The sequence below is a fragment of the Amphiprion ocellaris genome, chromosome 18 (assembly GCF_022539595.1).
Source record: "Amphiprion ocellaris isolate individual 3 ecotype Okinawa chromosome 18, ASM2253959v1, whole genome shotgun sequence".
NCBI classification, from domain to species: Eukaryota; Metazoa; Chordata; class Actinopteri; family Pomacentridae; genus Amphiprion; species Amphiprion ocellaris.
In genome coordinates this window covers 17,847,733-18,136,090 of record NC_072783.1, presented here as the reverse complement: position 1 = coordinate 18,136,090, position 288,358 = coordinate 17,847,733, and the positions used below count along the sequence as shown (strand labels likewise).

Sequence of the window (288,358 nt, the reverse complement as noted above, 5' to 3'; positions counted from 1 at the left end):
AATCCTCTTGAAAACACTGCCTACAGGTAAAGGTGACATGCTTGAACACAACCCTGAGGAAATGTTGCTTTTTCAATCGCTTTTTAAGAAAAATAGCAATAACAGATGTTACATTTTTCTGTAGAAAAAGTAACTACACTCTTGGCACTGGAAGCTAGTATTGCCCTCTTTAGCAGAGATATAACAAATAACTTCTACTAGGCATTTTGCATTATTGTAGACCAGTCTCTGACATTGGCTTTCATTTCATTTTTGACCACTCTTTCATGCAAAAGGCCTTCAGTTGCAAGATCTTTGAAGGTTTTCTTGCATCTACTGCTCATTGCAACATTTTTACGAGACTGAAATCTGGGCTTTGACAAAGTTATTCCATAACCTGTTCTTTGTTTCTAATTTTTTTTTTGGAGACATTCAATGTTGGACTAAATGTGTGTCTACTATCATTGTCCTGATGAAAGACTCATTTCTTTTCAGCTTCAACTTTCAGACAAGTTCCTCAACATTATATTCAAGCACTGTTTGATAAGGTGCAGGATTCATGTTTGAGTCACTGAGTGCAAGCTGCTTAGTTCCTGAGACTGTGAAGCAACTCCAAACCAGAACATTTCCATCACCATGCTTCACAGTTGATATGAGGCTCTTTAATCTGTGAAAACATACGTCTACTGTTGCTGTGCACAAACAGCTCTATGTTGGATTCATCAGTTCAGATCACATTATTTCAGAAGACCTGGTTTTTGCCTGTATGTTCATTGGCAAACTGTAGTTTTGCTCTAATGTTCTTTTTGGACAGCAACGGCCTTTTCCTGGCACATTTTCCAGGGTAAATGTGTGCAATCTCTTTCTGATTAAAGATGCAGATCTTTGACATCAACAGCTGCAGAGTTACCTGCAGATCCTGTGACGAAATTATGCGATACTTGGAGATCATTTTTTGCAATAAACTGTCTGCTCTTGGGATAGATTTACTGGAGTAGCCAGGGATAGTGAAATTGGCAGTCGATTAAAATCTAAATCTCTTGCAGATGAGTTTTCTCACTGTGGAATGATTAATTTCAAATCACTTTGAGATCTTTTAAAATCCCTTACCAGACTCATCGGCAACCACAATGTCATCTCCGAAGGCCTTAGAAAGCTCCTTAGATCTTGGCTTGATGACACCACACAGTTATATAACAAAACAACAGCAATCATAGATTTTAGAGATTGAAATAAGACAGATTCCACCTATCACTACCTAAGGATGTTCAAATTATTGACACCAAGTCTGGAAACTCTTATTTTACACTGATGGATGTCCAAGTGTGATAAATGTACTTGATGATATATGACAGGAATTTTATGTGTCATTTGTTTGAGTTTATCATGTTTTTCTGGAGGCAGAGCTTCAAAGAGGATCAAATATTTGTTAAAATAAGTCAAAAAAGGCATCAATTTTCATAGAAGGTACATGTGTTTTCACACATATGTGCATATGTCAAATGCTTACATAAGTATTACTTAAATTCCTGTCCTCTCATTTCATTTGCCTTGGCTCTAAAATTACAAGTTTTTCTGCTGTAACTTAAATGCAAGTACGTTAGGTAAGAAATCTCAAATACTTCCATACTATAAAAGGCATTTCCAAAGCCTAAAGGTTTCTTATCTGACATTCCCCCTTCCATTTCTAATATCTGCAATATCTCCAAGCCTTAATATGAACTTTATGGTTAAAAAAAAGGATTTAGATTTTGAACTCAATCAGTCTATACACAAGAAGTGTTGAAATACAGCATACCACCAACTCCTCAGCAAGATAAACTATTTTTACTGTGTCCGGCAGTTGTGTGGAAATTTAACTGCACTGTGTGAAGTCAACCTGTGGTTGCTCATGGCATGGTGGAAAAAGGTTGATTATTATCTGACTTCTTTATTGAAACACATTTGCTGTTACCGCCAGCAACTGCAGATGTCACCATATCAATCCGGCTGGAAAATCTTCAACATCACATCTATTCTCCTGAAAGGTGATTAGGCCACTTTCACTCATCCCCAAGAATCCACACTGTTTATCAGTTTGTGGTTACTGACAAATAACTCCGGTAACTGACAAATATAGTACATGCAGTAAAAAAAAAAAAAAAAAAATGTTTGGCAACGAACAGTAAACTCTTTCTGTTCTTGTGAGGCGAGTTGATTCTCGTAAGTGAACAAAAACATATCAGAACACAAACCCTTATTACAACTAAATACACATCCAGAAGGCCAAACACACGTGGAACCACACGCATGCACATGGTGTTGAGCACAGGTAAACAACATCTATCAAAACTCACCTAAATCATTTCCTCTGGCTTCCTCTATTTTTTTTTTTTTTTTTACAGTCAGACGCTTTCAAAGAAGTCGGGACCAGACAGAGACCAAGGGAATAACAGGCAGCGGAAGGCTCTTCGTTTGCTTTCCCACAATTCGTCTGCCCCGGTGAAAGCACTGAATAATCAGAGACAGATGACAAATACGGCTGATGTTATTCAAAAACACATGAGCATTATTCTCAGAGACACACGTGGCGGAAGCAGGAAAGTGACGACTACAAACTCTTGCAGTCATTCAGAGGATGAAACACATTCACATGTTGAACACTTCAAGGCTGTTGTGAATATGATTTTTGTGTCAACATGTCCAACCATCTAACTTATGTTTATTTGAGACTGAATGTTGTGTTTACTTTACTTTACTTGGCTTAGTCTTGGAGAACTTTCAATATTGTATTGCATGAAATGAATGAATAATTATGTGGTCATGTCCATTATATTGTACTGTCAGCTTTGAACTCTTAAGTTTTGATTATACTCACTTTTGGATGGCACCCACAAGCACGTAATTATTAAAATGCTACTTTTCTATTCCACAGGAGAACTTTGACATGCACACTCTTAACTTTGTACCATAATCTAGCGACTGCAAGTGACTTATTGTGTACTCACAGATGATGAGAGCAGAACATTAACCTTATTTTCTGGATGTTGGTATGCTATCTTAAGTTCTTAAACTCTCCCTCTGGTCAGAATTAATTGTTTGGCCTTGTTAAAATGTCCATATGTTGGACTGCCAATCAGAGAGTTGTTGGTGCTGGATTCACAGTATCATAAAACACCAATCAGCCACAACATTATGACCACTGACAGGTGAAGTGAATAACATTGATCATATTGGTACTATGTGGTGTTCTGCTGGAAAACCTTGGATTTTGGAATCCATGTTGATGAGACTTAGACACCCGAATAAAACTTGTCCCAGAACAAGCACCCTTCCTGCAAATGGCAATCTCAAATGTCACTGGCCTAACCCCTCAGGAAAATGCACCCCACCACATTGTAAAAACATCAAAAAGTCAGGAACATCTTGGGGAACATGAAAATCACCCAAGATGTTCATATGACCTCCAAACTTCCAAGACCCCATTCTGATGAAGGAAATTAAATTGAATTAAAGATGAATTAAATTGAATCAAGCATCAACAGGATGCAGTGGAACAAGTTTTATTCACAGAGGCCCCAGTGCACAACTCAGAGTATCCAAAGGATTCACTGCCAACCTCCTGGTGCCAGACCCCATAGGACACCCTGAAAGGTCCTCTTGTCCATTTTCAGTAGTTCCGAGCATTTTTGACCACATAAGGGGGGACCAATGCAATATTAGGCAGGTGGTCATAATGTTATGCCTGATATGTGTGTACATTACCATTCAAAAGTTTGGAGTCATCCAGGCAATTTCATGTTTTCCATTAAAACTCACATTTTTATTCATGTGCTAACATAATGGCACAAGGGTTTTCAATCATCAATGAGCCTTTCAACACCATTAGCTAACGCAATGTAGCATTAGAACACAGGAGTGACGGTTGCTGGAAATGGGCCTCTGTACCCCTATGTAGATGTTCCATTAAAAATCAGCTGTTTCCAGCTAGAATAGTCATTCACCACATTAACAATGTCTAGACTGTAATTCTAATTAATCAAATGTTATCTTATTGAAAAATACTGCTTTTCTTTCAATAAAGGCATTTCTAAGTGACCCCAAATTTTTGAACTCACTTAATTCAAAGTGCTACTTTTGACAGCAACAATGTCAGAATCCTATTTTTTTTGCTAAAGTGGTTGCAGCATAAACAAATAAACAGTGAAAAGGTGTTGAACAACCCCTGAATGATCTTGTGTCCACTGCTCCCTGTAAGCTCCTCCCTTCAAATTTCTGTCTGAAGTTACTCTAAGTCACTTCAGATGTTTAGTCTGACATATTTGCTGTAAGAGACATAGAACATTAAATTCATATTAAACTTTTTTTCCCCAAAAAGTTACAGACTTTCATCAGACTTAATTGAGCTTGAACTCATTTGAATTTCTTCAGACTAATTCACAATATGGGTGAAGCTGAGAGGGAAATGTGTGAGGGATGAATTGCAAAAGAGGAATTGATTAAAATACATAACAAACATCTGATGACGTGACTGAAACATTACCAGGAACCATTAAATCCAACGTGATCCTTTTGCTTCATTTGCTCAGTACATGTGTGCCTATGTGTGCACACTCCTCACCTTTACTGAGTTTACCTGCTTGTCTTTTTCCACTACGAATATCAGTCGTACTGCGGTTAGCAGGTTCATAAAACTCAAGAGACCCACAAATAACAAAGCCACTGTACTGGCAGCAGACAGGAGAAAGAGTATTTATGTATCTTCCACTACGCATCTCGGGCCTGAACAAAAGATTACTGTGGAAACTGACATTTTAATTTAAAAATGTGTCAGTGTGTGTCTGAAAAAGACCAGCAACATGCCCAGAATATTCCTCCTCTTTTTTACCCTCACTGACACTCTAGGCTCTTGAGTAGAAAATGGATGGGTGGATGATGTGTTGGGTGCTTGTTATTCCTACAAAATCTGCTCAGAAACAGCAAATTATAGCACAGACTTACTTCTTGTGTTGGTCACTGGGGAGCTGCTTCCTCCTTTAGGTCCTCAGCTCTAAAGAGTCTCAGAAAGCAGCACATGATGCCACGCTCTAAAGTAATTCAAGAACAGATGCAAAACAAAGTCATTGACATTTATCAGTCTGAAAAGAGTTACAAAGCCATCGCTAAGGCTTTGGGACTCCAGAGAACCACACTTTATCCACAAATGGAGAGACACGCAACCAATGTTCCCTGTAATTTTTCCTGAGTCTGAGCAAACACACAAACTCCCTGAGCGTCCCTTGGACCACTGTGAGCAACATCAGACGTGTGCACTGTGGTCACACCAGCATCACATCCATTCAAGTTACATGGTTCATTAAAAGAATCAAATTACAGCATTTACATTTCTGTTAAAACACTTTGTCAACAGGGGCCAGTTGAAGGCTGCAGTGATTTTAGTGACACTACACTGTATAAGAGTGAAGTTATTGAATATTTGTCTCTCTTTACTGTTGCAGCGGTTTTGCAAATTGCAGACGGACCCTGTTCACTCCATAGACACCAATGTTATTCCTGTAGCTTGAAAGACAGCTACTTTTGATAAAACTGGGCTTGTAGCACATTGTCTGCCTTGCAACAATGGGAAAGAGGCACCGTTTATGTTTTGACAACCTATATCTAATGAGTTATTGATGCTGGAAGTCCGAATCTGTGAATATCTTTCCAACTTTACTGAACTTGGGGCCACTACCACCTAAGGAGTGATATATTTAATTTTGAAAAAAGCATTTAGCCATACTTAAAGCTTTAAGTGCTTTATTAACACGGAACTAAAAATTTTGTATTGTTTTATTATCACAGGTTCTGTCTGAAAAGAGGTGGCATCATTTTAAACAGTGAAATCAAACTAATAAAATGTAATGACCAACCAGTGAGTAATACTGGATTCTGCAAAAACATAAACAACTTTTTTTAAAATCTAAATCTTATCTTAACACAGTTAATGTATTAACTTATTTTTGTGTGTGTGCATGTATTTATTGATTTATTTAGTAGTGTTAACATATCAGAGTTCTGAGTGAATTTTTCTTAAGATAGGCAAAGGCCATTTATTGATTACATATAGGCTGTTAAATGTTTATTAAAAACTAAAAAGCATTTAAAAAAACAACTTAGGCATTTATTGAGTCACTAAAATACTGTAGAGTACAGACCACATCAGCATGATTATAAGCATCCTCTGGTAAATTAACAACCAGATACTGATGTCTCTCACCATATGGACTTCAGGAGATGACTGGGGGATGATAAACTGTGACCTACTGGTTGGGTTCTCTCTGTTCTCATGTTTCTTACATGTTTGTCCCCTGACAGCCAGGTCCTAATGTTTTTTGAGCAACACACCATACTATGACGTTTTTACAATGATGGTTCTACTATGGAACCAGTTTGACATGTTCAGGTGTTCTTTGTGTGAAAACACAGAGATTTCAGGTATCAGAAGGTGGTTTTCAACTTTCTTTGTTAACTTTCTGCTTCAACTTTAAATTAAATTTCCTTCACTAACCCAGCCCTCTGGACTTCCAGTAAGCTGTGTTCCTATTGGCTGTCCAGGTGGCTGTGTTCCTATTGGCTGTCCAGGTGGCTGCTTGGTGTTATCAGGAACACCTGAGCAGCTCAGTGTCTTCCTGCTTTATTTAGCTGCAGACAAACATTTCCTCTGTTTCTCTTCACCACTGAACTGGGTTTGGCTCCGTGCTTTAGTTTGTTCTTTAGGCGTTGGCTTGCAGCTTCCAGCAGTAAAATCATCTTTAATGTGTTTCTTGGTGTGTTTTAGGGCTTTGTACTGGATAGTTGTCTTGGTAAATGTGGTTCTTTAGCCACAGTTAGCACATAGTCCTAATATGTGCAGTGATTAGTGAATTTGCTGCAGCTGAGTTGTGTCTTTATCTTGGCTGTAGTGAGTCTTTAGAGGTTTTTGGTCAGACACATTCTGTATTCTTGTTTGTGAACCAGCGTTGGTTGTCCAGAAGGTAAGAGTTCCTGTCCTGATTCTCTGTTCTCAGAGGTTCTCTGGTAGGCTGCAGGAGACTTTAGTGTTTGGGTTGTGCTCGTTTGGTTTTTGTATGGTTTCATTTGGACGACTATCTTGAGGCCCCTCCATGTGGTTTAGTGAGGTTTTCTGGAACAGTTCTACAAAGCAACCTGCAGCAGAAGAGACTTGGAGAGTTTTTAGGAAGTTCTGGAGACCAGACTTTAGAGCAGCAGAAACATTTGTCAGCAGTTTGAGCAGGAGAAGGTGATCTTCAGAGTAAAAATGAGACAGAAACCTTCTTGACCCGTGTGGTGAGGTCCTGTACCAAGAGTTTGAGCAGGTTGTGAAGAGTCTGTAGTTCTTTGGTCTGAAAGCACAAGAAGAGTCGACTCATTAAAGGAGAAAACGGGAGATATTGTTGGTTCTTCTGTCACTCTGCAGTTTCCTTAGACTGAATATCAAGTTTATATTTTAAATGATTTCCCATGTGAGCCCAAGAAGACTTCAATAAACTCCCTCCATCCCCTGGACACAACATATTTTATTACCATGTTAAATCTTTTTTTTTTTTAATGTTTTTGAGTTTTAATCATAGTTTTAGCAGTTTTTTCTCTTTGCTTGTTTAGTTTTGTCATCTGTGTGAAAGGTGCTGAACAAATAAAGTTGAATTGATAAACTGAATAACTGACTAACTCATAATTGTGACAACAGAAGTATTTTTATTGTGATATAAGGGTTTGTTTCATTTTTAAGGCTGAGGTTAAAATCTTAACGGAAAAAATGAGATTAAAGAAATAAACTACATAACAAAAAGCAATTAAATCAAAGGAAAAAAATTAATACAATAAAACTTTTAAAAAGTTTTATTATTCAAAAGATTTACGAAATTTAATATGTAATTTTCTAATTAAACATTTAATTTTGTAATTAAATTTTTTGTCTTTTTAAACATTTAATTTTGTCATTAAATTTTTTATCTTTTTTAAGGTTTAATAATCTAATTAAATGTTTTGCATTTTTTGAACTGTTTAACATTCTTCTTGTTGAATTGTATTTTTTAAATGTTTAATTGTGGAAAATATTTTAGCTGTAATTTTGAATATTTGTATTTTAAAAATTCTGTTTAATTTCATAACGACATGTATTGTATCGTGTTGAATGATCTCATTCAATATTTTTGTCTGTTTAATAGAGTTAAACATTAAATTACATTAAATTATATTAAACAGACAAAATATTGAATGAGATCATTCAACACGATACAATACATGTCGTTATGAAATTAAACAGAATTTTTAAAATACAAATATTCAAAATTACAGCTAAAATATTTTCCACAATTAAACATTTAAAAAATACAATTCAACAAGAAGAATGTTAAACAGTTCAAAAAATGCAAAACATTTAATTAGATTATTAAACCTTTAAAAAGACAAAATGTGGGTACCCGTGTAGCTCAACGGGTTAAGCGGGTGACCCATGTACAGGGGCTGGTCCCCAATGCAGTGGCCTGGGTTCGATTCCCGCTCGTGGCCCTTTGCTGCATGTCTTCCCCTCACTCTTCTCCCCTGTTTCCTGTCTGTCTCTCACTACGCCTATCCAATAAAAAGCTAAAAAAGAGACAAAACATTTAATTAAAAAATTAAATGTTTAATTAGAAAATTACATCGTAAAGACAATAAAACTTCAAATAGGAATTAAACAGAAAATACAATGAAGCATTTAAAAAGAAAACTAAACATTAAAAGGTGGTTGTGTTTTCTGCTTGTTCTGCTCCTTCCAAGAGGTCAAAAATAGCAATAAAGAATCAATGCCAGAATAAGCAGCCTTCCGTCATTATGTAGCATCTGTAGACTGAAACAAACATCGTCCCTCTAGGCTTTAGTACAAAATAAAATGTTAGATCATGAGGTGGTTTTCACCCTGAGTGCAGCTTTGCCTCAGAAAAAAGGGTATAACTATGTTTCCACTCTGCACAGAGGGCATCTGTGTGGAGTAAAAATGAAGTCAGTCCTTCCTTTCATTCACTCGTGGAGCCATATTTAGCATCATAAATCTATTTTCCAGCTACTTATCCATCCATCCACCCACTTACCCAGCTACCAATAATCCATTCATGCATCCACCAGTCCATTCATTCTGTTCATACATCCGTCCCTCTGTCTGCGGCCGGTTATGAAAATCAGAGCAGAGCTAAGCCATATTTCTAGCCTCTTTTCCCAGTGTCATTATGAGTTTCATCCTGCTGAGCTGCTCCCTGCTTGGCAGTCCATTGTCCAGTGTTAGATCACCAGCACAATAGACATCAATGGCAAGGAATCAGTTAATACAGCACAGGAAACTGATAAGATCTGCAAATTTGTCAAAGGAAACAATGGCGATTCCCCTTTTGTTTATGTCTCAGGCTGTGTTCCTCCTGCTGTCGTCAGATCGACGATAAGGTGTTATCCTAAAACTCATCATCATGCCGGTGGAGTACAGTACACTCCATCTATTGATTTGTTTTGACCACGTGTTGCATTGACTGCAACTTACGCCATGAGCTAATTAATGCAGAGAACACATTGATCTTCACATACTGACACTTACAGTAATACTTGACAACAAGATGTACTGATAGCGTTTATGTCTCCAGAAGCTTCTTGTAATCCAGGAGGAAGGGCATCATCAGGTTAAACCTATCAGGCTGCTGATGTGTAGTAACGGATGTTGTTGTTTGGGGACAGGAGGTAGATGCACGTGCTGCCCACTCATCGGCCTTCCTGTTGGCAAGTACACAAACAGAGAAAACTTCATTAGATTTAAGATGCTACCTGCTGCTGCAGTCATACGGTGACAGCTATATTTATTTTATAAAGATCTAATCAGTTTGAAACCTTCGCATGAAGCAACACAAGGACTGGAGCAGGGCAACCACATTAACAGGACAATAATGACAACGAAGAAGTCATTTACATTTAAAGGACATTAATGGACCATTAAAGTAATGCTAACAACAACACCATTAAAAAAAAAAAAAGAAAACCAGGGCATAATTATAGAGGTACAAAACGGTCCAGATTTCCACATGTGAATGTCAAGCCTACGCAGCCACTGCTCACGTAAGCAATAAAAGGTCAAAAAAATTAATTGCATGACTTAAACCACTGCGCACCACCTGTCCAGCACCAAACAGCAGATTGATAAACAAACGAGCAAGTGGAACATTTAGCAAGTAAAAAGGCAGATATTACCCTGAGGAAAAGGTTGTTATTTTTGGACTCATTAGGCGACCCAGAAACTCCAAATGAATGCTACTGTAGATGTGAAATTAAACACGTTTGCTATCAAATTGGCTACATCAACTTAAAAGGTCATGATATGTGAATGTCATGCTGTGTTATAGCTTGATTCTGCTGCCTCACGGTCATCCAAAAATGATGTTAATGTGTGTTTTACAAGTAATTATGAGAGTGCTGTATACATTTCTATTTATGCACTGACGTGTTGGTGCTTTCGTTATTGACGATCGGCCAAGGTGTGAACTTCTCACTCAAACTCTTCTTTCCATCATCACACAGCCGCCTCTGTCACTCTTTGTGTCTCAATGAACTAAATGAAGTGTGAAGACCTTCAAGGCATTTATCACCATTTGTAGGGTTCTGCATGCCTCGACCATTATCTATGACATAAGGCTTTCTGTCTCAAGTTCTCCCTGAGACGTGGAAGTACGACACATGCAACTCAGCAATGGAAATCAAATTAAACACCTGAACAAAGATCAGTCAGCACTTTACTGAGTAAAAAAATGTACATTGAGGTGACATATTTTAAATCAATTGCATTCCCATGGATTTTTATACAATACATTTTCTAATATATGATAATAAAGATGTTTAATGCAATAAATTGTCTTCTCTTGTCATGCAATACATGAAACAAGACTTTAACAATTATGTTATTTTTAAAAAAGCCATAGATAAGAAATGTGTTTTCCTGATAGATCAGTACATCACTGAAAAATGTAAGCCATTTAACGGTTAAGATAGATAGATAGATGGATGGATGGATGGATGGATGGATGGATGGATGGATGGATGGATGGATGGATGGATGGATGGATGGATGGATGGATGGATGGATGGATGGATGGATGGATGGATGGATAGATAGATAGATAGATAGATAGATAGATAGATAGATAGATAGATAGATAGATAGATAGATAGATAGATAGATAGATAGGACAGAGCTAGCTTTCTTAACCAATTTGTTGTGTCTCTTCCTGGCTCCACAGGATGGCTGATGCCACCACACAGTCACCTCCCTGCACCCCGAAGGACCTCAGTTTCCTGAGCAAGGGGAGTCTGTTCTGACCCTTCTTGTAGAGTGCGTTGGTGTTTGAAGTCCAGTCCAATTTATTGTTCAAGTGAACACCTAGATACTTGTATCAGTCCACAATCTCAATGTCTGTTCCCTGGATGTTCACTGGTGAAGGAGAAGTGTGTCTGTTCCTGCTAAAATCCACCACCAGTTCGCTGATCTGGAGGCAGTTCAGCAGGCACCAGTCCACAAAGTCCAGGTTGAAAATAAGAATTTAAAATGTATTTTATGGCTCTTTGAATGTGTTATATACCACATTCACAACCTTAGGAACAGTGTTGCCAAGTCCACTTATCAAAATCAACTTTGGGCTTGTCGCGGGTTTTTGGGCTTGTTTTCTAAAGTGTAGTTGCCTATTTGGGCTTGCTTTGCTGCCTATACGAACCCCTCCTGGTTGTCTTCCAGTTCTCCACAATAAAGACATTAGTTTGGCCTTTTCCAGGACCCGTCCACTCCACCGTTTCTTGGTTACCGCTTCCAGTCACACTCACAACCTGCACAACAATGCCGGAGAGTCTGTCAGAAAGAGAGATAGTGGCAATGAGTGGGAGAAAGAGAGTGCATTGAAAGACTGGATCTGCTCTCAGGTGGGAGATACCTCGAAGGCGAGTGCAAATGTGAGATACGTGCTCACGAAGCAGATTTAATACAGCATGCTGGCACCGAAAAGCACGCATTAAAAAAGCTCTGCATCTTTTTGTCCATGAGGCTCACGGACATTGGTTTCACCACTACAAAACAAAATGAGACAAGACAAACAAATGAGCTAAAGATAGTACTTCCACAGCCTGTTACACATCCATCAGTGCTGTGTATCATCTTGGCAAATTAATTGGATCTACCTTGACTGACAAAGAAGTCAAAATACACCGGACCAAATGCACTGCATTAGTTGATCATGAAATTTCCCCATGCATGTTCAAAGTTTTTATCGTGACTGCATTTACTGTCAATTTACTGCAAACAAAAATTAATGTATATATTTATACTGTTATCAAGAGGCCTCTTATTTACATGATGTGGTGGTTCAGCTGTTGGGCTTTTTTGGGCTTGTTTGCATAGAGCTGGTTGCCTGTTTCTGTCACAAGATCTGGCAACACTGCTTAGGAAGTCACTAGAGCAAAAGCATCTGAGACCACTGGATAAGACAGCTTAGCCTATTGACCACACCTCCCCACTCTAGTACCATTTAATTTACAACCAGAAACTGACAAAAAAAAAAAAAATCCAGATACAGCTACTAGCCCATGCCTCGACGCAGTTCTGTGACGATTGGCGTTGGTCTATCTGACTTTTAATAACTTCATTATTAACTTTTAATTTATAAAAAAAATATAAATTATTTTTTTTATAAATAAAAATGTATACTCCTAAAAAAAGAACCATCAAAATACACCACTTATCAAACCCAGAAACTATGAAAACAGAATGAATCTATGGATTTTAAACTTTTTGAAGGTCCTTGAACTATTTATGCTTATGTACCATACAGTGAGGGGGAAAAAAAGCTAAATCCAGGCTTTAAATCATCAAAATCGCTTTTTTCTATATGTCCCATTTTAAAAGTTTATAAATTTTAAATTCTAAACATGTATGTCTATTCATTGATTCATCTGTCAAGCAAAATTCATTTGAATTCAAAATCTTTGCTTATTGTGTCAAATATTGCTATTTGACAAAATGTAATTATTGCGATTAAGTAATTACAAAATCTGTAATTAATTAGATTGTTTTTTAAATCGCGTCCCACCACCAATTTCAATGTGCATTGATAATAAAGGCATCTTATCTTAAAGGTTCTATATATGAGTTTATAGTGTTCTGTGTTCTCACTGTATTGACACTTAATGATTGCTTTGCCCGAATACTATCAACACAAAAATGTGGCATAGAGGACCCCATCAGCTGTGCCTCCTGTAATACAGATCCATTAATAATCATTGCACTACAACAAAGCATGCATTATTATGAAACAGGTCATTCCGTATCATACATTTGGTGGATTGTGTAGTTTCATGAGAATACTTTAGTCTTTTTTCTGCTTTTACTTAATGAATATATATTCTTCCCAAATTTGAAGCACATACAGACACACCACTCTTAGCTCTCTTCTTAAAAATCCTCAGATAATTCTCTACATAATTTCATCTCTCTCCCACTCTGCTTCCTTCCTGCTTTCTTCCACTCCATAAACTCTCTCCTTCCCTTCCTTCCTCCCTTGCTATGTTGTCGTAACAGCGTAAATGAGGCGAGCCACCATTGAACTACGTGTGTAAACAAACAGTTGCATCGTCACTGTGGATCAATACAGTCGTGTGATTGTCACAGCAGATTGATGGGAAGCAACAAGCCTCATGTGGGAACATTTACTGTTGCACAGAGGGAAAAAAGATGCCTGCATACGTCACATACTGAAAGGTCCATCAAATATGAGCAGAAAATCAATGACTTCTAAATGTTTAATAAAAAATGAGTTGGCCCTAAGTGGACTATAAATAGATTCAGGAGAGGAGTTATTACTGCAGGCCTTGTTAAAAAGTGACAACAGCTTGAAGAAGTCTTGACATTTAACATAGAGACGGTCCCCATTAAATACACTAAGGGACACTCACACACCACTGAATATCTTCTCCTTCCTTGAACGCTGAATATGACAGAAGAACAAGCTTTTTCTTCCTCCTCTTCTCCTAGATTGTCACCAGGAAACATGCGTCACGTCTCTGTGGGAGACCGTCTTTGGTCCGCCCAGGGACGGGGATTAACACGCTTCTCTAATTTGATCATAGTAATTTTATGAGTCTGTCAACGAGAGGCCTCTGTAGCTGTGACGGAGGCTGCTCGCAAAGTGGCCTTTAATTTTGGCTGCCAGTCTGAGAAAGCAAATGAGTCATAAGAGACATGGAGTGGCAGTGTTCGATCAGTCGGCCGGATGAATTTTGGTGGCTCATGAGTTTATTTTGTCTCTTTCTCCCTCTCTTCGTCTTGCATACATAAACTCATAAGCATGCTTTTACCTTTTTTTTTTTATTGCCAAATCATGTCTTCATTCCCCCTGCTTAAACACTGACTTTTCCACTCGCTAGGAGACTTGTGTGCTCACTCATCCACTCATTAATCCAGCTGCTTATGCATTCTCTAATGAATCTGCTTACCTCTTGACCCACTCAGTTTTTTACTCAAAGTCCTTCAAGTCCCCCCCTTGCACAGGGAGAACATGCAAACTCTATGCGGAAAGATCCCAGGCAGGGATGTGAACTGGGGATCTCCTAGCTGCAAGGTGGCAGCGCTAACCACCGAGACACTGTGCAGCCCAACACACAATCAGAATGGATGAAACATAGCGCTGTGAAGAACAAGCAGGTGAGAGCAGCAAAACAGCAGAAGAGACCCTCTCAATGAACTAAAACGCAAACTCACTAAACTATTACGCTCACCCACTGTTGCTTTTTCTCTCACTCACTCACTCACTCACTGATTTAGCACTCATGTATTCAGCAACTTGTTCAGTCCCTCTCTATTATTCTCATTCTTTTATTCTCTTCACTCACTAAGCGGCTTTTGCAAACTTTTCACTTGCTTCTTTACTCACTGACTTGTGCAGTACTGAGTCCATAACCTTTATAATCACACACTCATTTTAATTGTTTTCACTGATTTGTTTGTTTGACTTAGTGACTGACTTGCAAATTCACCCAATAACGTTTTTACTCATTCACTCACTCATTAATGCATCCTTAATCCACCTGTTATCTCCTCCCCCTAGTTTTTCTGACACTCATTACAGAATACCCTCAGTGGCCCCCAGGGACTTGAGAATGAACTGCTCAAAAACACACACACCTTCCTGTCTGACCTGCAATCTGTCTAGCAGAGAGACACTGTGAAACCCACGGACAAACATTTTGTCCTGATTATGCAAAGACATTAGGAAATCTGTTTAAAATGCAACAACAGCACCGGCCCTCCATGCTAAATGAGCTCAGAAACATATAACTGCTGAAAGCACAAATTGTATGGTACGGCCCTGCGTCAAGAGCGGATTAGTGAGTACCGGTGTGTATATGTGTGTTTTGTGTTGGCGTGGCAATTGAGTGCAGACTGCTGACTGAGAGGCCACATTTCTGCAGTGCAAAGGAGCCCTATGAAACTGCCATTGTGTCAGTGAGGCTTATCATCAAGAGCCGCATGCAGAATGTAGCACAAAACAGTACAATCAAGCAGGAACACCAAGAGCTGTACATATCCATTACCAAACACAGTGTGCATGTGGACATTATGCAAAGAACATACAGGATATGAACATGTAAATTTATGGAACAGCTTTAAAAAACACACGCACTTTAAGCACTTTGTGACTGTCACTGCTGCTTGAGACTTCAAAATAATACAATACATGCAAGCAATATCTGATTTGTCTTGGCCACACACAAAGTTATGCACATGTACACTACTGTTCAAAAGTTTGGGGTCACCCGGGCAATTTCATGTTTTCCATGAAAACTCACACTTTTATTCATGTGCTAACATAACTACACAAGGATTTTCTAATAATCAATTAGCCTTTGAACACCATTAGCTAACACAATGTACCATTAAAACACAGGAGTGAAGTGAGTGGAAATGGGTCTCTGCACCATACGCCATTAAAAATCAGCCGTTTCCAGCTAGAATAGTCATTTACCACATTAACAATGTCTAGACTGTATTTCTGATTAATTAAATGTTATCTTCATTGGAAAAGCTGCTTTTCTTTCAAAATAAGGACATTTCTAACTAGCCCCAAACTTTTGAATGGTAGTGTATGTGGTGTGCAACTCTACAACGATGCTAAGAATGTGCTCGAAACAAATTGATGGGCAGTGCAGAGATGGATTATGCTGCAGGAGGGGACATTTTAGTGGTTTATTTGGGTACTGTTTTAGTTTTTCTCTGTGAAACTGGGTCAGTGTCACGATCAGTTACAACTGATGTGATGAGGTCTGGAGCTGTGATACATGTCAAAGTACTATTCACATGAGTGAAAGGACCCAAGGTTTCCTAGCAGAGCACTGGATTGTTCAATAGTATTTGTGTCATTTGTCAGTGGCTGATTAGTGCAGGTCTATATTGGTGAATGTACATCCATCCATTTTCTATACACATTTGGCTGGAGCTACCTTTGTATTCATTTTTGCACAATTTACAATTCTAATCATTTTTTTCTTTTTGATAAGAATTATAAATTTGGACATGACTATGCAGTATATATGAAAAAAACTCTGGAAAAGAAAGATCTAAAGTAGCAAAAACCTGTATTACATGCATGCATTGCACTTACAATGAATCCAGCGCTGTAGTGGCAGATTCTGACTCGAATACTATTACTGACTGGCTCTTACACAAAACCTCAGATCATTAATATGATTAACCCTTTGATGCACAACATGGGTGAAAAGTGACCAAAATTCAATGGAAAATGGGTATCTGCTGACATACACTGTGCATCAAAGGGTTAAAAACTAGATTTTAGCATTTAGTACAAAGCAACAGGTACTGTGATTTAAAAAACACTACTTATACATGGATTTTAGCCATATTTATTGTTTTCCTACACTCACAAGCAAGTCTGATTCAAGCAACCACAAATCATCAGTCATGCTACACAGTGGACAGCTGTATTCATGAAGTCTAGTATTCACAAAGAAACTAATTCTGCCTTCTGTTGAAACTCATGGGAACTTGCCTAGCAATTTAGGATAAAATACAGGACACTTGTTTTACTTCTCAGCATGAAAGAATGAGCAGTCATTGGTGGAAACATTTAGGCTCACTCAAGATTTCTTAAAGGTTCCAATGAGTAAATGTGAGGGAAATATATCACAGATTGACAAACAACAGCCTAGTCTTACAATCAAATTTGAAATAACTATGTTCGTTCCTAGTACAAAAAGTGTTCATAAAAAAAGGCTGTAAAACTGTGAGATCTTTATGTTTATAGGAGCTAGTCAACCTAGCAACTTAGGTTCTGTTTTAACCTAAACCACGATCTAAACCTAAACAAGTACTTTTGGTGGCTAATCAAATCATTTTGTAGTGCAAAGCACAGCAACCTGTGACTGACAATGACAGAAAACAGCAACTGAAAATGTGATTAAGTGCAAAAATATTACAATTTCAATACAGCCTTTGTTGCTCTTTTTATGTCCGAAATAAAGGAAGCTTTTGAGTCCAGTGATGTGAATGCAAGCCAATGGAAAAAAGGTTTTTTGTCCATCATCCCAAGAAACATTGTACATCATTTCAGAAAAGAGAAATGCAGTGACCATCTGTACCTCCTGTCACTACCATCAAACACCCTTGATCTTCAACATGTGTAATTTTTATGGACAGCCTTTCCTCCAACCGTTATCAGACATATGACTTAAGTGGTACTCAGGCCCACAACATGATCAAGTCTGAGTAGGTAAAAAGTACAACAGTTTGAGTCATATATCAAGGTGATGGTTGAGAGAGATGAGGGAAGAGAAAATATGAGCAGACGAGAAGAGGTAAAATGCTTTTATGTAACCTTTCATGAGACATCATCCATCATGTTTTGATTACTTTAAAGACCTTGAAGAAACACAAGAAGATCCAGTACTCAGGGTATCACTGGATGAGACCCTGTTGCATAACACCAAGTGAATCATAGTGCTGATTAGAACACCCACAGTAGCCAGGTAAATGCTCTGATGTCTAATGATGTAGCTGTATGAAACATTAGTTGAAAAGCTCTGAAAGTACACTCAACAGTACTCTGAGTGTAGTCCAGTGCTTGTTTTTTTAACCTGGTCTGCTTCAGTATAAACCAACAAATAGTAGATTCTAAGTCAAATTAAATTTAACATTCCATTGCTCAAGAAGTCGGTATATTTGGATCCCTGGTGTTTGGTGGGGGGTTAGGGCTATTTAAAAAAGGCTGTCAAAGGCAAAGGTCTAAGTGGGAACCCAGTTTCATGCGCCTCGACTTCACTGAGAGGTCTGCTCTGATGTCACTCCATATGACCACGGAATGGATTTATGGCAGATGCTAGATTTGAATTTCATTCACTTCAATTCAGTTTTATTTATGTAGGGTCAATTTACAGCTCAAGTCATCTCAGTGCACAGCAAATCCAACTGTTCCCTTTCTGCAAGTACTTTGCAACATTTTTTCAGGATGCTCAGCTGTGATTGGTGGTTGTGGTTGGAGAAGGTTAGGGGACTGGTTGTTAAGGTTGTGTCAGATGCAGAGCTGATTCAATGTCTTACCAACAGTTACAATATGAGTTCTCAAACTTTTTCAAGACGCTTTAGCTGAGAAATTTTTCTGAGGACTCGTTGCTACACTAAACACATCATACAAATAACATAAAAATTGTTGCAGAACATATCGTGGTTGTTAAAGTCACTGCTTCAAAATATCTACATAACATTTGTACTGCTGTTCTGATATTTTATAGTGTGTTGGATATTTTCTTTATTTACCCACTTTATTGCTCACATCTTATCTTTATAATTGCTTGACTTTTATGGTACTTTTTAAAACGTTTATATCTATATTGCTATGCACTAAAGCATCAGGGCAAATTCCTTGTATGTGAAAACCTACTTGTCAGTACATCTATGTCTGAATATTGTTATTATTTCAGAAATAAATGGTAAACACTAATATTTTCTTACAGAAGAGGCAAAGTCTGAGGATGGATTTCCATTTTTCACTTCCTCTAACTAGGAAATGGCACAATTCAATCTTGAAAAGATTCAATCAAAAATCTATATTTACGTGCCCAGCAAGAAACAAGTCATTTCCTGCTTCATACAAACACTGGGAAATCAAAGAAATTTGTTTTTGTGTTTTGAGAACAAGATGAAATCTCTGCTATAATTTATACACTTGTACTCACGCATGCAATATTAGGAATGCCACGTCAGCTTTTGAATTTATTTAGCTTATCCATTTTCATTATTTTCATTGCTAGGGCAAACATTTGCAGTAACCAGACCCAGTGAACTCATTTCTCATTTCCTTTGTAACCGTGAACTAAGTTTCCCACAGCGGCCTGCAGGTTTAGAATTTCCTACAGCTCAAATACGACAGCAAGACAAGTAGCGGGTTCTACGAATCAATAACTGACCTATGTGTTTATCACACATGATGTTGGTGTTTGTGTGTTTATGCGTGTCTCCCTGTCAAAAAGCCTTACTTTGGATGCAAGCCAGCGATTACTGTCTCTTACCATAATCTAATGAGACACCAGTTCAGCATCCACCCTGCTGTGCGGTCCGTGGATGGACTGAGACAACAAATGAATCAATCTGTTTTCCATCTGCATGAAAAAACACACATGAAAATAAACAATAAACACTGGCGATAACCCTTGATGGGCCAGTTGTTTTTCTGGCATAGATGACTCTCTTCTTCATTTATTTAGCCTTCAAAAATACTAGCTCTTGGCTTGAGTTTCAAAAATGGTGCAAAAGGCATTTTTCCAAATCACACTGATGCTAAAATGTAATGGTTGTAAAATGTGTCTAAATGGTTACAGTCTGGAGCCCTGTAGATAGCTCCTGGATTAAATGCATACAGTATACAAGAGAAGTGAGTACATACAGTATAACTCATTATTCAGATGATTCCATGGAGGGTATTTGAGCTGATATGACAGATTAGTATTACTATGCTAAAAAGTATATATACACTATACTATACACTATACTATACTGAGATTTAAACCTTTTTTCAAAACTATATACACTACCGTTCAAAAGTTTGGGGTCATTCAGGCAATTGCATGTTTTCCATGAAAATTCACACTTCATGTGCTGATATAATTGCACAAGGGTTTTCTAATCATCAATTAGCCTTTCAACACAATTAGCTAACACAATGTACCATTAGAATACAGGAATGATGGTTGCTGGAAATGGGCCTCTGCATCCTTATGTAGATATTCCATTAAAAATCTGCTATTTTGGGCATCTAGATATCTCAACAGGTTGAGCAGGTGACCGATGAACAGAGACTATAGTCCCTGCAGCTTGGTTCGTTTCTAGCTCATGGCCATTTGCTGCAGGTCTTCCCTATCTTCACTATTTTTCAGCAGCTCTTGAATTTTTTCTTTAGAAAATTAGGTAACACACCTGGCCAGGGCATGGTTATCACATTGTTCTTGTTTAGATGCTCTTGTGTGTTTTTGTCAGCATGTTTTGGATTGTTATCATTCTAAAATATTTGCCTTCTGTCAAGCTTTTGGAGATTATGAGTCATCTTGTCAGCCAGTATATCCACAGGCATTCATGATGCTATCTATAAATGTCACCTCCCCGACACCTTCTGCACTCATACAGCCCCATGTCATTACAGTCCCACCTCCGTACTTCACTGTCAGGGTTATGCATTCACTGTGGTAGTCCTGATATGGTTCACACCAAACTGGCTGTCACAGAAACCCTGACTTCCGTTGGTGAGTTCTGTTCCAAGTCTTTACCATTTCTTCATCAAAGATACATTGCACAAGTAGCACACTATTTGAGGCGGATATTTGAGGTGGATATTTTGTTTTAAGAGGACAACCACTTCAACTCTGACTAGTGGTACTACAGTTTGTTGTTTAACTCCTGAATAACTGCTGTAACTGTGTTTCCATTGATTGTGGTTTGTCACTGATCTTCCTGTTTCCTTTAAGATATTTGCGAAGCCACATTGTCAGATTTTTCATTAATTCTTGCTTGCTTCTTTTACACGTGGAGCCATGATGCAGACATGCAGATAGCCCATAGGTCCAAAACTAAGAAAGCTCTGATATTCACAACTTTAAGCAGGTATGCTCAACTTCTGGATATGTTCATTTTTGTGGCATTGAGTTTCTACTTTTGGTCAGCATAGTCTTATTAAAGGATTTATTTTTGATTGAATACTCAAACCTTGAAATAATGCAATTAATGAGAGCTTGTACAATTTTGAATCATTTGACAATTTCAGTGATATTTGAAAACGGTGTACTCCTATAGTAGCAAGGTGGGAGAACACATTAACAGAGGACAGTATGTGTTCAGTCTTACAATAAAACCCACAGAGTTTAGTTTCAGCTCCAGCAGACCATGTTGAAAGTCATATGCCTCCATCGGCTAATGAGCATTAGCTACTTTCATGTTGGCTCATTCATCAACTCCTTGGCTACCAGCCGGCAGCTAACTGCAAATCATCATCTCACTGTAGCCAAGTGGAATACTGGCAACTAGCAATTTTGGCCACGAGGAAGCGCTGTGTCCTGTGCGGGTTGTAGAATCAACCGCGGGAAGCAGGACATGAAGCGATACAGAGGAAGCAGGAAGAAAAAGAGACCGACACATGGTGGACTTTTCCGACGCATGGTGGACTTTTCCCGGAGTACCGATGTGGTGATGCTTGACTGACAAAGACTGGGGGAAACGGTGTTTTATGTCCTGCCGCGATGTGTATATGTGAACTAGCTCAGCTAGCTCAAAGATTTCTGTGAGTATATGCAAACTGTATACTAACTCATTTTATTACCTGTTTCTGTTACTGATAACCAGTGGTTTGTTAACTGTGTGGTTGTGTGTATTTTGTTTTTGTTTTATTTCATTAGGGACAACCACTGCAGTTGTTTATGCACTTAGACTGATACCTTTATGCACTGAAATGTTATGCAGTGAAAGAGTTATGCACTAGGTGGTTTACGTACTAAAGGGCTATGCCCTAGAAGATTTATGCATTGAGTTCTGCACTAGATGGTTTATGTACTAAAAGGTTGTGCCTTAGAGAATTTGTGCACTTAAAATTGAGAGGTTTATGCACTGAAGTTATCGGATAAACAAATTTACTGAATTTATGAGAATTGACCAGAAATCACTCCAAATATATGTTAACGCTGCTCTCTTCTTCTGGAGCAGTCGAGGAATAAAAAAACCCCAAATTTAGTATGTGTCTGGTGTTATTTCCCATTTCACTAGCCCACATCACTTTTCAGTGGTCAGCCCCATACTGTCCATCGTCCAACAGCTACACATCTATTTTAAATGATTGACTTGTCCACACAGGCCATACGAGTATATTTTTAAGCTTTTTAAGTTTTCTCTAATTTCATGTGGCCAACAGCCAGGGTTTGAAAACTCCAAAGCCATGAATTTTTCCTTCTAAATAGGTCAATGAAGGTTTAAATACAAAGAGACTCCACTGTGAATGACCCAAGGATGACTTGTAATACTGACATACTTCACATATTTCACACTCGCTGTATATTGTGCTCAGGACACAAAGACTGTGTGCCCCTTGACATCACACAGGAAGTGAACCGAGACTCAAATTTAACTGGAGTAATGATCTGTGTTCAAATGAGAATCTGAGCTGGCCTCACGCGAAGCAATACAGTCTCTCCATGTCCTTGCTCTAGAGCAAAGTGTTGCAGCCCTACTGTCAACAAATATGTAAAAAGTAATGTGTACAGTTTGATCAGCTTGACCCAGAAACATTTAAAAAGCAATGCGTCATGGCCATTATTCTAAATATCAGAGATGCATCTTATAAGTATTTAATCTTGAGATAGCACTAAATGTTTGACAGCCTTTCATGATTGATTTCTGGAGAGTCTCGGTTTGTTCCCTTCCATATAAATACAAACCCGTTCCTGATTGGAAGTCCTGATGCACTTTAAACTGCAGAGTTGAACAAGGGGGTGTCAAGGAAGTGTCTAACAATATATATGTCTTCACAACAACCTTTGGCTCAGCCAGGACCTGTAGTGTCTGCATCTTACCCTGTTGTGTTAGGTAAAGTATGAGTTAGCGGGTGCACCTAAGTCTCTATCTTTCCCAAAGACAATGGAGTCTGCATTTGCTGTAAATATTGTCAATTTCCTAAAAGGTCATAATCACTTGGCTATTCACTATCCTATTTAATTTTATCCTATTTAGCACCCTACAGCCAGCAATGTTTGTCTTAAAGTATGTTCCTTTGTCTCTTTTTTCTCCACTGAGCGTTCACTTGTTTTCTTTCACCACCAGATGTGCTGCCTTTCTGATATGTTTGCTGCCATCATGTCAGTGAAACAGGATCACAGCTGAAGAAGAGGCTACAAGAGGTTTCCCGACTCATTTCACGCACACACATCAACCACAGCATTAAAACCACCTGCTTAACTTTGTGTAGATCCACCTGGTGCCATCAAAACAGCTCTGGAGTGTCGGTGCGTGAACATGGGACCTCTGTGGGCATCCTGTGGTGTCTGATGATGAGATAACAGGCTTGTTCTGGTGCATTCTGTGGATGCTCAATCAGATCTAAGTCGAAGGAGTTTGAAGGGAAGGCTCATGTCTTTGTCATGTTCTTCAATCTATTCATCTTTAGGAAGATGGTACAAGCAAGAGTACAGCTGCATGCCTGTCCAGCACATTCATCCTCCCCACCTCAATGTTCTTGCCTTGAGTACAATCTCCAGAGCTGAATTTGGATTGGACCAGGCCAAACTACCGCCTCCAATCACGGTGTCAGGTGGAGTTCAAAAGGCTTACTCATGCAGCGGTTGGCGGCAGTTTTTATTCGGAGAGATTGAGCGGCCTGGTGTATTTTGTGAACATTTGTGTTTGTGGTTGGGGTGCGTGTGGGGGTAATAGCAAGCCAGGGATCTCTGACTTGAGAAGAAACACTACTAGAGAATTCTTTGTTAGTTTTCAGATAGGGATGTTGCAGCTGTGTTTTTGGTTTAGAGTTTTCTTTGTTTTGGTTGTCTTTTGTTTCTTTCAGTGTTTGTAATATCAGCTTCTGAGCAAAGTTTGCTTTCTGTTTTGTTTATCTTGTTTTGCTTCCATAGCACTCATTTGCTTTGAACCCCCTCACTTTCTGTTGTTATGCCCATACCCCCTTTCACAACAACAAAAAAAAAACACTTAGAGAGCGCAGTACTCCGCCAAGGCAGCTCAGCTGTCTCATTTCCTACAGCTGAAATCTGGAATAAAAAATCATGGTAAAAATCATGGCACCATAGAATGTGATCATTTAATATAGATGTACCCACAAACAAAATGACGTTGTGTTGAGCACAGGCTTGTGTTATGCATGTGTACATTATGTACGGATACCGAATTGCGTGACCTAAATATGCAGAGGGCGGTGGGAATTGATGGGACTTGGAAACACCCCCACAATTTAATCAGTTGTTCCTTGTATGATTTCCAACAGATAAGTCCCGATAAGTCTGCAACGGTGGATTTGTAGTAGGATCACAATCATGTGATCGTCAGCAGGCAGCTAATGTGATGTTCTCTTGTTGTCATAGTTACAGTGATGCTGTGCCGCTATCTCGCAATGATACAGAAATCTTTAACAAATCTGTGGATCCAGACTACAAGCCACGTCACTGCCAAAATTGAATCAGTTGGTCCTTGTGTCATTTCTGACCTTCCCTGAAAATTTTATCCAAATCCATTAATTTTTGAGTAATGCAAACAGACAGACACCTATCATACACTCTGGAACTCAGTGTTTGTGTTACTTTCTTTTTGTTACTCTGTGGTTACTCTAAACAGCTGGGATATAAACCTCACATGTTTTTAGCTTTAATGCTGTGGCTGACTGATGTATATTCGTCTGTCATAATCTGGTCTTTTGTCTAAAACTGTGAAATATGCATTTTCTTCATTATAGAAGTCACACTGTTTGACTCACTAAGATTGTTGTATTTGCACCTTAAAATGTCAAACTTCAAGATCCAAAGTGTACCTTTGACAAAACATACATTTTGATATTGCTTCTCACCACAAAGTGCCAGATTATACCAAGTTATCATCCCTCAACAACAAAACATACTTCCACAGCAGTCTACCAGAGTGTTTAGGTATGCCACTTTTAGGATGTCTAACTGCACGTTTGGACAGGAGTGTCCTCTTGAAGGGGTCTAGACATTAGTGATGATGGTGGTGAAGTTAATGACTTAGTCAGACATTTATGTTGACAAAATAAAACATAATCACACTGCTTTACCATGTGATATACTGGGATTAATTATTTATCAAACCACAAGATGCTACTGGTCTGAACAATCCAGAGCCTCAATCCAAATTTTAATTTCAGCTTTAACATCACAGCTGTCATGCTGAGTGTGTGACTTCATGAGGGCTGGAAAAGTTACAAAAAGGAGGAATGAGACACACAATTATAAATCAATGCATCACTGATAAAAAGTGAAGCTGGACATGTTTCACACAGTTCGGCTGGTAGCTCAAACGATCACTATCTGTTTGTGGCATTAAGCTGTTCTTGAAATTACCAAAGTCAGGAAATTCATGAAGATCTAAATTTTGTGGGGATGTTTGACTGAAAATACACTGCTCTTTTTGTGTACTGCAAATAATATTGAGAAAGAGCATGTGGAGAGAACCTGATCGGAGAAGCTATCTTGTTCTATTGTTGCACTAATGTGCATTGTTTTTTGGGTAATAGTGCATGTTGTCTGAAAGTATATATCCTGATCATGTGTCTTTTGAGTTTTCAGAGCTTTTGTCCTGTTTTTTCGTGGTTGTTGACAGAAATGTGGTCAGCTTCCTAAAGCAGTATGTTGCAATGAAGAGTGGCTTATTTATCTTAATTTACCCTTAATTTTTCTTTGCTTTGTTTGGCCTTACTGTTCCACGTCCTCTTGTTATTTTTCCCTCTGGGTGTCCTGCTTTTGCTCTGTCAAAGTACTTTGTAAACCATTGCTTTTAAAAGTAAAACACAAAATAAAGTTATTATCTATTATTATTTCATCACTTGACCATTCAGAGTCTCCTTGGAAACCTGAAAATGGCTTCTGAAATCCCACTACCATTCCATTTGGGCTGCTGGACATTTGCACTTAACAGTTTGTATTAGAAGAGGAAAATGTCGGATGATACATAAGTCATTATGATTCATCTAGTAGGGAACATGAATATACAATGGGGAATATTTCTTTTAAACCAAAAAGTATGAACTAAATGGTGGTACTACATGTAAAGTCTTTTGGGTACATCCTTTGAGCACCAGGAACTTTATCCAATGGTTGCTGATAGCGATGAAGTAAACGTAATAATACAACAATTTAAGACACTGTATGGCAAGTAGAGTATGAAATATTCTACTTGTGTTAAGTGTGTATGTACTGGAAGTAAAATATTCCTGTTGTATTGGAAGTAAAATGTAAAGTATTAAAGTAAAAGTAGTGGTTTGGTCCATCTGACTAATGAATTAACATGGCATCATTAGTTTCAGTTTTATTAAGCAGGGACAGCGCATACATTGGAGGGTTTTTCAGATTAATGCAAAAGTAAAGACGAGAAAACAGAGTTCTGATACAGAAATTTGTTTTCAGTTTTTGAACTTTTTGCTTGATTTTTGCTGAGATATGGGATCATTTCAACATTTATTAAAATCAAACAACTCAGAAGCAACAGAAATGTGACCCCGACTATACACTGCTTCGGACTTCAGAAGTCAATAAAGGTTAGAAACCACTGGATTAATCTTTAACAATGTGTTGTATTCGGAAAGCTTGCTGTTTTATTCATTGTGCAAAATCTTTATCCTAAAACAAATGGAAGCTGTTGTTGAAAGTGCAATATTTCCTTCCAAAATGCAGTGGAGTGGACATACACTACCGTTAAAAAGTTTGGGGTGACCCAGGCAATTTCATGTTTTCTATGAAAACTAACACTTTTGTTCATGTGCTGACATAATTCTCAAGGGTTTTCCAATCATCAATTAGCTTTTTAGTGTGATTAGCTAACACAATGTAGCATTAGAACACAGGAGTGATGGTTGCTGGAAATGTTCCTCTGTACCCCTATGGAGATATTCCATTAAAAATCAGCCTTTTCCAGCTAAAATAGTCATTTACCACATTAACAATGTGTAGACCGTATTTCTGAATAATTTCATGTTATCTAATTGAAAAAAAAAAACACCTTTCTTTCAAAAATAAGGACATTTCTAAGTGACCCAAAGTTTTTACATTTTAGTGTATAAAGTCAAGTACAAGTACCTGAAAAATGTACTTAAGTTAATTGTCACTTTCCAAAATGACTGCTGAGATGTTACTGAATTCTGAATCAAAATAGTAACCACACAGACATTACCATCCATGATGGTGGTTAAAATGGTTAGAAGCACTGTTCCCTCTAAGCTAAGCGCGTGCGCAACTGCGCACTGCTGACACGGTCTCCGTGCACAGAAAATCTGTGCTGCGCACCAAAAAAGATCCAACCTAAATTGTAAATAAAATAAACACATAATTCATTCTGTGCTATTTTTCAGTGTGAGTCAGTGAGTGACCGGTGACTGGCTGCTGCAGCCAATGATGCGATTCACATACGTATTTACCATAGACTGTATATAATGGTATTTACGCAGCTAATCAACGTCATTGAGCGGCGTCCATATGTGCAGCCACTGCTCTCAAATAATTGAAATGTTACTAAACAAGGTTATACTTATCAAATTAAATAGCTCTGGTCTCCAGCATATTGGCGAATTTGGTTCTTTGTACTTAATTTATTAGCATGATTTCTTTTTAATATATTGTGTACAGACTTAATTACTTGTCTGTCTACTTTTCTTACTCCATGTAGGTTTCCCAGAGACTATGGGTTGAGGAGGAATTGGAAGTTTGTCGGCTTAGACCTGGTGTCATTCCATCAGTGTTAAACTTCCCAGCTCATCTTGGAAGAGTACGTGCCAGAAAGACCACGACCAAGCAGCCTTGAGATCTTAGGCAGCGTCTCCCTGAGGTGGGTGTCGACGGTGTTCACGGTCAGGTCTGTGGTAATCCTGTCAAAAAACAAAACAGAAAACAATCTAGATTATAAATGAACATGTAACCAAAGCACTCTGTGTATAACACCATAGTATAGGATGTAGTTCAGAAAATGTCAAAGTATAGTATGCTTTACTCAAGATTAACATAGTATGGCCTGTAGTTCATAGTACAGCATGTTGGCAAGAAAAAAAAACAAAACATAGATTATTATGTGGTTCAAAAAGTGCAAAATGACAGGATGTTGCCTAAAATTGTCATGTATGATATGTGGTTCAAAAAATGTCATAGTGCAATATATTGTCAAAATAGTATGTAATTCAAGAAAACATCAGAGTATAATATGTCATCTAAAAAATGCCATAGAATAATAATTTCATTGCACAAGTAAAAGTATAGTAACTTTTAAAACTGTTCTAATTGTTATATGTTGCTAAAAAAAAAAAAAAAAAACAAAAACAAAAAAAAGTCACAGTAATATGTCAATTAAAAAAGTCTATAGTATAGCGTGTCGCCCAACAAACATCATAGTATAGCATGTCGCTCTAAAAACGTCACAGTATAGCCTTTAGTCCACAGCTGTCAGTAGGTGAGGAGCAACACAAAAACAGTCCAAACGCTGGTTTCCAGAGGGTTAGATGAGTATTTATTTGAAAGAGTAAGTTTACAACAACACAACATGTGAGGGGGTTAAAAGCAAATGGGTGTTAGTAAAATAAAAATAAATAAACAGAACTAAAAGTGAACTTCATGTTGACATTGATGGGCATTCCAACCAGGAACAAAGTAAAAGATAATCAATACGAAAAAAAACTCTTCCTGTTCACCTCTTAAAACCCAAAAACACACCGCAGTAGCACCCTAAACTAAAACTACCAATGGGTTCCCTGTTTTCCTTTCTGAACAATTCAAAGGTCCCTCTCTATCTCCCCACACATCCACCAACCACTGGAACACATCTCCAAAGTTCTGCTGGGCCAGCTCAGCTTCCCCTCAGAAGAAGTGCTGCCACCTGCCAGATGAAGGAGCCTTTTGAGAGGCAGCTGGCATCGTGATTGGACTGTACTTTGGTCTGTTCCAATCCAGCTTCAGCTCCAGAGACGGCAGGCGGGACGAGTCAACGGAGGCCGGGTGGACGAAGGCATGCAGCTGAGTACAATCCAGAAAACAACAGAGGAGGAGTGCAGCAGCCAGGGCCAGAACAAACAGAGTAGCATCGTATGTCTCTTAGAAAACATCATAGTATAGCCTTTGGTATGAAAAAACGCCATCATATACATCGTATATTGTACAAATAACAAGTCAAAGGAAAGAGACATACATTGTAGAATTGTAGTAATTGTGGGCTGACTGATTTACTGATTATCAGTATTTTATTTTTTACTGATTTACGGTAATAAATACATTTAAAAATGGTGCTACTTTGGCTCTGAACCTTTATCTACCTGTGGTCGCTCTGTCTTCTGGAGTGATTTGATTGGTTATACGTCACGAATAAAACTCCTTTAACTTAACATCTGTAAACAAAACAAAAACGTATCAACAAAGTTTTCTGTTAGAGTTTGTGTTCTTCTAAGTTTAACTCCAAGATTTTAAATACTTTCATTTACTGCAAATGAATATCTACTCCAAATGTCTCACTAATAATCATTATCAGCCTTAAAAACCCACAAAACACCCCTCTATACTCGACCACACTTAGTACAGTCCGGTTCCCCCTTCTATAAATCTGCTTGGAATCTTCCACTTCCTGTTTGTCAAAGTGGCCTTCTACCTGGACAGGTTTTGTTGGAGCTCATGCAGCAAACATTTTGGGTAACTGCACTTTAATATGGATGGATGACACTGAATTAGAGTCTGTTTTAATGAGACTGAGTTAAGATGTGTAGCTCTGTCATTAAATAGGAAATTATTTCTCAGAATTCACAGAGAAAAGTCTGAAATGTTTGCTAGGTTAGCGTCCCACATGTTCTTTGGCTCAGCTAAAGCTAACTCTCTCCAACTTCTGGATCTCTTGAGTTGCTTGTTGTTAAAATATCTTGCTAGAGGTGCTGAAGCTCAGAAAGTCTGAGATGTTTGTTCAGAATAAGCTCATTCTCAAGTCTTATCTGAACTGTCCTCTTTTGTTTGAACTTTCCCTAAACTTAGGAGTTAATGACAGAGCAGCACATCCAGACTCAGTCTCATTTATGTAGAGATTAAACTTCAGTGTCATTCATTGATGTTAAAGTGCAGTTTTTCAAATGTTTGTTGCACATGCTCCCGACCAAACCAGTCCAGGTGGAAGACGATGTGAAGAGAAAGCTCCAGAGGATGAATATCACACATTTACGTTGGAAATAAATGTCCTTTAATTAGACATTGTCATGCAAAAGTTGGATTTCCCTTTAATGATGTTCAAATCTTTGTTGAGTGTTTTGTTGATGTTGGTTTCTAAATGTTTTTTGACACTCGGCCCCAAAGATTAAAACCTTCTACGGCTCACAAGCTGCAACAATTCACACATTATCAACTATCTTTCTGACTAAACTAAGATAAAAAGTGAAAAACTGCCTGATTCCTGCATCATGAATGTAAATCTTTTTGGTTTTTATGACAGTAAACTGAATATATTTGGGCTTGACATTTTATAAACCAAAGCAAGAAATGAATTACTGGAGAAAACAATCAACAGATTAATGGACAAAGAAAATGTGTTTTCCAACATATATGGCTGAATTACTCCAACATTACAAGATACATACAATTTTAATTCAATTTTATTTATATAACGCCAATTACAGGTCAAATTGTCTCAAGATGCTTTATTTTTATATTTTTTTGTCATATTTAAAATATGACAAAGTAAGAAATTTAAACCTCTTGACTAATCCAATTTATTATTTAGTTTTTAAGAGACTAATTGACAATTAAAACTTTCTCCACTAAAACTAATAAACATGAGGTCAAATAGAAGGAACAGTTTTAAATACTGCAGTCCCACGATGACAAGAATAAAGTTTGTCAACAAAAACTAAATCTGCTGGTGGATTCCATTAAAGTCCTAATAAATGATAATAAAGTGTGATACTAAAGGTTTGTGGTGCTAAAAATGTCCAAGTAAAGATATCAAGTTGAACATCTGGATGGAGGTTGATAAAAGTTGACCTTCCTTCATTTCTCTGGAGCGACTCCATGGATTTTATGGATGGTGGTTAAAGACCTGCTCTTCTAGTCGTCTTCCTTCTAGTCGCTGTAAAAAGTCAGTCCATCCTGGCCGACTTCAACACCTCTTCATGACAACTTGTTCTGCCTCCGACCTGGTGGAAACTCCAGAAACTCGGGAAAACCTGTCGAGACTCGAAGAACTCGTGGAGACTCGAAGAACTCGTCGGGCGGGGGAAGGTGTGGTGGGCGGTGGGGGAGGTGGGGGAGTAGAGGGGGGAGGCCGCCACCCACCTCCCCGCCTACTCTCCGCCCTGACTCCACCCAGACTCCGCCTTGGCTCCACCCATGTGGTCACTTCAGGAACTACGATGTCAAAGGGACGACGAATTTATTTCTTTTTATCTGATCTGTAGCTCAGTGAGTTAAGGATTTGCCTATGGAGCTGCAGGTCGCTGGTTCAAGACCAGACACTTCTTAAGTTTTCTCAAAATCCTGACAAAGACAAAGAAAGAAAAGTGCCAGTGGTGGGTCTTGAACCTGCGACCCTCCGCTCTGTAGTCTCTCTTCTTATCCCCCTGAGCTACTCGCTCAGATACTAATTCTTCTTTTTTTTGCGCATTTATCATCTATTTTTTGTCGTTTTCGAGTTTTTTTTTAACTCGAGTCTCGACTCGACCGTTTTTCTCAGGAGGTTGGACTTCAGCCTTTGTGCTGGAGGGTGGAACCCTCAGTTCCAAGACTTTCCAAAGCCTCCACACCTCCCGAGTCCTCAGGACCTGAGCTTTCACACAGTCTGAGGGCTGAAATTTTCTAAGTCCCACAGTAGTTCTCTGTTAGATTGAACCTTCAGACAGTCCAAGGACTGATATCTTCTAAGTTCCTGAGTAGTTCTCTGTTAGTTTGAACCTTCAGACAGTCTGAGGACTGAAATTTTCTAAGTCCCACAGTAGTTCTCTGTTAGTTTGAACCTTCAGACAGTCCAAGGACTGAAATCTTCTAAGTTCCTGAGTAGTTCTCTGTTAGTTTGAACCTTCAGACAGTCTGAGGACTGAAATCTTAAAAGTTTCTCAGTACTTCTCTGTTAGTTTGAACCTTCAGACAGTCTGAGGACTGAAGTTTTAAAAGTTTCTCAGTACTTCTCTGTTAGTTTGAACTTTCTGGTTAACAGAAGCCTTAAAACTTGTGACCATGAGTCTTGATTTCACATTTAGACCATCTATCTGAGTTCTTCTCAGACCTTCACCTGTGTGTTTTTTAGAAATCCTGAACAAACTTTGATTCTCTTCACTGAACAGTAAAGTTTGTGCAGATCAGAAGGTAACATTAGTTTGATCGATGCCTTCAACTACTAGTAGACTTTATCTGGAAATCAGTTTTCTGAAATGAGTTCTTAGTAAATCTGTCCACAATCAAACCAAGAACATTGAAAGAGGAAATGTTTGAAGAAACAACTTGTTTTCATTTCAGACTAGAAAACACTTTAAGGCTTTTATCTGTTTTTGCTCTTTTTGATTGTTTTATTGTCTCTTCTGTTTAATTTGATCTTCTAAAGTCTAACTGGTGCCCTTTCAAAGGTTTTAGCTTTAGTTTGATTCTTCTTAAATGTTTAGTTTTGCTCTTTTCTCACCTTTTATTCTGTTCTAATGTCTGATCTGATTTCGAAATGTTTTGTCTTTTTAATGTTTGTTGTTTTTTCAAATGTTTTATCAGCTTGTTTGAAAAATTTCCTTTTCTTTCCCAATGTTTAATTTTTTGATTAAATCTTTAAGGTTTTTCTTTTTAAATGTTTTACCACCTTTTAATGTTTAATTTTCTTTTTTAATGCTTCATTGTATTTTCTGTTTAATTCCTATTTAAAGTTTTATTGTCTTTAAGATTTAATTTTCTAATTAAACATTTAATTTTTTAATTAAATGTTTTGACTTTTAAAGGTTTAATAATCTAATTAAATGTTTTGTATTTTTCTAAATGTGTAATATTCTTGTTTAATTGTATTTTTTAAATGTTTAATTATCTAAAATATTTCATCTTTAATGTTTAATATTTTGTTTAAAAATTTTTGTTTAATTTCATAATTACATGCTTTGTATCTTCTGTTTAATTATCTAATTAAATATTTTGTCTAATATAATTTAATTGTATTTAATGTTTAATTTTCTTTTTAAAAGTTTTATTATATTAAATGTTTTTTTCCTTTGATTTAATTGCTTTTTTACTGTAGTTTATTTCTTTAATCTTTTTTTCTGTCAAGATTTTAACCCCAACCTTAAAAATGAAACAAACCCTTAAATCACAATGAAAATACTTCTGTTGTCACAATCATGAGTTAGTCAATTATTCAGTTTATCAATTCAACTTTATTTGTTTAGCACCTTTCACACAGATTACAAAACTAAACAAGCAAAGAGAAAAAACTATGCTAAAACTATGATTAAAACTCAAAAACAAACAAAAAAAAAAAAAGATTTAACATGGTAATAAAATATGTTGTGTCCAGGGGATGGAGGGAGTTTATTGAAGTCTTCTTGGGCTCACATGGGAAATCATTTAAAATATAAACTTGATATTCAGTCTAAGGAAACTGGAAACTGCAGAGCGACAGAAGAACCAACAATATCTCCTGTTTTCTCCTTTAATGAGTCGACTCTTCTTGTGCTTTCAGACCAAAGAACTACAGACTCTTCACAACCTGCTCAAACTCTTGGTACAGGACCTCACCACACGGGTCAAGAAGGTTTCCTTCTCATTTCTACTCTGAAGCTCACCTTCTCCTGCTCAAACTGCTGACAAATGTTTCTGCTGCTCTAAAGTCTGGTCTCCAGAACTTCCTAAAAACTCTCAAAGTCTCTTCTGCTGCAGGTTGCTTTGTAGAACTGTTCCAGAAAACCTCACTAAACCACATGGAGGGGCCTCAAGATAGTCGTCCAAATGAAACCATACAAAAACCAAACTAGCACAACCCAAACACTAAAGTCTCCTGCAGCCTACCAGAGAACCTCTGAGAACAGAGAATCAGGACAGGAACTCTTACCTTCTGGACAACCAACGTTGGTTCTCAAACAAGAATACAGAATGTGTCTGACCAAAAACCTCTAAAGACTCACTACAGCCAAGATAAAGACACAACTCAGCTGCACCAAATCCACTAATCACTGCACACATTAGCACCATGTGCTAACTGTGGCTAAAGAACCACATTTACCAAGACAACTATCCAGTACAAAGCCCTAAAACACACCAAGAAACACATTAAAGACGATTTTACTGCTGGAAGCTGCAAGCCAACGCCTAAAGAACAACTAAAGCAACGGAGCCAAACCCGGTTCAGTGGTGAAGAGAAGCAGAGGAAATGTTTGTCTGCAGCTAAATAAAGCAGGAAGACACTGAGCTGCTCAGGTGTTCCTGATAACACCAAGCTGCTCAGGTGTTCCTGATAACACCAAGCAGCCACCTGGACAGCCAATAGGAACACAGCTTACTGGAAGTCCAGAGGGCTGGGTTAGTGAAGGAAATTTAGTTTAAAGTTGAAGCAGAAAGTTAACAAAGAAAGTTGAAAACCACCTTCTGATACCTGAAATCTCTGAGTTTTCACACAAAGAACACCTGAACATGTCAAACTGGTTCCATAGTAGAACCATCATTGTAAAAACGTCATAGTATGGTGTGTTGCTCAAAAAACATTAGGACCCGGCTGTCAGGGGACAAACATGTAAGAAACATGAGAACAGAGAGAACCCAACCAGTAGGTCACAGTTTATCATCCCCCAGTCATCTCCTGAAGTCCATATGGTGAGAGACATCAGTATCTGGTTGTTAATTTACCAGAGGATGCTTATAATCATGCTGATGTGGTCTGTACTCTACAGTATTTTAGTGACTCAATAAATGCCTAAGTTGTTTTTTTTAAATGCTTTTTAGTTTTTAATAAACATTTAACAGCCTATATGTAATCAATAAATGGCCTTTGCCTATCTTAAGAAAAATTCACTCAGAACTCTGATATGTTAACAGTACTAAATAAATCAATAAATACATGCATACACACAAAAATAAGTTAATACATTAACTGTGTTAAGATAAGATTTAGATTTTTAAAAAAGTTGTTTATGTTTTTGCAGAATCCAGTATTGCTCACTGGTTGGTCATTACATTTTATTAGTTTGATTTCACTGTTTAAAATGATGCCACCTCTTTTCAGACAGAACCTGTGATAATAAAACAATACAAAATTTTTAGTTCCGTGTTAATAAAGCACTTAAAGCTTTAAGTATGGCTAAATGCTTTTTTCAAAATTAAATATATCACTCCTTAGGTGGTAGTGGCCCCAAGTTCAGTAAAGTTGGAAAGATATTCACAGATTCGGACTTCCAGCATCAATAACTCATTAGATATAGGTTGTCAAAACATAAACGGTGCCTCTTTCCCATTGTTGCAAGGCAGACAATGTGCTACAAGCCCAGTTTTATCAAAAGTAGCTGTCTTTCAAGCTACAGGAATAACATTGGTGTCTATGGAGTGAACAGGGTCCGTCTGCAATTTGCAAAACCGCTGCAACAGTAAAGAGAGACAAATATTCAATAACTTCACTCTTATACATTGTAGTGTCACTAAAATCACTGCAGCCTTCAACTGGCTCCTGTTGACAAAGTGTTTTAACAGAAATGTAAATGCTGTAATTTGATTCTTTTAATGAACCATGTAACTTGAATGGATGTGATGCTGGTGTGACCACAGTGCACACGTCTGATGTTGCTCACAGTGGTCCAAGGGACGCTCAGGGAGTTTGTGTGTTTGCTCAGACTCATGAAAAATTACAGGGAACATTGGTTAGAAGCATCACAAATATGGTTGTGCCTTTACCATTTAGCTTTGGAAAAGTTCAACAAAATTCTCCAAACTGCAAGAAGCCCAATACAACGGACAGTGGAAGGAAAACAAATGTTCCTCTGCTGCCAAGCAAAAAGCCCTGGATTACGTCACCAGATGTTTGTTATCAAATAAAGCCTTGTCATAATTACTGTATGTGTCTGTTTCTTGTTGGTGCTCATTATTGTGGGAACCACAAGTTCAATTACAGCTCAGATACAGGACTTTTTACTTTGCCTTTATTAACTATACGGATCAGGAGAGAAGAATGAACTGATTTACTGCCTGAGTATAGTTTTGTTTGTTTGGATATGTATCTTGTATGTTTGTGTGTGTGTGTGTGTGTGTGTGTGTGTGTGTGTGTGTGGGCGAGATGCAGTCATATTTTCTGTTTGGAACTGTGGCACGTGTATTTCTATCTCTCAGCAACAGCATGTCTGCAATGGCTTTGTTTCTCAGCACATGCTCTCAGTTTGACGTCGCCACTTTGACATTTGGAGATCAATATGGTTTTTTTTCTGCCCTCCACAACATCCTCAACTTAATGTGGCCTTTAATAACAGCAAGTCTCCTTGAAGAATAGCAAAATATTGCTTTTTTGCTGACCCTCTTAAGCGCTCTTGTGTTGTGATGTGCTTGCTGTTTTTGTTGTATGCTGTCCTCTTGTTTTCTTTGAAATGGAAATTCAAATTTATTGGCAACAAAACTGCTCTCTTCAGTACACTTATATGTTTTACTGCTGCAGCCATACTTGGTTTGGTTTGACCAGCAGTTTATGACAACTAATGTTTATTTAAATATCACCTAAGTGCCAAACAATCCAAAAATACATCACTTTTCAGTAACCAAATTATTTCTAATTTCACAAGTGGAGTATTTCCCTCTTATGAACAATCAAAACAATTACTTTAGAAATACTATACTGAATATGCACTTCCCAAAATAGAATTCCAACCACAAAGCAAACAACAAAAATTAATACATTGAAACAAATTGAGTACACCTGTGATTTCCTGTTGGTCGAATGAACAGACATAATTACAAAATTACCTGAGAACACCAGAACTTTCTCAGTTTTGGGCCTACTGTCTTTGTCTATCCGCATGTCTGCATCATGACACCTAAACCGAAAAACCGTGTAATAAGGCTTCACAGAGATGGAAAATGACACAGGAAGATCAGTGATGAACAAAACTAAGGAGGTGATTAGTGCCACTAATCAGAGCTGCAGTGGTCGTCCTCCTAAAACGATGTCATAGACAATACACCACTTGTACAATCAAGCTCTGAAACAGAATATAATAGACTCTGACAGAAGGTTTGATTCTGTCAAAAAAAAAGAAAGGCAAAGGAAGTAATGCCATTTCTTTGTGATATCAGTGTGAATCATTTGACATTTAAGTGATACTGCACAGGGGAGCACTCATTTCCGTTGTATATTTTATGTGTGTGGTCGACTGTGTGACTTTTTTGCTACTTGTGATTCTCTTCAAGTACATTTTGGCTCATTCACATCACATGTGCCCTTTAAAAAAGCCACTGACTGTGGGGAATAATGAGAAATGGGAGGAAATTCAGTCTGCTGCTCTCCTGTAACTACCACGTGTGACCTCTTTTCAGAAACAGACAACTTTTGGTTAAGTTTAGCAAACTACAAGTGCTTGGTTAAGGTGACGGAATGATCTTTGTGAAAAGAAAAAGAAGCTGGCAGACTGAATGTAAAACATTGGCCTCTGGCAGAGATTTAGGCTCAACTATTCATCTCACTCTCTTTGATAATTCAACATTTCACAGATTTTTAAACTGTCTTTCTTTGCTGTCTGTCTTTTTTCTGCCTCAGGACTATTACACTTTGCTTGCTTTTTGACAGAACTTAGTTGATTGCTCCAATTTAATTAATTTCCACTTACAAATATGTCTTTCCCCCAATTCATGCCTCCCAGAGCAACTTTACATCCACTATACTCACTTAGTTTCTGCTGCATTTCCTGCCATGCATAAATACAAGACATGGGCTCTGCCTTGTTATTGAGAGTGGGAGGTGATTGGGGTACCCTTGATTCTAAAAATTTAGTTAATTAGCCTGCTGCATCAATGGAGGACCGAACAAAGGTTGTTCTACTTTAGCCAAATCCAGTGGCTGCTTGTTTTGGATGCAGCTGACATCGATCTGATGGTCTGCTGCAGAACCTGGTTGTGGATTCTGAATTCTTTCAGCAGTCTGATGGTTAAAGGAGTCGTAAATCACATGCTTCCTTCTTCAGCTGGATAGACTTTGGTACTCCAGCCTTCTGCTTTTACAATTTCACTTAGCAGATGCTATTATCCAAAGCAATGTACATCTGAGAGTAGATATGACACGAGGCAGGTAGGCACAGCACTAAGAACCTTGCCTAAGTGTCCTCAATGGACAACTGTGCCCTGACCGGGATTTAAACCGTCGATCTCCAGTGCCAAAGTCAGGGATGTTGCTTTGCTTCTGCTGCCAGCTCAGTCTAGTGAGATTTCTCACACTCATATTCCTCCTCCTCCCAAACACTGTACATCACTTGCAGGAAAAGGTGAGAAGCTTGTGTCTGAAAAATAAACATTACTTGTCTCAGTCAGTCTCAGCCTCTATCAGTTGTGATCCAAATCCAGCTAAAGAACTTGTGAAAGTTGTTACAGCATAAGCGAATACAGCATGACAGAGAGGAGAAAAGTTACTATACACACAGAGATAAGCAAATAGACTTCAAGCAAGCAAGGAAATAATATGACGCTTTTGGCTTGTGTGTGGACGCGATGTTATCTGTCTTACAGTCTCAGAGAAAGACAGAACATTAAGTCCACCCGCAAGCCAAAATGTTGCAGTCCAAGAGAAAAATATGAACATAAATGTAGGACCAAGAATTCAAGCTCATAAGCAGAACCTGCTTCTGTTTTCTTTACCACATGTCTGTGATCCTGAAAGTATCACGCTGGGCTGGTCAAATCTGTCCAAGCATCTTCACATGTTGGAAACTTCCTTTGCATTAACACCTGATCAGTCAAGGTCATCCTCATCTTCATGAAAGAGCATTGTTATGAATTCACACCTAGCAGTTTGCTTGAAGGCTAGTGTCCATGAGTGAGAAAGACATCACAAGCTAGAACTGACAGAAGCAAGAAAGAGTGAGAGTGAGAGTGTTATTTTGGAAGCGTCCACCACCTGTATCCTCCCCGTCATTTCTTAGCATACCTCTGACAGCTTTTAGCGAGTAACAGCAGAACAGTTGAGGTAAAAAGAGAAAGAAGGTCAGTACTAATGCGCACATTTAGTCATCGTATGAATCCTAACTAACTCGTGCTCACATTCAGTCTTCATCATTAATGAGGTCGGATCATGCTGCTTTAGCGACATATACCCCGTTGCTGTGGAAGCGGTGGTCATAGCGATGACTGTGTTGAGGACAGAGATGCTTGGGTTTAAGAAATTAGGTTTTTGTTCATTCATAAAGAAATCTCACCTGCAAACCAGCGACTAAAGTGACAGAATGCACAGATTAAAACATATCATACACATTTATTGAATGATATCTGAGCAGTCATAGCTTTGTGTGCGCTGTGACAAATGTGTAGTTTCACTGCAAGATGCAAAACACAGCACGGATTCACAATTTTTATCTAATAAATGTAGAAGCACTTCTGACATTGGAGTACTTGTTGATTTCAAGCACTGTGGCTTCGTCCTGACCACCAAAGTGTATTCAGGATACACATAGACCAAACTGTTTCAGCTGATAGGCAAACAGAGGAAGGCCAAAGCTATGCAAGATTCAATAATCTTTAGTAAGATTATGTAACCTTAGTTTTGAAGGGTATTGTGTTGAGCTGTGGCAAAAACATGTATGCACCTCAAAATTCAAAAGTGAGACATGATTTGAATTTTACTTCAGTGGAATCAATTAAAACTTTTTGTATGGTACTTTTCATGCAGATAAACTTCACACTTTTACTGCCTTGAAAAAATAACTCTTGGGGAAAATGCTTTGTGCTTTTTCACATAACAGTGTATATATAATGATACATACCAGAAGTTTGGTCATTTAATTAACAAAACTGATATAGTTATTTTAGTGGAGTCATTTCACTTTGCTCAGTTCTTTATCAAAAGACAAATTGGGGTTCTGGTAGCAGAATGATTTATGCGCAGACCCTACAACCACAATGTCCAATGCAGGTCACTGAGGTCTAAAGGGTTTCAAAGACTCCCATCAGGGTCACACTGACTATATACAAAAGCGAAGCATGTGCAGACTGACGACAGCCAGAAATGGTCAGAGGAAAAGGATCTGATTCTTTTACTGAGTGTTCTGTACTCACTGATCTTTGGAAACCACATGTTGCCATGATGCAATGCCTGACAGCTGGAAACTCCACAGCGAACGTGTGCTTTATATTCAGTGGAGTGATGGATACATAATTCACCAGAGTGTTGTTTTCTGGGTTAACAGGTTTATTGTGTTCTCACAGGGTAATCTCTCACTGACTCAGGTTACTGGGGACCACAGATGTATCCAAACTCTCGTTGTGTCAGTCAGTGTGTGTGAGGCAAACTCAACTGTCAGGGCTCCACTTTAAGATTTGTCCACTTGTCTAAGAAAGGGGGATTTTTTTGTAGGGCAAAGAAATTTACTTTTTGCACTGGGCAAGTTATAAGTCTTAAAAACACACACATACACAAATAATGTGACTTCATGTTATGTGCCACTTACTACTTGGCTATTTTGTAAAAAGAAGTGGCTGTCGCATTGAGAATATTGATTTGAAATGAATGTATTTTCCCCCCACCTCCATCTCAGATTGTCTTGATTGACCAACCAGGGATTGATCTAAAGAAAAGGAACAGTTAGCAGTTACAACATTTTACCTGTTGGTCGGTCTAGCTCGCTAATTTGTCACTATCATAGACTATCTATGAAGAAAGACAAACTTGTAGCAGTGCCTGACTCTGCTTAACTTTTGGTAGTCCAACAATGAGGAAAGAGGTGAGTGTGGTAGAGCTGGTGGATTGGGTCATGCAAACATCTCTGGGTCACTGACGGTCCTGTGATGGTATCGCACTCTTAATAATGCATAACTTTAAACCTTTGTACAATTTATACGGGTGAGTTATATCGGTTTTTACTCCTCATACAGTTGTCATCAATGGGGAAATTTGCCCTATAGACCACAACAATTCTAGAACCAGGCTGTAAAACATGTATTTCTGCTTTAAATATGGGAAATTTATCATAGAAGTCAATGGAGATTGAATCACCTTTGGAGCCGGCCTAAAGTGGTCTTTCAAGGAACTGCAGTTTTTGTCCCTCTCCAATTGGGCTTCATTTTTCAGCCTTGAAAGCTAGTGCTTGGTCACTATGTAGTTCACTATACTACAATGATGCCATTAATTAATCAGTGACCTAGAGAATTGTGACCTGCTCTAACTATCTAGTCAGATTCGACATTGAACCATTAAACTAAAAATGTGTGCAGTGGGAGCAGACCTTGAGCCATATGTGTAAAAATCTGCCTAACTTCATGAAACACAAAGGCAGAACTATGGAAGAACTGAGGTAGATACATTTTATTCATTGAGTTGCACGTGCACCTGATTTTGTTTCTATAAATCTCAATCATGGTGGAAACGGACACACATGTACAAACTGCATTACCCATCCCCACAAATTATCTATAAATAAACATAAAATGCTCTTACATGTGACCGTTCCACATGATTGAGGCTATTACTCATCTTACCACTTAATCATCAGTGTAATTGCAAACCATCCTCACAGCAACAGGCTACCTCAATCCTAATTATAAAATGTCAGGAGGTTGATCAGCAATCAATTTATGGAGCTCATGTAGAAACTGATGTTACAAAGTGCTTCACAGTTTCAATGTAAAGAGCTTTGATAGGGGAGTAATGTATCCAATGGAAACAAAAACATGTTTACCACTCACAATAATTCAAAATTAAGGTATCAATGCACCTCTGAAAGACCTTTTACAGAATGCAGTGCAGGCTGCAAAACAACAACACAATCAGTGAAATTTATAATGCTTCACTACAAAATTACATCTTTTTTACTACACAGAAAAGTGATTTTTGTAACAGGGCAAGGGAAAAGTAGCATGTGGAGTCCTGACTTTTTCACAAAAGACACCATGTTTTCTGCATTTTATTGTCTAGAACTCCATGTTGTTTTTGTTTGAGCATTTCTGGAGCACATTCATCATGTTTGAATGAAACAATAATGGAAAATAAAGAAATTAAAATGTCTAACCATTGCATACCAGCACAGAAAACTAGGATGAGAAACATGGTAAATCTGCCCGATGTTTCAATGACATTGTAATCCTTTAGCTAGCTTAAAGCACCACAGACAAACCTGCCACATATGAAGAGCCAGATGTCTGCCTTTCATTGCCAAATCAGCCATATCTGCATATTCATACATTCTCAGCGTGATCACCAACAACAGTCAAACAACACATGTCTACTGTGTGGAGAGCAAGCCAGCAAATAGACTACAGAATAGAGCTTTATAATTGTGCTGAACTTAATTCAAATACCATTTGGAGATTGAAGGAGATAAAAAAAAAGATGGCAAAAAGAGGGAAAAAGAAGCTTATAATTCTCAGGAAAATCACATCATACACTAGACAGACACATAAAAGCACACCTTCAGTCTTTATAATCCTATATCTCTGCTGGTGGGACTGATAGATTGAAAGAAGTGGACGTTGCCAGCCACCTGTACAGGTGTTGCTATGACAACTGTCTATATTTACACCTGCGGCACGAGTAAGGCAGGAGGTTTGGAGAAGACAGCTAACACTGTATCAGTATCAGACAGCTGCAGCTATAATATCTGTCAGAGGTGATTCATAGCATCTGCCAGACACCTTGGCTAACTGCATACAATCCAACTGCTTGCGTGTTCAGACGTGCACCCCGAGGTGTATTTATTGTATGGATGTTAGATAACACAGTTTATATGGTTCAACAACGTTCTGCTTCACACTTAGACAGGTTGTACCTTTCTTCCAAAGAAAGAATGAGACTGTTTGAAAGCAAATTTGCAACACTTTTTTTTGTTTGTTTACTGAGAAATGTGAGTTATTGAACGTGGTACAATTTAAGTAGATTTATTTGTATACTTTGCAGAGATCAAGATTTCATCAGCTACAGAGATGTCTTTGAGTTAGTTGACACGGTTGACACCTTGTAAGAGTTGAATTCAGCACACATTCAGCAGAGGTTTATTAAGTTTAATCAAATTTTAGCCATTTGATTTTTATCATTTCGTCAGTGACTATTTTTTTTCTTTTAGGCACTTTGAAGCTTTTAAATCCAGCTGACTTTTAGCTTTTTGAATGGAACTGCTGAATCTCCCTTGATCACCAAGCACTAGCATTATCATTACTGTAGCTACAGCCTCATCAAAATACAAATCCATCTTTCTGAAGATGACTCACTTACTTATTAACTGACTGGGTTCACTCAGTGAACATCTAGAGGAAGTTGTAGGTAAAACTCAGTTATTATTCCTGGAACTGACTCATTCCTTTAGACAGCAACATGAAAGATATACAGCTGAAAGTCACATTAACTTTATCACATCAACTGTGTTACACTGGCAGTGTTATATTAAATTTAACTTCTACACATTTTGGCTGCATAGTCATAGTTCATCTCATCTGCTTTGTTGCTCTTTCTTTTCAGTTTCATTAGTTTATGGTATTAACAGTTTTTTTTTCTAGGAACCAGTAACATTAGACAACATTAGTGAAAGAAACAATGTTTCAGATTATAAGGAGCTTCTACATAATCACAGTACAACAGGTCAAACAGATATGTATATTTTTACATTCATTCAAACAGAAGCCTTCATCAAATAAGGTTTTGAAGCTTAATTTCTGACAAATATTTTGTTACCATTAGCTGTAACCCAACATTTAAAGTAGTTAACTAAGGATATGCTGCTTGGAATTAAGCTAGCTAGACTGCTATGCACACAATGTTTGTAGCTTACATTAAAGCAGATTCCATCCATCCATCCATCCATCCATCCATCCATCATCTATACACCGCTTAATCCTCACTAGGGTCGCGGGGGGGGCTGGAGCCTATCCCAGCTGACTCAGGCGAAGGCAGGGGACACCCTAGACAGGTCGCCAGTCTGTCGCAGGGCCACATACAAAGACAAACAAGCACTCTCACATTCACACCTACGGGCAATTTAGAATAATCAATTAACCTCAGCATATTTTTGGACTGTGGGAGGAAGCCGGAGTACCCGGAGAAAACCCACGCATGCACAGGGAGAACATGCAAACTCCATGCAGAAAGATCCCGGGAAAGCCGGGACGCGAACCAGGGATCTTCTAGCTGCAAGGCGAAAGTGCTAACCACTACACCACTGTGCAGCCCCTTAAAGCAGATTGTATTTCATTTTTTTTTAGGTGAGTTATATCGGTTTTTACTCCTCATACAGTTGTCATCAATGGGGAAATTTGCCCTATAGACCACAACCGTTCTAGAACCAGGCTGTAAAACATGTATTTCTGCTTTAAATATGGGAAATTTATCATAGAAGTCAATGGAGATTGAATCACCTTTGGAGCCGGCCTAAAGTGGTCATTCAAGGAACTGCAGTTTTTGTCCCTCTCCAATTGGGCTTCATTTTTCAGCCTTGAAAGCTAGTGCTTGGTCACTATGTAGTTCACTATACTACAATGATACCATTAATTAATCAGTGACCTAGAGAATTGTGACCTGCTCTAACTATCTAGTCAGATTCGACATTGAACCATTAAACTAAAAATGTGTGCAGTGGGAGCAGACCTTGAGCCATATGTGTAAAAATCTGCCTAACTTCATGAAACACAAAGGCAGAACTATGGAAGAACTGAGGTATATACATTTTATTCATTGAGTTGCACGTGCACCTGATTTTGTTTCTATAAATCTCAATCATGGTGGAAACGGACACACATGTACAAACTGCATTACCCATCCCCACAAATTATCTATAAATAAACATAAAATGCTCTTACATGTGACCATTCCACATGATTGAGGCTATTACTCATCTTACCACTTAATCATCAGTGTAATTGCAAACCATCCTCACAGCAACAGGCTACCTCAATCCTAATTATAAAATGTCAGGAGGTTGATCAGCAATCAATTTATGGAGCTCATGTAGAAACTGATGTTACAAAGTGCTTCACAGTTTCAATGTAAAGAGCTTTGATAGGGGAGTAATGTATCCAATGGAAACAAAAACATGTTTACCACACACAATAATTCAAAATTAAGGTATGAATGCACCTCTGAATGACCTTTTACAGAATGCAGTGCAGGCTGCAAAACAACAACACAATCAGTGATATTTATAATGCTTCACTACAAAATTGCATCTTTTTTACTACACAGAAAAGTGATTTTTGTAACAGGGCAAGGGAAAAGTAGCATGTGGAGTCCTGACTTTTTCACAAAAGACACCATGTTTTCTGCATTTTATTATCTAGAACTCCATGTTGTTTTTGTTTGAGCATTTCTGGAGCACATTCATCATGTTTGAATGAAACAATAATGGAAAATAAAGAAATTAAAATGTCTAACCATTGCATACCAGCACAGAAAACTAGGATGAGAAACATGGTAAATCTGCCCGATGTTTCAATGACATTGTAATCCTTTAGCTAGCTTAAAGCACCACAGACAAACCTGCCACATATGAAGAGCCAGATGTCTGCCTTTCATTGCCAAATCAGCCATATCTGCATATTCATACATTCTCAGCGTGATCACCAACAACAGTCAAACAACACATGTCTACTGTGTGGAGAGCAAGCCAGCAAATAGACTACAGAATAGAGCTTTATAATTGTGCTGAACTTAATTCAAATACCATTTGGAGATTGAAGGAGATTAAAAAAAAAAAAAAAAAGATGACAAAAAGAGGGAAAAAGAAGCTTATAATTCTCAGGAAAATCACATCATACACTAGACAGACACATAAAAGCACACCTTCAGTCTTTATAATCATATATCTCTGCTGGTGGGACTGATAGATTGAAAGAAGTGGACGTTGCCAGCCACCTGTACAGGTGTTGCTATGACAACTGTCTATATTTACACCTGCGGCGCGAGTAAGGCAGGAGGTTTGGAGAAGACAGCTAACACTGTATCAGTATCAGACAGCTGCAGCTATAATATCTGTCAGAGGTGATTCATAGCATCTGCCAGACACCTTGGCTAACTGCATACAATCCAACTGCTTGCGTGTTCAGACGTGCACCCCGAGGTGTATTTATTGTATGGATGTTAGATAACACAGTTTATATGGTTCAACAACATTCTGCTTCACACTTAGACAGGTTGTACCTTTCTTCCAAAGAAAGAATGAGACTGTTTGAAAGCAAATTTGCAACAATTTTTTTGTTTGTTTACTGAGAAATGTGAGTTATTGAACGTGGTACAATTTAAGTAGATTTATTTGTACATTTTGCAGAGATCAAGATTTCATCAGCTACAGAGATGTCTTTGAGTTAGTTGACCTGGTTGACACCTTATAAGAGTTGAATTCAGCACACATTCAGCAGAGGTGTATTAAGTTTAATCAAATTTTAGCCATTTGATTTTTATCATTTCGTCAGTGACTAGTTTTTTTCTTTTAGGCACTTTGAAGCTTTTAAATCCAGCTGACTTTTAGCTTTTTGAATGGAACTGCTGAATCTCCCTTGGTACTGCTCACCAAGCACTAGCATTATCATTACTGTAGCTACAGCTGCATCAAAATACAAAAGCATCTTTCAGAAGATGACTCACTTACTTATTAACTGACTGGGTTCTCTCAGTGAACATCTAGAGGAAGTTGTAGGTAAAACTCAGTTATTATTCCTGGAACTGACTCATTCCTTTAGACAGCAACATGAAAGATATACAGCTGAAAGTCACATTAACTTTATCACATCAGCTGTGTTACACTGGCAGTGTTAGATTAAATTTAACTTCTACACATTTTGGCTGCATAGTCATAGTTCATCTCATCTGCTTTGTTGCTCTTTCTTTTCAGTTTCATTAGTTTATGGTATTAACTGTTTTTTTTTTTCTAGGAACCAGTAACATTAGACAACATTAGTGAAAGAAACAATGTTTCAGATTATAAGGAGCTTCTACATAATCACAGTACAACAGGTCAAACAGATATGTATATTTTTACATTCATTCAAACAGAAGCCTTCATCAAAAAAGGTTTTGAAGCTTAATTTCTGACAAATATTTTGTTACCATTAGCTGTAACCCAACATTTAATGTAGTTAACTAAGGATATGCTGCTTGGAATTAAGCTAGCTAGACTGCTTTAATGTAAGCTACAAACATTGTGATGTTAGTAGCTTACATTAAAGCAGATTGTATTTCATTTTTTTAATCAATTCCTCAAAATTTTCATCTTCTATCAATGGTGTAGATATGGTTAAGATAAGAAGATTGCCTTCCAAACTCTTCATGTAAGGAGTCATTCCTATTATAGCTAAGCTGCTACCATACAAGGCCAAGAATGCGATTAGATAAAATTACACGTTTACCAAGAAATTCCAGTTTCACATCAGCTCTCTGTTTTTCAACTGAGAGGTTAAACACAGCAGTGACCAGTGTTATGTCATTTTCCTTTAATCAGTGTGACCAATCTAAAGCTAACACAAACCTTGTAGCTTCCATTAACATTCCAAACTTTATTGAAAATAATAGTGCCAACAAACACCAAACAAAGCCTTCTGTGCTTATTTGCATAGGTGGTGCTAGGAAGGAAATATTTGGTTTTATTAAATTAGCATGAAAACAACATAATAAGTAACTAGTTGGAGAAAAAAATAGGTGAACTTTGCACCTCTTTGATATATTAACATTTCTTCTTTGATAATTTGCTCAAGAGTTCATCAGAATATTTCTTTGAAAGTGTGGATATTCTTCTCAGGAAGACTTCGCACATCCTTACAGCGAAACTGTTTCAATACATTTGAACTTGTATGTTTACATTTATGTGGAACAACTTCCCATGCTCATCTGGGAATTCATCCAGAGTTTATTTCTGAAGTAAACAGCCCCAGGGGGGACTTTTATGTAACCCAGGCTGTTAGGAGTCTAGTTTGCATGCTGTCTGGAAACTGCTGCTCAGTCCAGTCTATGACTCACTGGAGATTTTGACACCGTCCCGAAATTATGTCTAAATCTAACTTTAGCAGCATCGTGAGTAGCTTACCTGTGCATGACTGTACGACTTACAGGATCCTATGACTGTTTGTTCGCGTCTAAGTTTAGCCGCTGAGTCGTGAGATGCGTAAGAATTAGGGTTTGGTTTTATAACAGTGACTTCGTAAATGCAGGTAAAGAAAGCACTGCAGTCCTGCTTCCTGCTGCTGGGAAACAATAAATCTACCTTCTTAAGCTTCATTCTCCAGCTCACAAGTGATATGTTTCATGAAATTGTTTAAAAGGGAGATGATTCAAAGCTGGGGTTTGGGGTGTATCAAAGATCAATGACTTTCTAAGTTGGAGTTGATCTATTTTAAGCTGCAGATATTTCAGACAATATCCCAAAGTAGCATGATTGTATTTAAATGCTCAAATAATAGTATGTCATCATTTGCAGGGTGGTAGGTAAGTCTTGCATTATTGAATAAAACTGAAATATGGGGGTAAAAAATAAACATCTAGGCATAGAGTATGTCTTTTTTTGACTGCAAAGTTAAGAGATTAACTGTGCTCTTCTTCATGTTTGCACTTCACTGGACTAAGTGTCTGCAGCTCTGCAAGTCTGCACACAGCAGTGCTTTGAGCTGAAGAAGAAGGTCAGCATGCCAACAATGATAATTAACATGCTGATGTTTAGGAGTGAAACCAGAACGTCTGGCTGCTGCTCCCAAAGTAATAAACCCTCATTCTAAATACCACTGACATTTTGTAACTGTGCCAAAGACTAAAAATCCAGGCCTGGATCAAAGGTTTTATGAACAGCACCAATCTAAAGGTTAGGGGAGTAGTTTTTCAAAAGACAGTCTAATATTGTTCTTTATTTAGATATGTATTTAGCAATTAAAATACAGTTACAGACAGAAGAAATTAGAGCTTCAGTACCACATTTGGACATTTTCTTAGAAAGTGAAGAAACTTTTGACACAGAGATCAGGCCACACATGACATTTTTGACTTTTGCTCTTAGTGTTTAATGTTCCAGTTGTTAACTTTCTTTGTTATTTGTGTTATCATGGTAATAATTGCTAATGAGCCCTAAATACAAAACACTGTACGGAATTTTATTTACATATTTTGATCTTACAGTATAAGTTGTAAAGGGATCCCTTAGCTTAAAAGTAATCCTCTTTGAGACATAAACGTCTGCTAATTCCTCTGGTAGTTATCATTCACTGTAATTTAAAACCACAGAGGTGAATCTCATTGGTTCACTATAGAATAAAAACTGAGACCGCCACAATTGTGAAGATTCCTCCTCTGGACACCAGGATGTCAGTACAGTTTATTTTCTGGGGAACATGCAGATGTTGATCCATGAGGAAATGTAATTTTTTTTTTACAATTTTTTTGCATAAGCCAGTGGTTCCCATGTACAGTTCTCTTGTGTGCAGCAATCTGTATAGTAAAGAAGAAAATTAGTTTTCTGAATATACCAACTGAAAAAATTCCAGCAGCAGCTCTGAGTCACAACATCACTGTCTTTAAAGGTAGGAAATAGTAACTGAAATGATGTAAGATACAAATGGCATGAACAAAAATATGACGACATCACCTGCCAGCGGTATCCTAACGTGCCGTAATTACATGTAATCTTTGTGCAGGTCAAAATTTAATTATTGCTTTAGCACTGAAGGAACCAGCAGGGAACTTTATTCTTATCACAGCACTTCAAAAAAACTGAAACATTAATGGATCTACAGCAGTCACTGTTGTCCTTTCTCTGAGTCATTTTTAGCCTGATAGACATATCGAACTCTGTGCAGGAATGATTCCTCCACGTGTTCCCTCCTCAGCTACATATGCACAAAGATGCATTGTGACTCCACTGTGATCAAAGGAGCAAACGTATTTATATATGCATGTAGTGTACTGTATATAGTCCTTATTAAATACCGTACATGAAATCTTGCCTCATTGGCATTCACCTTCCTCGTTGGATTTACTACATGATTGAGACCCTACAGAATCACAATCACTCTATGAGCTGCTCTCATGGCAATGCTACTGCCATATTCAGCAGGGTGTAGGAGGAGCAACAGAGACCTGGATCACTGAGAATCTTCACAGAGGCTTCCCAGAGCTTCTCAATATGAAGGCTTGCATTCACAGTAGGCTACATACCAGAAAATGGAAAAACAAAACAACACAGGAAGTTAGAAAACTTGCTGATTGATTTGGGATGGCTTTTTGGGGGGCAGAGGTGGAGTTGAGGAAAGAGGTCTCAGAGGAAACCACCTTTTAAACTGCTGGATACGAGTGTGGCTTAGGTAATTCTATATGGCCAAATCAAGTTAAAACACACACACACAAAACCAAAAACACACAAAAAAGTATTGTCTGGATACAGCCATCCAGCTGAATTAATGACAGGCTGTACGTTTAGGTTGGCTTTTGTTCTGTACATGATGATCTTTGTTGTTGAACACATATAGCACATTTTTATCGTATTTCATCAAGAGAGAGATCCTGGCAGTAGTCAGATTTATTGCAGCCACATACATTTTAGTACATTTTGAGGCTCAGTGCCCATATAGATGATAATGATAAGTACTTCAGACACGGCACAGTGTAAAAAAAAAAAAAAAGAAAAAAAAAAGGAAAATGGTAAGTCTAGTTCCAAGAAGGCGTATTTAGCTTCAGTTGCAGTTTGAGCCAAATAGATTTTCTTAAGCCACACTTGCGTCCAGCAGTTTAAAAGATGATTTCCTCTGAGACCTCTTTCCTCAAGCCCACCTCTGCCCCAAAGAAAGCCATCCCAGATCAATCAGCAAGTTTTCAAACTTCTTGGGTTTTGAGATCCCTGACGCATCAGCTTAGCCTCCATTCACACGTTGACAACTAATGTGATGGCTGGGTGGCCTTATGGCTTGTGTGTTACCTTTGCGACTCTTAAAGTGTTAACACACCTGGAACTTTCCTCTAGTCGCTTAGAACTGCAGAGGTCTTTTAAATGAGGGTTCAAATTTCTTCGACAAAGTCAAGCAAACCCCGTTGTCCCAAGACAGTTTTACACATTAAAAAACCTTCAAAAATGTAACACGTAAAAAAAAAATCTAATTGAAAGAATTAAATTTGACCAGTTGCCATTCAACAGGCATCTCTTTTTAAAAAGGTTTATGGGGGAAATCTTTTTTTTTTTTTGGTTGCAAGACATTTTACTGGCCACTGGGACAAATTTACAGCACCATAAACAGCTTTCAAAAAACAAACAAAAAAAAAATCACTAAATTTACATGTCAAACTTTTGTGTTGAAATTTGCATTGCTGACCATTTGCAAATGGTCATGGTAACACTGACTTTGAAGGCACACAGAGCCAGAGTATCTCAGACAGCAGACACTTTTTAGCAATGTTACATAATTAAAGAAGATTTTTTTTAATGCCAAACCAAATATCCATTATTTTGAAAATTTTGTGTTTCTCCTACATGATCACTGCTGCAGATTTTCTGTTTTTATTTTATGTTACGTGAAGAGAGAAAATCACTATATTTTACCTCTCTAAAATGTAGCATAATAATAATTTGCACCAGACACTTCATATCCAGCTCAATTCACACTTTTGTGAGTAAAGCATACAAAAGAGAAACTTTGCACTTATGTGATAATGCCACCACAATGATTACATCAACAAACGCTGTGTGGATGTCAGCAATGGAGCAAGCAATGCTGGTAAAGGATTCAGGATTATTATTTTCTGAAGGGAAAACAGCCCTGCAACTTGAAGTGTGCAGTGCATAGTAGCCTAACATTAAAGTAAACACTGTCAATTTCAAGGATACAGAAGGAAACTACACATCTGAACAGATAAGAGACAGGTGACATGACTATACTGTTTTTGGAGGTGACAACAGGCTTATTGGAGGTGTCAGTGGGCTTTGACCAACATCTAAAAGGCAGAAGAAGAAAAACAATTCTTATTAATAAAGTGTAAACTACTATTAACATATTTTTATCCCTATAGAATATTGACATGAAAAAACAATTAGATCCTTCGCCAGAGAAAAGTTTGATCACCACCACTTTTGTCTTACTTAATATTCACGGCAACTAGCTACATCTGAGTCTGCCTATCATGCTCTTCTATTATCTTATCTGTATGTGATGAATGGATTCAAAGCAAATCAAATTTGCACCGGATGCTCGCTTTATTATTATTCTGTATAACTTAATGGTAAAGAGTGTTCTCTCTATTACAATAATGTTCACAAGCCTTGTAAATTTCTTAATAAAATTAATCCACACCCACGTTTTTTTTTTCTGCTTTTCAGAGTCAGTGGTCCCTTTTCATTGGAAACTAAAATAACATATGCGCACATTATAAACTCATGATATTCCTCCTAATACGCTGCAGACCAAGTGAACATTGCAGAGGCTGAAATCAAGTAAACGTATGACAACATCATCAGCTTCTGTTTACATACACTTAGGGTGTGTTAAACAGTGTTACTGTAAAGTTTCAGGAAAGGAGCACAGTTTAGATTTGAGGCCCTGTACATTGTACCCAGCACTGTCAACATATTTCTTTTGTCAATCAGCTTCTGGCACCACCTATTTTCAGAGGATGCATCAGGATCTCCCAAATATAAGTTTACATACGTTAGATAATTTCAAATGGCCACAGACAAGTTTTTGGCTTTGACTTCTAAACAATACCAGCCTTTAGACTGGTTCTCCTTAAGTTTAGCTTACTATGCAATTCTGTATTCCACCAAAAACTTCCTGTTGAAGTTAGGATGTGATTAATGGTTAAAAGCAGTTCTGTTTTTCTGCAGTTAAGGAGACAGCAATTACAGGATTCAGTGCACTTCTTTTTTGCAACAGCACCATCCACCAAATTGGACGGTCGCTAATGTGTGGGACTAATGGTTTTAATAGTTTACTCCACCCAAATGTTACGGGGGGAGCTGGGGAACCCAGGCGCAGACACAAAGAGACTGGCAGAAATGTGAATTAAGGCAAGGCTTTTATTACACCAGAGAACTAAAACAACAGATAAATGGAGAACTGAATGGGGAGGAAACAAAACTAAACCAAACCACTACTAACAAACACTACGAATTCAAAAACGGAAGATCACTAAACTAGACCTACACGAAGGAGGGGTACTTTCAAGATGGGGGAACTGACAAGCGAGGGGAAAACAGGCTGGGGTAAATCCATTAACTAGGTCAGAACAAATGGAGTCCAAGAAGGGGAAATCCAGGAGGCGGGAAGAGCAGCAGACTTCATGGGGCTGAAGTAGTCTGGAGGTGGCAGGCTTGGTGGGGAGAAACAGAATCAAAGAAGGGATGTGAATCTACGATCCAGCAGGGAGTGAATGAAAGGACAGAGCTTAAATAGGTGGAGGTGAGGTGGAGAACAGGTGAATGGTGTGAACTAATTACTGCAGGTGACACTCATTGCAGTAATCAGCAAAACAGAGTGCAGGCAGGTGAAGCAGGGAGAGTGAGACAGGAGGGAGAGAAGACAGACAGAGGGAGCCAGAGAGAGAGACAGGTCATAACAAACAGATGAGGAACAATGGGAGAAAGAAGGAAAAAGAGAAAAGGAGGAAGAAGGGCAGAGGCTGGAGCAGGATCATAACACCAAAATACCAAGCACTTGTAATTTTATAGTTTTTTTCTCCCCAAATAGTACTTTCTGTTTGATAATTAAGTTAAATGACTTCCGTTTAATGACTAATGGTTTTAAAGGTTTATTGCACCCATAAAACTACATTCTGTCCGGATTTGCTTTGTTTTTAAGGTTTATTCCATCCTAATACTACTTTTCAGTTCACTGACTAATGGCTTTATGGGTTTATTCAATTCAAGTAGTATTTTCAGCTAAATAACTTATGATTTTAAAGGTTTATTCCACTGAAAATTCTACTTTCTGTCAAAGTACTTGTAGTTTTAAAGGTTTATGCAGAAAACTATCATTAGCTAAAAGATGGTTGTTTATAGTGACTAAAGGCTATCATAGGTTGTTGTTCACATTTGCATGCTAAAAAAACTTGCTGTCTAACTGAAGACATCAGAACTGTTTTTAATATTAGATAAATCAAATCTGATTCTCATTCAGTGCTCTACTTTTATCCATCTTGTACAGATGTGCAGCCTTTAGTTCATTACATGGCGCTCCCATAATTAGCAAGTTTGGTAAGTAACACTGTTGTGAAAGTCCTACAGCAGTCTTGGTTCTCCAACCTCTTCTGTTGGAGATACATGCTATCTTTTAACAGAACCAGTAGAGCAACTGTAACATAGGGGTTGCTAAAATGTAACATAAATGTCCATCCTTCACATGTCCCAAGCAGCCACAAAACACATTTTCTCAGAAAGTGGAAGCGGATGTGACAAGCAACGGATTTAGTTGAAAAGCAACCCAGTGGTAAAGCACAAATTAATTTCAGCGCGAGCCCAAGGCCAAAATAACAAACAACACCCCCACTATTCTTTGGAGAAAGACTTACCTAACCAAGTAAAATTGGTAAAATTACCTTCCTGTGTAACTTACACAGGACAAACACGGTTAAACCAACAGTGGCAGCTCACTCCCACCATACATTACCATAACATCAGATTTTACTATACAGAGTACACGCTGTGCTTGAGGTGTGTGTGCTGACTGGGATTCAGGTGAAGGATGGTCTTGTAACCCATTGACCTCATGGCAACGCCATCCCTCCGTTTTATGTACTAGTTTTTGCTGGTAATTTGACCAATCCCACGCTGACCCAACACCCTGGCATCCAAACCTGTATGTGGTACGGCATAGCCTTATTTGAATATTACATACACTATCATTCAAAAGTTGGGATCACTTAGAAATGTAGTTATTTTTGAAAGAAAGGCATTTTTTTCCAGTGAAGGTAACATTAAATTAATCAGAAATATCATGTAGAAATTGTTAATGTGGTAAATGACTATTCTAGCTGGAAATTGCAGATTTTTAATGGAATATCTCCATAGGGGTACAGAGGAACATTTCCAGCAACCATCACTCCTGTGTTCTAATGGCACATTGTGTTAGCAAATGGTGTTGAAAGGCTAATTGATGATTAGAAAACTCTCGTAAAATTATGTTAGCATATGAATGAATGTGTGAGTTTTCAAGGAGAACATGACCTCAAACTTTTGAATGGTAGTGTAGATGCGATACAAGGAAAGGAAGCACACACAGAGCACAGAAAAAAATTGTACACACCAGAAACGACAAAGAAAAGAAAGAGGAAGAGTGTTAAAAACCCTGGTAACACAAGAGGGAACCTTGGACGGATATCCACTTGATGGAGAGACCTCCGGTATTTGAAATGGTTCAAACGAACACCCAGTTGGCATTCTTCCTACTCGATCAATAAGCAACAAAAATGCAACAATGCCTATTATATAACTTCCAGCATTTAAAGTTTTTCTTCTAATTCCAACTCAATGTACCATTTGCATATTTGTACCCTTGGCCTTTTCTATTTTTAATGGGTTGTGTGCAATCAGTGTAACAGTTGTAAGGCTCTTCTTCTTACATCATCTGTGTGTTTTGTGTTATCAGTGATTCAATGTCACATGGACAGACACAGACCTTGGGAGGAGGGAATTTTTGTTTGCCATCACATGTTTTCCTCTTGTCTGCACGGTTATCACTCACCTTGCTCTCAGTGCAAGACTGGCCCTCTATCTGTCCTTCTGAATTCATTAGCAGCTAAGAAGTCAGAGTGGATTCTGTCACTGACAATACCCAATATACTCAATACAGTAGATGCACGTGGCCCATCCTGACTACTCCGCAGAAAAGTAAACAAACCGGCCAGAGTGTGTGTCGCAGCAGGAGGTTTTCCTCGCTGTTTGTTGATGTTCTCCGGCTGAGTGGAGGAGGCTTATCTTAATGGAACTACATAGGTTGAAGGCTAGCTGGCTGGCTGTCTCCATAACAGAATCACACGTGGATGCACACAAACTGTCATGTCTCATTGCACATGTGTGAATGACACATTGCTGCTAAGCTTGATCACACACAGGTTAAAGATTAAGGATGTGTTAATTTCCAGCACTGATAAATTGAATATACATCGGTTTAAATGAGGCTGTTCATTAATGCACTGTGAAAACACAAGATTCAGAAGAGTTCTGCTCTGTAAAATGAGAGAAGAAGTGGGTGTCTCAGTCCCCTTCATCCCTGTGACATTTTCATCATGAGATAAAACAGAATAATTTTCATCAAGTCAAAACCAGTCTTATCTGTTGAAAATTAATCTACCTCCAGTCAAGCTCACAGACTATTTATAAAAGAGAGGTGACCTTCGGGAAGAAGTGCCTTAAACCTGCATTCTTTCTAACAGCCAGCAGGGGGCGACTCCTCTGATTGTCTGATTATATAGAAGTCTACGAGTAAATGACCCTACTTCTCACTTGATTTATTATGTTAGTTAGCATTTTCATAATGAGTTTTTTGTCCCAGTCTCTCTTTTCAACATGTTTTGAATGTAGCATGCTCATTTTCTAAATTATGGTCCCATTTCGAAGAAAATACATCATAAATTAGGATATGTTTTAGTACAGGGCAACCTTGTGATTGACTGGACCCTTCTGTATCGCTATGTACAGTGTCCTCGAGTTCCACCCCTCGCTCATTATGTCTGGTTTCAAAAGACCAAGGTGGCAATAGTCAAATGCCAGACCTAAGGTTTCCAAGCAGTAGTTTTCAAACTGATGCACGACATCATCATCGCTGAATCCTTTTTTGATTCTATCGTCATTGGTCCAGCTGAATCCAGTCTCACCCAATCCAGCTGAGTTTATTGCTTCCCTTCAATTGTGTGCAGTTTATCCCAGTTAACTCTTACGTAATTCAAATTGATTTAGCACAGTTCAGACAAATCCAGTCACAATCTAGTTCATTTCAATTGGTTCCAGTCTATTCCAGTCCCATCTAGTTCAGCTCAGTGCATTCTATTTGAGTCCAATCTTGCGTCCTTATTTTTTGTTTAATTCAGTTTCATTCTGTTTTAGTAAAATCAATCCATTCTATTTAGTTCCAGTTCAATCTAGTCTTCTCCTATAAAACCCAAATGATTCCAATCCACTTAATTTAATTCCAGTCAAGGCCAAGATAGTGCATCTTACAATGTGTTCAGTTCAATCCAGTGAAACAAACTCTTTGAGTCCAGTTAGCCCAGTTCAGTCCATTCTATGTCAGCCCAGTCTAATGCAGACCAATGCAGGTCAGTTCCTTCCAGTCTACCCTTGTGCTGTATGATCCAGTATATGTAATACAGACCAGCATAGTCAGATCCAATTGAATCGAGTCTGGTCAACTCTAATCCAATCCTGTCCAGCCAAATTCAGGAACATCCAACCCAGGCTTATCAAGTACAGTCTAGTGTAATCTAAATAATTTAAGTCTACCTAGTTCTGTTCACCAGTTCTACACAATCCCAACACAATACAATACAGTCCACGTTAGTTTAATCTATTACGTGATGTGACAGTAATTACAAGTCTGTGATCATGGAAGCAGAAGAAGAAGCAACACTTTCAAAATACATAACCTATTTCAGATAATAAAAAACTCTCTATGCACTACATACATCCTCTTGCATATTGTGATACAGCATAAAATCCCTCCTATAGAAAGTGTTAGGAAAAGATTAAACAATGGGAAAGGTGGACACAATGAAAACAACTTTTCTGTGAGCTTCTGTGTTGTTTGTCCTTAGGGGATGTATTATCTATTACTGTAAAATCTATAGGATGGTAATTTTGCTGCTGACCTCACTGAGTGTCATCACAAGAAGGTCCGGTGACTCAATTGGAGACAGACGGATCGAAACAATAAAACCCAGACAACAGGAATAATAACACCACCCTCCTCCTCGTGTTGTCTCATCCTTAAAGTAACCCAGAGCTTTATGTGGTGATATTACATGAAGTGTTACTGCTCCGGGCTATCGGGCTCTCTGTGAACAAGGTACTTTAAATAGCACAGGTAGGCAGCTATGTGTACATAATTAGTGATGAGTGTGAGCCGTTACTAGGATTTTCCAGAAACACAACTGCCTCCTTGAAACACTGAAGCCAAAGAAACCAACATTTCTACACACACACTAACACACACACCACATGGCTTTGTTTGGGGATCCTGGGCACTTTAGGGCAGTAGAGTGGACTGCTTGGCAACTGGTGGAGGATGAGCGCACACAATTAGACATAAACGCAAAGTGACCACTACAGGAGAGTCATCAGGGTTATGGTGCCCTCAGGTAGGGTTAATGACATAGAGAGCAACCGGTGCAACAGATGGCCCTTGCAAAGTCATATGAGGGCTTCTGTCAGCAAGCGGCATGAATACGACTGTCTGTTGTTTACTTATTCAAACCAGTGCACATATTTACACACACTCGGGAAGCATGACCACTCCAGGATGCATCCTTTGTCTTCTGCTTGGCTATCGTTTTTCCATGCATGGAAATAAAAATAATGGAGAAATTTAGATAACAAGTAAAGGAAAATATCGGAAAGTGTTGTCAGGTAGACTGGTTGTCAGTGTGTTGTGACTCATGGTGGCTTGCTTATTTGCTTAAACCTGTGAAGTCAACCACGATTCTATGCTGGAATAAAACTACTTGTAAATTGAAATAAAGTATAAGCAAAAATAATTTAGGCAATAGTTCAACATAGCATTAATATAAATACACAGTTATTGCAGAGAGTCTGTTCGGGAAATACAGGGCTTCAGCTAGTAGCCGTTAGCTTAGCTTAGCATAGAGACTGGGAACAGCTAGCATGGCTTGGCGTGAAAATTCAACTAACTCTATCTCTAATGTTCATGAATGATAAGTTTATTGTTTTATAGCATGCAAAAGTTAAATTGTACAAGTAGCTGTTTTCATAATGTAGTTTTGTACATTATTTTTAATTTTTAAGTGAGAAAAAAATCCATGATTAACCATAAAAGTAGACACAAAAACTCTCTCAGTTTCATAGAGGTTTTACACAGTGGTTATTAGCTTTTCCAAAACAAAATAGTTAATATGCTTCATGGGAGATGAAAAGATCAGAATAATTTCTGACTTTGTCAACAGTTCGCTCTCATGACTGATCAACTGCTTCTATTTCTTTTACTGTGTTTGTTTCCAGACAGCATCAAACATGGCCGACACCAGCTGACATGAAAGAATAATTACAACTCTCCCAATTAAAACCATTTCCTGAAGACTTCTCTCTATTGTTCTGTCATGGATGGCCAAAGTATTGTTTCGTCTTCTTCTCTTACCTTTTTTGGTGTTTGTAGCTTTAAGTAAATGCTCTGTAGTAATACATGTACTTTAAACACATCTAGGAGGTCACTTTTTAACCTTTGGAAAGAACCAGGCTAGCTGTTTCTGGATGTTTCCAGCATTCGTGCTAAGCTAAGCTAACCGGCTGCTGCCTGTGGCTGTATATTGTTTGGGCAGAAATCTGAGCAATATTGATGTTCTCATGTAACTCTTGGCAAAAAGAGAGTGGGTGTACTTCCCTAAATGTTGAATTATTTGTTGAGTCTTTAAGGCTAGATTTAAGATTCAAAAGCTTTAACTGGCCAAATGCTCATACAGTGTGGGCAGTGAAGAGCAAAGTGACTGTTCCATAAGGCCATGGGATCACAACAAGACATTAAAATCCCTATTAACAGAAGAAGAAAAAAAAGTCAATAATAATGACCACATTTTGACCGTAAGCTCAGACCTCAGAGCAAGGTGACAAGGTCAGCTTATTATGTTGGACTAGTCTTAGTTGATATTGTACTTAAATGCAGGTCAGCGATAACTTTGCATTTATCAGATGATGCCTGTGGGTCCCCAGTGCACTGCTTATCCCAGTCTTGGAAAAATAAACACACACTACAAAGGAGACTGCGAGGTATACAGTGTCTCTTTTTGCAAAGTGGCCCTAACAGTAACACTGTATAAATACAAAATGAAGCACTTGTAGAAAGATTCACCATCATAGGTTTCTCAGGTGTAATAATTATGTAATTAAAACAAATAAAACAAGAAGTTTCATCTATTCAGTTCATCTATTAAGTTTACTGTTCTCTTTTTTTTAATGAAACAACACAGCATTATGAAAAAGTTCTGCTTGTACTTCTATGATGCGAGTGTGACCCCTGCTGAGCATAGAAGGCATTACAGCTCACCCCAGCTGGGAAAAAAACAACAAAAAAACATCATAATCATGATGGTTGTGGAAAAAACACAACCATGTTTTATTTCTCTTTCTGTTTTTCTTTCTGCAAGAGTCATGTGTATTTAAATGTGAACTGAAGAACTCGCAGTTATTTTATACATCCATGTTTTGTGGTAAAATGTTATTTGTTTCTCCTGTTTCATGCCTTTGAAAGGAAATCATTTTTAATTTACACATGAATGACATTCCATTCTTAATCCGTAGGGTTTAATATGGAGTTGGCCCACTCATTGCAGCTATTACAACCTCAACTCTTCTGAGAAGGCTTTCCATAATGTTTAGGAGTGCGTTTATGGGAATTTTTGACCCTTTCTTCCAGAAGCGAATTTGTGAGGTCAGGCACTGATGTTGGATAGAAGGCCTGGCTCTCCGTCTCCTCTCTAATTCATCCAAAAGGTGTTCTATCAGGTTGAGGTCAGGATTCTGTGCAGGTCACTCAAGTTCCTCCACGCCAAACTCACTCAAACTAGGACTGCCAGACAGAGAAGTGTGATTTGTCACTCCAGAGAACTCCACTGATCGAGAGTCCAGTGGCTTCGTGCTTTACATTACTGTATCCAACGCTTTGCATTGCACTTGGTGATGTAAGGCTTGGATGCAGCTGCTCGGCCATTGAAACCCATTCCATGAAGCTCTGTACACACTGTTCTTGAGCTAATCTGAAGGCCACACAAAGTTTGGAGGTCTGTAGCTATTGACTCTGCTGCCCTGCTCTGTGATTTTAAGTGGCCTACCACTTCGTGGCTGAGTTGCTGTTGTTCCCAACTGGTTCCACTTATATAATACCACTAGCAGTTGACCGTGGAACATTTAGTATCGAAGAAATTTCACAAATGGATTTATTGCACAGGTGGCGACCTATCGTGGTACCATGCTTCAACTCACCAAGCTCCTGAGAGTGACCCATTCCTTCACAAATGTTTCTACAAGCAGTCCACATGCCTAGGTGCATGATTTTATACACCTGTGGCCATGGAAGTGAATGGAACACCTGAATCCAACTATTTAGCGGAGTGTCCCAATACTTTTGTCAGTATAGTGTATATCCTGTACATAAATACAAAGTATACAACCAGAACAAAGTTTTCTGTGAGATTTGACAAATGTATGATGATAGTTAGGTCATTTTACTTTGACATACATATAAGACTAATTGTTTTTGTCATATCGGGCCAACATGTCTTTAATGATGCATCTCTAAATAAATGTTCCTGAATCTAGTAAACAAGAGAGAGGTAGGAAATTAGTTTTGGGTGTCATTGTCAGTGTTCCAGACTGGGACATTTTAAGGAAATTGGAATAACTATTAGTCAGAGTCTGAGTCACAGCCTGTCTGAACACACAGTGTTGATTACATATGCATGGAAACGTATTTTCCACTTGCAACGAAGAACACAGTTGCAGAGGGAGGACATTCGATTGAGCAAAAAAGGACAGAACACAATATAGATTCATCCTGTCTCCATACTCACCAGGAGCAGAAGCAGCAAGAAGCAAAACAGGGAAAGTCAAAGTAAAAAGAGATTTCTACTAAAGTAATGTGAAATAATTAAAAATATAAAATGTAAAATAATATTCTCCCACTTCAAAGTGACCAGTGCTACAAGTGACACAGTGGAATGGAGATCATCGGAGTGCAGCTGTCTTTATATTACTGCAGTATAAAGACACTATACTGCATCAAGAAGGGGAAAATTAAAAGGCAGGGTGAATACTTTCTAGAGGCAATGTATAGTTGAATGGTGGAAGTATGGTTTCTTGACGTCTCTCAAAGCATCTTCAGTGCAAAGTAACTGATATTTCAAACTTGGATGCACTCTCAACTGGCACACACCTCCAAAATCATTAGTAAATGAGAATAAAATCACAACTGTGAGATCCTCTGCATGGTGTGCAGTATCAAAGCTCAAATAAAAAAAGTACACAGCAATACGTGCAACATATATTTGAAACTCCAACACATAAACATAAAATATTTTGACAACATCTTAAAGATCCCCTCTCAACATAGTTAAAAACAAAGAAGTGGTAAAACCATATCAGACAAGTATTTTTTAATAGTTTTTGAAAAATAACATGTCTGATGTGGCTTCAAAAAAATGATGCAATTGCAAAATGCAATTTTTAAAGTGACATCTTCTTCCTCACTGAAAAATCCGTTGCAATCCATTGTGAAATGGATACACTATACAATACTCTAGAAAATCTAACAATGGAACACAAAAGTAGTATCAATAAATGAAATTTAATAATGAAATGTGTTGCATTTTTCATTAGTGTTGGGGGAACGCATTACAGAGTTACACATTATGATAATCACATTACACTTGTTTGTAGTATAGTACGTAATGCATGACTGCTCATTAATTTTGTATTAGCACTGCAGCTACCAATCAGTTACACTTCATTTTATTTAGATGTAAAGATCTTGTCATGTAACAAGAAGGGGAAGTTGTAGAAGTAATGTGCAAAATAATTACATTTTTTTCTGAATAAAGACCCCAAGACTGTTACAAAGATTTAAATCATGTGACAGTACAGTCTACAACAGAATCTGTCATTGTGTAGTACAAGGATACTTCTCAGCCTCACCTCAAACAAAAGCTCCCATTTTGGAGCATAACTGTAAACTCTAAAGTGATATATATCACGTGTCCACAAAAACTCAGCAGGCAAATGTAGCTTACTCAGAAGACCTACACCGTTTGACTTCTACCTGCTTCCCAAACTGAAACCCGACTTGTGTGGTCGCCATTTTCAGAGTGATGATGAGGTCATTCATGTTGTTGAGGAGGATCTGGAGGCTCAAGGTGTGACTTTTTTCCATGAAGGGACAGTAAAGCTTCAATATCGTGTGAAGTGCATTGAAGTTAAAGTAGACTCTTAAAAAATATTGCAAGAACAGTCTTTCTCCTGTGACACTTTCTGGTGAGGCCAAGAACTTTCTAAAGTACCCTCGGAGGGGGATTTCCGACGCACCCCAAGACTGACACTGAAACAAGGAAAAAATGGTTTCTGGCATGCAGCACTATTAGACTTATGCTAAATATAGCGTCCATGCTTGCAGCTATGTGAGGCTGTACCCCAACACTGTAATGCTTTGGGCTAAATTCTAATATTTGCATGTTAACATGATCCCAGACAATGGTAACATGCTAATCAGTGTCATATTTACCACCATCTTAGTTCAGCATGTTAGCTTGCTAACGCTTGCACCAATTAGTACAGCTGAGGTTGATGGAAATGTCATTAGATTGTCACCCAGCCTGGACTCAGTCTATGCTAGTCAGCTAAGGGAAAGGCCAGCAGCATCGCCAGAGAACCCACCCATTCAAGACACAGACCGATTGTCCCCCTTCCATCAAGGAAAAGATTCAAGACTTTAAGAGCACGAACCAGCAGGCTGCAGAACAGCTTATTCCCCAGAGCCGTTGCCTCCATCACACTTTATAACCAAATTCAAACTGCTGCTGATTGCTAGAAGTTCCACACAAATTTTGTTGGATTTACACAATGACAAATAAAAGCCTGTATCTATTTCCATCTGTTAGATCTGCAAGCATTTGGTCAGAAATCCAAGTATTGTACAAATTAACTTTGTTGCATGATGATGGTGGTGCATGAATAGTCACCAAAGTGATCACAGTTTACCTTGAACAGGACATTATGCTGTATATGTGCTAAATTTTATCGCAGTCTATCTGATAGTTGTTGGCAAGAAAACAAATATACTGGGATTTTAGGGCCTTTCAGCTCCTTAGTGTCTTATTTATTTCCAGTTTGTTGGCAGGAGGTTAATGTGGCAAATGTGAAAATAAATGCAAGACTTTTTATCTGCGAAAGCACAAAGAAACTTGTTTCAAGCCCAAACTTCAGTTTCAGTTCTTAAAGAGCAAAATGTCCTTAGGTACCTTCACTTCCTCCAGGTGGTTACAGTGTTCTATCGCTTGTGTGCCAGTATGACATTTATTTGGTGTTCCACGTTCTGTGACGTTGATCTGCTCTCTCTTTCTGGTCACTTTGCCTCTCTCTCTTCTTCCTACTCATTTTTCCATTCCCATTCAATTTATTCTACCCTGTTACAGAATGGTGTCACATATTTTCAGACCAATCAAATTAGAGGCATCCAGGTTAAAATGTCCCTTCCCCTGCACTGAGTTTTGTTATAAATGATTCCTCCAGGTCAGTCTGGTCTGCTAATCTCATTATACAGCCTAAACTCTTCCTGCCTACTTGCAGATTGAAGTATCGGGTATCACAAACATTTTCTGGAGGCAGGGCTGCACCACAGGGAGGGATTATCTGATTTACTGCTTGACAAATGCATTTACTCTTGCACAGCTTAGACTAAATACCATCTTCAGAGCATGTCACTTAGAACATCTGACACACTTTGTGTGCTTTTTGTCGGTCAGGGTTGTGTGTTATTTGAGTTTGTACTGACTTGCAACATTTTTTTTTTGCAATATAAAATATATTCAAACTAATTTAAAAAACGGTTCACAGCAATCTCCTGAATTAACAGCACAAACCCAAACAATGTGACTAAGAAAAAGCTATGAATGACACTATTTAGCCACTCTTACAAGCTATATTGTGTCAATGTGGTTGATCTGATCTAGCCTTTGTTCTTACTTGAAAATATTCATAACAAACATAAAACAATAAGTGCTTTTGGGCAGAAAAACTGTAAGGTAAGGTATACTCCAAAACACCATATTAGACAGGCTGTGAAAATATAATTAGTTTAAACAAACAAAGCAAAATTGCTGGAGCAGACTTTTAGGATGATATGAGAGCTTCAGATGCATGTGTGCATTAAACGCACTGTCTAGGTTTAGCAGAGGGGAGATTTTTTTCCATTATTGATGATTGCATTGTATTTTATGCACATATTTCTCCTAACTGAGGGGCCTTGAAGCAAACCACAGATTCTTAGAGTATCAGAAAAAAAGAACTAGAAGAATCACCTGTTACAGCTAAGCTCAAAAGAGGAATCTGGATGTCTTGACAGCTTTGTTTGTGAAATGTTTAATAACAAATATGTTGTGGAAAAGTCACTCTTAACCTGCTGACACTGTATGTTGTATGGAGCATTAAAACTTTAATCTTTGTGACTGTGCTTATTGATATAACTCCCCCAACTCTGGCATAAATCTAAAACCAAGTCTTAGAGGTTAAATCTGGCATTTTCCCTTATTTGTTTAAGTGTAAATGATCAATAGGGTAAAATATGAGTGGAATCCATCAAATACCAAAAATGTATGCTATACCAAACAACTACAAAATAGTTGCAATGCAATCCAATGGGACATTTGCCCCTGTCACAGTAAATGAGTTTGTTTTGGGCACTGATTGGAAAAAAATGTTATTACACATGCCTAGGAACATTATGGACAGAATTTGTACTGAGATAGACATGTAAAAACAAACAAACAAACAAGCAAAAACAGATATGGCTATTTGGATATTTGGATATTTCTCATTTCAAATAATGTTCCTATAGCTTATCTACTGTTAGATAAGGCATAATGATTTAACTGCAACATATAACTGCAAGAGGGTGTTTGGAGGATGTTGCTAGGGTTGTCAATTTATGTCATAGAATAACAAAAGAAGATCATTTTCAAACCAGCATTCAGATGACAATGTTTCTATAAAACATTCCTGCAATGCCATTTATTAACAAAACCAGAACATTTTGCCTATAATATTTTGAGGATGCTCTGACAATGCTGAGGTAACACATTATAAAGCATTCCTCCACTGAACACAGTGTTGCATGGCAACAAAGGAACATTCAGAAAATGTTTAAAGAAAAAATGTCTTCACAGACCTTTATCCTGCCTGTGTGCTGAATACAGAACTTTGTTGAACTTGTTTAGAACATTTTCGAACAATAAACATCTAGCTTTGAGAAGTCTCAAGGAGAAGTCTCACTCAGAGGTTTTGTGGGAGATGAGTTTTTACAGGTAGACAACGGTGTAAGCCTAAGCCAAAGAGACTTGTTTGGTAAGTAGAATAATGCAGTAGAGTTACAATTAGACAACAACCCTGCCTGGTATACAGAGGGTAATTTTGATTTGGATGATTGCTGCCACAAAAGCAGTCTTAACTGAAGAAAAATGCAATTTCAATAGCAAAATTATCTGCTTCAGACAGAGTGGAGGTTATTTTCTTAGTGTGTGGGAGTTAACAAAGAAGTGCCAAAAACTGCAGTTCTCCAAATGGCCACTTGAGGCTGGCTCCAAAAGTGATTCAACCCCCATAGTCACCCATGTTAAAATACTCAATTTTACAGCCGAAATAACATGTTTGCAGCCCAACACAAAAATTTCCTCATTCATGGCAACTGTGCTGTGCTCATTTTTGGATCAGCTGAGAAATAGGACAACACCGTGACTCCTAAGATGTTGGTGAGGGTAGCCACTACACTGGGCTTTAAAGCCACTCCTCCAGAAACCTATAGGGGACATCAAAGAGGGTTCATCTATCATTATATAGACTCTATGTTCTTAGCTAAAGTTGTTTTGTTGACCTGGCATCAGTATACACAAAGGCATGGCTAGAAAATGGCAAGAAAAACGCTCTAAGATGGTTAAGGCTTGAGAATGTGACAATTAAAAAGCATGGATAGAAAGGGAAAGGCACATGGCAGGGCTTTGTTGTCAATGTCTAAAGTAAAACCTGACATTCTACTGTATTGTGAAAGAGAACAGTTAGGAGCAGCAAATGTTGTAATTACAAGTGACTGCCACGAGATGGTGGTACATATCTACATGAAAAATAGAATAATTCAGATAGATTCTTTATTGTGAACACAGGAGATTGGTACAATACAAACTATCTCATTAAAGATACAGTATACAGATTACAAGTTAACAATAAATTAATGATTTATTCTGAAAATGGATGATCCATTGTAAAGTTTTGTATTTCCTGAAAAAGTTAATGGTGCTTTCAACATTAGCAGAAATCTTTGATAAAACATCTGGAAAAATGAAACAGTTTTCCAACCAATGAAAACACCTACACCTTACAGATTCAAACAAACTGCTGAAAATCCTCCTTCTTTCAAGCATCTCACGATAGCAGCACTGTATCTCTCAACCCACTACCAACTGGTAGTTCTGCTAATGGCCGTAACCCAAAGATAGTTTAGCAAAGATCAACAAACACCAACTACATCTCTACATCTCTAGTGACTGGCAGGACTTACAAAACTTCAGCAGAGAAAATTACAAAAAAGAAAGTTAAAGCAATCCCTCCTCAAAGCTTAGAAATGTTTCAGTATTTCTATGCAGTTCACGTTTCAAAATTGTATGACTGCAATGAAAACAACGGTACATTTAATATCTACTGTATTCATGTATTGTGGGTTTAATTTACATTGTTTGAACATTTTGATGCAAAGTGGTGACAAAGATTCAGATGTTTGGCGTAGTTTTAAACACTGAGTTAAACATTCATTGTGGTGTGTAGAAAGAGTAGAAAGTAATAAATAACTTTTATTTCAACACAAGCAATATTTACCTTAATTTAAAAAATAATACAAAATTTCAACCTAAGCCTTACTTATTCAGAGGATGTGAAATACTGCCAATTTGTCAAAGCCGCTGGCATCTAGCAGATTCGCCTTTTGTTAGTGGTGCTACTGACATCAATATCTGACACCACTAGACACATAAGAGTTTTTCCAGTTTAACAGAGCAGTATAATGAGTTTGGGCTGGATGTTCTTTGTGTAAGAAAAGGACTTTCCCCCAGAAGACAGAGATTTGTGTTCTGTGTCAGGCCATTATTTTTACACTCTTACTTTGATTTTGTAACTTTGTTTAGTTTTCACTTGCTGTTTGGGTAAATTTAGAAAAATACTGATTCTACTGAACTTTTACCCCCGATATTCAATTTGTTTTTTATTTCCAAATTTAAATAAAATTTCCTATGAATGTCTTGTCTTGTGTTCCCTTGGATATATTTTTCTTTCACTTTCTGAAAAAGGATTAACATGTCAGTTATTCGGAATAACGGCGCCCCCTTCCGAATATGTACATTTCTGCTATCTTCAGAGGTCAATGGAGGCCTACAGCCTGATGCTGATGATGCTGTTTTATACATTTAAAATTGTCTACTAATTACTGAGGGAGATTTATTCATTACATCACACAGCTTTTAACTCAAAATTAAAATAAGCTGTGTATAAAAGGACAACAGCTCAAGTCACTTACATTTCAGTATTATTAAAACAGTTATATGATATCCTGTACATTAACAGCACACAGTGCCATTAGACAGCTTACATTAGGTGCAGTAGTGTTTTTGTACAAACGTGTTTCTATTAGTTTAACAAGATTGATTTGATATTCAACATATTTGTGTCCATATCGTTTTGTTTCAACAAGACAGGCATTTACAAACTACAAAGCTTTCAGAGCACACAATCAAAATTACATTTAAAATATGTACATCACTTATGGAAAAACTGCACAGAATGAATTCAGCAGGCTGTGAAGTGAAGTTCTAGCTGTAAATGTGTGAGTGTCTGTGTGTGGACGTGCATGTGTATGTGCAAGCATGTAGACAGGAGTTATAATACATTCACAGTTGCAGAGGAAAGGTGGGTTGGGAGAGAGAGCATATTGGCCAAATAACCACAGAGAAATATTACAAACACTGAGGATTTCAGGGTTAGTTCCAGGCACACACACTCCAGCTTATTACAATGTCTAACACAATGTACCTGTTCTCTCACTTCGTCTCGCTCTCTTTCTCTCTCTCTCTCGCACAAACACAAACACACACGCAGACACACACGTAGTTGTTGTTGTCTATGAACGGCAGCAGCCGACGGTCCTCATCTCTTTGTCGACGTACTCCTGCAGCTGGAACTTTGGCTCGTCTGGTTCCTTCATGGTCCTGTGCTTCAGTTCTCTGAGAGAGACGCAAAAAAAGTAGCACTACTAACAGAAAACTAAGCAGTTGTTAAATAAACTTAAAATAATTTCAGCAATAGCTGGTAGTGTCTTCATTTTGCTGTATTTAGCATTTTCATCATTCACAGTTTAAGGTCACTTAGAAATGTCCTTATTTTTGAAAGAAAATCAGTTTTTATCAATGAAGATAACATTAAATGAATCAAAAATACAATCTAGACATTGTTAAGGTGGTAAATGACTATTCTAGCGAGAAATTTTCTATGGAATATTTACTCCTGTGTTCTAATGCTACATTGTGTTAGCTAATGGTGTTGAAAGGCTAATTGATGATTAGAAAACCCTTGTGGAGTTATGTTAGCTCATGAATAAAAGTGTGAGTTTTCACGGAAAACATGAAATTGCCTGGGTGACCCCAAACTTTTGAACGGTAGTGTATATTTATTCCCTGCTGCAAACGGTGTCATTCCATTTCAAAAGAGTTACAAATACTGAATATTTCTCTGTTGTGAATCACTTCTGTTCCCACAGGCCTCTACATCCTACTTTGGGGATCCTTTTGAAGATACAAAATAATTCAGGAAATTCTGGGGAAATGCACAACTTGTAGTTGTAACTGTCGGGCAAATGTAGCACAAGACAAAAAAAAAAGCAAAATATTCATGCTTTAACAACACACCGTTCGTGACAGTCATGGATGAATTATGGGATAGAGACTGAGAGACAAACCTGAAATATGAGAAAGATAAAATTACCCTTTGTCAGTTTGGTGGCTGTTTGTATCTCTTTGTGGTCCTTCAGGTCCCTTTATGGTTGTTTTGTGGCTCTATGTAACAATTTTACACATTTTTGTGGTTGTTTTAAGTCTCCCTGTGGTTGTCTTGTGCACTTTAATGGGGGTTTGTGTCTCATTGTGCCCGGTCCTGGTAGCTGTTTGTGATTATTTGCACTTCTTTACAGCCATTTTGTATGTCTTCATAGTTGCTTTTCATTCTCTTTTTGGTTGTTTTGCACCCTTTGTTGTTGCTTGCATCTCTTTATAAATGCTTTGTGTCTATATGTTCTGTGGGTCAAGGGTCTGCTTTTGGTTGATTTGAGTATCTTTGTAGTGATTTGTGCATCTTTGTGGTAGTTTTTTCTGTTTGTATTCATTGTACATCTTTTAATGTAATTTTGCATCTCTCTGTAGTTGATTTGTGCCCCTCTGTGGTCATTTCACATCTTTTTGTAGTTGTTTTGAGTCACTTTGTGGTGATTTTGTGTCTGTACGTGATTGTTTTGAATCTTATTTTGGTCACTCTGGGTGTCTTTGTGGTCATTTGTGTCTTTTTGTTGTCTTTTTGTATCTCGTTGCAGTTGTTTGTGCTTCATTGTTGTCATTATATACATCATTGTGGTTGTTAGTTTTTTTTTCTTTGTGGTTGATGAGTGTTTATGGTTTTTTTGTATCTGTTTTTGATCATTTTGCATCTTCTTATAGCCATTTAGAGTCTCACTGTCATTACTTTGTGTCTCGTTGTGGTCAGTTTGCATGTCTCTCTGGTGGTTTTGAGTCTGATTGTTTTACAGTTTCTTTGTCATGGTTTCTCTGCAGTTGTTTGATTGACTTTTTGAACAAAAAATCCTAATATTCATTTCAAACTAAAGCTCTGGACTTGGACCTCCTGACCCTTTGGGCCCCTGGGCCTCTGTCTGCTTGGGCTGTTCAGCTTTCCTTCCATGTGTTAATTAACTCATTAGGGCTAACAGAATGGTGACTTTATGACCTCTGAATACAATATTAACAGAGATATAGATGATTTATACAACAAAATATATTTTTTCAAATAGTGTTTCAATGATAAAGGAGTCAGTAAGTACAAATCGGTATAACAACCAACCAATTTTTGTTTGCTTTTTAATGCTTTCACTGACACTTGTGTGTTTTGTGCAAATAAGCATCCACTAAATTGAAATAAACCAAAACAGAGTGGAAAAAATGACAGTAGTAGATGAGCTACAGAGCAGAACTGATGGAGAGGTTTGGCGAGACAAGAGACAACAGGAAATGTAAAAACTGAAAAGGTGTTAACATAAGCTGGAGGACAACAACACAAAAAGATTTGGTTTTATATTGTGCATTTGCAGAGAGATTGGGTACCAGACTGTGCTACGCTATTCTTGGCAACACCCCACCATGCCAGCCTGTTACCATAACAAGGCTATAAATGTGAAACAGCTCCCACACAAACTGTCCGACACCAGACATTTGAGAAAAGCACACAGTCAAAATAGCATCCTCATTACTGGTATTATTATTATTTTTTTTTTATTAACACAACTGTCAAGAGAAACTTTAGTTTAGACATTGATCTGATATTGACATTTCAATTTGTAATTAGTGTCCCTGTATAGCTAAACACCTGAGTTTTGTACTTTTCTATTATCATACCACAGCTGGAGGAAACCAATTCAAATGTACATCATGGCAAAAAATAACTCTTAATGATCCTGCTGTCCTCGATCATTACCTGACTGCTCTTGCTTCTTAAGGACAAGAGCTCTGGCTATCTTGCTTGGAGCTTGCAAATTTGCTAAAAGGCTGTATATTGAAGATCCCATATGGTGTCACACCAATGTAATTTGTTTTATGGATATTTTTGTCCAGATAAACCCTGCAACAAAAGGTTTGGTTTCATTCGCTGATGCTGGTTTACTGTGGAGTCTGTTAAAAACACACCTGGTGTCTAGCCAGATGCAGCACAAAACGGTCCACGCTGCTACTTAAGGACACAACACATGTTGTAGCACTCTCTTCGTTGTCTTTGTTGATAAAAATGTACATTATCTTGAATATAACTTTTTTTTTGTACCATAAATGACAGTGCTTTTCATTTCTGGGTCACATTGTCACTTGCACTACTCTCATTCTTAGCAGGGTTGGGTGTTTTTTTGTATTTCAACAATTCTGCTTGTCTTGTTCAAGCTCTGAATGATTCTCACCTCTGATTCTTTGACGGTTTGGTGGTTAAGGTTACTCCAGCAGTAAAACACAGAGCTACACTGCCCGTCCAAAAAAAAATAAAAAAAAAAATAAAAAAGCTACACACTGTAATATTTCGTTGGACCATCTTTAGTGTTGAAAATGCCCCACATTCACCGTGGCATCATTTCGATAAGCTTCTGCAGTCACAGCATTTATTTCTGTCCAGAGTTGCATTAATTTTCTGCCAAGATCTTGTATTGATGATGGGAGAGTCGGACAAAGTCTTCTCCAGCACATCCCAAAGATTCTCAATGGGGCTGAGGTCTGGACTCCGTTGAGGCGAATCAATTGTGAAAATGATGTCTTATGCTCCCTGAACCACTCATTCTCAGTGTGAGCCCCATGAATCCTGGCATCGTCACCTTGGAATATACTTGTGCCATCAGGGAAGAAAAACTCCGTTGCTGGAAAGACATGGTATTTTTTTAGTATACTTAGGTAGTCAGCTGACCTCATTGTTTGGGCACATAATGTTGCTGAACTTCACCAACCCCAGATCAAAATACTGCCTCCACAGGCTTTTACAGTCGGCACTAGACATGATGAGTGCATCACTTCATCTGCCTCTCTTCTTACTGTGATGTTCCCATCATTTTGGAACAGGATAAATCTGGACTCATCAGACCACATGAGGATTTCTTCCTCAAAGATGATGGTTCACCACTATCCTTCCAGGTTTTAATAATGCATGGGACGGTTCTTAACCTGATTTTAGTTTCAGAAATCTCCTTAGTTGTTTTCTTCGCTTGAAGCAGGCCAATAATTTCACCCCTTCTCAAGTAGATTAACATCCTTCCTACGACTACAGGATACATCTTCTAACATGGTTGTTTAAGAAATGAGAAGCTACTCACTGCATCAGCTAGGGTTAGATAAGTTGTTGTCAGCTGAAACATATTCATCACTGCAGTAGTTATCCAGTGGAAGGCTCTGACCTGTTTGCTTACTTAAATCCAGGTGGCGATGTTGGGTTTTTTTTTTTTTTTTGGTCTGGCAGTGTTTTAAACCAATCATGCTCATAGATATGGTGGTCTCTTTTCTGGCTACTTGAATATTTTGGGTGTAGCTACCTCACTGCAACAACAGCAGAGTCCAGTCCCTTCCTTGTACAGTGTTTTGTAGCACCATTTGCTGAATCAAGGCGATTGTTAGAAGACAATCAATTTGTGCTGCCCATCTGCTAAACCAGCAACTCAGCAGCAGCTAAATAGGGTTATTGAAAATATTCTCAGACTAATGATTTATTAAGACAAATGCATGAGCAGCAGGAAGACACAAATACACTCAACTTGCATGATACCGTAGCAGAAACAGTGGTAGATATAAAGTACCCTGTTTGTGTGCTAATGCAAATTAAATTTGTTTAGGAACTGATAAGCAGAATCAAATTTAAACTTAATTGTGATTAAAAAAACAAACAAACTACAAAACAAAACAAAACAAAACTCTGTAAATGGTTCCTGATGCTCAACCATAATTCTTAGGCAAACTAGCTCCAGAAACAAGCCATTCATTCAGCCAGCTTGTATTCACCTCAATAACTGCACATAGCTTCTGACTACTTACTGTTTTTGTTTTACTAATTTTACAAGCACTTGTGCAATGTAAGTACATTTATTCAAGTTCTGTAGTCAGTAGCCTTAAGGCTGTCATTTTAATGCAGTTTTATACTTCTATCCCACTACATTTATTTAACAGTGGCTTATGTTCAGATTAAATATAGATTAGATTTTTATCAGTATTTTATCATTGAGATTTTATGAGAGTTTACATTATTAAACACATTTTTAACACATAATAAGCTATAAAAGCCCCAAACTGGAAGATAAGGAATGAAATTGAAACATTTTTTTTTTTTTGTCTCAGAACATTGCTTCTGCTAAGTTCTTCGTCCATCAGTCACTTCTCAACCACTCTAATATATCTGGTGACCATTCCGAGGGGCCTGATCCTTAACTTGGGAACCTCTGGATTAAACTGTCTTGCAATGAATTCAAAGTTCAACCTTCAGCAGAATTAATACTTTGATTAAGATATTTTAAGTACATTTTGCTGATAATAAATCTTCACTTTACTTCAGAAACGTTTTGAATGCAGGACTTTTACTTGCAATTAAGTATTCTGAAACTGGTATTTGTACTTTGATGAGTAACAACATGGGAGTACGTCTTCCACCACTTTCTACAAGTTCTTATTTTCCCATTTCTAAAAGAACACAGCGTAGCTTTTAATCAAAAAACTGTGACACGTGGCAATTACAGCATAATGGTGCATTGAATTTCCCTTCATTTCCCAAGATCTTCCTTCAAAGACATCATCATTAGGCAAACTGATGGAGCGAGTGAAAATGGAAGGACAAAGCCAGCAACAAAACATGTTTCTTGTAGCGAATTCTGCTAAGTGACTCAGTGATGTCAGTCACACAGATATATAATGCCTGTCCAAAAAAAAAGTCACCACCTAGATTTAATTAAGCAAATAGGTAAGAGCCTTCCATTTGATAATTACTGCCGTGAGGAATATGTTTCACCAGGCAACAACTTATTGAATCCTAGCTGATGTAGTGAGTAGCTTCTCATTTGTTAAACAACCATGTCAGAAGACATATCCTGTGGTCACGGAAAGGAAGTTAATCTGTCTCAGAAGGGTCAAATTATTGGCCTGCATCAAGCAAGAAAACAACTAAGGAGATGTCGGGAATTACTAAAATCAGGTTAAGAACCATTCAACGCATCATTAAAACCTGGTAGGATAGTGGTGAACCATCATCTTCCAAAGGAAATGCGGTCAAAACAAACTCTTGCATGATCATGATCAGAGATCACTTAAACGTTTGGTGAAATCCTATCACAAGAAATCAACAGTAGAACTCACGGCTATGTTTTATAGTGAAAGTAAGAGCATTTCCACACACACAATGCCAAGGGAGCTCCAGGGATTGGGACTAAACAGCTGTGTAGCCTTAAGAAAACCACTGATCAGTGAGGCTAATCAGAAAAAAAAAGGTTTCAATTTGCTATGGAGCATAAAGATTGGACTCTGGAGCAATAGAAGAAGGTCATGTGATCCAAATAGTGCAGATTTACCCTGTTTCAAATTGATGGACGCATGAGCGTAAGAAGAGAGGTGGATGAAGTGATGCACTCATCATGCCTAGTGCCTACCAGCCTGTGGGGGTTAGAGTTATGATCTGGGGTTGCTGCCGTTGGTCAGGTCTAAGTTCAGCAACGTTATGTTCCCAAAGAATGAGGTCAACTGACTACCTGAATATACTGAACAACCAGGTCTTTCCATCAATGGAGTTATTCTTTCCCGATGGTACACGCATATTCTGAGATGACATTGCCAGGATTAATCGGGCTCACATTGTGAATGAGTGGATCAGGGAGCATGATGTGCTGGAGAAGACTTTGCATCTGACTCTCCCATCATCAATACAAGATATTGGCAGAAAATGAATCCAAATCTGGACAGAAATAAATGCTGTGACATTGCAGAAGCGTATCGAAATGCTGCCACGGTGAATGTGTGCCATTTTCAAAGCTAAAGTTGGTCCAACAAAATATTAGCGTGTGCAACTTGTTTTTTAGACGGGCAGTGTATCTTTCTACAACATAGAAACATGAACCAAAGCTGGAGAGGAAAAACTGTTTTGTGTACTAAAGAAAAGAAAGTTATATCTTTCACCTGCTCCACTGTGTTTATAGAGCACATATCTACCAGGCGTTTCATACTGTGCTGTTATGTGTGTGACTCACTTGGCCACAGCAGTGAAGGCCAGCTCCACATTCAGTCCGGATTTAGCGCTCGTCTCCATGAAGGGCACTCCAAACTCCTGCACAGAGAAACGTTTGTCATTAGGCGTTTGTGTTTGGATTCGGAACTCTTGTACAGTTTTTTTGTGTGTGTGGGTGTGTGTGAACAAAACGACCTGATGCTGACAGAAAAATGAAGTTCATGATTAATTCAGGATTTGGAGCTTATAGGCACATAGCCAGGGTTTAAAGTACCTCCTGAGGATTAACAGACGCTGCTGATCAATACCAATATTTCAACAGTACTTGTGATAGGTGGCTTTCAAAACAAATTTTGCTGTCATTTATGAGGAACGGCGAGAGTGCAGTCGATGAAAGGCGCTCCGAGGTATCGTAACCTCGTTCTCTTTATATCTGAACATCTCATTCCCGCCGAGCGTGTTACCTTGACAGCCGCAGTGCTTCTTCCACACTCCTCCCTACCACTTCACATTTACTTTAACACGCTCTCAGAGCTTATCTGAGTGAAACGGACTGGAAAATTAAGTTAGCGAGCCCCCTCCCTGTCATTTATTCCAAACAATAACAACAGCCTCCATGAATACATAATTACACACACTAATGACAGAAACAGCAGCCACATGGTTTCAGGGTCCACATGGCTGCGTGGGCACATTAAGTACAGCATGTATTTTATTCTTGTTACATGTGTCGAGCAGCAGTGTATGCATGCAAATGTGTACTAAAGAAAGCTCACCTTTGCCAGTTTCTCTCCTTCCTCTCGCTTTACCAGCCTGTCATGTGTGGAATCAGCCTGGAACACATTGGACACGAAATTCAAGCTCAAATCTAAAGTCATGTGAGACAGTGTTTGGAATGTACCCTAGTGAGGGAAACTGCTATTTTCTTGTCCGTGTCTGACATTTACAAGCATATAGCTATCTAATTATTCTATTTTGCATCATAAATCACAATATTCTCACAGATATATTCATGTTTAACCACCCGTTTGACATTTTAAGCTATTCTGGCCCTCGCCCCTGAAAGATATTACAAAAAGAGAATGTGAACATGAAAATGAATGTAAAATATTTGCCTAGAAATTTTTTTTTATTTAAAAAAAGAGACAGTTGCTGTATTTTTTAAGCTGTTTAAAGGCAGAGGAACTCCAGAACTAGCTAAAACAGCTGTCATTTTGTTGCCTCTGCTGCTCTAGCAAACACGTTATCAAACAGGTGCCTTCCAGCAAACACTGAGCAGCATCAGGTTGTTTTCCACAGTATGATCTTGCCATTTTTGGGGATGTTGTTCTGACTGCTGGAGCCTCTATTAGTGCTGGTTTAAGGTCGGAAAAAAGTGCTTCTAACCGAACCTATAAAACTGTTGAGCACGTGTCAGCGCTAATTAGTTTACTTGAAGAGGACAAAATGCATCATTTTTTTCTGCCCTCTTCATGTCGAGTAGCAGTCTTCTCAAACACCAACATCTTCAATGCAAAATTCATCATACAGACTAGCATATCAATCCTCTAACGTTAGCAATTAATGCTAGAATTAATGTCGCTGTCTAAGCTTTCCAATCCTATACCATGATCCAAATAGAAAGATTGAAAGGGCAGAATACAAGGTTGTTCCAATCAGTATTCTCGTTGCTCGCACCTGTCTGAAGTTCCTGTAGTGGAAAGCCACCTATTAGCAATAATTCAGTCATGTTTTTACTTATCTCATGCTTGTACATTTAATTTTTCCTATTATTTTAGCTCCTTTGGCTCACTAACGCCTTACAAAAGCAACGTACATGTTAACTTGCTGATATTAGGTAATAAACTTATTTTACTAGCTAGTTAGTGGCTATGTTCTTAAATGTTTTAGACAATGAGGACATTATTTATATGCATGCCGCCACCTCGAAACATCACTGTCTAGACTCTGTATGTAGAAGCCACATTTAAGTCTCATTTTATTTTGCATAATTAATAATTATTTTTTCTGTTTGTATTTGTAGTACTTGTGTGCACCACCTTAGGTGGTGAAGGTGTAATTCTTTCATGTAGTGCACAAAGCACATGGTGGGGAGAAGACGGGTAACCATGAATACAGTCTGTAGGTAAATGGCATTTGCATGTAGAATTGTAGTTTAACTCTTAAGGATACTGAAGCAGATGCATTTAGTTTTTTCTTTTGTGGTGTTTATTTTTGCAATAAATCTAAGTCAACAGTGAGCTGAACACCTGTACTCTCTAGGTGGCAAACAACATAAGAAAGTGGAAGAAGAGTTAAAGGACAAACTGAATTTGATATTTTTTGCCACTTCACTGTGTATCATAGCTGTCTGTGTGTTATATTCCATTAGTTCAGTCTGCATCATTGTGCACTTTTCCATCTGTTTCTTGCCCTTGATTAAACAAGGGAAGGGCAGCATTGGTTTATTTTATTTACAAAGAAATACTCCCCTCTTACCTATGTAATCGATCACTTACTGACAACTTTTATGATTTTTGTTCAGCTAAATAGCTAATTGCAGGGCGCCCAGAATTTGCTCAGGACTTAAAAGAACTGCCTTCTCCTATTTTGCACCCTGGTCATGGAATAACCTTCAGAAGACAGTACAACTGAAGGATTTTGTATCCCTGGGAGAGTTCAAAGCTCTGATCAAAAATGTGTAAATAACGATGGCAATTGCTATGCCTAAACTAGCAAGTGATCACCTTTATTCTTCAATCAAATGTCTCTATTCTGATGGGAGTACTGTCTTCCAGGATGTCAGTGCCTCCTTCCATTGGACTTGAAGGATCACTGAATGGCTTGACAAGTATAACAAAGATGTGAATCATATGCTACCTTCACAGTCACCAGATTCTAGCCCAGTTGAACACTGTGTTCTGGCAGCACATGATGACCCGACACCTTACAATAACACTTGTTACTATAACGCTGTTGCTTTTTTCATTCAGTTTGTCACCTGTCTCCACTCGTAAACCTGGCTTGCTGTGGCTAGAAATACAGTTGAAAAAAGCAGAATTTGCCAGTAATTTTAACAACTGCTCATTTTAGATAGTCTTTAACAGAATATTTGGACGCTCAGGGGTGGAAGCGCAAGTAATAAACATTGATCCACATTTGCAGGAGGTGCATTAGCAAACAGTTGCCTATTTACACATTAAGCAACCATGGAGAAGAATTATTTTCATTTATGTTATTTAGCTGTCTATAACTCTTTATAGCTAAACACTCCATTGTAATCAGCAGCTACAGATATATAAAAAAACATAATCTTGCAGGCTAAAACTAAAAGATTTAGCTCCACAAAGATGAATGGGACTGCAGAATTTGGTTGTAACTCTGTGTGTATTTACTTTCATGTAACACATGTGAAGAATTGATTACTTGTGCTTTAATAGTACTTCTACTCAAGCTTGTTGCAATTCCAGTATGAAGATATATAACTACTGAAATGCCCCCAATATGTGACAGAAGAAAATCCTGTCTGTGAATCATAATGTAGTACTTTATCCCTGTTTTCCAGCACATCCATCCATCCATCCGGTTCCCATTATACCTCCTTGCATGATCCCTCTATCCCACCCTCTATGAGTCCATCTGTCCATCCATCTCCCAGTATTGGCAACAAGGTCTCACCTTGTTGCCCAGCAGCATGACGACCACGTCCTGCTGGGCGTACTCATGAATCTCTGTCAACCATGCCTGGAGAAGGAAAGAGAACACAGAATGGTAAAGAAATCCAAAATGGGAGAGGAAAAGAAGGCAAAGGAGGGAGAGCAGAGGAGATAGACATGATAGAGGGGAGGAACAGGAGATAAAGACCGCTGACACAGGAGATGGATGGATCCACCGAGAAGCAGAATGGGAGAAAGACAAAAGATTCATCGTTTGTTCACTGCCACCAGTTCATCTTGTCCTCCCCTCCTCCCTCCAATCCTTCCCTTCTTCACCCATCTTCTCTCTTTTTGCATCTGCATCCATCCATCTCCCTCCAATTAGAGGCCAGTGGTCTCTTAGCTCCCTGTTACCGGGTTCGCCTAAAAAGCACTCACACGCAACTTTCCTGAGAAACAGATCTCATTGTTCACCAGAAACACATGCGTCCATCCCACTTTCAGACAATTTTCATATGCAAACTTTTGAGATATTCAATGACCAGTGATATTACTAAGAAGCAAAACCAAGATGATGGATGCAGCAAGCAGAGAGAGCAAAGAGAGGGAGCAAAGATTTCAGTCTCCCAGGATCTGATTAGTATTGGGCAAGTTCGTCTTTACTTCCAGCACATATTTAATGTAATTTAATTCGCAAACAAAAACAAATAAAAGCCCTCTGCAATATTCCACGACGCAAATTAAAGGTAATAAAACCAGTCTTTGTTTGCATATTGGAACAATAGTCAATGTGGCATTTCTGGGGAGGTTGTGGTGAAAAGGTATAATGAATGAATGGCACAAGCTCCATAATGTGATTGGCCATTTTTCATTCAGTCTGATTTATCCATCAGCCAGGCGGCTGACATTGTTGGCCAATATTAACTTATCACAGATTTATCAAAATCAGCTTTCATGTCTGTTATGATAAAATAAAACTGCAATGTAGAAATGCCAAGCTGTTTGACTCATGAGCTACTGTTCTAGCTACGTCCATCGCTGTTTAGTGAAGCTTGTCTCTGTATTTGGCTGTGTTTTCTGTATGTAAAAAAATATATCTGAAATGCTGCTTGTGTGTTTTCAAATTGTTGAAGATATTTTCTTGTAGTCCCTCACCTGTGATTAACTGAACCCCTACCACATCTCTGTGCACCAAATGTATCTTTACATTGTAATCTTTATTGGCCTGCAACGCAGTACTCTTGAAATCTTAAAGATTTTACATTTGATTTAATAAAATTCATTAAAGTTAGCATCTCCTTAGCATCGCCAAAGATTAATGACAAAGTAGAGAAGCAGCTACATGTGAACATAATTCCCAAAGAGTTACTCCTGATTTACTTATTTCAGTTCTAATTCCTTACATAACTGTGTGTTCTTATGATAACCATGTGTTAACAGTAAAAGAGGATGATTAATACAGACTACAGTAATTTACATTAAAGCTGTGTGGCTGCCCTACTTTCATGTTTCTAATTAGCCCCAATGATTATGGAAATAATTTCAGTTATGGTAATTACTGCTCCTTATTTTCTGCTACACGAGTGCATGCTTTTGTGTGTGTGTGATGAAATCTAAATCCAATCTCTTTTCTTTAATTATTTTTACAACCATTGTAAATTTTTCAAAAATCCTGAATAGTTGTAATTTTCGGGGCATTAAAATGAATTTTTAAGATGGTGAAGATACTTATTAATGAGCCACAGAGGATCACAGGATTTGTATTAACTTTCCATCCTGTCTAATTTTCTGTTCACAGGAGATGGTGAAGGACGGTGAGATACTGTGAGATTCTCTTATTAAGCCCGGATAAGCATGAGAAGAAAAGGATGAAGTTTGTTGTAATAAAATGGAGAGCTTGTGCAACAGTGAAGTAAGTGTTTGAGAGCAGTTCAAGGTTGTGTCAAAACATGCTTTCTGTTTGAGAGAGGAGAACAGGAAGGCTGCTGTTGTCACTTAAGAGGAGAATGGACATTTCATCAGTGCTATGGAGGTATGTTGGATGCTAGAAACAGATGTCCTTCACTTAAAAAGACCACAACTAAATGCTAATGCTAGAATAGATCATCTTTTCTAAAGACCAAGGCCACAAAACATACTTTACTACAAAATAACACATGACATTCTGTTCAGTTCAATTTGCTTTTCAGTACATTTTATGTTCAGTACATAGACTACAACCTTCAATATCACAACAGTTCTGCTTTATAAATGTAGAGAGTGATTATGTCATAAAAAAGAGCATTTCTAAAAAAAAAAAAAAAAAAAAAAAAAAGCAAAGAGAACTGGGCTGGTGATGCAAATGAGAAGCAGGCAGAGAGATATTCTCTTTGGCCAAGTGTCCAAATCAGAGGACTAGTATGGCCCACGCATGACATTCAGAAATCTACAGTTCTCCAAATACATGACAGCAACAGCAACAGAGCGCCTGGCAAACAATGTTGGTGTTTGTTAACATTTATTAAATATTAAAAGCAGACAGACAAATAAATATACAAAGATACAACTAGGAATGTAAATTCTGAGAAATTTTATTAACTGATAATCTGTAACCTTCCTAATCAATAATCAAATAATTAATAACGCAAAATGAACTGACTCAGTCCGTGTCCTGATGTAGCTGCTTTCAACACTGATCCTACGTGTCTACAAGGGTGTTTTTTACTCACATGGAAATGCACCGTATCTGAACATCGCCCACTTAGTGAATGTGCACTAGTCGGCCACCAGGTGGTCACATGACCGCCCTTCAGACCTTCAGTCCAGTAGAGGTGTCGAACCAACATGGTTACTCAGTTGCAAACTTTCTCTTTTACTACGAAAACAGTTCAGCAAAAAGTATTTCTGAAAGCATTATAGGTGAGAAATAAGCTGCTGAATCTGTCCTCGTTATAGTTCAACAATGGCTAATCTTGATGTTTTCCGAAAGTTTCGCTAAGCGTCAGACCTCCACTCCCCACACCTCATTTGCATCAAGTAGAAGTCAAGTCCACTTGATGCAAATGAGCTGCTCTCTACAGGAGTTCCCCCTGTAGAGAGAAATAGTTCCTATTCCAATGAAGATACTTCTGACTGACCCTGAAACACTCCATGGAGGGTTTGATGCTGATTGGTTCAAATCAGAATTGACACAAGCTGATTGGTTAAATTGGGAGAAGAGTAAAAAGTACCATTTTATCTGCCCTCTCCATGTTCTCATCAAGTATTCTTCCTTTCTCCAACATCACAATCAAAAATGAAAAACTCACCATATATAATAACGCAAAAAATCATAGGCTACTTAATGATTTGCTGATACTGGCTGTTACACACACCAACATGTAAAGAAGGGGAGCAGTGAGACTTTTTTTTCTTCTTCAAGCACTGCTATTTGTGCCAGAAAGATTGTGTGGTTTTCAATGGTAATGACCATATTAAGCAGCATGGGGGCAACAATTTGATGTCGACTAATCTCTCATCTATCTGCCTTGCTGCCCCTATGAAGTCTGCAATTTCTGTGCTGACACAGTATGTCCTAGCTTTGGTCATTTGATATTGCGAATCATTATCATTAGCTGATAATGCAGGAATCAGATAAGGTGTTGCTGTGCTTCAGTTTTGCAACTGAGGATGTGGGGTCCTGGCTAGTTGCCCATTTTGCCCAGTTGGTAACCCAGCCTTGCCATAGCCCAACTTAAGCAGAGATCATGATTTTTTGTAAATTTGGAAACATTTCTTATAGAGCCCATGTTCTGCTTCTTTTGTGTGTTACTTTAGTGTGTTATAGTTTTTTGTTGTATGTAATGCGACAGGAGCCTTTCAGAAAGAGTGTGAGCAGGAGCAATCTAAAGTAATAGAAAAATAATCTTTCTTTAATTTTAAAGCCTGTCAGTATATTGAAATAGACCCCCAAAATAAAATTATAAACCTGTAAAAGTGCAAAACATGGGCTCTTTGAAAGACGTTTTTACTATGTCATTATTATAACACATATAAAGTGACTGTTTTGGGTTTTCATGCTGTCAGAAAACAGCAAAATAATCACAAAAATCAACAATCAATTCATCATCTATACACTGAGAGTCACAGGAGGGCTGGAATTCATCCCACCTGACATATAGTAGGGGACACCCTGGACAGGTCACCAGTCTATCACAGGGCTACATATAGAGACAAACAATCACACTCATACCTACGGACAATTTAGAGTTACCAACTAACCTCAGCATGTTTTTGGACTGTGGGAGGAAACCAGAGAACCCGGAGAAAACCCCCACATGCACAGGAAGAACATGCAAAGCCACACAATCAATTCTGCTTTGTTGAAAAAACAAAAAAGTTCTAGTGATATTTTCTTTGTCTGTGTTGGGCAACTAAATAATCATTTCCCCTGCCAACCTCCTCAAAAGGTCTGATCTTTTATGGCCCCAACAGAGAGCATCAGAGTGCTGCAGATGGATCAATAAGGTTAAGCGCAAACTGTTTTTCAGTGACTCCTAATGTGCTCTATCAAACAGTTCACAAAACAAGAAAAACTTCTGACACTTACACTTTCAAGAAGTCCTCCCAACCCTGCCAGTTTGTGACCAGCTGCCATGCTGATAGCAAAACTGAAGCTTTCCTTGAACAATCTGAGGAGTTTCTTTAATCATTTTGCCAGCAAACCTGAGGGGATCAGGTTTCAAATCTCTCATTTTTCTGCAGAGTTACACTGTACACCTCGGCTGAGCCGGGTTCTGTGCTCAGCATTGTGAACAAATCTTCCTGTCAACTTCAGAACAAACATTTTTAGACGTTTTCCCCTCCTGATTTCTGAATGTTGTTTTATACACTATTGAACCTCATGTTGTTTACAGTTCCCTCCAGTCTCAAATACACCACAGTCCTTTTTCAATTGTGTCAATTTCAAGGTTGCAGAAAAAACTTTTTTCTTTTTACCTTTGCAGCAATTTTCTAATAGAGTAAACTGAACTGAAAAGCTCTCAGCGAGAGTGCTACCAATGATGTTAAATACAGAAGAAATATAACCCCAAAAATAACATAAGTAGAGACAGCCAACTGAGCACAGGGCTACTGTTAACATTTCAAGCATCAATAAGCACATATTGACTTATTCGTACTAGTGGGGAGCAGTGGCAAAGACATTTTATTGCTATTGGACGAAACACCAAGAAAAAAGGTCAGGTTTGTCTGGCACATAAATACTGTACAGTAGACACACATTCCCTCCTGCCTCCCTCCGTTTCTTTCTCTGTGTGCATCATCAGACAAAGACCACTCAGATCAGCGGTAATCCCTCCCCTTGTCTGCAGGTTTACAGTATCCTGGGAGGTTTACATCACTTCATTATGCTGAGATTAATGTACTGAGCCTCACCGAGCAGCTCTGACTCCCAACACCATGTGAACCTGCCAATTACTCACGCAGCCTTGAAAGATGTCGGCGGCCTGTGGGTGGATTATGGGGAAGTGAGGGAAAGAACACAGCTTCTGAGCTGAAAGTGATCAAACTTCAAAGGACTTGCTGTCAAAACTGAGCACTGGAGTTCATACAGAACGTGGGAGTACAGGACACGTGTATAGTTTGGATCTTCATGTGATAGCTTGTGACATGCAGTCAGATTTACAGCCTTGGAACAGCTTTCCGTTTGACACGTTGTGTAAAACTGCTGGATGTGACACAAAGCCTGACTCTACTGACTACGGGTTTATAGAGGGGCTACTGCAGAATAATGTGATCGCTTTGCTGGGTGCTTATTTTGAATGAGAAAAAGATGTTGATGGAAGTCTTACATGACTCACCGGATGTAGAATGTGGGTCTAAACCTCTCGCTGTGTAACCATTCTTGAAGTCTCCTTTGCTATTTGAAAAGACAACAACTTCCATGCATGACACCTACACTCTGAAAACTACATTTTGACATAGATTTGAATCATGGAATGAGGCATGGTTGCCTGGTTATTACTCCGTTAAGGAGGCAGTGCCTCGGTGGACGATCACGTTGGTTTGTCCATCTGTTAGCAACATTACTCAAAAATAGATTTGGATGAAATTTTCAGGGAAGGTCAGAAATGACACAAGGACCAAGTGATTAGATTTTGTCAGTGATGTGGCTTATAATCCGGATCCATGGATTTGTTAAATATTTCTGTATCATTGCAAGATAGTGGCACGACGTCACAGTAACTATGACAACAAGTGAACAAATGTCAGTTGCCTGCTGACGATCACTATTGTGATCCTACTACAAATCAACCGTTGCAGACTTATCGAGATTTATGTGTCCGAAATGATACAAGAAACAACTGACTAAATTGTGGGGGTGTTTCTGAGTCCCATCAATTCTTGCCGCCCACTATATATTTAGGTCATGCAATTCAGTATCCGTACATAATGTACACATGCATAACACAAGCCTGTGCAAGATTTGAGGCATCGGAAATGATACAATGACTGAGCAGCCTTGGCCGATGACACACAGCTGTACATTGCTGTATCTCCTGATGACCCAGAGCCAATAGATGTTCTTTCAACTGCATTTCATATGCCAAATTGTGAATAGCAGAGAGTTATGTACAGCTCAATCAGGACAAATTGTGGTCTTTAGTAGATAAGATAAGCTAAGTCCTTTATTTCTCCCCACGCCAGGGGAAATTCACATTGTTACAGCAGCTTATGTAGCAATAGACGTAGTAATAGAAATAAAATAATAATAGAACAGTAGTAATAATATTTAGAACATGTACAGGGATGAGAAATGAGGATGAAATAGTGCAGTAGTGACACTGTAAGACAAAAGTGAAACTCAGAAAGAGAAACTCAATGTGTAACCACAAGCACTGACAATAAAAACCATCTCAAGAAAAGAGAAACCTCATCTTTGACTTGGATCTCAGTTTCGAGCCTCGCATCAGAAACTAAGAATGCATTTTATCATTCAGAGGACACTGCCAGAGTGTGACAGTTTCTCTCTGAAGCTTTTTGTCTTTTGTTGTGTAAAGCATTTTGTTCCATTCTATTTTCATGAAAGTGCTATACAAACAAAGTCTGACTGATTGATTGTTTGTTACCATTTTAGTTTAGCATGGTAACAATGTCTATTAACACTAAGCAGCTGAGGCTGATGGGAATGCCACTAGTTTTGTCCCCAAAGTGGTTACAATTCATCCTGAGAGGGACATGAATGTCTAAATCATTTCAATCAAAAGATATTTTATTCATAATCATAAATGTCCTATCTATCACTGGAGAAGAAGTTGGGTAATGTTCATATCAAGTTATGTACAGTTCCAACCAGAATTTGCAGAATTTTTTATCTGGATCAAAGCATGGACCAACTGGGTGTTTACCATCCCCAGAGCAGCACTGCTGGTGTGGCTGAAAATGTTCCTGCCTGCAGCTGCAGCTGAGTTTCTGAAGCAGTGAGCGGTTACAACATGCTTGAAAACAAATGGCCATAATTGCCGAGACTGTTTATCTATGAATAGGGAGCACTCAATCTGTTTCATCGTGTAGAAGAGGCCTTCAAAGTGCAAAACATCAACACTACACACAATCAGAGATATAAAATGATGAGATACACTATTCTATGAAGAAATTATAATTTTTTTTTTCATTTTTAGCACTCAGGGCTTGGGAAAGTCATTGTTGAGTGAATGATTTGGGTAAAAAGCAGTGGATTATTATTGAAAATAGAATAGTAGCTACAGTGAGCTCATAGAGGTGTTCTACTAGTTTAAGTGCTTTGAAACTGTGTGAAATGTATCACTCTTGTACAACTATTTCCTTTCAAACACAGCTTACTTCATGCTGTTATGAAACAGCTGCTCATCAAGTCCATCAAAACTCGTGTGTGTGCATGTGCGATTTTGTGTGAAATGAGGAATTTGAGGGTTTCTGGGCGTTAATTTGAGGAAGTTGTGGTCAGATTTGGGTGGGGGGCACAGAGAGATTGATATTAAGACAGAGATGAGTGAAAGAGATTCGTCCAGACTGAAAGAGAACTGAGATCAACACAGCGCTGCAGGTAAACAATATTTTACAATTAATATTTCACAATGCATCAAAGGCTGTAAAAACACTGCAAACATGTCAAAGATAAGTTTTAAGGTTTCTGGTAAATCGTTTTAATTGGAGGTTTTCAAGGTTTTGCGAAATAGTTGAAGCCATTTTCAGAGAATTTGCTGTTAATTATTGAGCATGTTAACAGAAGTAGTAGTTCATTCAGATCAACTACTTTATGTATTTTAAAGCAGCTGCAGATGAAATATACTCACAAAATGTAAAATTCATAAATAAAAAACATCAGATCACTCCCAAAGGACATTACTGAGTCCGTTTGGTGAGTTCACACTTCAGCAAAAACCCCAAACAGTTATCCAGCATATAGCTGATAATCAACGTAAATGTTAAATTAACTTTTAAAACTGGTATTTTTCACTTGATCCACACAACTAATGAGTGGTGACAGCTAGAATCTCTGTTGTGAAAAGTCAGCGGTTGTGAAACATATGGAAATTTATTTTAAGAAGTCGTGCTGGGTGTCTGCTCTTCCTCTTTCTGAAATTGAAACATCCTGAAACAGCCTACTCCCTCCTTTCTCTATCTTCTCAGGGTTATTCACACGCTGAGGTCTCACCCACCAAGCGAGATGAATAAATGCCCCACTGCTGTTAATAGTCCTGCTCATCCAGTCTGTGTCAGTGGTAGTGATGCTGTCCAGATGAGTAAAACAGGCCCTAATGCTAATAATGTGAGCCTCAGAGCAAAGAACAAGGACAGACAAGGACCACATCACATCCAGGAGCCTAGACAGCGTCCTCTGTCAACGATCTCCATCTCTGATGTGACCCCCTACTCTCATCAGCGCCGGTGGTCAGCCGACTTCTGCACATGCGGGAACTCTACCGGCATTATTGTGAGGAAGAAGAAGAAGCAGCCAAAGCCTCCTCAGCGTTGCCTCGCCCTCCTCCAACCCCACTCAGATTCCCAGGCTTCAGTGAGACGCTACTCCTGCCCTCCTTTGGGGACCTCTACCTCACCTGGTCAGTCCTCTTCCTCTTCCTCCTCCTCCTCCACCACCTCATCCTGCTCCTCACCTCCTCCCACCCAGACATCTGTCGTCGCTGGCCACGACCCTCGAGGCTGGAGGTTGCATCGTAAGTCCAGCTCCACCTCCTCTCCGCTTCGCGCTAACAGGCTGTCTCTACAGATTTCCATCCCTGTCACCCCTGTTCCAAACACTCCAAACAACCCAGAGCCATCAACAAAACCTGCCCTCAGACCCAAACCTTTCCATCGCCACCACTCCGACTCCTCGGCCTCCCTCAGATTTTTGGGAAGCCCTCGTTCTGGGGTGACAGCAGAGGAGCTCTGTGCTGTGCGTCTCCGCCATGTCACACTTTCTGATGACGATGTCTTCACCAAGGGGGCTCAAGAGAAAGACAAGGTGACCACTCGGCCACGCAAAATACCACCACCTGTTCCGGAAAAAACAGCCTTGGCTAGACAAATAGCACAACTGATTTCTCATTCACGGCGGCGCTGTGGGCAAGTTACAGCTAAAAGCGACAAAAATGAAAGCCTTCACACTGGCGTGATGACGCCAAATCCTGAATATTCACACCAGACTGTGGAAAACAGCAGCATATGTGCACGTGTCAACAATAGGTAAGTACTCAAAAATTCCTTAATACTCATGTAAAGGAAAAATTACATCAGATTAACACCTGAAGCTAACAGAATTCCAAGTTAAAGAGATAATCTGGAAATTGTACAGTACACTAGAAAGTTGGAAAATTTGTGAGGGACACATACAGAGCCTCGAATGTGCAGATTTTTCCCATAGAATCCACTTACATATTTGGTGCTGCCCTCTAGTGGCACTGCTCTGGACCAACGCACACATATTGCAAACGAAATGTAGAATAAAGTGTGGATTTATAGCTAACCATAATATTTATTTTCAATAAATGCATGGATAATAATTGGTGATAATAACTATGGAATCAAGTGACAGATGCATTTAAACTTTCACAATTACTAGAGCATTAAATCAAAATTATTCTTGTCATTTTTACAGCTGTAGCATTAGAATTATACAAGAGAATGAAATTTTTTTTTCTTTCAAAACTGTATTTTTTAATAAAGAAGTTTAGTATGAAGCTTGAATAAAGCATCGCAAATGCAACATGACTGTCAGTTTTTAGCACAGTTTTTTGTTAAAAAACAAACAAAAAAAATAAGTTGTTGCATACGAAGATGATGCCCAACATTGTCTTTGCAGTTTGGAGAGATTCAAGCCCAAACACCTGAGTGTCTTTCATCCTGATTAACTTTTGATTGATTTCCTTTATGAAATGCTGAGTGAGAGGAGGGGTTTCACAGTGTTTCCTGTCTTTCAGCTGGGCTACATCTTCATATCAGCAGCGATAGGGAGAGGTCCACCCCACACTTCCCTGGCTGAGGAATCTGAAAGAAGAGAACCGAAACCTTCTCTAATCACCGACACCAGACTGTGTGAAGTAGATAGAAGATGTTTCTCCCTGGGGATTGGACACCATGTTCTGTCTGCTTGATTTAAGGTATTTTCAATTGGCTGAAATTCCTACAGACTAAAACACACTTTTATAGTTCCCACATCAAAGAAAGTGAGTGTTATTACTTGAGTTTTGCATCGTTTTATCTATTTACCAGATTGTTGGATCCATGCTTCTTCTTCTTTGTTGTGGAAATATGACTTTGTTTTTTGCTTTGTTTTCTGTTACAAGCCGGGGCAGCTTTAAGGGAACACGTGGTTACTTTTGTAGAAGGAAACAAACCCTGCAGATGTTGTAACTCCTGCTCATTATGAATACAGACGATAAAACTCAGAGAGCGCAGTACTCCGCCAAGGCTGTTCATTCCCTCATATGCCATTGTCAGAAATGCAGTATTTTTTATTTTTAGAAATACAGCATTTGTTTATTTATTAGTTATTGACAATCAGAAGTCATGGCACCATAGAATGTGTCCATTTAATAGAGATGTACCCACAAACAACATGACCTTGAGCACAGGCGTGTCTTATGCATGTGTACGTTATGTACACACACCAAATCGTGTGACCTAAATATGTAGCGAGTGGTGGGAATTGACGGGACTCAGAAACACCCCCACAGCTTAATCAGATGACACCATGAGGATGTGTCATCAGTTATTTCAGGCCAGCACGTATAATTTCTATTCATTGTTTTAAAAATATCAAAAACAATGGTTAAAGCTTCTCAAGTGTGATGATTTGCTTTTTTAATTCGCTGAATACAACACTGTCAATTAAGCTTTTCAAATGCCACGTTACTTACAGCCAATTTAATCAATTATAAATAAGCTGTTTTAACTGTTTAACAGTGCAGGTAATCTCTGCTTTGGTCAAAATACATGATGAGTGGAGCCATATGAGTGTATGAAAAGTGTTACTTTTCTAATAAATTTTGTGAAAAACCTGTGCTTCTTTGTTTGTTGTTATCAGCAGTTCACATGGTCTGATGTATTTTGACACTCCAGTTGAATTTCTGCCGCTATGCTCCAGTTCATGCTTGGCAGGCTCTTATTATATGCTGAATAATACTGAGGTAAGCTCAAGTGCGTTTGTCCGACAGATGCACGGATGCAATGGCTAGTAGCAGGAAAATCTGACCTGCTTGTGCCTGCTATGTGACTGGACTAGTATGTGGACTTAATGAAAGTGCAGAGAATCTCAAAAACTGGGATCCTCACAGCAAAAGCTGAGAGTGTACAGAGAGTCTAATCACAAAGAAGCAGCTGCTCACTTGGAAATCACTGGGGAAACTGAAAAAATGGATATTATCATTTTGTGTTTACTGGTTAAAGGTTACAAACAACTGCAGTTTTATAAATGTAAAAAAAATACAGATTTTTTTTTTGCTGCAAAAGAAGCAGGGAAAAACATGAAATTACAGTGAGAGGATTAAGCCCAGACTGTGTAAAGTAGCTGCAAAAGGCCATCACTTGTTTACCTTCTGTTACCCAGATTAGGTTTCAAGCTTTTCTCTGCACATTCATTGTCAACTTTAACAACTAGGCTCTAATAGAAGTGAGTGTTGAGTCCAACTGATCAAAGGGCAACACTTCATTTCACAGGTCCCAAAGTTTCCTATTAATTTTCTAAAGCAGAACTGACTGGGTAATTGGAGGGGTTGTAATTTTTTAAGGGAAACTGAGACATTTATTATGGGAAATTGAGACAAAGTAGAATCTGTATCTTTCCACTTCTTTCCACATGTAAACATAATATTTGTCCTTGTATGATAGAGTAGAATGAAGCTTGTTCTTCAATAGAGAAATACATAAAAACTGATTTTAATGGACCTCTGTAAATCTTTCCATTCATTTAAGGTATGCTACAGTGACATTTACTACATTTCCCATCATGCAACTCAGAGTTAAAACTTACCATTTCATAATATACACTTTCTATTATTAATTTTCCGGCAACCCATTACATATGTGACTGACTTTAGTAGTTGTTAGCATTCCAAGGATAGTTGTTTGCATTGCTAAGAAACATTTAAATATACGCCACATAAATATAGTAAAAACATTATATAATATTTGATTAAAGAGGTGAGCTTCTACGCTTCATTTTTTAAGAGAAAAGTAACTGGAAGGCCCACAGCAGCTCACATTTACAGCTATTCATTTTGCCCTGTGGTTGTTCTGTTAATATAACAATACAATATAATCATTTTAAATAAAGTCAGAGTAGGCCCAGTGAATAATTGGAATGTAACAGTGTCTTGAGCTGGCCCAAGAAAACCAGATAAAAATTCCAAACAGCTGTATACAGTACGTGACTTCTTTATTTAATGTGTGGTAACGTGGTTGCAAGCAGCTTCAACTCCCAGAGGCCCCGACCTTTGCTGCATGTCATTCCATGCATGCTTTCTCTTCCATGCCCCAACTCCCAATTCCTGTTTATCTCTACTGTACTATCTTTAAAAAGTCCAAAAAACAAGCAACAACAAAAGCCCAGCCCTTTCAGCAATATGCAGTTGTTGACAACAAATACATTTAAAACGTATGAGCCACTAGCAGAAGAACCCAGTTTGTGTTAGGCAATTTTTCCCTCTCCTACTTTAACTGTATGTATATATACACAATACAATACAAAAAATATCCTATCGTATAAATTCCTATCAATTTAATTGCAAAAAAGTAAGGCGTAGTCTGATGCCAGACAGTTTATGATTTATGCTAGTGATAAGTGAGGTTAATAACATATCCAGTGGAATGTCTCGATGTGAATTTCTTGGCTTGCCAAATGGAAAGCGACGTCAGTGAGGGCGTGAAACAACTTGTAGACTAAGAAGGCTCTTCCTTCTTAGCCTACCTGACTATTCTGGTATTCGGGTATTCTTCTATTCTGCCTGTCTCTCAGTTTCCATCACATTTATCACTGCCGGTCTATCAGCGGCTACATCACTTGTTGGCTTCAATGCAAACATTGGCTTCTCCCACCTACCAGTAGTCCTATTTTAGCCACAAGCCATGTGCCATAATAATAAAGCCAACTGATGTCTCATGTTGGCCACTCTCCTCGCATGATGTAATTTTTTTCTGGCATATCAAAAAACTTGATCAGCCTGAATAATCCTCTCTTGTAAAGAAAAAAAAAGACTGAAGACCATCAAGCCATTGATAAGCTCAAAGCAGATTCCATTATTGCAACCAAGTTAAACTGTGTCTGCTGTCGATGCAAACCAAACAGATGTTATGTTGTTTTCAGAGTGAATCATCTGCAGTATATAGGACAAAGCAATCTTTAATTATAGTAATATGAGTGAGAGGTAAAAGCATGTAGACAGAGAAGTTTGGATGGAGTCTAATGGAGTTGTGTGTGAATCTGGGTTTGGTCCGCTGAGATGTGTCGAGCAGACCGGAGAGAGATCTGCAGTGTCGGCTGGGAGCAACGCTGCAGGCAGGTAAATGGTGAGGCTGAAAACCGCCACATTTACACATAAACACAGGCAGACAGAGACCACACATTCAATGTGCATGCAAATCTAAAGATGCGGCATCTCAAATTTCCTCTTCATTTCACTTTTTTTTACATTGGCTGAGCAAGAAAATAGTGTGGGGAAAGTTGTGTACTTGATACTCTTTTTCGTAAAATAAACTTCATCCTAAATTTATGAAAATAACAGCAAATATATCCCTCAAGAAATGAAGACCAGCAGGAGAAATCATTCCACAAATAAATTCACATTTTTAGGGTCTAAATCTAGATGAAAGTACAAAAATACACAACTTCATGCACTGATACTTGCTGCACTTAAAGCCTGAAGACAACAAGCTGAATGCTGCTTTCAACTCTGTAAAGATCTGAGTGTTGCTAATTTTGCCTGTGTATAGCTACTGTGAAATCAAGTCTTTCTGCCACGAAGTAATGGCTCTGAACTCTGCAGAAAGACAAACATGATGATCACGTGACTCTGAATCACTCTGATGGCACACAGGCTATGATCACACCCACAGTTTGTAGCCTTTGGGCAAAACCTAGTTAGAAGTTTTACTTCAGGGGGAGAAAAAGGGGTACAGCTGTAGGATTCATCCAGTCACTCATCATAAAGAAGCTGCAGGTTAAGTTTTGTTAAAAACCCAAATAATTGTATTAATTCGCTTTTAGATTTGGCCTCATTTCGGATCTGCTCTGCAACTATCATGCAGCATTTTACTCCTGATTCAGGAATCAGTGCATCACACAATGGCTGCATTTAGTAGTACTGCATAATTTGATGCCTTTACAGCACAATGAACACATAGAAAGAGGTGGTCTAGTTCCAGTTGGATGTATCAGTCTGAAGAGTGACTCTGACAAAAGTGTTGTTTTTCTGCTTTTCGGATGCAATGACGCATGTAAACAGTGGAAAAGCACTAGTGTATGTCGATATGGTAACAGAGTGCAGCAAAATCCTGGACCGTGTGACCATAAATACACAACAAATAATGCAGTTTATTTTTAAAATTATGGCTGTGTCGTAAGAGTTAAATACCATGTTCTAAGACCTAACCAGTTCTAGGGATAACTGGACCAATGCCATTTTGAGGATACACTGGATCAGTCTGCACCAACTACTGGGCCCCTAGTATGTACTGCAGCTAATCAATGGTTTTCTTGTCTCCAGTGCTACAAAGACTGTTTATTGCAAATATCATTACCGCTGACCACGGACAGTTTGACAATTTGGTCAGTATTTGTGCAGTGCTTCTGTCACTGAATAGGAAATGCTCTTTTAAGATGTATTTTTATGCTGATTTTTTTGCACTAAGTTATTTTTATAATGTTGGATACGAGCTTTTTTTTTTTTTTTTTTTTAAATGTTCATCTTAATCCCCTAAATTTTTGCCAGTGATTTAAAAACTAGGAAAAACTACATTTTTGGCTCAGTGGTAGGCAGAAAAAAGGAGAAGCAGATAGATACAGAAGCCATTGCTACTTTGCTAAGCTTGTGGACATGAAATAGCATGATAAGTATAGTCTACATTAAAGGTCCCATATTCAGCAAATCAGCAAATCAATAGAAGATTCACACGTCTCTCAGTTTTTCAGCTCAAAATACAAAATACTATAAACATGGTTCATTTCACCATGACTTTGTAACAGGCTGCTCTAAATGGACCGTTTTGCTATTAAAATCAGAGTTTAAATACTTAGTGGTGTGTAAAGCTCAGAGGCTAACTTGTGGGAGGTTTGAGGAGGGGCACAAATAAGCATCTCTGTATCTTAACAGCTTATATTTTCAAGTTTATAACACAAAATACAACAATGAAGGATTTTCACCATATGGGACCTTTAAGTCTAGCAGTCTTAACAGGTGCTTTAATAGAGCATGCATATGTGACAATTCCAAGTTAAACCCTGCACGAAGAGATTTAGTGTTGTTAGACGAGACAAGATAAATCTGTAAAGGGCAGCACAGTGCGTTGGCAAAAGAAAACGACACAATGTGTTTGCTACATCACACATTAATACAAGCAGACTAGAAGGTGATGCTGCTGATAAATGCTGCTGTTCAGTTCACTAAAGAACTTTATCTTTCGTTTATAAGTTGTTGTTTTTTTAACAAAGTTTAGGTCTCAGATTGCCCGTGGGCATTTGTTTAGTTAATACACTGACACATATAGTTAAATAAGTGCACTGCCGACAGACTGTATATCTACTTAGGCAATCTGAAAAAATGCAGATATTAAGAGTGTTATTAATGCCGTTTGTTGTCATTAAATTATTGTAATTTATCAGATGCCAAAAATACAACAACAGCAACAACAAAAATCACCACCAACAACCACCCTGCTCTCATACACTAAAAACATAACTAAGTAAATACACTTTGGAGCTCTGCTGCCTTTTGCATTTTTGGGCCCATAGAGAATGTATATTAGAGTCACTCTCCAGCTGATTTGGAGAAAACTACACTCATCTGAGACGTTCCCTACCTTCCTGTGGCTCCCTGAACACATGGATATCAAGAAATTATTTAAAGTTGTGGCTCCTACTTTTAAGATTCTAGAGGTTTTTCTTTTTTTTTTTTTAATCTTAACAGACACAATAAATGCCATCTAGAAGTCCAATAATCTCAAACAAACCTTACAAGGCATGTGAGTAAAAATTCTTTTTGACCAGTGTGGTCCACACGATCCTGCAGACCAATTGTGGCCACTCTGGCACAATTACCTTCAACCCCAGCACTGTTGCTGGAGGCTTTTGTGATGGGAATGAACTTCAGATATAAGTTTTCACTCAAACTGAGAGATTAATAACTGCGAGCTGAAGAGGAAGAAGGAGCTGAAGTCCCAGGAGTCTAAATGAGATGGTGAGATGCACTCTGAGGAAGAACAAGAAGAAAAGATGAAAAGGCAGAGAGGAAGAGATCTTTTCATCCCTCAGAGTGAAGAGAGCAACCGAGGCAGAACAGACTGACACTTATTAGCCTGCTGCACTATGAGTGTGTGTTTGGGACAGCCTGTTATGTGAGGACGATGTGTGTGTCAGCATGGTTTTGTGAGAAAGCGCATATGTGTGTGTTCTAAGTGTTATTGTAGGTACCCCAGCAATAGTAATGAAATCCTGAAAACTAATAGGTTCTCAGCAATAGACACATAGATGAGTTTGTCTTCTTATCTATTTTATTGTCAAGCTCAAGTAGCACTCACCATCTATATTTCTGTGTGTATATCAATGTGGTGGACTCCATTATAATGCTTCAGTGGATTATATGCCCATTAAATCCAGATAATATAGTCCTCTCCATACAGTGTATCCATGGCTGTCAACATAACACATTTCCAGATTACAGATTTCTACCTGAGGCAACATTCAAGTACACATTGTCAGCTTTATATAGAAGATTTAAAATGACAAAATCAAATAGATATAAAGTGAGATACAATTTTTCATAGTTTTCTTTTATTGCATACTGTGTCATGATTAAAGAAATATGTGTTTAAAGGGCAGTTACTTTGCTCTTCGTCTTGTTTTTCCCACTGTGACACAACATTTCACAATTAAGGGATATGTACCTATCAACCACAACATTAAAACCACTGAGAGGTGAAGTGAATGACATTGATCTTCTTGTTAATGCAATGTTCAGTTGGAAAACCTTGGCATTCATATGGACAGCTAGACCTACCTAGATATTCTTTCTCAAGCATGCTTTCCTATGGCAGTGGCACCACCCAACACCACCAACCTCCCACATGCTGGATGTTGGTATGTCAGTTATAACTGTCGTCAAGCACTTGAATGTCCACAACTCCACTTTTTGTCATTCAAGAAATTATTTCAGACACTCGTGTCCATCATAATCTTGGCCCCCAAAATGTCCACCAACCTCACCAAGCCCTTCAGGAAGCATTGACAACCTCTCTAACTCTATGTGTAGCGTGTGGTGTACTAGTCTATGATACCACTCTCAATCAGCACATTATCATTTCCAATGTAGTGTGTACTTGGTTGTTGCATGACGTACACTACTGTTCAAAAGTTTGGGGTCACTTAGAAATGTCCTTATTTTTGAATGAAAAGCATTTTTTTATTTAGTGAAGATGACATTAATTTAATCAGAAATACAGTCTAGACATTGTTAATGTGGTAAATAACTATTCTAGCTGGAAATGACTGATTTTTAATGGAATACCTACATAGGAGTACAGAGGAACATTTCTAACAACCATCACTCCTGTGTTCTAATGCTACATTGTGTTAGCTAATCATGTTGAAAGGCTAACTGATGATTAGAAAACCCTTGTGCAATTATGTTATGGCATGAATAAAAGTGTGACTTTTCATGGAAAACATGAAATTGTCTGGGTGACCCTAAACTTTTGAACAGCAGTGTATATTTGGTTGTAGAGATTTTGTGTGTTGGAAAAACAAGTGTTCATTTCCCTTTAGATGTTGCGTAAAATACTACATGCTCTTTCAGTAAATAATGGAATTAGGCTTCAACATGTGCAGGTATTTATAAGAAGTATAATTTAAGTAAAGACTGATGAAAAGAGTGAAATCTGAATCTGGAGGTTCTGGAGAAAGCTGGCCATCAGGACATAGTGAGCCCATCTGTAGGGTGGAGTTTCAGACAGAGGCTTAACCAGTGCAAGGGCCAGATGGAATATGAACTTGCGCAGGGTCAACTGAAGATAAATAAGAAGTTACTTTAACCACTTATATGCCAGCAAAGCCTCACAACAAAAATATAAATTCTCCTTTAATGCCAAAAATGTAAATAAGTAAAACATATTTTTACCTTTTTGTGCACATATATGTATAAGAATATAATACATACAATAAGATGTATTGTATTTCTTTGTTTTTTGTTTTAAGTTTAGCCATTTGACATCTTTTGCACCGGGTAAGTGATTCCACTGGCTGCTACAGTCACAGTGCAGTTAAAGCAGTACTCAGCTGTATTTAAAGCACGCTACAGTTAGCTGCATGAAATCATGCCATTACTGAACTAAAAACCTCTTCAGTATAAAATGCTTGCAGCTGTGTACCCTTTAGTGGAGTTTGTGATCCGAAATGTGACACAGTGTCAACATGCTCTGTGATGTTACAAGATGTAGAAGCACAAATAATATTACTGCGCAATGTGCTTTTAGCTGAAAGTTTCAAAATCCCTCAAAACAATATCGACAAAACAAAAGTTCAGTCAATTGAAGTTGATTTTTTTTCCTACAAGAAACTGGTTGGTTGGATGTTTCCCTACCAAATAAAAGGCTGAAAGCTGATTCACAATCTACATGGAGAGTAAAATAACATTATCACATGTATTATTAGGATGGAAGTACACAGTGAAAGAACCAGAGAATTCTTACTGGGTTGGTCAGGCAGAGATTATTATTCACACTGGGAAGACACAGACACTGAGATCTCGGTAATTATTATTTTTCCCTATGTAGCAAATCACTGTAGGCCAAATAGTCCCTCACCTTTATAATTTGCTTAAGAAGGCATGACTGAAATATAGAAATGCACCGCAGGGACCCATGTAGTAGTTTAATAAGCCTTTACATGTAAACTTAAATTGATTGGAGAAAAAAAACAAGCAAACAAACAAAAAAAACCATCTGGAATGGTTGATCGAAGGTATGCTTTTCAAACACTTGAATACATTTCTTAACCAATTTTGCAGTATTAATCAAAAATGGATTAATTTGATATTGCTATTTTAAGCCATGGACACAATACAGGATGCAAAGATGGCTGTTACATATGTTACTGAACCAGCATAGCAATCCCAGTTGATCTTACCTTGATTTAACACATACACAGGCCAGAGGTCACTAAGCCTCACAGAAGGCTTTGTCATTGTGACCCTTTGCTAACTAACCCCCTACAATGCCAAACCAGGTGCTACAGCTAATCTGCAATACCTGAAGTGCGTATTATCTAAGAAAATTGTAGATACAAAATATTAAATGACTTGGATTGGATAAGAGAAAGTGGTCACATAATTTTGGGTTGCACTGCATATGCTAATTCGAGTAGTGGTGTGTCGCTACATGTGAGTCTGTCCGTGTTATCTGGTGCATGATGTGTCTGTGTGAATGTCACTGTGTGGCTGTGAGTCAGTGTTTAGGGCTGCAGCACATGCTGGAGCATTAGTGTGAATGTCTGTGGACCTTTTCCAGATCCTTCACATGCTGCAATAAGCCAACTACAGATGGAGCCATTAAAGTTTCTGTCAAATCCCCCTGAAAGGCTGAATAACCAATTAGTGTTCGACTACCACAAGCCTTTCACGACTTAATCGGCCATTCCTTTTCTTTTACATATTCATGGGACAAACACCGGCCTTTTCAAGCTGTTTTCTCATTCTTGTCTGATAAGCTGTGCAGACAATGGGGATGTTTTTTCGCCCAAAATAAAAAAAAGAAAGAATTGCCATTGTTATCGAGGTGGAGGGCGAAAAGCTAACTTGGTTTAAAAGAGCCTTGACAGATGGGAGAAAGTATAACAAATAAACAGAGCAAGATGCAGAAAGGAAGAGAAAAGTGTGAGGTCGCTAAGGGAAAATGGAGAAAATCAACAAATACACACACAGTGTGTGTCGAAAAGAGAAGCACAAACATTCATTTGATTCAGTGCAATAAACAGACAGCGAGCTGGAGAGTGCGTTTGCATTTTTAATTTACAGCTTGACAAAGGAAAGGACCTTGAAGAGCAGAGCATCACCACCTTCATCTGCCAGTCAAAAATGTTTTTATTTTTGTTTGTTTCTGTGCACCCAAAAGCAATTTGGCAGACCCGCAGCTCAATTAGGCAAACTGGCACCGAGAATCATCAACTTTTATGTTGTTACTGGGGAAACTGTGCTGCAAATGATTGCAAAAACATTTTTTCCCGTAATTTTACAATTTAGAATTTCATTTAGCAGACAATTTTATCCAAAGCGATGTACGTCTGAGAGTAGATACAACACAGCGTAGGTAGGCGGGGCAGCACTGAGGACCTTGTCTAAGGGTCCTCATTGGACAACTGTGCCCTGACCGGGATTTGAACCATCAATTCAAGCCAGTGTTGAGTCTCAATTATCAATGCTGTATTAAAATCCATTGCATATTTTCATGTGATTGCATCCCCCGAGTGATGTCTATTTATTTGATGTTGTAGTTTAAATTGTAGCTTCTAAGGATATACTGGTCAAGCTTTTTTTATGTCATTCCTGTGCACATTCCTGTGCTAAAGTCAGGGGTGCTAATCACTGAGCTATCCAGCTATTTTATAGTACTTTTTAAATTATTTGCTAAGCCACACAAAAATGAACAAATCAAATGCAAGTCCACATTTGTTTTCGAACATTCAGACAGGTTCAGATTTTTAAAATCTATCTTCATACAATACCATATCCATCTCTGCATTTCATTTTTGTTCACTGTTATCACTCATGCTGTCTAACCAGGCAGTGAACTGATTGCTCCTTGATGTAACAACGTAACTGGAGATTGCAACAGTTCTTGTTCTGGGTGAACATACACTCTGAATTTTAGTTGAAGCTAATATGAGACTTTTAGACAAATCAGTGGCCACACAGAACACAGCTTCTTTAAAGAAACATGGCAGGTACAGATGCTGCCTCTGACCGGTGAAGAAGATGCAACACCTGGGCCTTACCAGCTGTTTTTCTCTTTTTCATACAGACATTTGCTCTTCCTTCTGTCCTCAAGGATATACAGAAGGCTTCATAAAGTCACGCCTGCAAACTTCAGAGCCGTGGAAAAGGTGACACAATATGAAGCTAAAATCATGTCTGGAAGTCCAGGGAAAAAATGTTACTGTAGTGTGTATGTTAGTACACAAATGAAGCCTTTTAAAGCCTTATGAAATTTGAACATGAGAAAACAGCATAGCTGTATAGAATTTAATTTTTTTTAACCATAATGTTCAATCAACTTCAGTAATTTCATGTCATTATACTCTTGTTTGGCGGCTGCACAGTGGTTTGGTGGTTAGCACCGTCGCCTTGTAGATGTTCTCCCTGTGCATGCGTGGGTTTTCTCCGGCTCCGGCTTCCTCCCACAGTCCAAAAACATGCTCAGGTTAATTGGTGATCCTGGATTGCAGGTGTGATTGTTTGTCTTTATGTAGCCCTGTGATAGACTGGTGACCTGTCCAAGGTGTCCCCTGCCATCACCCAAAGTCTGCTGGGATAGACTCCAGTGTCCTGCAACCCTAATGAAGATTAGGCAGTGTATAGATAATGGATGGATGGATATTCTTGTTTGGATTGATATATTGCTTCTTATGTTTGAAGAGATGCAGCTCTACTTTGCTGAAGTCTGACCGACAAGCCAAAATGTAGAAAACATTTCCATTTTATCCAATTCGGCTCCCCTCCCTCCCAACTACACTTGTCTTTCTAGGTAATGAGCAAATAGACCTTGAAATTTTATGCAGCAGACTGAGTTCATTTCTCACAGTACACTACAAGCAGGGCAACGTTAGGGTACATGATTTCAAATTATTAAGACTGCAGCAGCAGAGCGTAGTGCGGTCAGTGCAGGTTAATTTCTTCTGTCAGTACTGCTCAGACTGCAGGTAATCCAACTTGACTCAGTGAAGTCTCACTGAAAAGCTGCACTGTAACTTCATGACTGACCTGCTAAACACTAAAACAGTTGCCAAAAAGACGCTAGTTGGCAAGCACAGTATGTAAAGTTAATCACATCAGATTTTTAAATCAATTACATTCATTTACATCCCACCCCCTTGATATAGGTGACCCCGGGATACCTTAATATGAGCTTAATTCCATTACTGGAGACTCATCACTACACTGCAGCAGTATTAGCATTTTCCTTTATGGATGGTTGGTGTTAATCTTTTCAGGAGAATACTATGCATAAATAAAATATGTAAAACTGGGCCAACCCCATGGCTGAATGGTTAGAATGCACATCACATGCACATGGGTGAAAATGCCCTCAGCTCCTTGTTCGACCCTCGTTGCTATCTGGACCTTCACTGTCTCTTTTCCCACAGTTCCTATCTATCTCTACTGCGCTTTTTATTTAAGGAAGGTGGAAAAATTTTTTTTTTTTCACATATAAATCATCCAGTCTGAGTTTACAGCAGTAATCTGTATGTTTCTTGGAAGATAATGGAAAATGTCAGAATCAAACTTGCTGCTGTTCTTTGAGTTTTAGGCATGACTGCATCGAAAATCTTGAGAGAGAGGCGACTTATAGAGATTTTACTAAGTGAATCAAACTAAAACTACACTATTAAAGTGGGAGGACAAAAATAAGAGGTCGAAGAGCTCCAGCTACAGCATCAGTGGAAATTAGCAGACACAGAAAACAATTAGTGTGTGTTGCTTTGGGGTGGACAATGGGGAGACACTCCATTGATTTCCTTTAAAGGAATTTTCAAAGAACAAATGTAGAGAGCCCAATCCTCCTATTGGCTCCAGCTCAACTTTAGAATATCATTTTGCATGTAGATTTCTGACAGTGTCACCATGCCAAGAAGGGATCACTTTGTGCCAAGAGTATTTAAAAGAGGGATGATTAAGTGACATAAATATTTCCACAAATTAATGAACATGAGGATTGCACTAAGATCGACTGCAACATATGGGAAATGCAACAGATCACATAAAAAGAAAGACAAACTTCCACTGACCACGTTTACACAAACTGCTTCTTATAGCTGGATCCATTTCTTCCTCCTCCCAACCATTTACCTGGCTGTGTGCCAGCTGACACCGGGTGTACATCAAATTGATTTTTACTTTACTGTTGAGGGAATCTGTTGAACAACAAAGCCTCCCCGCTGCGAAAAGGCTCTCAGTGATTTAATGATTTCATGATTTTTTTTTTTCTTCTGTGGCCTCAGTGCCCGAGCGTGTTGGTCAATACCAAAAAAACCTGCCTGTGTGTGTGCATGCTGCCGCGCTTGTCTGTGGAGCATTTGGCATGGGAGCGTAAATCTTTCGCCAACAGGGTGCACACAGAAGCAGCTGTAAAGCCCTGATATGAGGCTGTAAAGGATTCGAGGGTTTAAAGGCATCGGGCCCCTGAAACATTACAACTCTACTTCCACATAATGCATCAGCTATGAATAATGCGGCTTAGGCAACAGGCTGAAAAGCTAGCATTTTGACTACTCTCTACAGTATTCCCATTTGTTGTTGGTTTAGGTCAGTTTATTTGGATTATTTAGCCAATGTTGTGTCATAATCACGTTAAATTCCACAGTTTAATAATATCTGAACAATGGACACACCAAGCATTATGTAACAATCAGAGACAATCAGGGTCTAATCAATTATGATGGAAATGAGTGGAAAAAACATGTTGCACATGTAATCAAGAACCAGTTGGCATGACAACCAACAAAGCACAACATTAGTCATCAACATGTTCTAGATAAATGAGGATGAAATTACAATTTCAAGACTGACAAAGGGAGCTGCACAGTGGCTCAGTGGGTAGCACTTTCACCTTGCAGGTAGAAGACCCCCAGTCCATCCTGGGATCTTTCTGCATGGAGTCTGCATGTTCTCCTTGTGCATTCATGGGTTTTCTCAGGTACTTTGGATTCCTTCCACAGTCCAAAAACATGCTGAGGTTAAGTGGCAACTCTAAATTGTCTGTAGGTGTGAATGTGAGTGTGATTCTCTGTCTTTCTATGTAGCTTTGTGATAGACTGGTGACCTGTCCAGGGTGTCTCCTGCCTTCACCTTAAGTCAGTTGGGATAGACTCCAGCCCCCCTGCGACTCGAATGAGGATTGAGCAGTGTATAGATAATGGACGGACTGATGAAGGTTTCTATGTTATGTATGTATAAGTGAATGTATCTGTGTGTATTTACAGTGTGCACTGGTTTCCATTCGTCTGTGTTATGACGGAACAACAGCAAACTGTCACATGAAAAAGGGGCAGAGATGAAGAAGACCTTGTCACATTAAAACCCTCTCCAATCTCAGATAGCAGCCACACTGTCATCTGTGCTGAACATCATGGAGGTTCATTCTCTTCTCCGTTAGTCGCATTGCAAATTGAACAGGATATAATAAGAGCAAATTGAGATGGAGGTGAGGACGGAGCAGTGGGAAGACGAGAACGGGAATGAAGGACAGTAATTTAATGTGTCACACACATAGATGGAAAGTAACTGTTTTCTAAATAATTACCCACAGATTTGGACAATTTAAAAACAAGTTATTTTTATGATCTCACAATGCTGCCTATCACTGGCTGAATCACTATTGTAGCACACAAGCGAAGTGTGTGTGTGAATACACACACAAAGAGTCTCTGCAGAGGTACAGAAAGCTACGCATGAATGCACAAAATGAAAATGACAGTAAGACACCTTCTTTTGCTTTCATGGTTGTTCTCAATGTGAACCACCTGCAGCTCTATTAAAGTACTGTTCACATAGTGGCTAATATTACCTGGAGACCTTGTGGAATTTAGAAATAACCCTGCATGACTGAGCTTCATGTGGCCCATTCGCACTGTGTTTTACTCAAATTTACTAACATTAGCTGCAGCTATGATACTAACAAGCTGCCATATGATTATCAAGCCTGCTGAAAGACCGCAATATATTCCTCACTGCATGCCTCTCATCCTTCAAGATTTCACTGTTCTGATGGATTTGAGCTCTTTTTCTGTGCATGGGTCTCCACTCCATGCTGTATAAAGACATGAGTCTCCTGATTTTGCATGAAAAAAGCTGTTCAAAGTGTCATTTATAACCTCCAGTGCAGCCTCCACAATTCACAAGAGGGAAAGAGTCAGAAGACAGGTGCAGAGAAAACAAAGATCCCCCCAAAAAAAACAGAAGAAGAAAAGACAAAAAAAAGATCCCAAATCACAGAGGTGCCTGTTCGTAGCTGCTTGATATTATCATAGGACTTCTGTGTTGAAAATACAGTATATGGTAGGAAAAATTGCTGTGGATCTGCAGCATCTGCCCTCTCCGCCAACAGCCACGCTGCAAGTCACTCCAACCCACTACGCTCCATTCCCCGTCCCCTTGCCTGTAACAGACAGGCAAGGGAACGGTTCCTAGTGTTGTTTACCATAGTTTTCTGTAGTGCTACCAATGTTTTATTCAGTCATTTGTTGTTCCGCCTACTGTTGCTAGTTTAGGTCAACTGCTTTGCCACGAAGATTTTGTGGTTTGGTTTTTGCACTTCTCTGGTGTGGTTTTCTGGCAGCCCCTGGAGGCTCAGCCTGTGTTCTGTAATTCCGTAATTAGCACAGCATTTCCAGTTGTAATCTGGAGCCATTGTTGTAGTCCATTTGTTCTTTTGTAAATATCTCGGTGTGTAAATGAAGTTATTATAATTGTTTATGCCTGTCTGCTGTGTATCACTGCCCTACAAGTGAGTCTCAGTCTATGGCCCGTAACAGATGTTAGTTCCATGCAAACCATGCCTAAACATGGAATATGTAACACTGCGAGCTCTGTCATCTGTTAACCTGGAGGCTTTTTGTCAAACAAGTTAGAAATGGGTTACATTCACAACAAAAGTCTAAGACTTTTAGAAACACTGCTGGTCCCATTTGAAAACTGTAGGATTGTGGTCTGGACAGGTAGAAATAGACATTGGAACCAATGAATTTTCTGATTTTCTGCTGTTTCATACCTCTGCCATGGTAATATTTCCCAGAAGAAAACAAAACATCAGCCTCGACTACCAGTGTTCAGTTCAATACAGAGAATGCAGGCTGCAGGTGCTGCTTGCTGACCTTGTTGTTTCTGCTATTAGCTGTTATGCAGTTGAGGAAATCTCCCGTCTTACTTTCCTGCACCGATTCCTCTGTAGTACAACTAGCAATATGCCTTTTCAAGTGTGTTAGTATGCACAAAGACTATTCAGAAACTGAGCTATAACATTCATTTGGACAGAGAGCACTACTGTTTTAAGCACCATTTTAAATTGCCAAGGGCAACTTCCACATCATCCCCTTAACACTCACCACCAGGGTGAGTGAAAGTTCAGCCACTGTGTTTTGGCCCATTCGGCATCAAATTACCCACTGTCTAAAAGCATACAGCATCCATTTTAAGATACCAGTACTACAGCAACAGCAGCAGCAGCAACAACAGCAACAGTTCCTTAATTTGTAACAAGAGTTTAAACAGAAAACAGTAGTGTCTTACTGTTTCTGTCCTCTGTAGGGGCACATACTTGTTGAATCACTATAGACATGCCACACCAGTTTCACTCTAAGAGTCCAAGAAACAAAATGCAATTTAATATTTTGAATAAAATTATGGTGAGTGTTAAGCAGTTTATACGCTATATGGCTTTATTTATACATGGCAGGGATCATTATGCAAAGAGCCTGTGCGATATTTTGCATCTTACAAGAGGGATCACTGCTGAGAGGAATGTAATGCCATCAATAAGGATCTGTGTTTTCTCTTCCCTCATAAGCTGCTTCAGTGATGCAGTTTAGAACTTACTTTGCTGGTGAATATGCAAACACATCAACTTCCCACCTTTTCAACTCCCCAACCCCTAAAACAGCATTTTGCAGACCCTGAACACAGCTTTTCCAGCTCCAGAGTGTATAAATCTTTCATGTTGTGGTGTTTCACTATATATGGGGGAAACTGAGCTTTTGCTAACCGACAATGTAAGGCGGGCCAGTGAGAGTCGATGTGGTTTGCCTCAAACTTTCTCAGTCATTATTAATTTTATTTGTCAATACAGCCAAATGCACAGCAGAGCTGTTGTCATGAACCTGGAATGATGTCGATATTGTCGGCCAACGTTAATGTTTTGGTCGGCTGGGCTGTCTGTCCCACTGCTTAACAGATGCTGACATTCTCAATGTTGTGTGCCAACTAAAAGAAGGCGAAGAAGAGATTCATACACTGCCTGCCCAAAACAAAGCTGCACACTCTAATATTTTGTTGGATCACCTTTAGCTCTAAGAACGACACACATTCACCGCGGCATCATTTCAATAAGCTTCTGCAAAGTCACAGCTTTTATTTCTGTTCAGAGCTGCATTAATTTTCTACCAAGATCTTATATTGATGAATGGAGAGTCAGACCACTGTGCAGTGTTCTCTGGCTCATCCCAAAGATTCTCAGTGGGGCTGAGGTCTGGACTCTGTGGAGGCCAATCAATGTGTGAAAATGATGTCTCATGCTTTCTGATCCACTCATTCACAATGTGAGCCCCATGAATCCTGGCACTGTCATCTTTGAACATGCTCGTGCCATCAGGGAAGAAAAACTCCATTGATGGAAAGACCTGGTCATTCAGTATATTCAGGCACTCAAATGACCTCATTCTTTGGGAACATAACGTTGCTGAACCCCAGATCATAACCCTAACCTCCACAGGCTTGTAGGCACTAGACATGATGAGTGCATCACTTCATTCACCTCTCTTCTTACCCTGATGAACCCATCACTTTGGAACAGGGTAAATCTGGACTCATCAGACCACATGACCGACCACATTTGTTCCTCAAACATGATGGTTCACCACTATCCTTACAGGTTTTAATAATGCGTTGGACGGTTCTTAACCTGATTTTAGTTTCAGAAATCTCCTTAGTTTTTTTCTTGCTTGATGCAGGCCAACAATTTCACCCTTCTGAAACAGATTAACATCCTTTCCATGACCACAGGATATGTCTTCCAACATGGTTGTTTAAGAAATGAGATGCTACTTACTGCATCAGCTAGGGTTAAATAAGTTGTTGCCAACTGAAACATATTCATCACTGCAGTAGTTATCCAATGAAAAGCTTTGACCTATTTGCTTAGTTAAATCCAAGTGGCGACTTATTTTTTGGACAGAAAGTGTGTTATTCAAGGAGGCAGAAGGCTCCACTAAAATGACTTGGAAAGTTTAGAAGTGAATATCCTCATAAGGTTTATCATGTTTATCATGTCAGTTTATCATCAGACTAGGGCTGATGACAAGTAGCAAATGTGAGCACAGAGAGCAGGAAAGAAGCAAACAAAAAAAGTGGAAGATCAAGTGTCTTTGCACTTTTTGGGTACTGCAATATTTTCAAAGTCTTGAGTCTGCAAACTTTTATCCTAAAATAAGTTGGACTTTACTGCTGCTGCTATTTTCTGAGACCATCGCACTGACCAATGACTAGCACCAAAAACAACTGGCATCATGAGAGAGTAATTACGTTCTGAGGCACTGAAAAAAAAATCAAAATCCTATTTAAAAAAGTGTAAACTGTGTCAGCAAGGTGACATTAAAAAATATTAAACATTAAAAATTGGAAAATAATGTAAATTTCAGAAAACAATGCAAATGTCTTTAAGATAATGGGTTTTTTTTGTTGATTTAAAGATATCAAGAGTGTAATTTCATAGTCAAATGTTGAAAAAATGAATTACTTTTGGATGTTATGTACATTTTTAGACTGTTTACAACATGTAAACGATTTTTTTTAGCAGTATGTTCTGTAATTTAACAGGGAAAGTCTGGAAAGTAACAACACATTGGTCAAAAATGACTGAACTGTTTTTAAAACTTGAAATTATTTGAAGAAAAACATTTGTGACAATGAATGGAAACATTTTTGAAAAAAACATAAAAACCATAAGTTGGTAAAATATTGATTGTATTTTCACCATCAGTGTCATCGATCACACCGACTAATCACAGCATTTAGAAAATCTGCAAGGTCTCAAGCAGGGACTGACAAGCCATTCATTATGGGCTGTCCTTCTACCCTTGTATGTTCAAATAAGAACAGACAATATAAAATACAAGGTTGGGGGTTCAAGGCTGACACTGCAGAGCATCTGAGCAAATCCTTTAACCCTGCCTTCTCCAGGGTAGCTGACCCTGCCCTCTGATCCCAGCTTCCTGGGATATGTGAAAGAAAAAAGAAACCTCTCACGGAATCAATAGAATATACAAAAATTATTTTTGAAAAAATCTCTTCCTTGCTTCTTCTCCCTAGCATCACAAAGAAACAGACTGATCTGACAAGAAAATCTCTTTAGCAGCTTAAAATTGACTCATTCAGAGTTTTATGTGCTTTAAGAGATTTTATTTTCTTTTGCACATTAGACGGTAATTAAGTGATAAATGTTTTACAGTGCTTTTTTAAAAAGCCCATCTAACCTCTCTTTTTGTGTATTTAACCTTGTGCTGTTCACCTTTACACTCCTTCGACATCATCAGGTCTAGATGCTGAGAGAATTATCGACGTCGTGACTTTCACGTAACGGTGAGGCTAATTCAGACATAAGACCAACATGCTAATTTGCAATACATGTACATACATAATGAGGTGCGTGTGGAATGAGAGGAGCTTAAAGAAGAAAAATGCAAGATGACTGTTGATTGCGACTGAAATAGAAACATAGCGGGATAGATAGAGGCAGAGAGAGGAGACAGATAGTGAATAGTAGAGGCTGTAGCCGTGGTTACAGATGGACGGGAGAAAGAAAAGAGGAGCGAAAGAGCAAATGGAAACACGGAAGACAGAAAGAGAAAGAGCTGCACAGCACTGGACACTGTCTCCGTCCCTTTATCATCCAATTGCTCTCCAGCCTTCACCCTGAGGATCTGCTGCTAATGGATTCACACTATGGGAGGCATCTGTGTGCCTGATACAGTGAGCTGCAGTAGCCTTGCAGAGCTTCATGTGTCACAGACAGGTATTCATTGGGGTTGAAGCGCAAATGACTAATCCTCAACCTTCAGGTCTATATAACCTTTTTCCTCTCGCTGACTCATTATGCAATGATTACATGTAAGCAGATATTAGAAGCTCATATGTGGTATCGGTGCTGTGCAGGTGCTGTTTGAAGAACATTAAAGTGGCACATGAATAAAGAATTTCCAAATCCTACATGACATAAAGTAACAGTACCAGTGTAATAATATCCCCTATGTATTGCATTTTACTTTTTAATTAATTAGATATAGTGGAGTAACAGTATTAGCAAACTGTAGTGAAGTATAAAAGGTAACACAAAAACAAGACTATTCAGAAGCAACGTTTAGTGTAGAGCTAATTTTAACAGTGAATTTCTACATTACACACCATTGTGTGGATTACAGAGATAGTGCAATATCCTGGGATACAACCTTTGTACTGAAGATTTTACATTTGCGTGTTAAACAAAATAGATGGAATAGGTTCATTTTTGTGTTCTCTTCAGACAGGCTGGCTGCTACCCTATGTTTCAAATCTTTATGCTAAGCTAAGCTAATTAGCAGCTAGACAGTTTGATATCTGCTGTCTGATATCAAACTTCTTGAAAAAAAAGTCCCTGTTTACATGTATTAGGTGAAATTTAAAATGTAGTGTTTTGTATGCATTTTGGCGTTATACTGAAACTTTGCAACTTGTTATTGTTTATGGTCTGTCAAGTGGCAAGTTTACCTTAAAATCTTATAGACATTCACCAGTCAAATGAGAAACTGATTGTGTGCATTCAGTTTGGCCACCAAAGGCCTACATGATTTTGATGATAAACTCTCAGTGTGTTATTTAGGCAAAAATGCACATATCTGCAGTTTTCATATATATATGCCAAGAGAAGCTGACTCTAAATACAAAATAAAGGCGGAAAAATTGAGCTTTTATGGATATGTGGTTAGTGTCGTGCCCTCTTCCTTTTTAGTTCTGTTGCTATACATTTGTCAGTACAAACCAAACGCACATCATCTGGCCACACCAGGTGGAATTGGTGGCCGATATTGTGCAGATTTAACTTCTGTGTTTTTGTGTCCATGTGGATTAATCAACAGTTTAAAGACCATTACTTTTTCACAATTTGCTGTGAGCCTGCGTGACGTGATGGAGAAAAAAGTCATTTAGAATTGTAGTCAAAGGATAGAACTACTGCATAAGATTAGAGATGAATTAGAACACTTGAGTGTATACTTGAATGAATTTAGTTCATTAGCATAACGTGCAATATGTGAGATTTTGTGAAGGTGCACAGTGATGTGACAAAAATGATACAATACATGTGTGCAGGTGGGTGGCAGGATAGTAAAACATGCAGTGAAGCTTAACACCCTAATTTCACTGCACTATTGGGCTGTAAACAACACTGCTTCTCCTCCCACACCAGCAAAATACTTCATAACAAACAGGTGAGGGTGATGAACACAACACCTGAGGAAAAAGCCATTTTACTGGGCTAAAGCTTCACTTTATACAATGTACCCCAATCAAAAAGTCCCAACAGAGTGTGTGTCTCTGCACTGCAATTGTTGTAATTAGAAAAGATTAACATGAACAGGCCTAAATTGCTTTTGTGTGTGTGCACATCTCTCAGATTGCTGCTACTCACTGCACTGAACAGGTGTGCTCTCTCACCTCTCCAAAAGGATTACGGCTCATGCAGTATACATCCGGCACAAACATGCACACACACCTACACCGACTGTCCACTAGCCTCCCACTGCGTTTGCATCTGCTCTGGAGCATTGGAGCTGATTTTGTGCTAATGCAGAGTAGCTAAAACACGAACAAGCTAACATTTCCAACACGCACAAATGCGTATGTGGAGCAGGATGGATGTTTTACGCATGCAGAAGACATGACAAATGCTGCATGTGATGACGACATAAGATTAAAGGTACACTGAAGGAGGAGATGGATTTTCTGTTGTGCTGAAAAATCATGTGAGGATAAAAATGGATTGATCTCCTGATGTGAAATGATAGTACAGTCTTAGTGCCGCTGCGTTATAACTTTAAATTGAGCAAAAAATAACTCAGAAAACCAAGCAGCCACGTCTGATGCATCACACCTGTTATGTCTCTGTTTATTCATCACCTCTCATTGAATCCCCAGTTCAAGTTTGAACAAAAGCTCTCTGATTCCTTTTTGTTTTCTTTCCCTTTCCCAGTGTTCTCTGATTGCTGTAGAAATCCCTGGCAGTCTGATTGGAGATCGTCCCGAGGTTCTGAGGAAAACTGGCGCATGAAATAAGGCCCACGAGCTGTTCATGTCAGCCTAATAAATGGAAACTCACAACCAAGGGACAACAAAGTGGACTAGACAATACACCTGCTGCTAACACTTTGATATAAAGCATATTGTGTGGATCATTCATTGCCTTTCACCTGTAAAAAAAAATCTAATATTAATCTTGCACACCGTTGCAGTTGCTGTCATATGATATCATAACTTGCTATGTCTGTATCACTTGTTATTGGATAAAAAGTGGATTTTAACAGAACCCCATTTTAAGGGTTGTGATAATCCTTAAGTCTTAGATCTAACAAAAGTAATTAGTATTAGCTGCTAAACCTGATGCAAGAAAAGCAACACTTGCTAAAACTGGAGTTAATGCCTGATACTCATTAAGTGACAAATAGCTTTTATAACCTAAATCTACACAGGTATTAATCCCATTAAAGGCAGAGTAAGCAATTGCCATGTAACAAACTGCCTGTTAAATTCAGTGAATATCTCCTCATTGTCCACCAGCTGGTGTTCGTACACAGCCCTGGCTCTGTATATTGGAAACCAACTAAATGACTCAGACTTTCACACGAAAAAATCCAATTAACCACCAACAGAGGGCATTCATGTGCGCATAGGACAGACCTATGAACCCCCTCACATTTTCCAGAGTATGAGGTTAATTCAGAGGATGCTAATTATTTTTTTTCTTGCAGTACATGCTTTTAGAGACAAAGTGGTTTGTACAGTAGTTGTGATGCTCCTCTCCTTCTTGTTTCTAAGAGAAAATGACACATAAGAAGCTAGCTTCAGCACCATTGTGCTCTGTTTCATTGCTCATGGACAGAGACCGAGGCACTCATCCTCCACTGGGCTCCATTGCACAGCGACTGAAACAGCAGGTTGCCGTGGACACTGGCTGTGACTAAACCAGGTAATGGATGGTGTCTACAGCGAGGTCTGTGGTCCTTCCAGCTGATCAAAACAGTCAGACAAAAAACTCAATAGTACTTAGTCTGTTGTGTTTTGAATGCTGCTGTTCATGTGCCTGTGCTGTTGGTCCACCTGAATAAAAAACTGTTTCTATGCAAAGACCATCTGGCTACTAAATCACTGACTTACCTGCAATATCTATAAATAGCAATATTTTGCACATACCTCCTGCCTTTGCACATATCCCTTGCCTGTTTACATATGGCAGTATTGCACAAGATGTCAACAATAGCACATAGAATTTATTTCTATTTTTATGTTATTGTATTTTATTTTTATTTTATTAAGTTTTCTTTTATTTCTTTTTATTTTATCTTGTTTAGTTTGTTATTTCAGTTGTGTGAAGGAAACTCGCAAAATAAGAATCTCACTATTCAGGGTAACCACTGTGTTTCTGCTGTGTATCTGACAATAAAGTTCTTGAATTTTGAATGTTGTTCTGTCAATGGTGTTTTGAATTATAATGTTTACTGTGCTTCAGTTAGGAGAATAGACATCCACTTCCACACCAACAAGGCTGGAATGTTTCTCTATGGTCTGCTAGTCTTGTTGTTTGTATCGTTGCCATGGCAATGTGCGGCCATGAATTTAGGGGTGACATTTTTGAAGGAGCACTGAACAGTGGCGTGTGTTTGGTTGCTCAAATAAAATATCAGCAAACCATCTTAGGAACACATTTAAAGAGTAAAACCATCACTGAAAACCAAACCATTGCCTGTATATCACACATATGATCAAAAATCTGTGTCAAAGAATTTTCCTTGGCCACATCAGTGTACCTAACATTTATGTCTGTGTGTGACTCTGGGTGGTCACGTAGATAAAGACATTTAAACACCTTATTTCACTCTTTTCAAAGTAATTTTTCACCTGTCTTTGTGCGGGAGGATCTGAGTGGAAACTAGAGGCATTTCTGTGCACAGCTGTCTCGCAGCGTCTACTGATGTACATAAGGCTCTTATTTAATTGCTAAATTGTAGCATTAACTGAGAGTCTGCATGTGAACCATTTAATAGACATCTGCAAATTGTGGCTTTGGCTTTCCCCCTTCTAAACTGCACGAGTCTCTGCATGCACATCAGTCACGCCAGGCCACCCACCACCACAAGTAAATTCTCAACCTGTGGGACACCGTGAGATATGATAAAACAGCCAACATTATTCATTGAATTTAATACAAACAGTGCAACCAAAGCAAGGCTGGGAATTGAAATGTGAAAAAGACTTGTCCCCTGTTGTGACTGATGTGCGACCGGCAGAACACCCCACCTCCCAACAGCATTTCAGCGGCAGGCAGTGGCAAAACAAAGCAATGAGGAGTCAGAAATATTGAGAAAAATTTAACACTGATTATAATATATCCCAGATTATATTTATGAAAAAAAAGAGGTTAATAGAGGGTTAAACCTAACATTTATCAACGCCTTTATCCCTGTTCACAATCATTTACATAAAGTGTTTAGAAAATTAACAATGAGTAACTGAACTGACAAAAAATATAAACAAGAAAGGCACTCAAAGAATGCAGTACTCCGCCAAGGCTGCTCAGTTGTTGCATCATTTCCGATGGCTGAAATCTGAAAATAAATCATGGGAGAAATCATGGCACCATAGAATGTGGACATTTAATACAGATGTACCTACAAACAAAATTATCTTGCACTGAGCACAGGTTTGTGTTATGCATGTGTAAGTTATATACGGATACCGAGTCATGTGACCTAAACATGTAGCGGGCGCTGGGAATTGATGGGACTCGGAAACACCTTCACAATTTAATCAGTTGTTCCATGCATCATTTCCGACGGATAAGTCTCGATAAGTCTGAATTTGTAGTAGGATCGCAATCATGTGATCGTCAGCAGACAGCTTGACATAGTGTAGTTCATTTATAGTCATAGTTACAGTGACGCTCTGCCACTGTTTTGAAATGATACAGAAATCTTTCACAAATCCGTGGATCCAGACAATAAGTCGCATCAGTGCCAAAATCTAATCACTTGGTCGTTCAGTCATTTCTGACCTTCCCTGAAAATTTCATTTAAATTCGTTAGTTTGTTTTTGAGTAATGTTGCTAACTAACAGACAGACAGACAGACAGGCAGGCAAACGTATGCTGATTGTACCAAAACTCTGCCATTCCTTGGCGTAGTAATTACATGCTGGTAAACCTAAATGAAAAAGGTACAAAAAAGTTAGTCTGGAAGACTTTATTTAATACGTTGCTTTCTGCTTTAGAGATCCATTGTTGTTCCAAATCTATTAAAGTCACATTAGTTAGTCTCAGTGTTACACTTGGTGACATGTTTCTTCAGCACCATGAACACTTTCAGTTCATTTTAAGTCCGTCTCACATTCATCATCTTGAGCTATACACTCTCCACTGCACCAAATGTGTATTAATCTAAGCTACAAACTGTTCCAGAAACTGTTCACTATTCACTATTCACTATTCACTCTTGTATACTGGGTGATTGATTAAGACTTTGCTGGTTTTGAATTCGTCATCAGGAAAACATATAACATCCGAGGCTTCATATTCCTGATAGAGCTAATTAAAGCAAACTAATAAAGAACAATAATGGTAAGCAGCTGTTTGGACAGAAGCTATGCTCTATGTCTGTTTCTCTTTAGCGATTCCTCTTTTTCCTCTTGCTAATGAAAGCATTTGCACACCTACACATGAACATTCAGGTCACACAGGTAGCTCCACAGAGACAAAACCATGCATACACACACACACACACACACACACACACACACACTGACAATCCCACCCATGCACACAAAGACTCCAGATATAAGTGGATCAGCGCTGCCAGATGGCTATGAAGCCATTCTTCTCCTTGATGTGTAAGACAGTAAATTTTATAATGGCCGTGTTCTGCTCTTAACTCCGCTGTGCGTTAATCAAAGGAGAGTAATGCACCTGTGAGGGATGAGGGGAGTGGCACCAAATGGGACAGGAGATGGCTGCAAAATCACAGCGGGAAACTGACTGCAGATGGGCCGAGACTACAAAGAAATGGGCCCATTTGGGTAGAAAGTGAGCTCTAATCTGCACCCCCATGATCTTCAGTTTTGTGACCTCCCTTCATTTGTTGCCACTATCCTCATCCTCCTTCACCATCCTTGTCATGCATGATCCGACCCCTGCTGTGATTATGAGATGATACGGGTAACTCTGCAGGTGGCTTTGAAAATTTCTGTCTTCAACTACAAAGTTTCAGTAGACAGGAGCACCATTTTAATATGTACAACCATAAATTATGCTTCTGCTTTGCTTACATGAAAGCAATCCAGTGAGAAATAGATAGAAATGGATGGTATTTGCTCTAAATGGTAATCTAAACTGATACTATTAGACAACATAAATCTACAGAACCCTTTAAGGGGCAACACATTCATCTCAATGTTAAACTGTGAATGTGAGTACGTATTTATATTTAACTAAGTAGCATCAAGCAGCACTGAATTTGTTCCTCACAAGGGATGAACATTCAAGAGTTATAACCTCCTGCAATTCAGACAGCCAACCATTTACTGTTACGTGGTGAGAAAGTTAATGTATGAAGAAAAACACTTCCAAAACCTTGATAATACTCAATACAGCTTTTCCATTTTCTGCCTGGTATCCATTGCCAGATCATGGAGGCAGCATGCCATTAAGGAAATCCAGATGTCATTTTCCACAGTAATGTCTTCCATTTCCTTCTGGGGAATCCAGATGTCTTCCCAAAGCCCATGAGATAATCCCACTAGCATGTTCTGGGTCTATCCAAGAGTTTCCTACCAGCTCTTTTTGACTTAAAGAAGCAGCAGTTTCACTCAGAGCTCCTTGCAGAAACTAAGGCCAGTATGGTACTCATGTAAATGAGTATGTGAGGGTCCACATGATATAAATTTAATCTCCCCAAGTCTGCCAGAGTTTGCACAGGAGGTCAAACTTGGCATCTGAGTGGATTACGCCACAAGGGGCAATGGTGCACATACTCAAAAGTAATACGCCCGACTGCCCATGTAAGGAACAGAGTCTTCCAAGTACCTTGCTGCTGACAAGAAAAGTAGTATAATAGCAACATATACCGTCTGTGGTGCCCACAGTTGTCCCTGTGCATATCCACAAGGGAGTATATTCAAGGCTGAAAGGGTAGAAGTAGGGTTCTCTAAGACAGGGGTTTCGAGTTCTTTCAAAAATCTAATCCCCAAAATAATAGTGCCAAAGACTTGTGATCCCCACTATCCCCAGAGGTGTTTGAAACATATAAAGTCCTGTCCAAAGCAGTCTATAGTGGAAACACAGGTATTACAACAACACAAAAGAACACAACAGCCTAACAACCACAGGACTGCTTTACATCTATAACTGGTGCATCATAAACACTCAGGATGTAGGACCAGCAGACTCACTGCATTTTTTAAAAAAATCTTTTGTAACAAGTAGGCTAAAATATGCAATTTCTAACATTTTAAAACTTTACTAGATTTCTGGAAATCATCTGACCACTCTCCCATAGTACCTCCACATTCCCCTGGGTGCTCTCACTTTGTGAACCACAGTTCAGAGTAAACACAGTAACCATATGGAGGGACCTCATTTTGCCATTTGTATCTACGATCTCATTACCACACAAAACTCCTGACCACAGATGTGGTTTGGAATGTAGATATGCTGGTAAAAAGAGAGCATTTCTGGTCCAGTACACCTTGTGCAAACTTACCTACAAAGACCTTCTAATACTTGACCTTAGACCAATATCTGTGCTATAAAAAAATCAACACGCCACCCTTTTTTTTTTTTTTTTTTTTTTTAAATTTGTGAACTACACTGAGTTATGGTAAAGAAGTGAAGAAAGAGGGGGGTAAGTGACAGAAAAGACTAGTCAAGGTGCATTTGATCTTACCCGGATGTTGTCGAAGGACGCTTTGTTGGTGACGTCATACAGAAGGAGCAGAGCTGAGGAGAGAGAAAAACAGACATTAAACCACTGGATGAGAATAATTTGTCCTTTGCTTCAAAATGAAAGAATGGAGCATCCAGAAAAAGACTGTGGGTGTTACATAAGAACATGAAGAAAGCATGTGCAACCTAAAGAGCACAAGGTTCAAGGTGATGAGGACCATAGTGGTGACAGAGGCATTACATAAAGATGTTAGCTTCTCCTTTTATTTTCAAGTTAATTACTTCCATGGCATTGTATATTTTTTCTCCACCAATACACATTTTTCAAATAAGAAGCCATCCTTCATCCTTGTCCTTGCTATCACTACATCTGCCTGAATTAATCGCTTTTCAGTCTTCTCATCAGCAGGAATTAATTTGTTGGCAATGATAATGATTAGCTGCTTTTATGTGCTCCTTAAAACTGTCAAGGTACATTCACTCTAACAAGACCGTACTAAATGAAATTAAACTGCAAGCGTTTCAATTACAAATGGTAATCATCTTATTATTATTGCTTCTGTTAGTTTGTCAGCTAACAGGAAATACTTCTAGCACGACACTGAGGTCACAGTTAAGTAACTGACCCATGTAAGCATTATTCCCATCCCAGCTCACCAACAGTACACATGAGTTTATTTAACTATTACGTCTCTACCTCTACCTCCAACACTAATTTCCAGCTGTTTTAAATGGCATGAACAAATAATCTTAACATGAACCACCACTTTCTGTTCATCGAATTGCAGTTTATTGCATTGGTCACCTTTCTGTACATGTGATGGTGCCAATCTTGCTTGGGTGGACACACTAGCATAGCATGGATACTGCATAACATGAATACAGTCTCAGTTACAGGCTGGCAAACAAACAAAACAACACAAGACAAGCCCTCCTTGAGCACAGTACTCTGCCATGGCTGTTCAGTCATTGTATGATTTCCAACGGATAAGTCTACAGCAGTGGATTTGTAGGATTGCAATCATGTGATCGTCAACAGGCAGCTGACATAGCATTCACTTGTCATAGTTACAGTGATGCCGTGGTGCTATCTCGCAATGATACAGAAATCTTTAACAAATCTGTGGATTCAGACTATAAGCTGCATTACTGCCAAAATCTAATGTGGTGGTCTTTGTGTCATTTCTGACCTTCCCAGAAAATTTCATCCAATTCCGTGCATGGAGAGATTAACAGATGGAAGAACAAATGTACGTCGATCAACACATAACACGGCTGCATTCCTTGGCAGAGTAATTACAACATATCGAACACATTTGAATTATTTGGGTCACTTTGGCATTTGCACAACTGTGGTCTGTATAAATACTTTTGCTTTTTTCTTACAAATGTCTGCATTTAAAGAAATTGAAATCTGGCACATGCATACCACAACTGTGAATTACTACCTTTACATTGACGCATATTCTGGACTGATACGCAAATTTCAATGAGTGCAACCATTGTTGAGGGTTCAGTTGTAGTTATTTTCTCCCATAAAATAACCATATTGCTATGTAAATGTATAACAAAGTCACTGTAGGTGAATAAAGACAGCATGAATTGATGGGACTTGGAAACACCCCCACAATTTAATAAATTGTTCCTTGTATCATTTCCGATGGATAAGTCCCAATAAGTCTGCAGCAGTCGATCTGTAAGAGGATCATAATCGTGTGATCATCAGCAGGCAGCTGACGTAGTCATAGTTACAGTGACACCATGCTGCTAATGTGCAATGATACAGAAATCTTTAACAAATCCGTGGATCCAGACTATAAGCCGCATCACTGCCAAAATCTAATCAGTTGGTCCTTGTGACATTTCTGACCTTCCCTGAAAATTTAATCCAAATCTGTTAGTCCATTTTTGAGTAATGCTGCAAAAGACAGACAGACAAACAGACAGACAATTAGACAAACCAATACCAACCATCACGTAACTCTGCCAAGGCTCCACCTCCTTGGCAGAGTAAAAATGTAGGGCATAAATCAGTCATTTTCATTGTGCAGCGATTAATTTTATATTTTTTCCCCCATTGTTTAACGCTAAGCACTACTCTTTAGACTTTGAAAAATGCAACTGCTTCAAGAAAAACCTCTAAAATAGCTCCTACTGTTAGATGTTAGTGCTGAGATCTGCTATTAATCACAGCATTAGCATAATACTTGATAACATAACCACACTTGTGAATTCTAATTACTTCCAGCTGCACTGTGCTGCCTAAGAGGATAATATCACCTCAGGTATTCTTCAGCACAACCTGGAGGGTGCGTGTCATGCAGCTCTGTCGGACCCCAAAAAATCATTACACCTACGAGGGCAATTCTATCTCATTTTCTCAGCTGGATCAACCTTCACTTGGAAGAATTAGCTCGAGCTAATTACCTCCACAGCACCTCTCCTCCTCCAACTCCATGTAATCCCTCCAGTCATCCCCTCCATTACTTACATCGTCATTCTTACACTTTTTTTTCCCATCCATCCCTCATGTATCTCTGCTCTTCACATTTCAGTCATAACTACATTTTTGCCTATCTATTTTGGATTAAATCTTTTGTTTGTTTATTCCAGCCAGACAAGTGCATGAAGGGTGTTTAATGAGTTGTAATCACCGTGAGCGTGTTCTGTGAAAAACCTGGTGAGGACGCGAAAAAGGAGAGAGGTGCAAAGAAAAAAGACACAGAAGGAGGGAGAGAGATGATCTGCCCCGTGAGTTAATTTCCTCTCGCTGTTGATTTGCTGCTAGAAGAAGCCCAGAGTAAACCACAAGGAGTTGCATTCCTTCACCCTCCCCCTAATCCAATTACATCTTGCCAAAAGCAAGACAGATGAAGCTGGAGAACTTTCTCACAGCGGTGGAGTTTTGTTATCACAGGTTGCAAAATAATCGGCACAAGAAAGAAAAAACAACGGTGAAAGATGGAGGAAGCTAAAGGGCAAAGGAAGACAATGAAATAAAGTTAGTTAATTAGGGAGGCATTACTGTAGCAGCGTTACTCACAAATGCAATTGAAAAGCTACAAAACTGTCTGAATCCATGCACTACTAGTCGAAAGTTTGGACACACCTTCTCATTCAATGAGTTTTATTTATTTTATACATTGTAGATTAATACTGAAGACATCAAAACTATAAAAGAATACATATGTATTATTGTAGAAAATAATGCAAATAAATAAAAAGCATTGAATGAGAAGGTGTGTCCAAAGTTTGACTGGTAGTGTGTGTGTAAACTCAGATTTGTGAATGTGGGGAAAAAAACTGATTTGCGTGTGTACTGAGATTGGCATAATGTGCGTGCAAATGTGTAAATGCCTGAACGATTCAGACAAGAATCTGCAAATAAATGCACTTAGAAATCAAAAGTAAATTAACTTCCATTATAAATAACTTTATATACTCAGTTTCAAGAGCTGGAGGAGCAGATCATTCTTCATTCACACCTCAGTTCTGCCTCTGTTGGTTGGGTTTTGCTACGCTACTGTCATCACTCAGATATTTGCATTAATAAAAGACCAGTTTTGGGCGAACAGCATATGCATATACACAAGTGTTACACAGCCCCGACTAAAAGCAGCTCTGCAACAAATAAGCAACATTTAGGACAGAATTTATGACACCGTCAGCTTGAAAACAACAGAAAGCATCTATTTATGTTTTCTGTCAGACAGCCTCTTGGGGTGGTATACATACAGCAGAAAGGAAGTCGGGCTGTATAGTTGTGGGTACAAACTGTGAGTTAGACATCAACGCAACAGTCATCACTGATCTGAACTAAGATCGTGACCCTAAACTAACCTTAACCAGGAAGTACTTGTTACAATTAATCCTTAAAATCACAGTTTATTCCTTTATCTTAGCCTGGTGGCTTTACTGGCCAAAGGTTAACCAAAACTCAGGTAGTAATAAAGACAGTCCATAATAGCTTTTGGAGAAGACAAACTACTTTTTAATTGTTTTCTTATGAGGACTTGTTGGAATTTCATTCAGTGGTGTGGCAATGTGATGACTGTATTGACAAAGCTATGCCATTAAAGAATGCCTCTGTAAGTGTTTGAAAAACATGGGAGCTCCACAGCTATGTGCAACACCTTCAGTGGATGGTAATATAAAGGCTAATTCCAATGAGATCAGTATCATGAACTGTTAGAATCCAACCAAACAGCATAGACCCTAGCCCTAACCCAAATGGAGGTAAAAGCATCACTGGAGCAACAAATTTTGCAGTGTACTTTTCAACAATGGGAACAGGACACTGTCAAGGCCAAAAAAGTGGCAGAGATGAATCCCAAATTTATCGCATTCGAAAGTCCGTCCATTTATGTGGTGGACATGTTGTTTTTTGCTGTCTAATGTGAGTTACAAACTTTTGGTGCAGGGTTGTTAAATTTCCCAATGATATCTAAAATGCACAAACCTGACCGTGCACTGGGCAGCTGTACTGCTGAGACAAATTTAGGTATTTAAGGACTGGAGCTCGTATGGGCAACAATGTTAAAAGAGTTGAATTGAGACCAGAGAAACTTATCAGGTCATCCTTAGTACACATCATAAACTGAAATTCTATGTGAACACAGATAAACACAGATGAATGGAAAGACAGAGTCAGCATGTACATCATACATTCTGCACAGTGACGCTCAAACATGAAAATGAAACAACAAAAAGCATATTTGAGCAAAGGGGAACTTTTGTACAGACAGTAGTGGTTTCTAGTTTGTGCATGTTGAGGACTTTTATGACCCCAAGCTTTGTTCTTGCATCACAATCACCATGATGTCAACACTTTCAGTCTTAAGTGAAATATTTCCACAACTACTAAACCGACTATGAAAAAATGCACATTAAACTAAGAAAACTAGCTCAAACCATGTGCCTAAGTACACACTCTCAAAGTCAGAAGCCTGGCTAAATTATTTTACAAGTGAGGATTGATATTCAGTAAGTTTAATTAAATTGGAATGAAATATATCCTTGAAATAATATTATCTTCCACTGGATGCTCTGTCTGTCATTTTGGAATCTTAGTACACTGCAACAACACATATTTCACTTCTACACATGACCCCAGCGCAAACCATCAGCAAACTAATATGACCCACACCACAACTATTTGACTTTGCGGGATGCCGCCGCCTTGACTATTAAAGTAGCTGCAGGAAACCCTGAGCAGGAAGAGAGGGAGTGTGATGGAGTGAAGTGATCCATAAAGAGCACTGCCATCCATCACATGATAATCTACATCAATAATCACTCTCTGACCTTGCCTGCTCTCCTTCCTTTGAATATAAGTCACATAAGCAAACGGTATACGCAGACATATGCATACACAAATGCAAACAGACACAAGTCAACAAAACACTCAGCTGTTATATAACTGTTGAATTTTGAGTTTTTTCACAATAATGATCCTAAAATCATGCTTTCATTAGGTGCCTAACTACAGCTAGAATATTTAGAAGTGGTTCCACTTGGTTGGAATTCCAATTACCGTCCATTCGAGCCATAGACCAGCCATGAATTTATGAATGTTTGGACAAATTAATAAAGCTCACCGGCTTTGGTTGTTTCCCTCAATTAAAATATGCGCACAACATGTGGATTTGTCTGCAAATGTCACCTGTACAAGTTGCTTGTGAAGGTTTGCCACACACAGAAAAAGGGGGTATTTTGGAGCTTTATTTGATGGAGTGACACCATACAGGCAGGAAATACACAATCAGAATGGACAATTTTATTAATTGTTTTAGATGGTTTATTGTGCCTCACAGGTCGGGAGGACCCGAACCTGCTACGATGGTAGTACGACAATAGTTTTCACAGTAGAAGAGGTGCAGTTTTCAAAAGTGGTCGCATCATATCGGGAACAGAAGAAGTATGCTTGTTGTTTTACATGTCATTCATGTGGTTGTGCATTCAGAAATAATCCCCCAGGATCAGACTGTCAAGGCAGAGTTCTCCTGTAACTTCTTCAAGTGTCTGAGGGAGAACATTTGGCACCAATGATCTGAACTGTGGCACAATGGCATTTGGGTGCTCTGGTGTGCTGTGCGTCTGGTCTCAATGGTGATTCCTCACTACGAAAACACTGTTCAGCATATAAGTGTAGTTTTCACTCTGGCCAGATCACCTTGGCCTTTTGTTAAGTGTTACTATAATAGATGGGATCAAGCTGTTGCTTAGTCAAGCTTGTCTGCATCTCAGTGTTCTGTATCTACATCCTGAGGGGAGGGAGGTGAGGTATGTGTTCAGCGGGTGTGTTATATCCCATTGTATTATGTTAGCAATTTGTGTAATGGCCTTGTTGTTTAATTCTGTGAGGTTTGGTGTGGGAAGACCGATTGTTTTGGAGGCTGTGGTGGTTGTACGTATGAGTTTGGTTTTGTTTGTAACTCTGAGCATGTTATAGAAGCAGGTGGAGGAGTACAGGAGGATAGACTGGATGATGCTTCGATACAGCAACAGAAGGAGATGGGCGGCAATATAAAGTCCTTTTAGATTACGGATGGCTGAGAATCTCTAGTGGCTTCTTTTTTGGATGTCCATGGTGTGCTGATCAAAGGTAAATTTATGGTCGAGTGTAAACCCAAAGTATTTAAAACTGTCCACTATTTCCACTGCTTGGTTATTGATGAGGATGGACTGCTGGCTACACACAGCCACAACAACACAACTGTCCCTCCCCAACTGCCCTGCTCACTAGACTTAGCTCCCTGCAACTTCCTTCTCTTCCCCAAAAACAAATTTAAGTTGAAGAATTGCTGTTTTGACACAGTTAAGGCAATTCAGCGTTTATCGCAGTTTGTGCTTGACATGTTTACATTACGGAACTTCCAGGAGTCATTACAAGCTTTGCAGAAGTGCTGGAAGTAATATATCACTGCACAAGGTGATTAAAGCTAAAATAAATCACAAATAGTAGTTAATTTATATGTGAACAGTCTTGGAACTTTCAGAGTGTACCTTGTTAAAACACATCTAATATGACACTGTCATACCACCCAGCAGTGTAATGTTAAAATTAGCAACACATCAACATGAAATTGCTGCTGAAACACAACTTCATTAACAATATTAACTATCACTGTGATTAATAGCTCAGTACTTTAAAAATGTATTTTCTGCATGGGCATTTTTACTTTTGAGAGCTCAGATTAAGACAGTAATAGCTTCACATTTAAGAAAATTGCTCATTTGCTTTCTTGCCAAGAAATACATGAGAAGATCTTGTCTGTATCTTAAACATGAAGCTACAACAAGGGGATGGTTCCTTAGCTTAACATTAATACCAGAAGTAGTTGTATTTATGCTGCTAGCCTAACTCAATCACACCACACAACTGCAAATGAAAGTGTTCATTTTTACACTTGAGTTTTCCAGCCATCCATTCATTCGCTACACCTGCTTCATCCTTTTGAGGGTTGCTGAAGCTGGAGCCTATCACAGCTAACTTTAGTCCAGAAGCAGGATAAACTCTGGAAAGGTCACTACAGCCAGAGAGCCTGCCGCTGCTGCTGAAAAAAATCCTAGCGGAAACAGTGCACCATCATTCACTTATAGTCCATTACTAAGCTGAAAACTGAAGAGCACACCTATGATTACTCCACAATGAAGACACCTGCTAATGAATAAGCCAGTGTGTCTTTGTGTGTGGGATATTTCTGACTGATGAGTTTCATTTTATCCCTTCAGGCAAGTTGCTGCCCAGTCATTGATGTTACTGTATAACTAAATGAGAGCCAGCGTGTGAAATTGCAACCAGCATCCCCTCCTTCCATCACCTTCATTATTCCTCTGACAGTTCGAGCAGCAGTTGTCATTTCTACCTCTTCTCTTAGCTAACAGAGCACAGCCCATGGGGCTGCAATCTATGGCATCCATTTTAGAAAGAGGGGGATCAATCATGACAGCAAGCGATTACTAAATTCACAAGGCGTTGCAATAGCTGAATCCATTAATGTGTGGAGCAGCCTTTTTAGAAAAACGGTGAAGAGTAAGTATGTGGAACACGACGGCTGGTTCAATAGCTGAAGACGATTAAGTGAGTCAAGATATTACGGCCTATCATAGACAATGAGTTCAGTGGAGAGGATAAGCAGGAAGATACTTTCATGCGCACATAGACGCACACTTTGAGTTTCTTAACTTCCTTCACACAAATGGCAAAGACTAAAATCTCAAGAACACCTTCAACTGTGGCCTTGAACATCCATTTTAATATGCAAGAAGCTATAGAGCATGAAACGCTGTGTGTGTTTTCTGTGTGTACAAGAAAAAGACACACAGGGAGTTTGATGATGGATCACATAGCTCACAGCTTCCCCTGTAGTGCAGCAATACCCTCAACGTTTTGCTTCCAATTGCTATTTCCCTGTTCTCCATCCATCTCCCTTCATCCTTCCTATTCTTTCTTTTACCAACTTTTCTCTTCTACCTTTCCCCTCAACGCCTCATACTTCCACTGTGGATCTCTTGATCATCGATTGTGCCACTGTCCATCCAAGCAGCCTCACTCTGGGTATGTTTTGTCCCCACAAGCTGCTGCTTCTGATTGAGGCCTTCAGTTGCTCATTAGCGGTGAGAGTAGTGGTCCAAGAAGACGGAATAGAGGGAATAAAAAATGATGCAGGCAAGATGGGATGAGGCACAGCAGAGCAGCAGCATAATGAGGTAATGGCACTGATTTAATAGGAAATAGATATAGCCTCTGTAGGTTCAACAGCTGTCATTTGTCACTACTATTTTCTTGTATCCTTTCTGATACAGCTCATTGCAGCCATGTTGGTGGTATTTTGACACTGAGACAAGCCATCAGAGAAAAGACTAGCTATTTCATTACCTTTCTAATTATTATTGCATTTTATGCAGAAGTACAACATCACCTTTTGATACAGTAGCTAGTCCCTAGTAATGAAACAGATGTTACCAGAGTGTTTCAGAGAGTTGGGCTATGGAGTACAACTTAAGGTAATTCCTATTTATTGCAACTTGGTATATCTTCCATTACTGTGGCTATTGTGGCTCTATAGGTCATGCTAACTTTGCACTCTCTACCTCCATTATAGAGTTTCAGGGAAATGAGGAGTTGTGCAAAACTGCTGGTTAACAACACTTAATGAAGCAATTAGTATCAAGTCCCTGCAGCTTTATAAAGAAAGATGATTTTTAGAATAATGAATAAACATTTTGACCGAAGTTAAACAGAAAAAAAGCTGCCTCGAATGAATGGACGGTTTGCTAAGTGCATAAGGGAACTGCATTTGGGGATACTTGCCCACTGACCTTACCACTGGCATATTTCATCCATACATGCTGGTTTGTTCATGTGTGAGGCTGACTTTCACCATTGGGATGGAAGCAGAAGGACAACATGTCCTGAAAGTCAATTTACAGTAAAAAAAAAAAACAGTGAAGTTCCTGCATTCACTGCTCTGCTGCCAAATGTCGACGAAAAGCGTTGCAGAAAAACTGGGAGCTGTCAGTGCCAGCCTTTTACATGGATGAGAGAAATCCTACATGTGGAATAACCGCTAATGCATCTGCAGCTTTGATAGACATTGTTAGCCTGGAAACAACCTTTCACATGCCCCAAATCAACTGGAAGAAAAGACCAAACACTAACTCTCCATACTTCAAGTAAAAGTTAGAATAATGCCCACTCCAGGTGGTTAAGTTCTGTGTTTATTTTCAGCTGGACTCCAAAACAAGTGATTAAAATTGAAGTGTTTCATGTAAAGAAATCAACTTCCTCTGGAAAGCTGCAGGGAACTCTTGCTAATTGCTTCTTGCTAAACACCCTTTCCCCCAAATCTCTTGAACGGAGGTGAAGAGCGAAAAGCTACTGTTTGTAGTGTACCCATGGATATACAGACAATCAGATCTCTTTGATTCTCCAAAACTTAAAAAGAAGAAGATAGTAGGAAGGTCTTTTTTTCCCGTGATTTTTAGCAAGTTCATGCATATTTGATCATATTGGGGGACAACGATGAAGATATTCTTGGAAAATGTAAAACCCAATCAGTCTAAAAATATGCGTATCATATGTGTGTTCAAATCTCGGTTATGACCTTACAAGTTTTGACGCATATTGAAATAATGGTCACGGTTTTACCCCAAATTTCCTTCATGGGTGTCACAGCCACTCTTGCAGCACAAACAGCCGACCATGTTTATAAGCAGACCAAATCAGCCGGCAAAACTACGATAACTAACTTGCATTGGTGCCTCACATTTGCCCTTTCATGCCACCACTTCACTATTCACACACCCCTCATGGGAGGGAAGCCGCAAAATTGTCTGAAATAGACCAGTTAAATGAGATACTGAAATATTAAACAACATTCCTGGTGCATTTTTATGACTCCCTTATTCAATAAATTATTACAACTTTCCCTTTTAGACAAATGTGGCCACAGCTGAAAATTTTGACAGTTTCTAGTGGTCTCTACATTTGAGGATGATCAGTTTAAGTGTTTTGCAACACATAACAAGATGAGGTAGCTGCTTAAGTCGAGAGTGCAGATTAAATTTGTCATGACCTTTGGGTTGGTCGTCAGCTTCGTCTCTGAGAAATCATGTTCAGTGGTTGGCTGCTTGGCCGGTCACTTCAGCACTTTGTTTCAGAGAGAAATTTGTCAACAATGAAATATATGTTGCACAGAAGAGTAGTAATGGCTTTGGCAATCTCATGACGCTTTGTTTTGAAGTTCAGTATGAAATTTCACAAACCTTATTTGCAACTTTGTCCAGACATTCATGAAAAAGTTGATGAACCACAAATTTCCTCCAAAATGTTGTCTTGTATTTCCATCAGCCCTAACTGTGCTTTATATTTAGTGCTAAAAGTGCCCAATGGGATAAAGAGTGTACCATTCTGCTTATACAGTGCTCACAAAACATGTCTTAGCACTTTCATGCTCACAACATGATGCAGTCTCTGGCCAATTATTACATTTACTTCACTGACAGCAAAAGTGAAGTCTGGACGTCTGTCCTGACAAGAGAAAACCCCAATTACTGTGGCAAATACTCCAAAATGACGTGTTTACAGTCAAGTAAAAAGGCTTCATGTGGCTGAGTAATGATGACTGAACCAAAAAAATACAAAGTCAGTAAAGGGATGAGATTTGGGGGGGATGGATGGGTCAGCAAAACATTAGACTCTGAGACCAGATCACTACTAATTATACCAAAAAATTAAGACTTCATTTGACACCTTCAAATCTCACCAGTAGAATAAGAGACTGTAGACAGAAACCACTAAGGAATGCTGTTTTTTTTTTTCCCTGAAGACCTTCTGTAAATATGTCAGTTGTGTTACAGATGCAAGTGCAGAGGTCCAATAGCTAATGAGGGGGAAAGACTTTTACCCTCTACATCCTTGCAATGGAGAAAATGTGGCACTTTATTTGAAATAAAAACAGCATGTCTAATTAGGTTGCAGGGATCAACTTTGAAATGAAATTCAGATTGAACATAATCACATAGCTACACCTCTGCAGAATATTAAGTGGTGTGTGTTTGACTGAGATGTGGCTTCAAAGCCATTACCCTCCTTCCTTAGAACATAGGTAACAAAGAAAAAGCAATGAAGGCTGTTACGGGGAAATGAAGCAGTCAAAGCACCTCGTTCTGAACACTACAGCCTGAACAACCCTTTCAATCACAAAGCACCATTTGGAGATGTCATCTGTAATGCAACCATTTCCTGTTCCACAAAAACTATTAACTCAGTATTCTGTCTCCTTAAATTCATCATGCTGGTGCATTAAGGTAGTGGCAAAGGACACTTTTGGAGTTTCACTTCAAGCTGAAATGTCTGTCATTGTCAAAGTGACTAATGACCCTCAGACACAGTGATGGTTTCTTTCTTTCTTTCTTTTTTTTTTTTTTTAATTTTTTTTAAATAAGAAACAGGGATCCTTTAAGATTGTCATAAAAGAAAAATGCATGAAGGGGCTGGAGCGACATGATTCACTTGAAACCCTTGGCCTCCATTCTTGACTTCCTCTGTACTTGTTTTACCATGTTGTGTTCTACTAAGGGATAATGCCACTTTATTGCAGGACAAGCCTCTATCAAAAGCTCTACAGTGTTTTCATGATACCCTTTTATTCATACTGCTAGCTTCCTTTTGTCTCAGAAGTGCTTCTTGCATCAGTGAATCTGGAGTGTTGAAGACTAGTTGTTTGCATATTTGAATGATTCTCACAACTTTGTTCTTCTGGGCATCTTGTTTTGCTTTACCAACAAGTCTCCATTTTTTTTTACCCTCTTGCTTTTATCAGGTTTCTATTCCCCCTCTTTTTTTTAGCACCCTGTGGTTTCGCTCCATGCTGTGGAGGGAGAGAAGTTGAAAAAAAAAAGTCGACTGCTGGTTTCTGGACCCAGATGGACCTTTGGGGTGCCCTCTACACCAGATGGGCCCAGCAGATTGCATTGGGTTCAGTCCAGCCACCAGCTCATTTGCATTGATTGTCTGGATCTTCTTGTTCTCTCATTACAAGGATAATGACAGCGAGAGATTGGGGCCAAAGCTGAATAAAATAAACATCAATAGGTATCCAAGGGGCAAAGAAGCACTTTGAAACATGTCCTACTTTCCCAAAAGAACTACTGAGCTGTCTCAAGGCCAGTAAAAATATATCGTCTGCGCTTATTATATAGCACCTTTTCACCAGCTAAAGCACTACACAATAAGTTCTCATTCAACCATTAAGACACACTCTCACGCTAATGGTGGTGAGGCTGCTGTGGAAGGTGCTCAAATGGCATTAAGCGCAACTTGGAGGTCAGCGTCTTGCCTAAGAACACTTAGGCATGTGTAGGAGGCCAGACTAGCATTTTGCAAGTCGTAGACAAAATCCTCCTCTGTGGTTTCATAACTATTTTTCATTGACAACTTGCTGTTTTCTATGCATTTTTGTAGGAGCTACTCATACATAGTTTAATAAAACTATGAAATCCATGTTGGCTTAGAAACTTTGATTGCATTGATTAGTTGGGGAGGGTAAAACTTCATATTTTAAATACATATAATGTTTGGAATAAATAAGGTAGCAAACACAGACTATTTTTCACAATGTGAATAATTTGTAGATTGTAGATTATAAGTTTCAGTTATCTGGTGAAATATCTGAACAACCAATTGACTGTGTGTGTTTTTTTTTTTTCTTGTACAGACATTCATGGTTCCCAGATGATAGACCCTACTAATTTTGATGATGAACTGACTTTTCCTTCAGTGCCGTCATAAGTTTGACATTTGAGGCTTTGGATAAAATGTCTCGACAACCACTGGAAAGATTTCTTTGAGATCTGATTCAAAGATTTAAGTTCCCCTGAGCAAAAACTCTAACAATTTCCCAACCTTAATAACACACCTGGTGCAACCATGAGCCCAAATTTTCTATTTGACCCATGTTTTGGCTTTTGACAAAATTACTGTAAAATAATATTTCCCTCTGCCTCAGCTCTGCATAGGTACAGGCTAACGGAGCCATATGAATGTCTGTAGGCTGTTTAGCCTTATGGATAAGGGGGTGCCCAATGACAAAAAGAAAAAAAAAAACAGAGCCGTTTTAACCAATTTAACATTTCAGTCATGCATGAAGGATCCAGGAAAAATGATCAAAATGGATATGACAGCACCAGAGATATTAGATTTTCAATTCCATACATTCTGCCATGTCCAAATCTGATGCCTGCATTACCCAAAATGCAACATGACACATTGAGAATTGGGTATGTTGTGATCTTTTAAATGGAAAAAAAAATATGTGCATATACATGTATGTTAACTTAGACAAGTTAGTCTGTAAAGCTGTATATGTACAATTGTACATCTGATCAAGTAATAGGTTGAGTAAGTTGCAATAGTAGAAATGACCGAAATTGGATGCAACTGTAACTTTTCCTTTATTTCCTAAATTGCAAGAAGTTTTTTGTAGTTGGTCTACATTTTTGCAGACAAGCATTCAGTGCAGTGGATTTATGCCAAGTATGACTTAAGAACTATGGGGTGACAAAACACATATGACAAAGACTTCTGACTCATTATAGCTCGTGTAGTGACATAACTGTCAGTCTGGAGATATCCCTGTTGTCTGAAAAATACTGGCAGTCTGTTCACTTGACATTTTTGTGTAGACTTGTGGAGACTTTTCAATCTGACACCTTACGTGCTCAAATCAGCAGATGGCTGTGGAATTGCTCAGTGAAACGTCGGCTATAGTGAAGACCTCCAAAGAAATCTGTAATCTGTAGCTGATTGTGATGCAGAGCATATGTGCTCAGCTAATCACCCTTGTGGAGACAGAAAAGAATATATTCAAGAAATATATACAGCAAAATTTTACTGTACATCATTTTTGTGTTTCTGGTGCACTTAAACGTACATATGGCACACACTGATCTGATAGATTTATGTAAAAAGAATTTAATTGGTGCAACTGCAACTTTGTCTTCATAAAGTTGTAGTTTTTAAATGATGAACTTGCTTTGGAAAGCAGACCTCCCGTTGAGGCACTACTGTAAGATTGCAAATTTTAGACTTGCTTTCTTCTACCTGTCCATGCTCAGACACTAGGAAATGTCAGTTGACTATCTTATCTTCACATTTCAAAGTCTTAGTCCTGGAAAACTGTCCATTAGTTCACAGGAATCGACAGCTTTAGTGACGGCTGCATTTGGGCTTCATCCTCTCCCCTGCTCCTGCCTGTCAGACCGAATGAGCTTTATTTAAAAGTCAGTAGCAGACGGACAACTCGGAGGAGCTGCTTCCAGGTTCCCTTGGTGCCTTGTTAAAGATCAGTGGGGGTAAACTGTTGCACTGACAGATCAGAGTAACGCCGGGCAACTGGCCAGCAACGCACACACAAACCTCCACCTTCACATACTCAAGAAAAATCCCACACATAGTTATAGATAGCATGAGCACACATGCAGTTCCATACAAACCTGTTCACATACGCAATCAAGCATGAGAGATGGAAACAGGTACACATTTTCAAACACTCTCTATTGCGATGCTATTTTGTATGCTGCAGATTTGTGCTTGAGATAATGCCTCTACAGCAGAACGTGTGTGTGTGTGTGTGTGTGTGTGTGTGTGTGTGTGTGTGTGTGTGTGTGTGTGTGTATGTGTGTTCCATCACACCTGCTCATTCAGGTTGGCCTGAGGCACACTGCTATCTGTACTCAGTGGGGTTGTTCGAGATATAACTGCTGCACATACACACACACACTCACGAACACACACACAGAAATAGCTCATAGCTGTCCCACCCCCCACTGTGTGAGAGGCAGGCTCATTTTCCCACTCAGTGGTTAGCCTCTCGCTTAAGGGAACCTGCACAGAGCACCAAGCCTCTGGCAAATGCCTGCACACACACACACACACACACACACACAGACACACACACACACAGCTGTGTCCATCACGTCAGAGGATATTACACTGACTTACATTGATTTCCTAACCACAGCTGTAATGACTGCATGCCTAACTTTACCTTACATTAAATGAACTCTTCATAGTAAATTTTAATGATTTATGGGGCCTTGCTTTTTGTCACTAGAAGGAAGACAGGGACACACAGACACACAGACACACACACACACAGACACACAGACACACACACACACACACACACACACACACACACACACACACACACACACACACACACACACACACACACACACACACACACACACACCACTCTATCAAATCAGCTGCAACTTGAGTGTTTTTGCGATCCCAACAGGCGAGAAGAAGCAACAGGGAGCAAGGAGCTTGCCGATGTCAATCACACATTGGAAGAAAACAAAGGCATTGAAATGTCAGTCAGAACAGTTTGACTGTGAAGAGAAATAGAAGATAAAAGGAAGCATGTCAGTCACAATCAAAGTTGCACACAAACAGAGAAATCGTACCGTGAGCATCGCGGTAATAAGCGTGTGTGACGCTCCGGAAACGCTCCTGACCAGCAGTGTCCCAAATCTAAGAAGAAAGAAGGAAGTAAGAGGTGGCATTAAAATCACATCAGTTCCCACACTGTAGTATTGACAATGTCTGTGGTAACCAGCTTCATACAAAAATCCATTAATTCTCTAAAACCCTCCCATGCACAGCTATAGCTTAGCGGCATAGCAGTTTAGGAAGTGTAGCCAAAGGAGCAGGGATAGGGGCCATAGTAGGAAAGATTCTGTGTTTAGTGTGGAGCATGGTGTTTTCTTTAGAACACAAAAGTAAAGGGGTAAAACTTAGACAGCATTCTCCACCTCCATCATCAAAGCACCAAATGAGGAAATATCTTTTGGAAGAATGATGTCCATCCTTCTATTAGAGTTCAGAGACTTGCAGAATGAATGTCAAAGAGCACTGAAGATGATCTGGCAGCACGTGATGGCCCTTACTGAGACATTATATTTTTAACTTGTCATCCCTCTGTAAATATAGTCCACTATAAAGTAAATAGGGAATTATCACAGACACATCACTCCTCTTTAATATATTTTCTGGAAGTTTGCACATCAAACCAGGCAAAACACAAACTTTAGCATCAGTCTTTTGGTATGTAGTCATCTGTGCATAATTTTTTACAAGTTACTTGTTTTTTATGAACTCATGAAGTTGCATATGCTTAATGATATCTATCTAAAGCCAACAAAATCTGCCAGCAACTGGCTGGAAATGAGAGGCCTGTTTTTGTTTACTTCCGTGAGAAATTAAGAACCGCTTAATTAAAAAACATGAGGACTATCAAGTTAATGTGTAAACTGTGTATGTGTTATGTGAGGAGAGAAATGAAAAATGGTCTTTTAAACCAGCTTCATTTTCTGTCTATTTTCAGAAATGTCATGTTCATGTTTGTACTACACAGAAAAGGCTTCTGACAAAATGCATTTTCTTGCAAAGCCGAGTAATTTTTACCTCCACCAGACCTCTAGATCTGCTTAGATTTTTCTGTTTCAAACTGTTTCAAACAATATTTCAACAACAATATTAGATTAAATAAATGGCTGTGTGCAATGTGAAAGGACTCACTTATAGTAATAAATCATCACTGACCTTCAGAGTTTCTCTCAGCTATATTTTGTTTAAGCTCAGTGTTTTGGTTTTACATCCTGCAACTTTACTATTTTCAGTTAATCTTATGGCTCTCATTGGTTTCCACATACTTCTCTTAGCTTTACTAAAACAGCAAGATAAATCCATTATCTTATTTCTGCCCAGTGTTTGACAGTTGATCAACAAAATCATTGTCTAAATGAAGCATCTACAAGGCAAAAGAATGACATTTCTTTCAGAAGTTGGTGGAGAACAAAATGGAGGTAAAAGAAGAGTCAACAGTGAACTTGCTGTTAGAAACATGGCTCCAAATAAGTACTAGTGTTGCCCTGTGTGTGCCAAATACATAAAGAGGCAACAGCTTGTAAACAGAGTACTTAAGAATAACTTTAGAAGGTGACAACTGTGTTTATAGTCTGCTGTCTTGCCCCCAAATGACAGGTAGAAAGCAACACTGACATTTTCACTCTGGCGCTTTTGAAATTGCAAGACTTGGCAGTGACATTTCCACTTATACTGAATTGTTGTAATTACACCATTAAGTGGTACACTCATTTAGAAGTTTAAAAGTGCACAGATGCCTGCAAGTTTCATTAAACTCAGTTCTGAGATATTACCTAAAATGCCACATTTGACAGATAGACTGATGGTTGAACACAAGTCGATTAAAGAAGAGAAAGATGAAGGTAGCTAAAGCGTGAGCGTTGTGTAATTGAGGTAGAAGACTCAACAGACAGTATCTAATGCCAGTTTTGAACGACGAGGATCCTTCTACACCTCTGCCTGCCCGTGTCTCTCTCTGATAACTTCCAGGGTTGATAATCTGATGGAAAGTCTGCTGTTCCCTCCAGTGTCTTCAGTCAGGCAGAGCAGCAGGCTAATTGACTGATAGAGATTAACCGAGGCCTCATTAAGTCATCGTTTGTGCTTCTTCACCCTCCCACAGCAGGAAATGAAGATGTATGGGAGGTTTTTACACCATGGGAAACGGTTGGTGGTGACTTGTTATTAAAAAGAACTCAAACATACATGTTAACAGGAAGGAAAGATTCAAAGAGATACTTTTGGTTCTTACCTGCAGTTTGACCTTCACAGCATCGATGGTCATGACTTTATTCTGGAAGAGAATAAGGGGGAAAAAATGTAAACACAACTGCAAATGTGCAGACATAGAAAGCAAAAATGAGAAAAGAGAAAAAAAACTCCAAAACTGATGAGGCCATGTGACACAAGTGAGTAGAAGCCACAGTTCAGAGCAAAACAAAGGCATCGGGATAAGACTAAATGATGCTTTCATGCACCGCTAAAGGGGAGAGATGTTTTCTAAAAGGAAAAAGAGTTTGGAAAGTGAATCCAGACGTGTATGCAGAGGCTGATGTATTATGGTTGGCTTTTTGTGACCACAGTTGGTGTAATAAGGGCTCGGCCTCTGCTGTGAGGCTCTCTTTTATCAATGCGATGTTGTCAGCATGCTGTTCTATCTATGGTTCTATGGCAATACACACACACACACACACGCACACACACACCTTTTGTAATGATGAAACCTTTCGTTTCAGGGAGTTGCATCATTTACCAACACCACGATTGTCAAGCAGTTTAGCATAGTGCACAAACACACCCACAAAATCTTTTCAATACCTCTGCTTTGTCATGTCACGTGGAGAAATAATTGGCTGCTGGTTTGGGTTTTTCACAAAGACGCCAAGTTAATGGCCACCGATTGCAGCAGCTCCAGCATTATTTTCTATTATTCTATTAGATAAGCAGAGAGCAGATCTAACTTTGCCATCTATCATTACAGGGGATGCGATAATGCTGGCAAACAAGATGGATGAGCACACAGCCCCAGTCAGGACACAGTGGGAGTATCAGCCGCCCTGTCTAATGTGCCTCACGGAGATACGGGCAAAAGCGCTTCAAGGCAGCATTTCCAACTGGTGCAAACCCTGAAAAACATGACATTTTCACTGCATTTTAAACATGTCTTTATATCCCATTGTGAATGGGATATTCTGGCACATCATTTCCCACCAAACGCTGCGCCTTGATGATGATCCCCATGCACTTCATACATTTGTTCCATTCTGACAGTCATCCCATACTTGCCCCTAAGGACAAAGGAGAGCCGGCTGCTAAAATTTCTGAATGCAAATGCTAAAAGCGCACACTCTGTACACTGTGCCTTTGTTGATGAGCCCACAGAATTTGGTATTCAGCGACATACTTTGAGGTCTCTGCAGGGTGAAACCTCTGAGAATTCTCCTTGTGCAGAAATAGAGTCGGATGTTTCTATGGCAAAAAATATAAATCCAACAAAAACAATTTACACGGTAAATTACTGAGGGCCTCAAATCATTTCAAAAAACAGAAGTGGGTGACTTTCAGAACTTGATGTCAAAGCATGACAAGAGAAATAAACTCCGGAGGAAAAGTGTGAGGCCCGATTTAAGTGTGTTTATCTGCTTGTTCAAGGTCAAGCAACGTGAGATTGAGTGTGAACATACCTCCTGCGGATTGGAAGCCACGTTTGAATAATAACATAGTGTGAAAGGAAACCAGTATCAGGTTTATTCAGCTACAAATATTTCACAGATTGTGTCCCACCACAACTGTAATATAAATGGAATCTTATTTTGACAGATTCTTCCTGAGAATTGGGCAGAAACATGCTTCCCTGTAAGTATATCTTTGGCCCTGATGGTGTTTGGTCATGTCAAGCTTTTAAAGCCTCTCTCCAGTCGCTGATTAAACTCTTATAAACTCATCTCTCTGTATCAAAGTTACATATTTAAAGTTTATTCCTACACCAGTTCACCTACAACTCTGTTCAAAAACTGTAAAACTACTCTTCACTGCACACTTCACTGCAGGTTTAAGGTAGAAATGCTCAGCCATATCGTTGACAGCTTATTTTGTTCATGATATGTTGTTTTATCATATAAAAAAAACACCTTATGGACATGTTAACAAGAGGGAAACATTTATTTTCACCAGAGAGGTTCTTTTCAGGGAGAATAATATACCAGAGACTGTTTGAAGTTCTTAACAAAAAGTTCTGTTTATTCTGGGCTCAACTACTGAACTCCAGAAATTCTCTTCCTTTCGAAAGAGACAGATAATTTTGGCTTCTCCAGCAGCTAACCAGATTCCACTAAGACACTGGAGAAAGAGACACTCTATTTTCAAAGAACAATCTACAACAATAGCACAGCTGTCTTCAAATGAGAGAGTGACCTACTTCCTACTGAACAGGATTCATCAACATGTTGATGTGGGGCACAACTGGCTGTAAATCTGTAATTCATAGGTCAAGGTATTTTAGGTTATTTTGTATATTTAGTTTAGACTAATCTCCATTTAAGTGAATGGGTTCCTTTGTGTCTAAAATCTCTGTTTAAGCTTGTAATTAAAGGCTAATTGCCACAAAAAAAGAGTGTTTTTGGACTGATTTCTTCATAAAAATGTTGAGAATTTGAGGAGGCATATATATCACCTTTATCACTATAACATCAATATAGAATAGAATAGAACAGAATAGAATAGAATAGAATAGAATAGAATAGAATAGAATAGAATAGAATAGAATAGAATAGAATAGAATAGAATAGAATAGAATAGAATAGAATAGAATAGAATAGAATAGCTTTATTGCCATCATACATGGGGGCATGACAAAAATATAAATATATGTGAATATGTGAAGTGTGACAACAAAAAAAGTTGACAAGTGTAGCAACAGGTTAGTGTTAGGGTTGAATCTGCACATTCAGTACACGAGTTAACAACTTAAAATCACTTGGACTATTAGAGTGTGTGACGAAGGATGACAGGACCAGGCAAGCTTAATAGAGAGTTAAGCCATTAGCCAATCAGAGGCCACTATGCTCTGCTGCTCTATAGAGGAGCATTCTCTTTCCGTGTCCATGGAAGATTCAAAAGAGAGTGTTTGTTAAGTTTGTTCACATGTATATTTGGTATGTTGTCTGTCACTTTGCCTCAGTGTGCGTGCATTTTACAGGTAGATGAAAATGCTCTTTGTAATGATAGTTGCTGTAACATGTTTATGTAGTTTCACTTTGTTGCTGCAGATGGCCTGCATGTGATTGGATTTCTTTGGTTTGTAGTGTCATGGCAATGTAGAGTCAGAGAGTGTTGTGATACTGGATACTTATTATTTCTTTCTTTCTATTAATTTCTTGTTTTAGAGAACCACACACATACAGATGCTGGCATATGTGTAAGATCTGTTACAAATAAAGAGAAAAAGGCAACACCTTGTCTTGCATTCTAACCGATGCCCCGCTGGCGGCCATGACCCTATTGGCCGGTGAAACTTCATACAGTCTTTGTAATCTCCAAAACAGAGTGTATATTTAAACTTTTTCTGCATGTATGTCCATCTGCTTGAGGACAGAAACTTTAGTTGCATCTTATCTCCAAGTCCTGAGAGGCCCAGAGAGTAAAAATGCTGACAGTGTCCATTTGCAGATCCATGAATGTTCATGTACATTTAAAGGCCTAGATGGGGGCACAAGGTGAAAGTGGCAACGAAGATTTTTGCTTTTAGTGGAGCTACCACCACAACAAGAAAAATGAAAATAAAAAAAAATGAAATGAAATAAAAACCTGGTCAGTTTGACCAAAGTGGTGGTTGGTCAAAAAACAGCATCAAAACCTCAGAAAAAGAGCTAAAGGACACATCTAAAGAAACAGGAAAGGAGCTGGCAGCTGAAACTTCTGATCTGTTTCCCCAGTTTTAGCGATAGAGAAATTGAAGTTATGATTGCTTTTCACTCGCAGATGAAAAAGCCTTCTTTCAGTGAGGCGGCATCTCCTGATTCTCAAGCACAACTAACCGGAGTGGGCAGGCTGCCATGTCAGACAGCAACAAGACCTGTCAAGTAATGAAAGAGAACTGCTGAATGCAGGAGGCAGCAAGCTGTCTCATGTGCATGTCAACATACATGCAGTGGCTATAAAAAGTATTCACCGCCCCTTGGAAGTTTTTGTCTTTTACTGCTTTTGAACACTGAATCATAGTTGATTTAATTTGGCTTTTTCTTTAACAAGAATTAACAAAAAAAAAGTCAAAGTGAAAACACATTTCCTCTAAGTAATGCCAATAAATTAAAAAATGTAAAATAAGTGATTGCAAGTTTTCACCCTCTTCAAGTTGGTATTTAGTTGATGTATTTTTTGACAACAATTACAGCATTGAGGCAGTGTGGACAGATCTCAATCAGCCTTGCACATCAAGACACTGCAATTTCTCCCATTCTTCTTTGCAAAACTGCCCAAGGTCTGTCAGGCTGCACAGGGATTGTGAATGTAATTACGAGCATCTTTTTCAGGTCCAACCATAACTTTTTAATAGGACTGAGGTTTGGGATCTGACTCAGTCACTTAGAACATTGACCTTGTTTTCCTTGTCTTTACACCATTTCTGTTAAGTTTTGCCTGGATGTTTCAGGCCACTGTCTTGCTGGTGAACAAATCTTCATCCAAGTTGCAATTCTTTTGCAACTTGGATGAACTTTTTCTTTTTACGCTTTTCTCCAGAGTTTTCCTGTACTGCAATCATTTTACATTCTTCCTTTACAAGCCTCCAAGGGTCTGCTGCTGTGAAGCATCCCGACATCATGATGCTGCCACCACCATGCTTCGTGGTGGGGATGTGTGTTTGTGATGATGTGCAGTATTTGGTGTCAGCCAAACATAGTTTCTATTCTAATGGCCTTAAAGTTCAAATATGTTCTCTTTAGACCAAAGAATCTTCTTCCAGTCGCAATGGCTTTCTCTTCGCTACTCTCCTATAAAGCTTTGACTGGTGAATAACAGGCAACAGTTAGTATATGCACAGACTCTCTCATCTCAGCTGCTGAAGCTTGTCCATCTACGTGATTCCACAGTAAGACACTGGAAGGACACTGGGCAAAAATGGCATCATGGGAAAATTGCAAGGAGCAAACTACTACTGACCAAAAAGAACATAAAGGTTCATCTGGCATTTGCAAAAGAAATATCTGGATGAGCTCTAAGACTTTTGGGGTAACATCACATGGACTGATGAGTCAAAGGTGGAATTTTTTCGAAGACGTGGCTCCGTTACATCTGGTGTAAAGCTAATACTGCATTCCACAAGAACATGATACCAACAGTGAAACATGGTTGCGATAGTGTGATGGGTGGAAGAACTGGATGATTTGTCATAATTGATGGAGCCATGAATTCTACTCTCTATCACAAAATCGTCCTGGAGAATATCCACCATAAGTTCATGACCTAAAGCTTAAGCACAGATGGCTTCTACAGCATGACAATGACTCAAAGCACACAAGCAAGTCTATCTGTGAATGGCTTAAAAAGAACAAAATTAAGGTTTTGGAGTGGTCGAGTCAAAGTCACAATTACTTTTTTACAGGTTTGATAATAGGTTGTCAATAAATATTCAATAAATCATAATTTAAAAGCAGCATATTGTGTTTTGTGGGTTATCGCTGCCTAACATTCAATCAATATAAATATTAAGTTCATGATCTGGCACATTGACATGTGAGAAATACGCAAAAACAGGAGAGATTAGCAAATACTTTTTCACAGCATTGTAAGCTTATCACAAGAACAAAAAAATTATTTGGTTACTCTACTTAATGCTGCATCACATGTGCCAAAGGTTTCTTTGCAATTAAATTGTCGACTCAATGCTGTGTTAATGGGGGTTGGAAGTCTTGAGCAATTTTTCCATTCACCAACAACATACTTCCCCTCATTCTTAATGCATTTCATCCATATTGCATGCGATACTGTGAGTTACAGTTAGTTTACTTTACAAATGGGAAACACTTAACAGTTCCTAAGCCTCATTTTGACTGCAGTAAAGAGTATTTATGCCTGGAAAGAGTAACTGCTCAAGGAAAGCCTCTGGAAACAAACAATGCGGTGACAGTGCAGAATAGTTTATGCACAAAGAATCTTGGGATAAGTTTTCTAAGGCTGACTTGTGCGAGCAGAGAATTGCAGATTTTAACCTCAATTACTGATCTAACCGATTCTCAAGGCTTACTTATTCATTGCAGCACAGCGGTACACTGAAATTTACATGTACTTTTTTCCTACCGGGGGGGGGGCATCAATCTCTCCTGGCAACAGCTGTATAAAGGATGGATGCTGGTAGGTTTCCAGGAACAAAGTTTAGCCATCATGCAATGCATAACCTTCTCAATGCACAATTAAGACTTAAGACAACAGTAAAGTGACAAAGCACCCCACTCATAGTCTAAATGAGGTCACTCCATTGAGGCAACTAGAGAGCAAATATAAAGGGATCCCGCAAATAAAACAATTGTCTAACGAGAATCATTTACACTACCAGTCAAAAGTTTGGACACACCTACTCATTTAATGGTTTTTCTTTATTTGCATTGCTATTTAAATTGTAGATTCTAACTGAAGGCATCAAAACTATGAATGAACACATATGGAATTATGTAGTAAACAAAAAAGTGCTAAGTAAGTCAAAACATGTTTTATATTTTAGATTCTTCCAAGATAGCCACCCTTTGCTTTGATGACAGCTTTGCACACTTTTGGATTCTCTCGATGAGCTTCATGAGGTAGTCACCTGAAACGGTTTTCACATGTCTTGCCTTCTGAATGGGGTTGGGACCATTAGTTTGACTGGTAGTGTACATGCAAAACCACATTATTCATTCCTTAGGGATTAATTTGTAACTTCAAGGCCATATCTGGAATGTTTAAGTAACAAAAGACGACAACAAAACTGAAAAGACTGTTGCTGTGGTACATTTCCTCAAGCCATCATAAATCTCTTTGCAGTGTTTTGGCATAAAACTCTACACTCATGGATCTCCTTGGGGAAGACATTGAACCCCAGGTTTCTCTTAATGGGAGGTATTGCCACGTCACTGCCACTGGTGTGCGAGTGTGTGTGAATGACAAACACACTGTAAAAAGAACTCTGTGGATCCTAGATGGGCAATATATATGCACAGTCCATTTTACATTTAAATCACTCTCGGTCTAACTGGCTGCAAAAGTGAGCCCATTATAGCCATGTTTGAATATGAAAAACAGAACAGGTTGGATGTGTCTACGAGGTCTAAGGGATGCCTAGCAATGAGCAAGAAAAAAGCTGATTCTGTAAGCCTCAGTTGCAGCCCTTAAGGTGGCCACAATAAAAAGCTTGGTGACATTTAGTCATGAACTCGGACTGAGGAGCAGCCAGGAGGGTCCTGCATTAGGATCTTTACTTGTACTGTGCTTCACAAGGGAGACACAGTTGTATAAGTGGATATAAACCATGCGGTTCTTTGAAAGCAATCTGTAAAAGGGCAAAATCTACTGTAAAACTGACCATTAGTAACCACTGGTAACCACTGGAGCAGGAGCACCTGTGCCTTTGAATTGAATAAAAGCTGAGCAGCTGGGGTTTGTTATTGCTGAAGGAGCACTAATGTTTTTCTGTCGCCGTTTGTTTCAGCTTCTACCTGAATATAGTGAATGGCAAAAGTCAAGAGGTGAGAATATGAATGCAGGTAAGAAAATACCTAATTTTAGAGTTGCTCCTCAGGTGGAGGAAGCAATATTGAAAGACTTGTACGTCAAAGGAAAAGTCACTATGAAAAACCACATGCAGGCATCCAGCTGCTGGTTTGATATTACCAACAAGGGGCCAGGAGTATTCTGCAGTGGGTAACGGATGTTGAGAACCAAATGCAGTTATTTCTGATTTATCTTAATTTGATGGAAGGAAGTGAAAGAACATCTCGTGCCAGTTCTCCAATTATCTCAGAGATTTGGTGATTATTGAGGACAGACTGTACTTACGTAACCCACTGACAACCTTAACAGCAAAACTCTGATGTACTTAATGATGATACATGATCTTGCTAATACAAATCATCTTTAATTCAGCAAAATTAAACTGGGCTCATTTAGTCAGTAGTTTTACCAGTATTTATAATGAAAAAGCACAAGAACCACTGGGACAAACATCTTAAAATTGCAAAGGTATAATGTAGATCAAAATGTTTCAGTACTAGAAAAAAGAATATTCACTTTTGCTGCATTGCACCAAGAAAACACCCCCTATATAAAAATGACACATGAGGTAAGATGTACAGGTGCAGTCATTCTAAATCCATTTGCTGGGACACTTTAGCTCCACCAGGTGCTGTACTTATACCGCTATAGTTCACCGCTCCACTTTCTAGGAGCAGATGTTTTCAACAATTAATAGTAACCACTTATGTCTGTATGGAGTCGGTAGAACTTTGTTGCAAAGTGCATTTTATTTGATGTTGTATTCCAAAAGCCACAACTGATGCATCTGTGTTAATGTCCCATCGCTGCAAGACTAACAGGGATTGAAGCAGTAATGTGACTCACGGTGTTACTAATGTTTTTTTACTTTGCTGGAGTAAAGATGTTAGCGGCACTATGTGTGGGCTGGGTGTTTACATAACTGTGAGTCCAGAACACCATCCAGCAGAACGCTTCAACTCTGATGTGAAATCTCAAAGCTGCAGCTTCCATGGAGGAAATAAATAATTAGGGATGTTTTAAATATTTTGTTTATATGTTTTTTATATCAAACATTTTTTGGAGATGGAACTCTTCAGCCAAAGCTCAGACAGGTAATGTAGAATTATTACCCAGTCCGATCGAATGACATAAATGCACTTTGATATTATTGTTTGTACAGTCATGAAAACTGTTTCCAGTAAATCAAAAGCCATGAGAATCCATTGATCAGCATCAATCCTGAGGAGAGTCACTGGTCATAAACCTAAAATAACAAGTGAAAAAAGTCTGACACTCTTCAGAGAGCTGTAGGGAGTCCAGTAATAAAAGGGTTTTTGCTACATCATTACATACCTTGACGTTTTATATAAGAAGTAATTTAACGTCTGTATTATGCTATCATGTTGTATCTCTGCTCTTGTTCGACACAGATGACCTCCAGATGTTTAAAGGGAGAACACTAATTGCCCCAAGGTTGAGAATTTCCTTGTGGAGAGCAGCTTTTGTATTGGAACCAAATGCTGCAATTTAAAAATCAACAGCACAGCAGCTGTCAAGGTCAACAAGAACCTGCAATTGTGCAACAAGCAATACTGGAAATTTCCATCCTGAAGCAGCTGCTCTTTTTCAATCCAGACACCTGCAACATCATGAAGTGGAACAGCTTGTTCTGTTACGGGGAACATATATATTAAATCCTGAATCCTTGAAAACATAGAGTGGCAGCACACCCTCCATACTTAAACCCCATGGAGCTGGTTTGGGATTAACTGGACAGAAGAGCCAAAGCAAAGCAACCTACAAGTGCTACACATTTAGGGGACCTTCTGCTACAGAGTTTGGAAGAACTTTCTGAAGAATATTTGATTTCCATTGTGGAACGAACACAATAGAAATGAAAAAAGGAAAAGTGTGTTCAGCTGTTATATCTGTGGCTACTTTGATGAGTCAAAAGTTTAGAATACATTTTGGTTTCGAAATTGTTTTTTTTCTTCATTTGTTCTATGCCTTCATTTCAATGAGACACTAACATGCATAATTTCCAATAAAAAACTGGAAACCACCATGATCTTCCCATCTGAGACATGAGGCCAAGCCATGTGTTCCAGCTTCCAACAGCCCTGTCAAACCTGATGTCCATGGGAATATTACTACTTCTACACTTCTATTAGATTATCAATACTTTTAATTATTAAACTGGTGAATTAATAAACAGAGTTCCATGAACTGTGTTCGTTGACTGGGTACATAAACCTCTTTAAATGAAAGAAATGTTGTTTCTTGCAGCTTTCTTCCAACAAAATCTGAATATATTTGGCCAAAAGCAGCCATGGTGCTGTATTTTAATTCAGTTTGTAATTACACATTCCAGACTTTAAGGAAAAACATATTTTCATGCTTCTTTCATTTCTTTGAGTGTCACTGTGCTGCTTGCCCTGTTTATTCTCTTTTTTTGTTTTCTTTCTGCAGGGGCTGGACCTTAAGCAGCTGCAACCAGCTTGACTGTAGATTAAAGTATCCGAACTGTGGCTTCTGTTGTTCTATGAAAGACCCCTTCAGAAGACCTTTATAAGTGTGCTTTTTGTTGGTTTATTTTTTTTTAAAGTGTTTTATCCTTATTGTAGAGTTGTGACTATTCAGATGTTTCTATCACTTCAGTCGCTGAAGGAAGGAAAATAAGCACACTGGTTTTTCAAAAGCACGCAGGAAGTGTAACTTTTTTTTATCTTATGTGAACAAAACGTGTGTATCCTCAAATCATCCTCTATAAAATTCCTGTCAACAGCCTCTGGACAAGGAAACTGGTTCAGGGATTCTTTTAATGCACAAAAGGTATCAATGATCTCATTATCATTAATAACTTAGAACCAAACTATTGTCCACAGCGATGTCTTCCTGGTCCATCTCATGCGAATATCAATTCCTTCTCAAACACTCATGCCTGGTCTTCCGAACACATTTGCATCTCAAGCTATCAGCTCACCTGCTGCCTGAACAGTCTATGTTCAAGACACATCTCTCTCCTCCTCACCTGCATACCACAATCAATGTTTCTGCCAACTTCCCTGCTTCCCTTCGGCAGTCTGAGTTTGCTCCTACATTCATCAAATTCATCCACCTCACCATCACTGCATTTTATACCTTTAGCTTATTTTGATAGAGTACCATGCTATCTTGCTAAATGAGCAAATCAATCAGCAATTTGCTTTGAGGTTCTATTCCAGACTAAAGCCACACGTGACAATTCCTTGCAGGTTTTCGCTGTATTGCATGTAATCCAAATGCCAAGATGTCTCTCTACTGCACCTACTGATCGAGACAGTGTCCGGCCGCCTGCTTGGTGTCTCACCTCTCATCTGAATACATCCACAATCTCATGAAAAAAAACATTTTCCAGTCACTTCCTGCTTACTGAAGCTGGCAAATCAACTGCCGGCCACAAAGTCCCAATTACTGGACCAGACAGCCAACTGTACACCTGCACTGGATGTCAACACCTGCATAATGATCAGCTGTCTCTTTATCATCAAGAAGATTTTTAGAGGTCTGCTGAAGAGGAAATTAACTGTGATCCTTGCCGAAGCCTTTTCTGCATCAGCCATTATGCAGCTCCTTGGTTCCTGTAAGCCATTCCCATCCGTGAAACACATACTGCTCATTTAATTTTCAAGAATTCCTTTGCATCTCACCTCTCCCTCTGTGTGAAAGTAGCTTTCAGCAAAATAACACAAAGTAAGTTAGATTGCAGTTCTGTCATGTGATCTATATTTGCATGTGTGCTCTGCAGCCTTTACATCGTCTTTTTAATCATGTTTATTAACACTGATTTGTCTCGATGCTGTTATTAGAGCTTTGAATTGAATAGGATCATTAAAAAAAACATTCATTTTAAGTATAAAATATCTCTTTGGCTCAACACACAGAACTGAAATATCATTATGTTGACTTGGAAAACAGTTTGGTCTGTATTTATCAGGCGGAAGCATTTTATCAGCTCTCTAAATTTAGCAAATCAATCCTATCTATGTTGATACTTAATGGAGCTTAGATGGAGATGGCATCCTGGCAGAAATTTGCACACACATTCTATGTGAGGAAAAACATAATTGATGACACTGAGCTTACTTATTTACAGCCTACAGTTTTGGCTGGTTTCATTGCCCTCATCACTCCTCTGCAGAGAGAAGCTCTAATTTTATGCACACACTGTTTATTTTCTTTATACTGTTAGTAATGAGTAACCAAGTAAACTAATTTAGGCTATTTATTAATTTTGGCAACATATTTTGGCAATTTATAATACATAATAAAGTCTATGCATAAAAATGGCGCTATTTAACTAATCAATATCTCAAAATACATCTGGCAGAAAACTAAGTCATGATAATTTCTAATTTGAGGCTGAGTGAGTCATAAATCTCTCTAATGTGTTGCTTTTCTCCTAGAATGTGAGTATCAGCCTTACAGTCAGCATTCTCCTCTCCTTCCACTATCTCCATGTTTCTGTTTGCAACCTAAACACTGAAAATAGCAATTTTATCAAGATTTGGATTGTGTTGTAAGGCAGGTTTGATTGGTTCTCTCAGTGAATTAGCCATTTTAATGGCAGTGCTCACCTTTCTGCAGATATCCCACAAAAGCAATTCCATCCAATACTTTTTTGAAGGAACGCTATCACTGCATCCTGGGCTTCACACCACGCAAGACAACTGTGACTGGTTTAAAGAAATACACACAAGCTGCTGAACTGTTTTCTTCTAGAGGAGCAGTGTGTCCTACAGGGATCTTCAGCGCACAATGGGACAGTTTGCAGCCAAGTGTGCAGCAGCCGGGATGAAAGTCAGTATCACCAAGTCTGAGGCTGTTGTTCTCCACCAGAAACCGATGGATTGCTCCCTCTGAGTTGGGGGGTAAGTAGCTGCCCCAAGTGAAGGATCTTGGGATCGTGCTCACAAGTGAGATGGACAAATGGACTGGTGCAGCCTCAGCAGTCGTGTGGGTGTTGTATCAGACCATCATAGCGGAGAGGGAGCTAAGCAGGAAGCCAAAGCTCTCAATTTAACAGTCAATCTGCATACCAACCCTCATGTATGGTAATAAGCTCTGGGTAGTGACCAAAAGAACGGGACTGTGGACACAAGCATCTCAAATTGTTTTTCTCTGTAGGGTTGCTGGGCTCTGCTTAGAGATAGAATGAGGAGCTTGGACCAGAGATGCAGCCTCCTTATATCAAAAAGAGGAAGCTGATGATTACGATTCTCCTGGGCAGTTTTCCAGACATGTCCCAGTTGGAGGGCATGCCAGTGTACGATTACATATCTCATCTCACCTTGGAAATCTCTGATCGCCCAGGAGGAACTGGAAAACACTGCTGAAGAATGGATGAATGATGTTGTGATGTGTCTTCAGTTGACGAGGTTTAGCTGGTCGCTTTGGCATAAACGTCATTTCCCATACTTTCCTTTTTGTGTTTATTTTTTTGTTGTATTAGTTTAGTTTTAATGAATTAAATAAACATATTACATGAATTTCCTACTTGAATTCTTTAAGCCACTTTGTGACAGTGCTTTGAAGAACAATTAACAGAAAGAGTTCTTTAAAGAACCATCCAAAAATGGCACAATTAACAACTCGTATCTCATCAATTTAAAGTGTTGCCAGAAACCTCCAAATATTTAACAGTATACTTTATGCAAGTGCTACACATGCTAGACATTAACGTTAGATAAAAAGCCTTACTGTCATTGCAAGGGTACAATGAAATTCCGTACATAGCCATCCATTATGGCTGCCCAACGGCAGACCTCCAATATTACACTTTCATTTTTGTTCCTACTGGTAATCAGTTTTAAACTTTAATTGTATTCAATATTAATTTATTCTTCATGAAAGTACAAATTGTACTGTACAAAAAGTGAAAACAAGCCAAATTGGAATCCCTTCTTGAACAAAATGCTCTAAGTGTGAAGAAGCAAAGTTCAAACTAAAAATATAATACACACACTCTCTGTTTCATTCTCCTTATGCTTTTCTTGTACATTTAAACAATAATCTGTGTCAACACAATGGTAATGGTTTTCCAATAACCTGAGGCTCTAGTTCCATCATATCTCCAATTCTCACTCTTTTTCTCATTGTCCATTTGACCTCTTCACTGATTCCGTTTCTCGTTCTCCTGTCTTGCCACTTCGATTCTCTTATGTTGTGATGAGGTCTGCCAAGCTGCTCATTAACCCAAGTAGGGGAAGTAGAAACCAGAGGAGAGAAAAGGAAACTCTGAACAAGTTAAAAAGGTGTAAAAGAAGAATTTACTGTGTGTGATTAAGTGAGCCTGTCACTCCTTTTCTCTCCATGTGCGATATCTCTGCTCACAGTATCTCTTCTTCTTTGCAACTTCAATACTTTTATGGCACAAACTGCCATCTGTTACAGAAGAAAATTAGTCTCTGAGGGTCATTTTTGGAGGAACAGTCACATAACTGAAATGATAACAAGCCCTCTCCAGTCAGACGACAAAAAAGCAGCGTGAGAGCTTAAAGACTATAGTCCAGCCTACATGCACCTTGAACCAAATCCAAATTAGATTACACTGTGTCAAAGCCAGCCAACTCATTAGAATAAAAAGAGCAGTGTTATTCGGATTCATTAAGGATTTGTTTGTTGTGTTGTTGCTAAATCTGTGCCTGCCTCATGCTGTTTAATTGCACTAAAAATCATTTTAAAGGAAAAATCTAAGACTGAGAAAAGATCACTGAATTACTCAATACTATACAAAAGTCTCAACAATGAAATTTAGGTGGGAGAAAGTAAAAGAGTAGCATGAAAATTACTCAAACTGAGGTGCCCTTGAGCAAGCAATATTCAGCACTTATAAATATGTAGGAGATTTTGCACTTTTGCAAAAGAATGACAATAGGATGCTTTAGGGGTGGCAGCAGCATAAGATAAAGGATTTTCACCCAGGACACTCCCGATTCATACCATTTGTTTGCTTCATTTGGATGCTCAGTTTTCAGTCACTGATTACATTTGGTTAAACACCAAAAACAATTTGATTACGTTTAGGAAAAGATTATGGATTGGGTTTTTAAAAAAATAAATAAATAAAATAACGACAACACCAGCAGACAACATTTGGCTACCAACTCTAGGCGCACTAAAAAGGCAACATCTTCACCATAAGCAAGGAGGTGGCAGCATCATGATGTAGGGATGCTTCCCAGCAGCAGGCTCTGGAAGACTTACAAAGGAAGATGGTAAAATGAATGCAGCAAAGTATGGGGAAATACTACAGGACAGCTTGATGCAGTCTGCAAGAGAACTGCAATGTGAGAGAATGTTTGAAGGGGTTTGAAGCAGAGTGGTCTAACCTACAAAAAATCCAAACTGAGTTTTATATCACTTCTGTAATATTTTATGGTCTAGATTTTATTGCTCCAACTCACAACCCAAATGTATTTTTACAGTGGTGCTTCGAATGTTAGACCTTTCTTGAAAACAGAACAATTTTAACCTATTTTTCTCAAAAACTACAGAAAGTGGGTTAGACCATTCTGCATGCACATAGCCAAAGCTACACAGAAACTGTATGAAGACAAAAAGGTTAACATTCTGGAGTGGCTGAGTCAGAGGCCAGACCTCAGTCCAGCTGAGAATTTGTGGCTGGACTTGAAAAGGTTGTTCACGTATAGTCACCATGCAACCTAACAAGAGTTTGAGCAGTTTTGCAAAGAAGAACAGGGTAAAATAGCAACATCCAAATGTGAAGACTGACTGAGACGTATCTGTAATGGCTCAATGCTAATTGCTGCCAAATATGCATCTACTAAGTAGTGACTCAAAAAGGTGAATACTTATGTCGTCCCTTATTTGATGATTTGTTTTTGTCTGTTGTCATTTTGACATTAAAGACTCTCTGTTTTTGCAAATTCCTGTCAAAAAAGACGAAATAAAATGACTGTGATTCAATGTTTAATTTGGATAACAAATTTCAACACTGAATGAAAAGCAGTAGAAGCGGAAAACTTCCAACCGGGGGTGAAAACTTTTAATCGGCACTTTAATGCCCATACCAGTGGTTGGCATTTTTCTGTCTTTATCAACAAACAAACTGTTTCTGGGACAATGATAAGACATATTCTGAATAGTTAGTTAAAGCCACTATGCATATTTTCCATCATGCAGTTTTTTTAAAATAAAATGTCAGCTTTCTTCAATGGTGTGCCCATTTTGTCTTTGCTGCCTTATCCCCACAAATAAGCTAGAAAGGTTCAGCAGGGAGCAGTGGAAATCAGTGTTAAAAGTTGACACAAAAAAGGTCTTAAGTCTCATTTTCTAAGGTGTCACTGATAAGTACGGCAGCATGAAAGTGGCAGATTTTCGTATGGGCTTTGACAGACTGACACTTTTTTACCATGCAGAGCATTGTAGACACCCCCACACACTGCCACACAAAAGCATACTCAAAGAGAATATGCACATCAAACATCAGGGAATAAGGAAGACTGCCACACACGTTAAACAGCAGCTACACATACCGAACAATTATAACCACACAAAGACAAAAACACTTGATGGTTACAAACACACGAATGGGCAATTCACTCATGCACACAGGCTAAGAACCAAACACCTACACTCAATGCTGAGTTATTGACAAATGACCATTAATATTCAGCAGCCATAAGAATGAGACGGCCCTAAGCTATCTGTCAATCATTGCTGCCTGGCTGCTCAGGCCCTGATTTGAATATTTATGAGTAATCAGTACTTTCAGGAAGTCCTCCAACAGAAGAAAAGGAAAACACAGCCAAAGCTCTGCCACATATGGGCTGATCAATAAAAACATCTTACGCTTCAACAAGAACTTCCGCTCTTATTGTTCTGCTTAGAATACGTTCATGTTAACAGAAGGTCTTAACAGTGCTACAGTGTAACTCATATTCAACACAACATGTCAGTTTTTACCTGCAGTCTCTGTTTGCTTCCTTGTAAAACCACATCAAAACAATAACATTGCCAAAAATACTGTTGCAGGGCCAACTGTGTTCCTTTGTGTCTGTGCATTTGGTGTGTACCTGGCATTTACAAAACACAGCAGACAGGCTTCACGCATTTATTTAAATCACTCACTTGTTTTGTTCCTAAAACACCAGCAGCGAGGTCTGAAAACCAGAAATCTCAGCAACCTGCCAATTAATAAGTCAGTCCGCTATTGATGAATCCATTTTAAAAGCTACACCGCTAGACACTAGATGGCTCTTTTCCAATAGGCATTACTTTGTGGAATTTTTTAGACGCATTTGATGCGATACAATTAATACTGCAAATAATCATACTTCTGATTGTTTGGTCTATTAAAGGCCAGATGAAAGCAATGGAAGTGTCCATTACAACTAAGGCAGACAAATTAATCAGCTTCAAATTGAAATTCAAAACAACACAATTAGCAAATCACAAAGGCTGCAGTTTAGGATAAACATTATGTAGCATGTCTGACCCACAGAATTTCATGTGGCATTGGTTCGTACTGAACTCCTAATGAAAACATTTGTCAGAAAAGTGACAGTTAAATATCTTCCGACATTGTTCAGCCCAGATCACTACTTCCAAGTCCATGGCTATGTTTTCGAATGTCAGCTTTGTCTCACCCATAGTCCATTCTCCAAAGATACTCTGTTTTCAATGATTCAAACCAGATAAACAAGCAAAAATAACTAGGGCTGGGACTTTAATGTGTTAGTTACGATGAATTAATTACAAAAAAATAAAGTGTTAAAAAAACACATTTAATCGCACCTTTCTTAGTTCCCTAATTTGTGGCACACCGGTAACACTGATGCACACTCCAAGTCATGTCAGCACAGAAACTGCAGATGGAAATTAGCTTAAAGCTAACTCTGGTGCAATACATCAAATGGAAACATTTATGTTTAATATTGTACATGGTCCCTTTTTAAATAAACTGATAATAAAAAAAATAAAAAAACCGTCGGACCAACATGGCGGCTTGGTCTCAAACATTCTCTTTTGTTACAAAAACTGTTCAGCAAAGTGTTTCTGAAAGCATTTGAGGCAACAAATAAGCTGCTGAATCTGCCCTCGTTTTAGTTTGACAGCTAGTTTAGACGTTTGCCGAAAGTTTCACGATGCATCAGACCTCCGCTCCCTGTGCCGCATTTGCATACGTGAAACTACTTTATGCAAATGAGCTCCAGTGCGACACACCATATGTTAGCTATGACGGTCCTGGTACCAGCAAATGGTATAGCCAGCCCATAATAGACCATTTTTAGACACTGAAAGTGCTGGAGTTTACAAAAAGTCCTAAAATGTTGAATATAATTGCTATAATTGGACTCTGAGTTTGTGGTAATCTGTGAATATAGTAGAAAAATGAAAAATGCAGATAAATATAAATGAAACAACAATTTTTCTTGTTTAAGTTCACGTACATTTTTCTATTCGTCGATTCGGTCATCAACTAAAATTTATTTGCATTGGAAAAACTTTGCTTATTGTGTCCAATATTGCTATTTGACAAAAATATGATTAATTGCGATTAATTAACTACAAAGCCTGCAATTAATTAGATTCTTTTTTTTAATCACGTCCCACCACTGAAAATAACTCTGATTGTAGATGCTGCAATCAGCAAACATGTCTCCTAGAAATCATGTTCCCACACAGCTAAACTGTAACAGCAAATATGGTTTTGAAGGAAATGTAACTCACCATGGTAGTTTCCTTTCAGCCTACTGAGGAAATTTAGTTAATTAATGTATTTGGTTAGATATGAGAAATATATTCACTGATGCTTCTTTTGTTTCCACCAAACTACCCCAAAGTTTAAGAACAATAACCATGTTTAAACTTTTTCATCTTATGTTGAAATGTTCAAAGCTCTCACTCAATGTTAGGAAAAGATTGTGAACTGATTTAATACAGAAAGAAATCCACTGTGATTTGAGATACCATCTCTTCATTTGCATGTAATCAAAATCACAATCATTTCCTGACCTTATCCAAAGTGAAAGACTAGATTACAAAAAAAAATGGGGTCCCAAAACCCAAAGGTTCATCCCACTGGTTTTAGCAGCTTTAGTAGTTACAAAGATGTCACATATGTGTTATTAACAACATTAAAACACATTCCCCAAGATGAACCCTGTATTAATAGTAAATTATTTTGCACCGTCATAGTAATTTAGTTAAATCTTGGTGCACATTCAGAAGGCCGTAAGTGGGAAGTCAATAAGGGCCCTCTCAAATTTTTGCACAGAGGCCCCTAAAATGTCATTCCAATCATTTCAAAGTGTTTGCGTTGCGCTAACCTGAACAACACACAGGATTCTGCATGTAAACCCAGACCTCTGTTGCAAATTTGAGATTTTTGTATGCCCACCATCAACCCCAAGCACTTCCTGCCAGCAACAGAGCACTTTCTATACGTGGCACTTCATTTGAAAAACAAAAGTTTCTTCTGAAAGTATCCCAGCCAGCAATTATGTTGTACCACAAAACAATTGGAAAAAAATGTTCAGTTCTCAAGTAACTTCATTTGAAGGAGACAGGGTTGGCAACCAAATGATGTTTTTACTGTAAAAATTATTATAATGATTAATCAATTAGTAAAACCGTTCCAATTCGGTTGTGTTGATCAGTCAATGAATTCTTTCAGTTTCAGTTACAATGTATTAAATTAAAGTGCTCTTCAACTAAAGCAAAATTTTAATTAACTGGTCTATCTATGACAAAACAGTAAAAAAACAGCAAAACAAAACAAAACAATTACACAACAATATTCCAGACTGTCGCCCCCCTGGAGCCTGATTTCCCCTCTCCCTGAACTTTGTGAGTTCTGGCCATAGTTGGCATTATAGCTGGTGGGAATTAGTTTTGTGAACAAAGACCTGTTTTGGTTGTCACCCTGACACCTGCCTGCTCTGTGTTGCACTCATTTTGGGTTCAAATCCCCCCCCCCCAAACCGTAACAGACTTGAAGCATAAAGTTGGTCACTAGGACTGCCGTCAAAGGGATTATGCAGCCAGCATCGACTGCTTTATTCTCTCATCCCACTTTATTGTGTTTTTGTCTGGGACTTTTAAATGGATCCACCAAATTGATATTCAGAATAAAAGAACTGCCAGGTGCTTCTCCAGCAAAGTAACAGATCAGACAAACTTCCCAGACACTACAAAACCGTCAGTGTTTGGTTTTCACCTGCTGTTAATTCTCTCCCCGGTTTCTGCTTCACTGTCAGGAGGTAAACAGTGAAACAGCCGGCGAACTCCAACAAGCTCTCACAAAAACACACACGTGTGCTTCTCCCATGAATGTTTCAACAGCACTCTGGCTAATTAGCACAGACATAATGAGAGTTAATTACTGCAGTTTGCGGGCTCTTCAAAGTTTCCAGGAGAAAAAGAACGCTCCGGTTTGACAAATTAAGAAGAAACTCGTGCTCCTACGAGAGATGAATACAGAAACTACTGTAGGCACTCATTTGACAATGACTGATGTGCTCTATAAGAGTTACTGAAATCACAAGTTCAGAAGGAAATAAAAGAAAGTCATTTCCTTTCACTGGCCTTGGGTTCAAGTGAAGCACCATAGCGTGAACAACCACTTTGCACTGCTGTCAAAGAAACCGGTCCCGACAAAGACTGCACAGAAATAAGCCTAATGAAGGACCTGTTTCACTGACAAGAGGAAAATGAAATCAATGAATCCGTCTCACACACAGTGTAATCAGCATAATACGGCCTGCTGATTTTGGCTGGGAACAGACTACCGTAGAGGGATTTTGTTCTCTAACTGCTTCTGTCACATCAAAGTTCATAAAAATGTAATTTACCTTATCTTTATATTCCACTAGGTTTTTACTCATTGAAAAACAGATTTAAAAATGGTCAGACTTTCAGTTTCAAGTTCAAGTTGCAAGACACTGAATGAATCAAGCACAACCACATAAAACTGTAGTTTTGTTGTCAAGTATTGCAACTCTCTAAGGTCATCTTTGCAGGGTGTTAGCAGCATTTATTGATCTTTTTTAGCCAAATGGGGGAAGGAAAACAAGGTGAAAACACAAATTCCATTTGTATAGGTGAACACATTACCAGCTAAAAGTTTTGGATTTACAAAAATCAAAATCAGAGCAACAGTACTATTAGACTGAATCTGTATATTCTACGACCTACATCTAACACTTACTCTCCTTTTGACCTTTCTTGTGTCTCAACTGTGTCCTGAGGAACATGTGGGGTTCCTCAGATAAATCCTCCACTATCGATACCAGCTATTCAGCAACTTCTCACTGGACAGGTTGTGTACAGTGGGTTTATCAGAGTCCTAGATTGAAGGTGGTAAAGGTGGATGAGTTACTGCGATGTCATTTATTGGTTTGTGGACTGCTGAAGGTTCCCCATCTTGGTCTTTTTAAAGGGGACATGACAGGCTAGGGGTGTGACTGAGAACCCAAGGAAACTATGTATGCTCAGATAGCAGTGATTTGTCACAAAGTAGCAACACTCTAAAGCACAACCTGCTGTATAGTCTATTTTACCAGAAATAGAAATATAACTTAGAAAACGAACACCATGTTGTGTTAAAGGAGACTTGAAACTAGCTGTTCAGACCATAAATTAATTGGGAAAATGTTTACTGAGGTAACAAATCAAGTGGGGAAGTCGGGTAATTTTCTCAAAGACTTCTACACAATCATCTTTTTATAACTAGTGTCCTGCTGCTGGCTGGTTGAAAGAATACAGTGTTGAGGCATTTCTGCATTGGGTTTTCAAACCCTGATGCTTTGTTCATCTTTTATACAGTCTATGATCATAGCTTTTTTGCTGAAGACAGCTAAATAATAGAAATAACTGCTGAATAAACAAAACTGCAAATCTATTGGTCCCTAAACTAGAGATCGATCGATATGGGTTTTTCAGGACCGATACCGATTATTAGTAGTTAGAGGAGGCTGATAACTATTTGGAGCCGATATTCATTTGCAGTAAAAGCGTAAAAATTGGCGTAAAAATTTTTTAAATAATACAAACACTGAACTTTGTTTAAATGCCTAAAGCATGTTTATTTAATCAAACAAATAGAAAATAATAGCTCCAGAAGTGCATGGATTTCCTAGACTCAGAAGAATCACTTATAAAGTTGAATAAAAGCTTCAATAAATAGCTCCCTGAAATTCTTTCCACTGTAAATAAAGTAAAATTTAAATATAACTATAATGACTTATCTTTCTTTTAAGTTCAAACACAACAAAAATACAGAGTTAACAAGCAGCAACTCTTGTAAAGTTAAATAAAAACTTATATAATAGCTCCCTGAATTTTTGTCACAGTAAATGAAGTAAAATTTCAATAGGCTATAACTGAAATGATTTATCTTTGTTTTAAGTTCTTGATTAAAAGAACAACACCGCCAGTCCTTTAAAGTCAATAAGAAATTCCACTTAAAACAAAGGAATACTGTGAAACATAAAGCACTACAGGCATTTCAACTTATGTTTGCTTTGTTGTTCATTGTTATTAAGTGAAGACTGTATCGTGGAGCAGCAGCTGACCAGAAGTTAAAGGAGTTGTTCGTTCTGTTGACGTGTTTGATGCTTTGCTGCTGTGATATTTTTGTGCTGCACTTTTCAAGGTTGAATGAAACAGTGTCTCCAATATTGAGATGATTTTTTTCTTTGACTTTCAAGCGTGGTAGCACTCTTTTTTTTCTAAAAAAAAACTGTCATTGCTCAAATGATAACAAATCACTTCTTTTCAGACGGCATTCATCATTCAGTGTTAAAGGATTTGTTGGATTGGATTTGTCAATCCTGGACAACAAATACAAGATGTATTGCCAGACTTTGCACACTTGTGATCCCCAGAAGATGCATCAGAATGATGTTGTTAATCCTTTCACTTTTCCTGTGGCACCATCAGTGTGTTGGCAATACAGATATCTGTGGTCTCCGGAGAATTTATTGCCCTGAATTTTAGCTATGGCATCTAGGTTAAAATGTTCAGTTATGAAGTGGCATGTCTCTGCATTGGATTAAAGGATTAACACAAATTTTTCAACAGGTGCTAGTGGTGTCCAGAGAATAAATCCTAATGACTTTAGCAACATCCTAAAGTGTTTTCTAATAGTGTCGGCAAGTCTTCCATTTAGAGTAGAACGTTTTGACATCTTTTGGGTGACTGCCATGAAATTTTGTACAAACAGGGATTTTAAAAATCTGTACATTGTTTAACTGACACCACTATCCAAAATGTTGTCCAGTACTTGTACTTTGTGTTTAATGCTTACTACAATACACTGAACCATGATGGCAACCACAGCAGCCATTTTGATAAGGTTTAGGAGATTCAGCACCTATTGCAGATGGTGGTCAACATGTTTACATAACAAGATTTCCAGTGATCATTCGAAGTGTTGCAGAAGTGTTGGGGGCGCTGCATCACTGCACAAAGTGGCAGTTTTTGACATATTTATAGATATAGTATCCAAACAGTTTGATCACACCTCATTCAAAAAAGTAAAATGAGAAGGTATTAAGTTGGGAAAATGATGCACAATCATCAAACTGCTGCAGATTCCTGTTTATGGCTAACTTAAAAATCGTTTACTGTACAGAGTGATGCACAATCTACATATATGCCAGAACTGGCTAAAGACTGCTCCAGTAGGCTGCAAACCAATTTTGGTCTAAATACACTAATTACACCTGAATTTCAAGTAAAATGCACAAATTTGCTGGCTTTGTAAAACAAAGTATCCTCTTTGTCTCTTCCGCTTCACTCACGTTGCAGTGGTTTGGCACAGAATGGCTCACACCCTGCATCTGGCAATAAGACCAGCTAATCCTGGATTTGTCACCCTCTACGACTCTCTGCTTTCTCCTCTCCTCTACATCCATCTGTTTCTTTCCTATATGTGCCTTTTAACTTGGCTTTTCATGAAGCCCTCTCCACCCCCAGCTTCTCTTCGTAAACTCCACATTTCTCTCCTCAGCCTTTTTACTTCATCCCTCTCTCAGCTTTTTGCTCCCTGATGCTCTGCTCCGCCTTGACCTCTGTGATTTCTGCACAGCTACACTTGTCGATCAAGTTTTGAAATCTTTAACCTTGCGTTCCTTTTCGCATATCAAACTCCTGTGACAAGATTCTCCCCTTTCCCTTTTCTTTATCCTTCTTTTCTCACATTACAATCCATGGTATCCATCCTTCTTCTGCTTTTCCCCATGAAGACTAGTAGCTGTGTCTAACATGAAATACACTTCTCTGTCTCTGAGAAGTCTGGTTTAAGGTTTGAATAGCTACAGACCCATGGGAGCTCTGCTTTCTTCTCTTTTCCTTTTTGTCTCAGTGTCACAAATCTTAGCGAAGATTCAGATTCGGGAGCAGCCAATCACAGTGAGTCTGATTTGTCCACTTTAAAACTTGTAACGCTTGTCTTCTCTTTCCATCTCAGGAGAAAGACTTAAAATTCTCTAAACCACTGTTTTTAACACAGCTTCCCACTAGAAATCACTCACTGTTACAACAAAAGGACCTGAAAGGGGACTTGCATCATGATATTCAATAGTTTGTTTTATTTTTCTTTTTTTTGGATTAGCCTCCACTGCATTTATTCTGGTCATTACAAATAAGTAATGATAAGTAGTCTCTATCTTAGTTCTTACATAAAAGAATGTATTAAGAATTCAGCCTGCACAACTTTTTTCTGATTAATGATTCATAATCATAAAAAAGCATAAATGCTTTCTGATTATCTGCTAACATTATGCACATGATTATGTCCTCTTTTGTCTGTAGTATTGTGTATTTTTTTTCTCTCATACCCACTCAGCAATATCCCAGAATGTTCATTCTCAGGAGTCTTGATCCTCTAAAAAAGAGTTTCTCCCTATGTTAGATTTAATTGTAACAATGGCATTCCAACTTGCCGAGCCCTACTAATTCAAAAAAAATTCCACAATGCAATTATTTATTTATTTTTTAATGCAATCGGTAGATCGGGCCAGTAGTAGTTAATTGATTTGTGACATGTACTCAATAAAAGACGATGGGATTAGGTTTCAGTTTTTGATATGGGAAAAATATTGAACCCTTCTGATGCTCAATGTGGTACTTTGTTCATCAGCTGGTCACTAGCTTTGTCTTGACACAAAAAGACAAATGCATATTTATTGGTTCCATTTTGCTGACATCACAACCAAAACAATAAACTGAAACCTTATGGTTTCTGTTTACTGCAAAATCGAGGGATCATCTCAATAATTAATATCTTTCACATTACAAATAACTATTTTAATCCGTTATTCTAAAATGTTGATTAGTGCAGCTTTAAACTTCACTTGGACAGCCATACAGTTCTATCAGTTATTCAAAGAAGAATGTATCCTCAAGGAATTTATCGCATAATTTCTGCAGGGCACCATAAGGTGGTTACTGGCTCTGTCTGAGCATTAGAACAAGCTTTAGAGAAATTCTTATTTTAAGTGTGCAGCATGTAATGCCCCTCTAAACCGTCCAATCCTTGCCCAGACATGACAGCATTATCCAAACAATAGAATGAAATCCTATTAAGGCATGTCGTGTTCTTCCAATAAGTCCTACTAGGCTTTAAAACTTAAGTCCAAGTGTTATCTCTCCATATTTAAAGGACACTGTGCAAGCTCTTCTAAAGTTTTCTGTGTGTACCGGGCGATATTGCAGCATTTTGTTGAGGCTTTGATATTGTTAAGTAAAGAAAGTAGAGGCTGACAGCTTGATGAATAGTCACTGTGTATGTCTGTAGTTTGTCGAAGATGGGGGAGCTTTCTAAAGGCTGCTGTTTTGAAGATGCAGCCCTTCTTGGCTTGTATGTGTAGGAGGGAATGTGTTTGTGTCTGATTATCAAAAGCTGGAGAGTAAATTAGTTTCACATCTTGGTAGTTGTTGCCTTACTTCATCCACTCCGCTTTTGTTTTCTTGGGATATGGAATTTGATTGAAGTGATTACAGAGTTGTGCTGGCATTTGTCGTAGCACTTTAGAAGATGGAACCAGGAACAGGTGGGAGAGAAGAGATATATATATATAGCTTGAAAGACAGAAAACGTGTGCATGTGTGTGTGTGTGTGTGTGTTTGCTTTCTTGCTTGCTTGCTTGTGTGCATATATGGTGTGTGTGTGTGATGCACTGCCTCCCCACCCCTTCGTTCTGTTGTTCATCCATCACTCTCCAGGGTCAGTAGTGCACTGGTACGCTGTGATAAAGGAATTGTAGCAGTAACATTGCACAGTCAACATGGACATGAACCTGCACAATTTGTCTCATACAACCACACTACTTTTGCTAGTGCACGTTTTTCAAATCCAATGCAGTATGATGCTTTTCCTATATAGATATAGATTCCCCTGTAGATATGGGGTCTGCCTGAAATGCTATATGCTAAAATGTATCTGCTTAGCTACATATATAAATAGATAAATTGAAATGAATTCCTTTTAAAGGTATTTTGAGATAGTATGTGTCAAAGCAACATTTACATGAATGCAAGGACCCAAAATTTTCCCAGCAGTACTACTTCCATCATCTTCTTCCCATCATGCATCCTGCTGCCATCTTAAGCCTGCGTAAATGATGCACGAGCCCAACTGTCCACATGATGACAAAGAAAACGGAATTCATAAAATCAGACCACCTTGCTTCCTGATCCAGTTCTGATGCTCACCTGCCCATTGAACAAGGGGTAGGGCTGGGTATCATTTGATGTAGTTACGTAAACTAATGGGATTGTTGTGGGTCTGCCCTAGTGTGTGAGATAAAGTAGCTTAAATGAAGGTGATTGTTCAACAACTAATCAAGCAACTCCTCAACAGTTGAGCAAGGATAACTAACAATAAAGCTAGACTCCAAATGTATTAAGACAAATGCATCAAAAGATGGGACGAGGTGCCTTCAACTACCGTTAGAACAGAGTCAGATACACAATTGGTGTTTGTTATACATTGTAAAATTGAAACTAGCAAGTCAAATTTGTTTAGGAACAAATAAGCAGAATCAAATTAAAACTTTCTCAATGATTTCTTTGGAATCTGATTTTGGGAACCGGGTCAAAGTTTACACCAATCCACAACCCTTGAGAGGTTCAGCATGGGATTACCTGTCTGCAGCTCCACAGACCCATACACAACAACCTGTGATGTACTAGGTGTTCTGACACTTTGTATCATTACCAAAGTCTTTATATTCAAATCAGCAGCCATCTTGGTTATGCCCTTTGACAGTTGTTTGGGGCTAGCAAACCCAGGCTACTATCTAAATGAATAGTGAGAGAGCAATAACGGCAATTTCAATGGTCATGCTCACATAAAAACTGCATGTATAGGATCCCTAGTTAAAAGAAATGCTTTAAAAGTTTGCAGAATTTGCCTCAAAAAAGGTTTCACAACTAATCAGGTGGTCTAGATTCAGGACCTAGTAGGAACTTGGTGGTAACAGGGTGCATATTCAGAAGGCTGTAGGTGGGTAGTCTAAGGGCCAACAACTATTTTTTGCCCACTGACTCCTTAAAATGTTTATCCAGCCATGACAAGGTGCTTGCATTGCCTGAATCTCCAAAGTTGTTTAAATCAATCCAACTGGACTTTAAAAAGGTTCCTTGAAGACGTTTCACCTCTCATCCAAGAGGCTTCTTCAGTTCTGGTGGTGCTTGATGTTGCCTCAGCTGATAACCTCTGTGAGGTGTGGTCAGTGCTATTCGTATTCTGACCACCACTGCCAAGGCCTGTCTGGAATACGAATAACACTGACAACACCTCACAGAGGTTATAAGCTGAGGCAACATCAAGCACCACCAGAACTGAAGAAGCCTCTTGGATGAGAGGTGAAACGTCTTCAAGGAACCTTTTTAAAGTCCAGTTGATTTAAACAACTTTGGATAACCATGACCTGGATGAATGAGAAACTACACAGACACATTGCCTGAATCTCAACAACACACAGGATTCTGGAAGAAAACCCCTGTCTCTGTTGTAAATTTGCACTATTTGTACACCCATCATCAACCCCAAGCACCCCCTGTCAGCTACATTGCAATTCATATCCACTACTGTTCAAAAGGTTGGGTTTATTTGGAAATGTCCTTTTTTTTGAAAGAAAAGTATTTTTTTTTTCAATGAAGATATTAAATTAATCAGAAATACAGTCTAGACATTGTTAGTGTGCTAAATGACTATTCTAGCTGTAAATGGCTGATTTTTAATGGAATATCTACATAGGGGTACAGAGGAACATTTCCAGCAACCATCACTCCTGTGTTCTAATTGTACATTGTGCTAGCTAATGGTGTTGAAAGGCTAATTGATAATTAGAAAACCCTTGTGCAAGTATGTTAGCACATGAATAAAAGAGTGAGTTTTCATGGAAAACATGAAATTGTCTGGGTGACCCCAAACTTTTGAATGGTAGTGTATGTGGCGCTTCAACTTCCCTGCCGCTATCCAGGTGTGTGTTACACCGCAATGTAATTGGGAAAAACACTCATGTACTAATCATTGATTTCTATTCAGGAGTCTTTAAATGGCGAGTTCCTCCCCCATAACATCTTTATTATAACCAGCATTAAGATTTTCAACAATTTGTGCATCAACTCTTCTGTGGATTGGACCACAAGAATCCATTTTTTCACCTTACAGGCATCAGTGTGCTTTGGGTGACCATGACCCTGTCACCAGCTCACAAGTTGTCATTCCTTGGACCACTACTGCTATGTACTAAGCACCTTATACCTGCCATTATATGCTCTGACTCATTCATCCAGCTTTCCCAATTTGGTTCTTGTTATAGTCACTCAGATCCTCACGCTGCTCATTTCTCCTGCTTCCAAGGCATAAACTTCAAGACACGACTGTTCACCTGCTGCCTTCAACATCCCACCTTTTGACAGGTGTCATTGTTATGAGATAATTAATGCTACTCACCTCCTCTGTCAGGGGTTTTCATGTTGCGGCTGCTGTATGAAAGATAAATTAAAGGGTCTGTGCGATGTTGCTGCAGCCACAGAGCACAGAAACAGTGATTTGCTGAGCGCTGACAGACTTCTGTGTTGTATTAGCCTTGAAATAGCTACAACACAGAGCAAACTATTTTCAGCAGGATGTTGATGTGCTTGTCAGAGCTTATGGCTCCAGTCCTCATTGCTCAGATCAAATACGTCTCTTTCTTTATCCTGTGTCCTTGAGTTCTAGCCACACATGATAATGATGAGTACTTCTTTGCGTCTCTTACCTATCAGAGAATGCCTATATGTTTCTAGTGATTGTTTACACTCATGATACTGTGTATTCAGGATTTTTTTTTCTTTTTTTTTTTAGCTTTTCTGACACAAAATACAGCTTTCTGTGTTATGGAAAACTACAATGATCATACTGTTTAATAGGAATAATACCATGAAATCATGAACATCAGGTCAGAGAGGAGGTTGTAACAATGCTTAAATGTTTCATTTTCTTGCCATCTTTCCAACATGCTGTTCTCTTCCTTCTAATCAGTGTCAGCAATACTTCAAACATTGCATTAGAACCTATTTCCTGCTACCTGACCCTCTTATTTTAGGATGCTAACCTTGGAGGACGTCATATCCTGACACTGATGTTTGAAAGGTAACAATAAATGAATTATTCTGACAGCAGTGCCTTACAATTCAATTACACAGAAGAATTACATTCAAGTCTTTTTTTAAAAAAAGTCTAAAATGCTATAATGATTCAACCTGGTGTTTGCTCGGTTTATGTGAAAACATGGGATGGTTACACTCCGATATCTGTACTTCCATAATATACAGCAGAGCAGAGAAGGATTTAGTGTGTCCCAATAAATAGTATGTCAAACTACATTTGGTCAGAACTATGGAAGCCAGCATGCTTTTCTGGCCATTCTGACCCACAATCCTTTGCACAGTTAGGTCACATATGTGTCATATATAATTAAGACAAAGTAGTAAGTCCCAATGTCCAGTAATGTTAGGTTTTCTTATTTCTGTTATTTTCATTAAATATACTGGTGGCTTATTACTGATTTTACACAGTAAAATCTTTTATGTGCTAAATAACAGAGTTGTACTGATCTGTGAATAAATAAAAGTGACTCAAGCATCTATCCCAGGCCCTGAAGGATAGAACCACTGAAGACTGAACTGTATCAGATAGAAGGAAATGTAGCTAGTTACACTCATGACACACCAACATACATTGCTGTACAGTGAAAAAAAAGTATGTGATTGGGAAGGCAGCCATGGCAAGAAGTTGAAAATCTTAATGAATATTTTTAGCAAAATGAAAAACAGGTACATAGAATTGCAGACGTGATCACAAACACATACATAGATACCAAAAAATGAACACACAAGACACTAACACTATGATTTTATCACTGAAAACTGAAATATTTTGGTGTATGAAATGTAAACTGCAGCACAAGCAGCTAAAGATATAGCATCCGAATGCTTAGTCAAGACGACAGAAACACACAACACTGCTGTTTACTGTTTGTTCTCCACCCAAACATGATACAGACTACAAGGATTATGATCACATGTAATGTTTTCTGATAGAGGTATCACTTAAAACTTGATTTTCTGAATGTACAAAATTTCAGTATCATCAAACGTTGTTACTCGCCTTTTTCATATTTTCTAAACAATCATGTAAGAGTGAGAAAATGGCTCACACTGCCATAGCAAAATATAGTTAGTCTGTAAATCATTTCAGTTTATTCTCCTCCAAATTATTTTAATTACATAGCAATGAAACGAATCCATGCTCAAAACGACACTGCATATTTAACATGCTTGAAACTGTAGATATTATAATATAACTTCTCACCTGTCAAATGGTTTCCCTTGTTGCTTGGTTTCAGCATTTCTCTCATTAGAACACCTCAAAGTAGCAACATTTTCTACTATTTTTAGTGTATGTAGTTAAAAATGTATGAAGTATCTACACGTATGTACACTACCTGTCAAAAGTTTGGACACAACTCCTCATTTAATGTTTTTTTATATATTTTCATTACTATTTACATTGTAGATTCTCACTGAAGGCATCAAAACTATGAATGAACACGTGGAATTATGTAGTGAACAAAAAAGTGTGACATAAATCAAAACATGTTGTATATTTTAGATTCTTAAAAATAGCGACCCTTTGCTTTGATTACTGCTTTACACACTCTTGACACTCTCTCCATGAGCTTCATGAGGTAGTCACCTGAAATGGTTTTCACTTCACAGATGTGCCTTATCAAGGTTAATTTGTGGAATTTCTTGCCTTCTTAATGGGATTGGGACCATCAGTTGTGTTGTGCAGAAGTCAGGTTGGTACACAGTTGACAGCCTTATTTGACAATTGCTAGAATCCATATTATGGCAAGAACCAATCAGCTAAGTAAAGAGAAATGACAGTCCATCATTACTTTAAGAACTGAAGGTCAGTCAGTCCGAAAAATGGCTAATTAAAAACTTTGGATGTATCCCCTAGTGCAGTCGCAAAAATCATCAAGCTCCACAACGAAACTGGTTCACATGAGGACCGCCACAGGAAAGGAAGACCAAGAGTCACCTGGTACCACCCACAGTGTCTTTCTATGATGATGCAGAAAAGGCTATTTGACCAAGGGAAGTGATGGAGTGCCTCTTAGGTCAGATGACCTGGCCTCCACAGTCACCTGACCTGAACCCAGTCCAGATGGTTTGGGATGAGATGGACCTCAGAGTGAAGGCAAAAGGGCCAACAAATGCTCAGCATCTCTGGGAACTCCTTCAAGACTTTTGGAAAACCATTTCAGGTGACGACCTCATGAAGCTCATCAAGAGAATGTCAAGAGTGTGCAAAGCAGGAATCAAAGCAAAGGCTGGCTATTTTGAAGAATCTAAAATATAAAACATGTCTTGACTTATTTCACACTTTTTACTTTTCCTGTTTACTACATAATTCCACATACACACGTGGACAAAATCGTTGGTACCCCTCGGTTAATGAAAGAAAAACCCACAACGGTCACAGAAATAATTTGAATCTGACAAAAGTAATAATAAATAAAAATTCAATGAAAATTAACCAATGAAAATCAGACGTTGCTTTTGAACCGTGGTTCAACAGAATTATATTAAACTTATTATTAGAATTATGTTTAACATTCAATGAGAAGGTGTGTCCAAATTTTTGACTGGTAATGTAAGTCAACATGCATGAAGTATCTACACATACATATATCTAATTTCATTTTTGGTCACAAAACAACAATTAAATGAATAAAATGTGTCCAAAAAAGGACACTTTATATGTGCACATACAGAATTCTTGCACACCTAGATACTGCAAACCAAGCATCACTATAGTTTCATTCCATAATGAACCATGTGGTTGTGAGTGTGTGCAAAGTGAAATTAAAAAATCTGTCTGCGGCAATTTCAGGATCACCTTCACATTAATATAAGAAATACGACCTCTCTGCTGTCCTCTGCAGAGCCTATGTGCCGCTATGATTTGTGAACACCATTGTTATAGGATTATGGCAGATTAATTACTGCTGGGATATGCAAATAGAGAAGAGACTACATTATTTCCACAGGACGCCTCGCAGGAACATTAATTGATCACCTTGGTACCATCTTGCCCTTCCACCACTTTAATAAAAAGAATTAAATATGAGGAAGGTTGATCTGTGACATGAAAAAGGCAAGAATGTAGGAACAACACACTCTTCACTTCCTCTTGCTCTGTATTTAAATAATCTCATGGTAGTGACCTGAAATCCAAGTACAGTATAATTTTTTCAGATCTTAATCAGCGGATATTCGGAGTGCTGCACAATCCATGGATGCAAAAAAAATAAATATTTTCAAACAGGAGTTTGCCAACAGATGATGCTGCTTATTAGCTTTTATCAGTTTTAAAGCCTGAAACATCTGCTTCTATAAATCTATAAATATGCATGATTGTCAAATGTAGATTACTGCTTAAGGGTAGGTCAGTATCTTTACTTTAACACACTTTACGGAATCAGTCAAAGTTATGGATTATCACAATGTTAAGTTTTAGAAGTTAGAGAAACTCATTTGAAGAGTTTATATGAGAAGGGTCTGAAGGTTCCTCTGATTTTGTGATCAGAAGAACTAAAGCTTTTTTTTTTTTTTATAAATCTAAATTACATTTTTTAGGACACATCTAAACAGACTGGGGTTGAGGATTTAACCAACAAACCCACAGTTCAGTTCTGAAGGTCCAGTGAGGTGAACATTTGATCTGATCAGACTTTGGACAGTATGAAACATGATTGATATCAGCCAACATGAAATATTAATTAGAACTTCAACAACTGGACAAAAGATACAAAAAAATTGCCATAGATGGCTAAGGCTACTGGTTTGGGGGGGGGGGGTTTGTTCAGTTTTTTTCTTCTTCATCAGGTGTTTTAATTGTTGTCAGCAGGTGGTTTGTTTCCATTTTTTTTCTCCTCTTTTAATCACAGCCACGTGACATAGCATATACTGCCACCTTCTGGTGACATGACACAGCCTAGCTTATTAGCTCCAAAGCAGGTATTAGAAAGACCAGCTGTTTTATATGTTTCCATTTTTGCAACATTTCAAAAGTTTGCTTCATATTGGTTTGACAATTACATGCAAACGCCTAGTATCTGGATAAGAGAAAGTGTGCATTACAATTCTAAGCTGAAATTATACTGCTACTTTTAATGGTTGATTTACATTACTCATATGTTAAAAATTATTTCTGATATTTTACACTTTAATGCTTTCGATAAGACTCATTGCAAATGAGTCATTATAGAAAGTTTGCACTTTCAAAATACACCGATCAGACATAACTTTATGACCACCTTCCTAATATTGTGTTGGTCCCCTATATGCTGCTAAAACTCCTCTGACCCAGTGGTTCATGGACACAGGACGTCTGGGGATGTCCTGTGGCACCAGGATGGTGGCAGTGAATTCTGTGGGTCTTGTGGGTTGCAGGATGGGACCTATCTAGACAAGGCTTATCCTGGCACATCCCATAGATACTCAACAAGATTTAGATCTGGGGAGTCTGGAACCCGGATGAACAGCTTAGCTCTGTCGTGTTCCTCAGGCTACTCCTGAGCAGTTTTTGTGGTGAATCAGGGTGCTTTGTCCTGCTGAGGGTGGAAACTGTCATTAAGGATTGCTGTTGGAGGGTGTTGGGGGGTTGGGGGTTGCCTGCGACCCTAATGAAGATTAAGCGGTGTATAGATAACGAATGGATGATTGGAACCCTACTAACATGTCTTGCTGCTCCTGCAATTATACATTGCCATCGAGGGAAAGGTTTAATGGGCAAACACCATTACCACACTGATGTACACCTACAGTGTAAAGAGTTAGAGTCTACTAATTTAAAAGGTGTGCCAGTCAGAACATGCACCAGCTGCCCTGCTCAATTCAAGTAGCAAATTAATGTGTACTTCTCAACTACAGGGCGTACACAATCACAACATCAGTTGGTTGTCTGGACTCCAAGCAATCATGTAAAATTAAACTAATGAACAGGTCAGTGGACACCATATACTGAACATACAGCAGAACAGTCAGCAGGTATCATTTGCTGGTATCATTTTTTTTCTCTGTAGCATCGTTATCTCGGTAACCATTGATGGCACAATAAACCTTGATTGCTAAGACAGATCCATGCTTTATAGTGGCGCCCGCAAATGTCTTCCCCTCCATTTAAGAGATATATCTCGCTCTAATCACTTCACTGCATGTTTCCTGGCTGTAGCACTTATGCACTGAGCTTATGGTCAGGACACAGATGCCTATTTTACCATTTTTTTCTGTCATTTCTTAATAATCCAAAATGGATTCAGTTTAATTTTTTCTAGCATTTGTCACTTTTACATCTGACATTCTATCTAAATATTCTACTGCAGTTCTATCTATGTAAATAGTATGTTTAAACCAAGTGAAGGCACTGTTGTGTAAAATTGCATTCTAGTGACTCATAGCGATTAATTCAGATGAGCTATAAATCCATATGGACACAACAGAAGAGAATACATCTGTGTTGTGATTCCTGCTAACTGTGACAAATTACAGACAGTGACTAACTCTTTCCTCACACAGTTTGAAATGAAGGAATTTGTTAATGATCCTTTCTGCCCATCCATCTTCCATTAATTCACTTACTGACACACACACATGCACAAACAAACCTAATTCCTCACACTGAAACATCATCTGTCAGTTCTGAGCAGAGCAAGTGCCAGACAATTCTGCTCACTCAGTGCTGTTTGGAAATAAGAAGGCTGTTCTTTAGATTTATCCTCCAACTCCACCTCCTTACTATGAAAATTCTAATTATAAATCTCATCCCCGCTAGTGACGACAATAACTTGAAGGTCGGCCTCAGACCGCTCAAAGTCAAAAACAGATTTATTTATAAAAACACATTTGAATATGTTGTTCAAAGGCAGCACAAAGCAAATAAAAACGCTGACTCATAGCAGCATTGAAGTTGCCAGTTTGGGGCCCTGAAAAAGTGGATGAGGAAAAGGGAATAAGCACTGTGCATCTCTGCTTCAACAATAATGACTGGGGTGTGCTTCATACCTCCCACTTGAGCTGCTCAGTGTCAGACTGCGAATATGTGAATAGCGGAGTTGTTCAGTTTTTCTTTTGGCTTTTGTGGTTACTTATGGTAAAGTGTTGTTTTGATAGAGCCAGACAAGAGTGTGATGACGGGCTGCAGGATAGTGTTGTGTTATACAGTCACATCCCCAGTCATAGCTGTGTTGACCTTTGTTGTAATTTAACCACGAACAAAATCTCTCTCCTGGGTGTGATTAACAAAAAAAAAAAACTTTAGTGCCTTCAGTTTAACCATACTTTACCAGACTAGATTAAAGCTGCACTAATATGTACTTGAACTTAAAGCTGCAATTAATATTTTGCTTATTTTAAAGATGCACTACTAAATATTTACTTTAATTTGAAGCTGCAATATTTTATATTTACTCAATTTTGAAGTTGCACTTATAAATATTTATTTCAATTTTAAGCGGCAATAATAAATATTTTGCCTATTTTAAAGCTTCACTAATGAATATTTTCACAATAACAATGGGTGATAAATAATGTGAATAGTGTCATCACTTTATAAAACTAGAGAAGCACTTAGAGAGTGCAGTACTCTGCCAAGGCCATTCATTCCCCCATATGGCATTGTCAGAAATGCAGCATTTTTTTTTTCAGAAATGCAGCATTTGATTATTAGTTATTGATGATCAGAAATCACAGCAATGTAGAATGTGTCCATTTAGTATAGATGTACCCACAAACAAAATGGCCTTTTGCTGAGCACAGGCATATGTTATGCCTGTGTACATTATGCACTGATACCGAATTGCATCACCGAAATATGTAGCAGGCGGCGGGAATTGATGGGACTCGGAAACAGCTCCATAGTTTAATCAATTGTTCCCTGTATGACTTCTGATGGATAAGTCCCGAAAAGTCCGCAACAATCGATTTGTAGTAGGATCACAATCATGTGATTGTCAGCAGGCAGCTGACATAGTGTTGACTTGTTGTCATAGTTACAGTGACGCTGTGCCACTATCTCACAATGATATACAAATCTTTAACAAACCCTTGGATCTAGACTATAAGCTGCATACTGCCAAAATCTAATCACTTGGTCCTTGTGTCATGTCTGACCTTCCCTGGAAATTTCATCCAAATCCGTTGGTCCGTTTTTGAGTAATGTTGCTAACAGACAGACAAACAGCAACTGTCACATAACTCCATCGCATTGCTTGGGGGAGTAAATAAAGAAAAAAGTTGAATAGAAATCTTTCTATGCATTTCTGTCATCTTGAAGATGGTGGTCATATAACACATCCCATCCCTCTATTCAACAAAGCAACCATCTGATTGTAAAAATCAAACTGTCAAACATGCAGCCAATCGTGCTGCAGAACTGACACAAGCACGGTGTCACTAAAGTGTGGGCAGGCAACAGTTTCTAAATCTTAATTTGGGACAAAGTCTCCAGATTGGTAAAGCAGTTTTTGTTGTTTTTTAAAATTATTTATTTAACCTTTATTTATACAGGTGATCTCACTGAGACACAGAATCTCATTCTCAAGAGAGACCTGTCCTCAATTTGATTGGCTGTTCACTGCATGCAATGCATGCTGTCCTGGGGTATTACCATGATGGCTTCCAAGTGCCAAGACAACTGTCACACAACTCTGCTGCTCCAAGCTTTAAGGAGCATTATAGCATCTTTCAGCTCACTGTTTTGGTTTCATTCCACAATTTTACTGTTCTGGTTCACTACCACCACTCTCATCAACTTTGTTGCCAGTAATATAGCTCTAATAAACCCACTGTGCACTACATACCATGCCACAAAAAGGCGCATGGACAAAGTCAGAAGTTGGTGGAGACAAAAACAAAGCTAAAAGCAGAGAACACTGTGTCCACATCATGACTGTACATGAATGTTAATGTTACTCAGTGTCCTCAGAATGTGGAGATACACCACATTTGCTAATTTTTTCCTGTTATATAAGCAATTTAGAGGTCATCATCTAATGAGGCTTTTTGAGAGTGATCAGACAATTGATCTAGCAACAAACAAAGTCAAACATGGCAGCAAAAGCTATTTCAAACTACATCTGTGACCACTACACATACATAAAAACACATTCTAAATGTACTACTGCTGCTGTGGTTTTATGGTGGTAAAAAAGGCACTTCTAATCATTTGTCTGTTTGTATCATAGACGACTATCAACTGCATTTTGGAAATACTAAAGTCATGGTTCTCAATTTCACCATCCTCCCACATTTTCTTGAAAAAGAGAATTTGAATTCAACAAACTGTGCAAAATTTATTTTTTTACTTGCTGGAATACTGATATAATCGTATTCAAAAACCTATTTAACTTCACAACCTTCACATTCAGAGCAACAATACTAAGGACGTCTTTTGTGTTCTGGAAAAAAACAGTCGTGCCTGATATTGCCAACTATTTCATCTCATGTGCAGAATATTGATTGCTTTTCACTGAAAGGAATCGGTTCTCCAGGTGAAGTCTTGTGTGGTGCTCACATCAACACTTTAACCCAGGCTTGCTCCAGTGGAGCTTTTCAGCAGCATTCACTAGACGGCTGTGATTGAATTGGAATGCTTTCAATCGTGAGCATAGTCAACTGTGAGAGTGTGAAGTAAAGCGCTTCTTGGGCCAACTTGCCGAGATTTAATACTGTCTAAAAGCCCCATCTATAAATTTGTCACTACATGCAGATTTTGGTCATGACGCTGCTCCGCGGCTGCAACAACAACAACAACAACAACTAAACTCTCCCTCTGCCCAGCTGAGGACCTCAGTCAACCCTGAAGCTCGAAAAAACCTAAACACCATCTGCCAGCCGAATGAGCAGAATCTGGTCGAAGCAGTTTCCACACGTTCATTGCCTTCCTTTGTTGTCACGGTTACTGGTCCATAACAACGGTCTCCTGGGAACCCAACAAGCACATGAGGAGTCATGTGACGCAAAAGGAAAAAGGTAAAACCAAGTAGACCAACATAACCGGACTCTGTGTCTTTCGTCTACTATCTTTCTGTCAGCAGATCTTCAGGTCTACCGGTGAAAAACCTCAATCATATCTCATCACAGGAATAATTCACCAGACTTATAAAAGAGAGACAAGGTGAATGTAAATAAAAACCTCCAGCAGAAAGGATGGAACACAGAGAAGAAGAGCAGGTTATATAAGAGAAAAAAAACTGTGGCTTTGAGTTTGTGCTCTTCCTGATGCTGTTGTCCCGTGGCGGCTTATTAGCATGAGTGTGTTTCATCATTTTGCTTATTCATGAATACTGAAGTGCATCTACATATGGTTTATTTTCAGCCGACACTGCAGCAGAAGAGCAGACCAAGTGTTGTAGTAGTGACTGAAAGCTTTTGACAGTGATGATACTGATGATCCATTTAAATTCTATCTATATTTATTTATCTTATATTTTTCCTAACCTGCAGCATGGTTAAGGATGAAGTTTAACTGAAAATGATGCCGAAGATAAATTTAATCCTTCAAATCTCTTTTTAAAAAGTGCCCAAATTACACCACTTATCACAGTTACAATTTGGAAAAGCAGAAAAAAATGGTCAGATTTTCACCTTTCTAGTGATCCTTGAACAAATCGGGTGTGATGTGTGGTTCATTCAGAAAAAAGCTTAAAATAAACTCAAAATACTTTTATTTTGCATGCTTTAAAAAAAACAACAGTTTGCACAAAGAGAATTCTGTGCTCCTCAGCACAACTGAGAAGCTATGACACAAAGCAACAAAAACAACAGAGACAAAAATTCTGTCACCATTTGGATGAACTGTAGGCAATGTATTCCAGCAGAGAGGAGGTTGATGTGCAGGGTAGTGTGAAAAATGCCTCGAAGTTGTAAGAATGTACACTACCATTCAAAAGTTTGGGGTCGCCCAGACAATTTCATGTTTTCCATGAAAACTCACACTTTCATTCATGTGCTAACATAACTGCACAAGGGTTTTCTAATCATCAGTTAGACTTTCAACACCATTAGCTAACACAATGTAGCATTAGAACACAGGAGTGATGGTTGCTGGAAATGTTCCTCTGTACCCCTATGTAGATATTCCATTAAAAATCAGTCGCTTACAGCTAGAATAGTCATTTACCACGTCAACAATATATTGATTGTATTTCTAATTAATTTAATGTTATCTTTATTGAAAAAAATGCTTGTCTTTCAAGAATAAGGACATTTCTAAATGACCTCAAACTTTTGAACGGTAGTGTAAATAACAAAATATCTACAGCATGTGAAGCCATGCTTCACATACTTTTTTGAAGTATCAGTAACACCTGTGGGCACTTGAAAGACTTTTGTAAATACAGTTTTCTGAGAACTCTCAACTTATTTTCATGGTTGTGCTGTTTCCATAGAGATCTCGGATTTTACATTACAGTGAAAAATTAATCCACAGGGAGAAAAAATGTGACAGGAATAAAAAATATTTCGAAACTGCTGGAGGGTTCACAGGGTTAAAACTAGTTACAATCAACTACATTATCATATTATGATAAAAAAAAATATATATATATATATTATTTATACCTAACATTGTTCACTTCATCTGAACTGAAAAAGCCTTTTGAATGAGAGGTGAAACACCTTCAACAAGAAAAGCACTCAGAAAGCGCAGTACTCCACCAAGGCTGTTCATTCCCCCATATGGTCTTGTCAGAAATGTAGCATTTGTTTTTAGGAATGCAGCATTTGTTTATTAGTTATTGATCAGAATTCACATTAACATAGAATGTGGCGATTTAATCACCAAATGATCTTGCGCTGAGCACAGGCGTATGTTATGCATGTCTACATTATGTACAGATACAAAACTGCGTGACCAGAATATGTAGAGGGCGGCAGGAATTGATGGAACACGGAAACATCCCCACAATTTAATCAATTGTTCCTTGCATCATTTCCAATGGATAAGTCTCGAAAAGTCTGCAGCGGTCGATTTGTAGTAAGATTGCAGTCGTGTGATCATCAGCAGGCAGCTGCCGCAGTGTTCACTTGTCATAGTTATAGTGACGCTGTGCCACTATCTCGCAATACAGAAATATTGAACAAATCTGTGGATCCAGACTATAAGCCACATCACTGCCAAAATCTAATCACTTGGTCCTTGTGTCATTTCTGACCTTCCCTGAAAATTTCATCCAAATACATTAGTCGTTTTTTGAGTAATGTTGCTAACAGACAGACAGACAAACAAACGGCAATTGTCACATAACTCCACCGCTCTCCTTGGCGAAGTAACATTAGAAAAAGTTGAATAGAAACCTATCTATGGGAGATTTCTGTAATGTGAAAGATGGTCGCCATTTCCTTCATTTTAGAACTAAAATCTACCATCAACTGAGTGATTGTCAGTCTTCACAGAAACATAAAAAGCACTTTTATTGAAATAAGGCTAAAGTCTGCACCAACATCATCTCAGCCAGCTCTAATTTATCAGATCTGCATTATCTCCCTCAGAGTTCTCACAGCACTGATGAGAGCTCACAGTGTTACATAAACTGACATAGTTAAGTGTCCTTCTGTCAAGACTTCTGTGTGAGAAGATCCTGAGTAAATCAGGTCATTGACAACTGCATACAAAGCCCAAGATGCACTCTTACATAAAATATGGATGCACAAGGAGGCTCTGGAGAGCTATATGGTGTCGATCTCCTGATGTATGCATGTAATTTCACTAGTACGCACGTGTCTGTCAGTGTGTATGTTGTTGCTGTGTGTGAACGACTGTGCCAGCGCATGCATAATGCAGACTGCCTCTCACCCTTTTCATATTGTGCACAGAAAATTGCCTTTGGTGTATCTGTGCATCGTCACCATGACAACCAATATTGTCCAGTGTGGTCAGTTGTAAATTACAAAGCAGACAGTCAAGCATAAAGATCGTATATTCAGTTTAAACCCTGTGACTTTCCTGCAGTCTGAATTTTCCAGTCTTCACCAGGGAAATTAAGATTCACAGCCACGAGGAAAAAAAGCATCCCAGGATCGATGGACGATGTCTGGTAGCCTGAAGAGTAAGTAAGAGACGGTAATTGTCATCAGCTTTCCTCTGATTGATTACAGCCTCTCCATGTGGGCAGGAACACACACATATACCTTTACCGCTGCATACATTAAAAGGCACGATACAATCCATTCTACACTTGATCTACCTTCAGCTTGATGGTTTGGAGCAAAAGAAAAGTTATCTCTCCAGGGAGCGCATGCAGAAAGATAGAATTTGCAAAAATTTAATTCACTGATTTAATTACGGAGATCATAGCCAGGAGATGTAGCTTCTATCTCACATCAGCAGCGCTGCCAGCTCTAAAATTACATTTCCCATGAACAACTGTTGCTTCCCAGTCTTGTAAAGCAGGCTTAATCTCACAAGCTTAATGCTCCCTGCTACATTTGAGGCTGGAAAACATCCACTAAAAGTCTACTGGAGCCAGCAGCCAGACTATTTTAAAAGCTATGGATGATGACAACAACGGGCAACTGAATCCTCCCATGACTCATAAATGTCTTGAAAAACTACTAAACTCAGCGTGGTAGATGTCAAATAAATTATGTCCTTTTTTGGTGCCTAAATATTGTCAGAAAACAGTTTGAGTCAGAATGTTCAGAAGAATTGTGATGTTTCAAAAGCTGTCTGTCACAAAGAGCTTTCCTCTTTGTCTTCACTGAGGAGGGAAAAGTGATTTCTTGGTTATTCTTTCACCCCCTCCACCATCTGAACCTTGTCACACACTCAGAAAATGTCAGCTTTATTTGCTCTGGGGGAACAGCAGCTTCTTCAAGATTTGTAACCACAGAGTAAAATGGCTGACTTCATCGCCACGTCAAATTTTAGCTCCTGATGTTTCCTCCACAGGAACAGGATGTTCATCCAGTTTTGTGCCATAAAGCAGCCCACAAAGTAAGGCACACAATCAGACCTCCTTGTCACAGACTTCTCAGGAAAAAAAAGACATTCTGGTGGCTAGTCTAACAGATATGGGATATTTTTAGAGTAGCTGCCATGTTTGTATTTTGATGAGCCAAAAGCACAACAGAGTGTTTAGCCACCGCGAGTCCTTCCAGTCCCATAGAAGAAAGGTTCATATTATTGTGTGTCTCCCTCTTTGCTACTCTCCCATAGGGCTTTGACTGGCGAAGAACCATCGACAGTTGTATGCACAGTCTCAGCTGCTGAAGCTTGTAACTTTTTATGAAGAGTCATATGTGTCTTGGTGGCCTCCCTCGCTAATCTCTCTCTTGTAACTCCTTCAGAGGAATCATATGTACCTTGGTGGTCTCCCTCACTAGTTTCTTTTATGTAACTCCTTCAGAGGAGTCATATGTGTCTTGGTGGCCTCTCTCGCTCGTCTCTTTCTTGTAACTTCTTCAGAATAGTCATATATGTTTTGGTGGCCTCCTTCACTAGTCTCTTTCATGTAATTACTTCAGAGGAGTCATGGGTGTCTTGATGGCCTCCCTTGCTAGCCTCTTTCTTGTAACTCCTTCAGAGGTGTCTTGGTGATCTCCCTCACTAGTTCATTTTTCTTTTAAGTCCTTCAGAGGAGTCATATGTGTCTTGGTGACCTTCCTCACTATTTTCTTTCTTGAAAGTCCTTCAGAGGAATCATATGTGTCTTGGTGGCCTCCTTGCTAGCCTGTTTTTGTAACTCCTTTAGAGGTGTCTTGGGTGTCTTGGTGATCTCCCTCACTAGTTTATTTTTCTTGTAAGTCCTTCAGAGGAGTCATATGTGTCTTGGTGACCTCCCTCACTATTTTTTTCCTTGAAAGTCCTTCAGAGGAGTCATATGTGTCTTGGTGGGCTCCCTCACTAGTCTTTTTCTTGTAACTCCTTGACAGGACTCATAGGAGTCTTGGTGGATTCCCTCACCAGTCTCTTACTTGTAATTCCTTGAGAGGAGTCATAGGTGTCTTGGTGACCTCCTTTATTAGCTTTTTTTTCCTTGTAACTCCTTCAGAGGAGTCATGGGTGTCTTGATGGCCTCCCTCACTATTTTTTTTCTTGTAAGTCCTTCAGAGGAGTCATGGGTGTCTTGATGGCCTCCCTCACTATTTTTTTTCTTGTAAGTCCTTCAGAGGAGTCATATGTGTCTTGGTGGGCTCCCTCACTAGTCTTTTTCTTGTAACTCCTTGACAGGAGTCATAGGAGTCTTGGTGGATTCCCTCGCCAGTCTCTTTCTTGTAACTCTTTCAGATGAGTGATAGATATCTTGGTGGCCTCTCTCACGAGTCTCTTTCTTGCATGATCACTCAGATTTCAAGGAGTGCCTGGTGTAGGCAGATTTACATATGCGCTGTGTTTCTTCTGTTTCTAAATGATGGATGTAACTGTACTCTAAGGGATGACTTGACTTAGAGATGCTCTTGTATCCATCACCTGACTTATGCTTTCCAGTCACCTTTTGGCAGAGTGACTTTGAGTGTTATTTTGTCTTCATGGTGTAGTTACATCCAAGAGTACTGATTCACCAATGACTGGACCTTCCAAATTTAGGTGTCTTTATACTACAATCACTTGAGACACGTTCACTGTACTCAGATGATCTCCATTTCACTAATTATATGTCTTCTTGCCCCATTTCAATTTGGAGGTGATGAATATTTATGTAATCACTGATTTTATCAGTTTATATTTTAAATTAGAAGGCATTACTTTGTCAAAATCTGTTTTGACTTTGACACAAAAAATCTTTTTTAGTTGTAAATTCTTGTCACGAAGCCAAAATAAAGTGATCCATGATTCAATATTGAAAAACAATAAAAAGGGAAAACTTCCAAGGGTGATAAATACAAGTAGTACGTACTGTGGTGAACGCAAACCCAGAGCGCATATTGCTTTTTTGTTGCTAAGTAATCCATTTTCTGTTAGTTGTTACTAGAGGAGAGGATAAACACAGTGGAAGTTATTTCTGCTGCTTCTTTTCAGTCCGTCTATCATTTGCTATTAACATCACTTTGAAATCCTTAGCTGTTGGATTTTGTGCCATAAAGCAATACAGCAATTTCCCCTCATATCCAACCCACTACCTTACAAATGAAAACTGACAAGTATTCAGAACAGCTTCTGTATTAAAGCACATCTACTATGTAATGTAAAAATGTACAGTTTATGTCAATTTACACTACTTCTAACACATGCTGACATTTTATTAATGCTAATGTGGCTGAGTTATGATTTCTATACTGAGGCTTTACAAGCAAATTTACAGCAGGAATTTAAAAACAATAAAAACATCAACAAATGATGCATTCAGGGACCAGCTACTTAATATTTTTCTCGGGGAAGACATTACTAAATGTGATTCTGACCAGCTGTTTTCCACATCTGTTCCTGCCATACAGGTGACGCTGCTCTCACACGCTCGTAAATAATCTCGTACGTGAACCACGTCACATGGCAATTAGCTGTGAGAGGGCGGTGAGGGTGGACAACGTTATCCTCCTGTCATGTTCCGGCAGACTGTTGCTCCTTCCAGGCACCACACACTGAAAAACATCTCTGTCTGTGCGAGCTGTGCAGCAGTTTGCTTAATGATTAACCACTCCGGTGCTGTGCAGCATCGTTTCAAGCCAAGTGAAAGGGTGGTGAAAGGGAGAGAGAGAGAGAAAAAAAGCCATGATATGGAAATGAAAGGAAGCACACGTAATTAAATGCGCACATGTAACGGACAGCAAGGAGGAGACACAAGAACAAAACCTGCAATTCTGCCACAGTGGGAACCAAAAACAATCTCATCAAACAGGAGAGTTTGATTTCTGACTCATCATTATAAATAGATAGCTGGAAAAAGCAGGCTGAAGTCAGGTTGTGTCCTCCAAAAACTCCTTTTCCTGTGGGGTGCTAACTCCTATTCCTCATTATCTGGAATGTAAAAGGTCACACTGCTGCACATTCCTGACAGTGCTGAAAAGTGTCCCTTTTTTTTTACGTTCAACGGTGGAATATATCAGCTTTTAACTTACTAGCAGAACATTACAACACTTTTATTTCAGTGTTCCTGTTCTTTTGTGTTCACAGTGCTGCGATTTTTCAAAAAAGAAATGTGTGACGGACACAAAAGCTGCAACACTTACAACTATGAGCCCATATTTACACTTCTCGCCTAAGTGATAATAAGCTTGTTTTGCTGCCGTGCAGATATGATTTTGGGTTTCTGGAACTTTTTTTTTTTAATTACTCTAATCAATGCTTCTCTGTTAGAATAAAGTGTATAAAAACTCAGCAAAGTAACTTAACACTATAAGAAAGAGGAAACTCAACTGTTAATCCATAACTGCACATTTTAATTGAGGTGCATTCCTCAACTAAAAGCATCAAGCAACACATTTGCCATGTCAACTTTGTAACAGACCATCTGAATTATCCATATGAGCAGTTTAACTCTGAAACAAGTTTTCATTTTCAATTAATCACGGGGTGAATGTCGGAGTGATCTCTGCTGCACTGAGTCAGCTGCCAAATATTAATTATATCTCTTCAAATATCACTGCACTCTTTCAAATAAATACATTCAGTGAGCTTTTAGGGATATTTGCCCTCTGATACTCATGAAAGTATGAGAAAAGAGGCACCAGAATTATCCAGGTGTCCTTGTAGATAACAAGCTGTGGGGCTCAGTGGTAATATTTTAACAGAAACTGATAGCATTATCCAAATTGGAGGGGTTAAGTAAAGACAATTTGGTAATGGAAAGAGCATTCATGAACATAAATGAAGAGCCTCTTTCAGTTTATTTTGATTTTGAGCTGAGGTTCAGTGACTTACACTACTGTTCAAAAGTTTGGAGTCACCCAGACAATTTCATGTTTTCCATGAAAACTCACACTTTTATTCATGTGCTAACATAATTGCACAAGTGTTTTCTAATCATCAATTAGCCTTTCAACACCATTAGCTAACACAATGTAGCATTAGAACACAGGAGTGATGGTTGCTGGAAATGTTCCTCTGTACCCCTATGGAGATATTCCACTAAAAATCATTAATTTCATTTCATTCATTTAGAATAGTCATTTACCACATTGACAATGTCTAGACTGTATTCCTGATTAATTTAATGCTATCTTCATTTAAAAAATAAGGACATTTCTAAGTGACCCCAAGCTTTTGAACAGTAGTGTACATAAAGAAAGGCTGAGTGTGGCCAAAATGTAGCCATTTTAATATGTTGTGTGGCAGTCTTCGCCTATTCTCCCGCATTTCCTTTTGAAAGAAACACATAAAAGATTCTTCTATTTAACATGTGCATTGTTTTTCAATTCAAATGTCACATTCTTCAAAAGGCCTTCAAAACATACAAATGATCTTTATCTCTATACCAACACTGTGTGTGTGATTCAATAAGATGACAAAGCAGAAACATTTCAAAAGCCCTTGTAAGAGCGTTTCTTTCCGTCTTTAGCCGAGACAATCAAGCTACTAATAATAACTCAAATCTGTCCCCAAGTGCTCTAGACTTCAGAAACATATATACAAAGCAGGAGACTAAAGAGATGAAGGATTGAGCGAGCACATTGATGAGGAGCAGCAGTTAGTGCGAGTGTATGTGGGTGTGTTTGTGATAGAAGGACAAGTTACCTGGTTGTCACCTTTTTCTAAAAAGTCAGACAACAAGGTTAAAAGGGTTCATGGAACAGTGCTGCATTTAGGTATAAATGGTTATTTTCTTTCTTACCAAGAGAGAAATTTCATATTCTAATGGCAAATATAAAGCTACTGAACGCAGATGTTAGCTTAGCATAAAGACTGTAAACAAGGGCAATGTGTACTTTGAAAAGCACTGTATTTCATGCCTGCACCTGGCAGTGAGCCAGCAAGATAAGAGTTGGTATAATAATATGTTAATTCCACTGCAGGAGGGACCTGGTGTTCTCTGCAATTAGGTGGAAAAAATATGTGCATATATCGGAATCAGCAATCAGTCAAAAATTAGTTGGAAAACATTGGATATCAGCAAAAATCCAATAGAGTGCATCCGTACACATCACTATTCCTTTACAGTTTATTTAAAGGTGGTTGTCATGGGTATGGATGGGATGACGGCCAATGGAAAACACAATCTCAAGAGGGGTTCTTACAAATGTGTGCGTAAGCTCCAATGTGTGTTCACACTTGGCCAATGTGTAAAAGCAGAAAATAATTACCTAAATAGAAAGAGAAACCTGAGCGATCGCAGATATGTAGTGTGAATAGTGAGGCTTTGAAATAACCAATGAACTATTCATCATCATAATCAGCTCACACTGTCGCCTTTCAGTGTGAGGAGACACCGCTCCATGGCAAACAAGTGATAATGAGAGCTGAAACAGACAAAGCACACTGTAGCAATCACCCGCCTTTGCCAGAGAAACAATTAAGTTTTTTGATCAAGAATCTGTAAGTTTTGAATTTGGCTCTGTCTTCCATTTATTTAGGGAAGTGATAATGACCAATTCTCCCTGCTGCACAGACTTTCTTCTATGGATGCAGATAAAAAAGACTTTTATCTATTTTTACTTCTCTTGCTTATATGAGAAGACTGCTCTGTTTGCATCAGTCTGAAACTCTGTTGTTCTACACCAGCGTCCTATTTTGCAGTTTTTGCCGCAGGGAAGCAGCATTTGGTTCAAAGTTGCTTGGTAAACCATGCTGATTTTACTTTCATTTCATCGGCTGATATGTAGCTTAACGGTTTGGCTTCAAAGGTGAGGAATCAGGTAAAACAGTAACCTAAAGACTCAATATGCAGCGTGGTTCTGTTAACTCACCACACAGCATGATTCCAATTCACAAGAGGGCTGTCAGTTAACACACATCCCAAGACATCCTGCTGACCTGAGTGCGTTTTCAGCTCGTGTGTTCGTTCCTACCATTTCCTATAATATAATGGATTTTAACCTCTTTCCGCTGTTGCACTTGTTCATGTGGAAGCCGCTCTGGCTGACAGCATCAGTGAAACAGGCCTCAGAATGGCTCCTGAGGGGGAGCCTTTTCCAAACAGCTGTGTCAGATTCTCCACTTACAGGGATTTGCTGGGGGAGCAACAAGACAGTAAAAAGACTGAAACAGGTCACTGCTTCTAGTCAGCGACACACAAGTGTGGCCAACTCTTTACCGCCCTCATTGGTAATTTCCCTCAAGGCATGATGGGCAGAAACTGAGTTAGCCATTAGGAGTAAAAAAGAAAAAAAAGAAAAGAAAAGATTAATAGATTGATGTATAACCCTGTTTTAAATTACCTTTTTAATGTAGCTTCATTCACATCAAATGTCCTGCTTCCCATCAGGGACATGTGGCTCACAGGCAGAGTTTAAACACCTTCTACCCTCTCATTTACCCCCAGCTTCAACTTTAAAAGCTCTACTGTTACAGCAGCACAACTTTTTAGGGAAGCTACTCAATCTCAGTCAAAGAACAGATCCTTTCAGTCTGTCCCATTTGCTGCTGCTGTCCTTGATAATCAATTCACTGCAGAGTGGAAGTGTTCACACTTTAAGAGGGACTCATTTTACACATGAAGGTCAGTTCATTCCCCATGGAAAGCACCATGATCCTGTGAAATCAGCGATGCTGAATCCTCACAGTGTCCTCTGTGGTGCTGGAAAACTGTTCTAATGATAATATCATGATTTAGACTTCATACAATATTTGACAGAAAGCCTTTTATATAAAGTTATAATATTAAATATTCATATTAAAACAGTTTACATTTACCAGGCATGTTGCATTGTGGGAAATGTAGGATCATGTGGCTTTAATGCTGCCATTCCATCTTGTGTAGGTTCATATTAGATTTCTGCTACACCATTAAAGAAATATTCTCATATTTTTATCTTTCAGTCACTTTAACTGTGGATCATACTGACATGTTGGCTATATTTAGGGATGTCACAATACCAGATGTATCACTGAAAATTCAGTCCTCCATACCAAAGAAAATATATCAATCAAATGAATATATTTCAGCATAAAGTATGATATTTTAAACAAACTGCTGCATGTACAATACGCTAACACACACATGCATAATGTTATACTTTGACCGGTAATGATGGTATTCTACAGCACTCAGGTTCACAGCAGCACCCAGCTTATGTTATATCACTGCACTAGTCTAAACACACTAATGCCAGTCTTTGTGAATGCTCTGTGTGGGGCAATGCTACACCAGACCCAGCTGGTATAGTTCAGAAACACTAAAGGAACATTTCAGGATGTGAAAATCCTAAAAACACATATACACTAATATAGCTGCCGTACTGTTTTCCTAGTATAAAGTGGTACTAGTTCTAAGATCGGTAAGAAACTAATGCGTTTTGTTTTGCACATGCAAAATGTACATATAGCCAACAATTACAAAGCACAGTTCTAATACATCACATGAAAGACGAAAAATATCCCTAGATTTTTGCTGTAATCTGTCCTTAATGATTGTTCTGAGGATTTTGCACATGAATCCTGTGTAATTTCACTCCACAACAGCAGGTGCAATATGAGTTGATAGAAAGATGTTAGTCCAATTCGCCAACCTTAGCTTAGCACCACCCAGGAGAATTGTGATTGGTTTAAAGAAACACAAACAAGCCAGAGGGTTTTTCGTTGTTTGTTTTTTTGCCCCTACATTATGACATCTCTAATTATCTCTGTCCGCTTCTGCTGAAGTAGACTCAGGCTATAGATGGCAGAAAACTGTTAGTAATAAATAATTAAGTCTAAATCTGACCCCTCTCCCAACTACAGTATATTGTAATTGCTTGCATGTACTACTGCTCTGTTGGTGTCATTCTTCTGATAACAGTAAACCTGACTTGCAACTAAGTCATCTGAGTCTCCACTGTGTCCCTCTGTGTCTGCCTCCTCTCTTGATCTCACTGAACTTCCACAATGATAACATCCAAACACTTTAGTTTAATACTGAACTGTGGCACACTTTTGTTAGTACGTATGTATTAGTACTTACCCTGAAGTCGATGCCCACAGTGGAGATGAAGCTTCCAGCTAGAAAGGCTCCATCTTTGAAGCGAACCAGCAGACAGGTCTTTCCCACACCTGAATCCCCCACCAGCATCACCTGAGACAGACAGACAGACAGACAGAGAGAGTGGGAGAAAGTCTATTGGCAGATGGAATTCAAAGCCTTTTGTTAGTCTGAGTGTGTGTGTGTGGGTAGATATTTGAGGTAGGAGAGGGAAAGAGTTCAGGTGAAAACTTATCTGCAAATACACAGGAGTTTAGGCAATGCACTCACATATATACATGCACACACTCAAAACTCATATCTAAAGAGGACACAGCATTTCTGCTCACTCCAGTTAGAAAGAACAAACTGTACAGACCAGTGGACAACCAGAGATTGTTCTTTTTGCTTCAAAGGGCAACACACAACTCTGTACACCTTTGTTTTATTTGACATATTTTTATATGTGTTTTTGTATATGTGTTTAGTTTGATGTACTGTGATTAGAAGCGAGAGACTATTGAACTGCTACAACTGTGTGTATCGTACAAAGTCAAAGTCAGACAGGGACTTTGGGTGGTCTGCCATATGAACAGTTGTTAATGAGGGTGCAAAATTAATACCAGCTGCCACCCACATCATGAGAATTAAAATTTGCATATGCTCAGTGCAGATCATCATTAGTCCCTTTCATCCCCATTTCATTATTTTAATTATGTATGTCCCTTGTCAATGCAGTGCCATTATCACTTAGCTGATAAAAGCTCTTCAAATGTGTTATTCTGATTAAACGACACCCAAAAACCCCAAACACTTTCCATTCAGAACAGAAAATTAGCAAAAAAAAGACTATTTTTAAAAGGGATAAATAAAAATGTTGATATATTTTACTGAAAACTCATACTATGCAAATGTTAATGATTTCAGAAAGGTTAGGATACATTTCAGCCATTTAAGGAATTAAAGGATTACTTTGATTCACTTTGTTTTTCGTAACTGCAGTTTCAAAAGTCTACTAGAGCAGTATGTGCAGCGTCAGTTAAACATTTTGTCAGCTCCACTCCAGCTAAAGAAAAGTCTCCTGCCGTGCTGCTGTTAATTGATCTCATTAATAATACAAACCCCTCCCCATCATCTCCAACGTGTTATTGCACTGGACTACAGCTGTGCTGCACAACACTTAATGTTGGCTTTCTAAACTTTTGCACTTGAATGGAGCCTCACTGGGTAAAATTTCATCTATGTGAGAGGAGTTTGGGAGTTATATGTGATGAAATTGCAACCCCGGGACACAAACACAGCAATCTGAACACAACAGCCCTACTTATGTATTCTGTGACTACACCTCCTTAGAGAAATAATGTTGAAATGAATTTCTGCAACCATCATATTATGGATTTTTTTTCATTTCAGCGATAGTGTAAAAAACAGCTTTCAGGGTCACGTGATACAAGTGTGGAAGCCCATTTTAAAAACAGATGAAAAACTGCCTAACATACATATATAAACCCTTTCACAGCCAGTAGAAAGGATGAGGCACCAACTCGGAATATATAAATACATATGGGTGACAAGTTATGGGAAAAACGGGAACTCTTGACCCCTACAGTGAGAGAAGTCGGTGACTCTGGGGCATGATGCTGCCGTGATTTAGGTTCACTGGTCCCCTTAGAGGGAAGAGTCACTGCAAATCAATGCAAAGTTATTCTGAGCCATCACCTTTATCTTATGAAACATTTCTCTCCTGGTGGAAGCAGTCTCTTTCAGAATGACAAAGTCCCCTTCCATAGGACACAATGAATCATTGAGTGGTTTGACAAAATTTACACAAATCCTATACTGTGGTCCTTTCAGTAACCACATCTAAACCCAGTTGAACACTGTTTGGAGATTTTGGACCTATATTTTCCACCGCCATCATCAAAACACCAGACAAAGGAATATGTTTTTGAAAAATGCTGCTCATCCCCCCAGCAGAGTTCCAGAGACCTGGAGAATAAATGTCAAGGTGATTGGAAGCTGATGTGATGGCACAATGCCACCTAACACCTTAAGAAGACACATTATGTTGGATTTTACTTCAATTTTACTTCTAATGTGCCATGAGGAAATTCTGTTTTGATCAACAAAAGACAAAGATACACAACACCTGCAGACAAATGACATTACTGAGTAAATAATCAAAAGTAATATAGAATTAAAGGTGCAAAATGCAAAAAAATAAAGAGAAACAAATAAATACTTGTACAAACTGAAGCTTCAGTCAGTTTACGGTTTCATCTTACTACACATTCTCAATAATCTCTGCTTCTTTTAGACAGCACAAAGTGACTGATTTAGACTGCTGAGCACTGTGTGATCTACCTGATGTGACAGCTCACACTCAGAACGCAGAATAAGAGATGGATCAAAGGTGAATATGAAACACTGTCAAATCTGGCTTTAAAAAACTAAAACTGTCATGCGCCCGAAGAAAATTCTGAGACGTGTCATATGTATTTTAGGAAGCAAAAATTGGAAATAGGTCAAAAATTTTCAACTGGTTTCCATGTGGTGCCATAACACATCTACCTGAAAACACTCTGTAAGAAAGTTCGAATTATCAAAAAGAACCACACATTTCTTCAAGTCCAGTGAAAAATCCTCATGATTCAATTGCTTTCTACAATTCAGCTCTGCACACATGGACTCTGATGCTTAGAAAATCTTACACCTCCACTGCACAGTTATACTTCAAAGAAAGAAGATGTGATCACCACTATACTTCTTAAAGTTTTTTTAATTGACTGCTGCACATCTTGCACCTCCTTCTCTCACTGGCGTGTTTATTTGGATACAAGTCAGTGCAGGAGTAGCGACAGGCTGAGCTCACCTTAAAGGCGATGTCATAGAACTCTCCGCTGTTGCTGATGGACGGTCTGCTGGGGTAAACCAGCCCGGAGGACGGAGCAGCAGCCGCGGCCAGACCCTTCCCCGTCCTCCCGCTGCTCGGAGACGCCTTGGGGCTCTTAGAGCTCCCTTTGCTCTTCACTGCCTTCTTCCTGGACATGGCTCTAATCACCTGTTCAGCTTCGAGCAACTAACACCGGAGGAGAGCGTGAAACAAACGAGCTGGGTTTGCCTTCAGTGTCCAAACACTTTTTCCTTGTGATCGAGGCGCGTCGAGGAGAGAAGTTCACCTGTGCGTCAAAATCATGACTGTGCGTAACGCGTAATTTGGCGAAGGCTCGGCGGACGGAAAGTGGCTGTGATGAGAAGCAGCTGTTGTCCCGGTAATGCAGCTGGATGAGTGTAAAGCTGAGGTCTGTTCTCAGGGTAAACAGCACTCTCTCCCCGCCTCTCTCTCTCTCCGGCGGTGCGATGTTGGAGCGGATGAAGGCAGCGCGTTACGGTGCGTTTTAAAGGGAAAATCCACCATAACACCAATATATCACAGTACACTTTAAATCATCTCGGACAGATGCAGGCTCCCTAAACTGGAGATTAGAAATGTGCAAACACTGCAGTTGACACAAAACGCTGCTGCAAGGCTTTTAACAGAGAATCACATTATACAATAAGATTTATAGCTGATATTAAGGTTTAATTACCTTGTTTTTAAGGCGTGAATGATCTATATCCTGCAAATACAGTGGCTGTAAAAATAATTCACCTTTTTGGAAGTTTTTATTCTTTTATTGCGGGTGTCTGACAAGAATTTATGAAAAAAGTCTCTTTTATGTCAAAGTAAAGGCGGATTTCTACAAGGTAATGTCAATTAAGTAAGAATAGAAAATGCTAGTATAAATGATGGCATACATATTCACCCCCTATAAAATGTAAATGGTCTACACTTATATGACTGCTCAAAAGACAATTTCATGTGTTCCATGAAAACTCACACTTTTGTTCATGTGCTAAAAGAATTGCACAAAGGTTTTCTAATCATCAATTTGCCTTTCTACACAATTAGCTAACACAATGCAGCATTAGACCACAGGAGTGATGGTTGCTGGAAATGGACCTCTGTACTACTATATAGATATTCCATTACAAATCAGCTGTTTGCAGCTAGAATAGTCATTTACCACATTATCAATGTCTAGACTGTATTTCTGATTAATTTAATGTTATCTTCATTTAAAAAACTGCTTTTCTTTCAAAAATAAAGACATTTCTAAGTGACCCCAAACATTTGAACGGTAGTGTATATAGCGCCATTCTACCTTTGTGGTAATCAAAGCGCTTTACAGTGGTTCTCATTCACACATTTGCATATACATTGACACACAACTGGTGACAGAGCTTCCATGCAGCGTGCCTGCCTGCCATCAGGAGCAGCTTAGGGTTTGGTGTTTTGCCCGAGACATCAACCTTGCGGTCAGTGGACAATCCGCTCTTCCACCTGAGCCACAGCCGCCCAAAATATCTCACCTAAGGGTCAGCCATGGCTCAGGTGGTAGAGCAGGTTGTGTCAAGGTGTCCTCGGGCAAGATGCTGAACTCCAAGTTGCTCCCCAGGTAGAGCTTTGCCAACATTGGTGTGTGAGTGGGTGAATGAGAAACACTGTAAAAGGCATTGTAGGACTGCCAGTCACACATAGGCTACGGTGCATGACACAGCCCTGAGCCGACGGAGCAGCCTGCCTTTTCCCCTTCCGTGGACCTTCCCTCCCGGGCTGTTTTTGTTTGTATTTTTGTAAATAAAACCCTGTACGATCCAGTCTGTCTGCCGTGTGCTCTGTGGCGCTCTCACTTTGGGTTCAAACCCCCCTCGCACCGTGACATATTGAAACGCATAAGTCAGGGGATGGATACGAGAAAATTCCAATTCACTGTAACCCCTGGAGTACAGTCATCAGCATGAAGACATAGAAGTGATATTGCACATGTGAAGCATGGTGGTGGCAGCATCATGATGTGGTGACTCTTCTCAGCAGCAGATACTGGAGCGCATGTAAGGGTAGAAGGTAAACCGAATGCAGCTCAGTGCGAAACAGTGATCTAAGACATATGGCCAAAGCTACACAGAAATAACATAAGGACAACAAGGTGAACGTTCTGAAGTGGCCGAGTCAGACCTCCGTAGAACTGAGAATTTGTGGCTGGACTGTACCATCCCTGTTCAACCTGACAATTTTATAAAAAATAATGGGGTAAAAGGCTGAGACCTATCCACACAGGCTCAGTCCTCTAATTGTAGCCAGTAATAGCCTATATGTACTAAATTCTGACTTGAAGGGGGTAAATACTTATGCAATAATTGTTTGGCTTATTTTTATTTTTTTTTTTTTAGAGAATTAACACTTTAAAATAAAAATAAAAAATCTACAATTACGAATTCTTGTCTAAAGAGCCCAACTTAATTGGCCATGATTTAATGCTTTAAAAAAAAACAATAAAAAGAGAAAACCTCTAAAGAAGGTGAATACTTTTAATAGGCATTGTATATGTGGTCTGCTGGCCCCCTATGAGTCTGATCATTGTTTAAGATCCACTGATGGGAATCTTACAAATGGTTCCTAATTCTCCTCCTGTAACCAGATGTGGCAGGGCCTTTATTATCTGGGCCCCTCAGCTGTGTGTAAAAGTCAGTATCACCTTTTAAATGTCTGTAAGTTCTACTTCTTCATTTTAATGAATGTTTTAACTGTAAAGAATGTTGTAACAATTTTTAGAAGATGCTGTATAAATCGAGTTATTATTATTATTGTTGTTGTTATTGTTATTAACATTATCAGGCATATGGGTTCTGTGAAATGTCTTGAGACAATCTGACCTGGAATTGGCGCTAAATAAATAAAAATGAATTGAATTATTGGAGCATTCCTCAAATTGAGTTAAATTGGTGGTAACTGTAGTGACAAGCTCTGGTCTTTTATATAGTCTCAGGCCTCAGATCTATTCGAATGCAAGGCTCAGAGATAGGAATCAATATAACATCACTATATCAGCCCAGAGACAAGCTTTGTAGGCCCTAAACCTTCATCTATAGAGCAGCTCAGGATGGATCTGGACAATTCTTGGCTGCCCTTTGTTGCTTTGTTGTTCATTTAAAGGAAAGACTGAGTCCAGTTTGTGGGTCTATTGTAAAACCAGAGCTGCATAGTGCAGCAGAGAGGAGATTTAAATTCTCTTTTGAGGTGTATTTTTCTTCTAAAAGTGCAGCTTGGTATTGGCACTGATTCAGGCTTTGGATCCGTGTGACAGCTTGTAATAAGAAGCTTCACTTTTCTCCACAGAGTCTTTCAGATTCAAGGCTGTATCACTCTAGTGTCCAATACTATTCAGATAGCTCAGTGCACAAGTCCAGCAGACGTTCAGCAGGCATGATGTGAAATGTTAGACTTCAGGTTGCCTGTATATGAGCGTGTGCTCTCACGATGTTGCCAGCAGGTGCATGTTTTCCATAAAGCATTGGTTATGCTAAACCTTTATGGCTAAAGGTAATGTAACTGGTGAAAGAGTCACCAGTTGTCTGTGTTGGCTTGTGCTAAATTAAATTGCAGGCTCCCAATGGCATCAAAATTAAAATTGTAAATTTAAGCATTGCTGAAGTTTTGACAACAGTGCAGAGCCTGGGAGGGGGAAAAGTGACGCATAAGGTACAAACCACCACAATAGCCTGAAACACATGTCGAACAAACAACAATGCACCAATACAGATAGCCAGACAAACCTTCTAGCAGCCCTCGGGCAGAGATTTGTTATTGGGCCACTGCTTACCTCCAGAGTACATGTTAGTATAATTATTTTCCTGAACCCAGAGAGCTCTTGAGTAGAAATGATTAATAAGACAAGTGATGACAAATTGACTGGAAACAACTGTTAACTAACAAGTTTGCTGTGTTTAAAAGTTGTTAGAGCAGCAGCCTCATAGGCTTTGAAGACTGGTTTTATACTTTCCGTTTCCATGAGTATGTTACCGTCAGAATGACGTAAATTCATCATCTAACCAGGTCTGCATTTGTTGGTGTCAGCAGATCAAGCATGAATGCATGAGAGTCTACAGATGTCCAGCCCAAACTTTGTGTCCACACAAATAGTCCACATGGCCACTGTGCTTCAAGGGTAGTGCAAATGCGTGCTAGTTGTGTATATGTACTGAATACATAGATGCCGATCTACTGCATATGTATGAGAACACATCCTTCAAGCAGACTAGAAAGTAGTATGGAGTATAATCAAAACTGGCCTCAGAGGACCTGCATATTAATTCATCTCCACGTTAGCATGTTTATAGCAGAGACAGAAGAAATGAAATAATTGAATTTTGGCCATCTGTGTATGTGCCAACTCAGTAATGTATTCCGACACCAATGTTCTGGCCTATAAAATGTACACATTTATGTCATCTGACAAGGTTAGTTCAAACTAAGCATTCTGTGTTCACCTACAGGCAGAATGTCTATGACAGTCATGAGTTCTTGAAAAAGTAGGCCCCTCCACTTCCAAATTCCCCACTGGTAATTCATATTAGATTGACTGATTTGACTGTATTTACTGACACTGAACCCTTTCCGTTATTACTATATGTGTGTCTGTGCTCTCAGGGACAGCACTATAACTACCAGGTTACATGAATATAGGCCACCACATGACTCAGTCCTTTATACTCAGTGGCGCTCTATAGCTTTTAGCAAGAAGTCATTTTCCTATGTTTAACTGTGACGATATACTCCATAAAGCATTTTACGTAACCGTGAACAAAGGAGGTTCTGTCCCCTGCACTGGTGACTCATATGCTGGGATGTACACTATTTGCGCTATTAACGGTGGCTTCTTTGAGAGAAGCTTTGCTGAGCATCTTGTTAAACAAAAAACCTTCATAGATAACAGCTGCCCAGTACAACCAAAAGGCACTAGACGGCTCTACTTTAAATAATCCTACTATTGATGCATCCATGATGTGATTCATTCACTTCTTGTAGACAGATTTTCCCAGCAGGGAGTCGAACCTACAACCCACATTCCTTTTGGCCGTACGCAGTCTTTGAGCATCGCTGCCGCCTCCACTTTAATATTATATCAGAGGACAACTGGGAAAATGCCAAACTGGAGCTGTGGGTATGTATCAGACACACGTCCCTGCTGTGTGTTGCACAATCAGAGCGCAGAATGGACGGCCATGTGATCCGGCGTGCAATCTGTAAGTTAACCATCAAAGTCACATAAAACTGCAAGAAAGGCTGAGAAAGTGATTCTGTGGGGAAATTTATTTGCGTCCCAGAGGCGGGGGACCCAACAGCCAGGATGCAGATGCATTTGATAAGGAGGCTATTAAAAATACACATGCTGTGCGAGTGGTGCACTGTCAAAACCAATGAGCTACAAACTGCAAAGGAGGACCACATATCTAGTGCTGATGTTATAATTGAGTTCCAATCTACAGCCGCACTGATTGAAGAAGGTGCTGAGCAGCTTATTTATCTTCTGTATATAGATTGTTGCTTCATATCATGCCCAGTCAGGGGCAAAATTGGGATTGTTAAGGTAGGAACATGTGTAGTTTCAGAGTTGCCATGAGTGTGCAGAAGCAAAAACAACAGTCTAAACATTTCTACATACAGAAGTTTACATTTGAATTAAAAACTATAGATGTTAGTAGATGTTAGATAGTTGGCCTATGACTTATAGACTGCATAGAAACTATAAAGATGTATGCTGATAACGCTCTGCTCTCATTGTAGCAGTGTGCCAAACAATCAGCTGATAAATGCAATCGATCATCTGCAATCACTGGAAAGATTCCTGTCCAACTTGATCCAAACTTGCTCTGTTTTAACGAGATCAAAGCAGCTGCTGTTTATGGAGGCATAGTTGCTCTCCAGTGACTGCATGGCCTCAGAGCATGATGGGAAACACCTTGCTCCTGCCTGATGTAATAGCCGATTGGTTTAGATGTCGGCTCAACAATATCATATTAGATAGAAACTTTTCATTCTTTGATTTGGAGGGATTTAAATTTTATTGATGTCATTCTTAAGGTTTATTCTGTTGACAGAATACATGTTAAGAGGTTGATGGGGATGTTTATCAGTCAGAGAGGTTGAATACACTCCTATTATTCGAGCTGCTCGCTCTACTAGATCACAGTGGCACTTTAGCAAGTTATTAAGCATGTCACACTCTTTTGATATGTAGCACAAGAGACACAGAAGAAACTGGGCATTAATGTATGTAGTTAAGATGCATTGCACATTCCGAAAAAGTACAGCATGAGTCAGGCAGCTGTTTGAAAAATATCTCCAATAGACAAGCGGAATCTAGAGACAAAAAATAATGAATTAAATTCACAGACACTTAGAAGATTTAGCCACATTATGAACACTTTTGGTGTCATTAGCAGATTGATGATTGTACTGTGTAAAGGCACTGGCCTGATTTAATTTTTGAAGTATTAACAGCGTTGATATTTAAAGAGATTAAAAAGTAATGATGTAAAAATTTTGGAAACCATGAAATGAGATCACCCTCACAAAACTTGTGGCAAACCTGCTCATGCGTGGGTTTTCTCAGGGTACTCCCTATGGTCCCCCATATGTGGTCAAAAATACTCTGAGCCACTGGGCCTGGACAAGAGGACCTCTTAGGGTGTCCTATGGGGTCTAGCAACAGGACATTGGCAGTGGATCCTTCTGTCACTCAGGGTTTTGGAGTGGGACCTCTGTGAATAAAACTTGTTCCACTGCATCCTGTTGATGCTTGATCAGAATGGGGTCTTGGAAGTTTGGAGGTCATGTGAACATCTTGGGTAATTGTCATGTTCCTCAAGATGTTCCTGATTATTTGATGTTTTTTGCTATGTGGTGGGATGCATTTTCCTGCAGTGGTAGGCCAGTGACATTTAGGATTGTCATTTGCATGAGGGAGTGTGCTTGTCCTGGGACAATGTTTATGTGGGTGTCTTAGTCTCATCAACATGGAGGCCAAAATCCAAGGTTTTCCAGCAGAACACTTCAATGTCAATGTTATTCATTTCACCTGTCAGTGGTCATAATTTTGTGGCCGATTGGTGTAGCTTCAAGGTCTGAAGCTGCCTTAAACCTGCATTCCTTCTAACAGCCAGTAGGGGGTGATTCCCCAGGTCAGATTGTATACAAGTCTATGAGAAAATGACTCGACTTCTCATTTGATTTATTACCTCAGTAGACATTTTCCAAATGAGTTTGTGGTCTCAAACACTAGTTCTAAGTTTCCTTCAATACAGCATGCCATTTATTTTGTACATAATGGCTCTATTTAGAGAAAAATAGACATTAAATCAGGGTATATTTGAGGAGAGTGCTCTGTTGCAATTGATGGGTCACTACTGCATTGAATTGTGTGGTGTCCTTGGGTTCTCAATAAGATCCACCCATTGTTCACTATGTTTGATTTGAAAAAAAAAAAAAAAAGCAAGACAGCATTGGCTAAATTCCAAACTCAAGGCCTCATATGGCATTCTACAAACCAGTGGGTGACATCACACTCACTACCTCCATCTATCTTTTTCATAACTCCTTTTTTAATTGACAGGGCTCCACAGACTAACAGTAGTCAAAGTGAACGCTCACTCTCCAGAGAATTTATTCACTATATTGTGCCTCCATCATAATGCTGGGGTGACAGAGTATTTATCTAAGAGGCAAGTAAGGTGGAAATAACTTTGTCAGCCACAGAGTGACTGCTCATTCTTCAAAAAACAGAACCATTGTGTCACATAAACAGAAACAAATCACTATTTGCACTTGGTTCCTGTTTTTATATTATCAGTTCAGACAGATGGTTTGTAGTGCTTCACATGGTTGGACCTGGAACTGAGGCAAACAGTGATGAATTTGCTGAATGTCTTTCCAACTACTCTCTCGACTAGATCACAGTGGCACATGGGCAGGTTAATAAATGTGTCGCGCTCGCTTTGTTTGATACGTGGCACAAGAGACACAGAAGAAATTGGACAAGAATGTTCATAGTTGAGATGCATTGCGCATCCCGAATAGGTACAGTATGAGTCAGGCAGCTCTTTCAAAAAATATCTCCAACGGATGAGCAGAATCCACGGACATAGAATGTTCAATTAAACTCACAGACACTCAACAGTCAGAGAAAATTGTGACAAACTATGAACACTATTGCTGTCATTAGCAGATTGATGATTGCACTGTCCAACAAAAGGTATAGCAACAATGATCAGTCCTTGCTACTGTGCTGCTGTATTTTCTAACCACAATAGGAGGGGAAAAGACAAATGATGTCATTGGCTCTGAACAGTGTTGTAAAGCTTACACACTTCAATGTAGGTTGGTCCTCTTGGAGGAAAGTGTTGTTGAAGTGGTGAATCGAGGAGAAGAAACCACAGAGCACCACAGGCATCAGTTACCTGGAGAACAGCACCATCCGATGGCTTCTTTATGTTAATGTAACGCCTTCAAAACAACCACAAAAATTTGAGTTTTTGCATTACATAAGAAGTCAACAAAAGACATTTTTGCGCATTTTCAATTCACAAAGAAAATTATATTCTTCGAGTTTGAGTTCTGTTTCATCTCATGTTTGGCTGCTGTTGTTCTTTCACAGATCATATTCATGCTACAATGCAGTATTACATATTTTCTTTTACCATCTTTTTTGCCAGCTGTTGGTTCAAGACAAACTTGTGATTTCATGCACGATTCCCCCTGTAAAACAACATTTGGATGATAAATGTGTCTTTGAAATTCATCTAAGTAGACTATAATCACATTTATTGAAGACTTGTCAGTGTAAATTATTGTTTTGCTGAGAAAATCCCTGAGCGCCACCATTTCAGTGACAATAAAAGATATGAAAATTTGGTTGTAAACAATAATTCATTTAGAAAATAACACATTGAGGCCAATGTTTTCAATAATTTGTGGTTTCATATGAATAACAAAATGTAATGAAATAAACAATGTTTTAAATAGGCATTAAAATGAGCTGAAATATGAAAATACATTTTACAGGCAGCTGTAAGAAAACGTGACTAGAATATAAAAGTTGAAATCAAACGTTATTAGATGCCTAAACAGAGGTGGGACTGATACAGAGAAAGCAAAGAATTCTCTGCTTGCGTATCACTCAAAGATTATGTATTTTCTTCCTTACGAAATAATGTATCTGACATTAGCATACATACTTTTATGCAAGAATAGAAATAAAATACAGTCCAACGGGGATTTGTATTCATTTAGCGAGCCACTAATTTAGCCTAAATGGCTATGAAAACGGCTCTGAAAAACCCTACATCCTTTGGAGTTAAAAACACGAGCTTGTTCCATCTCTCTCACACCAGTGTAACTGTTGAAATGAAATGAAACAGAAACATATACTAAGAAATTAAATATTTGTGAAAGAGTTCCCCCTCTTTATCCAGTCATCCTTCAGCCATCTTATCTTTTAGCTCGCCTCCTCTTCTTCTTGGCCACTTTCTCCAATAGGTAATTCAAGGAACCGTTTCCACTACTTAATTAAACATATGGTTTCAAGATTAAAAAGAACAACTAAAAAAATCCAATTTACTGAACTCGTTAAGATACAAACATTATTTTTAATTGGTTATGTTGATACCACAATGTTGGGAATTGCAGCAACCTCACGTTGTGTGTAAATTAAACCCACATTTCTGCATTAGGCGATTTAAAACTAAATTGAAGTTAAGGTAACTTAATGAAATTGGTTTGAACTCTTATCTTAACATGTCTGGGCAATTTTAGAAAGTTAAGACTGGTAATTAAAAACACAACTTATTGTAGAGGAAACACTAGTTCCCCTAACTTATCATTTCTTGGTTAAACATACACTACCATTCAAAAGTTTGGGGTCACTTAGGAATGTCCTTACTTCTATGAATATCTCCATAGGGGTACAGAGGAACATTTCCAGCAACCATCACTCCTGTGTTCTAATGCTACATTGTATTAGCTAATGGTGTTGAAAGGCTGATTGATGATTAAAAAACCCTTGTGCAGTTATGTTTGCACATGAATAAAAGTGTGAGTTTTTATGGAAAACATGAAACTATCTGGGTGACCCTGAACTTTTGAACGGTAATTTAAGAAGAAGCTGTTTCTAACTCAAAAATATTGATGCAAACATTTTTTTTTTTAAGAGTGTAGCTTGCTTCCCTCTCAATCTTTTCCTCTTGCTCATGCTGTTTTCTCCCCCTCCTGCGGAGGGGATGAACACTTGAGTTGTGTGACGTCCAATAATCAGAACAAGATCATGCTGAGAAAGCTAGAGAGAGTGAGCTGCCCTGTCAGAAAACCAAAGAACACAGTGATATTTGTAGTGTTTCAGCCCTTAAACACCCGGTGAACCAACAGAGACAATAACTTACCTCAAGCTGAAGTTGGGGATAAACCTAAGGGTCCTGATTATAGACAGAGACAGGCATTTAATTGTTTTAAATACAATTTGATATGATCAGAATTTACTGTAAAAGCTCCTTTTGGACAAAAGATGAAGAAAAAAAAGGAGGGAGACAGCATATCATGGAGGTTCATATGTGTCTGTGCCCACACTAAACTAACAGTGGAATCAAGCACCACAACCCAAGAGCCCATAAAATCGTAAGATCACTTTCTCACAACATTAGGCCACACTGAATATCCCTAAAATGTTATTCCAGAACAATAATAATAATGGCGACACACATTTGCCTCATACATAAAATTCAGTGTTTCATTTTAGCTCCATGGTCTCGTCACCATCAGTCTACTTTGGTTCATTTCCTTTTACTAACTGTTTCATGGTTTAGGTTGTGGGTTTCATATGACGTGAAAGTTCCCAAATTTCAAATAAACTGTGTCAGTGAGGAGAAACATTCTGTGTAGGACTGTGTAGGTTGTTGTTTTTTTTCTGTCTTTACATGAATCCAGGACCTAAAAAGAAAAAGAACTCTCACTGAAGTTACAAGATAGAAAAACTCAGACAGTGTTGACAGCTTAATACGCTAAGGCTAAGATTGTTCTAAACTGCAGCTTAGTTGGTTGGATGCTGAGTGACATCAACAGCTCCCTAAATGTTCAGCCTTTCTAGAGTATTCTGTCAGAACAGACGTACATTTTGAGCAGTGTCAGGGGAAACCCATTACAAAGTAAGACATTGTTATAATGACGTTACATTTTCCTGTAGCACATCACTGTCACTAAATTTAACAATCACATTACAATAACTTCAGTTACAGCTTTATTTTGAGAGTATAATCCACTGCTGCTGCCACCTTGATTCTCTCAGATGTGGAACTGAGCCTTGTTCTTGCCATGACAAGTTTCTATGATGAGATCTTGGGGCCTGTTTTTAACCAATTTTACTGTTGCCTTTAAGCTAATACTTTAGTAAAGAGCACTGAAGAAAGGCCTTGTGTATGTGCTCCTTATTAGAATAGGGATTTGTGGTGATATGTAGGTATATGTAAGTTTTGTTATAATATTAACCTGAAATTATGTGACAGTGCCAGAGTGCATCTCAGGCAGTGTTTTCTGTAGAAGCAATGCACTTAAAAAGTAACAAGTAGTTCATTCTTTGTGCAATGACCTCAACACTGGTGGTAAGACAGATTATCAGAATACAGGACAAACACAATTGATCACTGCAACATTCAGATACAGATAAGCTTTTTAATATTTGGCCATTAATGTGGTCATTTCATAAAATACAAAAGGCAGAAATTCACCATCGTATTTGTGATCACTGAAGTAACATCTCTGATTGAAACCTTACAACTGTCACATTGTTTGGGAATAAATGTATCAAGTAAATGTTCAAGAAGCCTGATTCAATCCTTTGTGTTTGTGCTAAACTCCAGCAGCATCACAATGAAACTGACCTTGAAATGGCCTGTTTCAAACCACTCCTGATTCCTCTGGTTTCCTCTTGGCCCTCCAGTCTGAGGTCACATCAGAGGACATGACTTTAGCTCCTTTGTGTCGCTATGTGTGGATGAGGCCAGTTCCTTGACTGGAAGTAGCCCCTAAGTCCTTCCAGGTCCACAGCAGGAAAATAGGGTCCGATGCGTTTTCTCAACCACCATTTGCCCTGTGCAGCGCTGGGACTGCCCGGTTGGCTGAACTTGTATCTGAAGTGTTCCCCTCGAACCCACCTGAGGGGAGAAGACACAGAAAACAGTGAGCTCACATAAAGCAAATATTTCTATTGTTAGCATTTGTTTTTGTCATTTCAGATGTTTCTACCTGAGTTCCGACAGTGATGAACAGCTGAAAGAGTGCAGAGAGCAGTAACTCTCAGTCATTTTTTGGGACAGCAAGTATTGTGGAGATGTCCTAAACATCTCCCACATAGAAAGGTACATTCTGTATTTATCAAACTGCCAAAAGTACAATTTTGGACTTGAGCGAAAGATAAAAGTGAAAATTTATTTTTACTCCAACTCACAAATATAGGAGGAAAAAAAAACTTTCTGATCGTTCTGCATGAGTTTGCATGTTCTCCCTGTGCATGTGTGGGTTTTCTCTGGGTTCTCCGGCTTCCTCCCACAACAACATGCTGAGGTTAATTGGTAAGTCTAAATTGCCAGTAGGTGAGAATGTGAGCATGATTGTTTGTCTGTATATGCAGCCCTGTGATAGACTGGCGACCTGTCCAGGGTGTCCCCTGCCTTCACCTTAAGTCAGCTGGGATAGACTCCAGCTCCCTGCGACCCTAATGAAGATTAAACGGTCTGTAGATAATGGATGGAAGGATACGAAAAGACTGCTGTTCAGAAATAGAGTCGAATATACCACTGATTGTTGGCTGAAGCAATAGAATTCACAACTGCCATTTGAACACTTATGGACATTCAAATTATCTGGTAACAATGTTCGACTCCCAGCTCAAGTCTGGTGTCAACTCAGAACTGATTGTCAAGGGTGGATGACAAAGAATTCCTTTTATGTGCAAATTCTTAATTCTTTTGGTGCCTGTGATACTGGGATACTGTGATACCCATCTGATCAACTTCTCTCCAGCAACTTCCCTTTAAAGTCCTCAAGCCAGGGAATTAAAGTTCTTTTAAGGAAAACAAACCACTGTTCTGGATCCTTCCTTCCTTCTGCAATCAGATTACTAAACACTTACAGTAGTCACTTTAAACATTTTTTTGTCCTACTACAATTTGCAGTAGTATCGCAATCATGTGATCGTCAGTGGGTAACTGACACAGTGTCCACATCGTGGTTACAGCGACGCCGTGCCGGCTGCTATATCTCCCAATGGGAAATCTTTAACAAAGCTGTAGATCCAGACTATAAGCTGCATCACTGCCAAAATCTAATCACTTGGTTCTTGTGTCATTTCTGACCTTCTCTGAAAATTTCATCCAAATCTGTTGCTCCGTTTTTCAGTAATGTTTCAAACAGACAGATTCACAGACAAACTTACACCGATCGTCACATAACTCCACCCGTTCCTTGGCGGACTAACAAAAGCCTTTTTACCAAATTCAATACGAGCATATGGAACAGAAAGCAACAAATGAACTTGTGAACGGAGAGGCATATACACTATTACTTATTGAGATTATTATAGGTATATATTATCCTAACAAATGCACTGTGAGACAGTGCACGCTTCTATACTACTCCATTTTTGTATTTTAGCAAAAAAGAACTTCATCTGCTCTTTGCTTCACCAGAGGGGGCTACAGGACAGAGAAAAATGACTTGTGGGTGGTTGGGATTGGAATTTTATTGATCCATGCAACACTTTTCTAATGACAGAACGACAAACTTGTGCATCGGAGCTCTATTCTGTCTAATAAGATGACTATACTGTGTGGTATTTCTGCCAAAAAGTAAAAGTTAAGTGAAGTGTAAACTTAGAAATAGGAGGATTTTGGTGATGATGGCGTCAACTGTGTGCTCCGTGTTTACCTGGGTGGGTCTCTGCCATGAAAAGGGTTGTGGTCGAGCAATGAGAGGACGGTACTGTCGTTGGACAGCAGACATCCCGCTATATGGATCACCCATTCACTCTGTTCATAGGTCTGTATGAACACATGGAAAGAAGTTAGAAGCTAACAGAAAATAAGGGCGAGAAAAAATAACAGAGGGAGAGGAGGATGCATAAATATGGAGAAGGAGGAATTTTAAAGAGGCAGACTGGAAATCAGAAAAAAAAACAGGGACCTGGAGGACATACGGGCAAAAAAATTAAGATGAAGAATCAAAAGCGAAGAAACAGGTATGATAGTGAGACAAAGGAACAAACAGAGAAACACAGTTAGCAAAAGATGAACAGATAGAGGCTGAAGAAGAGACATTTTGCCAAAAGCAGAGAAAATGCATGGAACTGCTGCCCTCTTGTGTCTCACACAGCAAGCTGAAGCTTTTCCACAGTAATAAATTAAACAAAAAATGCATGTAAAAAGCCTTAAAAGTAAAGAAAAAATTTTTTTCATCCAGATGACAATGAGTTGTTTTTTTTTTTTTTTAAAACTGGGTTAACATGTTCCCACTCTGGATGTGTGTCTGTTTATAAATCTGCAGCTGCTCTGCAACTCACCTGGAAGGCAGCAAACCACATGAGCCAGTCCAGCCGGTAGTGATACGGTGATATGAGGCACGGCCGTCGGTAAATGTCTCCTGGTTTACACAGGAACTGATACTCTTCCCAAACTGCCTCAGGGTCCTTGGGATCCGGGCTCAGAGTGCCCTGGAAGATCACCTCGGTACGTTCTTTTGTGATGCTACAGAGGAGAACAGAATTAGGGCAGATTGGAAAGCAAGATTAAATACTTTTAGTTAGAATATGCATCATAAAACAAATAGGCTATTTGTGATAATGTGTTTCAGCCACATATTAAAACAGAATCAGCTCAGTTTGTGTAATGAAATGCAGATAGCATCTGACCTGACATACATACACTACCATATCTCATACGTTTTACAATCTGTACACCAAAAGGACACTGAGTATTTAATTGATTGATATTAAGAGAATATCATGTGGAATATCCTGAGCACCTAGAGCTCTTTTCTTTACTCTAGAAAGCAAAATGTTTTAAGAATTTTTGTACTTTTATGAGATTCTGACTGAATCCCTGCATAAAAATGCACAGAAGTGTAAACAGAGAAATACATTCCAATTACTGAATGTACTCAGTGTAGTGGAAAGTCCCCTGTGACTCTTTTTTTTTTTTTTTTTTTTAGATATTATTAGATTAGAGAATAGATTAGTTAATGCATTAATGCGTAAGCAGCTTTCAACTATTGTCTTTGCTCGATTTGGAAGTAATTTTTGTATTATTTTCAATATGATTACACTTAACTGGCAGTATAATACAACAGTCCTGTGCTAAATCTAACCTTTTATGAAATCAACAGTGGTTAGTTTTTATTGAAACTGCTTTATTATGATGGGTGGATAGTAATGAAGACTGCAGTTTTGGGGGGTGATGAACTGTACTGCATCAAACTGGTACTTTCTGTATCTAATCTTTTGCCCCCTCCATTTATTTCAATGTACACAGGAATAAATAAAAGAAACTCTGTGTAATACAGTACAGTTTAAGAGCGCCACAAAAAGAATACTAAATTCAGAGACCAAAGTGACAATATCGCAATGCTTGCTAATTGTCCTCATCAAAATTATTAACAAAAATAGACTATTGTAGTAAGTAAAGGGAGAGAGAGCCAGTCCTCCTGTTTTAGAAATGGAATCATAAAATTTAGGGCATTTTGCATGAAAAATAACTAATAAATGCACATTTTAACCTTGGGTATAACAAAAACCATTATATTTTATAAAGTCTTCATATGTTTTACAAAAAAAGATACGGCGGAGTTATGTGACGATCGCTGTACATTTGTCCCTCCGTCTGTCTGTCTGTCTGTCTGTCTGTCTGTCTGTCTGTCTATCTGTCTATCTGTCTGTCTGTCTGTCTGTCTGTCTGTCTGTCTGTCTGTCTGTCTGTCTGTCTGTCACCAACTCTACTCAAAAAATGGAATAACGGATTTGGATGAAATTTTCATTCAAATCACTCATGATTAGATTTTGACAGTGATGCAGCTTATAGTCTGGTACCATGGATTTGTTAAAGATTTCTGTATCATTGCGAGATAGCGGCACAGCATCACTGTAACTATGACAACAAGTCAACACTATGCCAGCCGCCTGCTTACAATCACAAGTGCCATTCTACTGCAAATCAACTGTTGCGGACTTATTGGGACTTATCCGTTAGAAATGATACAAGAATTAATTGATTAAATTGTGGGGGTGTTTTTGAGTCCCATCAATTCCCACCGCCCGCTACATATTTAGGTCACGCTATTCGGTGTCCATGCACAACATATACATGCATAACATCTGTGCTCAGAGCAAGGTAGTTTTGTTTGTCTGTACATCTATATTAAATGGCCACATTCTATGGTGACGTGATTTAAGCCACGAATTGAGCGACTGAGCAGCCTTGGCGCAGTTACTGCGCTCTCTGAATGCTTTTCTTGTTATGTGTAACTGCAGCTGACAAATAAATATAATGGAGTAAAAAGTACATTTTCCACTGTAACCTAGTGGAGTAGAAGTATGAAGTGGCAGGAAAAGACTCAAACAAATGTACAAAATATTTAGATACTGTACCTCTGCATACTGCTTGAGTAAATGCACTTTCCAACACTGATCCCCAACACATTTAATAACTAGAAAAGCACTCAGAGAGCGCAGTACTCTGCCAAGGCTGCTCAGTCGTCGTATTATTTCCGACGGATAAGTCCCGATAAGTCTGCAGAGGTTGATTTGTAGTAGGAACGCAATCGTGATCGTCAGCTGTAGTGTTCGCTTGTTGTCATAGTTACAGTGATGCCGTGCCGCTATCTCACAATGATACAGAAATCTTTAACAAATCCGTGGATCACTCTGACGTTCCCTGAAAATTTCATCCAATCTGTTATTCTGTTTTTGAGTCATGTTGTGCACAGAAAGACAGACTAACAGACTAACAGATGGACAAACATACACTGATGATCACATAACTCTGCTGCATTCCTTGGCGGAGAAACTACTAAGGATGCAGAGCACTAACACTGTTACGTGAATCAATACAAACACATCTGCAGCATAAAAACACTCATCTCCAACTCCATGGCCCCTGTGACCTCTGTGACCCCTGTAGCCTCTGACTGTACCTGCCAAAGGCCCCGTAGGTGTTGACAATCCGCAGCGGGTCAAAGGAGGTGTTCATCACCTGCCTGGAACTCAGCAGGTTCATCACCACAGGGACACTCAGGAAGCCAATCAGAACGCCCAAAGAAATGTTCACCACTCTACGAATTAACATACCTGGCACACGCACGTACACACACACACACGCACGCACGCACACACGCACGCACGCACGCACGCACGCACACACACACACACACATCCACAAAACAAGACAATGAAAAGATTGCTATTTGCATTTTAATAATATTTTGAGGCCACTGGGTTGTTTGTGAGCTTCAGTGTTATTCTGTAAGTCATGCACTTTATCTGGACATCGCTCTGAGCCATATTTAATGAAACTGCACAGAGCGATGCATGTCGTTGCACGTTTAGCCTACAGGACCTGCTGCACTGTTTGTTTACTTGTTAAATGTTGTTGACTTTAAGAGAAATAATGCATCCCAAGGCAAAATTCTGGGATTTCCAAATGAAACTGAGCAGCCGGAGGAAAAACTGTGATTACAGACAAAATCAAGGTGACATAGTTGGTAGTGTCTGGGTGAAAGAGGCAGGGAAGGGAGGGGCGTGTCAGTTTTTAACAGTGTGAATGAATGTGTGTGTGTGTGTGTGTGTGTGTGTGTGTGTGTGTGTGTGTGTGTGTGTGTGTGTGTGTGTGTGTGTGTGTGTGTGTGTGTGTAATCACTTCAACACATCCTGGATGGAAAAAAGGTTTAGACTGTTAGATCATGGGATTCCTGGTATTGACAAATGTTGGCTGAGTCTGTGTCAGTTCCTTCCTACCTGTGTCTGCCTGCTTATCCCACGCATGTTAAACACATCAACATAATCCAAATAAAACTGTTCTCACCAGGACGCACTCTCTGGGTCTGTTCAAATGATTAAAACATGCTCACTCTTAAGCTACAGAGCTATTTTATATTCAACATCCTACAATAAAGCAAAGACACTAATGGGTCCAATGAGACCAATTAGGGAGGGGCCACTCTTACACTTTTACTACATTTTAAACGGTCTGTATTGTAAAAATATAAGCGACATCACTTTAAAAATTCCAATAAACCATATGTCATACATTTCCCAGCTACTCAGCCGTCCAAGTGCTAATTCCTCATATTCCCATAATTCCCTCTCCAGTAGGACCAGTCCTTCTACCATCTCAGTCCATTAGCCTCTATTGTACATAATGTTGCATCTTATCTATATCCAGTAAACTGACTGTGAACCTGTGTTGTGAATCTAGCGACTCATTTCAAACTAGAATACTTCTTTTTTTTAAGTGAAAGTGGCTGAAAATGTCAAAATAGAAATTACTTTGCAATAGAATAAACAGTCTGGAATCTGAATACCTTTGTTAGGTTTTAGGGTGCGTCCAGCTGCATCCTCATTCTGTATCTCCAGCACCGTCTTCTTGGGTCCCGCCCCAGAGCGAAACAAGAATCCCAGTGAAGCATCATCGAAACAGGCCAAACTGGGAACAATGGTCAGCCAGTTCAGAAAACTCAGGTTCCCACTGATTATCAAAACCATCTGCAGAACCAAAAGGCAAAGCAGAAAGAAAACATAGAGTTGTAATAACAAAGATAAACTTCCATCCATCCATTATCTATACACCACTTAATCCTCACTAGGGTCCCAGGGGGGCTGGAGCCTATCCCAGCTGACTTAAAGTGAAGGCAGGGGACACCCTGGCTAGGTCACCAGTCTATCACAGGGCTACATATAGAGACAAACAATCACACTCACATTCACACCTGCGGGAAATTTAGTTACCAATTAACCTCAGGATGTTTTTGGACTGTGGAAGGACCTGGAGAACCCGGAGAAAACCCACTCATGCACAGGGAGAACATGAAAACTCCATGTAGTAAGATCCCAGGAAGCCCAGGATGCAAGTCAGGGATCTTTTAGATGCAAGGCAAAAGTGCTAACCACCAGGCTACTGTGCAGCTCCAAAGGTAAACTTATTTCATTCATTGATTATATAGCACTTTTTAAAAGTGTTTCAAATTGCTTTGGAATAAACTAAATCAAGATCCGGCAGATAAATTGAGGAAAATGTCAAGGGAGACGAGCACAGAGGAAGTAAAAACAGCAAAACAAACAAAAGATTTCATAAAGAGAAAAGCTGGAAAGCATTGTGTTTGTGATAAATAAAGGTCTTGAATCTTGAAAAAAAAAGAACAGATTGATTAGACACCATAGACTAAGTATGTCTGAGTTCAGCATGCAGTGTTTAACATAGACTGGGAGCTCTAATGGCAAATACCCGATCACTCTTTGTCACTAATTGTAGCCTGGGAATAACTGTCAGGGTTCTGTCTGCAGGTCTCAGTGATCAAGCAGGCACATATCAGGTTAATAAATCAGGATCTATTTAGGAATGACATATTCAGGTGCAATAACGCTTTAAAATCAGTTTGAAATCCAACAGGGAGCCTATGTGGGGAGGTACCAACTGGAGAGAGTGGAGAGAGCCCTGGCTGGTTCCTGGGAGGGTCAACCTCAGAATAAATAAAGGCATGTGTAACTGTTTGTAGTTCAGCAGTTACTATAGAGAACAAAGTTACAAAAATCAAGTCATATAAAATAGGGGCTTTTTTGGAACCAGGCTAATTTGACATGCATGAGCTTGGACATCCACGGCACATGATGCACAAATTCAATTTAAGTGTACAGCGACAGATAATGCTGATAAATGCAATAAAACATCCCTTTACACCGGCCAATAAACCTGTTAATGTAATAACAATGTTCTGAGTTGTGTGCCCCTAGGCAGTGTCAATTTAAACTCACTCACATTCCTGTCTTTGATGTTTTTCTATAGCAGTGTCGCTGTCCAGTGAAAAAATCTGGAGTCTTTGGAGATTTTGATTGTTTTAGTTGAACAGATGTTTAGTTATGAGTTTTAAAAAACACAGGGTACACATTGCCCCTCACACTAAACACAGAAAAACACACAAGGCTCCCATGGACGTTTCTGAAAGTTTGGCTGTGTTTTTGCACTTTTTAGGTAACAGGATATAGCAGCTAGTTACAGACTGGCCTGTAGCAGCATGTCAGTGATTATTCCTGAAGTGTGCCAAGTGCTGCAGAGTAGCCCAGTTGTTGCCTTCTCATCCAAAGCACAGTTGGTGGATGTCGCACAGGATATCTGGAGAATTTAACACTTCCTTCTGTATTTGGGCTCAGTCAATGAAGGCATGGAAGACTCAAGTCTGGAAGAAGCAGCTTCAATTAAAGCTCTGTTAATGACGAATTTGATAGGTTTGGATGATGGGGAATCTCCTCACCTTAAAACAAGCATTTGAATAACATTTTTCTTCTTAGTGCATGTGCAGTCTGCATGTTACAAATTTCGGGCTGCACACGGTCTTCTACAGAGAGGTCCATGTGGACCCTGGTGGATGCAGATAATCAAATTTACATCACATGTAACATGCAACATGTAACCTCACAAACACGCATACATGAAAAGCATGAACTGGACTCAAGTGCATTTCCATTAAGTCTCTGACTTCTTATGTCTATCTTTATAAGCAGTTTCAATTTGCACATAAAAACTTGAAGTGTAGGTTTACATGTGCAAACTAGACCTTGGGTGAAAAAAATCTACACTATCATTCAAAAGTTTTGGATCACTTAGAAATGTCCTTAATTTTGAAAGAAAAGCATTTTTTCACTGAAGATAACATTTAAGGAATCAGAAATACAGTGTAAAAATTGTCAATGTGGTAAATGACTATTCTAGCTGGAAACAACTGAAGTGTGAGTTCTTATGGAAAACATGAAATTGTCTGGGTGACCCCAAAATTTTGAACGGTAGTGTATCAAGTTTTGCATAAAGAAACATGGAATTTCAGTGATATTGGTACCAACAACCAAATTTCTGCCACTTTGACTTCTCTAATCCGTCACCAAGTTTTTGACAGCTTTCATTTGTCAGTCATTTGTATTCTGGAATGTCTTTTCAAACTTCGATGCAAATCTGTCATGTAGATGTTTCACCAGTTAAGAAACCTGAAGGTGGCAGTAGATTAAGATTAGATTTGTAGATAAGACTGTGTGATCCCAAACTTTTGAACAGTAGTGTAAATATCACAAAATGTTTTTTAAAAATTGCAGCAGATAAGCATATCACATTTTTTTCTGGAGTACTAACTAATGCATTGAACAATCAGAATTGTTTCTATATTTCCATCACATACCACTTTAGGGCTACTCTGATTCATTGGCAAAATCTGTGACATCGATGCTGAAAATCAATGCATGTTTTTCAGTTTTAGTTCAGTGTAACATTTTTCTTCCCTATTACTAAGCAATGTCTAAGCCATGATTTCAGTCATTTTTGGCTAAAATTATTGGTTGGGTACAATAAGCACTACAGTTTAAGCAAAGTCTGACTCAATCCAGTTTAAAGTTTCCACAGAACCAAATGATGACAAAACAAAAGGGTGGCTTGTACACTGTGGACAGTATTGATGATGGTGTATCATAGCAGCACTCACACCTGAAGAGAAAACACACATGTTCCACTCGGGAAGATGCATCAGAAGAAATGGCGAAACCACTATAAGTGTTGTCAGTTCATAAGTAGGAGGAGCTTTTCCATATATGTTGACCTTGTAACTGCTAAATGCATACATCCATACACAATTGTGGAAAAAAGTTTTTGGACACCCTTAAAATTTGACACTGTCAAATATTATCATGAAATATTTGTGGAAAAATCTTTTTTGTGTTTCAAAAGGGGTAATCTCACCCCATTCTTCTTAAATTACTGCTTTTAATTCTTCTAAATCCTTTGGTTTATGCTTTGAAACGGACCTTTTGATGATCCACCACAGATTTTCAATGGGTCTCATGTCCAGGGATTGAGCTGGCCACTCTAAGACCTGGATACTGAGCTCCTGCAGCCAAGTTCTACCGGCCCTGGATGTGTGGCAAAGGGAATTATCTTGTTGAAACATCCAGTTTTGACCTCGACAGAACAGTGCACATGCAGAAGGGAGCATGTGGGTTTGGAGAATGGCACAATACTTGGCAGAGTTCAATGTGCCATCGCAGACAGTGAGATGACCAACACCAGCAGCACTCATGCATCCCCAAACCATGATACTGCCTCCATCATGCTAAACAGTAGGTACTGTGCATGCTGGAGATAATGCTTCTCCTGGCCTTCTGCGTACCCTCACATTAGCAGGAGGAAGATAAAGCTGGAAACTGGACTCATCTGACAACAGAATTTCCTTCCAATTCCTGGCTGTCCAGTTCTTGTTTGCTTGGGCCCAACAACACCGGGCTAACCTCTGTCTCTCATTGATCAGGGACTTCTTGACAGCCTTGTTGGACCTTCAGCCATGATCTAAAAGTCGGCCACGTACAGTGCAGGTGGAACACTGGACACCAGTTTGGTTTTGACCACTGCTGCTAAAGCTCCTGTGATGTCATTCGGCAATTTTAACTGCACATGTGGATCAGGATGTGGTCATTTCTTGGTGAAGAAACCCTTGGACACCCAGATCTTGGTTTTTCTTCCAAGCTGTCGGTTTGTCTATATTTCTGCAGAGTGTAACCATCTGCTGAAGGACTGCATCTGCACTTCCTGGCTATGTGGCGGCAGCTGTACCCTTCCTGGCTGAGAATCTGTATCTTCAGGTGTGTTCCCTGCATTACGTTTCTTGTTGTAGCCATTTTTGTCTCTAAAGAACTTTCAAATGTGCTGGCTTTATATAGACACAAAGCATTGCAACAAAAATTGTGTCTTTTAATGAAAAGCACAACCTTCATCAGTCGATCACTGGTACCAAAATGACCCAATACTCAAAATTTCTTATGTATTTTTATGGAACCAATCAATTTTAAATTTCTAATGGCTTTTTTAAGGATTTGTTTATTATTTTGGCTGTGACTGTGCTAAAAGAAATTACACTTGAAGACCTAAGAGTGATTCTTAATGCAGTATTTCACAAATGCATGGGATGTTCAAAAAATTTTCCACCACTGTACCTTAAAACTCCAAAATCCAATCAACATTGACTAAACAAGTAATCAGTGAAACAGTGGCCTGAACCACATAGAGTTTATTCTCAATGAATCAACTCCTAGTCGATAATTTATTAAACATCATTATCAGTATCTGTTATCATCAGGTTTCATGTTGATGACCTGGTTACCTGGAAAAGGATCTGGAGTGCTCCATTCACCATACACATCCGCCTGCCCAGGAAGGTGAAGAACGGGACGATAAGCTCAATGAAGTGGTTGGACAATGTCTCGAAGCGATGGAACCACCAGGGAGAGCGATGCATGTAGTACGACATGGGGTTAGGAACTGGTTGGGTCTGGAGAGAAATAAAGGAAAAGAGTCGTCTCGATTATCATGATCTTTAATTTGTGGATTATTCTGTAAATGTACGCATAGCAATGAAGTTTGATTATGTGCACAGTCTGCTCTGCACAAAACATTTTCAAAACTTGCTTCTAGTGCTGAAGATGGAAGATTTCTCTGCTTTACTTTGGCACCAACTGTTGTCTCAGAGAGGGATGGAGAGTAATTTATGGTGCCACACCTTGAGGGAAACGTTTCCATGTCTAAATAAAGATGGAACTTCATTTAAATAAGCCCAGCCTACGCACACTCAGAGGTTTCATACAGCACTGTGCACTGTTTGTGTACGTATGACTGAGTGTGTGCGTGTGACGTGGCTGCATGCAAACCGTGTAATAGCTGAACATGCAAACCGTGTCAGGTAAGGTGGTGAAAAATAAATACAGCACAGAAATAGGTGGAGCAACAAAGAAAACAAGACAGCTGGCAACCTAATCTATACTCTAATTGTTTTCATGGAATAGAAGGGGGAAAAAATTAGGTTATTTGACCTGTAGCTTACCAAAACACACCTGGAAATCCAAGGGAAGGGAGCCTGCAACCTCAGACAACCAAACAACCCCACATGGTCTGCAAACTAGCTGCATTAAAACAAACAGACCGAGGCAAACAAAACGCCAACTATGCCGAAACACACCTACACAGCCCCCTGAGAGTCGGGACAGGCGGAGATCTGCAGTTCCTCTGCAGAATTGAAAGGGAGCAGTGTGTCAGAGGGGGTTAATAAGGCTTCACCTGGCGCCAGTGGCTTCCGGTGAGCTGTGTGTGCGTGTAAATCTACATTAGTCTTTAGGCTGTTGACAGCTGAAATTGGACCTGGTCGGGGAAACTGACCCAGCACGGAATAAGCTTCACATTGTAAGATGATTTGTCAGGTGACAACACATTTTCTGGTACACTAACCAAAAATACATGTCAGCATGTTACTAAAGAAACCCCGCTGCAGGGCGTTTATTTCTCCCATTTCAGAGTTGAATTCGGAGTGTAGTTAAAGCAGGAGTCTGCAGCTTTTGTCAGTGACTGTGGCCACACAGCAATTCCAGCATAAAAATAAAAGCTGTTGATATAATGTAGTGTAAGGACATGTGTCCAAAAGCAGCGGCTGGGCACTGCAAACAGGACAACATATCTTGACAATATACTGCCACTTTAGCTGCCATTGTATGATAACCTAGCATCACTTTGGGACAAAGACAAATGAAAATTCAGAAAATTTCAGTGGATTTTCAACGAGGAGTTATCAAAATGGCTGCAGCAAAAGGCAGACCACTCATAAAAAGATGCTGGGTGCAGATTTTTTTTCTCTCTGGCTGGTCTCATACCTTTCTCCTCATTGGGAATAATTAAAATAGGACACTGGTGCTCAGCACAATGTGCTATATAGACGCTCAGCCCAGCAGAACTGGGGTAAAGTCAGTAATTTAATCTCGTAATGTTGCACAACACAGTGGCTCAGTGGTTAGCACCGTCGTCTTGCAGCTAGAAGATCCCCCGGTTCCAGGCCTGGTCCTGGGATCTTTCTGCATGGAGTTTGCATGTCCTCCCTGTGCATGAGTGGGTTTTCTCTGGGTACTCCAGCTTCCTCCCACCGTCCAAAAACTTGCTCAGGTTAATTGTTAACTCTAAATTGTCCGTCGGTGTGAAAGTGAATGTGATTGTCTTTATGTGTACCCCTGTGATAGCCTGGTGACCTGTCCAGGGTGTCTCCTGCCTTTACCCTAAGTCAGCTGGGATAGACAGGGATAAAAGATTGTGAAATCATTCAAAACATGTTTTATATTTTAGATTCTTCAAAATAGATAACCTCATGAAGCTCACTGAGAGAATGCCAAGAGTGTGCAAAGCAGTAATCAAAGCAAAGGGTGGCTATTTTGAAGAATTTAAAATATAAAACATGTTTTGACTTATTTCACATTTTCTCTGCAATTAGGTGGAAGAGATATGCGCATATGTTCTGCAATCGGCCCAAATGAGTTGAAAAACACTGGATATTGGCAAAAATCCAGTATCAAGCATACATAATTCTCAGCATACAATGTTGTCTCCAGGTTCAGGAAGTGTTGAAACACTACTAACATACAGTATGTTATGACTACAAAAGCATGGTGACTATTCTGACACACTTTTAATCCTTTGGTTCACAACTCCTCCTAAAACAAATGTGCTTATCATCATAATGCGCATGTACAAAGTGGTGAACAGTTCAAGCAAAGATGGACTTTCCATATACAAGATATGAAATTTGATCAAATATTAAATGTAAAAGTTCAATATTTTGCATAAAAGTAACAGGAGACTAGATGTGATGTCATATTTTTTCTCAAAAACCCTCAAGCTAGAGAACCACTGGTCTATTGCTCTGCATGACTTTAGCAATGCTAAAACTGTGGGAAAATCTGGGAATTAGATTTCCAGAGTACCAGAAAAACCAAATGAAAAAGTTTCCCAAACTAAAATAAAAAGGACAGAAAGCTAAATGTTTCAACTTATATGCAAAGCATATAATCCCTAATTTACTTCCATAAGTCAAACGCACTGTAACCCAACACAACACCAGCTATCAAAGTCCCACAGGAGCCAGTGTATTACAGCCTATACTCCATTCCCATTGTATTTCAAACAGAGTGAATATCCCGACAGTATTCTTGATGTGCATGTGTCATCTCCAGTCATCCAGTCCCATAGGAGCTGGTGTATTCCTGTCTGTGTTAATTACAGAAGACGGCCCTCCTCCCTCTGCGGCTCGCTAACACAGAGCGGTGTGGGTCAGAGCGGTTGAGTGTCCCACGAGGGAAAAACAAACACTGGATATGCACAACCTCACGCTCTGTGTAAGAGGCTGATTTATTGACACCCACAGCAGCGGTTACCGTAATGCGCTGCCCTGGTGTGGTTAGCCTGATGTGAGTTCATTGCAGTTCTGTCATCATTTATGAGACTAGGAAAATGTCCAATGTTTTTGCATAACTGGATCAGCCTTAGATGTTCAGACTGTCGAAGAAAACAGGCCTTTGGGAAACTTGGTGTGGTTTTGCTGGTCATGCAGTCTCAAGAATAAATTACAACAATACTGCACTGCAACAAGTGAACTCCACACATGTAAGTGATAGCTTAGGTGAAGGCTTTGGTTCTCTGAGTTCATTACTGTGGTGTTTTCTGTGCTGTATTTCCCAGAGATCGGCTAACATCATTGGGATTTTATATGAGAAAAGCACACTGGCACAGAAAATATACAAAACTTTCATGAAAAAAGTGCATCTTAAAGTTGCTCTAATCAATTTGCTTATGTTAGCATTGGGTCATAGGGCTGTTTGATGTGACAGGAGGCACTTATAGTGACAAACAGAGATTATCATTCAACTCTGTGGCTTTCCTCAGCTGCAGAGTTGGTGTTGTGGTGACTTCCAGCTCATTGTTTCGGTTTTGCAGCTTGCAACTTTGTTATCATGGTTAGATTCATTGTGTGCTACCTGCCATAACTGCAATTTAGCAACTAGCTAGAGGTAACAGTGGATCATTTAGCAGTTCATAGAGAGGGAAAAATATGTCTTCTGCTTTTGTGTTGTCCAAAATAAGACTCTAAATCAGGGGTGTCAAACTCATTCTAGTTCCGGGGCCACATTCGGCCCAATTTGATCTCAAGTGGGCACAACAGCTGATAAATGTGAAAATGTTCACATTTAAGGAATTATTATCTTTTTATAAAACATCAAGAGCAACCTGAAAGTTCAATTTCAACAATATTATGCCTCAGTTCATCGTTTACACGTTACATTTTACAGTTCACAGAGTATCTACAAAGGCACAAAATGTTTAGTCACAAGTATCTGGAACTGAACAATATGGTATTTTACTTTATGATATAAATGACGAAAAAAGACAAAAGCACAAAAGTAAGACAAAATATTACCAAAAGGAGACACAAAACAAAACGACATAAAATGAGACAAACAACACGAAACCAAACCAAGAGAAAAAAAAATTGACAAAAAAGCTACAAAGCGACAAAAAAATGGACAAATGACAAAAACAAGACAAAAACACCCACAAAACGAGAGAAAACATACACAAAACAATCAATAAAGCAAAATGACAAAAATAAGACAAAAAACACAAGCAAGACAAAAAGGAAACACAAAACAAGAAAAACAAGAAACAAAACGACAAGTCAAACAAAAAACAACAAAAACAAGACGAAACATTACAAAAATGACACAAAACGGCAAAAACGAGAAACAAAATGACAAAAAAATTAGACAAACAACACAAGCGAGACAAAAAAGACAGAAAATGACAAAATCAAAACAAAATACACAAGCGAGACAAAAAGGAAACACAAAACCAGAAAAACAAGAAACAAAATGACAAAAAGTCAGACAAAACAAGACAAAAAAACAAAAGCATAACAAAATATTACAAAAATGAGACACAAAGTGACAAAAGAACAATGAGCAATCGAGTGTTTTACTTTATGATCAAAACAACTTGTCATGGTCTCAAAATTATTTTAAATTTATAGTTTTACAAATTTACAATTTGCAGTTAATGTCTTCACTGTAATTTTTACACTTTGCAAAGTCATCCCACGGGCTGGATTGGACCCTCTGGAGGCCGGTTTTGGCCCGTGGATCGCATGTTTGACACCCCTGCTCTAAATGAATGGCAATATCAATCCTTAGAAACACATGATTACAAATTATGGACTTAAAAAATAAAAGTGATACGTAAATGTTCGACCCAGTACGATTGCCATCACAATTCTATTTACCAGGGCACTCATTCAGACATGAAGCTGACGCATTTAGTTGCTACATTTAGTCTTTTCAGCGAAACGAAAAGACACATAGATTAACAAATACACAACATTCTGGGTACACACCTCGTAATGGTAGTCCATGCAGGTGAGGTCTCTCCAGCATTTGTCGCCTCTGATTTTAATAAGACCCTGAAAAAGACGGAAAAAAAATATGAGCATGCTTTGCACCAAATCTGTGCATTGCGTTCAAACTTCACAGCAACAGCTGCATGTGCTGTAAATAATTTCAAATAAGCAACCATCGACAGCCCATTAGAAAATCTCATTATAGACTGCAGTCAATAAAATCACACATTTAGCTCGTGGGGCCCAAAAGGAAAGACCCTTGTCCAGGTGGACACTCCAATGGACATCAAAACGTTTAGTCCAACGCACGTGAACGCAAGAACACTCTCAAAGAATTACACTTCGAGAGCCAATCATACAATCATGTAATTTCACTTGATGGATTATGCTAAATAACAGAGGAATCTATGTATAATATGCAGTATAATCACTGTATACAGAAAGTAAACCAAGACAGACAAAGCTTTAGGTACAACAGCTGCCAGAGACAAGCATTAAATACAAGAGAAGATTTGAATGTCAGACTGCAGGTTTATAACTTTAACATTCACTAAAGCCACGAAGAGTTACAAAACATTAATCTCTATGAATGTATGTTTACAGCTTCCGATCATGGTACTGCCAATATGGAAAAAAAAAAGATAAGTTGGGAAAAGTTGAAAATGTTTGATACTGAGTTGATTTGATTATTCTTTTACTCTATTTCTATATGTACAGCTTAATATGGGGACAAAATATTAATATGATGGCTGCAAATAATCTTTTTGTCCATTCAAGTTTACAGCTATTGCAGCGTTAGTAGTATATAAGATTTTTCTTCATCTTTTAGAAACACAGTACACTGGTAGAGGGGGAGAAAGGAGGGAAGTGAACTGAAGAATGAGAGGCAAAAGAGGAAAGATCAAAGAGATGGAGGAAAACTATACATTAGAGGAAAACTATGCATGAGGAACAAGAAGGCTAAAGAGAACTGTGTGTTGCAATTTAAACAACCAGTCAATGTTCTTTCATTTGGACATTACATGTAATCAAATAACACTTAAAAACATGATTGTTCTGTTGTCCTGAATGTTTGTCACCTCACTTTCCCTCTTGTCTCCCCTCTGCACTTGACATAGTTTTCACATATAAACCTAAAAGGCTCCTTTAAAGAAGTAACTTTGACGTTCAGACACATTTAGCCGTTTTTATCAGTTGCATTATTGCTTGTATCCCTTTTCCAAAATGGTGGATGAGTTTTCTACAAGAGCAAGAGCAGGCAATAAAAATAACTAGCAGAATGATAAGGTCTGAGTATTTAGAGAAGCAATTTCATGATTTATTTAATGACAAAAACCTTTACTTACTTTCAGGGAACCCCCGCTTTGTTGGGAACATTTGATAGTTAGAGTTACTTGTCAATGAAAAAAATTGATAAATTATAGTATGAAATAATAGTAATATTGGGAATTGTGTAGAAACCATCCATTCAATTACAGCCATGCTAGCAGCTCGGTAAGGTTGCACTTGGCACAGCAGGAAGTAAATATGACAACATGCTTATAATGTCACAATGATGCCATAATATTTATAGATTATTTTCGCTAACCTCACTCAAAATCACCAAAGTGAACCTTACTGTGGTGTTATAGGGAAAGTCAGAGGATTACCAAAGTCAGACTCACCCTCTAAGGATGGGAAGTGTCTTTGCAAAATTTCATGGTGACCATTTGATGAAATATTTCAGTCTGGACCAAAGTGGTGGACAAACATGGTCATGTTGCTGACATGACTAAGAATCACACTTTGCTGTAGAATTTCCATTGAATTACTAAACCGTGTAAATGGGGTTTGTCGTCACACCTCAGACAACTTGTCAGAAATCGTACAACCCCGATCAGTGGCTAACAACTTTTAAGTGTAATTCTTCTATATGATGAAGCTTGCACTGACACATTTGAACATTACAAAGTACAGAGGCGTGCTTGAAGACCAAATCTTAAAGAGCAAATCTAATTTGCTGGCTGTCTGAACATTTTATTAGCTTTTCTGAGCTCCAGTGTTTTTAGTAACAGCTCCCGGTCACAATAATGCATCATAATAAAATATACTGGGTGTCAGGGGCCGCAGCAGTATTTAACAAAAAGTAGAAATGCTTTTGAAGCTCGAGGGGTGTTTTTGTATATATTGAGCATATACTGTATACAAAGCTCATGGTAACTGTTCAGCATTCAGGATATTTCAGTGTAGATGAGGCAGGTGAGCAAATGTTCATAGTTAATAATAGTACCTCAGAGAGGATTTTTTTCCTTTATAAAATATTGTTCAAACTCAAACAGAAATAGGGAGAAATGTGTCCTCAGTTCTGGGCCTGTTTTTCACTAACTGAACTAAGCAAAGAGCGTGCTATCCAGGACACGAGACTGTCAATATTGACACACTGGCCCGTCATGTGGTTGCCATGGAATGTGGAATAAATCGCCCGCTAACCGCTCTAACCAGATTTAGAAAAACCAGGACATTTCATTCCGATTACGAGCCGGGCTGCCGGCTGCAGCTGCCGGCTGGTGAGGTGGTGCAGCCGAAGATGCTGCTGATAATCTAATTCAGTCATGAGATCCTGAAATGTCATCAATTACAACCTGATATGCAAACCTCTGACACAAACAGAAAAGTTTGTCTGTAGAGTCAAGAGCACCAGGGAAAACATACCTATATGAATTCAACAAGTTTATATGATGGATGCTGCTAAGATTAAACTAAAAATTCAACACAATTATGATGATGTCCTTAAATCAAGAAAGAAAGTTGTCATTTGTGGACAACGCCCAACAATTTTAAAAGACATACACTGACAAAATGGTGAATTCTCCATTCATTTCCTCACCAAAACAGGCTATGGACATTTTCAGTTAACATGTGACACCAATAGTGCAGGGTGAGAACTATGTAAACATGCTAAATAAAGGGACGTTGCCCCTTCTAGAACAACTGAGGGTCAGACCACAAGCCCTGTCTTCCCGGTACACCAAGACTTTGACAAAAATGCATATGACATGTGAAAAGCCACAGCATTGCAAGTGTGAGAAACTGGCGAGCAAAGGTTTATCCTGGAGTCCAACAATGAAAACAGGACTTGAAAAAGAAAACAAAAAGAACTGTGGTGAGGGCATCACAGCTGCAAATGGTCTTAGATTCGGTCCTTTGACATAGTGTGTTTTAATAGCAAAATTTTCATGAAAAAAGAATCATCATATTTATATATTATAACAAAGAAGTTCTTGATTTGGTGGCATATTAGGAATTTCATGAAATTTCAAAATCATGTGGGTGTTACTTTAACTTGTACCACCTATTTCAGCATTGTTGATAATCAAGCAAACAGAACAATGCATCCCACCACACTGCAAAAATGATTCGAGGAACATGACAAAGTTCCCAAGGAGTTGACCAGGCCTTCAAACTCCCCAGATCTAGATCCAATGAAGCATCTGTGAACAAGCCTCATGCACAAATGCCCTATTCTGCAGCCCACCAGACCTACAGGATCCACTGCCAATGTCCTGGTGCCAGACATAACAGGACACGACCAGATGTCCTGTGTCCATGGCCCAACAGGTCAGAGCTGTTTAGGTGGCACATGCAGAACCTACACAATATCAGGCAGATGGTTTCAAAGCTGCGGCTGATGCATATTTTCATATTTTTTCAGCATCCCTGAGCCACACACTGACTTACACTGAGCCATCAGAGGCTGCAGAGCCATTTACAAAAGAGGGCAACAGTCATTAAAATGATGAAGATCCCAGCAACATGAACACATGGCGGAAGCACCTATAAACAAGCACTGTAAAAGTTATATCTCCCTAACACAGTTATCAAATAGCATAGCCACATTTGACAGGGCTGTGATTTAATTTGAGGTCCACTAACCTCATGCTTATTAAATTGTAAGAAAAAGGAGAAAGTAAAGGGCTGTAAGGATGCATATCAATCAGCACTATAAAGTGATGCTTCTTCACTCTGCTTTTATGTGAACATGCCTAATATATTTACTATTTACTGTATTTAATGAGCCTGCAGAGTCTAAAATGTAATTGGCTACACTTTTTATAGTTTACCGCCTGATTACCCTCACAGCCAAATGCTGTAGTAAACAAGCTGCTGCAAGCATAAATTAAAAGGCATCCAAGCAGCTTAACATGTGCATGATATATTAAACATACCCAGCTATGCTAATGACGCCACTAATAATGGTAATTAATGCCATGATTAGCAATTTTTACTATGTCAACACTCTTGCTTAGCACAACATATGGTTGTGCAATAATTTTTGCAACCATATGTTGGAACTGATAGTGGATGGGCAACTTGCTGTGCCATTTCTGTGTGCACATTCGTGTTGGAGGTTCTCACTGTGCAAAATGAGCCAATTACTTACAACATGAGGTGCCCTAGAGATGGTTTCTATCAAGCTTAATAGGTTTTATTTAACAATAGTGAGCAAGATCACAAAAGCACATTGAATTTCTATTTAACATACTCTGAGGATTATTATTTTGAAGGCAAGGCATGTCTACAACTGCCACTATGTCAACTGTAACATGGAAGTTTACAGGTATTTTTAATGAATTACTGCAACAACTGGTAAAGAATAATAAGTGGAAAATGCAACATCAACTGATTCCACAATATCATTTCACAGTAAGCTCTTGTATTCAGATTCTTTAATTTTTAACGTATTAACATTAACAAAAAGTTGCTATAATGACAGTATTTATGATGATGTTGACACAGAAACAGTGACTTGTATGAAAATCTGGGACATTTCCTAGTCATTTTGCACTCTGAAACATAATGGGTGGGCTCATACGCCCCCGTCTCCTCCATTTGCAAGGACTTTTGAAGCCCTGCACTAAGCCGTGTCATCCACATAAGCCGAAACTCTATAGCAGTTAAAGAACAGTGGTGAACCACAGTGCTGTCAGACAGATAAATGGCTGTGACTGGGGTGGATCAAACACTGAGGGACTGTGGTAGAGGCTGTGCTGTATTTAACACTACTGACACGCTACACAAAGTGACTGGGATGGGAAGTTCTGCTCTAGTTTCAAACATCATGAGCTCTGCCTTTATGATCTCATGCAATCTGTAATGGATTAGTCACTGTGAGATATGTGTAAATGGAGGAATGTTAATCATGCAGTTATGATAAAAACAGAAAATATTCAATTGAGCCTCAAAGTTAGCCAGGCTGAAAGATTTTTTTCAACTTCTTTTGTTTATTCTTTAACATCTGGATTTGATTTCCTGACAAAGGAGCATGTGAATGCTATTTGGAATGTAACTTGATTCTAGAACTGCTATAAATAAATCTCATTATGAAAATCCCACATCAAGATTATCCAAAATCTAATCAGTTGATCGACAACTTAAACAAAGGCTGATCAGTTCACTAGATATCTTTTCGTATTTTAAACACATTCAAAACCTCCCCTTGTGACATAAATCCAAGTGCAATCTTGCATATATGATAAATGCAATGGATATTTAACAATTATGTGTCAAAATGGGTTTAATTTAAAAGAGAAAAACTATAGAAAAAGTAGAAAAGAGCCAAACTATCAAGATATATACTATATGCTGAAACATCTGGTAGCAATCGAACACCAATAAAAAAAACTTGAGTCTCGGTAATGGTGATAAAAATCCTCACTCTTAACATAAAATTGGATTTAAAGGCTCTTCCCATTATTTAAATAGTAATTACAGATAATAGGAGTTCTACTTCTGGACACATAAAGACTATATGCACTATGAGTTCTATGAGGCTGGATGTAGACATAGCAAAATTTTGGGCTAATGATGTGATAATGTGGCAGTCCTCTCATGTTGATGCTTAGCAGGTATCATCTACCAGCTATTGCTAATTGCTAATTAGCATTAAACTGCAGAGTTTCACTGTAGTGTCCTGAGTAGGGCCCGACTAACTTATTGGCCGGCCGATTAAATCGGCTGATTATAGCCCTTTTCAAAATAATCTTCATTGGCAAGAGTTTTGCCAATTAAACGCAGACATATTCTGAATTTCTCATAAAACAGTAAATGTTGTTTCATTTATAGATTGACTTTTTTTAAGGTTGCATAATTTCCCACAGGTTTAATGTTTTGTTACATGTTTTTGTACTTGAAAATTCCTCTCTGTTGTAAAGTTAAACAAATACTGAAGGACAAAGTATTGCAAAACAGTAAAATGTACTGCCTGTAATTCATGTCTTTGCTGCTATAAGCACTAAGGGACCAAAAAAGAAGTTATTTTATACATTATATATTTGTTAAATTAATCGGCCGACTAATCAGCTATCAGAATTTTTTTTCTGCCAAATATCGGAATCAGCATCGGCTTCAAAAAATCCTTATCGGTCAGGCCCGAGTCCTGAGGTAGAACAGGATTTCCAGAAGTGTTACAAGTTTTTGCAACCAAAATATTGCAAGAGTATTAGAAGAGCTGCATCACTGCACAAGGAGACTACTTTGGAAAGGATGGCAGCCACATTAGAATGGGATATTTATGGGCAGATTCTTGGAAAAACCGAAGTGAGTGGATCACCAAAATATTTAAATTTATTATTTATGGACTTGAAATATCTTCAAATGTGAAAGCATTTTGTTGTCAAGAATTTTTCTCTGGACCAGAAACATCAACTTCACAGTGACATTTCAGTAGATAGAAGTCAGAGGATCATCAATGTCAGCAGTATTTATTAACTAAGGAAATAAAGATATTTCAGTTTGAACCAAAACATGTAAGCTGAGTAGGGTCCCTCTCTGTTTCAGCCTTATTCATTGGTTTAATGGGAAGAATCCCGCTGAACTTGTGGCAACTGCAGTGACTGACAGTTAAAACAGCCGATGGTCTACAATTTACCATGGAAACTGTCTAACAACAAGACATGTTGCTTAGTCAAACATATATTTGGTTTGGCTTTAACCAAATGCTGGCACAGTTTCATACCAAAACTGTGTTGCCAAAGTAACATCTTAAATAAGGAGGACAAACACTGGAATAATCTGGGGAATTGTGTTGTTGAGAAATGGTTTCATATCTACACACTCGATTACTGGATACATCAGATGTGTTCATGTATAGATTTTAATGTGTTTAAAAACTTAAATGACTGCTTCATGGGGGTATTCGCAGAAAGATGGAATTGTTTTGAAATTACTCTGCCCAAACCAAAATTTATATTATTGCAGGTTTTTTGTTTTCTTTCTGTCAAAGTAGGTGGATTATTTTGTTTAGATGGGCCTCAAGCTGGGCTGCACAGGTACCCGGTGGTTAGCACTGTCGTCTCACAGCTCAAACGTCCCGGTTTGCATCCTGGCCTGGGCCTGAGATCTTTCTGTGTGGAGTTTGCATGTTCTCCCTGTGCTTGCGTGGGTTTTCTCCGGGTACTCCAGCTTCCTCCCATAGTCCAAAAACATGCTGAGGATAATTGGTGATACTACATTGTCCGCAGGAGTTAATGTGAGTGTGCTTGTTTTTCTCTGTGTGTAGCCCTGTGATAGACTGGTGACTGGAGATGTCCGATATTGGCTTTTTTAATTCCAAACCACAGACATATTGTTAGTCAGGCACAGTAAGCTTGTTACGGCAGCCACATTTGCAGGGCTTAAAGTGAAAAATAATCCTAAACCAGAACTTTTTTGCTTTTGGGTGGGCCTCATTCCATTGGTAGACGAACTTGACTGGCAATGTAGTCCTATCTTTTTTTTTTTTTTTTTTTTTGAGCCCAACGCCGGCCCAGCACACCGGAAATCCAGCATGGTTGTTTACACACTTCAGGAAGCAGTTTGATATGACGTGATCATTTGCGCGTCGGTAAATGCTGGTGAAATCCAGGCATTATTTTATCGGTTTTCATGATAGGCAAAAAAAACAATAACGATATTGCCCGATAATGTATTTTTATGCCAATATCGGGCCGATAATATTGGTGGGCCGATATTATCGGACATCCCTAGTGGTGACCTGTCCAGGGTGTCCCCTGCCTTCACCCTAGGTCAGCTGGGATAGACTCAGCCCATGCAACCCTAATGAGGATTAAGAGGATAAATGGATAATGGTCCACAATCTCTCTGCAGAGTTGCAGAGATCTCTTTAGTGTATTTGTAAAGTGCTGTACTTACAGCTCCCAGCATGATGCGAACAATGAGCCACCTGAAGGTCCAGATGCAGATGAGGGAGGGGGGACAGCGGCGGGGGACCTGAGATAAAGTCCACACCGGACACAAGAAAATAGCCAGAAAGCCCGTCTCCAACAGCTGGCTCTCCCAACCTGCAAAAATAATCAGAATATCATTTATTAAGTATTTTTCTTAACTAACATGCAGTGTGCTGCAGTACAAGAATGCAAAACAATGCTTAATGATGCGGGGGCATTACATTTCATCAACAAAATGCACTTGCACAGGCATGAAATGACATGTTACCTTAGTTGTGACCTTAGTTAGTCACAGTTGTAATAAACAGAGTAGAAGACATGGCTATCTTAATATATATTATGCATGTGATTTTAGAGAGTTACTCTGAGTTACTATAAAAACTAGTTCAAAAAAAAATATGCTAACAATGACAAGGTTAACATAGCAGGTATAATGTTTAAGTTCTCACTACAATAGCATGCTAGCATTTGCTCATTAGCATTAGATGGTTGGGACTTTCCTTTGAACATGGTGCTGAACAAATGCTGTAATGACCAGTTTAAATTTTACAGTCTATAATAAACACAACAGATGGTTTTACGTTGTACATCTTGTAGGATTCTCCAAATTCACCATCAGTCTAATCTATTACATTACAGGTACAAATTTCTTTAAACTTGTCTTCTAGAAAAAGTGACAGCTCTTTCAGATGCGGTTAAAAAAAAAGTCAAGGGTCCATTATAGTTGAATTATTCATACTTTGGGGGTTTGTCTGTGCGAACCAAATTTAATGGCAATCCTTTCAATACTTGTCAAGACATTTCACTTAAAACCACATTTGTGAACCCTGTGGTGATGCTAGAAAGAAACCAGAAATGGCTCTACCAAATGTTGTGCCATCAAAGACAGTAAGATTCATCCTCTGGGAACCATGGACAAACGGTAATGGCAGTTCATTTAATATTCGTTGAGATTTTTCAGTCTGGACTGAAATTGTGGATATCTTTGCAAACCCTAGAGCCATGCCGTTACTACGGTTAAGTCAATTATATTCAAGTTTACCTTACTAAATGCTATGTTGTTGCTTTGAATGTTTTAAAGAGTGGTTTCAGCGACAGAGCAATATCTACCACTAATGCCCCTAACAGCACAAACCCCTGGCCTCTGGTTTTCAGTCTAGACTTGGGAACAACCAGAGGAGCATTGTCTGCAGACTTCAAGCTGCACCGTCAGCCAGAGTGTGATAATCGGTCCACAATAAAAGAAGGACTCCAGGAGAAAGACAGTGAGAGTGAGAGAAGAAGAAAAATTTTTTTTTTTTTTTTTTTAAAGGGTAATAGAAGCCACAGCTTCCAACCACAGACATGGGCCTGGCGTCTCTGACTACAAAGTGTCCTTAACCAATCACAGAGCTGCTACTGACCTCGCCACTTATCTGGGTCAGAGACCTACATACAACCCCCTGTTTATGCTTTCTTGCTTCTTTCCCATCTCTACCACAGCATTCATGACAGTTTACTGGGTTCAATAACTTAAAAAGAAACAGAAAGCACAGTACGGTAATATGCTATGATTGTGTTTCAACCCAATAAAATAGAAATGGAATTTTATGTAGTAATTAAATATAGAAATAATCAGTTAAAACAACTCCACAAATGAGATGTTTTTTAATGTTTGATCACTTTCTAGTTTAAGTAATCAGTTAAGGGTGGGTTGAAATTTTGCAGGTTTTATTTAACGTTATTTTTTCCAGTGTTTTTCAAACCGTTACATTATATGATAAAGGAAACAGTCACATTATGTTTCTAGGATGGACATGTGAGCACTGACAAAAACCAAAAAAACAACTTTGAGCATCAATATCATGGGATATATCCTAGTTTCAATAGCAAAACTGCACCAATCTAGTGTCTGTGACATAGAAACAAGCACTGGTCCACTAAATGTGTTTTCTGTTTTCTATTAATTAATTGGAGAAAACTTTAAAAGTGCCTTTTTAGCAAACTTTTAAGAATCACATCACTGTGTGGGATAGGGTGTTGGTCAAAACAAGTTATAGTATATGAAAGGTCTCATTCTTATTCACATTTTGACACCATTCTTACCTTCTAGCCGTGATTCCTATTGTGTCAAACAATTTGCTAATATAGTCATTTTAAAAAACATGAATCTAGCTTATTACTGTGAAATCACATTAATCAAACTTGTTTGGAGCATTCAGCGCATTCTTGAGAGTCTTTCAAAGTTTAGTCTGGCAGTGTTCAGTTCCTGGTCTGTCAGTTTCCATTCTCAGATTCTGAACAACTGTTTTGTCGTGATGATTGTTGAATGTTCACTCTTCAACTTATATTACCAGACTGACCTTATGGTACCAGCTAAGCCTCATATGCTCATGACGACCAGTTTAAAACATGATTGTCATGGCATCATGGTTATTAAGACTGAGCATATTGCTTGCGACAACAAGCAAAACACATTTTTGTACATGTTGTATACATGTATATTGCTTGCTCCATCACCATAGTTTTGATTCCCTAAGGCAATAGATTCTCAAATTTGACATTTTGCAAATGTAATTGTAATATTTGAGCATTATAGAAAATGGTTTTAGATACAGAAGGAGCCATAGCCATAAGATGATCCTGGTATCAAAATGTAGTTACAAATAGGTCTTTTCATATGCAAGAACTTGTTCTGATCAGTCATCTGACCCTTAAAAGTTGCCCCTTTTTAAAGTTTTCTCAATTGATCTATCTTTAAACAGATAACACGTCTACATCCATAAACATTAAACTAGTGCAGTTTTTCTGTTGAAACTTTGATATACACTACCGGTCAAAAGTTTTACAATGCCCCCATTTTTCTAGTTTCCTTATTGAAATTCAAGTAGTTCAAGTCCAATGAATAGCTTGAAATGGTAAAAAAAAAAAGGTAAGGTTACCCAAAAGTGATAAATAATGCACATTTCAGATTTATACCAAAAAAAAGCCTTTTTTTGGGAACAAGAAATGGGTTAACAATTTAAAGCTGTTCTGAAGCAATGGAGGTTGATCAAGCCTTGAAAGTTGGTGCTACCAAATCCTACAGGTGTCCCAACTTTTCTTGATTACTGACAACCCCTCTGTCTGCGTAAAAGTAGTGTTGGAACACACAATACTCTCCAAAGCATTATTTGAACAGTATTGCACTGCAGAAAGGGGTGTGTTGCTATAAAAATTGTGAGGAAAAGACAATTAACAATAGAAGAGAGACAGACCATCATAACACTTAAAAATGTAGGTCTTTCCTACAGAGAAATTGCAAAGAAAATCAAGGTGTCAGTACAGTTTTCTTCACCATCAAAAGTCACTCAGAAACTGGAGGAAACTCTGACAGGAAGAGGTCTGGAAGACCCAAAACCACAACAGAATCAGAAGACAAGTTGCTGAGAGTCAAAAACTTGGTGATAGGCGGCTCACAGGACAACAGCTTCAAGCACAGCTTAATAGTGGTCGTAGTAAACAAGTCTCAATTTCAACTGTGAAGAGAAGACTTGGAGTTGCAGGTTTGACAAGTTGAGTTGCAGCAAGAAAGCCATTACTAAGCTGTCAGAATAACAAAAAGAGGTTTGCCTGGGCCATGTAACACCACCAATGGACTACTGAAGACTGGAAAAAGGTATTATGGACTGATGAATATAAAGTTTAAATCTTTGGTTCATCACGCAGGATTTCCATATGCCGTCAAATAGGCCAAAGGATGGTTCTTCAGTGTGTGACATCAACTGTCAAACATGGAGGAGGAAGTGTGATTGTCTGGGGCTGCTTTGCTGGATCCAGGGTCGGTGACTTGTACAGAGTGAGAGGTACTCTGAACCAAAACAGCTACCATAGCATTCTGCAGTGACATGCAGTACCCTCTGGTATGTTCCTAGTTGGTCAGGGGTTCATCCTACAGCAAGACACCTTGGCAAGAAAGAACAAGATGGGAAGCTTGAAAACATGAAGTGGCAGCACAGTCTCCAGACTTAAACCCCGTAGAGCTGGTATGGGATGAACTGGACAGAAGACTGAAAGCAAAGCAACCTACAAGTGCCACACATTTATGGGAACTTCTGTAACAGAGTTGAGAAGAACTTTCTAAAGAATATTTGATTTCCATTGTGGAAAGAATGCCAAGAGTGTGTTCAGCTGTTACATCTGCCAAAGGTGGCTACTTTGATGAGCCAAAAGTTTCAAATACATTTTGGTTTCTAAATTGATTTCTTTTTTTAAACTTCATTTGTTTATTTGTTCTATGCTTTCATTTCAGAGTACAATGAGACATTAAGATGCATAATTTCCAATAAAAAAATGAAAAAAAATTGGGGTGTTCAAAAACTTTTGACCGGTAGAATATCTCGTGATATTGATGCTCAAATATATGTTATAGAAAAAAATCATCCTGAAGAAAAACAAGATTTGGGCTTTTAGATTACGACATTTGGAATAGAAAATAGTTTTTGGTTGCAGTTTTAACAAAACTCAGGACTAAGAATACATTGTGTCTATCTCATTTAGAGATGAAGTTATGAGGACTTAAAAATTACTTGAAAAAAAAAACTATGAAGGTAATGTGTTGTATGGTTTCATTATAAAGGCCAAATATTCTGTGCATAAAAAATCTGCTGATTATGAGCAGGTGAGGTAGGAACTTTTTACATATTTGGTAGATTTTATGTGAAATCAGCCACTGGATATTAAAAATAGGTCAAAATCTTCTTTTAAACATCAGTCATCATGAGTTTCTAAATGTATGAATGAGGTGTTACTGTAAATACAAGCTTGGTTTGAAGAATGTCACCAAGTCAGTTTTACTGTTTAAGATATTATGAATGATATCAAAACCTGCCTCACATTAAGGATTTCCCTCAAATCCACTTCTTCATTTGGAGGAGAAAGAAAGGAAGCCCTGGAGGAACCAGTCTGAAGTTAACTTACCAAAGGAATACCTAGAAAGACAAAAAAAGGAAAACAAAAAGCAAAATAAGAATTTTGACTCACTCGTCAACATTACTAAATATCTATAATGAAGTAAATTTTACAACCCTTTCTTTAGTTAAAGCTGTAATATTTCTTTTTTTGGTCAATTGGGAGCAGTAAAACAAACTGAAACATTTTTAATTTTTTTTCACCAAAAGTCAAAAATGCAAAAATATAAATTTTTTAGCACCATTAACAAGAACAAGCAGGAAATTTTCTTATTGGAGAATCTGAGACAACAGAATGTTTGACATTCTTTTTTTATTTTTTGCGAAATAAATCCCTGAGATGCTAGAATCTAAATCTGAAGAATTCTTGTTGCAGTAAACTGCAATAATTAATTGTTAGCAGGAGCTTAAAATGCATAGTTAGAGACTACGAGTGGGACTCAGAGTGTCTGTGTGTGTATGTTATCAATATTATTTCATTTCATTTCATTAATGTGTCACTTCAGTCTCTCTGATTTGCTTTCCCCCATCCACACTGTCCATCAGTGTCCCCCTGTGAGTTTCTTCTTCTTCACTGCAGGACAGTTAACTTTTGTTCACTTTACCCTGATTCATTTGATAAGCACCACCCCAAGTAGTCTTAAATGTGGCTCTATGTTTATAAAAACCTCAATATTTTGGCATTAATGATGTATGGCAAAAGAAAGTGATATATGTTTTTGTAACGATATTGTGGATTTGTCAGAGCCAATTTTCTGAAAACAGTTGCTTGCTGCAGCAGAAAATTATGTTAAATTAACAATATTGTAGGGAGGGAAACTGAAACAATGATTCAAATTTGACTAAAGTGTTCTAAATAACTACAGGACACTGAAGAGTCCAAGGTGATAATTCTCTGTGAATTTGTCACAACAAGCAACTCTGTATGCTAATGCATATGTTAATGTACAAAGTACTGATTAAAGAACATTTAAAAAACCATCATTGACAATAATCTACTGATTTACAACAAAACATTAAAAACTAGTATACAGGTCAAATATTTCATTATAAATATATGAACAATTTAGAAACTAATGCCAGTTAAGTGACCCATATGCATGTGTTTATCCCACACTCACCACAGCTGTCCCACGTTGACCAGGGAGTGGTAAAGCACCCACAGTGTGACCATGATAATCATGTTGGCCATTCCTGTCACCAGAACAAATCCTGACAGTGCCATCCCCACCAGGGCAATCCCATCCAGGTTGGCATCCATGTCGCTCCAATCCATGAACCAGAGGAGGGATGGGGTGTATGCTAAGGCAGCCATGCCTATCTTTCCTCCCACATAACGTTTGACACTGTTCAGGTAGTTCTTACAGGGCATCAGGCCATGTTCACCTATCAGCTGCTTGTTCTGGTTGTAAGCAACGCTGAACGCCACAACTATAGAGAAAGCGAGGAAACAGAAGGGCATGAAGACACACAAATATGTTGAAAATTCTGCATTATACTTTAAAAGCACTATGAGGGTGGATATTGCATATTTTCTGCTGTGTTTGTAAGGGTAGCAAGAAATTAAACAAAGTAAGAGGTGTGTTCACGTTGTCTGCACTAAGGGCTTTTTTGCAGGTAACATTGTCCGACTGGCTTCTGAGCGCACACTGTAAAAATAAACTGCTGCTGAATGAATGAGACAGATGTGTTCAGGTGTCAGAGCAGCTACAGTAAATCTCATTATGCTTCCTTGTAACAAAACATAAATTGCTCCATCCAGGTAAAAGAGGGGAGGAACAGCTGCCCTATTATGTCCACAAAATCTGTCTATATAACGGCGTCTTCCCAAGGAACTCCAAGCGGACTAAAAAGTAATCCGTAAATAACAACTTTGCATCCATGGTGTTCGCAGCATAATCAAGGCTTTATATGAGTAGTTCAGGTAGCCGATGTTGAGTGTTGGCAAAACATGACTAGAAGGCAGAAAGCCAATTTGATGAATCAGCTCCAATACTGATAGTGGTTGTAAACAAAAAGTTGTAACTAAACACCTGTGAGAAAAATACAAGGAACACAAAATGGATGTAGGTGCATATATTCAGTTCCTTAACTGTGCCATACTCATGTACTGTGCTACAAAAATACGTAGGGCCCACATACACTTAATTAATAAAAGTGTCACTGTTATGGGTGCATTTTTAACATATTAGGTCAGGTGTTACCCTGGCATTAGGAAAAGTGGTGATTTCAACACTACCCTAGTGACAAGTTTGCTCATTTGACGACATTTAAGTGCTGCAGGTCGTCTTAAAGGAGAACGTGAACTACAGCCATCCATTTAGCCGAATGTAAACACACTCACAGTAAATAAAGGCGACGGAGCGCAGCAGCACGATGCGAGTGAGCCAGTAAGTTCCTGGTTGTAACGACAGAAGTTGCTTCTGTTTCTCTGAGTCTCTGCTGGTGTCCGCTTCATCTTCTTTACCGGTCAGGACCGAGTCTGTCTCTGTCCTCCTGCTGCCTACACGTCTTCTCCTCACAGAGCTGTCTGGAGCCTCACCGCTGGTCGCCATGTTTCCGGATGTCACGGTCATGTGACTAAACAGATGCGGAAGTGAAGCGTTGCTATTATTATTATTATTATTATTATTATTATTATTATTATTATTATTATTATTATTATTATTATTATTATTATTATTATTATTATTATTATTATTATTAATAATAATAATAATAAAAATAATAATAATAATAATAATACAAATTCCATTTTTAATATGCTTTTAAAATACTAAAGCCTTAAGGATAATGTTGATATCGTAACATCACATATTTATTTATTTTTGGTTGAGTTAAATCTAGTGAAAAGTCATTCATTGATATTTTTTCTGTACAAAAGAAGTAAAATGTTACTCTTCTTTAGAAAATAGTAATATAAAAATGTTAAAATCAATGTTTAATATCTGTAATGAATGACTTCATGTGTTTGTGTTTTATGATTTTACAAAGAGCACTTGAAGGCAACATTCGACATCGCTAATCATTCCCAAAAATTCCCAAAATTTTGCTTTTAATCAGATACTAAAAGTTATTGTTACTAATTTAATTCTTCTTTCACATGACTGTATACACATGATTGTGTGTGTTTTTTTCTGTTAGATGGTAAAGGATTTTGTAACACTGGTTTTAAGTAGTAGTAGTAGTGGTGGTAGTGGTGGTGGTAGTAGTGTAGTATTTCTGCCTAGCTGTATTCTGAAGTACGAAAAGAAATGAAGTGTTTACCCAGAATTTAAATAAAAACTAATAGCAGAAGAATAGCTGAAGAATAACTACAATTAAAAAAATAAATAGGTTGAAAATGTTGCAATGTTAAAATGCCAATGCACATGGTTTCACATTAAATAGAACTGTACATGAAATAGCAGAAATGTCTTCACATATTTTGTCTCACTTGAGGTGTCTCAATAATAATAGCGACAATAACAGCAACAAAAAAGAAATACTTGTATAGTGATGAGGTGGATGTTCAGACGTAATCGATCCTCAGTAAAACACAATAGAGAATGCAGAATGGACCTTTAACTTGTCAAACATTATTGAACATTATTAATTATTGGAGTGCATTGGAGAGTTATTTGAAGTAGTTGTTTAAACTGGAGGACATCTTTTGTAAGTCAAATGTCACAGCAGCTGTGGTGTCAGATAAATGTAATAGAGTAAAAAGTCCCCTGTCTCTGAAATGTAGTGAAACAGGTAAAGCCAATAAAGTACCAATGATCAAATAAAGTAGCTTCTTTCATCTCTGCCTTAGAACTGCTTAGTGGACTACTGTCCAAGCCCTCACTGCAATTTGTTTAAAATCTTAATTTAATATTGACTGTTTACAGTTCTCTACCTCCTTCTGCTGCGTTATGCCAAACCAGGAGGAACTCAAACTTTGCAAAAGCCAATCGGACAAGAGGGGAGGAGAGATGCAGAGCTAAAGAGTTGAAATATTACTGTGGCTCGTCAAAGTTTGTCTGGCTGTGGAGGAAGATGTGAAAAGGAATGGCAAGTTCAACACAAGACATCTGGGATCTTACTTCTTTTCTTGGGGATACAGTCTTTCTACAGCGCTGTGCGCCTTTACGCACTTGGAGAGCTCAGCTGGAATTTAGGCGACAGTAGACCGTTCTAGCAGCAAACATGACCGAGGAGAGCAAGACACTGACTGAGCACCTATGCAGTCCAGCGGGCAGCGAGGGCTCCATGTCCCAGCATGGGTCGGATTCAGAGTGTCCGACCTCTCCAGCAGGGTCAGAAGCGCAGGAGGCAGCGCACCCGTCGGGTATTACGCACAAAACGAAGAGCTGCCCGGAGGACGAGCGGTTCCCCGCCTGTATCCGGGATGCGGTGTGTCAGGTGCTGAAAGGTTACGACTGGTCTCTGGTGCCGATGCCCAGCCAGGGGGAGAGAGGACTGAAGAGCAAACCTCATGTGAAACGGCCGATGAACGCGTTCATGGTTTGGGCGCAGGCAGCGCGGAGGAAGCTGGCGGACCAGTATCCTCATCTGCACAACGCTGAGCTCAGTAAGACGCTGGGAAAACTGTGGCGGTGAGTACTGAAGCTAACAGAGCTTCTTGTTCAACTAACGAACACCTAATATTGTATGCAACTACAGTACCCTATATATCCGCACAGTGGCCGTTTCAAAGTCCAAATCCTGTTTTATCACTTTCATTTCAAAACAAGAATCTTATTTTATTACCTTTCACAAAACTCTCATCATGCCACAATAAAACTTGTTTAAACTATATTTTCACTGAATTTGTTATTATTTTTGCATAAATTCTACTAAATATGCTGGTAGGAAGATATTTTTATGGTTACGAGAGGCCACACTGAGGAGACTTCTAAATGTGGTTTTCTCTGTGCAGTTCAAAAACTGTTCAAATAAAAGACCAAATTAAAGATAGACAACTCTTGTATTATTTGCAAACTAAAGGTGCCGATTGCCAATAATCAAAAACTGCAATTTCTTATGCAAATATACTGAAGTAAAAGTAGAAATATTTGAAATAAAAAGTATACCACATGTAAAAGTCTTGCAGTAAAGTAGTAGAACACAAGGTTTCTGTATTGTAATAGAAGAGTGAAGCTAAGTAAAACAGAAATACAAGTACAACTACCTGGAATTTGTACTTAATATTGTAGAGTATATGGTGCTGCACAAATGCCACCGAGTACATTAGTGAGAATTCTAATGCTAAAGCCAAGTTTTATTTCAGTGCGAAACACAAATCAACATGCGACACAATTTGAAATGAACAAATGCTTTTTTTCCCCAGCAGTCTTGAAAGGACCTTCAGTTATCCTCTAACTCTTTCCTCTCGTCCTCAGACTTCTCTCTGAAACAGAAAAGCGTCCTTTCATTGAGGAGGCTGAGAGGCTGAGGCTGCAGCACAAGAAAGACTATCCAGACTACAAGTACCAGCCTCGGAGACGCAAGAACACCAAACCGGGTCAAGGGGACTGCAGAGCCGGACTGGTCCAGCAGCAGCAACAGCAGCAGGGCTTGTATAAAATGGAACCAGGACTGGCCAGGCTGGCTGGTACAGGGGACGTGCACCACCATTATCATCCAGACAGGACAGGTGATAAGACTGTAACGATCTGTAATCCACCTTGTTAATGCTTCAGTGTGGATAAGCTGATGGGTGTTTCCTTTTTTTTGGTTTCCAGGTCAGTCTCATGGACCTCCAACACCTCCTACCACACCTAAAACCGACCTGCACGTGGGGACCAAGCATGAGGGCCGCCGTCCTGTGGACATCAGCTCAGCTACTCCACTCAGCCGTCAGAACATCGACTTTAGTAACGTAGACATCTCAGAGCTCAGCACTGATGTCATCGGCACCATCGACGGCTTCGACGTCCACGAATTCGATCAGTACCTGCCTCCAAACAGCCACAGCACCACTGTCCTAACCCCACCGGACAACAGCAGTCCCTCTGGATCCTTCATCCCACCCAGCATCCACTGTCACTCTCACAGCGTCCCCAACTGGACACCCAAAACATCTGGTGGGACTCCAACTGGAATGCCGCCATCCTCCAGTCGAGACACCCACCACGGGCTGCACGAGGAAGGCAGCCAGAAGCCTCAGATTAAGACTGAGCAGATGAGCCCAGGTCACTACAGCTCCTCCTCCTCCTCCACTCCTCCCCCACCACCACATCCACCTGAGTACACCACCCTGAACTCAGGAGCCTGCCCTCCCTCCACCTCCTCCTCTTCGTCCTCTACCAATCCATCAGACTACACTGACCTTCAGAGCTCCAGCTTCTACAGCGCTTTCTCTGGTTACTCTGCCAGTCTGTATCAATACCCGTACTTCCACTCCTCCCGCAGGCCTTACGCCACGCCACTTATCAACAGCCTGGCCTTGGCACCACCTCCGCATAGTCCTCCCTCTGGCTGGGAGCAGCCTATCTACACCACACTCACCAGGCCTTGAAGAGGACAACAACGTGGCCATATATACTGACAGTGGCTGGTGGTGTTTTTTGTCCACAACTCATATTGTGTGTCAATATGTTGAAACATTTGTTTATTATTGTGCAAAAAGATTAGCAAGGATTCAGTGTGTTTTCCTGAACTGGACTCTTTTCGGAGTGAAACGCCTGCAGCATGACATTTACACCTAGGCTGGACAATAAAATGTTCCATTGAAACTCCACATTAATGAAATTTGGGTGTGAAAGTAGCACCTATTTAATAGACAGAGTTTTATGTGTTGTAGCAGTTTTTCCACAATAAAGGTGGCTGAGTAAAATAGTTTCCTAATTTTCATACATTTTGATTACCACCTAAGCTGTTACTTTCTTTTTCTTTGGTAGGACAGAATTATGTGAAGGTTCCACTTGTTTCTATAAAGATTGTCATTCTTCAGCCAATAAGGAAGTCCTTTATATGAGGTATGAAGAGACTATGTTTTCTACCTTAAAGAAAGCTTCCAATGAAAATCATGTTTTGCATCTTGTCCATATGGTGTTTTTTATATAGTAGAAGAAACATCATGAGTGAAATGAGAAGTCAACACTATGACTGAGGATTTCCACCTTGAAACTGCAGTGTACCAATGACAGTGTCCCAACTTCCAGGGCTTCATATATAACACATCTAACAAACCAGTCCTGTCAATGTGCAGCATGAGGTTTTCTGTATCATTATTCTTCCTCAGAATCAGCTTCCAGTTTTGAACATATATGACTGATTAACTCCCTCATCTGAACTTGCAACTGAGTAGCTAAGAGTAGTTTTAGGCTACATCCACATTGATACATTTAACCTTTACAATGCATAATCTCTGCTACGTTTCCGTCTAGCATCCACCCTACTCAGGAGGTCAGGACCCATAAAATAGAGACTTTTGAACACAGGCAACTATGCTCTGTTGTATTAGCTTTAACCGTCACAATATTCATTCCTTCAGTTGTCATGCTCCTATCACACGGCTGTTTTGTGGTAGATTAAAAAGGCATTAGCTCTGACTACCAGTGATTAATTCAGCACAGATACTGACAACAGGTGTTGTCTATGCTAGCAGCTGTTAGGCAGTTAAGGAAATTTCTGGTCATGCTTTTTGTCATTGCTGCTCTTTTTTTCTTTTTCTACAGCTAAGCAACCAAGGCCCTGCTCTATGTTCAGCACCCACATGGTTTTTGTAGACTGTAAAAACTCTGTGACAAATAATGAAAATTTGGCAGCAAGTGCACCAGAAAAACAAGTTAAAATGGTGGAATAGTGTAACACTCACAGATTATTAAAGTAGTCAAAATGAAGAAAAATACATGTAAAATCAAAAGAGTTTTTAAACAGATTTCAATATAGTAAAAATAGTGTCATTTTACAATCACACATTGTTAAAAAAAAGGCATTATGTACAATTTTGAACTGCACAGTTAACATATATTAATACTTTAAATGATTATTTACAATTTTTCAATTCTTAACATACACTTTTTTACACAATGTAATATTTTTTTCTCTTAAATAATGGCAAAAATCTTAAAATAATATGTTTTTGTTGATTTAAATAGAATAAAAATATTATTGTTATTTTTTATTAAATTTAACAAAACAGGGGAAATCCATAAAATAGGATGGATGGATGGATCTAAATATGTCACTTTGATACACAGATATGAGTTTGCAGAGGTTAAATAAACCGGAGAGGGACTCGACACTGAAAGATTTATTTCTTCCTGTAGCTGTACAGCTTCACTGTACACAAAAATGCATACTTCAACTTTGACAATTGAATGCTATTTTTGAATTCATCCTTGAAAATGGCGCTTAACATTTGAGTTGAAGTGGTGTACCTGCCAGCGGGAGGCATGACATCAGAAGTAGTTTAGAAGCCAGTCATGGTTCTTCACTGCTGTTTCATTTCCAGGTTGGTTCCAGTCTGACAGCTGCTCCTGCTGGGTTTCCTGTCAGGAGATTAGTTAATTTCACACTCCCAGCTCCGGCTGTCCCATCCATCGGCTGCAGGGCCTGATGGACAGGACAGCTGGACAGCAGATTCCAGTGGCACTAAAGAAATGCTCCATTGACCCACAAAACACAGAAACACTTGGAGGTGCTGACATAAATGTGGTCTGGGTATCTAGATGATCTACACTCATATTATGCCTGTCCTTACTATATCCAGGTCAAACTCGTGTGTGGTGAAGCAGCAGCTCTTCCTCTAATAAACATTTGCTACATGTTCCAGCACCTCACTGACCATATTATCTCCAGGACAAACACAGTGGCTGCTGAGTCGAGGTCCCACCCATTTTTAAACGCTTCCTGTGTGGGTCCGTCCCGGCTGCTGCAGCTCAGTGGCTCACTGTCTCAGCAGTTTACCATGACAACTCGGTTGCCAACGACAACAAGGCGCCCAGACAGAAGCAACATTGATTTGGCCATATGTCTGTGAGCAAAAGTGTGGAAGTTTGTGTAAGAGTGGCGAGATCATCAGGTGACATTTACACCAGCAGACCTTCGGTTCACACAGTGAGCAGCTCTACACGCGTCGATCACCTTTTATAAGCGACCAATGAGCAGCATCCACGGTGATGCAAAACAAGGGAGTGTGTCGAACTTCACCAGGACGATGGAGGTGGAGACTGCCATCTCAGACGTCACTCCAAAATCTTCCATAGGTGTTTGTTTGAGTTGAGATCAGGTGACTGGGATATACAGGTCGGTGACCTCTGTTCTGTGCATGGAAATATCTGAATTTATGATGTCATTCAGAGTTTTTCCTGCCTCAGAATGAGCCTTTGGAGAGTGACCATGATCGGCCTGTGCACTCTAAAGCCAGTGAGTTCATGTCGTCTTATTTGACAGAAGCATATATGTATTTCCTTGGTATTTCCGACCGTTTGCTAAACAAAAAGAAAAAAATCTGTTATGACTAAATGAAATTCTAATTACCAAAACTGGTGAGATAGAAAGTAATTGCTATCATTACGCTTAATTCTTATCTTTTTCCTTTTGAGCTGCCTCAAATGTCTTTAGAGGGTGCAAAAAAATTGCCTTTGTAGGACAAACCCTGCCATTGCATTCATTTCTTTTTTTGTCCTTTTAAGAAGTAGTTTTCTTGTAGAGTGATAGCTCAGAATATTCACACTAATTTTATGTCTGTTGATTTGGTACAAAGCTAGCATTAGATAGTGTTTAGCTTAGCTTAGCATAAAGACGTATCAAGACTGCCTGCCTGGGAGCAGAGCCTACTAAAACTACTAAAACTCATATTTATCTTATATCTTGTACATTTAATCCTTAAAGAAGAAGATATCTTAAAAATGACAGGGGGTTGTAAACTTGCTAACATCCGGTTTATGTTACAGTGAGTCTTTATTCTAAACTAAGCAAAATGGCTTAGGTGCGGATAGTGCGCAAGTGATCTAGCTTAAATCAGTGTAAGTTGGGGCTGAAGACTACACTTAAAATATTTAAAATTACATATGTACACTACCATTCAAAAGTTTGGGGTCACCCAGACAATTTCATGTTTTCCATGAAAACTCACACTAACAATGTATTTCTGATTCATTTAATGTTATCCTCATTGGGGGGAAAAAAACTTTTCTTACAAAAATAAGGACATTTCTAAGTGACCCCAAATCTTTAAATGGTATTTTATATATTTAAAATGTTTGGGTTTTTTTAAATGTCGAATTGAGCTTACCAAGATTTTGTTGTTTTCTACGAACCTTTGTTTAAGGCCAGCAGGTGGAGGTTACACAATGTAAAGACTGTATGCAAAAGGATCTTTTGAAAGGAGATGCAACAATGTCAATCACAAGGTGTTCAAGCTTGTAAAAACATCCTGCTTTGCTGTCTGTTTTCCTCTAAATACGACCATGATGTACAAAATGAACATCATGCTGTATTAGTGAAGACTTGAAACTGGTGATTTTGACCGTAAACTCATTGTCAAAATGTTTGCTGGGGTAATAAATCAAGTGTGAAGTAGGATCATTTTCTCAAAGACTTTTATATAACTGGCCTTCTTTTTGCAACCAGAGGAGTCACCCCCTGCTGGCTGTTAGAAAAAATGCAGGTTTGAGGTACCAGCATCACTTTTCTCACTTGGAAGTATGTCCACCTTTTATATACAGCTTATGCTATTAGCACAACAAGGGGATCCACAACAGAACTGTTACCAGTGAAGCTGCATCGGGGTAATGTAGGCACCAGAAATTCACAAGTAAGAAAATCTATATCCCTGGTTCTGCTGTGATGTATTTTGATGCTTTTTAAAATCTGTCTTTTTCGATGTCATAGCAATATTATAGCCCTGCAACGCTTGATCAGTGGAGTACTCTTTTAATGGAGTAGTGTTGGCTTCTTAACTAAAGTTCAAGAAGAAAGCAGATAAATGCATTCCCAAAAATGTCAAACTATTCTTTTCATTTTTCATCTGTCTGTAACACCCTGTTTCAGTTGATTATAATCTCCATGCTCTGATTCAAGGTTGACATCTTCTTTCATAGGTCTCGCCATTCTCTCATTAGCCCTTAAAACTATGAGGAGTGAATACATGTGTAACAGAACACCTCCATCTACTGGACTAATGGGGCATTGCTGTATTTTCATGATGACATTGTCTTTGCAGTGCACATATCCAGAAGATAGGAATTTTCAGCAGGTGTGTGTCACTGAGAAAACAACATTTGTGTATATATTAACACAAGATTATGCTGATGGTAATATGTTTTACCATGTATTTAATCTAAGGACTTAAAAACCTTCTATATGTGACAAAATTGTACAAAATTTTCTTCAAACAATGTTGCTTTAGTTTTTTATGCACCAATGAGGATTCAGTGCTGTTTGAATCAGAGTCTGACAGTGGGTGGGCTGGTGAAGTGAGAAGTGAACAATGCATTATGTAATCCCAAAGAAGAAAGTGAAGAGTGAACACTGAAGCCTTGATTTCATGTTCATCTGTATTGATGTTAAGATCTTCGTAATGAAACAAACTATCACTGTGATTTAAGGATCAACACAACAATGTGTCTTCAAAATATGATGCAAAAACGTAAATTAAACAGTAGTAGAAGTGTTATATAAATTACAATCCTGTCACATTACAGTCCTTGAAAGCAGCAATAACTGTCTACGATGACTCGGTATGTTCAACAGTAAAAATAAATAAGAGAACAGCTGTAAGATTGAGGTTTTAAAAGAACCCTGCCTGGGTGCAGATCTGCCACCTCCAGCTACGTGATGGCATTCGCTGAGAGTTTGTGTGTGAGTTTTGTATGCATATTTGTTGTTAACAGCACTTTGTAGGTTCAGGTTTGTCAGGGTTTCAGTGCCAGAGGTTCAACCTCACAGCGTCCTCAATCAAAACGTCACAATTTCCACACACACGGTAAGCCACTGTCATCAAAACTGTACATTCAATAAATTAACAATGCATTGTCTTCGTTAAGCAACCAGTGAAATGACTCTAGATTACATAATTACATTAGATTACAGGCAGAATGAACCATTCACAAGACAAAATCCTGGGGAGATGGGAGCTGGTCGCAGGGGAAAGGCTGAGGAGAGGGAGGGTGTTTGGCGTTATAATGTACAGCACAAGGTTGGTAGGCAATAGTGATGACATCATCTACCCTTTGGCCTCGAATCGCCCCATGAGGAGCCTTGAGTCCCTTAGAGTTTTAAGTTTTCTACACAAACATAGACTGGAGTCTCTCTGACGTTTTCTCTTCTTCTTCTTCTTCTTCATCTTCTCTCATCTTGGCCCATTCCAAAACCCCCTCCTGACCCCAAACCCCATGGTCTGTGGCCCCTTGCTGGGGCTGTCTCTGATCTGAATGAGACTGGGCCAGTCCAGTTGAGTTTTGGCTTCATGCAGGCATCAAGGTTTGTGTTTAAAATGGGCCTCCACTGCAGAGAGAGACAGACAAAAGGAGGTACAGCAATGTAAAATGAATGTGTTTTCATATTGTGTGGTTTCTGCAAAATACATAGTTTTTACGTGGTAATGCAGATGCTTTTGCATAAAAGATGCAGTTAGCCAGTGTTTTGTGTTGACATTCAAGGTCTTTTTAAACTCAGCACATATTCCCTGTTCCCAAACACATCCCCAGGGTGTGTATATATACATATATACACTACCGTTCAGAAGTTTGGGGTCACTTAGAAATGTCCTTATTTTTGCAAGGAAAGCAGTTTTGTTTTTTTCAATGAAGAGAACATTAACTTAATCAGAAATACAGTCTAGACAGTTGTGCAATTATTACATGATAAAAAGGGTGACCCCAAACCAACGAAAACATTAATCAAGTAAATCCAGGGTGATTTCTGTTACTGGCAACAGTTATTCAACAAAGCAAAAGCTCTGATTCACAAGATGCTCTGACCATTTTACTCTGGTCCCTGTGGACAATGCAACTTCTGCCAGAAACTTAGTTCTTTGTATCTGAGACATCAGTAGAGGACATATTTGGTTCTGAACTTCAAATTATGTTATTTTTAGGATACTTTTTGCTATTTTTATCAGACTATCACTCTAAGTTTGTAAAGAGGGATAACTTTTTTCCCATTTTATTGGTGAAAAAAAGGTATGAAGACTTAAATCTGTACATTTACTGGAATTAGACATCACCATCATTAAGTAGTGACTCGTAATTAAATAACAGAAAATTTGTAAAAGCAAATAGTTTTTTGTCTGGTTATCACCATTGAAACTTGAAGCTAGGTTATGATTAATAAAACTGTTTATTAACCGTCTCATCATTTAAATGTTCTGACCAATCACCTGCATATTCCTGTGGCCTCATTGGTCGATTGATGACCCTCTGGAAAGCAGCTATCCAATCTCGTTGCTCGGCCTCGGTCTCGCAGGCGAAGAGGAATTTCCTGTCTGGCGTGACGATGGTGATGCCATGGTTCCAGTGGTAGCCCTGTGTGGATGGAGGCAGGCCGGACAGGACAGTGTAGCTGTTCTCCTTGCTGCCGATGAACACCTCACCCCGGGCATAGGCATCCTGGGAGACAGAAAGACAGATGGAAGCCGTGTGAGCAAAACTACATGACCCACAAATGAAAAGGTCAGAACAATGCAGGTCTCTTCTTACCAGAGGGTCTTTAAAATACATGAGCCGCCTGTCATCCATAGTAAACCACCTCTTCTTGAAGCCCTCTGTGTGCTGGAGGGAGCAAGATAGACAGGGAAATTACCAAGAGAAATAACAGAGGAGGCAATCAGTGAACTGCAAATTGTATCAATTATCATAACAGCTCTGTAGATACTCTGCAAGTATAAAAAATTGAAGCTTTGAAATGATTTTTAATAATAATGATAACAGCTTGCATTTATATAGCACTTTAAAAAGACCCGGGGATAGTCTACACGTTTAAAGAGACAGAGACAATAGCACCAGAACAGAAAATAATGCCTGCCAGACAGACAGTGTTAACTGAGACCATAGACCTTGGAGAAGTGGTGGGTTTTTACAAGTCTTTTGAAAGTCACAATAGAAGCAGTGTTGCTGATCACTGCCAGGAGAGATTTACCACACCGAAGGCTCTGTCGAAAAAAGCCGCAGTCTGGTGCTGCAGATCTGTGTCTGGTTTGGTGTGGGTGAGAACACAAACAGATGAGAAGGTGGAATCCACAGTGACACCTAGGCTGCGGACTTTAGGGGATAAGCAGATCGAGCACTTGTCGAGGTCAAGTAGAAGATCTGAAGCCTCCCTTTGAGAGACTACTCTCTTAACTGCAGCACGAGTGCTTCAGTAGAATGCAACTGGACTACTTACAGTTCCTATATTTACCTAGCTCTAAACAGGGGAGGGCCTCTACAACACCACTTTAGACTGCTATAGGACTGCCTTAATTCTTCATGGCATACTTTCAACAAGGTCTTGGAAACATCTCTCAAGGGATTTTGGTCCATATTGACATCATAGCATCATGTAGTTGCTGCAGATTTGCTGACTGCACATCTATAATGCAACTCTCCCATTCCACCACATCCCAAAGGTGCTCTATTGGAGTGAGATGTGGTGACTGTGGAGGCCATTGGAGTACAGTGAACTCACTGTCATGTTCAAGAAACCAGTTTGAGATTATTTGAGCTTTGTGACATGGTGCATTATCCTGCTGGAAGTAGCCATCAGAAGATGGGTACACTGTGGTCATAAAGGGATGGCCATGATTAGCAACAATACTCAGGTAGGCTGTGGCATTTAAACAATGCTAAATTGGCACTAAGGGGCCCAAAGTCTGTCAAGAAAATATCCCCTACACCATTACACCACCAGCTGCCTGAATCATTGATATGAGGCGGGATGGATCCATGCTTTCATGGTGTTTACGCCAAATTCTGAGCCTTCTATCTGAATCTTGCAGCTGAAATCAAGACTCATCAGACCAGGCAACGTTTTTCCAGTCTTCTATTGTCCAATTTTGGTAAGCCTGTGCAAATTATGGCCCCAGTTTCCTGTTCTTTGCTGACAGGTATGGCAGCTGGTGTGGTCTTCTGATGCTGTAAACTGGCTGATTAGCTCTTTGTGTTTGCAAGCAATTGATCAGGTGTACCTAACAAAGTGGCCGGTGAGACACAACATGATTAACATGCTGTGTATTCTGAAATTATTGTGTGTTTAAACAAATAAACACAGCAAACCTTGATGCAATCATACTCCAAAATGACAAACAGAATGTCACCAGGCTCACTAACCTTAATCTGGCTCTTGGTTGCAAAAATGTTAACAGGATAGGAAAGAAAAAAAAACAAATCTCTTCTCTGTTATATATGTTGTGTGTGTTAGTTTGGTCAGATTTAAGCTAATGAATAGTGAAAAATAGGTGTAACTGATACTCTTAATCCTTGTTTCCCTTAAGAGTGATGTTCACAAACCTTTGGACCAGTTTTCTCCATGAAACCTTCCTTCATGAAGTTTCGGGTCAGTTTAGGCACCAACTGGAACCAAAAGAGACAAGAGAGAGTCACATCAAAATAAAAGCATGCGTGAAATATTAAAAATTACATTTGTTCTGGAATGGACGACTGCAATGGATATCATGCAGTTGCTTGACTGCAAGATGGATGAGATTTTTCTTTTTGAACGCATTCTGGTCAACTTGTGAAAGTCAGCTCTCTTACAATCAATAACAAGTACACAAAATTAATAGAGGTATGCCCAAATACTGAAAACCAGGTAATTACTCCGCCAAAGAATGCGGTGGAGTTCTGTGATGATCAGCGTTGGTTTGTCCGTCTGTTTGTCTGTCTGTTAGCAACATTACTCAAAAAATTTTCAGGGAAGGTGATTAGATTTTGACAATGATGCAGATTATAGTCTGGATCCAAAGATTTGTTAAAAATTTCAGTATCATTGCAGGATAGCGGCATGGCGTCTGTCTCTACACCAGCTGCCTGATGACGATCACACGATTGTGAGCCTACTATAAATCCACCACTGTGGACCACAAATTGTTTAAAGATTTCATCCGTCGGAAATGATACAACGACTGAGCAGCCTTGGTGGAATACTGCACTCTCTGAGTGCTTGTCTTGTTCCTGATGTTGCAGTCTTGGGTTAGAAACACACCATGAATAAACATCTCTATCCATCACATTATCCTCACCTCCTCATCACTTGCTCCAGGGAAGGCGACCTGCAGGTAGTGGAACCTGGCCGCCCTGATAGCATTGAACCAGTCGACCATCTCCTGCAAAAACAAACACTCTCTTTGTCAGCAAGTCCTGCTAGACTTCACATGCTATTACTGTATGTATTAATAAATAAAGTGGATTTTATTAAATTTTTAAAAAAATCTTATTCTTGTTAATGATTTTACACTTAGCAAGGTGTTGTTGAAAGTACCTCTGCTGTGTGGATGCTGCAGTGCTGTCAATAACTCCACCACAGAACCAGAGTGGCGGTGACACTGAATGAACCCAATGAACTCTTCCGGTCACAGCCTTCAGTACCACTACTCTACCAGCAGGGGGGGAAGCACTCCCTCTAACGCCATCCCTCACTCCTCTTTTTTTCAGTCAACTGAATGGCTATTAATATCTGTCCGTTTCTTCTCTCTAATCTTCTCATTTTTGATTAAGTCTTTCTCTACTTCTATTTTAGTCGCAAATTCCGGATATGCAGCCAGCGTTGTGAGGCTCAGCAGTGTAAAACCCTCAGTGAGAGACAGAGGGCACAGATACACACTAGGAGGTTCACAATCAGAATGATGAAGGTTAAAATGGAAAATGAGGTCAGGCATTTATCTACAAGCTTCCTTTTTCTCATAGTAGTGTCACAAATGAAATGATTTGAATTCTATTTTAGTGGAGTTTGTATCCATTTCAGTGTACAGTAAGTCAGCTAAACACCCATACACCCATCCATCCATTATCTATACACCGCTTCCTCCTTTGCAAGGTTGCGGGGGGCTCATCTGAGCCAACTTAGGGCGAAGGCAAGGGACACCCGGGACAGAGCACCAGTCTATCGCGGAGCCACATAGAGATACAAACAATCACTCTCACATTCACAGTTACCAATTAACCGAAGCATATTTTTATGGGAGGAAGCCGGAGTACCCGGAGAAAACCTACGCATGTACAGGGAGAATGTGCAGAAAGATCCCGAGAAGGCCGGGACGCGAACTGGGGACCTTCTAGCTGCAAGGGAAAAGTGCTAACAATCAAGCCACTGTGCAGCCCTCAGCTAAACATACAAAAAGTTACATATTTTCTCACATAAATGGAAAGCCCAGCAAATGTAGGAAAAATAACAGCAATCATTGATTAAATACTGAGATTTAGATAGGTATCAGTTTTTAGTTTCAGTTACTGTTTGATAGATTTTCAGCATTTCTTTTGATACAGATCAATGGTTGTAAAATCTGTACAGCTATGCAGCTATTATATACATTCTTTACACTGTCATGAAATTAGTTATATCAATGACAGCTCACAACGCTGTCTTTATTTTCTGTACCATTACTACCAAATTGTATATTCTTTCTGGTAAATGACCAAGAAATTGTGTCCACATATGTGGATGCTAGGTCTTACAGCCCGGTACAAAAAGCAGTTTTGGTCTCTATACCTAAATTCCCCTCTAATTACAACTGCACTGGGGCTGAATTTTTATATAACTCACCCGTTTAGATTATGTTAAGTGCAAATATCTGCTAGGTCAAACTAGAAGCTTGTAGCCAGCTGCCACAAGCACCTAGCTGATGTCAAAACGGCCAAAGGACATTTAACCAAATATTAGTATTGCAGTCTGTATATTTTTGACAGAGCAGATTTCCAGAAGACTTGTAATATATCTATTAAAGAACCAAAAATTCATGATGCTTTTTGTGACATAGATACATGTGTTTCAAAATTTGAGTCATAAGAGTCATTGGAAAGTCAAGATAGCAGTGCTAAACATGATCTCTACAAGAGTATGTTAACTTATGTTCATGAATCTACAGTCAGTGGTTTGAAAGGAAAATACATCTATCTAAGAATTAAGTGCTGACTTTCATCTTCACAGCTGTTTGATCCTTGGGAAAACTCACAAAACTGTAGCAATCTAAGGTCTGTTCATTATTTTTATTTTTTATTCTTACATTGCCTCCTGATTTTTAAACACTATTTGCTGATCTCAAAATGTAAATACAGACATCCTAAAACATCACCATTTAGCCCTCACAGTGATTGTCTAAACAACACAGAATATGCCACTATAGAAACACCTTCTGAACATTCCTTTTGAAGCTTCTGGATGTAAAAAAAATTCCAAAGGGAGAATGAATTCTTAAGTGACATATCTGATATTCTGACATTACATTGGTAATGCTGTACTATTGCACTGTCCTATTGTAATCTATGACTTGACGTGGAATAAATGAGAAGCCTGTTACATCAAGGTAGAAAATAATTAAGAGTTACTTGTGCAGAAATTCAATGAATAAGTGTGTGACAGTGTACCTTAGCATCGCTGTGGTAGACAAAAATGTTCCTTGTGCTGTTGTCTTTCAAGTACGTGATCTGCAGGCCACAGGGATTGCCAATCTTAGCAGGCTGGAAGGTGGCATTGAGGGTTTCAATTTTCATTACTGCCTTGGGATCCCTGGCCTAATGGAGGCAGACGTAAACAACAAACAGAACACTGTAAAAGTCTCATATTCCTGAGTGTTTTGGGCTTTTACCAAAGTGAAATTTTGCTGCTGTGAACACCCACTAAAATCGACTGTATCATCTCGCTTACATCCTGCTTGTTGAAGTATTTCAGTGCTCCCTCCCTCTCCGACAGGACGAACTTTCTGCTGAGGAACTGACCGTTGTCTCTTCCTCGTTTCCATAGAAACCCCTCTCGGTACCCTGGGCAGAGAGAAAAAAAAAAAGTGTGTGTGGTTGGGAGGTTGGTACCAAACACCCTTGAGAGGAGACAGGAGATCAAACAGAGGAGACATTTACGACAGTAAATGCTGAGATGTTGTAACTGGTTAGTGTAAGATGATACATAAGTTAAGCTGAAATCAAAGATCGTTTGAAATCTCATTTAAATAAGGAGGTAGTAGAAGGAGGGAGTGTGTGAAAGTGAGACAGCAGAGCAAGAAGAAACAAACAAGAGAGGGTAGAATTTAGCAGGAAATGCAGCATGAGTCAGCACCCAGAGAGATTTTTATTGTTTCTGTACATAGAACATCCTATTTTTTCATGTTAATGACATACTGCTCTATTTATAGCATGTAATGTCTTCTTCTGGTTCTTTGGCCTATTTCAGTAAATCGCTCTGCCCATACTGCCTTCTTTTCTCTCCTTCATTTTCTATTTCTGCTATGCTCTGAAGTGCTTTTTGTTTAATCTGGATCTATTTCTGTGGCTTGAATGGGAGGAAGATGTCTAAGTATAATCAGGTAGCACATCAAAGAAGTGATTAATTTACATTCCAGCTATGTGTCTGATGCTGAGTGTTTTATAATGAGCGCTAATTGTGAAATAAACTACAATTCCTGCGCTGAAAATTACAAATGAGTGTAAATGGGGCAAATGTGCCATGAATGACTATATGGTGAAGTGTAAAAAGAAAGGAAGTATTAAGTTAAGAAAAAAGCTGTCTCTAATGCATCTGGGGAATCAACTTTAGCAAAAGGATCTTTGAGCATTGCTTCTCCCTGCACTGGTATCTACAGTAATCATGGCGATAGCTTTATCTGCTTAGTTTTTAAGATGCTCGTGTCTGAAACGTCTACCAGCATTGCGATAAAATGGAGATGAATGGAAATCTAGGTGTCTTCAAATCACTGAAAATTTTCAGCAGTTACATCTCCACTTCCACACAGCTCACTATCAGTAGCTTTCTTAGGAACTAAAACTGTTCACTGTGAGGTCTGGAGATTATGTATCCAGATTTACTGGGGTGTTAATTCTGGAAATACACACTAGCATTGATATAAAACAAAATATGTTGTTTCAGTGTTAATAATATACAAGCTACATTATATTGGGTTGAGGCAGAAACCTCAAAGACAGACATTTTAAAATCTGGGCAAATAAAACCAACACAACTGTAACAACAAGGCTAATCACTAGGACTCTATTAGATGTAGCCACAGACACTGTATTGAAGATGGAGGCAGCGACTGCGACGTCACTCACTGGTTTGTCGACTACTGTCAACAAACCAAAACCTCGAGTGTGGCATTTGTTGGTGCCATCTTGGTCTTTTAAAGTCGAACATAATAAGCGTCTGTTGGACTAACTGAGAACTGGAGGACCCAAAGCACAGCGATGCATATGTGACTTGTCAATCATAAAAAAAGGCCCGCCCTAAAACATATCCTATGTATCGATGTATCGTCTGTTTTCTTGTAAATGGGACCATAATTTACAAAATGAACATGGAGACTTGAAATTAGCAATTGAGACCATAAGGTCATTGGGAAAATGTCTATTGGAGTAACAGATCTAGTGAGAAATACTTCTTCTTGCAACTAGTGAAGTCGCTCCCTGCTGGTTGCTGGAAAGAGTGCAGGCACTTCTACATTGGCTTAATTTTTCAGTTCAAGAGACTGTGTGCAACTTCTAAATACAGTATATGGAAAAAAGTTAGAACATTTAGAGTATCCTTGGGTGAACTTACCCAAATTAAATCAGTGTGTTTTTTAATCATTTTTGGTCCCTTGATGGTAGCAATGCAGTCACGGATACAGTGTATTACCAAAGGTACCACTGAGGGAAACATGTCTCTTTAGCTGCTAAATGCACCACCATGTTTATCAGTTAGTTGCTAACTCCATCTGTCTGCTGTTTGGTGTTGGACAGGTAGCAGAGTGTGTGTTAACCACAAATCTTTTTGCCCTTTTCATACTCACCATTTCTTTACTTCACTGCTCTTTTTACCATGTCCTTTATTTACTGCTCTTGATTACCTCTCCTCTATCTTTTCATTCTCTGCACTCATTCTGCTCCTTCAGTGTATGTCTCTCTTTGTGTCTGTGACTTTCTGACATGAAGCATTCACCTACACTGGCATTACCTCATCGATCAATAGCTCGCCTTGTCCCCACCCTCGCCTCCTTCCCTGACACTCTTTTTCTTCCTTCTATCTTTTGCATATCGGATCAATGTTGGCCACTGTGGAGGCCAGGTTACTGCCTATAGTCAATCTCAGCCACCCACTCACACACACAAACACAAGCACACACAGTAATACCATGAGTCACACTGTCATCTCCTGTTTGTGCATTTATCCTCTTCATCATTGGTTCTCCATGACATGTGCATATGTGTCTATCTATGTGTGTGGGTTGGTATTACTCATGTTGTGGGGACCTCCATCTGCTTGCAGTCACATTATGGGGACAAAAAAAAAACTCTTCAGGTGAAGAGAGGTTTTAAATCAATGCCATGTCCTCTGAAGTCATGATAATACTACTGAATGTGTGTATTTGTGTATGTGTGTGTGTGTGTATGTGTGTGTGTGTGTGTGTGTGTGTGTGTGTGTGTGTATGCGCATGCAAGGTTCTCCACTGTAACAATAAACGGATGAGGTCACTGTAAGCCAATGAGAGAATACCATCTTCAACAAGATGTGAAATGTATACTAGTAGACACACTCATACCTGCGCCAAGCACACACAAATGCCACACTCACAGCCTCTACACACACACACACACACAACCAAATGCACTCACTGTTTTTATAGCAGTTCCACACTCCAGCAGTGACAATTACGATGTCATAGCCCAAATATGCTTTTAACTGCAAACATATACACAACCACTTAGGAGAAAGAAGATGAAAATGAATGTTTGAAAGTCGTCAGTGGATGTTTCAGGGTAATTGAATTCCTGCTACAGGCATCCACTGAGAAATGTTTGTCCAGGGATTTTTCAAGGTTCTGCTTATTGAAGGATAAACAATGCAAGCCTTGCATGAAAACAGACCAAATGTTTAGCCTTTCTGGGGTTTTTTTCAGATTTAAAAAAAAAGCATGTGAGAGTGCTTTCGCATTCACAGACCTGTGTATGTGTCTGTATGTCTAACTGCTTGAGAACACCTACTGATCCAAAAAACTTTCAGTCAGCTATCAACATTGGCAACAACTACATTTACCTTTGGGGGTAGTTTAGATTCAGGGTACTTCCAGATTGATCTGTATCATGCACAAATAAGACAATTTTTTAAAGCTGTATATAGGAATAATTGGACATTTTGGGAAATAAGCTTATTTGCTTACTTTGCCCAAAGGACATTGGTCATTGGAAACTCAAGATCGCAGTGCTATACATGATCTCTACAACTATATGTTAACTTTTGTTCAGGACAGTCAGTGGTTTGAAAGGAAAAGACATATACACAAATATAAGATTGATATCATTCTTATATTTTTATGTGATGACCAACTGGCACCTTGTTCAGGGTATACCCTACTTTTCTCTCTATTTTATCTGGGTTAGGCTCCTGCCCCCCAACAACCCTTAACAGGTTAAAGTGGTATATAGAAAATGGATGAATGGACTTAAATATGAAGCTACTACCAAGATAAAATGAGTTTACCTCAGCTGAAAAGCTTAACAGAAAGACTTGAGTTAGTCTGACTGGATAATTTTTTAACTGGGCACAGTAATTTGGGGTCTTGCTATCACTGTGAGGTTAACAGGCAACCAGCAGAGACTTTAACAGATACAAGGAACAGAATGTAATGTGTTGATTGTTGACCTGTAGGTGTGCTGTTTGGTAGAACGTATCAATCTTCTCTTCCAATTCTTAGGCAAGTATGCAGTTCCCTAAAATGTAAAACTACTCCTTTAACAGGAAAGCTGAGACAAATTCTAAAAATATACAGGATGTCATTAAATATTCAGGTTACATGCTCATAAAAGGTCTGACTGATGTTGTGTGACTGTGTTGTTTATCGGATGTCACCAGGTCAGAATACCTGATACTTGATTTTGCCTGGGTCCAGATTTTCAAATCTATCAACTTCACCAAGTTGACTGATTCGTCTCGGTTGAAAAAACAATTGGTTCAATGAGCACCGTGAGAGGACAAACGACTGCCCGTTGTCAAGTGTTGTGAAGCTGTGCACTGGCACCAACCAAGAGTAATAGCAACAGAAAAAGAAGAAGGAAGACAAGAAGGAGCATTTAGGTTACTGGATAATAATCTTGATTGTGATTTGACACCATTAATTAAAAATATAGTTAATATAGATGGCAACTTTTCTCAATATTATCTGGCATTGTGGTTTGTTTTTACTTCACTGTGCTACACTAATAAAGCCTTGCAAAACCAGTATGCTGGGATTTCTGCATATGACTGTGCACTTAGCACATTCATTTTTAGTCCACTTGGAGGACTGGGGTACATACATGTGTAGTAGCATGGCATATACACTAAACGTTTGGGGTCACTTAGAAATATCCTTATTTTTGAAAGGAAAGCATTTTTTCAATGGAGACAACATTAAACAGAAATCCAGTGTAGACATTGTTAATGTGGTAAATGACTATTCTATCTGGAAAAGGCTGATTTTTAATGAATATCTACATTTCCAGCAACCATCACTCCTGTGTTCTAATGCTACATTGTGTTAGCTAATCGTGTTGAATGGCAAATTGATGATTAGAAAACCCTTGTGCAATTATTTTAGCACATGAATAAAAGGTGTGTTTTCATGAAAAACATGAAATTGTCTGGGTGACCCCAAACTTTTGAATAGTAGTATATGTATTTCAGACATGCACAGCAACAACGACACCATTTACATCATGTGGACCCTAGTGGACTTTTGAGTACTCAAACCCGTTTCACTCATTAGTTTTTGGGGAAAAACCACAGTAAATTACCAGACATGCTGACAAACGCTAGCACTAAAAACAGGAATAGATACAGGTTTACAGAACCTGACGGAAAGTGCAATACTGGGAATAAAATTACATAAGAGCCCCATAGCAGTCCATCTGTAGTCTGAAGTCTATTCAAGTCCACAGCACTTGAATAATGGGACAGTATCAGCAGATTTCACAAGATACCTCCAGTCAGAGGAGGGACTCATTTAAATAAATCAGCTCAGTTGATGTCAGGGCAACATGGAGGAACACATAAACTGATGAGGACTTTCACAAGTAATAATACCACAAAAGTTTCCTTATCAGTATGCACGTACCTGCAGAGTAAGGCTCCTGCTTCTCAATAAATTCAAACTCGTTCCTCTCGTACTTGGCTCTGATCCACTGCTCTCTCAGCAGCCTGCAGACATGATGAAAACACACAGTTAGCTTTTATGTGAATTGCACACTCATCAGCTGCACCGATCTACACACACAAAACCATTTTTCTTTGTCAGTGAGATACCACACACTGGGACTTTCTGCTACACACAAATAATAGTCCAGTTTCACATCAATAAATTCAATTCTTTGTGTGCTTTTAGCATGTTCCTGTGGTATGACCTCACAGAAATGAACAGGAGTGCCTCACAGTAATTGCTAAATGATTGATAATAAAATGAGAAGAATAGAATCACTGATAATGAAAACAACTGTTTATTGCAGAGCGAAAGATGAAAGAAAGATGAAGATGTAATTTTTGCAAGTGATTACAAGTAACATTTGAGGATGAAATCTCTAAATTGTGGCTGCATTTTGGAATTGACTGATCTATTTTTCCGTCTACTTGTCTATGTAAGTAAGAGGTGACACTGCAGTGAATTTGATTAGACGAGTGCAAGTTAGCTGAGCATTTACACTGGCTCTGTTCAAAAGTAACAAAATATATTAACTATCACCTCTAAATTTTGCTAATTAACACATCGCATCTCCTTCGCTAAAACATTACAAGTTGTGGTATTATGGGCGCTATGTGCCAGACTAATTCTTGCTGGCAATCTTAATAGGATGGCAAGAGTTCAGAACTGCTTCTTCTTTTAGTGCTGAGCTAAAATAACCAGCTGCTATCTCCAACAGAACAGAGTTCTCCCAACATTATTAAATTCACTGGTTAGTTCAATAACAAAAGACACATGTCATTTTTTTGTAGAGTATCTTTTTTCCATTTTGGGGTATAAATGCCTTTACTGATAGCAACAATGGAGATTAAAAAAAGAAAATGTGGGGAAAGAGAAGTAATATGCCATGGACATAATGAGCATTAAGCTACCCAGTACTCCATTATTCAAATACTTTCTCATGATCTTCTTTAGTTTTTCAATGACCGAATGTTATAAATGCATACCCTTGCTTCTTTACGTTTGTTAATTAAATCTCATAAAACAGAATCAAGAAACATTCCCTGAGCTTACGCTCTGCAACACATATATCGCACTGAAACATGGAACTTTATCACAATCTTTTTACCAAATCTGCATGTAAAGGAAGCAATATCAATTTCAGACCTTATTTTTCTTCAGTGTGAGAAGAAACAAATGGCAACAGTCCGCTCATCACCATGCCAACAATCTCTCTCATCCTGTTTCCTTCTCTACCTCTCTCAACATTTCAGTCTCTGCTTCAGGCTCCAGGCTGCTTTCATCCTCTCCTTTTCCACACATTTCCCCCTATTATTTGCTGCTCTTCTGTGTCGACAAGAAGTAAATCAACCATGTTATCAGCGTCAAGAGGTAAAAATGTCTCACTCTTAGCAGAGATTTCTTTGAATGACACCCTCCACTGACACTGCATCTTAAACACTAAACCCTGTGGCTCTCAAGGGAGCAGAGTGTGTGAGCATAACCAGACACCATGGCACCGACGCCGAGAAAGACATTTCTCTCTCAACTGAGCTCTCTTTGCTCCTTCTTAGTACTGGTTCTGGCTATTTTCATGAAATTCTGTGGGAGGAGGGCACAAAGATAGATGGGACCACAAACTGAAAAAATGACTAGGAACATCAAGACTGAAAAAACTTCAAAACTTAACATATGTTGGTACAGTCTGTGCTGTACAGCAGCCTCCAGATATTATTCAAATGCATGTATACAGAGCTTTGATGATGTCAAAAAAAATCTTCAGCTGGATTAATTCACTGTGATTCAACATTTTAAAGCAATAAAACATGAAACAGCCCAAGGTGGGGGTGTCTGGGTGCTTTTTGTAGGCCTTTCTAGCCTCAAAGACACAAAGAAACTGATGTTGAAGTGATATAGGCAGTCAGAGGCGTAAAACAGTATACAGTGTCTCAGTTTACAGTATCAATGACCACTTTAGTATTTGCATCACTTTAACAGCTAGCAGCATGTAGTGTTACTGTGAGTCACATTCAGTTATATGCAGGATGGCAAGAGGGCTGTGGAGCTCAACGATACCCAATAATACAGATATAGGACTCTCAAGCTGCACTAATATATACTATACAACCCTTTACAATGGTTTTGGTGCGCTCGCACTGTGCTCAAAATTTGTTTCTAAAAGTAGAACACAGCTATTTGCTGCTAAAAGCTACAACAACTCACTATACAATATTTGTCCAACACCAAAGTAGAAAAGGACACATTAGCTGATGAGCATAGCTAAATATTTAGCTGCTAAATTACCAGATGTTTCCCTTAAGACTTGGTAGATACTCAAACAGACTCAACAACATGTCTCTTAGTGCTTGAGTATACTCCACAACTGTATTTGGTATCTGTAATTCTGTAAAAAAAAAAAAAAAAAAAATGAACTACTTGCTCTTTCTTATTATGAGATTCCATGAAAAAGAAATTCATGCAGCATCTTTATGATATATCTTATCTTTATGATCTCAGCTAATTACTAGCCAGTTAGCTCCTGTTGGCTACAGCAACTAAGAAGAACACACCACTTCTCTAACTTCTTTCTATTTATAGAGAAGAAAACAGCAGTCAAAATATGAGTGAACTCACAGCCACATTTGATATTTTGTTCCATATAGGTTACATTGTATATTGACACATATACTGACATTTAAGCAACGCTGGTGCCATCATGGAAGGCCAGTCAGTTCAGAACTGATATTTAATAACAAGAAAAAAAGATATAGTTTCAAATTTAATACCATGATAGGTAGATTTGGGACTAATTGCAATCACTATATTGTCTTCAAAACTACTTTGTACTCCAAAACCATAGTGGTCAGCTCAGTTCGCACAAATTAGTTAGCTAACTAACTTGTAAGTTAAGCTAATTCAGTGTTAGCGTTCAATGTTTTTTTTCTCATTTTTGATAACATAAAACTTGTACAAAAATAGTATTAGAACTAAGCTATATACATTGCACAATAATAATAATCATCATTTTTATGAAAACTTTACAAAATCCAAGTGTCAAAGTGCTTCATAAGGCAGTTAAATAAAACAGACGAGCCATAAAATCATCTGAACTTAAAAGGCAGACAAAAACACAACATGGCATATAAAAAGCAGCATAGTGCGAGAAACGTATAAATCCTCCTGAAAGAAATAAAAACAGCTAACATCAAAACAAACTTAGGTAAAATGTGGAAAGGATGTCTGATTAAAATATGTTTTAAGAACAGATTTAGCAGAGGTCACCAACTCAGTCGACCTGATTTCCTCAGGCTGATAGTTCTGTCCCCTTTAGTTTTCAGCCCTGACCCTGGAACAGAAAAACTTACAAGTATAGGTGGGAGAGGCAGTTAAGCACCTAAAAAGTGATCTGTAAAGTTTTCAAATCTGTGGTAGAACATACTGCAAGGCTGCCCCTCCAGTATTTGTGTTTTTAAAGTCAACTAAATCGAGGAGTACTTACTTGCAGTCAGTGTGTGTTGGTCTGTAGTAGAAAGCAGGAACCTTCTGCTCATATTTGGCCTTGGCTGCACTGTTTCCCATCGCGGCCACTAACTGAAAGGGAGACAGAAAACAACCTGGTCATCTAGATACTGCTCACAGTTGGATAGTCACTTCAGTAGAATACAAAGCAGTTCCCAACACTGACGCATTTCAGGTGGTCAGAATGAGTGGGAAACCACACAAATTACATCTAACAGCGTATTCAAGCAGTTGTTTATCAGCTTTATTTTAAGCCCCTATCTATAGTGTGTGTGTGTGTGTGTGTGTGTGTGTGTGTGTGTGTGTGTGTGTATATATATATATATATATATATATATATATATATTTACATAAATTCTCTTTTTAGTCATCATTATTCTTGTTGATGTTGGGAATATGGTTCCCCTGTTCCTTGTTCTGCAAATGTTCTTTTAAAGAAATGTTATAAATAAAAAGCTTTAAAAAACAACAAAACATATCTATCAAATTTAATTTGTGAAGCGGATGAATTTAGGGACATATCTGCAATAAACCTTGTAAAAGTTATTCATGATCGTAATCCAAATCTCACAGAGAATGTGCAGTTTTTGTGAACCTACAATATTTCTCCTTGAACTTTCCAGATTTATAAATAGGAAAATATAAATCCCCAACAGTTAGGATTTTTCAGAGCTGATCCACATAACCGCTGCCGTGACATTTCAAGGTAAAAGAACTTAAGATTGGTGACAACAAACCTACAACAGGAGGAATGAAAATATACTAGGCTGTAGCACTGAAAACCTTCAGTATAACAGACTTTGTTCACTTGAAATTAAGGCGTCTGCTTCCCTGTGGGATTAATTGTGGAAATGGCTACGCTGCAGTGGACATTCCCTCGCTGCCTCCATCTTGTATTTCACCAAGGATAATCCCTGAGCCCCGTCCAGCAGGCTGAATCCCTCGACACACCTCTCCTCATCCTCCCAGGGCCTCTGGGACTGATGCAGTTTTGAGGCATTTTCAAGAGAAGGTCAAATAGCAGCCGAAAAATTCAACCCCAGTGCAAAAATCTAAAGAAAATGACTGAAATTTGCATCTGCTGCCACAACTTGACACCTTGGATATAACACTTCAAACGTGCTGTCAATGACATGAAAGCAACTATTTCTGTGTCATTTAGTGTAACCAGCTCTACTCAGTATCCCCTTGATGTAAATTGCTCACCCCTTCACACTGTGAGCCGCATGCATTTGCAGAGCATGACATTCAGTTACTGTTGAATAAAATGAACAAATCTCCACGAGAACGTGATTTACATGGCAGCAAGAAATGAGGCCATGTAAGCCTGATTTTTCGTCTATGCTCATATAAAATGAGTAGTCAGAGCCTCATTTCTCAAAACATGCCGACTCCTACATTCACGCAGTGGCAATGATGTAATTTGTGATACATTCATTTGCTTGTATGCATACAGGCCCATTTACATAATGAGACTGATTTTAATAATGTTTGTTGCTACACTGCAAATATTACTTAGAGTGTCAAATTTTATCTGAGCAATGAGAGTCCCGGATTATTACAACAGAAATGCTAGTCTACAGCAAATATGATAGAAAAATAACACTTAGGTTGATAGATTTGACTGTAAAATTGAGGACTGTATTTCCGCAATGTGGAACTGACTGCAGTTACACCTACGTACCAGTGGGGGTTTGTTGGTACACCTGGTTGAGTTTGGTTTTAAAGCATTGTGTCAGCATCATTGTGTTGAATTTAGCTTAAACTGTCTTTATGTAGGGTAAATGAAGCCGTAGATTTAAGCTTTATTTTGTCAGACATTGTCCGCAGTCTATATTCCCAAAATAATCCCTGCAGCACATGCTCCAACTTTTAGTGAATTTTCTTGTGTATGTCTTGCCTTTTCGTTGTTCTTAGAACTGCATCTGTTTGATAATGCCTTCTCAAGATGATTTATATGAATTATGAATAAATATGAATTTTGTATCATTTTAACTTCTCCAAACTGCTCTTTTCCACTGTTCTCCTCCATGTCATGCTAAAGCTACTACTGTCGTGCTTGGCTTTAATCTTCATAAGCTGTAAATACAATTTCCAGAGTAAAATACTTATCTCTCTCAAGAAAGGTTAAGCTACAGATAGCTTCAAGGGCTTGGCAATGACTGTTTCAACAATCACATCCCACAGACATTTGCTATGACAGAGGAAATCTATAGGAGCTGAGCTTATTCACACAACTGATGTCGGTACAAAAATGAAACTTGGATAACGTATCTGGATAAGTGCAAAACTGAGCCTGACTGGTACCTGATTTTTGAGGCCAACGCTAATTTTGGAGACTAACAGTTCCGATATCAATGTGTTGAACCAACATTCCTTATCTACACTACTGTTCAAAAGTTTTAGGTCACTTAGAAATGTCCTTATTTTTGTGTTTTTCAATGAAGAGAACATTAAATTAATCAAAAATACAGTCTAGACATTGGTAATGTGGGAAATGACTATTCTAGCTGGAAACGGCTGATTTTAATGGAATATCTACATAGGAGTACAGAGGAACATTTCCAGCAACCATCACTGTGTTCTAATGCTACATTGTGTTTGCTAATCGTGTTGAAAGACAAACTGATGATAGAAAACCCTTGTGCAATTAAACTAACACATGAATAAAAGTGTGAGTTTTCCCAACATGCATAATATATACGCTAGAATTATATAGAAGACAAGCAACGACAGGGTCATTATTAACTTTTTAGCGATGTTTTTTACAAACTAAGTGAAGCTACCACTTGACTCCACACTCTGTTCAGCTGTGATATGTACTCTGCTACATGTGCTGCAGACAGTGCTGAGAGTTTCGTAAGCAATTTTCAGCATTGCGTTCTAAATCTTTTTTTATAAATGGCAACATCTTAGGCGACATATATACCAATACCGATATATCTGTATTAGACCAATAATACTGGTCAGGCTGAGAAAAAAAATCAACAAAACAATCCACGTGTACTAGCAGGAACGCTAGCTAAGCAGTGCAGCCCATACAGCAACACTGCTTACATTAACCTGGGATGTGACATGGTTATTGGCAAGCCAGCTGCCCTGCCTTGCATATTTAGATTTTGAGATCAGAGTAAATTCTGAGATATGACAATGCATTTAAATACTAGTTGTAAAGGCAAAGACCAATTGGACATCATTAACCAGATTAAATATATCAGTGAAAGGTTAAAACCAGGTGTAAATGGCGTTTTAGTGGCATTATTACTGCAAGTCAACATGAAGCAAGATCCCCCCAGAGACCACTGAGGAATTTACACTGTTCTTGGAAGAAAATGAGTGAGGTTCAGCTAATAACATGAATACTCCTGTGGCTGTTAGACAAAAGTGGCTCATCTGATCACTTGCATTTTATTAGAATGGGACCACAACCGCTCCAGAGCTCTCAACAATCCTCTCAAAATCCTCCCAGCACTCTCTCAACTACAGTGAATAATATTTAAGACAAACAGACATCACTAAGTCTTCACAATCCTTTTTCCCCCAGCATTCCAATCAAATCCATGCATCCAAATCATCTAATATGTATGCCTGTGTTTGGGTTTTATCTCCGAACAGTCAGTGCTCCCCTTCCATCTTGCTTTATAACACCTCCCCATTCTCCCCGAAAGTCAAGTCCCCAATACATCCCAATTATTGTCCTCCCACACCTTCAGCATCCTGTTTTTCCTCATGACTCACATCAGCATCACCTCCCCCAGAGTCCTCTTTGTCACAGACTGGTGGTAGTTCAGCTCAGATGCAATTTCATACAAGGGACAACTTTACTTATCCCCTGGAGGGTCGAAGGCAGAAACTCAAAACATGCATTTCTGTGTTTACAATTTTGCACAGTGCTCATATTTCTTGCCGATGTATTTCTGAATGGGACAGGATTGCAAGGCACACAACAAATCAGCTTCTTTTTACTCACAAGAGAAAAGTGTAAACCATTATTTCACTACTGGACTTTATTGATCCCTGCGGTGAAATTTTCTCCTTCCAACAGGACGTCAGAGGTCAGGGTGAGCCTGGCGATCAATGCTGAGGAGATGATCAGAATTTAGATGGCTGGGTACAGCTATCACAATCAATCAAAGCAGCATTAACAGACTGACACTGGCTATATCAAGCCAGATGAAAGTCTGACCCTTTTCATGCAACCTATTGTTCTAAATTTCCTAAAAAAGCTAAGACTTATGCACAAACACAGAGCAAAACGCAAATAGCAACCAGCAGTATGAGACGTCAGCAAGCAGAGCTGCTTTGGATTTTAAAAAATCCATCATTTCCTGTCTTTTCAGCCACATCGCTCCTCATCCTTCTTTATTTTCTGTCATATTGTTAAGCAAATGTCCCCTGACTGGGTTGTTTCCATAGAAACAATAGTGATGTTTTAGATTCTGTAGTCATCATGGCCTTCGTACATAATATGTCTGTATTCTATGCATATTCAGCATGGTCACATATCAGATATGCATTATGGAACACATACTGGGATTTACATTCAATTAGTGTGAAGAATGAAGACTATGAATGCAGCCAGAGCGCATTCAGATAGATTCAAAAAGAAAAAGTTCAAAATTTAGGGAAATAAAAATTTTTCGCTCCTTCAAGAGTTAAAAGATTGATACCAATAACTTCTTGGGAGCCTCTGCTGTTGCCTGACAAGTGGCTTCACCCAAGAAACGGTCTGGTACATAACCGCCTGTAAAACTAAACACTGTTTTTACAGTTTATAGAGCATCAACTGGTGAGCTTTCACATTTACAAAATGGAAAACATCTCCTCTTACTTTATTGAAACACCGACAACAGCGACTCAGAAAAGTTTAGAAAGTGCAGGACTTAAGTAGCATCCTGCCGGTATTACTTCAACACTAAAGTAATACTGGTATAACAAAACCATTTTATCCATAACATTATCATTGGTTATCTACATCTGTTGACAATAAGTGGTTACAGTTTTACAGTAAATGACTATTCTAGCTGGAAACGACTGATTTTTAATGGAATATCTACATAGAGGTACAGAGGCCAATTTCTAGCAACCATCACTCCTGTGCTCTAATGGTACATGTTGTTAGCTAATCGTGTTGAAATGCTAATTGATGATTAGAAAACCCTTGTGCAATTATGTTTGCACATGAATAAAAGTGTGAGTTTTCATGGAAAACGAGAAATTCTCTGGATGACCCCATACTTTTGAATGGTAGTGCATGTGATTTAAAGAAAAAGTGGCATGTTTATCTATTTTCTCCATTTGCAGTAGTTTTCTCTGTGTGGTCCAAGCTTGTCATATGACTCATGAACAAATACACCAGTCAAGTTGGGTCAGTTAAGTTTTTCTCAATCTGAATCAAAGTTCTGACAACAGACAGCATTATATGCTGTTAAGGGCCTTCAGGCTAATTTATGATATTGACCTTTATATAAGAAAAACTGACACGACAGATAAAGAAAAGAGTTGTTTAACATGAAGTTTGAGTTTGCATATGTTACTGAAAGCAATGAAAATGGAAAAAGCTGAAATTAATTTGATGCTAATTTAAAACTCTGTTCACTGTTTTATCATCGCAGTGATTTATTAAGAGGTCTGACAGTTTTTTTTTAGGACATTCTAGCACATTTTAGAAATTGAGCTGAGTCCAGTACTGTCCTGATACACATCCTGTGCTGCACTTTATAGTAAAGGATCTCCTACTGTATAATATTGTCTTGGGAATATCCACAACTGTCACATTCCCATGACCCGATCCCATCTAACACTGTGGAGGTGTAGTGTGAGCAGCATGTTAGCAGAGCAGCTATCTTTGTCTGTCTCTGTCTGTACATAATGTGTTCAGGTGCAGTGCAATGCTATACAAACGTACCTAACAGAGAAGTGAGAACATTTTAGGAAAAATTATATTCTTGAATGAAAATCATTGCCATATATGTTGACATTTTTATTGTATTTGGTGGTGAAAGTAGCACCAAACATTTAAAATTTTGGGGTCACTTAGAAATGCCCTTATTTTTGAAAGAAAAACATTTTTTTCAGTGAAGAGAACACTAAATTAATCAGAAATACAGTCTAGACATTGTTAATGTGGTAAATGACTATTCTAGCTGGAAATGGCAGATTTTTAATGGAATATCTCCATAGGGAAACAGAGGCCCATTTCCTACAACCACCACTCCTGTGCTCTAATGCTACATTGTGTTAGTTAATGGTGTTGAAAGAGTCATTGATGATTAGAAAACCCTTGTGCAATTATGTTAGCACATGAATAAAAGTGTGAGTTTTCATGGAAAATATGAAATTGTCTGGGTGACCCAAAACTTTTGAACGGTAGTGTACGTAGATGTAGATTTTTCCCACAACCACCGTACCTCCACTTCGCTGGCATCCCACGTGTCCTGCACAGACTTGACCCGGCTGATGTGGGGGATGCTCCGGTGAAGGAGCGAGCAGGCCTGGCAAACAAACACACCCAAGGTCAGCGACGCCCAATCCGGCTCTGCGGGAGAGAAAGGGAAGGAGGGAGAGCCGGGGGAATGAATTAGACAGATGACGCAGGGAGTGCAAACATGGAGGTGAAAGGAGGCAAAGTGAGTTTGGGGAGAACGACGAAAAGGGAGGAAATGAAATTTGGGAAAGCGGTACGGGAGAATGACGGGGGAGAGATAGAGGAGAGATAAAGGAGGAGGGGGTGAGAAAGTCTTGTCATAAAGGTGCCGCAACAAAAAGAACAGCAGCTCAAGCTTGAGGCTATAAATACTGAAAGTGCTGATGCCAGTGCTGTTAAGGGGTGATAGAAGCAAAGTAAATGAAGCAAATATTACAAGGGACTCTGCTTGAGTGTGTCCCTGGCATAAAAGCGGAACAGGGCTGCAAAATATGATTTTGGGGAAATCCTATTTAGTGTACTGACAGGAAACAGACCACCTGGGATCTGATTAGAACTCAGTGGAGGTAGTTATCAGGTTAGTTACAACATCAGACTCACATGCATGCATGCACACACATAGTCTCATCAGCAGTCAGAGAGAATGTGCATAAAAGGAGAAGAGCTTTCTCTCTGCAGCAGCATCCATGGGTGGTCAGCAAAAGGTAGATTTGAGTCACTGTATCACACGCACACTTCGATTCTGTTCATGCAAATGAAATGTTGAAAGTCAAGAGACGTGATGTGTGACAGAGACAGGAAGACAAGAGTGGAGTGAAAAACTAAGCATCAGACACAAAAGAGAGACTCACATACAAATACTACAGATGGTCTAACTAGTGGATGTTAAAGCTCAGGAGCTGTAACCAAAGAAACACAGGGAAAATTTGCTAACTGACTAGTAATGCTGGCAGCTGATCAGTCAAATGGCATCATCGTCATTGCTGTTTCTCAACTTCAGATTTTTTCGCTCTGGATATGGCGGTGTCGATGGCTCCATCACCTTCTTCCCAACTGTTGGCTGGTTTACCGACTTTGATGGTCAACTGATCTTTATTCTAGAGGCATCATGATATTTTTGTTCGTTAGTGAAATTTCCTGCTTACTAGTGGCCGGATTGCCATGAAATTGGGAACTTAGATTCACAATCATCTCAGAATAATGTGTAATAATTTTGTGATCTCACAATTTTCTTGTCTAGCACCATTATCAGGTCAAAACTACATCTTATGCTGCAGGAGGGAGAGGGGGCATGGCCTTACCGTCATTGAAGGATAATTATATATCAGCACAATTAAGACCCCTAGTGTGCTGGTGTAAGCCCTCTTATGTGGCCAAATGGAAGACTATAGAGTTATCAGTAACAGACAAACCAATACAATCACTACTGGGCCATGGGGGGAAAACTAAAGAGACACCACAGACAACAAGCCAATGTATAAATCTTTCTTTGAATGTTTGGGGGGAAGTGATCAAACGCTTCCAGCTTTTACATGAGGTGAAGATACTTAGACGGCCGGCATACCCAGAGTTCAAACCAGCAATTCTGGATCAGAGGTTTAGGAAATGGACTCACTGTGATATTACATCCACATGCAAGATTGTTAAAAAAGGAAAACTTTTCCTGCTTCAATAACTTATGTGAGATGTATGGCAATCACAAGTTCTTTAGGTATTTGCAGCTACAGGACTATTTTTGTAAAACAATAAAAGGATGCAGCCCATCTGCAGTTATCAAACATTCATGAATGCTTATAACTCTGGCAACAATAAAGGACTCGTAAGCAAGCTATACCATGGCCTCACCTCTCTGAAGATGGACACCACAGACTATGTGAAGCAAAGATGGGAGACAGAGCTAAACATAGAAATAACACAGGACATGTGGCTGAGTGCCTGGAAAACACAGATATCCTCCACCAACTCAAAGACATGGAGGAACTTTTGTTGGAAGAATTTAATTTGATTTTTTTATCACCCCTAAAGAAAAATCAAAACAAACTGGCACCCAACACAACTGCTGGAGGGAATGTGGAGAGGTCATGGCTGATCACACTCATATATTTTGGTCTTGCCCCATTATCCAGGTCTATTAGAGTAAGGTGACAAGAATTATATAAAAGGTCATAGGTTTTAATATCAGCATGACATTTATAACTCTTTAGCTTGGGATCATCCTGATGGTTAGAGCACAAATGATGCTTACCTCCTTAAGATTTTGCTGTAAAAAAAAAATCACAAAAAAACTGAACGAAATTAGTTTAAAAAATAATTCTAACAAATTATTTTTTCCGTAATTAATCGAAACTAACACGTTAAAGTCCCTAATTTAAAGTAAAGCAGTAAAGCTGACATATTGATCAATTGATTAATAGCATCTGCACACATATCCACCAAAATACCATCTTTGTCTACACCATTTACAGTGTTGTTCGCAGTGGTAGTGGTGTTGCCGGTTTGCCTACATTTCTCAGTAGCATGGTGGTACCAGCACTGTTTTCTCAATCAAATGGCTTTTCAGTGTGAAGTTCTTTCATGGATCAGGTAGTACTGTAGTGTCCACACAAGCTACATTTTCCTGAGCATTTCTGAACCAACAAGCACTGTGGAGCTTTGAGTGCAGTTTGAAATAAATCAAGGATCAGTCCACGATGCCACCACCATATATGTACATATGCATAGCAGACAGAAGCATATGGTAAGCCATTTTAACGTTTAGTTTGGCTATCCAGAAATAAAACTTTATATCATCACTATTTTGAATATACACTATCGTTCAAAAGTTTGGGGTCACTTAGAAATGTCCTTATTTTTGAAAGAAAAGCTTTTTTCAGTGAAAATAACATTAATCAAAAATACAGTCTAGACATTGGTAATGTGGTAAGTGACTATTCTAGCTGGAAATGGCTGTTTTTTAATGGAATATCTCCATAGGGGTACAGAGTTCCATTTCCAGCAACCAACACTCCTGTGTTCTAATGCTACATTGTGTTAGCTAATTGTGTTGAAAGACTAACTGATGATTAGAAAACCCTTTTGCAATTATGCTAGTACATGAATAAAAGTGTGATTCTTCATGGAAAACATGAAATTGTCTGGGTGACCCAAACTTTTGAACGGTAATGTAATTATATTATGACTGATTGTGATTGATTTGTGTTCCGGTTATCTATTTTGTCATTCTGACAAGTCAAAACGACAGACATATTTGTAACTCAGGCTGGACTGGTGAAACTGATATTTGCAGATATCTCAAATGCCATTATGACTGGTCTGAACTGTTGTACATGATGCTGGTTTCACATTAGATATTGGTCCAAGCAAAGACTTCGAACAGCAGAAGTAATGCTCTTTGCTGTGGTGAATAACATCATTAGAAAATGCCCTGAAATAGGAAGAGCTCACCAGCAAAGTAATTTGCAGAGCACAACGACCTCATTCATTGGAGACTTGTGGTTGAAATTCACTAGAACTGGAGCCTCAGGCTGCTTTGACATGGCAGTAAAACGACTTGTCATATGCGGTTAGAAAATAAATATGAAAATATTAAATATGAAAAGCACGACATCCACGCTTCCCACTTGCTGTAGCTTTTAACATAACTACAGACATTTGCAACTTCGTTTCAGTGTGTCACAGCTTGAATCCAAGATATCTGTAATTATATTTTGATGAGGCAGAATTCCAGTTAGTCATTTTGACGAGTTAAAACCTAATTTAACATGTCTAAAAAGACAAAATGGATATCTTGAATTGTAGGAAATTAAAGATATATTAAATTAAAATTATGACTGGTTAGAATTAAACTGGATATTGGAAACTGGAATTACAGCTAGTCATAAATCTAATAATTGAATATGCAAGGTGCACTGCAAATATCTCCCCATACACATGCATGGTAAAAGCAACCTCATTTGTCCTCGGAAGAATGAGATTGCTGATATGTGAAATGTTCTTTTTAACCAGAAGGAATCGAGTTATAGATATCTGCAATACACATGCAGGCTATTATATGCTTACCACTAGTCACAATGATGGTAGTCAATAGTTACAGTGTAATTACAACCAGTCAAAATGAAATGACAACATCTGTAATTTTGATTTTGGATAGCCAGACTCAGATGTTACATGATAAAATGGCTTGCAAATGAATGAAATTAAATGTAAAAATCAATCAATAAAAGCAGCTTTTGATGTATTTGTTTCATGTTGGTGTAGCTGAATTTTTTCTGGTGGTGAAGCTTCATGTACTGTAGAGGAGCTGCTATCTTAGCTCACTATGCTATGGCACTTTTGATAAGGAGCCCATAAACTATGAACTGTACTCTTAACAGATGACATTTCAGCCGACATATAAGCTGACAGCAATATGTTTCATAAACAATGTTAACCACGCTAATGTATAATTCACACAGTGTCAATGATGATGGAATGTATGTGGGCATATATTGAGTTATGCATAGCTAACACGTGCACAAGTGTCCTCGCTGGGTAACGCTCAAAAGTCTTTCTCTGCAGCTGCCATTTCTCACACAAGGTGGCCCTCAGCATGGTGCAGCACAACCATGTGAACACACACACACACAAACTGTGACAATGTGTAACACACCCAGGAGAATCATATGAAAGCCAAAGGAGAGCAAAGGGTAGAAGAAGGCAAAAAAAAGAAGGGAAAAAAACACCATTCCTGCATTTCTCTGTTCTCCTGAGGCTGCAGAAAGCATAGATGGAGATGCCACAGAACCCAGTTGGGAAACAGCGGAGGAGAGAGGAGGAGGCGATGGAGGTGGTAAGAGGAATGGTAGAGAAATGATGTGAGCTCGTAAGATCCCCCGGGAGTGTTAGCGGCATCTCCGATAATCTCCCTTCAATTTATCTCTTTTAACCAACGATGAGCAGGCAACACTTTTATAAATGTCAACTCATCCTTTAATCATTCTGGATTGTGATCAAGCACAAAGCAGCGGAGCTTTGATGCGAATGAATCAAACCTCTTCCTTTTTATGGCAGTTAGTTCTCTTTCTTGCCAACAACACACACACACACGCACACACACACACACACACACACACACACACACACACACACACACACACACACCAACACGACCAACCCTGCTGACACAAAAACACACAACCAGCCATTCGGCGGTGAGGTCATCGCTGTCTGAGTCAGGCCTTACTGAGAAGCAAGCAGCACTCACAGAGATTACTGTGGCCGCATGACTGAGTAACCACACACACAGACAGACATGCACACACACACACACACACACACACACACACACACACACACACACACACACACACACAGGGCTTTCTCTTCTACATGCTGGTCGAAGATGTTTCTCAACAGGATTGCTGTGAACAACAGATGCACATTCGTGGTGAACAGGAGGTGGGAAACTCCTGATGTAGTGTGACTCCGCTGGGTTTTTTTTTGTTTTTTTGTTTGTCTTTCCCCTTCACAGTGCTTATGCTGTTTGAGACATGCTTTTTATTTAAGGAGCTGCTGCGTGGTCCCTTGGGGAATTGTTTCCGAAAGAAGTTTTGCTTGTTGGGCCGAGAGACAACAGAGCTTTTGATTGAACCTGTGGCGTTACTGCAGGCAGATGTAGGATGGATGAATGAGGGGGCATTTATATTCATACAATGGCGGCCCCTGTGCCTCGGAGCGTTCGCAGGCGCTTTTCTGCATCGCTTCATTTGTATGTGTAGCAGCATCCACGAGTCAGTCAGCGGCTGCATCATGGTGGGGGTTAATGACTAGACAGTAGGGCCGACTGAGGTTGTGACCCTCTCATGTCTCGGTGACACTCCTCACGCTTTTACTCCGACAGCTTCATTTTTAGATTTTTTTCAACTTTGGCATGAAAAAGGCTTTGTAAAATGACAACAATGCCCGAAGCTGAAGGTTTCATTCATTTCTAATAGGCAAAACCTCACAGATGGAGTGTATTTACAAGGGTGAACAATAAATATAGTATAGAAATAAAGGATTCCCCTCGAATCAGTTTAACTGTATCTGTGCAAAGCAGTGATCTGAGTTGTATTACTTGCTACCATGGAGATGGATCAATAGGAAGTCATTGTTTGGGTAGGCCCTCAGTGTTTCCTCATGTAACCACTGTGAGACTGTAGCATCTGTGTGTGTTTGTTCTCTGCATAATATGCCTGCAACCTCTTGACTAGAAACAGTGGTTCGTTTGTTGAGCATAATTTCATAAAATCATATAGAATAAACACTCCCTTTTTAATGCAAGTATATAAGAATACTGTTGTAGATTCACTGGTTCATTAGTTTAGGCAGAGCCCTGAAGCTGCATGTGTTTTAGCTGACTTGCATTTACAGACTGTCATTCATGCTTCATCATCAGAGCCTCATCTTGGCTACTGGCTGACTAATAACATCCAATTATATTCACTGTTCTATCATAACCTGACACTTCTAAATGATAATTCTCATCAATAGCCTCCTGTCACAGTTTCACTGCAGCTGTCTGTATGTGCTTTAGAAAATGCTGTTATATCTTAGATTCAAGTTGTTTTCAGACTGACTTTGAAGAGGGAGACCAAGGCAGGGCTCAGAATTTTCATGGTACTTCTGACCATTTTGTAAACAGAAATGTGTATTATTAAATTTAAAAAAAAAAAAAAAAAAAACTCATTTAAAAGAACTAGATTTTCTTTTGGCCCTAGGAAAATCTTTTTTGAGGGGCACCAAAAATTATTCCATACCGACATTGCAGTGGTGTCAATGCAGGGGCTTCCAGCAAGACTTTGAATGCAGCTCAACACTATTCAGCTGTGTTGGCCAACCAAATACATTTAGCGCATCCACCTGGTAGCTTTCCTTGTAATATAAATGGCAAATTTCCACTTGACCTCATGATAAGGTGCAATTTTACACTTTACTGTAAATACCAACAATCTTTGCACCTTTTCTGTACATACCAGCATTTTGGAACCTTATTTTTATTTCTTCGACGAGCAACGATTTGTTCTTGTTTCCTTAACTGTCCTGAATGTACCATGTGTGACTTACTGGATATCTTCAATTTCCTCATTTCCCCAATGGAATGAATACCTACCTACCTACCTACCTACCTACCTACCTAGCTACCTACCTACCTACCTACCTACCTAGCTACCTACCTACCTACCTACCTACCTACCTACCTACCTACCTACCTACCTACCTACCTACCTACCTACCTACCTACCTACCTACCTATCTATCTATCTATCTATCTATCTATCTATCTATCTATGATCCACCAGGACAATGGGTGACATGGCCATGATAGGTCTCTAGAGTATAACATGCTTTAAGACAGGGCTGTTCCTGAACTGAATCCCCAAATGTCGATGCTCATTTAACTAGAACTAGAAGAAAGCATGTGAGCATGGCATTCCTCTTTGTAATTCCACTTCAAATAGTCTTTTATGACATGTTTACTGCAATAAAATGTGACTAGGTCTCTAGGAAAAAATCCTACTTGGTTCTTGGAGAGCTCCCTAGAAGAGCAGAACTAATCAGTTCCTTGACAATAGTGTCTCAGATCAAAGTAGGTCACTAAAAAAATGTTTTGTCTTGGAACTGTTGGTAAAGTGTGGTTTGACCTCAACTTCCTTGATCAAATTGCAGCATTTGATATCAGAGTGTCTTCTGTATGTGAGGTACCTCTATACTGTCTTGCTTTTGCAGAATGCTGGCCTTTGTTACCTAAAGGATAGCTTAAGCATCAATTTGATCTTCGTGTACACAGACAACAGTCAGTCCCACTAATTAGTCAAAACTGAACTTTGATAAGAACGTAACAACGTAGAGTCCTGCTGCTTAGCTGTTAAAAGCTGGATGTTGATACTCTGCGTAAATGTAGGAACGCCAGTTCATATGTTGATGTTCAAATGTTCATATTAAGACATAAAGGTCACTTCATCTTGACATTTATCTGAACTTTTAAAGCTTCTCCTTTTTATGCCCTCTGACTGCCTAAACCCTGGAAGCAACATCCAGAGAAAATCGTCAAGGACGTTTAAGAACATAGTAGCAGAATCACTACCTAGGTAAGGAATAGACTGTTTATGCTCAACCACTTGTTTCTGCTCATTCAAAATGCACTTGTTTGGATCCTAGGCATCTTAAAACCGTACAGCACCAGTGTCAGCCTCCCTGTACTTGCTTCCCATCCACTTTAGGGCTGCCTCTTATCATGAATCAAAGCTTCACTACACTACACTACACAACCCTGAATTACTCCTGTAGAGTTGGCTGGTTGGATGACAGTAAAAGACTGTAATTTTACTGGGGAGCCCCTGGTTGTGAATACATATGAGTAAGTATAAAGCAAAGGCACTGCTGAAACAGATGGTGCAGCCAGTTTGTCAAGACGGAAACTAGGACTAAAGATGCTGACATCTTGCATCATTGAAAGTTTCCCAGTTTGCCAGAGGTGTTCACCACTTTGTCTCCAATCTGAAGGCAACTTCTGGCTCGTAAACAAAGAAAAGCTTTACTTTAACTTGAGAAAAGTGTAACATGGAGTTAGGTCTGTCTTGGGTTAGGTGCAAAAACAAAATGAGTCTCTATAGAGAGTGGGTGTATTGAGTTCTATGTAAAATGGTCTTTAGTATGCTGCATAGCCCTGAATCATGGAGATATGCTTAAAGACTATGGTTTCAATATTATGCTGGCATTTTCTTTTCAAACTCATGCAGGTAAAACGAGACAAAACATCTGTGCAAATTTAGCATCTACACAACAAAAGCCTTAATTTGCACAGCAAACACATTACCAATTCTGTAATGGGCTGCAGCGATATCTCACTTATTCACACCAGTTTTTATCAAGACACTGAGTTGCTATGGGCGATGCAAAAAAATAAAAAATAAATAAAGTTTTGGATTTTCCCAACTTTTCCTCAGTAAACATTAAAAACAGTCAGAAAAGGCAAGAGCCGGCAGCCACAAGAGCCTCCACCTCCTATCTCATCACAGTTCCTGCTGTTTTTGCTCTTTGACAAACACCTTCCTCACACCTAAGAGGACTGCTGAGGCTTCGCTCTGGAGGGAATAACTCGTTTGCGTGTCCTTAGCAAAGGGCAGAAACTACAATGCTGCTGAGCTACAGAGAAACCCTGTCGTATAAGCTCCCAGCTCAGCCTCTCGGCGGCCTCATCAGAGCGCACCAGCAGAGAGAAGACAGGAAAAAAGCTCTGCAAAGGTAAGAAAGGGCAGAGTAAGAATGACAAAGCATAAATAAAACGCACAACCAGTGCCACCACTTTGTGTGTCTTCCGACCGAATCCGGCAGGCGTTCTGTCTGTCTGGTTAATGGATGGTGTATCTGTGATGGGGAGATAAGGCACGGTGAAAGAGAACAATCAGGTCATTGCTGATGATGTGATAGTCAGTTTTTACTCTGTAGGCCTGTAGATTCTCGTGCAATAAAGACCATGTGATGTGATGCAGCAGTCATTGGAGTACCTTAGCTTCTGTGCAAAATTGGTTAACGTCTGAACAGCTTTTGACTGGGAACTATAGAGTTTCATCACTTCTATATCTGTCTGACTAAAATTGTGTCTGTGTTTCCCCTCATTAGCTTAACAAAATATGTCAGCTGGTCATTACAGCAATGACTAATTGTTAACACCTTAAGGGGAACTGAATCTTCACCACATACAACTTAGTTTTGGTTGCAGCGATGCATCTTTTGCTTTCTGTTTCAGGCCTCCATCCTGAATAAAACTATGCATTGCTTAATCCAAACTTCGACAAAACAACCTCCATAAAAAGTCCATTAATAATAATCCAATCTCCTGAAAACACATATCACATCACCATTTCCGTACACTGTGTTTGTGTGCAAGAGTTGACTGCTCAATTGTAAAACACTACCGAGGAAGAAAAGAAAGACTTGAGACTTCTTTGCTTGGACAGACAAGATGATGGAACTGTAACTGAAAGCAAGTAACATTGACTCATGTCTTTGTTGTCTTCAAGAAAAACAGACAAATCAGGAAATAACACATGATGAGACCAGATGTGAAGCAGATTTGTGTCTCTCTAAAACAGGGTCTGCAGCATTTCTACAAGCCTACTTTTAAGGGGTCTTAGAGTTGTGTGGATGCTAGGTGTAAATGTAACAAAAGTTAGGCATTGAAAATGTATAAGTGTGCACGTAGCCTGAAAAAGCCAGCTTGCTGTTTTAGTGCGTACAAGGACAACTGGCTTACTGAGCTTTGAAAAATTTTCTGTGTGGCAGTAAAGCTAAGAACGATCTATTGCTTCTAACTTTCTGCGTTATCTTTCATTTTGGTGTACACAGCAGCTTGTCATCATTAACCAGTGTTTATGCTGATGTGGTCAGACAACATCTCGATAATAAAATAGTGTCTTCATCGGCGCTGCAATGGAAATGGCTCCGTTTATGCACTGAGATTGAGTAGTTTTCTCTCCACTGTAAATGGAAATCAGAACAACTAAATTCACATTGGTGGTTTGACAACCCAAAACAGGACACAGAAGAAGATTTAGCCTTTTTCTATTGTTCATGTGCTTCACTGCAGACATATTTCTGTCATACAGTAACCTGGAAACACCGGTGTGGATATAACACTGCGTGTTAAAATTAGATTAGTCTTTTCTGAGCTGAGACTAGACTACAGCTTGTGGCACCTTGGTCATTTTGACCGTTTTATATTTTTTTCATCTATATTTCTTTATTGGTAAAAATTAGTACATCATTAAATAATACAATAAGAAAGGAAAAAATACTATGTAAGAATTAGATTTTTCTTGTTTACGGCACCATTTTCATTCGTTACGTGACCCCTGGTGGGAAGGTGTGGTTTACAGTGCCACCTAGCCCACTTCTGAAGACCTTTTCAGACTGGAATTGTTTACTTGTAAGGTTGTAAATCCCCTACGCCCACACAACCGTCAGTTTGTTCGGCTTCTTTCTATTTCTGGCCAGTGTGTTGCATATTAAGCAATCATTTGCACGCAGGAACTTCAGCAGATGAACATCTGTGATTAATGCAATCACATTTCAATTAAAGGTAACTGTCATTAGCCACAATAAGTCAGCTAGAAGAACTATGTCAACTGTGACCTGTGGAAAAGAACAGTAACTCATGAATAATTGGCAAGAATTCTGATTAGATTTAGTAATGCATGAACTGGCGATATACATACATACAAAACAGAAAATATGCTATCAACCACAAAAGACAACAATGATTTAATCATCAGTTGACACACATAGCTATCAATTCCATTTATCTTTCAGTCCATAGTGAGGTTAAAATGTTGGAAATAGTTGAGCAGGCAAACATTTGATCCTCTTTGACCACTGTCAATAGGTGACGCTGATATACTGGAACAAAACCATACAGAAAATTAGCTTATCCAATCACTTACTCAACAAAAATATCAATACATGTAATATTCCTCTGTGGAAAGCATAAGAATTGGCTTCAGAGGCTCATATTGGTAACTGCAGCAGAAATAACTTCTTGTAAACCACAACATTTCTCGCAACATGCTCCACAGTTGGTATGAGGTTCATGTCCTCTATTACTGTGACCAAACAACTCTATCTTTGATTCCTCTGTCCAGAGCCTATTATTCCAAAAGGCCTGCTGTTTGACTGTATGTTCGCTGGCAAACTGTACTTGTGCTCTAATGTTCTTTTTGGACAGCACAGGATTTTTCCTGGCACGCCTCCCATGCAGGTCAGATTCGTGTAATCTCTTTCTGATTGTTGACATATGCACTTTGACACCGGCACTTGCAAGAGTTACCTTGGTGAGTTTTTCATCCTAGACAGTTTGTTCTTGGGCTGAATTTGTTGGGACAGTCAATCCTGGACAAATTGTCTGTCATTAGAAATCTATTTCATTTGTTAATGATTTTCCTCACAGTGGAATGATGTATTTGTTTTTGAATCTCTGAACAGACTCATTGGAACCTGAGCCCTGGCTCCAAAAACGTACATTTCCAAGCATCTGAGCAGCATTCTCAATTATGTTTTGGGAGAAACGTATTTTCTCCCATGTGCATTTGCTCATGTCGTATCACAAATACATTTACATAACTGTTCAAAAGTTTGGGGTCACCCAGGCAATTTCATGTCTTCCATGAAAACTCACACTTTTATTCATGTGCAAACATAATTGCACAAGGGTTTTCTTATCATCAATTAGCCTTTCAAAACGATTAAGCTAACACAATGTAGCATTAGAACACAGGAGTGATGGTTGCTGGAAATGTTCCTCTGTATCCCTATGGAGATATTCCATTAAAAATCAGCCGTTTCCAGCTAGAATAGTCATTTACCACAATGAAACAATGTCTAGAGTGGTTTGTGATTAATTTAATGTTATCTTCATTAAAAAAAAAATGCTTTTCTTTCAAAAATAGGGACATTTCTAAGTGACCCAAACTTTTGAATGGTAGTGTATAGTCGATCTATTTTTGTCATTTAATGTATTATTTTCCAGCTGTTGCTCCTTTTCAGCCAATGGATCATATAGTAGATGGGGCAGGACCTTTGTAACACAGAAAATGGAGGAGAAACTTCAAAGGCATTGTAAAAGGGTGTATTTTAACCCAAAGCACATTTTCCAAAACCTAACTAAATAATGTTGGTGCCTAAACTTAACGGAAGAGCAAGTGAAAATGAAACTTAAATCCTAGAATAAAGAAGCCAGGTCTCCTGGATGAAACTGCTGTTACACTTACACTACCACCATACCACTCCAACTTCCTAAAGAAGACTTTGTGGTTCTTTAAAAGTGTGAATGTTTTCTACTGTGTCATTCTGTTATCATACTGGGGGTAAATGTGTTTATTTCAAAATGTAATTGATAATGCAGTTTAGTTGTATAGAAAATGTATTTTGGAGACAGTGCTCAGATGCTCATGAGTCTGGGTAGATTCACAACCTTTTTTATTTTTCTGAAGGCCTTAGAAAGCTCTTTAGATCTTGGTATGATAACACCACTCTCTTTGCTTTATTAGCAAAAAGAGCAACAAAACCTAGACTTAAGAGGTTTAAATAAGACAGATTCTATCGCTCACTCCCTTATCTTTGGCACCGAATCTGGAACCTCTGATGCTGATCTGATGGATGTGGAGGTGTGATAAATGTACTTGCTGTTTAAAATGTGCCAGATCTCTCTTGATTTATTTCAATTATTAAAATGACAACAAAATGTAAATTTTATGGGCCATCTGTTTCAGTTTATCACCTCTATCTGTATGCACTGTTTTAAAGAGGATCAAATGTTTGCATGTTCAAAACCCAACAATTTCCAATGTGTATTTACTTTATCACATTACTGTATATCAATGAGCCTATACTACCTGTTACATCCATCAACCACTTCCCTTCGTCCTCTCAGTTCACACCTACTCCAGTGCAATACATGTTCATCTGTTTTTTTTCCTGTCTTGAGATGATTTGTGGAGTTTTTAGCTGCAATGAAAGTGTGATGTTTTTCTGAACAGGCCACTGAGATAACATCCTGTGCCCGTCTTGGGACCGAGCCACCGAAGCAGCATCAATAATTCATATCTTGACCATTATGAGATATGAATTATGAGCCTGGGAATTCCTGGTTCCTGGCAACAAGGGAGGGTTTGATGGTTTGGTTGATGGATGGGTGTTCTAACAGTTTTTATTTGTGCAGCCTGTGCCGTCCCAAAATTTCAGAAAATGAGCCCAACCATTAGAAATGCAAATATGAAAGACAAAAGCTGCATCAGTGCTTAAAGGAATCTCAGCACCTGTTGAGAAATAAAACAACACAAATCCCTTCACCAGCTTTCACCATGACATTTGTATTACATCCCAGATGCACTTTTCATTGCTGTGCAACACAGAACATCTGTCCCACCTTTGCTTCACGGAGGCTAAATTTGATTGTGTAATGACTGTAAAGGTGAAAGTGGTGTACTTGCCAGGGAAAACTGACTAACAGTTTCAGCCTGGGAACATCCAGAACCAATGTCTCCCCGAGGCACAGTGGGTTGTTGTATAACAGTGGAGCAAAACGACTTCTAAAAGATATATCCCAGGAGTCAAATAAGGGTGTACTGCAATCAGTCATTGTGCCGGTTCACCAAAAAACAAATCTAAGAGTGCGTAGTCACAGTAGCAGGGCTCTGAGGCTGTATTTTTGATTAAATTTTGGGTTGAATGCAAATGTCAGCACATCAAAATGCTTGCAGTGACATGCTGGTTAACATGTTCATCATCTTCAAGATGACGATTGTACTCATCAGAACTGTTTCCTTCCACTGAATTTCTGCACCAATCCAACACTCCATTACTTCCGCTTCATGCAATAATTGGCTGGGTGTGCCAAGCTCTTTTTTTGATATTTTACCCCCCTCCCCCCCCCCCAATCACTGTCTTCTTGAAGAGATTGTCTGTGTACAGTATGTGCATGTTTGAAAGCTGTTATTGGATCTTTTTCCTCTCTGACAGTTGACTTGTCATGCTACTTTTACATATAACTGTTTGGAATATCTATGGATACTTTAATATTCTGCCACAGATAACACAATGGACAAAACAGTTGTTTGCTGTCATAATGATAGCATATTTGGAGGCTACTTTGGAATAAACGCGGAGTGCAGATGTAGCTGATGGGACTGCAGTTAGTTTTACAGGTGAAAATGTAAACTTTGTCTTAATAATGCTGCAACATTAAAAGTGAAGGAATCATCAAAGTCATTATAAGTAGTTCACTTGATAAACTTGGTATAAACAGAAATGCTTATACAGTAATTAGCAATTCATTCAAAGGCTGTCACCAACCGGGTGAAAGCCCTCCATCCAACCTTTGCACTGCTTCACGCTTTTTTCACTGCTGATTTAGCTGTTATTTATACTATCTCATCTGATCTATAGGAAGGCCTATGATTGGCTGAAATCTCCTATCACAGATTATGTCTTCTGAAGCCTGTAAATGGAGGATGTCTGGAAGTCTGGTTTCTTCTCATAAGACTTGAAGTATAATATCCTGAAAGTTAATTCTGAAGGTTTTGCCCAACTGCTGCTAACAGAAATACTGCCTAACTCAGCTTTAATGTCGAATTTCTGAAAATGTGACAGTACCTGTTCCTCTGTGGTACAATAGGTACTAAAGATACCACAGATGGCATAAGTACCAAAGATACTAAGCAATAACAGAATCATGTGGAGTTGTATTTTAAGTGCAGATGCAGTAACGTGACTTGCGTGAGGGAAAAAAGTACAAGAAGAGGTAAGTATGGAGATATTTTGCACTTAAGTTAGACAATCAAAATGCGTCAGAATGCAAACTTTTCTGCAAGACAATGAGAACACTATGAGGAAATATCTCAAACTTATCAAAGCTGTTAACTTTGTGCATTGTCAAAATGTTCATGATCTGAAATGCAGCTGTTGTTGAACTGCGACATTTGGCACAACACACGAAGTTAACAACAGTGTTCTTGTTTCAGCTAATATAGAGATAGTCTATAACATGAGCTGGGTGCTCCTCATATTTATGAATAAATACATTAGGTTCACTGATGTATATATTTGTTTTAGCAATTTTTGTACAGAGAAACATGGAATTCCAGTAGTATTGGAACCAACAACCAAATTTCTGGCATCTTGACTTCCCTAATCCGTCACCAGGTATTTGAGTGCTTTCATTTGTCAGTCATTACGATCCTTCCACTGGCGATCATGAATATTTGTACAAACTTTGATGTAAATCTATCATGTAGATGTTTCACTAGTGAAGTAAACTTGAAAGTGGCATTGATTAAAAGTCATTATAGGATAAATCTGCTGTATAATATGAATATCTGTGCAATTCATCCGATAACTACTGAGATATTTCAGTTGGAACCAGAGTGGTTGACAAACTAACCAACCAACCAAGAACCTCACACTGACACTGCTACAACTATACCACTAACAGAGCTACAAATCACCAGTTCAAACCAGGTTTTAGACCTTTTGTTTACAGCAGTTTGCGTGAAAGCTTTTGTGGGGCAGCTATAGGCTGAGCTATGTTACGCAAGTTGGTGCTACAGAGAAGCAAAAGGCCACATAAAAATTTCAGACACTTTAAAGCTGCGATAACCAACACACCAACAGAAATATCTGCTTATTTCTGCGGTCAAAATGAAATCCCTCCTTCATGTGTCCACCGCTCAGACAAAGCTATCTAATTTTGCAAGAGTGTCACTGGCTCCAAAAGCTGTGCTGCTACAGCCAGTCCTCAGAGGAGCCGTAACCAGGGCCAAGGAACAGGCATCCTGGGCGGGCTCGGCTCCAATGCACTGGGCGTTCGGCCCGTACTGGAGCCTCGGTGGCCACTCACTGGTTTACTGCCATTTCAGTGAGGAGAAAGGAGGGGTGCCGAGGAGGTGGAATAAAGGAAGGAACAGGGATGGAGAGGTGAAAAAGGGAAGGAAGACACTCTGAGCTGCCTTATGTAGAATAAGCGCCCAGGTAGAGTGTGGACTTAACTGGAAAGCACACATGCAGAGCAAAAAAAAAAAAAAAAAAAAAACACACTTGCAGACAGCAATAATAACTGAGCTGTATGGAGGTTGCTGACAGTGTAGAACATAATGACACCAGACCACACACACAGTCAGGAACAAGAGTGTGGGGAGGATAGTTGGCATGTGTTCACTCACACAGTACTGTTTTATGGGTTTATTGCTCAGATTAAGGCGTCCAGAGTCCAGTTTGTCAGGTCTCCTGCAGAAACACCAGGGTGTTCTCAGGTAACCGGGCCTTTCTCCCCATTCACTCAGACTTGTTGGTTTCATCTCTCCACCGCTTGCGCAGCAGCTTGCATGCATGAGAGCAGCTGCAGCTTCACGCGCTGTCTCCATCAGGCACCGGCTTCGGGGTTTTTTAAGGAGGGAGGTAGGGAGGGAGGGGAGGGTTGTCTTACCTGGATTGCCGCAGTCCGCACACGTTTCGTTGCCGGGTCTCGCCAGCACGTCTTGCAAGAGCTTGTTCCCCTCCGGTTCCAGCGCCATGGTGAGTTTATCCGTCCAGCCTCACCGCGGTGGGGAAAAGAAGAAGAAGAAGAAAGGCAGCAGCAGCAGAAGAAAAGGGAGTCAGCCCGAGAACATCCGCCGCTGGCAGCCAGACGGACAGAGCGGTCGATCACCTGTCACCTCCGATCTGAAGTGGACTGGAGAAGAAAGAGCGGAGGAGACTGAACGATCCCGGCAGTGAAACCTTCCTCTCTTCCTTTCTCTCTCTCTCTCTCTCTCTGATAGCTCTGTTACCAAGTCTCGCTGACGGCATAATAATCAAGTCTATATGTTACCATCTCATCCTCCTCCCCTGTCTGTCCTCTCGCTGCTCTCCACCGCCCTTATCTTAGAAAAGCGAGACATCCAGCGGTGGAAGGTGTGAAATTACCCATCTCAAAAAATCCAAAAGAGGAACAAGCAGTCAGATATACATAAATGTATGGAGTCACAGGAGTGCCACAATAAAATATAAATAAATAAATAAATAAATAGATAAATAAATAAATAAGGAAATAAATGTGCAAATATAAAGAGAAATAAACAAATGTATCATGTATCAATAATCGTAATTCGGTTATATATTTTAGCCATTATTTTGAAATCCATCATTCTGCATAATAATAAGTATTTTTATATTTAGTACATCAAGAGTTGATGCCAATCTTTCAGAAAAACTCGTTGTAAGACTTGTAACGAAGTATTCATACACTATGGTAATGTTTCTGTTTAGTCCTGGGGTTGCTGGGAACAGTCCAGACGGTCAAAAGATAATCGGAGTGGTCGGGAGTTCAAAACAAAATTTCATTCATTTTTTTTAAACACATATAATACTTAAAAAAAAAAAAAATCATTTTTTGCCTTGTTTTATATAAACAAATAAATATTAGCTGTACAAGTATTAAAGTGAAATAAGAAGAAACACCTAATGTTTTTGTACTGCATTTTTGTTTTGTATTATTTAACTGATATAATAAAAGAAAAAGACTATATCACAGAAATCGGCTTCTTTTGTTTTATTTATTTTACGTAAATTAAAAAGTTGTATTTTAAAATTATTAAAGTGCAATGACAATCAAACCTAAAAAAATACCTAATGTCATTACATTGCTTTTTTTGTTGTATTAAAATGCATTAAAAATAAAATTAGGCACAAATCGACAGCATAGTCCAGGGCTATTCAATTAAAAATTGACTCGGGCCGGATTTTCCGACTAAGAACATGAGCTGGGCCGGATGTTTTTAGCAGACAGCGAGACCATTTAAAATAAACACAAACAGATAAGATAACAAACACACTGGATGTTTATTAACATACTGCCACATCAAAAAGGACAGAAACACAATAGAAGAGCAGTACTTAAACTAAACCTGTGCTGAAATACTGCTTCTTTAAATTTTACATTTCAAACACACAACTTCAACACATTTTGATAGGTAAATATAAGCACAGGTTAAGGTGCATATGAACATAAAAACTAAGAGCAGATTAGAAACGCCATCTTTTGTTTTGGTCACATCTCAAAGTGCATTAAAAAGTAACTTGCTTAACAGTAACTTTTCAGAACTTGAGACATTTTTCTTCTTTTGAAATAACAAAAAACAGAGTTTGTCCCTGTCCATATTTGGTCTCATCTGAGACAGTCACATCTTCAGTGCATATAATCAAAAAAAAATAAACAGTAGGCACAGTGATAGTTACTATCCCTTTGAAACGAAATAAAGCTGACATCAAAGTGCATAATAAAGTGCAACTAAGTGAAATAACTGTCAAAACAAAATGTCTTTCTTAAATATTAAACTTCTAATAAGTGAACATAAAATAGTCACATAAATACATAAAACTACCTTTAGTGTCTGCTACAGCACGCTGCTTTGTTGCACTTACCATGTCTCGAAGACATCTGTGGCGAGAATGTTTGACGTGTCAGACCTGTTTGACAGCAGATGTCACACTCGTCTTAACTTTATCGTCCGTTAAAACTTCATCCACGACAACCAACATGCAGTCCTTCACAGTTTCTGAGTCTGTGAACGGCCTCTTTTTCGTGGCCCTTTCCTGAGCTGTGCAGGTCCGCTTCATTGTAGTACAGCTCCGGTTGTAAGATGCAGTCAAACTCTGAATTATAGCCGCTCTCTCATGACATCCCTCGGGAAAGTTTGTCCGAAACGCGGCATGTTTTTCCAACGTGGTGTCTTCGGACATGATAATCTTTCAGCGCTGCAAAGCACTCGTTGCAGAGTAAACACATTGGTTTGGCGTTCGGACTTGGTGGTAAATAAATAAATACTTGTCAGTCCACGCAGGATTAAACCGACGGTTTTCCTCGCCGATTTGTCGTTTCAGGATAGAAAAAGACATGCTGCTATTTTCGCCTGTATAGAACTGCTAATGTTAACTTTTCAAACGCGTCTCCTCAACACAATGCATTGTGGGTTAGTTGCTAGGTTACGGTAAGTGTTGCATTCAATGTTTGCAAATAATGTTGGAATTTTTGTAAGAACTTGTCAGTGTTACTGAAAGATGTTTTTCTGTTTTTCTCGGACCCAAGTCCCAGTCACTCGGCAGCTGCTTTAGGGCCACTCGAGGGTTGCTTTCGGGCCGCATGTGGCCCGCGGGCCGCTAATTGAATAGGGCTGGCATAGGCACTCGATAGAAAGTCTGCTCGACAATCGATGCGCTCCACTCGACTAGTAACGTCTGTCTGCTCAGACGGCCCCTGAACAACACGTCTTATTTGCGCGACCACAGGGTCACAGTGGGATATAGTCGTACTGTTCGAAAAATTTGCAGCTCTTGAAGTCTACAAACGTATTTCAACATGTCTACTGCTATGAATTTCGGCTCCAAGAGTTTTAAACCTCGAGCTCCCGACAAAGGCGCATTTCCTCTGGATCATTTTGGTAAGTTCAGGCACAGACCGACTTCTTTACACCGTGTTATCCACTGCAGTCTGTCACTGTATAATACGATAAGTCGTATATCAGCCACATAAATCATACATTCAGTTTGTCAGCAGGGTTGTGTGAGTTTCATTGTCGCAGTTAAACATTCTGATAAACCGGTTTTACAGTGCTATAATATATTTTTTTAAAAATGACTACCACGGAAATCAAATTATATGTCCATAAAATGCACCGCGAATTTCTAACCTAGCATCATAACTACAGTCACTTGATTCACGTTAACGTAAGAGAAAAATTACTTTTTTCTCTTTACTTTTACATTGCCAGGTTTAAATCTAAAACATGACGTTTGAATTTGAGAAGGAAAAGTAGTATTGTCTGAAATATCTCCCAAGCTACTCTCTAGAAAAATGGACGCACAACAACCCTGACTCAGTATAATATGTGATCTGGATAGTAAGAGTAAATTGCAAGTCGCGTCCAAATTGTCCAGTTTACTCAGTACTAGTTATGTCTCATTGCACTGAAAATCAACCGGGTTTGGATTCATTAAGCTGGCCAAAAATGCAGGAAATTGAACATTTTTCAACTGTATAAACTTGTCATCTTCATGCCAAAGAGACATGAAGCAGTATACTGCATGCATCATAACATAAAAATGTAAATATTTCTTTTTGCAAGTTTCCATAATGAAAAATATCTCCAGAACAAAATCATTTGTAACTGAGGTTACCAGGTTTTGTGTGGAAAGCATTTTGTGACACAACTGAAACTTAGATGTGGCTTCCATGAAGTGCAATGACATGATAACTAAACTCACTTACCTAGCAAATCAGCAAGTTCATAAACACTCCTGTAGGAGGTAGCAAAACTTCATATTTCATGTATTTTAAAAGCCTGTCTTTGCAACTTGTGATTCCTTCCACCAAATTTAGTTTTACCTTGACTGTACATCAAGTAGAAATAAATATCACCAATCTGCCACATGGTGGAGTCGTCTCTCCAGGCATCAGCATTGATAACGCTTCTTGAAATCATCATCCAGCGCCTCTATTTAATTGTAAGACATTTTCAATAACCACAAAGACAGAAATAAATCTGACACATCAAATATCTTGTGTCAAATGCGGTTGCAAGTAGATCAAGTTTGACAGTTTGACAGCCTGTTCACATGTTTTTAGGTTAAACTTCGAAACTGGAAATTATGTTTTCCAGGCAAGCTGAAATGTCTGAAATAAAATTGTCTGACAATAAGTACAGTAATATTTTCCCAAATGTTTCCCAAATTAAGCTGTTTAGTAGTGTTAAATGTGAACACATTCTGGCTCCACTCTGCATCTCGAAACTATTACCGGTAACCCCTCATTCTGTACCTGGACCTCTGACATCAGAAAATCAAAGTTAAAAAGTTAAACTTTTTGAAACCATCTTGTGAAAATTAACATTCATGGAACTTTTTCACATTTTTTTTTCAATTTGTTTATTATTGCATTTAAAAACTATATATTTATTGTCTGTTCTTAATGTTTTAATGTTGCAATTTTTGTTAAATACCATGTAACTGGAGTTTTGAAAGGTGGTATGGAAATAAATGAAAAAATGTTCAAATGTACATGCATATCTACCTCTAGTTTTGAGAGACTTTCATTAGATCTAATTCCGGAGCAGGACATTCAAGCTGATTTTGGATAATTGTCGTTTCAGGAGAGTGTAAAGCCTTCAAAGACACATTCATGAAATGTCTGCGAGACAACCACTTTGACAACTCCAAGTGCCGATTGCAGTCCAAAGACTATCTGGAGTGCCGGATGGACCAGTAAGAAAACCCTACTGACCCAGTAAACGTAAACACCTTTGTACAAAAACATAAATATACAATTCCTGTGTTATGTTGTGTTTTCCAGTCAGCTGATGGCCAAGGAGCCTCTGGAGAAACTAGGATTCAGGGACCTGATGGATCCTCCTCCCAGCCAGGCGGACAAAGACTCTAAACCCTGATGCTGCTGCTCCTCAGCTGCTGTTTCCGGAGTGCACATGTGGAATCGCTCTGAACTTGCTATACCCAACTGTTTGGTGTGAATAAGCTGACGACACATGTGCTCTTTAGACATATGAAAGGCAAAGGCTGCTGTGAGTACAAAGATGAGAAGAGTGATTGCAAAGACTCTGAGAATGCAGCTCCTCCAGGAGGCAGTTGTGGTTTGATTTGTGGCCTTAGTTTGAGACTACGGAGTACAAACTAATCCTGTACATAAAATGAAAATGTCTAATATAGAGAGATGCTGTTTCAACATGTCAATAAATGTTTTATATTTTAACTAGTGTGTCAAAGCATTTATTGCCATGGCAGTTGTTGCTATAGCATTTGTATGGATGAATTAAACCTGAGATGAGACCACCAGAAAAAAATATTAAGCTGACTACAGTAGGTGCAGTAAATTGTCAATGTCCCTTTTGTTAACATTTATTCTCAAATTTGACAGACATGTATGGAACTGGATATTTCAGTCTTTTTGTTATTGTCCTGCTAATGACCAAAACCACAAGTGTGTCCATGTCTGTGCT

The 288,358-nt window shown here is 38.9% G+C and overlaps 6 protein-coding genes and 2 long non-coding RNA genes across 10 annotated transcripts; 4 read left to right on the top strand and 4 right to left on the bottom strand.

The window, feature by feature from the left end:
• Positions 1-21,646: 21,646 nt before the first annotated feature.
• On the top strand, positions 21,647-35,536 carry LOC118470629 (uncharacterized). 3 transcript variants are annotated; one of them, XR_008599578.1, is made up of 5 exons: positions 21,648-21,830; positions 23,360-23,541; positions 23,703-23,846; positions 27,938-28,096; positions 29,037-29,828. It is a non-coding gene; the product is annotated as an uncharacterized LOC118470629 (long non-coding RNA). The 3 variants fall into 3 exon arrangements; XR_004847736.2 differs by lacking the exon at positions 29,037-29,828 and adding an exon at positions 33,932-35,536 and having other exon boundaries at positions 21,647-21,830; positions 23,360-23,846; XR_008599577.1 differs by having other exon boundaries at positions 23,360-23,846.
• A 31,876-nt stretch (positions 35,537-67,412) lies between these two features.
• Positions 67,413-190,440, bottom strand: LOC111571623 (ras-related protein Rab-26). The gene is made up of 9 exons (XM_023274880.3): positions 189,954-190,440; positions 187,085-187,195; positions 137,005-137,046; positions 134,792-134,858; positions 118,815-118,867; positions 79,968-80,033; positions 77,087-77,143; positions 76,333-76,409; positions 67,413-69,547 (listed from the first exon to the last, which is right to left on the bottom strand). Exons 1-9 carry the CDS (start codon positions 190,128-190,130, stop codon positions 69,445-69,447), a joined length of 753 nt encoding a protein of 250 aa, XP_023130648.1. The 5' UTR covers positions 190,131-190,440; the 3' UTR covers positions 67,413-69,444.
• On the top strand, positions 87,901-91,446 carry LOC118470630 (microtubule-associated serine/threonine-protein kinase 2-like). Its single transcript, XM_035950308.2, has 3 exons — positions 87,901-87,989; positions 88,577-89,632; positions 90,367-91,446. The coding sequence occupies exons 2-3, from the start codon at positions 88,614-88,616 to the stop codon at positions 90,395-90,397; spliced, it is 1,050 nt and encodes a 349-aa protein (XP_035806201.2). The 5' UTR covers positions 87,901-87,989; positions 88,577-88,613; the 3' UTR covers positions 90,398-91,446.
• Positions 190,441-201,660: 11,220 nt separating the features above from the next.
• Positions 201,661-234,199, bottom strand: lmf1 (lipase maturation factor 1). The gene is made up of 11 exons (XM_023274877.3): positions 233,975-234,199; positions 232,752-233,061; positions 231,641-231,651; positions 226,668-226,816; positions 218,496-218,561; positions 213,402-213,569; positions 208,575-208,755; positions 207,189-207,342; positions 204,565-204,748; positions 203,934-204,046; positions 201,661-202,162 (listed from the first exon to the last, which is right to left on the bottom strand). The coding sequence occupies exons 1-11, from the start codon at positions 234,183-234,185 to the stop codon at positions 201,976-201,978; spliced, it is 1,734 nt and encodes a 577-aa protein (XP_023130645.2). The 5' UTR covers positions 234,186-234,199; the 3' UTR covers positions 201,661-201,975.
• LOC129347467 (uncharacterized) lies at positions 210,199-213,390 on the bottom strand. Its single transcript, XR_008599583.1, has 2 exons — positions 210,519-213,390; positions 210,199-210,443 (listed from the first exon to the last, which is right to left on the bottom strand). It is a non-coding gene; the product is annotated as an uncharacterized LOC129347467 (long non-coding RNA).
• A 1,420-nt stretch (positions 234,200-235,619) lies between the features above and the next one.
• sox8a (SRY-box transcription factor 8a) lies at positions 235,620-238,634 on the top strand. The gene is made up of 3 exons (XM_023274865.3): positions 235,620-236,210; positions 236,997-237,250; positions 237,339-238,634. The coding sequence occupies exons 1-3, from the start codon at positions 235,801-235,803 to the stop codon at positions 238,112-238,114; spliced, it is 1,440 nt and encodes a 479-aa protein (XP_023130633.2). The 5' UTR covers positions 235,620-235,800; the 3' UTR covers positions 238,115-238,634.
• Positions 238,635-243,086: 4,452 nt separating this feature from the next.
• LOC111571615 (arf-GAP with dual PH domain-containing protein 1) lies at positions 243,087-283,210 on the bottom strand. The gene is made up of 11 exons (XM_023274869.3): positions 282,799-283,210; positions 265,786-265,913; positions 259,356-259,447; positions 255,797-255,879; positions 250,387-250,499; positions 250,107-250,253; positions 247,766-247,849; positions 247,035-247,097; positions 245,247-245,318; positions 244,928-245,156; positions 243,087-244,053 (listed from the first exon to the last, which is right to left on the bottom strand). Exons 1-11 carry the CDS (start codon positions 282,884-282,886, stop codon positions 244,025-244,027), a joined length of 1,128 nt encoding a protein of 375 aa, XP_023130637.1. The 5' UTR covers positions 282,887-283,210; the 3' UTR covers positions 243,087-244,024.
• A 2,402-nt stretch (positions 283,211-285,612) lies between these two features.
• Positions 285,613-288,111, top strand: LOC111571627 (cytochrome c oxidase assembly protein COX19). Its single transcript, XM_023274884.3, has 3 exons — positions 285,613-285,790; positions 287,498-287,609; positions 287,698-288,111. The coding sequence occupies exons 1-3, from the start codon at positions 285,709-285,711 to the stop codon at positions 287,789-287,791; spliced, it is 288 nt and encodes a 95-aa protein (XP_023130652.1). The 5' UTR covers positions 285,613-285,708; the 3' UTR covers positions 287,792-288,111.
• Positions 288,112-288,358: the final 247 nt, after the last annotated feature.

Bases quoted from the DNA above. Each gene is read 5' to 3' on its own strand.
- lmf1 (XM_023274877.3), bottom strand. From the start codon at position 234,185: ATGGCGACCAGCGGTGAGGCTCCAGACAGCTCTGTGAGGAGAAGACGT. The intron at 233,062-233,974 runs GTGAGTGTGTTT...CTTTCTCTATAG, and splicing joins CTCCGTCGCCTTTATTTACT to TTGTGGCGTTCAGCGTTGCT. The intron at 207,343-208,574 runs GTATTCAGATTC...TGCGTGTGCCAG, and splicing joins CACCCTAAAACCTAACAAAG to GTATGTTAATTCGTAGAGTG.
- sox8a (XM_023274865.3), top strand. From the start codon at position 235,801: ATGACCGAGGAGAGCAAGACACTGACTGAGCACCTATGCAGTCCAGCG. The intron at 236,211-236,996 runs GTGAGTACTGAA...TCTCGTCCTCAG, and splicing joins ACGCTGGGAAAACTGTGGCG to ACTTCTCTCTGAAACAGAAA. The intron at 237,251-237,338 runs GTGATAAGACTG...TTTGGTTTCCAG, and splicing joins TTATCATCCAGACAGGACAG to GTCAGTCTCATGGACCTCCA.
- LOC111571615 (XM_023274869.3), bottom strand. From the start codon at position 282,886: ATGGCGCTGGAACCGGAGGGGAACAAGCTCTTGCAAGACGTGCTGGCG. The intron at 250,254-250,386 runs GTAAGCGAGATG...TGCCTCCATTAG, and splicing joins AATACTTCAACAAGCAGGAT to GCCAGGGATCCCAAGGCAGT. The intron at 245,319-247,034 runs GTTTGTGAACAT...TGCTCCCTCCAG, and splicing joins TGGAGAAAACTGGTCCAAAG to CACACAGAGGGCTTCAAGAA.
- LOC118470630 (XM_035950308.2), top strand. From the start codon at position 88,614: ATGAATAAATGCCCCACTGCTGTTAATAGTCCTGCTCATCCAGTCTGT. The intron at 89,633-90,366 runs GTAAGTACTCAA...CCTGTCTTTCAG, and splicing joins TGTGCACGTGTCAACAATAG to CTGGGCTACATCTTCATATC.
- LOC111571627 (XM_023274884.3), top strand. From the start codon at position 285,709: ATGTCTACTGCTATGAATTTCGGCTCCAAGAGTTTTAAACCTCGAGCT. The intron at 285,791-287,497 runs GTAAGTTCAGGC...TTGTCGTTTCAG, and splicing joins ATTTCCTCTGGATCATTTTG to GAGAGTGTAAAGCCTTCAAA. The intron at 287,610-287,697 runs GTAAGAAAACCC...TGTGTTTTCCAG, and splicing joins CTGGAGTGCCGGATGGACCA to TCAGCTGATGGCCAAGGAGC.
- LOC111571623 (XM_023274880.3), bottom strand. From the start codon at position 190,130: ATGTCCAGGAAGAAGGCAGTGAAGAGCAAAGGGAGCTCTAAGAGCCCC. The intron at 137,047-187,084 runs GTAAGTACTAAT...ATTCTCTTCCAG, and splicing joins CTGTGGGCATCGACTTCAGG to AATAAAGTCATGACCATCGA. The intron at 77,144-79,967 runs GTGAGACCTTGT...AATGTGTTCCAG, and splicing joins TCATGCTGCTGGGCAACAAG to GCTGATTCCACACATGACAG.